This window comes from Carcharhinus amblyrhynchos, chromosome 34 (assembly GCF_965287045.1).
Source record: "Carcharhinus amblyrhynchos chromosome 34, sCarAmb.v2.hapA, whole genome shotgun sequence".
In the NCBI taxonomy this organism is placed as follows: Eukaryota; Metazoa; Chordata; class Chondrichthyes; order Carcharhiniformes; family Carcharhinidae; genus Carcharhinus; species Carcharhinus amblyrhynchos.
In genome coordinates, this window is record NC_137357.1 from 3,023,419 (window position 1) to 3,306,525 (window position 283,107).

The window sequence follows — 283,107 nt, forward strand, 5'->3', positions numbered from 1 at the left end:
ATATCAACACTCTGCACATCTGTCCCTATAATATCAATACACTGTGCATCTGTCCCTATAATATCAATACACTGTGTATCTGTCCCTATAATATCAATACAGTGTGTATCTTTCCCTATAATATCAATACACTGTGTATCTGTCCCTTTAATATCAATACGCTGTGTATCTGTCACTATAATGTCAATACACTGTGTATCTCTCCCTATACAGTCAATACACTGTGTATCTGTCACTATAATGTCAATACACTGTGTATCTGTCCCTATATTGTCAATACACTGTGTATCTGTCCCTATAATGTCAATACACTGTGTATCTGTCCCTTTAATATCAATACACTGTGTATCTGTCCCTATATTGTCAATACACTGTGTATATGTCCCTATAATGTCAATACACTGTGTATCTGTCCCTATAATGTCAATACACTGTGTATCTGTCCCTATATTGTCAATACACTGTGTATCTCTCCCTATAATGTCAATACACTGTGTATCTGTCCCTATAATATCAACACTCTGCACATCTGTCCCTATAATATCAATACACTGTGCATCTGTCCCTATAATATCAATACACTGTGTATCTGTCCCTATAATATCAATACAGTGTGTATCTTTCCCTATAATATCAATACACTGTGTATCTGTCCCTTTAATATCAATACGCTGTGTATCTGTCACTATAATGTCAATACACTGTGTATCTCTCCCTATACAGTCAATACACTGTGTATCTGTCACTATAATGTCAATACACTGTGTATCTGTCCCTATATTGTCAATACACTGTGTATCTGTCCCTATAATGTCAATACACTGTGTATCTGTCCCTTTAATATCAATACACTGTGTATCTGTCCCTATATTGTCAATACACTGTGTATATGTCCCTATAATGTCAATACACTGTGTATCTGTCCCTTTCATATCAATACGCTGTGTATCTGTCACTATAATGTCAATACACTGTGTATCTCTCCCTATACAGTCAATACACTGTGTATCTGTCACTATAATGTCAATACACTGTGTATCTGTCCCTATATTGTCAATACACTGTGTATCTGTCCCTATAATGTCAATACACTGTGTATCTGTCCCTTTAATATCAATACACTGTGTATCTGTCCCTATATTGTCAATACACTGTGTATATGTCCCTATAATGTCAATACACTGTGTATCTGTCCCTATAATGTCAATACACTGTGTATCTGTCCCTATATTGTCAATACACTGTGTATCTGTCCCTATAATGTCAATACACTGTGTATCTGTCCCTTTAATATCAATACACTATGTATCTGTCACTATAATGTCAATACACTGTGTATCTCTCCCTATAATGTCAATACACTGTGTATCTCTCCCTATAATATCAATACACTGTGTATCTGTCACTATAATGTCAATACACTGTGTATCTCTCCCTATAATGTCAATACACTGTGTATCTGTCCCTATATTGTCAATACACTGTGTATCTGTCCCTATAATATCAATACACTGTGTATCTGTCCCTATAATGTCAATACACTCTGTATGTGTCCCTTTAATATCAATACACTATGTATCTGTCACTATAATGTCAATACACTGTGTATCTCTCCCTATAATGTCAATACACTGTGTATCTCTCCCTATAATATCAATACACTGTGTATCTGTCACTATAATGTCAATACACTGTGTATCTCTCCCTATAATATCAATACACTGTGTATCTTTCCCTATAGTATCAATACACTATGTAACTGGCCCTATAATATCAACACTCTGTGTATCTGTCCCTATATTGTCAATACACTGTGTATCTGTCCCTATAATGTCAATACACTGTGTATCTGTCCCTATAATGTCGATACACTGTGTATCTGTCATATAATGATAATGCACTGTGTATCTCTCCCTATAATATCAATACACTGTGTATCTGTCCCTATAATATCAATACACTGTGTATCTCTCCCTATAATATCAATACACTGTGTATCTGTCACTATAATATCAATACACTGTGTATCTGTCCCTATAATATCAATACATTGTGTATCTGTCCCTATACTGTCAATACACTGTGTATCTGTCCCTATACTGTCAATACACTGTGTGTCTGTCCCTATAATGTCAATACATTGTCTATCTCTCCTATAATATCAATACAGTGTATATGTCCCTATAATATCAATACACTGTGTATCTGTCCCTATACTGTCAATACACTGTGTATCTGTCACTATAATGTCAATACATTGTGTATCTGTCCCTATACTGTCAATACACTGTGTACATCTGTCCCTATAGTATCAATACACTGTGTATCTCTCCCTATAATGTCAATACACTCTGTATCTCTCCCTATAATATCAATACACTGTGTATCTGTCCCTATAATGATAATACACTGTGTATCTGTCCCTATATTGATAATATACTGTGTATTTGTCCCTATAATATCAATACACTGTGTATCTGTCCCTATACTATCAATACACTTTGTATCTCTCCCTATAATATCAGTACACTGTGTGTCTGTCCCTATAATGATAATACACTGTGTATCTGTCCCTATAATGATAATACACTGTGTATCTGTCCCTATAATGTCAACACACCGTGTATCTGTCCCTATAATGATAATACACTGTGTATCTGTCCCTATAATGATAATACACTGTGTATCTCTGCCTATAATGTCAACACACTGTGTATCTGTCCCTATAATGATAATACACTGTGTATCTCTGCCTATAACGTCAACACACTGTGTATCTGTCCCTATAATAATAATACACTGTGTATCTGTCCCTACAATGTCAATACACTGTGTATCTGTCTCTGTAATGATAATACAGTGTATCTGTCCCTATAATATCAACACACTGTGTATCTGTCCCTACAATAATAATACACTGTGTATCTGTCCCTACAATGTCAATACACTGTGTATCTGTCTCTGTAATGATAATACAGTGTATCTGTCCCTATAATATCAACACACTGTGTATCTGTCCCTATAATAATAATACACTGTGTATCTGTCCCTACAATGTCAATACACTGTGTATCTGTCTCTGTAATGATAATACAGTGTATCTGTCCCTATAATGTCAATACACTGTGTATCTGTCCCTATAATATCAATACACTGTGTATCTGTCCCTATAATATCAATACACTGTGTATCTGTCCCTATAATATCAATACACTGTGTATCTGTCCCTATAATGTCAATACACTGTGTATCTGTCCCTATAATATCAATACACTGTGTATCTGTCCCTATAATATCAATACACTGTGTATCTGTCCCTATAATATCAATACACTGTGTATCTGTCCCTATAATATCAATACACTGTGTATCTGTCCCTATAATATCAACACACTGTAGGTGGGATTTTACGGCCTCGCCTGTCCCGAAACTGGACAATCATCAATTCAAATTCCTTACTGAGTTGGCAGTCATTCCTTCACTGGAAGTCAAATCATTAATTTCAAGGAACTATCGTGGCATTAATATTGAGTTAATCTTAACATCTTGGAGATAAGATGATGATTAAATTTCCCTAATGTCCATTTGAATGCCCTCACAGAAAAATGCATTGATTAAGCTCTGATCTTCTCACAGAAAGATATGTCAGGAAAAATGAGCGATCAAACGATATTGATCATCCATCGTGAGTTCTATGTTTGAGTCAAGAAGGCACAATGTGCTGTGGAAAAGTCAATTTTACGGTGATACCTGCGGAGAATAACTCACCTCCTAACTCCCCCCAAAGCCTGTCCACCATCTACACGGCACAAGTCAGGAGTGTGATGGAATACTCCCCACTTGCCTGGATGGGTGCAGCTCCAACAACACTCAAGAAGCTCGACACCATCCAGGACAAAGCAGCCCCACTTGATTGGCCCCCCATCCACAAACATTCACTCACTCCACCACCGACACTCAGTAGCAGCAATGTGTACCATCTACAAGATGCACTGCAGCAACTCACCAAGGCTCCAACGTTCTTTCTGGTTGTATCACAGCTTGGTTTGGCTCCTGCTCTGACCAAGACCACAAGAAACTACAAAGGGTTGTGAATGTAGCCCAATCCATCACGCAAACCAGCCTCCCATCCATTGACTCCGTCTACACTTCCGCTATCTCGGAAAATCAGCCAGCATAATCAAGGACCCCACGTACTCCGGACATTCTCTCTTCCACCTTCTTCCTGTTAGGAAAAAGATACAAAAGTCTGAGGTCACATACCAATCGACTCAAGAACAGTTTCTTCCCTGCTGCCATCAGACTTTTGAATGGATCTACCTTGCGCTGAGATGACCTTTCTCGACACCCTAGCTATGACTGTAATACTACATTCTGCACTCTTTCCTTCTCAATGAATGGTATGCTTTATCAGTATAGCGTGCAAGAAACAATACTTTTCATTTATCCCAATACATGTGACAATAATAAATCAAACAATACTTTTCACTGTTTCCCAATACATGTGACAATAATAAATCAAACAATACTTTTCACTGTATCCCAATACAATGACAATAATAAATCAAACAATACTTTTCACTGTATCCCAGTACACGTGACAATAATAAATCAAATCAAAGCACCTTCCGAACACGTGACCTCTACCATCTAGAAGGACAGGGGCAGCAGATACATGGGGAACACCACCACCTGCAAGTTCCTCCCCAAGTTACTCATCATTCTGACTTGGAAATCTATCGGCTGTTCCTTTGCAGTCACTGGGTCAAAATCCTGGAACTCCCACACTAACAGCACTGTAGGTGTACCTACATCTCAAGAGACTGCAGCAGGTTAAAGACAGCAGCTCACCACCTGGGGAGAAAGAAATATACTATGGAAAAGTGTGAGGTTATGCACTTTGGAAGGAGGAATAGACATAGACTATTTTCTAAATGGGGAAATGCTTAGGAAATCAGAAGTACAAAGGGAATTGGGAGTCATTGTTCAACATTCTCTTAAGGTTAATGTGCAGATTCTGTCAGCAGTTAGGAAGGCAAATGTAATGTTAGTATTCATGTTGAGAGGGCTAGAATACAAGAGCAGGGATGTACTTCTGAGGCTGTATAAGGCTCTGGTCAGACCCCATTTGGAGTATTGTGGGCAGTTTTGCGCCCCTGTATCTCAGTAAGGATGTGCTGGCCTTGGAAAGGGTCCAGAGGAGGTTCACAAGAATGATCCCTGGAATGAAGAGCTTGTTGTATGAGGAACAGTTGAGGACTCTGGGTCTGTACTCGATGGAGTTTAGACGGATGATGGGGGGATCGTATTGAAACTTACAGAATACTGCGAAGCCTGGATAGAGTGGATGTGGAGAGGATGTTTCCAGTAGTGGGAAAAACTAGAACCAGAGGGGCACAACCTCAGGGTAAAGGGACGATCCTTTCAAACAGAAATGAGGAGGAATTTCTTCAGCCAGAGACTGAACATAGAACACTACAGCACAATCAGGCCCTTCGGCCCACAAGTTGCGCCGATCATATCACTACCTACCAGGCCTATCTATAACCCTCAATCCCATTAAATCCTATGTGGTGGGATGAGTGATGAATCTTTCCCGCAGAAGCCTGTGGAGGCTGGATCGTTGAGTGTCTTTAAGACAGAGATAGATAGGTTCTTGATTAATAAGGGGGTCAGGGGTTATGGGGAAAAGGCGGGAGATGGGAAAAATATCAGCCATGGCAGGGCTGACTCGATGGGCCGAGTGGCCTATTTCTGCTCCTGTGTCTTATGGTCTTTTCCTTCAATGAAAGTGGAGACAGGCTTTGGTATATTTAACATCCAAGCTTTGTCAGGAAAGGGATTAATTTTGATTGTGACATTGCCTGGGATGATCCGCTGAAGGAACAGAGATCCATTCTAATTAATCTTGATTAATCCTTTCCTCACCTTAATCACTAGTCAGCCTCTGAGAGTGAAATGGTCTTGCCATGATAGAGGTGATCTCTAATTATAATCTTCCCAAGGCACTGGTTAGACCTCACCCGGAATACCGAGAACAGTTTTGGCTCTCTCATCTAAGGAAAGATATCTCGGTGTTGGCGGGAGTCCAGGGAAGGTCCACCAGGCTGATCCCGGGTAGGGAGGGATTTTCTTATGAGGAGAGGTTGAGTAGATTGGGCCTGGACTCATTGGAGTTCAGAAGAATGAGAGGTGACCTTATTGAGATATATTGGATTCTCGGGGGGGGGGGCGGTTTGACAGGGTTGAAGCTGAGAGGATGTGTCCCCTTGTGGGAGAGTCTAAGAGCAGAGGGGCAGAATCTCAGAGTGAGGGGGTTGCCCATTGGAGACAGAGACGGGGAGGGATTTCTTCTATTGGAGGGGAGTGAGTGTGTGGAGTTCTTTCCCACAGAGGGCTGTAGAGGCTGGGTCAGTAAGTTCAAGGCGGAGATTGACAGATTTTCAGTCAGTAAGGGAATCGAGGAGATGGGGGGGAGAGTGGGAGTTGAGGATCATCACTTCAGATCAGTCATTGAATGGCGGAGCAGACTCGATGGGCCAAATGGCCTATTTCTGCTGCTATTCTTCCTGGTCTTTTGGAAAGTACTGATACAGTCCTATTGTATGCATGACTTGGTGGCACAGCAGTTAGCAATGATGCCAGGGACCCGGGTTCAATTCCCGGCTCACTCCTGGGAATCTGTGTGGAGTCTGCATGTTCTCCCTGTGTCTGCGTGGATTTCCTCCAGGTGCTCCGGTTTCCTTCCACAATCCGAAAGATTGTGCTAAAAAGGTGCTAAATTCTCCCTCAGTGTAACCTGAACAGGAGTGTGGCAACTCGAGGATTTTTCACGGTAACTTCATTGCAGTGTTAATATAAGCCTACTTGTGACACTAATAAATAAACTTTATGGTTGAGGTTTTCAATGCTGTACTTAAATGATGAAATAAATAGTGCTGAAATGGGGAAATAAATATTGGGAGCAGGAGATGGCCATTCAGCCCCTCGAGCCTGCTGCCCCATTCAATAAGATCATGGCTGATCTGATTGTAATTTCAAGACCACATTCCTGCCTATCCCCTAATAACCTTTCACTCCCCCCTTGTTAATCAAGAATCTATCTCTCTGCCTTAAAGATATTCAAAGACTCTGCTTCTCCTGTCTTCTGTAGGAGAAAGTTCCAGAGACTCTCCACCCTCTGAGAGAGAACATCCTTCCTCATCTCCATCTGAAATGGGCCACCCCTTATTTTTAAACAGTGACCCCCGCCTCGTTCTAGATTCCCCCACAAGAGAAAGAGTCCTCTCCACACCCACCCTGCCAGGACCCCGTGGGGTCCAACATATTTCAATCTAATCACCTCTTACTCTTCTAAACCCCAGGGCTATGAGTCTAACCTCTCCAACCTTGCCTCATAAGACAATCCTCCCCATTCCCAGGTATTGGTCTGGTAAACCTTCCCTGAGCTGCTTCGAACATAGTTACATCTTTCCTTTTAGTAAGGGGACCAGTACTGTACACACTACTCCAGATGTAGTCTCACCAATGCCTTGCACAATTCGGGAACTCGAGGTTTGTATGGTGGCACCCGAGGCCAAAGGGCATTCTCCTTCGAATCATACAAACCTTGGTAGATGTGCCGGTGAAATTCCACCCTTTGTGTCCTCTACATAGCTCACTGACCTCCCTGTATTATTAACAGTTTTGGTGACAATAAACTCAGTCCCTTCCCATTGATGGGGAGGCGATGGCCTAGTGGTCTTATCACTAGACTATTAACCCAGAAACTCAGCGAATGTTCTGGGGACCCAGGTTCGAATCCCGCCATGGCAGACGGTGGAATTTCAATTCAATAAAAAATATCTGGAATTAAAAATCTACTGATGAAACCATTGTGGGAAAAACCCATCTGGTTCCCTGTAGGGAAGGAAATCTGCCATCCTTACCCGATCTGGCCTACAGGAGTACAATATCAAGGGTAGGACTCTTAGCAGTGTTGAGGAGCAGAAGGACCTTGGGGTCCGGGTCCAAAGGACTCTAAAATCGGCCTCGCAGGTAGAGGATGTGGTCAAGAAGGCGTATGGTGCACTGGCCTTCATCAATTGAGGGATTGAGTTTAGGAGTCGGGAGGTAATGCTGCAACTTTATAAGATCCTTGTCAGACCCCACTTGGAGTACTGTGCGCAGTTCTGGTTGCCTCACAACAGGAAGGATGTGGAAGCTATTGAGAGGGTGCAGAGGAGACTTACAAGGATGTTGCTTGGATTGGGAGGCATGCCTTATGAGGATAGGTTGAGGGAGCTAGGGCTCTTCTCCCTGGAGAGATGAAGGTTGAGAGGCAACCTGATACAGGTTTATAAGATGTTGAGAGGAATAGATAGGGTGGATTCTCAGAGGCTATTTCCCAGGGCTGAAATGGTCGCTACGAGAGGACACAGGTTTAAGGTGCTGGGGAGCAGTACAGAGGAGATGTCAGGGCTAAGTTTTTTACTCAGAGGTTGGTGAGTGAGTGGAATCGGCTGCCGTCGGTGGTGGTAGAGGCAAACTCACTGGGGTCTTTTAAAAGACTTCTGGATGATTACGTGGGACGTAATGGGATTGGGAGTTATAGATAGTTCTATGGCTTGGTAGGTATGGATATGATCGGTGCAACTTGTGGGCCGAAGGGCCTGTTTGTGCTGTAGTGTTCTATGTTTGATGTGACTTTAGAGCCACTTCAATGACTTGCAACTGCCCTCGGGCAACTAGGGATGGGCAATAAATGCTGACCCAGCCAGCAATGCCCGTGTCCCACAAATGAGTAAAGAAAATTCTAGGATTACTTGCAAGTCACGGTTGGTAATTTCAATATGCTGATTTAAGCTTTTTTAATATCCTGTCCAGCACTCCCTTGTTATTTGTCTAGTTTGTCTACTTTTGCCACAACGTGATAGTTGCGTAGAACCATAGAATCCTGACTTCACTGAAAGAGGCCATTCGGCCTATTGTGCCTTTACTGACTCTCCGGAAGAGCATCTTATCCTTTCATATCTCTGTAACTCCTAATAGCTAATCCCCCTAACCTGCACATCTTTGGACACAAAGGGACAATTTAGCATGGCCAATCCACCTAACCTGCACATCTTTGGACACTAAGGGGCAATTTACCATGGCCAATCCACCTAACCTATGCATCTTTGGACACTAAGGGGCAATTTACCATGGCCAATCCACCTAACCTACGCATCTTTGGACACTAAGGGGCAATTTACCATGGCCAATCCACCTAACCTACGCATCTTTGGACACTAAGGGGCAATTTAGCATGGTAAGAAGTCTGACAACACCAGGTTTAAGTCTAACCGATTTATTTGATAGTAAACTCACAAGCTTTCGAGGTTAAACTCTTTGTCAGGTGAATGGAGAGAGTTCTGGCCTCAGACAGAGCATATAAAGCACAGACAGTTTACAGATTACTGATTAGAATGCAAATCTTTACACCTAACCTGCTGTGCAAGTCTTAAAGTGGCCGACAATGTGAATGAAAGGAGCACTGATCACAGGTTAAAGAGATGTGTATTGTCTCCAGACAGGACAGTAAGTGAGGTTTTGCAAACCCAGGCAAGTCACGGGGGTTACAGATAGTGCGACATGAACCCAAGATCCCAGTTGAGACCATCTTCATGTGTGTGGAACTTGGCTATCAGTCTCTGCTCAGCGACTCTGCGCTGTCGTGTGTCATGAAGGCTGCCTTGGAGAATGCTTACCTGAAGATCAGAGGCCGAATGCCCGTGACCACCGACGTGTTCGCCAACAGGAAGGGAACAGTCTTGCCTGGTGATTGTCGAGCGGTGTTCATTCATCCGTTGTAATAGCGTCTGCACGGTCTCCCCAACGTACCATGCTTCGGGACATCCCTTCTTGCAACGTATCAGGTAGACAACGTTGGCCGAGTTGCAAGAGTATTTACCGTGTACCTGTTGGATGGTATTCTCCCGTGTGATGATGTCATCCATGTCGATGATCCAGCATGTCTTGCAGAGGTTGCTGTGGCAGGGTTGTGTGGTGATGTGGTCACTGTTCTCCTGAAGGCTGGGTAGTTTGCTGCGAACAATGGTCTGTTTGAGGTTGCGTGGTTGTCTGAAGGCAAGAAGTGGGGGTGTGGGGATGGCCCTGGTGAGATGTTCGTCTTCATCAATGATATGTCGAAGACTCCGGAGAAGATGTCGTAGCTTCTCCGCTCTGGGGAAGTACTGGACGACGAAGGTTACTCTACCCACTGTGTCCTGTGTTTGTCTTCTGAGGAGTTCGGTGCGGTTTTTTGCTGTGGCGCATCGGAACTGTCGATCGATGAGTCGAGCGCCATATCTTGTTCTTATGAGGGCATCTTTCAGCGTCTGGAGGTGATTGTCACGAACCTCCTCATCTGAGCAAATCCTGTGTATACGGAGGGCTTGTCCATAGGGAATGGCTTCTTTAACATGTTTAGGGTGGAAGCTGGAGAAGTGGAGCATTGTGAGATTGTCTGTGGGCTTGCGGTACAGTGAGGTGCTGAGGTGACCATCCTTGATGGAGATGGAATGCTAACCAGTGTACCACCGTGCCACTTTCCTGTCACAAATAATGGGAAAGGGAAGCTTTCAGAGTTCATGAGGGAAAGGATTCAACAGCAGAAGTGGTGTTCACAGTGTGGGTTTGCTCTCAGTGCTCCGGTTTCCTCCCATAATCAGAAAGATGTGTAGGTTAGGTGAATTGGCCATGCTAAATTGCCCCTTAGTGTCCAAAGATGTGCAGGTCAGGTGGATTGGCCATGGTAAATTGCCCCTTAATGTCCAAAGATGTATGGGTTAGGTGGATTGGCCATGCTAAGTTGCCCCTTAGTGTCCAAAGATATAGGGGTTAGGTGGATTGGCCATGCTAAATTGCCCCTTAGTGTCCAAAGATATGCAGGTTAGGTGGATTGGCCATGCTAAATTGTCCCTTAGTGTCCAAAGATGTCCAGGTTTGGTGGATTGGCCATGCTAAATTGCCCCTTAGTGCTCAAGGAAGCTGTAATTTGAAAGATTGAGTTGAAGAGGTTGGACCCAACCCTCATCACAAGCAGGAGTGCAAGCACTTATCTTGGTTCATAAAGATATCATTGTTGTTTTAAGATACTGTCCTTGTCACGCCCAGAAATGGTTAATGGATAATTGAAGGTATATCTGGCAGGTCACCATGTATGACCCAACCCCAGTTACCATGGCGATTATTTAAATAGTTGAATAGTTTGGCTCACTTAAGTGGGTATCAGAGCCAGCAAAGCTTATGGTTGGCATTTCATTTCTCTTTGGGGTCTGGGCCTTGGTGGCAAGGTGAACATTTAACTGCCCATCCCTTGAAAAGGTGGGTGGGTGAGCCGCCATCTTGAATGGCTGAGGTGTAGGTACACCCATAGTGCTGATAGGGATGGAATGCGCCAGTTTTGATCTACCGACAATAATCTCTCCCTCAATGTCAGTAAAATGAAGGAGATTGTCATCGACTTCAGGAAGCGTAAAGGAGAACATGCCCCTGTCTACATCAATGGGGACAAAGTAGAAAGGGTCGAGAGCTTCAAGTTTCTAGGTGTCCAGATCACCAATAACCTGTCCTGGTCCCTCTGCACCGACACTATAGTTAAGAAAGCCGACCAACGCCTCTACTTTCTCAGGAGGCTAAGGAAATTTGGAACGTCAGCTACAACTCCCACTGATTGGAGCATAGAAATCATTCTTTCCGGTTGTATCACAGCTCAGTATGGCTCCTGCTCTGCCCAAGACCGCAAAAATCTCCAAAGCATTGTGAATGTAGCCCAGTCCATCACGCAAACCAGTCTCCCATCCATTGACTCCGTCTACACTTCCCACTGCCTTGGGAAAAGCAGCCAGCATAATTAAGGACCCTACACACCCCGGACATTCTCTCTTCCACCTTCTTCCATCAGGAAAAAGATACAAAAATCTGAGGTCACGTACCAACCAAGTCAAGAACAGCTTCTTCCCTGCTGTCATTAGATTTTTGAATGAACCTACCTTGAGGGGCCACACAATTGTTAGCACTGCTGCCTCAGAGCGTCAGAGACCAGGTTCAATTCTGGCATGTGTAGAGTTTGCACATTCTCCCCGTGTCTGCATGGGTTTCATCTGGGTGCTCCTGTTACCTCCCACAGACCAAAGATATGCGGTTAGGTGGATTGGCCATGCTAAACGGACCCCAGTTTTTCCCCATGTCTGCTGGGGTTAGCAGGGTAAATGTGTGGGGTTACGGGAATAGGGCCTGTGTGGGGACTGTGGTCAGTACAAACTCAATGGGCCAAATGGCCTCCTTCTGGGATTCTACAATTTTATATGTCTGATACCCTTGACCTTCCAGGGTGGGGGACTAGTGGTGGGTTTGGAAGGTGCTGTCTAAGGATGAGTTGCTGCAGTGCATCTTGTAGATGGTACACACTGCTGCTACTGAGTGTCAGTGGTGGAGGGAGTGAATGTTTGTGGATGGGGTGCCAATCAAGCGGGGCTGCTTTGTCCTGGATGGTGTCAAATATTTTGCATTTTTGGAGCTGCACCCATCCAGGCAGGTGGAGAGCAGCGAGTGTGCTCTCAACTGATAGAACCATCGAAAGATTACAGCACAGAAGGAGGCCACTTCGTCCATCTTTTGTAGACCAGCCCATGGACACAGGAGCCCTTACTACTCACACCTTCCTGCACCTGGCTCATAACCCTGTACCTTACAGCACTTAAGGTGCAGATCCAGGTATTTCTGTCCTTCTACAGAGGCCATTTGGCCCATTGAGTCTGCACCAACCATGCTGGGTGGTGGACAGGCTTTGGGGAGGCAGGAAGTGAGGTCTCCAGAACAGTTCCTTAATCTAGTGGTGGGGCATGCTGGGCCAATTGAGTTTCTGTTCAGTAACGCCACTCATTCTCCAACTAGAACCAGACACAGACTGGGCCCGTTAGTGGGTCACAGATTCCCTTTACAGTTCACCAGGCTGATTCCTGGGATGGCAGGTCTATCATATGAGGAGAGACTAAGTCGGTTGGGATTATATTCACTGGAGTTTAGAAGAGTGAGAGCGGATCTCATAGAAACTTATAAAATTCTAACAGGGTTAGACAGGGTAGATTCAGAAAGAATGTTCCCGATGGTGGGGGGAGTCCAGAACTAGGGGGTCATAGTTTGAGGATAAGGGGGAAACCTTTTAGGACTGAGGTGAGGAGAAATTTCTTCACCCAGAGGGTGGTGAATGTGTGGAATTCACTCCCACAGAAAGTAGTTGAGGCCAAAACATTGTGTGATTTCAAGAAGAAATTAGATTTCGCTCTTGGAGCTAAAGGGATCGAGGGATACGGGTGGGGATCAGGATATTGAATTTGATTTGAGTTGATTTGATTTATTATTGTCACGTGTATCGGGAATACAGTGAAAAGTATTGTTTGATTTATTATTGTCATGTGTATTGGGATACAGTGAAAAGTATTGTTTGATTTATTATTGTCACATGTATTGGGATACAGTGAAAAGTATTGTTTGATTTATTATTGTCATGTGTATTGGGATACAGTGAAAAATATTGTTTCTTGCGTGTAATACTATCAAAGCATGCTATACAATGATCAGCCATCGTCATAATGAATGGTGCAGCAGCCTGTAAGGGGCTGAATGGCCTCCTCTTGTGTCTAGTTTCTGTGCTGAGTTGAGTTGGTGTGTAGCTATGTGTTCTTTCTCTTCCAAGGCCATTAGTTTGGGAGAAGAAGCATATTTAAACAACCCTCCCTACACAAAGGAATGGAACGTGCCCAGCTGCCGTTCCCCAAGAACAGAATGTACCTGAACTCGCATGAGTAATTGCCTTTAATGGTGAGCCTTCTGCACCTTTAAGACTTGAATAGCAGGTTAGCTGTAAAGACTCACATTCTAATCAGTATTCTGTAAACTGTGTGTGTCTTTATCTGCCCTTCCCTGATCAGCACCTTCCACACACCTGATGAAGGAACAGCGTTTCTGAAAGCTTGTGAGATTACTATCAAATAAACCTGTTGGACTTTAACCTGGTGTTGTGAGACTTCTTACTGTGTTTACCCAGTCCAACGCCGGCATCTCCACATCATGAGCCGTCACTCTGTCAGGGTGTTATATCCTCCCTATGAGGAGGTCGGTGCGGTTTTTCCTCAGAAGTCAAACTCGGGACACGGCGGACAGAGTACCCTTCGTCGTCCAGTACTTCCCCGGAGCGGAGAAGCTACGACATCTTCTCCGGGGTCTTCAACATGTCATTGATGAAGATGAACATCTTGCCAGGGCCATCCCCACACCCCCACTTCTTGCCTTCAGACAACCACACAACCTCAAACAGACCATTGTTCGCAGCAAACAACCCAGCCTTTAGGAGAACAGTGACCACAACACCACAGAACCCTGCCACAGCAACCCCTGCAAGACATGTCGGATCATCAACATGGATGACATCATTACACGTGAGAACACCATCCACCAGGTACATGGTACATACCCTTGCAACTCGGCCAATGTTATCTGCCTGATACATTGCGAGAAGGGATTTCCCGAAGCATGGTACACTGGGGAGACCATGCAGATGCTACGACAACAGATGAATGAACACCGCTCGACAATCACCAGGCAAGACTGTTCCCTTCCTGTTGGGGAACACTTCAGTGGTCACAGACATTTGGCCTCTGACCTTCGGGTAAGCATTCTCCAAGGCGGCCTTCACGACACATGACAGCGCAGTCGCTGAGCAGAGACTGATAGCCAAGTTCTGCACACATGAGGACGGTCTCAACAGGGATCTTGGGTTCATGTCGCTCTATCTGTAACCCCCGTGACTTGCCTGGGTTTGCAAAACCTCACTTACTGTCCTGTCTGGAGACAATACACATCTCTTTAACCTGGGCTTAATGCTCCTTCCACTCACATTGTCGGCCTCTTTAAGACTTGAACGGCAGGTTAATTGTAAAGACTCGCATTCTAATCAGTAATCTGTAAACTGTCTGTGCTTTATAAGTTCTGTCTGAGGCCAGAACTCTCCATCCACCTGACGAAGGGAGAAACCCCAAAAGCTTGTGAGTTTACTATCAAATGAATCAGTTAATACTTAACCTGGTGTTGTCAGACTTCTTACTGTGTTTACCCCAGTCCAACGCCGGCATCTCCACATCATGACCAGTGTTGTGCCTCGCACAGATCTGTCATTTATATTAATGATTTGGATGAGAATATAGGAGGCATGGTCAGTAAGTTTGCAGATGACACCAAGATTGGTGGCAGTGAAGAAAGTTATCTCCAATTGCAACGGGATCTTGATCAATTGGACCAGTGGGCTGACGAATAGCAGATGGAGTTTAATTTAGATAAATGCGAGGTGATGCATTTTGGCAGATTGAACCAGGGCAGGACTTACACAGTTAATGGTAGGGTGTTGAGGAGAGTTACGGAATAAGGAGACCTAGGGGTACAGGTTCATAGCTTCTTGAAAGTGGAGTCACCGGTGGACAGAGTGGTGAACAAGGCATTCGGCATGCTTGGTTTCATCAGTCAGAACATTGAATACAGGAGTTGGGACATCTAGTTAAAGTTGTACAAGGCATTAGTAAGGCCACACTTGAAATACTGTGTACAGTTCTGCTCCTCCTATTATAGAAAGGATATCATTTAACTAGAAAGAGTGCAGAAAAGATTTACTAGGATGCTACTGGGACTTGATGGTTTGAGTTATAAGGAGAGACTGAATAGACTGGGACTTTTTTCTCTGGAGTGTAGGAGGCTGAGGGATGATCTTATAGAGGTCTATGAAATAATGAGGGGCACAGATCAGCTAGATAGTCAATTTATTTTCCCCAAAGGTAGGGGAGTCTAAAACTAGAGGGCATAGGTTTAAGGTGAGAGGGGAGAGATACAAAAGGGTCCAGAGGGGCAATTTTTTCACCTAGAGGGTGGTGAGTGTCTGGCATAAGCTGCCAGAGGTAGTAGTAGAGGCGGGCACAATTTTGTCTTTTAAAAAACATTTAGACAGTTACGTGGGTAAGATGGGTATAGAGGGATATGGGCCAAATGCGGGCAATTGAGATTAACTTAGGGGTTTAAAAAAAAAGGGCGGCATGGACAAGTTGGGCCGAAGGGCCTGTTTCCATGCTGTAAACCTCTAGGACTCTCTGACTCAGTTGATCTTGTGCTTACCCATGACATCACTGCCGGTTCTGCTTTGCAAACTTTGGGGCGGCACGGTGGCACAGTGGTTAGCACTGCTGCCTCACAGCGCCAGGGACCTGGGTTCAATTCCCAGCTTGGGTCACTGTCTGTGTGGAGTTTGCATGTCCTCCCCATGCCTGCGTGGGTTTCGGTGCCCTGGTTTCCTCCTACACTGCAAAGATGTGTGGGTTAGGTGGATGGGCCATGCTAAATTGCCGCTTCGTGTCAGGGGGACTGGCTAGGGTAAATATGTGGGTGTTATGGGGATTGTGGTTGGTGCAGACTCGATGGGCCGAATGGCCTCCTTCTGTATTGTAGGGATTCTATGAAAACATAGGGGGGGATTTGATCGCAGGGAGACCCACAGCTTGTTCGGGTATTTTGTTAGGAATTGTTCCAGGGCATTCCCTGTCTCCCACCCCCAATCCCTCCCGTACACAAGAGGTCCTGAGGCTATCTGTGGTACGATCACTAACTTACTCAGACTGGAATTGGATATTTCGTAACTCCATCCCCGCCCCCCTCCACACTACCACAGCCTCTCCCCACCACCCCACACCTCCAGACTGAGAGAGGAAGTCACTCATTCGAGGATTCGCCTGTGCCCACGTCTGGCACCCATGTCCCACCGCGGGCTGTGGGGTCTGGGGATGGATACAGTTCTCTAAGAAGAACGGTGGTTAAATCCTGTTACCAAAGTCTCCATCTTCTCCGTCTGCTCTCTCCCGGCATCGCACCACCCCCACCCCCTCTCAGTTCCCTTTTCCCTATCTCCCCCTCCCCATCTTCCCCATTTGCCCCTTTTCCCCCAACTGTGTATGTGTGTGTCTGTGTGTGTGTATGTATGAGTGTGTGTGCATGCTGTGCTCTCTAACTTTGTGTGTGTGTGTGTGAGTGTACGTGTGTGTCCTGTGTGCGTGTGTGAGCAAGTGTGTGTCTGTGTTTGAGTGTACATGTGTGTATGTGTGTGTGTGTGTCTGTGTGTGAGTGTACGTGTGTGTCCTGTGTGTGTGTGTGAGTGAGTGTGTGAGTGTACGTGTGTGTGTGAATCTGCATGTATGTGTGTCTGAGTGTGTCTGTGTGTGAGTGTACGTGTGTGTGTACGTGTGTGTGTGAGAGTGAGTGTGTGTGAGTGAGTGTGTGTGTGTCTGTGTGTGAGTGTACGTGTGTGTGTGAATCTGCGTGTGTGTGTGTGTCTGAGAGTGTGTCTGTGTGTGAGTGTATGTGTGTATCTGCGTGTGTGTGTCTGTCTGAGAGTGTGTCTGTGTGTGAGTGTATGTGTGTATCTGCGTGTGTGTGTCTGACAGTGTGTGTGTGTGTGTGCGTGTGTGTGTGAATATGTCCTGTGCTCTCTAACTGTGTGTGCTGTGTTTGTCTGTGAGTGTGTGTGTGTGTGAGTGTATTTGTGAATGCCCTGTGCTCTCTAACTCTGTGCGCGGCGTACAGACTCCCCAGACCTCCGAAACGTGCCAGTCCCTTTAAAAGCGGCATCCTTCCCCAGACACGCCGTGGGCAGGGCAGTGCCCAGCCCCCTCCGGAGCCAAATGGGGAGCTGAGGAATGGTTGTAGTCAGAGGCACACCCACAGCAGCCTGCCTATGGCAGAGGGGGGGCAGGACAGGATGTGGTGACGTGCCTGAGCTAGGCTTTCTTTCTGTCGGAGGGGAGGGGAGGGGAGCGTGTGAAAGCATCCTGAGAGTCACAGATAGTCACTGCATGTGCATCAGAGGGAGAGAGCTGGCTAGGATCCTGTCCGCACCGAAACACAGAGCATCGATTCACCTTAACCAGGATTTGCTGGAGAGGCAAGATGATAGCTTCTCACCTTGTGGCTTATTACTTTACAGAACTCAAACATGACCAAGTACAGAAGGTAAGAGAGTCTCTTTTTTTTCCTTCCCCCCCCCCCCCCCGCACCACTTTTGCCGACTCTTCTCCTTCTGAGTGTGTTCGAACCCAGCGAAAGGAAGAAAATTCCTCCCTTCTTCAACTGAGTTTTTAATCATTCCTCCTCTCTCCTCGCCTGGAGGGGGGTAATTCAGGGATTGAGGAGTGACAAACTGAGGAATTTGAGATGGGGAGGGGGAAGGGCTGGTTGTTCTTCTTTCACAGAACTGGGGAACTGGTGATGGTGGTGGGGGGGGGGTAGTTCTCAGAGGGAGAAGGTAGCAGGATGTGATTCATTCTCTCTCTCTATATATGACAGAGAAAAAGTTGTGACTGGGATGGATCTGCCCACTGGCTTGTAGAATTTGACATGTGTTCGGCAAATTATCCTTTCTCAGAGATGAGCCGGGAGAGAAGGGGGGGGGTATCAAAACTGAGCGAGGTGCAAATCTCCCCAAGGTCGGGAGGGGTGGGTTTCCACTGCGGACTCAATCTCGTGACGGAGTGCTCGCTCTGTGCCTGTCATTTCTTTTTAAGCACGTGGCTTATTCTCTCGTCAACATCGAATTATAGATTAAGCTTCTCCCTCTCCACTGTGGGCACTTTTGTTCGCTTCCTCTTAGCCGTCTGCATCCTGGGGGGGAAGGGGAAGGTGGGGGTTACCACTGACCAGAAACAGAACAGACCCAGTCACACAAATGCTGTGGCTATCAGAGCACGTCACAGGCTGGGAATCCTGTGACGAGTAACTCCGGACTCACACCCCCGCCTCCAAAAGTCTGTCCACAATCTACTAGGCACAAGTAAGAGAGTACGGTGGCACAGTGGTTAGCACAGCTGCCTCGCGGCGCCAGGGACCCGGGTTCAATTTCAGCCTCGAGTGTCCGTCTGTGGGGAGTCTGCACGTTCTCCCTGTGCCTGTGTGGGATTCCTCTGGGTGTTCCCATTTCCTCCCACACTCCGAAGATGTGCGGGTTAGGTGGATTGATCATGCTAAATTGCCTCTTAGTGTCCAAAGATGCATATGTTAGGTGAATTGGCTGTGCTAAATTGACCCTTAGTGTCCAAAGATGTGCAGGTTAGGTGGATTGACCATGCTAAATTGCCCTTAGTGTCCAAAGATGTGTAGGTTAGGGGGATTGGCCATGCTAAATTGCCCCTTAGTGTCCAAAGATGTGCAGGTTAGGTGGATCAGCCATGCTAAATTGCCCCTTAGTGTCCAACGATGTGTAGGTTAGGTGGATTGACCGTGCCAAATTGCCCTTAGTGTCCAAAGATGTGTAGGTTAGGGGGATTGGCCATGCTAAATTGCCCCTTAGCATCAGGAGACTAGCAGGGTAAATATGTGGGGTTACTGAAATAGGGTGTGGGTGGGATTGGGAGTGGTCAGTGCACTTGATGGGCTAAATGGCCTCCTTCTGCACCATAGGGATTCTATGATCATACAGTACTGCCCTGTGATTCACGTGTTTGTGTAGTATGTATATCCAGAAACTTATAGAACTTGAGAACAATATTTGTTCTTTCCCAATGACTGATGGCTGATGATTGATGTACGGTGAAGTATTTTGTAATGAGTACCTTTACTAGATGCTGCTGTTGAAATTTTATTGTTTCCTCCCTTGCCTGGATTCCCGAAAGATGTATCTTCAGTTTCCTGTAATACTTTAGGTTGTGCAATGTCCCCGTACCACGAGGAAATCCCTACTGCCTCCACAATCCCTTCAGTCTCTGATTTGATTTGATTTATTATTGTCACACATATCAACACACAGTGAAAAGTATTGTTTCTTGCGCATTATACAAAGCATACCATTCATAGAGTCTCTAGGGAGAAGAACATAAGTAGGATCAGGAGTAGGCCATCTAGCCCTTCGAGCCTGCCCCGCCATTCAATAAGATCATGGCTGATCTGAAGTGGATCAGTTCCACTTTCCCGTTTTCTCCCTATAACCCTTAATTCCCTTGTCTATCAGAAACCTATCTACCCGGGACTTAAATATATTCAGCGAGGTAGCCTCCACCACTTCAATGGACAAAGAATTCCACAGATTCACCACCCTTTGAGTGAAGAAGTTCCTCCTCAACTCCAATCTAAACTGCCCCCTTCTTGAGGCTGTGCCCTCAAGAAGGAAAGGTGCGGGGGCAGAATATAGTGTTACAGTCTTAGCGAGGGTGGAGAGAAAGATCAACTTAATATTTGGTTTGATTTATCATTGTCACATGTATTAGGAAACAACGAAAAGTATTGTTTGATTTATTATTGTCACATCTACTGGGATATAGTGAAAAGTATTGTTTCTTGTGCACTATACAGACAAAGCGCACTGTTCATAGAGTACACAGGGGAGAAGGAAAGAAAAGGGTGCAGAATGTAGTGTTACAGCCATGGCTAGTGTGTAGAGAAAGATCAAGCTGCTATTTGATTTGACTCATTATTGTCACATGTATTGGGATACAGTGAAAAGTATTGATTGATTTATTATTGTCACATGTATTGGGATACAGTGAAAAGTTTTGATTCTTGCACGCTATAAAGACAAAGCATACCATTCATTGAGTACATGGGGAGAAGGAAAGTAGAGAGTGTAGAATATAGTATTACAGTCATAGCGTGCAGAGAAAGATCAACTTAATGTGAGGTAGGTCCATTCAAAAGTCTGACAGCAGCAGGGAAGAAGCTGTTCTTGGTACGTGACCTCAGACTTTTGTATCTTTTTCCCGACAGAAGGTGGAAGAGAGAATGTCCAGGGTGTGTGGGGTCCTTGATTACGCTGGCTGCTTTTCCCGAGGCAGCGGGAAGTGTAGACAGAGTCAGTGGATGGGAGGCTGGTTTGCGTGATGGACTGGGCTACATTCATGACCTTTCTTTGCAGTCTTGGGCAGAGCAGGAGCCCATATCAAGCTGCGATACATCCGGAGAGGATGCTTTCTATGGCGCATCCGTAAAAGCTGGTGAGAGTCGTAGCGGACATGCCAAATTTCCTTAGTCTCCTGAGAAAGTGAGCAGTACATTCAGCCCTGAACAGTCAATCTTTTCCCAGTTACGACCCATTTTACTCTCCGTGAACGACAGGATATTTTTATTTATTCACTGGTGGGACGTGGGCATCGCTGGCTGGGCCAGCACTGATTAGCCACCCCGAGTTGCCCTTGAGAAGGTGAATATTGAGCTGCCTTCTTGCGTGGCTTGGGCCATTTCGGAGGGCAGTTGAGAGTCAAACCACGTTGGAAAGCTCAGAGGAACAGGACGGACCTTTGGGGGTACTTATTCACTCATCCTTGAAGTTGGCAGAAGGTGAATAGTTAAGAAGGCATATGGGACTCTTCTTTCATCAGACGTGGCAAGGGGGTAATATTGTACAGAGCATTGGTTAGGCTACAGCTGGAGTATTCTGTGCAGTTCTGGCCACCTGACTACAGGATGGAATAGCACTGGAGAAGGTACAGAGGAGATTCACCAGCCTGGGATGGACCATTTGAGCTCTAAGGAGAGACTTAGATTGTTTTCTCCAGAGCAGAGGAGGGACATGATTGAGATATATAAGATTATGAGAGGTTTGGAGAAGGGGAATAGGGAGCCTCTGTTCCTCTTGAGGGGGTCAGTCACAAGGGGGCAGAGTTTTAGGGCGAGGGGCAGCAGAGGGTTTTTCACTCAGAGGGAGGTGGGAATCTGGAATGCCCTGGGAAGGTAGCGGAGGCCGGAAAACCTTACAACCTTTAAAAGAAATATTAGGAAGAGCACTCAGAATCGAACATTCAAGGATGTGGGACAAGTGCGGGGATTAGCGAGACTTTCCTGGTAGATATTATGGGTGCAGACTCGATGGGCTGAAGGGACTGTGTGACACTGGTATTTGGCGGAGAGTTTTTGAGTTGGTCAGGCAGAGAATGCAAACATAGCTGGTACAGGACGAGCAGGACTTGCTGTTCAGATATTATTATTCAATAACAGATTAAACTTTGTCACAAGCTAATAAACGTCCAAGGACATCTCTGCGAATGAACATTGTGTATCAGTTTACCGATAAGAAAGGGGGATGTAATTTATCTGGGCTCCTTCTTCGTGCTCACTCGATGGTTCGCGTTGTGTGTGTGTGTGTGTACCAGTGAGGAGCAGGGGTAGGCCACTCTGCCCCTCGGACCTGCTCCGCACCCAATGAGATGATGGGTGGTCGGATTGTCATCTCACTGCCATGTTCCTGCTTAATCCCTGCCACTCGCACACTCGCGCGCACACACGCACCCACACTTCTTGCTAATCAAGAATCTATCCGACTCCGCCTTAAAAATATTCCGTCTAAATATTCATCTAAATTCAATCCACGTAACCTGCACATCTTTGGACACTAAGGGGCAATTTAGCTTGGCCAATCCACCTAACCTGCACATCTTTGGACACTAAGGGGCAATTTAGCTTGGCCAATCCACCTAACCTGCACATCTTTGGACTGTGGGAGGAAACTGGAGCACCCGGAGCAAACACACGCAGACTCACGGACGAGAAGGTGCAGACTCTGCACTTTCGATGACCCGAGGCAGGGAATCAAACCCGGGTCCCTGGCGCTGTGAAGTGGCAGTGCTAACCACCGGGCTAGCGAGCCGATCTGGCACCTGCAAGCACAGATGGCCAATTCCCCATCTTTACTCCTTCAAACTCTTTGTCATTTGTCCGATTTTCATTTAGTTTTGGAAAGCCTGGATCCTCTTGCTTCTATCCGCTTTGCTCTAATCCCTGCATCCCTGAGCTATTCCCAGTAAATCTCCTCGTCAGAGTCTTTCGTGTGAGTCTTAAACTGCAGTGCTCAGAATTGGAAGCCTTCCTTTCATTGGGGCCTGTTTTATAACGGTTTGGGCGTTTCTATTTATAGAGATTAGGATCTTGTCGACGTCATCAGCTGATCTGTCAACCTGTCCGGCTAGTTTGAAAGATTATAATTTGCATTGACTCACTCGGGGTCTCTCTCTCTTCCTTTCATCACCTTGAGAAGGAGAATGCTTTTGTGTCTCAATCATCACCTCACACTTTGCGCTATATGTTCTGTTTACCTATGTCTCTACGATTATCTATCCTGGTGCATAACGTTTTAGTCTTAATCATAAAGTTTTCCACAGGAAGAGGCCCTTTGGCCCATCACGTCTGCGCTGGCTGTCAAGCACCAGTCTATCTATGGGCGGCACGGTGATTAGCACTGCTGCCTCATAGCGCCAAGTTCGAGTCCCGGCCTTGGGTCACTGTCTGTGTGGAGTCTGCACATTCTCCCCGTGTCTGTGCGGGTTTCCGGTTTCCTCCCACAGTACAAAAGATGTGTGGGTTAGGTGGATTGGCCATGCTAAATTGCCCCTTAGTGTCCAAAGATGTGCAGGTTAAGTGGATTGGCCATGCTAAATTGCCTCTTAGTGTCCAAAGATGTGCAGGTTAGGTGGATTGGCCATGCTAAATTGCCTCTTAGTGTCCAAAGATGTGCAGGTTAGGGGGATTGGCCATGTTAAATTGCCCATTGGGGTCAGGGGGACGAGCCGGGTAAATATACAGGGGTTACGTGGATAGGGCATGGATGGAATTGTTGGTGCAGGCTTGATGGGCTGAATGGCCTCCTTCTGCACTGTAGAAATTCTATGATTCTATCTATTCTCGTCACAGTTTCCAAAACTCGTTCCGCAGCTTTCTCCATTCCCAAGTTCCATGTTATTTGGAATTTTTTGAGATTTTTCCCTTCTCCTCCAAATTAAAATGTTTGCCACACACGGGAGTGATCCTTGTTCCTGAGGTTAACTTGAAGTTTTTTTTTAGGAGTCACACATTAGGCAATGAAGTTACTGTGAAAATCCCCTAGTCGCCACACTCCTGTTCGGGTTACACTGAGGAAGAATTTAGCACCTAACCAGCATGACTTTCGGACTGTGAGAGGAAACCAACGCAGACTCGGGGAGAATGTGCAGACTCCGCACAGACAGTGACCCGAGCTAGGGATCAAACCCTGGTCCCTGGTGCTGTGAGGCAGCAGTGCTAACCACTGTGCTGCTGTGCCACCCTATAACTGAGGGGGGGGTGGTGGGGGGGTCTCCTCCGTGTTGTTCCTACACCCCCCGTGCCCCCACCACCACCCGTCCCAGACTGAGAAAAAGTCATCTCTTCAACTCTCTTTCCCTCCCAGTTTTAATCCATGAACTTCAGTCTGTGTTACTGAGCTGTCTCACACTGGGATACAGTCTCACTCTGAAACCTGGGCAATGATGCATTCTGAGGGGACTAACAAGACAAGGTGATACACAGAGAACGGTCGAACACTCAAAAGTACAGAGGACCACAGGGACGTTGTAATGCCTGCCCAAAACTCCCTGAAGGCAGCAGGACGTAGATGAGGTGGTTAAGAAAGCATAATTGCCTTTATTAGCTGAGGCTTAGAATATAAGAGGGCGGCACAGTAGCACAGTGGGTTAGCACTGCTGCCTCACAGCTCCAGGGGCCTGGGTTCGATTCCCAGCTCAGGTCACTGTCTGTATGGAGTTTGCACATTCTCCTCGTGTCTGTGTGGGTTTGCTCCGGTTTCCTCCAGGTTATGCTAAAAGTTGTCCCTTAGTGTCTTGAGAAGTATAGGTTAGAGGGATTAGTGGGTAAATATGTAGGGATATGGGGGTCGGGCCTGGGTGGGATTGTGGTCAGTGCAGACTCGATGGGCCGAATGGCCTCCTTCTGCACTGTAGGGTTTCTATGATAAGAGAAGGGGGATTATAATGGAGCTGTGTAAAACACTAGTGAGGCCACAGCTGGAGTACTGTGTGCAGTTCTGGTCGCCACATTATAGGAAGGACGTGATCGCGCTGGAGGGGGTGCAGAGGAGATTCATCAGGATGCTGCCTGGGATGGAGCGTTCCAGCTATGAAGAGAGGCTGGTTATACTGGGATTGATTTCCTCGGAGCAGAGAAGGCTGAGGGGGGACCCGATCGAGGGGTACAGAATGATGAGGGACATGGATAGGGAGGAACTTTTCCCCTCAGTAGAGGGGGCAGAGACTTAAGGGAAGGGGCAGGAGACTGAGAAGGGATTTGAGGAAAAGTTTTTTCACCCAGAGGGTGGGGGGACTCGCTCCCTGAAAGGGGGGTTTAGAGGCGGGAACACTCACAACAGTTAGATGAGCATTTGGAACACCGTAACACACAAGGACTGGGAAATGGGGTTAAATAGAATCATAGAAACCCTACAATGCAGAAAGAGGCCATTGGGCCCATTGAGTCTGCACTGACCACAATCCAGGCCCTACCCCCACATATTTACCCACTAATCCCTCCCCAACCCACGCATCTCAGGGCACTAAGGGGCAATTTAGCATGGTCAATTGTACTAACCCATACATCTTTGGACTGTGGGAGGAAACCCACGCAGACACGAGGAGAAGGTACAAACTCCAGACAGACAGTGACCTGAGCTGGGAATCGAACCCGGGTCCCTGGAGCTGTGAAGCAGCAGTGCTAACCACTGCGCCACCATGCATAGAACCCTACAGTGCAGAGATAGGCCATTTGGCCCATCAAGTCTGCACCGATCACAATCTCACCCAGGCCCTACCCCCATATCCCTACACATGTACCCACTAATCCCCCTAACCCACACATCCCAGGACACTAAGGGGCATTTTTTTTTAGCCTAACCCGCACATCTTTGGACTATGGGAGGAAAGCAGAGCACCCGGAGGAAACCCATGCAGACACGAGGAGAATGTGCAAACTCCACACAGACAGTGACCCGAGCGGGGAATCAAACCCGGGTCCCTGGAGCTGTGAAGCAGCAGTGCTAACCACTGTGCCACTGATACATAGGTGCTTAATGGCCAGCACAGATACAATGGCTGCCCTACAATGGTGGGCTGTTCAACTACCGTGGGCATTGCAGCCAGGCCGAACCACTCATCCCACCATCTACTTTCCAGTAAAGGCAGCCAGCTATCAGGAGGAGGGTAAATCCCCTCCACCTCCCCAGCTGGGATCACATTCGCCACTTCCTGCTCAGTATTTCCTTCAGCTCAGCCTGCATCAACTCGGTTCACTCCCAGGCGACAGGATGCCAGAGGTGAGAGAGACAGGCAGCATTCGACTGGGTGTGGCATCAAGGAGCCCTAGCAAAGCTGGTATCAGTGGGAATCAGGGGGCAAACTCTCTGCTGGTCAGAGATGTACACGGCACATAGGAAGATGGTTGTGGTGGTTGGCACTGCTGCCTCACAGGGACCTGAGTTCAATACCCAGCCTCAGATGACTGCTTGCATGGAGTCTGCACATTCTCCCCGTGTCTGCATGGGTTTCCTCCGGGTGCTCTGGTTTCCTCCCACAGTCCAAAATATATGCGGGTTAGGTGGATTGGCCATGCTAAATTGTCCCTTAGTGTCAGGGGGATTAGCTAGGGTAAATGCATGGGGTTCGGGTTAGGACCTGGGTGGGATTGTGGTCGGTGCAGACTCAATGGGCCGAATGGCCTCCTTCTGCACTGTAGGGGATTCTGTGATTCTCGAGGGGCAATAAGGAATGGTCAATAAATATTGTCAGATCTTCTTCACTCAAAGGGTGGTAAGTCTCTGGAATTCTCTGCCCGTTGAAGTGGTGGAGGCTACCTCGCTGAATATATTTAAGTCACGGGTAGATAGTTTTTTGATGGACAAGGGAATTAAGGGTTATGGGGAGAAAGCGGGAAAGTGGAACTGATCCACTTCAGATCAGCCATGATCTTATTGAATGGCGGGGCAGGCTCGAAGGGCTAGATGGCCTACTCCTGCTCCTATTTCTTATGTTCTTATCTGAGGGAGACATTTGTTTTAATTTGGGATACACACACACAGAGCATGCCTTCAACCTCCCAGGTTGATGGGTTGATTTTGTGAGTATAATTAGCGCAGGCAAATTTTGTGGTCAGCTTGCCCACAGCAAGGGTCCTTCAGGCCACAATGAGGCCAATGACGACCCCAGAGGGGCAGTTGAGAGTCAACCACGTCGCTGTGGCTCTGGAGGCCAGACCGGGTAAGGACGGCAGATTTCCTTCCCTAAAGGGAACCAGATGGGTTTTTCCGTCAATGATTTCATGGTCATCCTTTTAATTCCAGTGTTTTTTTTAGTGAATTCAAATTTCACCATCCGCTCTGGTGGGACTCCCGCCCCCTGCAACACTGTGAGCTTTCCCCAGTGTGTGAACTCCTTCGACTGCGAGTGAGAATTTCTCCTTCCTTTTCACAGAAACGCAGCAGAGCAGAAGGAGGCCATTCGGCCCATCGAGTCTGCACCGACTTGCCGACAGAGCATCTCACCTAGGCCCTATGCCCATAACCCCTCATTTACCCCACTAATCCTCCCAACCCACACATCTTTAGACACTAAGGGGCAATTTAGCATGGCCAATCCATCTAACCTCTAGATCCATGGACACTGAGGGGCAATTTAGCATGACACACACACACATCCACACACAAACAAGTGCTACCCTTGCGCACGCACTGACACACACACACGTACATACATGCCACACTTGCAATGCACTCTTATATACACTTACACCACACTTGTGCAATCACATGCACAGGCACACACACAGACATACACACACACACACACACACACATACATTGACATTCATACATACATATACACACACACACACACACACACACATATGCATGTACATTCACAGGGGAGGCAGTGGTGTAACTGGTATTGTCACTAGACTAGTAATCCACACACCCAGCATAACATTCTGGGGATCCGGGTTCAAATCCCACCACGGCAGATGGTGAAATTTGAAATTGATAAAAATCTGGCATTAAGAATCTACTGATGGGAGCAGTGAGTGTGACCATTCTCGAGTGCTGTGTGTCGATGGGTGCCTCTCTGATCCTTAGTACAGATCACCCCGATTCAGTCTCAGCCCCGCTTTCCCCCCGTCTCCCGCTCCACAGCCTCTGTGGTAATTAGAAAGCACCTCCGTCGGCTGTTCCAGAGTTATAGAGCATGACACATCTCCAGCCTGTGGAAAGACAAATGGCCATTACTGGCGAACGAGGCCATTAATGAGTGCATTCCGATGAAAGGCACACGGCTGTTTCATACGTGAGCTGACACTAACAATGGGGACGGCCCTTTGTAATCCTGCAGCCACTGAGCAAACACAGTATCCTTGGTGGATTAACTCTGGATTGCATTACGAGTCACTGCCCCTCACACAAATGATTACTTCATGACCTGTGTCACGTACCATTTAAGCCTTGAGTAAGCCCGTGTTTCATCATTTCCCTCCCAGCGACTACTTTCCGCACAGACAGTGGGTGGGAGCCGGTACCGAGGGATTTCTTCATCTTCTGGGGGAGGCTTGTGCATCTGGGGAAAGAGTGGGGTGGGGGGAGACGTTGCACCCCCATCTATCCTGACTTCTCTTTGACCTCGTTTGACCGTCAGTTTATAAACTAGAATTAGCACCAGCCTCCCCCTCGCTCCTTCCCTGTCAACGATGACACATTTTACTTCTAACCAGGAGGAATCAGAGAATCCCTACAGTGCTGAAGCAGGGCTATTCAGCCCATCGAGTCTGGGCCATAACAATCCCATCCTTTCTCCATAACCCCACGCATTTATCCTGCTAATCTCCCTGACACTTTATTCAATTTAGCATGGCCAATCCACCTAACCTACACATCTTTAGACACTAAGGGGCAATTTAGCATGGCCAATCCCTCTAACCTACACATCTTTGGACACTAAGGGGCAATTTAGCGTCTGTGAAACTTATGGGGTGTGTGATGGTGAAAGATTCTCTGCTGTGCCTCTGTGATGGCATCGGCAGTGGAATAGCAGAGTTGGAGCAAGTGTGCCAGATATAATCTGGGTCATCTTCACGTTCCAGTTATGTCAATCAGAGAGTGACGCAGCTAATAAACGGGGGATAGACAGAGAGAGACAGAGAGAAAGAGAGAGACAGGGACAGATAAAAAAAACCCTAAACTGGCTTCACATTTTACAAAAAGAAAACTGAGTTTTGCCAATTTAACAATATTCAATGTCAGGGATCATCTTCCAACTGTGTGTGTCTGTGTGTTGTTGGTGTTCGTGTGTGTCTGCGTGTCCCTTCATTTCTAACCCCCTTCTCTCTCCATCTCCCCTCTCCCTTCCCTCCTCTCTTTCCCCCCTCCCCCTCTCTCTTCCTCCCTTCCCCTTCTCTCTTCTCCCCACTCTCTCCCCCCTCCCCCTCTCTACCTCCTCCCTCTCTCTCTCCCTCTCCTCTTCCCTCTCCCACTCCAGTATCGCAGTCTCTCCATCTCTTCCCCCCCTCTGTAGGTAGTTCCAATTTCTGTCTCTCTCGGGCATTCCTTCTGTCTCCATCAGTGTTAGAGTGAGTGTGTTCCTTTCCGAAAAACCCCTTCAGCCAAATGTCAGAGAGAGAGAAGTTTCCAAAACATGTCAGTTTATACTTGGCAGCCAACATTCAGAGTCGCTCTTCATCTAAACACAGCAGCAGTTAGCGAGAGAGAGAGAGACACAGACAGTCATAAATAATCAATTGGAACAGGGGTTTAAATTTCATTCTGAACAGAACTGAAGGCCCAGTTCTGCTGCCCAGACTGTGGGACATTGTAACAGGGCGGCGTGGTGGCACGGTGGGTTAGCACTGCCGTATCACCGCGCCAGGGACCCAGGTTCGATTCCCGGCTTGGGTCACTGTCTGTGTGGAATCTGCACATTCTCCCCGTGTCTGCGTGGGTTTCCTCTGATTTTCTCCCACACTCCAAAGATGTGCAGGTTGGCCATGCTAAATTGCCCCTTTGTGTCAGGGGGATTAGCAGGGTAAATACATGGGCTTTATGGGATAGGGCCTGGGCAGGGTTGTGGTCAGTGCAGACTCGATGGGCCAAATGGCCTCCTTCTGCACTGTAGGGATTCTATGATGTGCCGGTTAAAGTTTGTCTACTGCCGTCACAAGTAGGCTTACGTTAACACCACAATGAAGTTACTGTGAAAATCCTCTATTTGCCACACTCTTGTTCGGGTACGCTGAGGGAGAATTTAGCACCTAACCCACACATCTTTGGAGTGTGGGAGGAAACCGGAGCACCTGGAGGAAACCCACGCAGACACGGGGAGAATGTGCAAACTCGGGAAACGAACTCGGGTCCCTGGCGAGGTGAGGCAGCAGTGCCAAGCACCATGGCAGTGACCATGTTAAATCCTCCCTCAGTGTACCCAAACGGGCACTGGAGTGTGGTGACTTGGGGATTTTCGCAGTAGTTTATAGAACCATAAATCCCTACAGTGCAGAAGGAGGCCATTCAGACTATCTGCACCGACCACAATCGCATCCTGACCCTATTCCCGTAACCCCACATATTTACCCTAACTAGCCCCTCTGACACTTGGGTCAATTTGGCATGGCCAATCCACCTAACCCACCCATCTTTGGGCAGTGGGAGGAAACCAGAGCACCCGGAGGAAACCCACACAGACACGGGGAGAATGTGCAGAATCCACACAGACAGTGACCCAAGCTGGGAATCGAACCCGGGTCCCTGGCGCTGTGAGGCAGCAGTGCTAACCCACTGTGCTGCCCTGTGAAATTAGAATTGCGCATAAAATGTCACAGTCTTGTTGTGACACTAGTGAACAAACTTTAATCTGTCTCATCCAAATGCATTCTCTGCCCCCCTCTCCCGTGACCCTGTAAAGCGTAAAATGGCTGACCAAGTACTTGAAATGTGTGGTTCCAAATCTGGGCAAACATGTCCACCGATCGTTGAAAGTGGCGACGCAGGTGGAGAAGGAAGTCAAGAAGGCACAGGGCATGCTTGCCTTCATCATTGTCTATAAAAATTGGCAAGTCATGCTGCAACTGTACAGAACTTTTTTTAGAATATAGTATTCAATTCTGGTTGCCACACTACCAGAAGGATGTGGAGGCTTTGGAGAGGGTACAGAAAAGATTTACCAGGATGTTGCCTGGTATGGGGGGCATTATCTATGAGGAGAGGCTGGAGAAACTTGGTTTGTTCTCACTGGAGTGACGGAGGTTGAGGGGCGACCTGATAGAAGTCGACAAGATTATGAGAGGCACGGACAGAGTGGACAGTCAGAAGCTTTTTCCCCAGGGTGGAGGAGTCAACTACTAGGGAGCACAGGTTTAAGGTGTGAGGGGCAAGGTTTAAAGGAGATGTACGAGGTAAAAAATCTGCCTCGTACATCTCCTTTAAACCTTGCCCCTCGCACCTTAAACCTGTGCCCCCTAGTAATTGACTCTTCCACCCTGGGAAAAAGCTTCTGCCTGTCCACTCTGCCTGTCTTACACAGAGGGTGGTGGGTGCCTGGAACTCGCTACTGGGAGAGGTAGTGGAAGCGGATACGGAGTGATATCCACATAGCCCCACATGTTTACGGTGAGGCTCGTAAAAATATTCCCAAAATTCACCGGGGAGCAAGGGCCTATAGATAAGCTACAAAGTGGGTGGGGGAAGGCAGTGGTGGGGGGGGAGAATAGAATAGCATGGCGCGCTGCAAAGGCTCAGGTCAAGAAGGAATGAGAGGGGAATCTGGCATGTGTGGAGTACGGAAGCCAGCAGACCAGTTAGACCAGTTCCTGCGCAAGGCAACCTCAGCACAGATACTGAGCGTGTATGTACCACAGAGCAATCAGAAAGTCCTGGACTGCAATCGTGGAAATCTGCTCCCCTTATCCAGGGACAGATTTTTAAATTCTCAATCCCCCCCCTCCCCACCTCCCACCCTGATTGGTCCGCTCTGCATCCTGTTTTTATGTTTTAATTTCAACGACACTAATTTTTAACGTCACTATTAAAACATTTTGCCGTTCTTGCTACCGTTAACACCCGCTTTAATCTTTAACGCTGCCATTAACACCCCCCCCTTTGTTGTGCGCCCACTTCTGTCCCATCTCTCCTCGCCTCCCAACTATCCCTGACTGTCTATTTTATGATGTGGAGATGCCAACTTGGGGTAAACACAGTAAGAAGTCTCGCAACACCAGGTTAAAGTCCAACAGGTTTATTTGGTAGCAAAAGCCACGAGCTTTCAGAGCGCTGCCCCTTCAAACCCAGTGGATTCTGTGGCAAACAGAATCCAACTGGCTTTTAAACCAGCACTGCTCCGAAAGTTTGCTACCAAATAAACCTGTTGGACTTTAACCTGGTGTTGAGAGACTTCTTACTGTCTATTTTATTGCAGCCCCCACTTGTCCCCCCCCTCCCCAAACAATATAAAACCTATCGTTTTTCTACCTTTAGTGTGGCACAGTGCTGCCTCACAACGCCAAGGACCCGGGTTCGATTCCCGGTTTGGGTCACTGTCTGTGTGGAGTTCGCACATTCTCCCTGTGTCTGCGTGGGTTTCCTCCAGTCCAAAGATGTGTGGGTTAGGTTGATTGGCCGTGCTAAATTGACCCTAGGTCAGCAGGGTAAATGTGTGGGGTTACGGGGATGGGGCCCGGGTGGTCGGTACAAGCTCGAAGGGCCGAATGGCCTCCTTCTCTACTGTAGGGACTTATTCAAGACTTACTTAGGATTCCATGACTTCTCCTGGATGGGATGTCCCCCTGACTTGCGGATATCCTGGTGGATGATGGGGTGGATTTAACCTTTGACCCACATTATTGACACACACAAATGGGGACCATACCCGACCTGTTTGGTTGGCCAACGCGCGCGCCATGGGCGGGGAGTGGGGGTGAGGGAGCAACGATCGGTGATTGGAAACGGAATCTTACCAGAGGGAATCGAGGCGAGGGTTTGAGAGCCAGTTGGATTCCATTTGCCACAGGATCCAGTGGGTTCGAACGCAGCCCGAATTGGAAACTTGTCCCTTCAGGATCGGGAGTTGACGCCTGTGCTTTTGGTCTCCAGGTCGATAAATGCCTGTACCACATGCGACTATCCGACGAGGTGCTTCACGAAATTTCCAATCGCTTCCTGGTGGCGATGGAGCAAGGTCTCTGCAGGGACACCAACCCCACTTCCTCCGTCAAGATGTTGCCCACGTTTGTCAGGTCTACCCCCGACGGGACAGGTAAGAGGGAAGGGGGGGGATTTGTTTTTGAGCGGCGCACACCAAGAAAAAAGAGAGATTGTTCTCACCCTGAGGCCAAGAGCTTAGGAACGACAGGGAGTGACTGAAGCCTGAAGGGTGATGGGACACGGCAGTAATTCCTCACACTGGCTCTCCCTGCGCTTGCACCTTGGTTGCCAAGATTTACTGAGAGGGCAACATGGTGGGGCAGCATGGTGGCGCACTGCTGCCTCTCAACACCAATGACGCAGGTTTGATTCCCGGCTTGGGTCACTGTCTGTGTGGAGTTTGCACGTTCTCCCCGTGTCTGTGTGGGTTTCGCCCGGGTGCTCCGGTTTCCTTCCACACTCCAAAGATGTGTAGGTTAGGTGGATTGGCCATGTTAAATTGTCCCTTAGTGTCCAAAGATGTGTGGGTTAGGTGGATTGGCCATGCTAAATTGCCCCTTAGTGTCCAAAGATGTGCAGGTTAGGTGGATTGGCCATGTTAAATTGTCCCTTAGTGTCCAAAGATGTGTAGGTTAGGTGGATTGGCCATGTTAAATTGTCCCTTAGTGTCCAAAGATGTGTAGGTTAGGTGGATTGGCCATGCTAAATTGCCCCTTAGTGTCCAAAGATGCGCAGGTTAGGTGGATTGGCCATACTAAATTGCCCCTTAGTGTCCAAAGATGTGCGGGTTAGGTGGATTGGCCATGGTGAATGTATGGGGTTACCTAGATAGGGCCTGGGTAAGGTGTTTTGTTGGAGAGTCAGTGCAGACTCAATGGGCTGAATGGCCTCCTTCTGCACTGTAGGGATTCTATGACTACTGTAATAAGTGATCAGCCACAAGTGATACAGTTGGCGACGAGGCAAAGTGAGGAGTTGGAACTTGTTATCCTGCGAGGGTGGCGGTATCAGAGGTGATGGATGATTCCAAAGGAATGGGTTGGGGACTTGAGTGATAGTGGGAATGGTGGTGGGGGGGGCATGGGGGAAATGGGATCAACTAGATTAACCGGAAAGACAGCCGGCATGGAATTAATTTGTTAATTTCAGTCACAGAATTGAATCCCTACAGTGCAGAAGGAGGCCATTCAGCCCATCTAACCTGTGCCAACAACAACTATCCCACTTAAGCCCGGTAACAGCACACATCTAGCTGGCCGATTTCCCCCGACACTCAAGGGGCAATCTACTGGGGCGGCACAGTGGGTTAGCACTGCTGCCTCACAGCGCCAGGGACCCGGGTTCGATTCCCAGCCTCGGGTCACTGTCTGTGCGGAATCTCCCCGTGTCTGCATGGGTTTCCTCCGGGTGCTCCGGTTTCCTCCCACAGTCCAAAGGACGCGGTGGTTCGGTGCTAAATTCTCCCGCGGTGTAACCCGTACAGGAGTGTAACGACTGGGGGATTTCCACAGTAAATTCATTGCAGTGTTCATGTCAGCGTACTTATGACACTAATAAAATAAACTTTGACTGTAAACAAAACCTAACAAAGCCAATCCACCTCCTCTGCATGAACCTTCAATTGTGACTAGTTCAAATTAAACCCACATTAAAAAAAATCTGCGTGGTATGTTTGTTACCACTTCAAACAATTAAAAAAACTTGCTTCAACCTGCTGGGGCACCGGAGGGGAAGTAAATCACGTGGATGCTTGCAGTTGCTACATCCACGGTTCCTGCGATTCCTTTTTCACCTTTTGTTTTGAAGATAGTTTTCTTTTTCCCTCGGGGGCCCTCTCCCCGGCGTCAGGGAGTCTCGCCAGAGCATGGAAATGAAGCTGATGCAAAACTATCTGTTTAAAGTTTGTTTAATAGTGCCACGAGTCGGCTTACATTAACGCTGCAATGAAGTGAAAATCCCCTAGTCGCCACACCTCCTCCTCAGCATGTCTTTGGACACTAAGGGACAATTTAGCATGGCCAATCCACCTAACCTACACATCTTTGGACACTAAGGGACAATTTAGCATGGCCAATCCACCTAACCTACACATCTTTGGACACTAAGGGGCAATTTAGCATGGCCAATCCACCTAACCCGCACATCTTTGGACACTAAGGGGCAATTTAGCATGGCCAATCCACCTAACCTACACATCTTTGGACACTAAGGGGCAATTTAGCATGGCCAATCCACCTAACCCAACACGGTACTGTGGGAGGAAACTGGAGCACTCGGAGGAAACCCACACAGATATGGGGGAGAAGGCGCAGACTCCACACAAGACAGTGACCCGAAGTTGGAATCGAAGCCGGATTGCTGGCATTGTGAGGCAGGCTAACACAACGGCACTGTATGTGTGCTGGAGGATGGCATAGAAGGAAGGGGGTTGCAGCAGCTGAGATACAGAGAAGGGGGGCGCGTTTGAGCCGGATAGAGGGTGGGAGGGTGAGGATAAGGCATCATCTAACTAGAGTGTTCGCTGTGCCGGAATATTTGAAGAGTGGGGGGGCTGGAGATTATGGTTGCAAACATTATGTTCCAAAACATGAGCAGTTACCCGATTGAGATTCACAAAGCTGCGAATGCCCCATACGGACTTTGGTAATACAAATGGAGATATCTGATTGTTTTGTCTTTGGTTGTGGCCAAATCATCAGATATCCTAAACATTGTGTCTGGAAGGCAATCTAAGCTCGCCAGCTTACTGTCTCTCTGTGCCGTCTTACACTGCAAATTCCAGACTCAAATCAGGCCTTGGGAGAGTTTGCTTTTCCTGAAACTGGGTCCACTCTCGATCGTTGGTAAAGAAAGGGGAGTCATCGACCTAACGACACTGGTTCAGCAATAATCAGTGACGGCCAGTTCGCCAGGGTCACTCCTGACCTCATTCCAGCCTTGGGTCAAACAGGGACAAAAGGACTGGATTCCAGAGGTGAAGTGGGAGTGACGGCCCTTGGCATCAAGGAGCCCTGACAAAACTGGAATCAATGGGGACCAGGGGGCAAACTCTTTGGTGTCTGGGGTCATACCTGGTACATAGGAAGATGGTTGTGGAGGGTCAGTCATCTCAGCTCCAGGACATCTCTGCAGGAGTTCCTCAGGGTTAGTGTGCAAGGCCCAACCATCTTTAGCTGCTGCATCAATGACCTTCCCTCTGTCATAAGGTCAGATAATCGCCAATGATTACACAATGTTCAGCATTATTCGCCCCTCCTCAGACACTGAAACAGTCCATGTCCAAATGCAGCAAGATGTGGACAATATCCAGGCTTGGGCTAACAAGTGGCAAGAAACATTCACACCACACAAATGCCAGGCAATGTCCATCTCCAATGAGAGATGGTGTTGTGGAACACTCCCCCCGCATTGGGGTATCCCCCCCCCGCCCCCGCGTCGGGGCACACACACACACACACACACCTCCCCCCCCCCCCCCGCATCGGGGCACACTCCCACTCTCACTGCAGCCTCCTCTCTCTCTGGGTTGAGCTTGTTAGCTGTGGGTACGGTGGGATGGCTGGGTGCAGGAATGTGCTGTGTGGATGATACGATGGAATGTCTTTGTGTGTCTCTTTGTGTGTGAGTGTGGCTAGCCGTGAGTGTAGTGCCCAGAATCTGCTTGGCGCAGCACATTCTGCCCTGCGCCAGCCATCGCTCTGCTGAAGGAGCAATGCTGGCCCCCTCGGGCAGTCGCGAGCCCTCTTGTCACCGCTGAGAGGTCAACGGAGACTGGCCGCTTAACCATCACGGCAGAGGCCATCACTACACGTATGTGAGAGCATCGCTGCTTCCCATGTGGGAGTGTTTCAATTTGCGATTTGATGTTTGGTTTGATGAAGAAATTTCAGAGTTTAATCACCTCTGTGTTTGCTTTCTTTGTTAACGCTCCTGTCCACTTGTTTGTTGCTGTGTTCCGCTTGGAACTTGTAGCACATTAATTCCGCTTTCCCCCGGATGGACGTGAAAGCTATCGCTGCTTGGGTAACGATAAGGAGAGGGCTGATAACGAGGATACTATTTGTTTGCACAACTTATACACTTCCCCCTGAATGGTTTCTCAGAAACTAATCTTCCAGCATGGCTACAGGGAAATGCGGATCTCTTTTTCTTACCCGGTACCATCTGAAATCATAGAACCCCTACAGTGTAGAAGGAGACCATTCGGCCCATCTAGTCTGCACTGACCACAATCCCACCCAGGCCCTATCTCCATATCCCTGCATATTTACCCACTAATCCCTCGAACCTACGCATCTCAGGGCACTAAGGGGCAATTTCTTATCATGGCCAATCGACCTAACCTGCACATCTTTTGGACAGTGGGAGGAAACCGGAGCACCCGGAGGAAACCCACGCAGACACGAGGAGAATGTGCAAACTCCACACAGACAGTGACCCAAACCCAGGTCCCTGGAGCTGTGAAGCAACAGTGCTAAACACTGTGCTACCGTGCAGCCCCTTTGCTCCTTCCTTTTCCCAACTGGTGCTCCCCCCCCAGGTACATCCATTCCTCGCTCGATCGATTGTCTGGGTCAATAATTGAGCCCCCACCCCACCGCCCGTTTCCCTGCTGTAAACCTCTACGACTCCAGTCACTTGCCTCTGCGGGTTACAGCACTTGAGGTGCATAGCCGGGTATCTCTCTTAAGAGCTCAAAGCTTCCTGTCTCCAGTACCCTGTCAGGCAGCGAGTTCCAGATCCCCCCGACCTACTGGGTGACAGGATTCGGTTTAAGTTTATTTATTAGTCATGAGTAAGCTTACATTAACGCTGCAATGAAGTTACTGTGAAAATCCCCTAGTCGCCATACTCCTCTTCGGGTTACACTGAGGGAGAATTTAGCATCTAACCATCACGCCTTTCGGACTGTGGGAGGAAACTGGAGCACCCAGAGGAAACCCATGCAGACACGGGGAGAATGTGCAGACTCCACACAGACAGTGACCCAAGCCGGGAATCGAACCCGGGTCCCTGGCGCTGTGAGGCAGCAGTGCTAACCACTGTGCCACCCACATAAGAATTGAGGAATTATTCCTCATTTCCCAATTACTTCAAAGCTGCTAGGTGATTTAATTTGATTTATTATTGTCACATGTATTGGGATACAGTGAAAAGTATTGTTTCTTGCATGCTCTACAGACAAAGCATACCGTTCATAGAAAAGGAAAGGAGAGGGTGCAGAATGTAGTATAACAGTCATAGCTAGGGTGTAGAGAAAGATCAACTTAATGCGAGGTGGGTCCATTCAGAAGTCTGACAGCAGCAGGGAAGAAGCTGTTCTTGAGTTGGTTGGTATGTGATCTCAAAATTTTGTATATTGTTACTGACGGAAGAAGGTGGAAGAGAGAATGTCCGGGGTGCGTGAGGTCCTTGATTATTCTGGCTGCTTTTCTGAGGTAGCAGGAAGTGTAGATGGAGTCAATGGATGGGAGGCTGGTTTGTGTGATGGACTGAGCTACATTTACAACTGTTTGTATTTTCTTGCAGTCTTGGGCAGAGCAGCAACCTACCGAGCTGTGATACATCCAGAAAGAATGCTTTCTATCTGTAAAAATTGGCAAAAGTCATAGAATCAGAGAATCCCCACTGCGCAGAACGAGGCCATTCAGCCCATCGAGCCTGCACTGACAACAATCCCACTCAGACCCTATCCCCAAAACCCCATGTGTTTACCCTGCTAATGCCCCTGACAGTAAGGGTAATTTAGCATGGCCAATCCACCTAACCAGCACGTCTTTCAGACTGTGGGAGGAAACTGGAGCACCCAGAGGAAACCCATGCAGACACAGGGAGAATGTGCAGACTCCACACAGACAGTGACCCAAGCCGGGAATTGAACCCGTGTCCCTGATGCTGTGAGGCAGCAGGGCTAACCACTGGGTCACCGTGCCATGACCCAATCTGGCCAGTTTCAATCTGAATAATGTTCCTTTATTCTGGTCACATGCTGGGTGAACTGAGTCATCAGGATTAGGAGGAGGTCAGTTCCTCGCAGACAGAAAGTCCTGACATGCCTGTTGCCAGAAACCACCAAGCTGCAAGTGTGTTCATGTGGATCCCCTGCTGATCTGCCAATCCTACTTCCCGCTCGCTATCCCTTCATTTGTGGGATTTCTCATTCGCCTTGACGCAGCCTCTCAGCGCTGGGGACCCAGGTTCGAGAAAACCCACGCAGGCACTGGGAGAATGCACAAACTCCAGTCACCCAAGCGGGAAATCAAACCCCAGGTCCCTTTTCCCAATTGGTGTTCCCCCACTGCGCCACCCCCCTCCCCCCCCCAGTACATCCATTCCTCGCTCGATCGATTGTCTGGGTCAATAATTGAGCCCCCACCCCACCACCCGTTTCCCTGCTGTAAACCTCTACGACTCCAGTCACTCGCCTCTGCGGGTTACAGCACTTGAGATGCATAGCCGGGTATCTCTCCTAAGAGCTCAGAGCTTCCTGTCTCAGTACCCTGTCAGGCAGCGAGTTCCAGATCCCCCCGACCCACTGGGTGACAGAATTCGGTTTAAGTTTATTTATTAGTCACATGTAAGCTTCCATTAACGCCGCAATGATGTTACTGTGAAAATCCCCTAGTCGCCACACTCCTGTTCGGGTTACACTGAGGGAGAATTTAGCACCTAACCAGCACGTCTTTTGGACTGTGGGAGGAAACCGGAGCACCCGGAGGAAGCTCACGCAGACACGGGGAGAACGTGCAGACTCCACACAGGCAGTCACCCATGCTAAATTGCCCCTCATTGTCCAAGGATGTGCTGGTTAGGGGGATTGGCCATGTTAAATTGCCACTTAGTGTCTCAGGATACGTAGGTTAGAGGGATTAGTGGGGTAAATATGTACGGGGATTAGCATGGCCAATCCACCTAACCTGCACATCTTTGGACACTAAGGGGCAATTTAGCATGACCAATCCACCTAACCTGCACATCTTTGTATTGCGGGAGGAAACCAGGGCACCCGGAGGAAACCCACATGGATATGGGGAGAATGTGCAGACTCCACACAGGCAGTGACCTGAGCCGGAAATCGAACCTGGATCCCTGGTTCTGTGGGGCAGCAGCACTAACCACTGTGCCACATCCTGTCCCTCTAACCCGCTACCCAGATCAGTGCCAGGCATGGGAACTCAAGACTTGCTATCAGTCTAGTGGTACACGAGGGCACTTTGTCCACTTCCACCGCTAGTTATTCCCAGAACGGGTCGCCAATCTGTCGCTGGGGGCTTGGAATTAATGATTTAAGCTTCTGAAAATCATGAAGCTGTTTTAGCAAGACAACGTGCAACCAAGTAAAAGCCACAATCAGAAGCTCGATTATCTGATCGAGTGGTTAATGAATTGCAAATCCTCATGAGGAAGTAAAGGTTGCATTTAACAGCGCTCTGACCACATCTACGTGCTGATCTGCTTGGTTCATTCCGAGAAAGATACTTCGTAAATATCTTTCACAGGATGAGGACGTCACAGCCCAGGGCGTGCATTTACTGCTGACTGCCCTGAACTGAGTGGCTCGCTCCGTCATTTCAGAAAGCAGTTAAGAGTCAACCCCATTGCCGTGGAGGCTATTAATCCCAGAAACTCAGCTGGGCAACCCAGGTTCGAATCCCGCCACGGCAGATGGTGGAATTTGAATTCAACAAAAAAATATCTGGAATTAAGAATCTACTGATGACCCATTGTCGGAAAAACCCATCTGGTTCCCTTTAGGGAAGGAAATCTGCCATCCTTACCCCGGTCTGGCCTACATGTGACTCCAGAGCCACAGCAATGTGGTTGACTCTCAACTGCCCTCGGGCAACTAGGGATGGGCAATAAATGCTGGCCCAGCCAGCGATGCCCATGTCCCACAAACGAATTCAAACAAAATGTCGACTGGGTAAGGACGGCAAATTTCCTTCCCTAAAGGGAACCAGATGGGTTTTTCCAACAATTGACAATGGTTTCACCGGGTTTTAATTCCGGATTTCTTTACAGTTGGGAACTGCCCTTAAAGACCAACCAGGTACTGACCAATCTAGTGACACAGACTGAAGGACATTGATAGGGTGGTGAGGGATTGGAATGCCCTGCCTGCTGCAGTTGTAGATGCGCCTAGTTTGGGGGCGTTTAAGAGATCCGTGGATAGGTTTATGGATGGAAAGGGATTGGTTTAGGTTAGAGGGTCATTGCTTTTTAATTGGTCGGCGCAACATCGTGGGCCGAAGGGCCTGTTCTGCACTGTAATGTTCTATGTTCTATATATGCCTGAACTCTAATGATTAACAAAGCTAGTCAGTGACTTGGGGACAGAGGAAGGGATTGGAATATCTTTGACTCACCTCTGGGTTCCGTTCAGAATTACTTCCCGAGTTTTTCTCCGCCGTCGTCACTCCGTATTCTGAATGCGACAGGTTCTGACTGCACACAACCGGTCAGAACCGGCTCAACGTGGCCAACGTTTGCTGGGCAGGTCGAGACATAATGACCCGGTCCACCACGGAATCCAGCCTTCCATCCACTGACTCCGTCCACACTTCCCACGGCCTCGGGAAAAGCAGCCAGAATAACCAAGGCTTCCACGCACCCCGGACATTTTCTCTTCCACCTTCTTCTGCTGGGAAAAAGATACAAAAGTCTGAGGGCACGTACCAACCAACTCAAGAACAGCTTCTTCCCTGCTGCCATCAGACTTTTGAATGGACTTACCTTGTATTAAGTTCATCTTTCTCTACACCCTAGTTCGTTTCCTTCTCTATGAACAGTATGCTTTGTCTATATGGCAAGAAACAATACTTTTCACTATAATAATATGTGACAATAAACATCAAATCAAATGTTAAGTTGATCTTTCTCTACACCCTACATTCTGCACCCTCTCTTTTCCTTCTCCCCTATGTACTCTATGAACGGTATGCTTTGTACATGTGACAATAATAAATCAAACAATACTTTTCACTGTATCCCAATACATGTGACAATAATAAATCAAACAATACTTTTCACTGTATCCCAGTACATGTGACAATAATAAATCAAATCAAAGATATCTGAATCCAGATGGAATCATTATCTGTCGATCCTGGAAAACTGACCCTCATCCTTTCTTCTCCTGTCAGAGAGCGGAGATTTCCTGGCCCTCGACCTAGGTGGCACCAACTTCCGAGTACTGAGAGTCAAGGTTTCCGACAATGGGAAGCAGAAGGTGCAGATTGAGAATCGGATCTGTGCCGTTCCGGAGGACATCATGCATGGTACCGGCAATCAGGTGGGAGCTTTGGAAAATATTACCCTCCAATGCCGTCTATATCACTTACCAGAATCCCTCCCGTCACCTTCCTCCCTATATCCCTGCGTGAGTCTCCTCTGTAAGAAGTCTCACAACATCAGGTTAAAGTCCAGCAGGTTTATTTGGTAGCAAAAGCCACTAGCTTTCGGAGCGCTGCCCCTTCGTCAGGTGAGACTTCTTGCTGTGTTTACCCCCGTCCAACACCGGCATCTCCACATCATGAATCTCCTCTGCTCCTGGTACAATCCCCCAGTCCCCCGCTTGGTCATTACTGGTTTGACTTCTGGGGTGTCCCACTCACCGCGGGCATCCTTAGCAGGTGGGACACGGACACTGCTAAGGTCCATTGACCTCGGGTGGGATTGTTCCGGCCTTGGCTGAACGTAACTGGAAAATCCGACCCCAGGGTCTCCGGGATTCTCTGAATTTCAATTTCTCACGCAGAGACTTCTCGTAGAATCAAGACTCATAGAATCCTCATAGAAAGAGGCCATCCAGCCCATCGAGTCTGCACCGACCACAATCCAACACAGGCCCTATTCAGGTAACCCTATATATTTAGCCCGTTAATCCCCCTAACTCTAAGGGGCAATTTAGCATGGCCAATCCATCACCTAACCTACACATCTTTGGACACTAATAGGCAAATTAACACGGCCAATCCCCCTAACCTACACATCTTTGGACACTAAGGGACAATTTAACACAGCCAATCCATCTAACTTGCACATCTTTGGACACTAAGGGCAATTTAGTACGACCAATCCCCCTAACCTGCACATCTTTGGACTGTGAGAGGAAACCGGAGCACCTGGAGGAAACCCACACAGACACAGGGAGAATGTGCAAACTCCACACAGACAGTAAGCCAATCGAACCTGGTCCATGGCGCCGTGAGGCGGCAGTGCTAACTAGTGTGCCACTGTGCCACCCATAAATTCTTAAATCCTTTCTTTTGAGACCGAAACTGTCCCTCTCTCCATAGCCTCCTCCAGCTACTGTATCCTCTCTGAACCCTTTCCCTTCAGTTACCCCCCTCTCCCTCCAGATGCCCCACCGTCACCTTTGTCCCCACCATTGGAAGTCATTTTTTTCTGCCTTGGGGAACCAGCTCGGTGGCACAGTGGTTAACACTGCCGTCTCACAGTGCCAGGGAGCCGGGTTCGATTCCTGGCTTGGGAGACTGTCTGTTCGAGTATGCACATTCTCCCCGTGTCTGCGTGGATTTCCTCCGGGTGCTCCAGATTCCTCCCACAGTCCAAAAGACGCGCTGGTTAGGTGTTAAATTCTCCTTAAGTGTAACCCGAACAGGAGTGTGGCGACTGGGGGATTTTCACAATAAATTAATTGCAGTGTTAATGTAAACCTACTTGTGACATGAATCAAATAAAGTAAAAAGTAAACACCCCCACTTTTAGATGCTGGAAGTGGGCAAGTTTCTTGGACTTGAAGGCTTTGAGGCATGTAGGGGGTGCGGTGCTGGCTTACCAGAAGAAGTCAATACATGAGGAAAAGCACATGGGATTGCTGGTAATGTCTTGAGACGGATAGAAGCAGATAGGCAGCAAAGAGTTGGTATAGATGAGTTTTTTTTCTGATTGGCAATCAGTGATTAGTGGGGTTCCACAGGGATCTGTGCCAGAACCCCAAATGTCCACATTATATATTAATGATTTGGAAGAGGGAACTGAATGTATTATATTTCAAATTTGTAGATGATACGAAGTTGGGTGGGAGGGTGAGTTGTGAGGAGGATGCAGAGATGATTCAGTGTGATTTGGACAGGCTGAGTGTGTGGGCATCTGCATGGCAGATACAATATAATGTGGATAAATGTGAGGTGGATAAATGTGAGATTATCCACTTTGATAGCAATAATAGGAAGGCAGATTATTATTTGACTGGGTGTAAGTTGAGAGAGGTGGATATTCAGCGAGACCTTGGAGTCCTTGTGCGTCAGCCGCTGAAAGTAAGCGCGCAGGTACAGCAGGCAGTAAAGAAGGCACACGGTATGTTGGCCTTCATAGCGAGAGGATTTGAGTATAGGGATAGGGATGTTTTGCTGCAATTGTACAGGGCGTTGGTGAGGCCACACCTGGAGTATTGTGTGCAGTTTTGGTCTCCTTATCTGAGGAAGGATGTTCTTGCTATAGAGGGAGTACAGCGAAGGTTTACCAGGCTGATTCCTGGGATGGCAGGTCTGTCATATGAGGAGAGACTAAGTCAGTTAGGATTATATTCACTGGAGTTTAGAAGAGTGAGAGGGGATCTCATAGAAACTTATAAAATTCTAACAGGGTTAGACAGGGTAGATTCAGAAAGAATGTTCCCGATGGTGGGGGGAGTCCAGAACTAGGGGGTCATAGTTTGAGGATAAGGGGTAAACCTTTTAGAACTGAGGTGAGGAAAAATTTCTTCACCCAGAGGGTGGTGAATGTGTGGAATTCACTCCCACAGAAAGTAGTTGAGACCAAAACGTTGTGAGATTTCAAGAAGAAATTAGATTTCGCTCTTGGGGGCTAAAGGGATCGAGGGAAATAGGGGGAGGGGGGGAATCAGGAATTTGAATTTGATGATCAGCCATGATCAAAATGAATGGCAGAGCAGGCTCGAAGGGACAAATGGCCTCCTCCTTCTAGTTTCTATGTAAGTTACTGACCTGTTAGTTCCTGCCTCTCTCTGCTCTCTATCTCCATGTTCACTCGGGCTAACTCAACACTCAACAGGACCCGATCGCCCTCTGCTGTTCCCTCATGGTACTGCATACTGAATGGTTCTTTCTCCCCCTCCCCCCCCCAATCTCTCAGCTGTTCGATCACATCGCCAACTGTCTCGGAGACGTGATGGAAGAATTGGACATCAAGGATCAGAAGCTACCCCTGGGGTTCACCTTCTCCTTCCCCTGTCAACAAACAAAACTGGACGAGGTGAGTGAACTCTTTCAGGCTGCTGCGGGTCAATAGCGGGACGGAGGATCTCATTCTGCACTCTCATGTCTCAACATCCCTACAGTGCAGAAAGAGGCCTTTTGGCCCATCAGGTTTGCACCTATCCTCCGTCAAAGCATCTTACATCCCCTGCCCTATTCCAGTAACCCCACACATTTATCCTATTAATCGAAACATCTTTGGACACTGAGGGGCAATTTAGCACGGCCAATCCACCTAACCTGCACATCTTTGGATAATGTGAGTTGCAGTGAATAAATGTGATAAATAGAAATGCCACCAAGGCTTGGTTGGGTGTTGATTCCAATCATGCAGAATCTAGGGTGGCGGGAGTATAGAAACATCCTAAAAAGATTTGGGATGCGGGGGTTTGGTGGTAGGAGGCCGTGCAGATGACTTGCCAAATCACAGCGAATTCTCTATCTTGTTCCTGCTGTCAGGAGGTCCCAACGAGAGGACTCACTCCTTCACTGAGCACGGACGTGGTGTGGGAATCTATAATGTCACAGCCCAGACTCTGAAGCCATGGGTTCAAGTCCCACCGGGTGGACTTGAAGTTCGACAACTGAATAAATTCAATTCTTTCAGAAAAGCAAAAGTTGAAAGTTGGTCCTTGTAATACTGACCATTGTCGGAAAAACCCATCTGGTTCCCTTTAGGGAAGGAAATCTGCCGTCCTTACCCCGGTCTGGCCTACATGTGACTCCAGAGCCACAGCAATGTGGTTGACTCTCAACTGCCCTCCAAGGGCAACTAGGGATGGGCAATAAATACTGGCCAGCCAGCGACACCCATGTCCCACAAATGAAAAACAAGAAACCCTTTTAGGGAAGGAAATCCGCCATCCTTACCTGGTCTGGCCAACTTGTGACTCCAGAGCCACAGCGTAGAGTCACAGAGGTTTACAGCATGGAAACAGGCCCTTCGGCCCAACTTGTCCATGTCGCCACTTTTTTTTAACCACTAAGTTAGTCCCAACTGCCCGTGTTTGGCCCATATCCCTCTATGTACCCACTGTATCCATGTAACTGTCTAAACACTTTTTAAAAGATAAAATTGTACCCGTGTTTACTACTACCTCTGGCAGCTTATTCCAGACACTCACCACCCTCTGTGTGAAAAAATTGCCCCTCTGGACCCTTTTGTATCTCTCCCGTCGCACCTTAAACCTCTGCCCTCTAGTTTTAGACTCCCTTACTTTTGGAAAAAGATATTGACTATCTAGCTGATCTGTGCCCCTCATTATTTTGTAGACCTTTATAATTTGTGGCTGACTCTCAACTGCCCTTTGAACAAGGGCAACTAGGGGTGGGCAATAAGTGCTGGCCCTTGCTCAGCGATACCCACGTCCCATGGAAGAATAAAAACAAAGCGGGGAGAAATTGATTTGGTTTTCTTAGTTGGCCAGGGAGTTGGGCATTTTTCTGTTTCGCCAATGGGGACTGGGGAAGAATTGGGCAAGGGGGAGAAGGTGGATATCATAGTGGCACTGATTTCTGAAACACCAGTCAGATTGGAGTGCCGCACAATATCGCTCCCGGAGCAGGTCATTCACAAGAGGGCATGTATTCCCGCCAACTGGCAATTTCGATGTACGGATGAAGGGAACGTGCGGGAAGACTTTCTTCCTAGCCTCGGGCACCACCCTCACTGCAAGGCTGGAGTCTCGTTTCCCTTGCAACGATTCCTGCCTGTGTTGCAATGCCAGCTGAGCGCCCCGGTCCTTGTCTACCTCACAGTCCAATCTTTCTGGATGCTCTCTCTCTCTCTCTCTCCTGCTTAGTGTCCTTTTCTTCCATTCATGCCCATTATTAATAGAACAAAAGAACAAAGAAAATCACAGCACAGGAACAAGCCCTTTGGTCCTCCAAGCCTGCACCGACCATGCTGACTGACATCTAAAACATCCCTACCCTTCCGGGGACCATATCTCTCTATTCCCATCCTATTCATGTATTTGTCTAGATGCCTCTTAAAAGCCACTATCGTATCCGCTTCCACTACCTCCCCTGGCAGCGAGTTCCAGGCACCCAGCACCCTCTGTGTAAAAAATCTGCCTTGTACATCTCCTTTAAACCTTGCCCCTCGCCCCTTAAACCTGTGCCCCTCAAATTATAATTGATTTGATTTATCTTTGGCACTTGCACTGGGATACAGTGAAAAGTATTGTTTCTTGCGCACTATACAGACAAAGCATACCGTTCATAGAGAAGGAAAGGAGAGAGTGCAGAATGTAGTGTGCAAAATGTTGACTCTTCCACCTTGGGAAAAAGTTTCTGTCTATCCACTCTGTCCATGCCTCTCATAATCTTGTAGACTTCTATCACGTCCCCCCCTCAACCTCCGTCGCTCCAGTGAGAACAAACCAAGTTTCTCCAATCTCTCCTCATAGCTAATGCCCTCCATACCAGGCAACATCCTGGTAAGTCTTTTCTGTACCCTCTCCAAAGCCTCCACATCCTTCTGTGAGTGTGGTGACCAGAATTAAAAGTTTAAAAGTTAAAGTTTATTTATGAGTCACAGGTAAGGCTTACATTAACACTGCAATAAAGTTACTGTGAAATTCCACGAGTTGCCACAGTCTGTTCGGGTCAATGCCCGTAACCAGCATGTTTTTGGGAGGAAACTGGAGCACCCAGAGGAATCACACCCAGACATTGTGAGACACAGGTAGCACAGTAGTTAGCACTGCTGGTTCACAGCCTGGGTTCGATTCCTGGCATGGGTCATTGTCTGTGTGGAGTTTGCACATTTTCCTCATATCTGAGTGGGCTTCCTCCGGGTGCTCTGGTTTCCTCCCACAGTCCCAGGATGTGCAGGTTAAGTTGATTGGCCATGTTAAAAATTGTCCCTTAGTGTCCTGAGATGCATAGGTGGCAGTCATTTCAGCCCTGGGAAAAAGCCTCTGAGAATCCACCCTATCTGTACCTCTCAGCATCTTACATACCTCTATCAGGTCACCTCTCATCCTTCGTCTCTCCAAGGAGAAAAGACCTAGCTCCCTCAAACTATCTTCATAACGCATGCCACCCAATCCAGGTAACGTCCTTGTAAATCTCCTCTGCACCTGTTCAATGGCTTCCACATCCTTCCTGTAATGAGGCAACCAGAACTGAGCACAGCACTCCAAGTGGGGTCTGACCAGGGTCTTATAAAGCCGCAGCATTACCTCCTGACTCCTAAACTCAATCCCTCAATTGATGAAGGTTAGTACACTCTATGCCTTCTTAACCACATCCTCTACCTGCAAATGGCCTCTCTCTGTGCCGTAGGGATTCTATTCTAACGCGCAAACTCCACACAGACAGTGACCCAAGCCAGGAATCGAATCCAGGTCCCTGGCGCTGAGAAGCAGCGGCGCTAACCACTGTGCCACAGGTGAACGCTACATTCCAAGCGTGGCCTAATTAGAGTTCTATACAGCTGCCACGTGACTTGGCCAATTTTTAAACTCAATGTCCTCTTGTAACCCCTTACCTTCTTTCTCTTTCCCATCTCCACCGCAGAGCCTGTTGGTGAACTGGACGAAAGGGTTCAAGGCGAGTGGCGTGGAGGGCAGAGATGTGGTCAGCCTGCTGCGCCAGGCAATTGAGAGGCGAGGGGTAGGTACCGGTCTACTGCGGAAGTGCCCGTTCTTTCCCAGAACTCTGGGAGAAATGTCGGCGGCCTGGCGCTTTTGAGCTCGATGGCCCCCCCCCCTTTTATTTTCTTCTTTCGAGGCGATGGTTGACCTCTTTGACCTCCCCCCCTTCTCCTGCAGGATTTTGACATCGACATTGTGGCGGTGGTGAATGACACGGTGGGGACCATGATGACTTGCGGCTATGACGATCACAACTGCGAGATCGGGCTGATTGTCGGTAGGTTGGGCCTGTTTGGCTTTGCCCGTTGCTGAGTTGGTTGGGGGGGGGAGTTGGCAGAACAGAACTCTGCGTGCACAGGGCCTGCTGAGGAAGGCACTATCCCAGCATCTGTCACAGCCTGCGGCCTTGTCCACCTGTCTGAATTTGACGGCCAAACCAGCTCAGTTTGCTCACGCCGTTGTTTATTTTCTCTATCCTGTTAGCTCGAGTAAAGTTGGGTCATGTCCCATATTGGACCCAGGGCTTAGTCGTGAAGGAGCGCGTTAAAAGTCACTTTACGTTGTGTTGCGGCCTAGTCAGGCTTTGGGAGCTCCCCATGCTAAACTCTGCATTCAGTTGATGGGGGGGGGGGGGGGGGGGGAAAAATGCATCACTGAGATGCAAGATGGAGACGGGCAGGAGAGAGAAGCCAAGGTCCAGATGGGCCAATTCATCTAAGGAACGTCAGTGGTTAGCACTGCTGTCTCACGTCGCCAGGGACTCGGGTTCAATTCCTGGCTTGGGTCACTGTCTATGTGGAGTTTGCCCGTGTCTGCGTGAGTTTCCTCCGGGTGCTCGGGTGTACTCCCACAGTCTGAAAGACGTGCTGGTTAGGTGCTAAATTCTCCCTCAGTGTAACCCGAACAGGAGTGTGGCGACTAGGGGATTTTCACAGTAACTTCATTGCAGTGTTAGTGTCAGCCTACTTGTGACACTAATAAATATTAAATAAGAAGCAGGACTAGGCCACTCTGCCCTTTCAGCCTGCTACCCCATTCAATAAGGTATGGCCAACTTGATTGGAACCGCAACCTTTCACCCTATCAAGAATCATTCTAGCCCACCCTCAAGAAATATTCAAAGTTTAATTATTTATTAGTGTCACAAGTAGGCTTACATTAACACTGCAATGAAGTTAATGTGAAAATCCCCTAGTCGCCACATTCCGGCGCCTGTTCGGGTTACACTGAGGGAGAATTTAGCACCTAACTTGCACGTCATTGGAGTGTGAGAGCACCCAGAGGAAACCCACGCAGACACGGGGAGAATGTGCATACTCCACACAGACAGTGACCCGAGCCGGGAATCGAACCCGGGTCCCTGGTGCTGTGAGGCAGCAGAGCGAACTGCTGTGCCACCCAAGTGTGCCAGCATAAAGAAGTCTCACGACCAGGTTAAAGTCCAATGGGTTTATTTGGAGCTTTCGGAGCCTTGCTCCTTTGTCAGGTGAGTGGAGAGGTAAGTTTCGTAAACACGGATTTACACAGACAGAGACTCAATTGCAGGATAATTACGGACTGGAATGCGAAGAATGGTTGGAATGTGAGTTTTCCAGGTACAGACAGTACGAGTGGAGAGAGGGATAATCACAGGTTAAAGAGGTGTGAACTGTCTCCAGCCAGGACAGTTAGTGAGATTTTGCTGTCGAAACTGATTGCCAAGTTCCACACACACATGAGAATGGCTCCAACCGGGATCTTGGGTTCACGTCACACTGTGTGTAACCCCCATCATTTGGCCTGGGTTTGCAAAATCCGACTAACCGTCCCGCTTTGAGACAATTCACACCTCTTTAACCTGTGATTATCCCTCTCTCAACTCGTACTGTCTGTACCTGTAAACACTTGATTACCTGTAAAGACTCACATTCCAACCATTCTTTATGTAATTATCCTGCAGTTGTTTGGTGGCCTATATACGTCGTGTTTGTGGAACCCACCTCCCCACTCACCTGATGAAGGAGCAGCGCTCCAAAAGCTCGTGATTCCAAATAAACCTGTTGGACTTTAACCTGGTGTTGTGAGACTTTTTAAACTGTGCCCACGCCAGCCCAACGCCGGCATCTCCACATCATGACCACACAGACTCTGCTTCCACTGCCTTTTGAGTGTTCCAACGAGGCGCGTGTACCAAGAGAAAGAAAAATGACTTTGTTTCCATCTTTAATGAGGACCCCCCCCCGCCCCCGCCGACCTCCTTTTGAAGTGGGAGACCTCACCTCTGTCTGGGTAGCACAGTGGCACAGCAGTTAGCACTGCTGCCTCGCATGGGTCACTGCCCTGGCTTGGGTCACTGTACGGAGTCTGCACATTCTCCCCAGTGAGCGCGTGGGTTTCCTCCGGTTTCCCACTACAGTACAAAGATGTGCAGGTTAGGTGGATTGGCCATGTTAAATTGCCCCTTAGTGTCCAAAGATGTGCGGGTTAGGTGGATTGGCCATGCTAAATTGCCCCTTAGTGCCCAAAGATGTACAGGTTAGGTGGATTGGCCATGCTAAATTGCCCCTTAGTGTCCAAAGATATGCAGGTTAGGTGGATTGGCCATGCTAAATTGCCCCTTAGTGTCCAAAGATGTGCAGGTTAGGTGGATTGGCCATGCTAAATTGTCCCTTAGTGTCCAAAGATATGCAGGTTAGGTGGATTGGCCATGCTAAATTGCCCCTTAGTGTCCAAAGATGTGCAGGTTAGGTGGATTGGCCATGCTAAATTGCCCCTTAGTGTCCAAAGGTATGCAGGTTAGGTGGATTGGCCATGCTAAATTGCCCCTTAGTGTCCAAAGATGTACAGGTTAGGTGGATTGGCCATGCTAAATTGCCCCTTAGTGTCCAAAGATGTACAGGTTAGGTGGATTGGCCATGCTAAATTGGCCCACGGTGTCAGCGGGATGAACTAGGATAAACATATGATGTTATGGGGATAAGGCCCGGGTGGGATTGTGGTTGGTGCAAGCTTGATGGGCCGAATGCACTGTCGAGATTTTATGGATTCTAAGATCGGAAAACACTGAATGGATTCCGGCTTCTCATGACCCAAACCGAGAGGCGCTCGTCGAAAGCAAATGCTTCTCAGGGACGCTTCAGCGGGGAGTCTAACTGGGTGTCGTTCCCCTGGTGGTAACTCGATTGCCTGTTGCCTCTGCAGGTACAGGCACCAACGCCTGTTACATGGAGGACATGCGACATATTGAACTGGTGGAAGGTGACGAAGGGCGAATGTGCATTAATATGGAGTGGGGAGCATTTGGGGACTTGGGCGAGCTCAAGGACATTCGCACTGAGTTTGACCAAGAGATCGACAGAGGTTCCATCAATCCCGGCAAACAGCTGTAAGTCTGAGACCTCGTACTTATGCTTTTTATTTGATTCATTCGTGGGACATGGGTGTCGCTGGCTGGGCCAGTATTTATTGCCCATCCCTAGTTGCCTGAGGGCAGTTGAGAGTCAACCACATTGCTGTGGTTCTGGAGTCACATGTAGGCCAGACCGGGTCAGGATGGCAGATTTCCTTCCCTAAAGGAAACAGATGGGTTTTTCCGACAATGGTTTCATCAGTTGATTCTTAATTCCAGATATTTTAAAAATTGAATTCAAATTCCACCATCTGCCGTGGCAGGATTTGAACCCGGGTCCCCAGAACATTAGCTGAGTGATAGCTTAGCAATAATACCACTAAGCCGTCACCTCCTCTAGTTAGTAGATTACCAATCGAGAGGCTTTAAACTTCTATGAAGCACGAAAATCCACCTGACTCACCCACGTCCTTCAGTGAAGGAAATCTGCCTTCCTTACTAGGCCTGGCCTACGCGTCATAGAGTCTTACAGCACCAGGAGAGGCCCTTCGGCCCATCGTGTCTGTGCTGGCCACCAAGCACCTCTGTGTTCATATCCCAGCACCTGCGATGTTGGGTTGAGATTACAGATCGATCAGCCATGATCTCATGCAATGGCGAAGCAGGGTCGAGGATTGCTCCATAAGACCATCAGATGGAGGCATCAGAAGTAGGCCATTCGGCCCATTGCGACTGATCTGATAATCCTCCACTCCTTTTATCCCCGTGGCCCTAATTTGTATGGTGGGGAACGCTGTGAATGAATCTGGCACATCGCAGCAACAAGCTAATAGATGGTGGTAGCGTCACTGGGCTAGTAATCCAGAGGCCCGACGTAATGCTCTGGGGATCTGGGTTCGAATCCTGCCACGGCAGATGGGGAAACTTGAATCCAGATATATCTAGAATTAAACACTGGGCGGCACAGTGGTTAGAACTGCTGCCTCACAGCGCCAGGGACCCGGGTTCGATTCCCGGCTTGGGTCACTCCCTGTGTGGAGTTTGCACATTCTCCCCGTGTCTGCATGGGTTTCCTCCACGTGCTCCAGTTTCCTCCCACAGTCCAAAGATGTGCAGGTTGGGTGGATTGGCCATGCTAAATTGTCCCTTGGTGTCCAAAGATGTGCAGGTTAGGTGGATTGGCCTTCCTAAATTGCCCCTTGGCCATGGGAAATGTATGGGGTTATGTGGAGGGGGCGGGTGAGATGTAAAATATTCTGTCTGAGAGATGGTGCAGAGGCGATGGGCTGAATGGCCTGTTCTGCACTGTAGGAAGGCTACAATTCTGTGGGATCTGTGATACGGTGACTCCAGATCCACAACAAATGTGTGTGACTCTAAAAAACAAAAGGCTGACAAGCCAGTTGGTCGGAGGGCAATTAGGGATGAGCAATAAATGCCCCACATCCGATGGACGAATTACACAAACTGCATACGGTACAGCCCATTTAACCCGTCCAAATCTGCCTCCTAGGTTTGAGAAGATGATTAGTGGGATGTATATGGGAGAACTTGTCCGTATCATTCTTGTCAAGATGGCTAAGGATGGACTGTTGTTTGGCGGAAAGATCTCACCCGATCTCCTCATCAAGGGACACTTTGAGACAAAATACGTCTCCGCCATCGAAGGGTAAGACTGCCCCCTTCCTCCGCTCCACCGCGACCGCCCCCCCCCGCCCCGCAGATATCCGGCGAGCCCTCATAATGCAGCATAATTTGGATAAATGTGAGCTTATTCACTTTGGAAGCAAAAACAAGGCAGATTTCCACCTGAATGGCTGTAAATTGGGAAAGAGGAGTGTGCAGAGGGACCTGGGTGTCCTTGTGCACCAGTCGCTGAAGGTACAGCAGGCAGTAAAGAAGGTAAATGGTATGTTGGCCTTCATTGCGAGAGATTTCAAGTACAGGAGCAGGGATGTGTTGTTGCAATTATACAGGGCCTTGTGAGGCCACACCTAGAATATTGTGTGCAGTTTTGGTCTCCTTTTCTGAGGAAGGATTTTCTTGCTCTCGAGGGAGTGCAGCGAAGGTTTACCAGGCTGATTCCAGGGATGGTGGGACTGATGTATCAGGAGAGTTTGACTAGGTTAGGATTGTTTTCACTGGAGTTCAGACAAATGAGGAGGGGGGGAATCTCAGAGATTTATAAAATTCTAACAGGACAGGGTAGATGCAGGGAGGATGTTCCCGATTGTGGGGGGAGTCCAAAACCAGGGGGTTACAGTCTGAGGATTCGGGGTAGGCCATTTAGGACGGGGGTGAGGAGACATTTCTTCACCCGGTGAGCCTGTGGAATTCATTCCCACAGGAAGTAGTTGATGCCAAAACATTGAATGTATTCGAGAGGCGACTGGATATAGCACTTGGGGCAAATGGGATCAAAGGTTATGGGGAGAAAGCAGGATTAGGCTATTGAGTTGGATGATCAGCCATTATCGTGATGAATGGCAGAGCAGGCTCAAAGGGCTGAATAGCCCTCGTCCTGTGCCTATCTTCTATAACAAAAGTAAGATACATGTCAACTCTTGTGAAGTTAGCTAGCGTGATTGTAGATTGGTGTTTGGAACATAATAAGAACATAAGAAATAGGAGCAGGAGTAGGCTGCCTGCTCCCCATTACCATTAATTCCTTTGTTGATCAGAAATCTATCTACCCGTGACTTAAACATATTCAACAAGGTTGCCTCCACCACTTCAATGAGCAGAGAATTCCAGAGATTCATTACCTCTGAGAGAAGTTCCTCCTCAACTCTGTTCTAAACTGACCCCTCCTTATTTTGAGACTGTGCCCTCTAGTTCTAGTTTCCTTTCTAAGTGGAAAGAATCTCTGTTTTATTCGGGAACAGTTAATAGTTAGAAGGAATTTATTCAGTTTGTTAATAGTTTAATTAATTTGTTCATTGTCAGTTAGATAAATAAATTGTTACGGGTTGATTTTAGAGAGAGCGTCAGGGATTTATTTTGTATTTATCCACTCGGAGATCACACCACTTCACACACACTTTTTACAGATTATAGGGTGAGGTATTCCTCTTTGGATGTTTTGGTGTTAGCTCTCGGGAGGGGGGGCTAAACTCTGGTTTATAACGCAACTAAAAAAAAAAGTGAAACACAATTGGAACCATCTTTTAAAAATTAGCAAATGCTTTTCTGATACAAAAGATAGGTGGAGTTGTGGATAGTGTAGAAGGATACAGAGGGATATGGATCAGTTGCTGATATGGGTGAAGAAATGGCAGATGGAGGGCATGTGTGAAGTGCTGCACTTTGGGAGATCACATATTAAGGATAAGTATACAGTTAATGGCAGAACCCTGGATAACATTGACGTACAGAGGGATCTTGGGGTTCAAGTCCACAGCTCCCGAAAAGTGGCCACACAAGTAGATAGGGTGGTACAGAAGGCTTATGGCACACTTGCCTTTATTGGTCAGGACATTGAGTACAAGAATCAGGATGTCACGTTCTTTATAAAACTTTGGTTCAGCCGCACTTCAGAGTATTGTGTCCAATTCTGGTCACCACATTACAAGAAGGATGTGGAGGCTTTGGAGAGGGTGCAGAAGAGGTTTACCAGGATGCTGCCTGGATTAGAGGGTATGAAATATAAGGAGGGGCTGGACAAACTAGGTTTGTTTTCTCCAGAGCGGCGGAGGCTGAGGGGAGACCTGATAGAAGTCTGTAAAATTATGAGAGGCAGAGATAGGGTTGACAGTCAGAATCTTTTCCCCAGAGTTGAAATGTCTAATACTAGGAGCACACACTTAAAAGTTGAGAGGGAGAAAGTTTAGAGATGTGAAGGGCAAGGTTTTTACACAGGGAACTGTATGTATCTGAAACGCACTGCCATTTCAGAGTAAAACTGAGAAGGCAGATTATTATTTGAATGGGTGTAAATTGAGAGAGGTGGATACTCAGCGAGACCTTGGAGTCCTCGTGCATCAGTCGCTGAAAGTAAGCGCGCAGGTACAGCAGGCAGTAAAGAAGGCAAATAGTATGCTGGCCTTCATAGCGAGAGGATTTGAGTATAGGGATAGGGATGTTTTGCTGCAATTGTACAGGGCGTTGGTGAGGCCACACCTGGAGTATTGTGTGCAGTTTTGGTCTCCTTATCTGAGGAAGGATGTCCTTGCTATAGAGGGAGTACAGCGAAGGTTTACCAGGCTGATTCCTGGGATGGCAGGTCTGTCATATGAGGAGAGACTAAGTCAGTTAGGATTATATTCACTGGAGTTTAGAAGAGTGAGAGGGGAACCTCATAGAAACTTATAAAATTCTAACAGGGTTAGACAGGGTAGATTCAGAAAGAATGTTCCCGATGGTGGGGGGAGTCCAGAACTAGGGGGTCATAGTTTGAGGATAAGGGGTAAACCTTTTAGAACTGACATTTCTTCACCCAGAGGGTGGTGAATGTGTGGAATTCACTCCCACAGAAAGTAGTGCGGCCAAAACGTTGTGCGATTTCAAGAAGAAATTAGATATCACTCTTAAGGCTAAAGAGATCGAGGGATATGGGGGGGAATCAGGATATTGAATTTGATGATCAGCCATGACCAAAATAGAGATGCTGGCGTTGGACTGGGGTGGGCACTGTAAGAAGTCTCACAACACCAGGGTTAAAGTATATCAGCCGTGATTGAATGGAGGAGCAGACTCGATGGGCCGAGTGGCCTAATTCTGCTCCTATGTCTTATGGTCTAAAGTCCAACAGGTTTATTTGGAATCACGAGCTTTCGGAGCGCCGCTCCTTCCTCAGGTGATGAAGCGTTCCGAAAGTTTGTGATTCCAAATAACTCTGTTGGATTTTGACCCTGGTGTTGTGAGACTTCTTACTGTGACAAAACGAATGGTGAAGCAGGCTCAAAGGGCCGAATGGCCTACTCCTGCTTCTAGTTTCTATGTTTAAAACAAGTTGCGGAATGTATCGAGTGCTGAGATGCTAACACGTGTCTCAATCTGATGTCCCTTTTGAGCTTGAGGGCCAAGCCTGGCATCTTGGCATCCCCTCTCTTGCCCCCCCCCCCCCCCCCCCCCACCCCCTCCTCTCCTGCCTCTGATAGGCCCTCCTACACAGTCAGATAGCGATTGTATTATCGTGAACTATTGCGAGGACTACACTCGGTTGAGAGACGTGGTGAAAGATGGGCCTGTTCCCCCGAGAACGCCCCACCCGGGGCCCCCGATTTGCTGGGTGACGGAAGCTCGGGATTGGACAGGGAAAGCGGGAACGTTGAGGCAAACCCTTCACCTTCCCGTCTGTGGATCCAGGTTCAGCGACGGATTGCAGAAGGCGCACGAGATTCTCACCAGACTGGGCCTCCAGCCCACGGCGGACGACTGCACGGCCACGCAGCGGATCTGCACCATCGTCTCCACCCGCTCGGCCAACCTCTGCGCCGCCACGCTTGCCGCCGTGCTGCGGCGCATCAAGGAAAACAAAGGGGTCCAGCGGTTGCGCACAACCGTCGGTGTGGACGGGTCTGTCTACAAGAAACACCCGCAGTAAGTAACAAGCTGCTCGCATTTACTTTTTATCCGGGTCAGAGCTTAAGACGTAGGAGCAGAAGCAGGCCATTTGGCCCATCGAGTCTTCCCCGTCATTCAATGAGATCATGACAACTGCGTAGAGTTCTGGTCACCCTATTATAGAAAGGATATTATTAAACTAGAAAGAGTGCAGAAAAGATTTACTCAGATGCTACCAGGACTTGATGGATTGAGTTAGAGGCTGGATAAACAGGGATTTTTTTTTTCCCTGGGGCGTAGGAAGCTTCGGGGGTGATAGAGGTCTATAAAATAATGGGGGGCACAGATCAGCTAGATAGTCAATATCTTTTCCCAAAGGTAGGGGATTCTAAAACTAGAGGGCAGAGGTTTAAGGTGAGAGGGGAGAGATACAAAAGATCCAGAGGGGCAATTTTTTCACACAGAGGGTGGTGAGTGTCTGGAACAAGCTGCCAGAGGCAGTAGTAGAGGCGGGTACAATTTTGTCTTTTAAAAAGCATTTCGACAGTTACATGGGTACAATGGGTATAGAGGGATATGGGCCAAATGTGGACAATTGGGCCCAGCTTAGTGGTTAACAAAAAGTGGTGTGATGGTCAAGTTGGGCTGAAGGGCCTGTTTCCATGCTGTAAACCTCGATGATTCTGACTGATCTGAGGTGATGACCCTCAACTCCCACTCTCCCCCCTTATCCCCTCGATTCCCTTACTGATTAAACATCTATCTCTGCTTTGAACTTACTGAACCAGCCTCTACCGGCCACTGTGGGAAAGAACTCCACACACTCACTCCCCTCCCAGAGAAATTCCTCCCCATCTCTGTCTCCAATGGGTGACCCCCTCACTCTGAGACTCTGTCCCTCCGCTCCTAGACTCTCCCACAAGGGGACACATCCTCTCAGCATCGATCCTGTCAAAACACCCCCCCCCCGAGAATCTGATATGTCTCAATAAGGTCACCTCTCATTCTTCTGAACTCCAATGAGTCCAGGCCCAATCTACTCAACCTCTCCTCACAAGAAAATCCCTCCCTACCCGGGATCAACCGGGTGAACCTTCCCTGGACTCCTGCCAATGCCGAGATGTCTTTCCTTAGATAAGGAGGCCTAAACTGTTCACAGTATTCCAGGTGTGGTCTAACTGGTGCCTTGTGTAGTTTTAGCAAGACTTTCCTATTTTTCCGAACATTCACTTCCTCCACCAAGATGCACTGTAGCAACTCGCCATTGATCCTTAGACAGCACCTTCCAAACTCACGACCACTTCCATCTAGAAGGACAAGGGTAGCAGACACATGGGGAACACCACCACCTGCAAGTTCCCCTCCAAGCCACTCACCCATCCCGACTTGGAAATATATCGGCCGTTCCTTCACTGTCGCTGGGTCGAAATCTGGGGATTCCCTTCCTAACAGCAGGTGGGTGTACCTACATCTCAGGGGATGCAGCCTTTCGGGAGCTGCACAGCGCACAGTGGGTTAGCACTGCTGCCTCACAGCACCAGGAACCCAGGTTCAATTCCCGGCTTGGGTCACTGTCTGTGTGGAGTTTGCACATTCTCCCCGTGTCTGCATGGGTTTCCTCCCACAGAAAGACATGCAGGTTAGGTGCTAAGTTCTCCCTCAGTGTAACCCGCACAAGCACCAGAGTTTGGTAACTGAAGGATTTTCACAGTAACTTCATTGCAGTGTTAATGTAAGCTGACTTGTGACACTAAGAAATAAAATAAGATGGTTTAAAGTTTATTTATTAATGTCACAAGGAGGCTTACATTAACGCTGCAATTAAGTTACTGCGAAAATCCCCTAGTTGCCACACTTGGGCACATATTTGGACACTAAGGGACAATTTAGCATGGCCAATCCACCTAACCTGCACATCTTTGAGGTGTGGGAGGAAACTGGAGCGCCCGGAGAAAACCCATGCAGACATGGGAGAACGTGCAGACAGACAGTGACACAAGCTGCGAACTGAACCTGGGTCCCTGGCGCTGTGGGGCAGCAGTGCTAACCCCGTGCCTGCCCACTGGGGGCTCACCACCACCTCATCAAGGGGCAGTCCAAAGATGTGTGAGTTAGGTTGATTGGCCATGCTAAAAATTACCCCTTAGTGTCCTGAAATGAGTAGGTTAGAGGGATTAGTGGGTAAAATACATGTAGGGATGTGGGAGTAGGGCCTAGGTGGGATTGTGGTCGATGCAGATTTGGTGGGCCGAATGGCCTCTTTCTGCAATGCAGGATTTCTATGATTCTAATTAGGGATGGGAATAAATACTGGTCCTAGTCAGCGAGGCCCACGTTCCTTAAATGAATTAAAAAAACTCCATTCCCTTTTCGTTTGATTTCAGATAGGAAGGATTCGTGGTGATGATGAGAATGCCTGATGGGAATCTCTCTCCTCTTCCCCACAGGTTCGCCAAACGCCTGCACAAGGCCGTGAGACGGCTGGTCCCGAACTGTGAGGTGCGCTTCCTGCCCTCCGAGGATGGGAGCGGGAAGGGCGCCGCCATGGTAACGGCCGTGGCCTACCGGCTGGCCAAGCAGCAGAAGATGCGGGAGGAGACCTTGGCCTCCTTGGTCTTGACGGACGTGCAGCTCCTGGAGGTGAAGGGAAGGATGAGGGCGGAAATGGAACGGGGGCTGAAGAAGGAGACCCACACCACGGCGCCGGTTAAGATGTTGGCCACTTATGTTCGCTCCACCCCGGACGGGACAGGTATTGACAGGCCCATTTCGGGATGGGGGGTTCGTCCCCTGTTCCTTCATGTTCAGGCCCAAGACTGACGTTTCGAACAGTACAGCCCAGGAACAGGCCCTTCAGCCCACCAAACCAGCGCCAATATGCGATTCCTATCCCTCCGTTCACCTCCCGTTCATCAAGATACACCTTGAACATTGTTAACATGCCTGCTTCCACCACCTCCACTGGCACCCACAACTCTGAAAAACTTCCCCTTCTCACCTTGAACCTGTGCCCCCTTTTATTTAACACTTCCACCCTGGGGAAAAAGCCTCTGACTATCCACCATGCACAGTGGCACAGCGGTTAGCACTGCTGCCTCACAGTGCCAAGAACCTGGGTTCGATTCCTGCCTTGGGTCACTATCTGGGTGGAATTTGCACATTCTCCCCGTGTCTGCGTGGGTTTCCTCCGGGTGCTGTGGTCTCCTCCCACAGCCTGAAAGAAGTGCAGGTTAGGTGCTAAATTCTCCCTCAGTGTCCCCGAAGGGGTGCTGGACTGTGATGACTAGGGGATTTTCACAGCAACTTCATTGCAGTGTTAACGTGAGCCCACTTGTGACCAATAAATAAACTTTACTTTTGACTTCTTTGCCTCTCAGAATTTTGTAGACCTCTATCAGGTCTCCCCTCAGCCTCCGTCTTTCCAGTGAAAACAATCCTAGTTTATTCAACCTCTCGAGACCAGGCAACATCCTGGTGAACCTTCTTTGCACTCTCTCCAAAGCTTCCATGTCCTTCTTCTGGTAGTGTGATGACTATAATTGCACTCAGTACTCCAAATGCAACCTAACTAAAGTTTGAAACCGAATGCGGCCTAACTTAAATTCTTTGGCTATTGAATCATTTCAATTCAACACAAAAGTGAGAATCGTTGTTGGAGATTTGAGGACCTATGTTACACATTCTGTAGAATATGTGGTTCTGGTTCACTAATGTCCTTTAGGGAGAGAGATCTGCCGTCCTTACTGGGTCTGGCCTACATGTGACTCCAGATTATAGAATTCTGACAGTGCAGAAGAAGGCTCATCGAGCCGGCATCTACAACAATCCCACCCAGACCCTATCCCCGTAACCCCACATATTTACTCTGACACTAAAGGGCAGGCAATCCCCCTAATCTGCACAGCTTTGGACACTAAGGAGCAATTTAGTATGGCCAATCCACCTAATTTGCACATCTTTGGACACTAAGGAGCAATTTAGCATGGCCAATCCACCTAACTTGCACATCTTTGGAGGAAACATACGCAAACATGGGGAGAACACGTGGACTCCACACAGACAGTGTCCATTTCCCACAGCAAAGATCTTTAAATGCGCTCAGAAATGAATGACACCCAAAGAATGGTTAAACAAAAAAATTGATTTTGTGGATCCTTGCGAGAGTTATTCTTGATTTGAGTTAACTTGTTTCTGGCAATTTGCCGATAGTTGTGATGTGTGTTTTATCTGTGATCGGGGTTGTGAATTGTTTTGGGGGGGGGGGGGGGGGGGCGGTTGCAGAGGCAGATTTACCCCCTTGCCCTTCCACACTGCTTCATTCTTAACCACACCCTGAGTTGGATTAACTTCAGACCCTGTTTTTTTAACTACCTGTCCCCAGAGAAAGGAGATTTCCTGGCCCTGGACCTTGGAGGGACCAATTTCCGCGTCTTACTAGTGAAAGTTCGGAGCGGGAAGCGGCGAGTGGTCGAGATGCACAACAAGATCTACGCTATCCCCATGGACGCCATGGAAGGCACAGGAGAGGAGGTAAACCCATCACTGTTGGCCAGCTCAGAAGGTCTGAGCCCAGATTCACCAGCCTAGTAGGATTCTTTTTCTTAAAATTTATTCGGTTGTGGGACATGGGCATCGCTGGCTGGGCCCAGCATTTATTGCCCATCCCTAGTTGCCTCTCGGGAAGGTGGTGGTGATGAGCCGCCATCTTGAATCACTGCAGTCCACGTGCTGTGGGTTGACCCACAGTGCTGTTAGGGAGGGAATTCCAGGATTTTGACCCAGCGACTGCAAAGGAACAGCCGATATATTTCCAAGTCAGGGTGGTGAGTGAGCAACTCACCTCCTGATTCCCACCCCACCCGCCAAAGCCTGTCCACCATCTATAAGGACGCAAGTCACAGATGTGCAGGTTAGGTGAATTGGCCATGCTAAATTGCCCTTTAATGTCCAAAGATGTGTAGGTTAGGTGAATTGGCCATGCTAAATTGCCCCTTAGTGTCCAAAGATGTGTAGGTTAGGTGAATTGGCCATGCTAAATTGCCCTTTAATGTCCAAAGATGTGAAGGTTATGGGGATAGGGCCTGGCTAGGATTGTTGTCGGTGCAGACTCAGTGGGCCAAATGGCCTCCTTCTGCACCATCGGGATTCTACGATTCTATGAAGTCAGGAGTGTGATGGAAGACTCCCCACTTGCCTGGATGGGTGCAGCTCCAACAACACTCAAGGAACTCGACACCATCCAGGACAAAGCAGCCCTGCTTGATTGGCACCCCATCCACAAACATTCACTCCCTCTGCCACCGACGCTCAGTTGCACCAGTGGGTACCATCTACAAGATGCACTGCAGCAACTCATCCTTAGACAGCACCTTCCAAACCCACAACCCTTCCATCTAGAAGGACAAGGGCAGCAGATACACGGGGAACACCACCAGCTGCAAGTTCCCCTCCGAGCCACTCACCATCCCAACTTGGAAATATATCGGCCATTCCTTTGCAGTCGCTGGGTCGAAATCCTGGAATCCCGTCCCTAACAGCACTGTGGGTGTACCTACGCCACAGGGACTGCAGCGGGTTCAAGATGGCGGCTCACCCACCACCTTCTTAAGGGGCAAAAGGGCAATAAATGCTGGGTCTAGCTAGCAACACGTATCCCATGAGAAAATCCAAAAGAAAATCATTGACCAATAGTTATCTGTCGGCTAAGATTCGGAATTCCGGTTATCCGGCGTTATGACATTACTGTTCATGCTGAGTGCCTCTTCTACACCCAAGACTACACATCATTTGATTGGCTGTAACGCACTCTTTTCCCCCAGTCCTGAAATGAATTGCCGTGGGAACGGGCGGAGGTGCAAGTGGCGATGTGACTGGCACATCTTGCGATATGTGACAGAACAAAGAAAATCCAGCACAAGGGACAGGCCCTTCGGCCCTCCAAGCCTGCTGATCATGATGCCCCAACTAAAAAGAAACTTTCTGCCCTTACTCGTCTATACTCTTCTGTTCCCTCCCTATCCCTGTACCCATCCAGATGCCTCTTAAATGTTGCTAATGTGCCTACTTCCACCACACATCTCTCTAGAACAAAGAACAGTACAGTACAGGAACAGGCCCTTCGGCCCACCAAGTCTGTGCCGACACAGATGCCTCTCTAATTGGGCCAGCACGGTAGCACAGTGGTTAGCACTGCTGCTTCACAGCTCCAGGGACCTGGGTTCGAATCCCGGCTTGGGTCACTGTGTGTGTGGAGTTTGCACATTCTCCTCGTGTCTGCATGGGTTTCCTCCAGGTGCTCTGGTTTCCTCCCACAATCCAAAGATGTGCAGGTTCGGTTGATTGATCATGCTAAATTGCCCCATAGCATCCTGAGATGTGTAGGTTAGAGGGATTAGTGGGTAAATGTGTAGGGATATGGGGGTAGGGCCTGGGTGGGATTGTGGTCGGTGCAGACTCGATGGGTTGAATGGCCTCCTTCTGCACTGTAGGGATTCTATAATATTGTCTTGCCTCTATGTGGTCCATATCTCTCTATTCCCTGCCTATTCACGTACCTATCCCAATGCCTCTCGGACATTGTTATGGTATCTGTTCCCACCACCCTCTGTGTGAAAAATGTGCCCCCTTGCATCTCTTTTAAACTTTTCCCCTCTCACTCTCAACCTATGCCCCCTGAGTAATTGACCTTTTGACCCTGTGAAAAAGATTCTGACTATCCACTCTATCCAAGCCTGTCATTATCTTGTAAACCTCTAACAGGGTCCCACCTCATCCTCCGACACTGCAATGAAACAATCCAACCTCTCTTCATAGTCCATATTCTCCAAAGCAGGCAACATTCTGGGATATCTCTTCTGCGCCCTTTTCAATGCATCAACATCCTTCCAGCAGTGAGGCAACCAGAATTGTGCACAATACTCCAAATGTCGCCTAACCAAGATTTATATAGCTACAACATGATTTCCCAACATGTAGTCAATGCCCTGGCTGACGAAGGCAAGCATGCCATATGCCTTCTTAATCGCCTTACAGGGATCTGCACGCCCACATCCCTCTGTATGTTAATGTTGCTATTTACAGGATAATTCGCACCTCATGTCCTTGTGTCTTGCCTTGCAGTTGTTTGACCACATTGTCCACTGCATCTCGGATTTCCTGGAATACATGGGGATGAAGGGCTGCGTTCTCCCGCTGGGCTTCACCTTTTCCTTCCCGTGTGAGCAGCGAAACCTGGATCAGGTCAGTTTCCCAGACAATTCCTTGTTCTGTACTGAATAATCCTTGTCTGTATTTGAACAGCATTTCAGTCGAACCATCCTTCAATTAAAATGGTTACTGGTTGAGTTAAAGCTCCTGGTTGGTTGAGTAAAATAATTTGCTAATTATTCACTTAGAGTGATGGTCAGATCTTTATATTAATAAACCTCTAAACGTTAGTGTAGAATAATCAACACTTTCCCAAATATTTTTACTAGATTACGAAGCGAGGTACAGGGGATTAACCTCTGTGTCATAACAGTATCCATGATGGTACTGAATGGCAGAATGGGCTCAAATGGCCTCCTCCTGCTCCCTATGTTTTGCTCCAATAATGTCTCTTTTCCTCCTCCAGGGCATTCTCTTAAAATGGACCAAAGGATTCAAGGCATCAGGCTGTGAGGGCGAAGATGTTGTCGATCTCCTCCGGGAAGCTATCAAGAGGAGGGAGGTAAGGACGGTTGGGCCTACTCCGCAGGCTGTCTCCATCCACCCTTCCCCTGAGGCTGGACCCATGGGGGAGGGGAGAGGGAGGCTGCCGTCAAACATGGTGCAGTCCAGGGTACAGGATGAGGCCATTCAGCCCCGTCCCCCGCACTGGGTAAGTCCGTGGCAGATCTGCACCTTGATTCTTCACACTCACAAACCTCCATCAAGTTTGGACATTTTCAGTCGACTCCTAGCCATTCACAACCATTTGTGTGGGAGACTATAGCATGACAAAGCCCTTTCTGATATCCCCGCCCCTCCGTGTAAGGTGGGATTTATTTTTAAAATTATACCTGTTTATGGATTTCCAGACAAAAGAAAATAGTTTATCTCTCTCCCTCTCCTTCTCTCACTCCCCCTCTTTCCCCCCCCTCTCTCTTGCTCTCTCCCCCTTCTCTTCCCCATCCTTCTCTCTTTCCCCTCGCCACCCTCTCTCCCCCTCCACGTTCCTCCCCCCCCAATCTCTCTCTCTCCTGCAAGCCTTTCTCCCCCTCCTCCTCTCTCCTCCCTTTATTCCCACTCTCTCTCACCTTCCCTCTCACCCTCCTTCTCTCCCCCACATTCTCCCTCTCTTCCCTTTGCCTTTCCCCATCTCCTTTGTCCCTTCCCTTCCCCTTCTCTCCCTCTCTGCCTTCCCTCTCTCCCCTCTCCCTCTCTATCTGCCCCACCCCCCCTCTCTTTGCCCCTATTTCCCTACATCTCCCCGCTTTTTCTTCCATTCTCTTGATGGCAGGAACAGACGGGATGGGCCAAAGGGCCTTGTTCAGTGCTGGGAAACTCTTATGACAGTAAGGCCAGTGTGAGTCTCAGAGCTGCCATTGTTAACCAGTTGTGTCTGGGGTCTTTCCCTCTCACAGGAGTTTGAACTGGATGTGGTGGCCATTGTTAACGACACCGTGGGAACCATGATGTCCTGTGGCTATGATGATCCGCTGTGTGAAGTTGGTCTCATCGTGGGTGAGTATTCGTCTAAAATAGAGCCCCCCCACCCCCCTCCCCACACACCCAGGCTCCCGCTCCCAACGAGACTGGGAATCCCTCTCAGTCTCGGGTCAAAGGTCATGATTTATTTCGAAAAATTCTGATTGGTTGGCAAATGATCCTGGCAACTGGGGTGAGAATCCTCCTGGGAGCAGTTACAGAACCATAGAATCCCTACAGTGCAGAAGGCGGCCATTTGGCCCATGGAGCCTGCACCGACCACAATCCCACCCAGAATTATCCCCATAACCCCATGTATTTACGCTGCTAGTCCCCCTGACACTAAGGGGCAATTTAGCATGGCCAATCCACCTAACCTGCACATCTTTGGACACTAAGGGGCAATTTAACATGGACAATCCGGGGTTAATCTCGAGGCGGTTCCTTCTCCACAGGGACTGGCTGCAATGCCTGCTACATGGAAGAGATGCGGAACGTGGAGATGGTCGACGGGGATGAGGGGAGGATGTGCATCAACACAGAGTGGGGGGCCTTTGGTGACAATGGCTGCCTGGACGACATCCGGACGGAATTTGACCGTGAAGTGGACCAGCTCTCGCTGAACCCCGGCAAGCAGAGGTAAGGGTGACCCCAGGGATTGGCGGGGGGGGGTGGGGGCACCCTTCCCAACCGGATCTGATCCCCCCTCCCCACTCAGATGGTGGGGGGGGCGGTACTGCTGTGCCACCTTGTCTTTGGTGAGGCTGGAGTAGTGAGCGCAGTTCTGGTCGCCACATCATAAGAAGGATGTGTTCGCACTGGAGGGGGTGCAGAGGGGAGGTGATGGCCTAGTGGTATTATCGCTAGACTATTCATCAATTAATGTTCCAGGGACCCAGGTTCGAATCCCACCACGGCAAATGGTGAAATTTGAATTCAATTATAAATATCTGGAATCTACTGCGATTGAGGGGTAGATGGCAATGAATAAAGGGTCAGAGCAGTGATGGGGGATGGCAATAAGTTATCCGGAAAGAGAATACAGCGGGATCTCGGTAGGTTGGAAAATTAGCTGGAGAAATGGCAGATGGAGTTTAATCCGGACAATTGCGAGGTGAGGCATTTTGGTCGATCCAATTCAGGTGGGAGCTATCAGATAAATACCAGAATATCAGGAGTATAGACACATGGAGAGATCTGGGAGTGCAGGCCCACAGATCCTTAAAAGTGGTGGTAAAGGTGGTGAAGAAAGCATGTGGCATGCGTGCCTTCATCGGCCAGGGCATTGAGTATAACAGTTGGCAAATGATGTTACAGTTATATAAAACGTTGGTTAGGCCACATTTGGAATATTGTGTCCAATTCTGGCCACCACACTACCAGAAGGACATGGAGGCTTTGGAAGGAGTACAGAAAAGGTTTACCAGGATGTTGCCTGGTCTGGGGGGTATTAGCTATGAGGAGAGATTGAATAAACGGGGATTGTTCTCCCTGGAAAGACGGAGGCTAAGGGGGTGACCTGACAGAAGTTTATAAAATTATGAGGGGTGTAGATAGGGTGAACAGTTGGAAGCTTTTTCTCAGAAATGACAATTACAAGGGGGCACAAATTCAAGATAAGGGGGGGGAAAGGTTCAATAGGGAAGTTTTTACACAGAGCGTAGCAGGGGCCTGGAATGCACTGCCAAGTGAGGGGGACACGTTAGTGACATTTAAGAATAATCTTGATAGACATATGAACAGGCGGGGAATAGAGGGATACAGGCGGTTGGTCCAGATAGGATAACACGATTGGTGCAGGCTTGTTGGGCCGAAGGGCCTGTCCCTGTGCTGTACTATTCCTTGTTCTTCTTTGAAAGTGAATCCTGTTTCTGATGAGTAAGTCTGCTATTTTTTCATGGCTGGTGGTGACTAGAATCTTTCCCCTCTTCTGCGTCCCCCCCCTCCTCCCAATCTGGTCCACCTGGCAGGTTTGAGAAGATGATAAGTGGCATGTACCTGGGAGAGATAGTCCGCCAGATCCTCATCGACTTCACCAAGCGAGGGCTGCTCTTCCGGGGTCAGATCTCCGAGCGGCTGAAGACGCGAGGCATCTTCGAGACCAAGTTCCTGTCTCACATCGAGAGGTGAGCGACTCGGGGCTGACGCCGGAGGTGGCAGGGGGAGGGGAGGTTCGAGGCAAGACGAGGGTGGCAGGAGACACAAAACATTGGGAGAAACATAGAAGATAGGAGCAGGAGGCGACCATTCAGCCCTTCAAGCCTGCTCTGCCATTCATCACCATCATGGCTGATCATCCAACTCAATAGCCTAATCCTGCTTTCTCCCCATAACCTTTGATCCCATTTGCTCCAAGTGCTATATCCAGCTGCCTCTTGAACACATTCAATGTTTTAGCATCAACTACTTCCTGTGGGAATGAATTCCACAGGCTCACCGGGTGAAGAAATGTCTCCTCATCTCCATCCTAAATGGTCTACCCCGAATCCTTAGACTGCGACCCCCTGGTTCTGGACTCACCCACCATCGGGAACATCTACCCTGTCTAGCCCTGTTAAAATTGTACAAGTCTCTATGAGATCCCCTCCTCATTCATCTGAACTCCAGTGAAAACAATCCTAACCCAGTCAATCCCTCCTCATACATCAGTCCTGCCATCCCCGGAATCAGCCTTGTAAACGTACGCTGCACTCCCTCGAGAGCAAGAATATCCTTCCTCAGAAAAGGAGACCAAAACTGCACACAATACTCCAGGTGTGGCCTTACCATGGCCCTGTATAAATGCAACAACACATCCCTACTCCTGTACTCGAAACCTTTCCCAATAAATGCCAACATACTATTTACCTTCTTTACCACCTGCTGTACCTGCATTCTTATCTTCAGTGACTGATGCACAAGGACACCCAGATCCCTCTGCACACTCTCCTCTCCCAATTTATAACCATTCAGGCAGTCATCTGCCTCTTTGTTTTTGTTTCCAAAGTGAATAACCTCACATTTATCCAAATTATGCTGTGTCTGCCATTGATTACCCTACTCACCCAACCTGTCCAGATCATGCTGAAGGATCTCTGCATTCTCATGACAGCTCACTCTCCCACCCAACTTGGTATCACCATTTGAGATGTTACCTCGTCTAAATCATTAATACATACTGTGAATAGCTGGGGTCCCAGCACAGATCCCTGCAGCACCCCACTAGTTTCTGCCTGCCAATTTGAAAAGCACCCATTAATTCCCACTCTTTGTTTCCTCTCTGCCAACCAGGGAGGGCCGAAGGGCCTGTTCCTGTGCTGTAATTTTCTTTGCCCTGTGTTCTTTGAAAGTGGAATTGAGGGTTATAAATTTGGATCAGTCAGGGTCTCATTGATGGACCGAACGGCCTACGTCTGCCTCATGATCTTCTTACCAAAGTACACCAGGCCCTCATTTTGCCTAGAGGGATACGTGCTGGATAGCGAGGGTTAACTCCCCATTTTGCCTTGAGGGAGGTGCACTAGACAGCGGGGATTAACTCCCCATTTTCCTTCAAGGGAGACGCGCCAGGCAGCAAGGGTTAACTCCCCATTTTGCCTCGAGGGAGATGCGCCAGGCAGCGAGGGTTAACTCCCCATTTTGCCTTGAGGGAGACGCGCCAGGCAGCGAGGGTTAACTCCCTGTTTTCCTTCAAGGGAGACGCGTTGAGGGCGAGGGTTAACTCCCCATTTTGCCTCGAGGGAGGCGCACTAGACAGCAAGGGCTAACTCCCTGTTTTGCCTCGAGGGTTAACTCTTGCCCTTCTCTCTGCTTGCCCCAGCGACCGCCTGGCTCTCCTCCAGGTACGGGCCATCCTGCAGCAGCTGGGCTTAGAGAGCACGTGTGACGACAGCATCATTGTCAAGGAGGTGTGCGGCGTGGTGTCATGCAGGGCTGCGCAGCTCTGCGGCGCCGGGCTGGCTGCTGTCGTCGACAAGATCCGGGAGAACCGCAACCTGGACCACCTCAAGATCACCGTCGGGATGGACGGGACGCTGTACAAGCTGCACCCACAGTAAGTCACCCCCGGGGAGGGCGGAGGGAGGGAGGCTTGGGGTCAAACCCGGCCCCACAAACCCAGCATCCGTCTCGTACCTCACAGTGTCGTGGCAGGAACGTCAGCGGACTGGGAATCCCAGAACCCGTAGTCAGGTTTCGAGTCCGACCTGGAGTTAACAATCCGGAAATTGGGAATGGAGGCCAGATCTCTACCACCCAGGCGAGGGTCCGAGAACGGACACGTCCGTTGACCTCGGGCAGGAATCTCCAGTCTCGCTCGAGCGAGTCAGTAAAATCCCACAAACAGGAGGAGGCCACTCAGCCCATCGAGCTGGCTCCGCCATTCAATACTGCTGATACAGCACTTGTGCCCCACACTATCCCCCCAACCATTAGATATAGGAGTGGAATTAGACCATTCGGCCCATCGAGTCTGCTCCGCCATGGCTGATAGGTTTCTCAACCCCATTTTCCCACCTTTCCCCAGTAACCTTTGACCCCCTTACCAATCAAGACCCTATGTATCTCTGTCTTAGTGACCCGGCCTCCTCTGTGGCAATGAATTCCACAGATTCACCAAACCCTCTGGCTGAAGAAATTCCTCCTCATCTCAGTTCTAAAGGGACGTCTCTTTACTCTGAGAGTGTGCCCCTTGGATCCAAGGCTCTCCGACTAATTGGAAACATCTTCCCCACGTCCACTCTATCCAGGGCCTCTCAGTATTCTGTAAGTTTCAATGAGATTCCCCCCACTAAACGCTTCCCATTATCGTTAATCAGAAATTTATCATAGAATCGCTCCAGGGCAGAAGGAGGTCATTCAACCCCTCGAGTCTGCACAATCCCACCCAGGCCCTATCCCCATAATCCCACATATTTACCCTGCTAATCCCCCTGAACTAAGGAGTAATTAAGCATGGCCAAACCCCCCTAACCTGCACATCTTTCAGACTGTGGGAGGAAACTGGAGCACCCGGAGGAAACCCACGCAGACACAAGGAGAACGTGCAAACTCCCCAGAGTGACCTGAGCCGGGAATTGAACCCAGGTCCCTGTCGCTGTGAGGCAGCAGTGCTAACTAGTGTGCTACCCTTATGCTGGACTATTAATCCAGAGACTCAGCTAATGTTCTGGGGACCTGGGTTCGGATCCAGCCATGGCAGATGGTGGAATCTGAATTCAACTTGTAGAATCTACAGTGTGGAGGAGGCCATTTGGCCCATCGAGCCTGCACCGACAATAATCCCACCCAGCTCCTGTCCTATCCTCATAGTATTTATCCTCCCAACCCTGCCCAACCCGACAGTAAGGGGCAATTTAGCACGGCCAATCCACCAAACCCGCACGTCTTTCCCAGTGTGGGAGGAAACCCACGCAGACACGGGGAGAACGTGCCGACAGTGACCCAGGATGGGAATCGAACCCGGGTCCCTGGCGCCGCGAGGCAGCAGTGCTAACCACTGTGCCTCCAAGCCTAACTAGGGTGGGGACCATGGTGAGGTGTGAGATTTGGGTTGGAAGGCAATCGAGGGGATGTGGAGATCGGGGAGGAATGCATCCTCTCCGATCGTGTGGAGCCGGGGCGTGGGTTCCAGAGGGGGGGGTTTACCCCACTTTTGTTTCTTACCCACACGTGGCTTTTTCTCGATTGTTTTCGACGCTGCTTTAATGGCCTCTTTTCTCTCTCTCTCTCTTTCTTTCCTCTTGGCAGTTTCTCCAGCATCATGCACGAGACGGTGAAACGCCTGTCCCCCAAGTGCGACGTGTCCTTTGTACAGTCGGAAGACGGCAGCGGAAAGGGAGCCGCGCTGATCACAGCTGTGGCCTGCCGCATCCGGGAGGCCGGTCAGCACTAGCACAGCGCCCTGCTAGCCCCGAGGGGAAAAAGGAGAGGTGGGGGGGGGGGGGGGGGGGGAGGAGGTAGGGTTTCCCTCCCTCCTTCCCCATCCCACCTCCTTCCTCCCTACACCTTCACACGATTCCAGCAACGAGGAGCCCAGCCGCCACACTACCTCCTTCCCTCCCTCCCGGGGGATTTCGCAGCAGGATCGCAGTGGTGCCGACAGGTGGAAACCCCCCCACCCCCCAAACTCCTTCTCTCGGGCGAGGGGGGTCCTCGCTGACTCTGTGCTGTCTCCCCCCCGCCCCCCCCCAGCCGATCTTCAATAGCCGGGATTGATTTGAAAATTGCGGCACTTTCTCGGTACTGGGAGTTGGTAACAAGGTTGGGGGACGGGGGACGGGGTGTAATTTGAAACAAGAAGTTCGACAGGGTGTGGAGGGGGTGCTGTGGTCCCAGACTCGGGCCAGTCAGCGTTGGGGCTGTTGTGGAGCCGAGATGGGACGAGGAGACACGTTTGGGCTTTGGAAGGCGTGAGGACGCTGACAGCTCTGGGTTCTCCCAGTGCCGGACTGCCACTTAGTTCCCCTCGGCCAGATGCTCCCTCCTGGGTGAGGCCTCCCCCCCCACCCACCCCTCTGCAACTCGCACGACTGACCTTTTGCCATGCTGCCGAAACCTCCCCGAGGGACAGTTCGGGCAGCTACCGATCCCGCCTTCTTGTCACCAGCTGAGAGTTAAATTGTACCCCCAACTCCACCCTCCCCCCCCCCACCCCACCTCCCCCTCACCCACTCTTTCTGTTCATTAGACCCAGGAACTCAGGGCTCGGAGCTTGGCACCCCACAGCAGGGTGCGGGGAGGGCTTCACCCAGTTGATTAGGGTGGCATGTAGGTCACCCTCTCTTTACAAAGCGATGGACCCTCCAACCATTACCCAGAGGCTGCCACCTTTAGCTCTTAGAGTAGGGGAGATGAGGAAGGTGGGGGGGTGGGGGGGGGGTGTGGTGGTCAGGTCAAGATTTAGAAGCTTTCTTTGGCATTCAGCGTGAGCTACGTTTACAAGTGAAAGGAGATTGGATTGGCAAACAATGTCAAATGACCAACTCCCTGCCTCTTTAGCACCAGCTAAAGACTGGCCATGCTAAATTGTCCCTTAGTGTCCAAAGATGTGCAGGCTAAGTGGATTGGCCATGCTAAATTGCCCCTTAGTGTCCAAAGATGTGCAGGTTAGGTGGATTGGCCATGCTAAATTGCCCCTTAGTGTCCAAAGATGTGCAGGTTAGGTGGATTGGCCATGCTAAATTGCCCCTTAGTGTCCAAAGATGTGCAGGTTAGGTGGATTGGCCATGCTAAATTGACCCTAGTGTTAGATTTGCAGGGTAAATATGTGGGGCTGCAGGAATAGGGCCTGGGTAGGATTGTGGTTGGTGCAGACCCAATGGGTCAAATGGCTTCCTTCTGCACTGTAGGGATTCTATGATTTACCCGGTTTTAGTCTGGGAGCCTCGATCTCTCAATGTGGGAGGGGAGGGGGAAGATATATGGATGTATATTTTTATACCAAAGGTGATAAGGTTGTCAATGAGTTGAATGGGACACGGACGAAGGCAGAGATGCTCGCTCCGGCTGCCCTGTGGTCCCAGTGAACTCAGCGCAACGTTAAGAGGTGGAGATCTGCTTCCGATGCAATAGCACCACAGACAAACTACCTGGCTGCCGCTACCCGAGGGCCCTCTATCATTGCTCCTGTTCGACTTGTGCTTAGGCAGGAGGTTGGGGGGGGGGGGGCTTCCCACTGTGTGTGTGTGTGTGTGGGTGGGTGGGTGGGGGTACTAAAGAGACATGGATTTCTTGGGGAGGGTTGGAGGAAATCAGGGATCTGTCAACATCGGGATGTCGGAACTCCCTTTGGAATTATATTTTGGGGCACTTGGTTGGTGAGACTAAGGAGGACAAGGGTCCCCTTCGTTCATCCCTCCTGTGTACCACCGTGCATGTTGAGTGACCCACTTAAGAGCCTTCGCAACTGCTTGTGGGGGGGAAAGGCCGGGCTTCTGAAATATGCTTCGATCCCAGTTGAATTGCGCCATCTGGGTTTGGAATTCTAAGGGATTCCGGCTTTCTGATCCCACTTTCCAAGCACTAGTTTCCATGTATTCTTACTTTGGAAGGAGGGGTGGGGTATCTGTGTGTTCCTGGCCCCCTCATTTCGAGCATCCCCTGGCAACCGCTGTTCGAAATCGGCCATGGTATTCCGACTGCCGTTGAACGGGAGGTGGCGGACGTGCCGGCGATCAATGAAGGAAAAGGTGCTGACTTCACCGTTGTCTCACCGGGAAGAAAATTCCTCAGGACTCAGCGAGAACGCAGCGAGGCAAATTCGATTGGTTTGGCAACAGGAAACTTGGCTTCATTTTGGCGGGGTATAACATTCCTGGCACCTTGGAGTGTGCTGGTTTGACCGGCCTGGAGCACGGCTCCGGCCTGCATTTGGCTGAGATGCGTTCTGCTCAGGAAGGGACGGGGTTTTTATTGGAGGGAAGGGTTTGGGGGGGGGTAGGGTAGGGGGTTTGGGGTTGGGTAGGGTTTGTGAGAAGAATGGCAGTAACCCCTCCCTGCCCTTGTACAGTTTTCCCAGACTGCAGGGCGAGGCCCAGACGAAGCCAACTGACAGTAGGCCTGAGGCCTACCCAGCCATTTGGAGAGAATTAACGTGGCTTCTTCACACCGCTGCCCGTCAGTCACTAACTTTGGTTTTGGGAAGTGATTGGTGGTTGGGGGGGGGTTCTGCCTTTCCAATTCCATGTTCAAAGCAATAGTTTTTTATATTTTTTTTGGAGAAGGAAGACGTGTAACATAACCGCGTGTTCCATTAGAAGCACACCTCTCATCGCCATTGCTGTGAAGACTTGTGGGCGAGGGAGGGCACTGAGATGGCACATTGTCCTTCAAACTAAGAATCAATATTTACCTGACACCAGGGCACAGCAGATTCTTCTTTTGAAGAATAGTAAGTGAATGTAGAAAGTGAGTTTTGCATATTGCTCAATTTGAGCTTCGGAAATCAATCCCTGTCACAGAATTCCATAGAAAGGTCTTCTCCTTCCGTGGCACACAGCTTCCCGAAAAACCGTCTGGAGAAACTCCCGACTGGAGACATAAACTTAGCATTATTGTCCCTTAGTGTCCAAAGATGTGCAGGTTAGGTGGATTGGCCATGCTAAATTGGCCCTTGGTGTCCAATGATGTGCGGGTTAGGTGGATTGGACAATAAAGGACAATTTAGCATGGCCAATCCACCTAACTCGCACACCTTTGAACACTAATGGGTAATTTAGCATGGCCAATCCACCTAACCTACACATCTTTGGACACTAATGGGTAATTTAGCGTGGCCAATCCACTGAAACACACACCTTTGGACAACAAGAGACCAAAGATGTGCAGGTTAGGTGGATTGGCCATGCCAAATTAATCCTTAGTGTCCAAAGATATATAGATTAAAGGGATTGGCCATGCTAAATTACCCCTTAGTATCCAAAGATATAGGTTAGGTGGATTGGCCATGCTAAATTACTTCTCAGTGTCTAAAGAAGCGTAGATTAGGGGGGATTGGCCATGTTAAATTGCCCCTTAGTATCTAAAGCTGTGCAGGTTGGGTGGATTGGCCATGCTAAATTGCCTCTTGATGTCCAAAGATGAATAGGTTAGGGGGAATTGGCAATGCTAAATTGCCCTTTAGTCTCCCAAGATGTGTGGGTTAGGGGCTTTAGCAGGGTAAATGTGCGGAATTAGGGGGATGGAGGTGGAAAGTTGCTCTGAGAGACGGTACAGACATTACAGGCTGAATGGCCCCATTCTGCTCCGTAGGGATTCTATTCTGAAGCTGGTGAGTTTTAAAGCAGTGTGCTTTTTTAAACTGGATGCAATGATAGTCCCCAAATTAATCGGGCAGTCTTTGCAACCATTGCCAAGAAACATTTCTATCTCATTTTAGCAAGGGGGGGGGTGCATGGTAACATGTCAGGAGTTGCATTGCCTCCAGCGTTGGGAGACTCTCCTGATGTGTCTGGAACTGTAAAGGTGGGCTTGTGATAAAACAGTCACTGCTTTCCTCCGGACTTTTCTGTTACGGCCGACAGTCTGGGCAGTTTACTGCTTTTCAGTGTCCACTGGTGCAAGTCAACATCCCTTCCCCCCACCCCCCCCCCTTCCTTCTCTCTTTTCAAACCTTGGCGAAATTTATGGGTGACGCTGTGCAGAAGGAAACTTGGATGTGAGAAGATTGCACCTGACCTGCACAGACCAATAAAACTCGCCAACGACCAAGAGGCCGTGGTATTGCGCGTCTGGTTCTCTGTCGAGAGTTATCGCGCTAACTCCTGAGTAGATGATTGTGAGCTGGGTGGAGATTGTGCAATAGACTTCAGCCCTGCATTGCTAGTCTTCGATTGTGAGATAGTGGCTGCGTTATTTATTAATATTTATTTTGATGGTTTAGTGTCATAGGCCCGCCTGTTATTTTTCTATCGTGTCTGGGCTGTTTATAAAGCTGCTATCACTGTTCCAGTTGCCTGTTTACTCCTTGCTTTATAAACTCAGTGGATTAAATTATAGATTTCCCATCAAACACAAAAGCCTGTCATGATTATTTTATCTCTGGTTTGAGGTATTTTTTTGAAAAGTTGGAGACACTACTTGGGAAACTATCCAGCAGGATTCAGGGCGATTAACACTGCAGCCAGGGATCCGGATTCGATTCCCGGCTTGGGCTGCCTTTCCTGCAGAGGCCAGGTTTCTAGCTTTTTAGCCCTTCTAGTCAGATACAGACAGACACCTGTCTCTGACTCCCACACAGCAGCCTCCAGAGAAAGATACATCCTCCAGCAACAGAAATTCAGAGACGTAAGCCTTTGGATGGCACAGTGTAAACCTTCGCTGCGCTCCCTCGAGAGCAAGAACATCCTTCCTCAGAAAAGGAGGCCAAAATTGCACACAATATTCTACGTGTAGCCTCACCATGGCCTTGTATAATTGCAACAACACATCCTTGCTCCTGTACTCGAAACCTCTCGCAATGAAGGCCAACATGCCATTTGTCTTTACCACCTGCTGCACCTGCAATGTTTACCTTCAGTAACTGGTGCACAAGGACACCCAGATTCCACTGCACACTCTCCTCCCCCAGTTTACAGCCATTCAGGTAACAATCCCCCTTCTTGTTTCTGCTTCTGAAGTGAATAACCTCACATTTATCCAATGTTCCGGTTTCCTCCCACAGTCCAAAAGGTATGCTGGTTAGCTGCTAAATTCTCCCTCAGTGTACCCGAACAGGCGCCGCAGTGTGGTGACATAAGAACGTAAGAACTAGGAGCTGGAGTAGGCCATCTGGTCCCTCAAGCCTGCACTGCCATTCAATAAGATCATGGCTGATCTTTTCATGGACTCATCTCCATGTACCCGTCTGCTCACCATAACCCTTAATTCCTTTATAACCATAGAACGTTACACCACAGAAACAGGCTTTTTGACCCTTCTTGGCTGTGCCGACCCATTTTTCTGCCTCGTCCCACTGACCTGCACCTGGACCATATCTCTCCATGTACCTGTCCAAGTTTTTCTTAAATGTTAAAAGTGACCCCGCATTTACCACTTCATCTGGCAGCTCATTCCACACTCCTACCACTCTCTGTGTGAAGAAGCCCCCCCTAATATTCCCTTTAAACTTTTCCCCCTTCACCCTTAACCTACGTCTAGTTTTTTTCTCCCCTAGCCGCAGTGGAAAAAGCTTGCTTGCATTCACTGTATCTATACCCATCAGAATTTTATACACCTCTATCAAATCTCCCCTCGTTCTTCTATGCTACAGGGAATAAAGTCCTAACCTATTCAATCTCTCCCTGTAACTCAGTTTCTCAAGTCCCGGTAACATCCTTATACTGTTCAAAAATCTATCCTTGCCTTAAAAATATTCAGTGAGGTAGCCTCAACTGCTTCACTGGGCAGGGAATTCCACAGATTCACAACCCTTTCTTTGTGTGAAGAAGTTCCTCCTCAACTCAGTCCTAAATCTGCTTCCCCTTATTTTGAGGCCATGCCCCTAGTTCCAGTTTTACCTGCCAGTGTAATCTACCTCCCTGCTTCAATCTATTCCCTTCATAATCTTATACATTCCTATAAGATCTCTCCTCATTCTTCTGAATTCCAATGAGTATAGCCTCAGTCTCTCCTCATAAGCCAACCCTCTCAACTCCAGAATCAACCTAATGAATCTCCTCTGCACACACTCCAGTGCCAGCGGCGAGGGGATTTTCACAGTAACTTCATTTCAGTGTTAATGTAAGCCTACTTGTGACACCAATAAATAAACTTTAAACTATTGCCTCTTTGCAAAGTGCCTGGAGGGTGTTATGTGATTGACTTGTGGTCAAAGATGCTTTCCTGCACGGTTTGTCTGATCGAAAAGCTCAGTGTTGTCAAATCCATCCTTTGCAACACAAGGGACAGACAGAACTCAGCAAATCATGAGACTTGGGGTGAAGATTGATCTAGCCTTGCTGTAACGTTATCCAGTGACTACACCTTTACCGCCTTCTGAGTTCCCCATATCTCTGTCCTGTAAGGGCAACCCCCAATTTGAAAACAGTGTCCCTTAGTGGACTCACCCACAAGAGGAAACATCCTTTCCACATCCAACTTGCCAATGCCATTCACGATCCCATCAGTCATACTTGGTTTCATTGGTCAGAAGATTGAATACTGGAGTTGGGACGTCTGGTTGAATTTGTATACGACTTTTTTTTCTTCATTCGTGGGACATGGGCATTGCTGGCTGGTCAGCATTTATTGCCCATCCCTAGTTGAGAAGGTGGTGGTGAGCCGCCATCTTGAATCGCTGCTGTCCATGTTCTGTGGGTTGACCCACTATGACATTAGGGAGAGAATTCAGGATTTTGACACAGCGACTACGAAGGAACGGCCGATATATTTCCAAGTCAGGATTGTGAGTGGCTTGGTGGGGAACTTGCATGTATCTGCTGCCCTTGTCCTTCTAGATGGAAGTGGTCGTGGGTTTGGAAGGCGCTATCTCAGGATAAGAACATAAGAAATAGGAGCAGGAGTAGGTCATCTAGCCCTTCGAGCCTGCCCCGCCATTCAATAAGATCATGGCTGATCTGAAATGGATCAGTTCCACTTTCCTGCTTTCTCCCCATAACCCTTAATTCTCTTGTCTATCGGAAACCTATCTACCCGTGACTTAAATATATTCAGTGAGGTAGCCTCCACCACTTCAACAGGCAGAGAATTCCAGAGATTCACCACCCTTTTAGTGAAGAAGTTCCTCCTCAACTCTGATCTAAACTGTCTCCCCCCTTATCTTGAGGCTGTGCCCTCTAGTCCCGCATCCTTTCTAAGTGGGAAGAGTCTCTCTACCTCTACCCTATCCCCTTCATTATCTTATACGTCTCTATAAGATCCCCCCTCAGCCTTCTAAACTCCAACGAGTACCGACCCAGTCTACTCAGTCTCTCTTCATAGGCTAACCCCCTCATCTCCGGTATCAGCCTAGTGAACCTTCTCTGCACTCCCTCCAAGGCCAATATATCCTTCCACAAGTGCAGCTATCAAAACTGCACACAGTATTCCAGCTGCAGCCTCACCAGTACCCTGTACAGTTACAGCAAGACCTCCCTGCTTTTATATTCTATCCCCCTCGCTATAAAGGCCAGCATTCCATTCACCTTCTTGATCACCTGCTGCACCTGCAGATTGGGTTTTTGCGACTCGTGCACAAGGACCCCCTGGTCCCTCTGCACCGTAGCATGCTGCAGCTTTTCGTCTTTTAACTAATAATCCCTCCTACTATTATTTCTACCCAAGTGGATAACCTCACACTTGCTCCATCTGCCAGGTCCTCACCCACTCGCTCAGCCTATCCAGATCCCTCTGTAGACTTTCCACACCCTCCACGCAATTTGCTTCATGTCATCAGCAAATTTCGTCACCCTACACTCAGCCCCCTCCTCCAGATCATCTATGTAAATGGTAAACAGTTGAGGCCTCAGCACCGATCCCTGTGGCACGCCACTAGTCACCAACTGCCAACCACAATACCACCCATTGATACCAACTCTCTGCTTCCTATTAGACAGCCAATCCTCTATCCACGCTAACACCTCACCCCCAATTCCATGCACCCTAACCTTTTGCAGCAACCTTTTGGTGAATTGGATCATTGATGAATTGCTGCAGTGCATCTTGTAGACAGTACATACATAGGATATCGTGCACGGTTCTGGTCACCTTATTATAGAAAGGATATTATTAAACCAGAAAAAGAGTATAGAAAAGATTTGCTAGGATGCTAACGGGACTTGATGGTTTGAGTTATAAGGAGGGGCTGAATAGACTGGGACTTTTTCCTCTGGAGCATAGAAGGCTGAGGGGCGATCTTATAGAGGTCTATAAAATAATGAGGGGCACAGATCAGTTAGATAGTCAATATCTTTTCCCCCAAAGGTAAAGGAGTCTAAAACTAGAGGGCATAGGTTTAAGGTGAGAGGGTAGAGATACAAAAGTGCCTAAAGGGGCAATGTTTCCCACAGAGGGTGGTGTCTGGAATGAGGTGCCAGATGCAGTAGGAGAGGCAGGTACAATTTTGTCTTTTAAAAGGCATTTAGAAAGTTACAGAGTCAGAAACAGAGGCAACAACACCAGCGGTGGGAGGGGAGGCTGACACACCTGACAAAGGAACAGCATTTCCGAAAGCTCGTGGGTTTACTATCAAATAAACTGGTTGGACTTTAACCTGGTGTTGTGAGACACTGTTGCACTGTGTTTACCCCAGTCCAACCCCAGCATCTCTACATCAGGTGAGACTGACAGAGCAAGAGGGAGAGAGACAGCGACACCAGCGGTGGGAGGAGCGAGTAACAGAGCGAGAGGGGCACAGATAGCGACACCTGCGGTGGGAGGAGCGAATAACAGACAGCAACACCTGCGGTGGGAAGAGAGAGTGACAGAGGAAAGGGACAGGGAGCGAGACAACGACCCCAACGCAGGACAGGAGGGAGTCACAGAGGGAGAAAGAGCGCGAAACCAGTGCCGAGAAGAGGAAGTGACAGAGCAATCTGCAGCGAGGGTTGACTGGGTTAAGTGCAGTGGAGGCAGAACTCCCCGCACCTACGCACAGTCGGCCAGTTAGTGGGCACAGCCAGCCGGCAGGCCTCGCGCCTGCGCATAGCAGGTCGGTTGGTTCCGCGCCTGCGCACAGCCGACTAGTCAGCGGGTACCGCGCATACGCTTGCGCCTGCGCACAGCCGGCTAGTCAGCGGGTCCCGCGCTTGCGCTTGCGCATAGCTGGACGGTTGGCCCTGCGCCTGCGCACAGCCAGCCAGCGGTCTGGTTAGTGATGGCGGCGGTAAAGCGGCAGCTGGAGGCAGAAAGCGGGGATGAGGCCGAGCTGGAGCCAGGTACTGGTATCGGGACCCCCTAACGGGGACGGGGGGGAGGCACTTAGTAGGCGCTAGCGGGAACTGTGGGCGTCGGGCAGGCTCTCTCCTCCATCCAGCGGCCCCGGGGACCCGGAGATTTTTCCAGAAAGTTCCCGGGCCGAGCGGCGCGCAGGCGCAGTGCAGAGATGGTCACTATCATAGAAAGAGGCCATTTGGCCCATCGTGTCCGTGCTGGCCCTCCAAGATGTGGAGATGCCGGCGTTGCTCTGGGGTAAACACAGTAAGAAATCTCACAACACCAGTTTAATAGTCCAACCAGTTTATTTGATAGTAAACCCACAAGCTTTTGGAACACTGTTCCTTCATCAGGCGAGTGGAGAGTTCTGATCAGAAACAAGGCATTTAAAGGCACAGACTCAGTTTACAGAATACTGATTAGAATGTGAGTCTTTACAGGTAATCAAGTCTTGAAGGTGTAGACAATATGAGCGGAGATAGCATTAGGCACAGGTGAAAGAGATGTGTATTGTCTCCAGACAGGACAGTTAGTGAGATTTTGCAAGCGCAGGCAAGTCATTATGGGGGTTACAGATAGTGTGACATGAACCCAAGACCCTAGTTGAGGCCGTCCTCGTGTGTGGAACTTGGCTATCAGTCTCTGCTCAGCGACTCTGCGCTGTCGTGTGTCGTGAAGGCCGCCTTGGAGAATGCTTACCAGAAGATCAGAGACCGAATGCCCATGACCGCTGAAGTGCTCGTCAACAGGAAGCGAACATTCTTGATGTTCCCTTGCCTTCGTTGATGAAGACGAACATCTTGCCAGGGCCATCCCCACACCCCCACTTCTTGCCTTCAACAACCGCACAACCTCAAACAGACCATTGTCCGCAGCAAACTACCCAGCCTTCGGAGAACAGTGACCACATCACCACACAACTCTGCCATAGCAATCTCTGCAAGACATGCTGGATCATCAAAACGGAAGCTATCATCTCACGTGAGAACACCATCCACCAGGTATACGGTACATACTCTTGCAACTCGGCCAATGTTGTCTACCTGATATGCTACAAGAAAGGATGTCCCGAAGCATGGTATATTGGGGAGACCATGCAGACGCTACGACAACGGATGAATGAACACCGCTCGACAATCACCAGGCAAGGCTGTTCCCTTCCTGTTGATGAGCACTTCAGTGGTCACGGGCATTCGGCCTCTGATCTTTGGGTAAACGTTCTCCAAGGCAGCCTTCATGACACCACGCTTCTAGGCAGAACGTTCCAGATCCCAACCACTTGCTGTGTGAAAGACTTTTTTCACGTCACATTTGTTTCTTTTGTAAATCACTTGAAATCTGTGCCCTCTCGTTCTCGATTCTGTTACGAGGGGGAACAGTTTCTTCCTCTCTACTCTGTCCAGCTCCCTCATGATTTTGAACACCTCTATTGAATCTCCTCCCAGCTGCCTTCTCTCCAAGGAGATCAGTCCCAATCTTCCAGTCTATCTCACGACTGAAATTTCTCATCCCTGTGTCTCCTATCCATTGACTCTGTCTATACTCCTCACTGCCTCGGGAAAAGCAGCCAGCATAACCAAGGACCCCACACACCCTGGACATTCTCTCTTCCACCTTCTTCAATTGGGGAAAAAAAAGACTGAGGTCACGTACCAACCGACTGAAGAACAGCTCCTTCCCTGCTGCCATCAGACATTTGAATGCATCTACTTCGCATTAAGTTGATCATTCTCTACATCCTAGCTATGGCTGTAACACCAAATTCTGCACTCTCCTCTTTCCTTCTCTATGAACAGTATGCTTTGTATAGCACTCAGGAAACAATACTTTTCACTGTGGCCCAGTACATGTGACAATAATAAAGCAAACAATACTTTTCACTGTACCCCATTACATGTGACAATAATAAAGCAAACAATACTTTTCACTGTATCCCAATACGTGACAATAATAAATCAAACAATACTTTTCCCTGTATCCCAGTACATGTGACAATAAATCAAACAATACTGCCAATTGCATCCCAATATGTGTGATAATAAATCAAACAATACTTTTCACTGTATCCGGATACATGTGACAATAATAAATCAAACAATACTTTTCACTGTATCCCAGTACATGTGACAATAAATCAAACAATACTTTTCACTATCCCAATACATGTGACAATAATAAAGCAAATCTTCAGCATTCTCTCCAATGTGTTCACCTCCTTCCTGTAGTGTGGCGCCTTGAATTGTAGTGTTCCAGCTGAGGTCTAACTAGTGTTTGTCTGAGTTCCGCATAACCTCCTTGCTCTTGCTCTCTGTGCCCCTATTAATAAAGTCCAGAATATTAGATGCTTTATTAACTGCTCTCTTCACATGATCTAAGTACAATTCCCCCCAGATCCCTCTGTTGCTGCACCTCCTTAAGAATTTTAACCTTTGTTTTATATTATCTCTCCATTTCCTTCCTACCAAAATGCATCACCTCACTCTTCTCCACATTGAGTTACACCTGCCACCTGTCTGCCTGCTCCATCAGCATGTTTGTGTCCTTGTGAAGTTCTGCACTGTCCTCTTCACTGTTTACAATATTTCCAAGTTTTGCGTTATTTGCAAACTTTGAAATTATCCCCTGTTCACCAAGATCTGGATCATTACTATATATCAGGAAAAGCACAGGCCCCAACACCGACCCCTGGGGAACACCACTCCAAACGTTCCTCCAGCCTGAAAAATATCCATCGTCCAATACTCTCTGTTTCCTATTATTCAGCCAATTTTATATCCACATTGCTACTGTCCCTTTTATTACATGAACTACAACCTTTCTCACACGTCTGTTGTGAGGCATTGTATCGAATGCTTTCTGAAAGTCCCTATACACCACATCCACAGCATTACCCTCATTGACCCTTTGTGGCACCTTCTCAGAAGTCTCCAGCAAGTTCGTTAAACACAATTTCTCCTTTACAAATCCATGCTGCTCGACTGAATCAACCCACATTTTTCCATTTGACGACTAATTCTATCCCGAATAAATATTTCCAGAAAGTTGCCCACCACTGACTGGTTTGTGATTGAATCATAGAATTCCTATAATGCAGAAAGAGGCCATTTGGACCATTGAGTCTGCACCAACAACAATTCCACCCAGTCCCTATCCCCATAATCCAACAAATTTACCCTGCTAATCCCCCGACACTAAGAATCAATTTAGCATGGCCAATCCACCTAAACCACACGTCTTTGGACACTAAGGGGTAATTTAGCATGGCCAGTCTACCTCATCTGCACCTCTTTGGACTGTGGGAGGAAGCCGGAGTCCCCGGAGGAAACCCACACAGACATGGGGGGAACATGGAAACTCCACACAGACAGTGACCGAAGCTGGGAATCAAACCCGGGTCCCTGACGCTGAGAGGCTGCAGTGCTGGGGCCTACCCTTACAGCCTGTTTTGAGCAAAGGTATATATAATGTTTGTGTTCATCCAGATACTGCCAGGAAGTAAAGTTTGAGTTGATAGGGACCATGGATTGGAGGATTTGTCACCCTGTAAGCAGAGTGTTCCAATGACACTCAACCTCCATTCAACCCTCAGTCCAGGAAACGAGTCAGTGGCGGTGCAATACTGAGCACACAGAGTCTCATGGCACTAATTGTTCAACAAAATGGTTAGCTCTGCTGCCTCACAGTGCCAGGCACTCGGGTTCGATTCCCGGCTTTGGGTCACTGTTTGTGTGGAGACTGCACGTTCTCCCTGTGTTTGCGTGGGCTTCCTCCGGGTGCTCCGCTTTCCTCCCACAGTCCAAAGATGTGCGGGTTAGGTGGATTGGCCATGCTAAACTACCCCTTCATGTCATAAGATGTGATAGGTTAGAGGGATTCTAACTAAGGTAAGGATAACTAAGCGGGGATAGGACCTGGTTGGGATTGTGGTCAGTGCAGACTCGATAGCCTCCATCTGCACTGCAGGGATTCTAAGTGTGATCTCAGTCACTTGGCCAAGATCAATCCCTTAAACATTGTCACCGCAGATCAGCTAATCTCACAACTGCTGGTGGGAGCTCACACACTGGCTGTGATGTTACCACGGAGACATCACTAGGGGGTGGGGGGGAACAATTGATTTGATGCATTTGATATGTTTCTCTCCAGATGTCCCAATGTCCTTTCTTTCTCTCTCTCTAACCTAGCAGCTGCAAAAATAGCAAGGACCCATTGGCAGGAAGAGGAGGACGACCGAAGCAGACACTGCCCCTACCTAGACACTATCAATCGGTAAGTGGGAGCTCAGACTGCCTTGTGATAATATTTATGAAAACGCAAGCAGCTTGTAGAGTCAAAGGAATCCCTACAGTGCAGAAAGAGGCCATTCAGCCCCACCCATCTCTACCAGCACCCCCAGAAGAGAGTCCCACCCAGGCTTCCCCCCCCCCCCCCACTTTGCCCTGTCCCCATAACCCAAGCATTTTCCATGGCTAATCCACTTAACCTACGTATCTTTGGACACTAAGGGGCAATTTAGCATGGTCAATCCACCTAACCTACATATCTTTGGACACTAAGGGACCGTTTAGCATGGCCAATCCACCTAACTGTAACCCTGAAGTTATGTGTGGGATGCAACTTCCAGACATTCCCAGCTTAGGCTTGCCTGGCAATTACCAAGTTACTTCAGTTTTGCTGTTGGACAATTTACCCTGTATTGGGAGCCATTTGAAAAGCAAATTAAATCACAGTAACTATGTTGCAGCAATAGTTACCCAATTACAAATTAAACCATCTCCAGCTTCTCTATGAATATGGCACTGACCTCTTCTGATTCCCCCAGTGGACTGCCACAAGGTCCCCAACCCCCTCACTGGATTCCCACGTGCCTGCCCCACCCCCCAATTGGGACTCCCTTCTAGCCCAAACCCCTTCTCCCAGGTCTGACCCAGAACCCAACCTGTCCCCTCCCAGGCTCAATCCAACTTCCCAGGCATAATTTGACCTCCTCTCCCCTCCAATCCCTGACCTGTTCACCCCAAAATCCTATCCACAGTGACACAGTGGTTAGCATTGCTGCCTGACAGCATCAGGGATCTGTGTTCAATTCCCAGCTCTGGTCACTGTCTGTGCGGAGTCTGCACATTCACCCCCGGATTTGCGTGGGTTTCCTCCCGTGGTCCGAAAGGTAAATTCTGCCTCAGTGTACCCAAACACGTACTGGAGTGTGGCGACTAGGAGACTTTCACAGTAACTTCATTGCGGTGTTAATGTAAGCTGACTTGTGACACTAATAAATAAACATTACTTCCCTCACCCGGTCTGCATTGGAAGATCGGACAAGATGGGAGTGGTTGGATTTCTGGGTAAGTAACTATGAGTGGAGATAAATTCCACACAATTCCCACTGCAGCGGGAGTTAGGGGCCCGTTAGATTTTATACGGACAATGCTGGAAGGAGGTAGCTTTTCGTGATTCTTTGTTAAAGTGAACATGTACTGTGACACAGATTGCTGCAGTAACTGGAGGAGGTTTATCCTTTATCAGTGTGTGGGCTCACTGGGACAGGGATCTGTGCTGACAGCTGTGTGAATGAGTCTGTGCTGCTCAGAGCTGACAGGCACTTCTTGTATTTCTGTCAACAGGAGCGTGCTGGATTTTGACTTTGAGAAGCTCTGCTCAGTCTCCCTCTCTCACATCAACGTTTACGCTTGCCTGGTGTGTGGCAAATACTTTCAAGGTAAGGTTGCTCTGAGCCTCTAATGGTTTCACAGGTGGATGTTTCATGACTCAAAGCCGACCTCGCTTTCTTCCCGTCACGACCTCAAAGACTTGCTGTCGAGGATGACTGGCTTCCCATCTGGTTTGGTGGACTCTGATAAGTCCAGTGCATGATTTGCAGACTCTACCTTGTGTGGGGTTGGGGAATGGGGGAGGGGGTGGTGAGGGAGATAGATGGATCATTTGGAGGTTTCCACATTTCCTCCGAGACTCCCTCTCTGCATGTTCCCGACAAAATCTCTCAATGTGTCCTGGGAGTCTAACTTCCAGCTCTGAATAAAGCAGTTGCTTTGAGAGTCTGGTGTCAGGTATTACAGTGGTTAGCGCTGCTGCCTCACAGCACCACAGACCCAGGTTCGATTCCAGCCTCAGGTCACTGTCTTGTGTGGAGTCTGCACTTTCTCCCTTATCTGCATGGATTTTCCCTGTGTGTAGATTAGGTGGATTGGCCATGCTAAATCGCACCTTAGTGTCCCAAGATGTGCAGGTTAGTTGGATTGGCCATGCTAAATTGCACCTTAATGTCCCAAGATGTGCAGGTTAGTTGGATTGGCCATGCTAAATTGCACCTTAGTGTCCCAAGATGTGCAGGTTAGTTGGATTGGCCATGCTAAATTGCTCCTTAGTGTCCAAAGATACATATGTTCGGGGATTAACAGGTAAATATGTGGGGTTACAGGCTAACCCTGGGTAAGAGTTAGTGTAGACGCAGTGGGCTGAATGGACACCTCCTGTACCATCGGGATTTCTGTGTTGGCTGGGAAAGGAGGCTGCTGTTGGATCAAGCATATTTGGAGGATCTTGTGAGGGCGGCGCTGGTGGTTGGAGTGTCTGATGCTTTTGTCCCAGTCTCCAAAGCAGTCAGGGTTGTTGTTGAGACTTGATTTCTGGTGGTTGTACGGGTGAGGCCGGTACCTGTCACAGCACACCCTTCACAAGAGCCTGTCACCTCAACATGGACGCAGCTCTGACTGTGATTGGTTTTGCCTCACTCAGGGCGGGGCCTGAAGTCGTACGCCAACATTCACAGTGTTCAGGTCGGGCACCACGTCTTTCTGAATCTGCACACGCTCAAGTTTTACTGCCTACCAGACAACTACGAGATCATCGACTCCTCTCTCGAGGACATCACGGTAAGCACGTGGCTCCAATGTTCTGGGCAGTTCAGTGCCTTCCCAGTTATTTGCTGTTTTTATTTAGAGGGATCATGAATGTTATCCCTGTGTATTGCCGTCCTTCTCAATGTTGTTGAAGCATGTTGGGTGATCACTTTGCTGAGCACCTTCGGTCTGTGCGCAGTCAGGACCCTGACCTTCCCTTTGCTTGCTATTTAACACATGAGCCTGCTCCCGTGCCCACATGTCTGTTCTTAGCCTGCTGTTCCAGTGAAGTTCAACGCAAACTGAAGGGACAACATCTCATCTTCCAGCTAGGCACTTTACAGCCTCTGATCTCGACATCGAATTCAACAACTTCAGATGATTAACTCTACCCCACCTCCATCCCTTTTCATTATTTTTTTTAAACTTTTCATGTCTTTATTGTCTTTCTTTATTTCTCTTCCCCCACTCTTTCCCCCTGTTTTATCTCCCTTTCTTACCTTTTCTCCCCCTTTGCTTCTCCTTTCCCCCTTTATCTCAATTTTACCTTTCTCCCATCCATCGCTCTCCCCCCCCACTACATCTTCATCTGTCACAGTTTACCCTCTGATTTCAGCTTCCCTGCCGTTTGACCATCCACACCTTTTATTCTCTTTATGATCTGCCTTTAGCAGCTTTTCCCCTTGTCTTTGTGGGAAGTGGGAGATATTTATACTGCAGATTGAGGGAATGAAAGATGAGTCATCTTTCATTTCTTCACCCTGCAGAATGAATATCTCCCACTTTCTACGCCTCTTAGCTTTGACAAAGGATCATCCGGACTCGAAACGTCAACTGTTTTCTCTCCTTACAGATGCTGCCAGACCTGCTGAGATTTTCCAGCATTTTCTCTTTTGGTTCCTGTGTTTCTCATTGAGTTTGATGTGTTGTAGGAGTAATGAGATGTTCCACACTGTCCTTTATGTTCCAGTATGTCCTGAAGCCAACCTTCACAAAGCTACACATTGCCAACCTGGACAAACAGTCCAAGCTTTCACGGGCATACGATGGGACCACCTACCTGCCGGGAATTGTAGGGCTCAACAACATCAAGGCCAATGACTATGCTAACGTTGTGCTACAGGTAAGCAACTCTAAACACAGCAATCCAGACTAGATACAGAATTTATTAATTTGATTTATTATTGTCACATGTATTGGGACACAGTGAAAAGTGTTATTTGATTTATTATTGTCACGTGTATTGGGATACAGTGAAAAGTATTGTTTGATTTATTATTGTCAAATGTATTGGGATACAGTGAAAAGTATTGTTTGACTTATTCTTGTCATATGTATTGGGATACAGTGAAAAGTATTGTTTGATTTGTTATTGTCATATGTATTGGGATACAGTGAAAAGTGTTGTTTGATTTGTTATTGTCATATGTATTGGGATACAGTGAAAAGTATTCTTGTGCGCTGTACAGACAAAGCATACTGTACTCAGAAGGAAAGAAGAGGGTGCAGAATATAGTGTTACAGTCGTAGTAGGGTGTAGACAAAGATCAGCTATAAGGTAGCTTGATTCAAAAGTATGATGGCAGCAGGGAAGAAGCTGTTCTTGAATCGGTTGGTATGTGACCTCAGACTTTTGTATCTTTTTCCTGATGGAAGAAGGTGGAAGAGAGAATGTCTGGGGTGTGTAGGGTCCTTGATTATACTGGCTGCTTTTCCAAGGCAGCAGGAACTGTAGACAAAGTCAGTGGGTGGGAGGCTGGTTTGCGTGATGGACTGGGCTTTGTTTTAAAAAGTAAACCCACAATTTGGCCCCAGGTTTTGTTTTTGCCAGTTAATTTGGTGTCAATCTGTAACTTTCCTCTGGGTCCTCTAAGACCCTGACAGCTTTCCTAAAATGCAGCATATAGAATTGGGCTCAAGATATGACCCTTAGTAGTTTCTTGTGGTCTTGGTCAGAGCAGGAGTCATAGAGATTTACAGCATGGAAACAGGCCCTTCGGCCCAACTTGTCCATACCACCCTTTTTTTAAACCTGTAAGATAATCCCAATTGCTCACATTTGGCCCATATCCCTCTATACCCATCCTAACCATGTGACTGTCTAACTGCTTTTTAAAAGACAAAACTGTGCCTGCCTCTACTTCTACCTCTGGCAGCTTGTTCCAGATACTCACCACTCTCTGTGTGAATAAATTGCCCCTCTGGACACTTTTGTATCTCTCCCCTCTCACCTTAAACCTATGCCCTCTAGTTTTAGACTCCCCTACCTTTGGGAAAAGATGTTGACTATCTAGCTGATCTGTGCCCCTCATTATTTTATAGACCGCTATAAGATCACCCCTCAGCCTCCTACGCTCCAGGGTAAACAGTCCCAGTCTATCCAGCCTCTTTTTATAACTCAAACCCTCAAGTCCCGGTAGCATTCTAGTAAATCTTTTCTGCACTGTTTCTAGTTTAATAGTATATTTTCTATAATGGGCTGACCAGAACTGTACACAGTATTCCAAGTGTGGCCTTACCAATGTCTTGTACAAGTTCAACAAGACGTCCCAACTCCTGTATTCAACGTACTGACTGATGAAACCAAGCATCCTGAATGCCTTCTTCACCACTCTGTCCACCTGGACTCCACTTTCAAGGAGCTATGAACCTGTACCCTTAGATCTCTTTATTCTGTAACTCTCGCCAATGCCCTACTATTAACTGAGTAAATCCTGCCCTGGTTCAGTCATGTTGCACTTAGCGAAATTAACCTCCAACTGCCGTTCGTCAGCCCACTGGTTCAATTGATCAAGATCCCGTTGCAATCTGAGATAACTTCTTCACTGTCCACTATGCCTTCAATCTTGATGTCATCTGCAAACTTACTAACCATGCCCTCTATATTCTCATCCAGATCATTAATGTAAATGACAAATAACAGTGGACCCAGTATTGATCCCTGAGGCATATCGCTGGTCACAGGCCTCCATTTGGAAAAACAGCTGTCTACAACTACTCTCAATTTTGTATCCATTTAGCTACCTCACCCTGGATCCCCTGAGAGTTAACCTAATGCAACAACCTACCATGCGGTACCTTGTCAAAGGTCTTGCTAAAGTCCACATAGACAACGTCAACTGCACTGTCCTCACCTATCTTCTTGGTTACCGCTTCAAAAAACTTAATCAAATTCCTGAGACATGATTTTCCACTCTCAAAGCCATACTGACTGCCCCTAATCAGTCCTAAATGTGTCTCAAAATACCTTCCAAAAACTTGCCCACTACCGATGTGGCTTTCTGGCCTGTACTACCCAGGTTTTTCTCTGCAACCAGTTTCAAACAAAGACACAACATTTGCCACTCTCCAATCTTCAGGCACCTCACCCGTGACTATTGATGATTCAAATATCTCTGCTAGTGGACCCGCAATTTCCTCCCTAGCCTTCCACAATGTCCTGGGATACATTTCTTCAGGTCCCAGGGATTTATTTACCTTGATGGAGCCATAGCAAGCTGTGATACATCTGGAAAGGATGCTTTCTATGATGCGTCTGTAAAAATTTGTGAGAGTCGTAGTGGACATGCCAAATTTCCTTAGCTTCCTGAGAAAGTAGACGCATTGGTGGGCTTTCTTAACTAGTGTCAGTGTTGTGGGGGTTGGGGGGGAGGAGGGGGGTAGGAGAAGAGAGAGAGGGAGAGACCAGGACAGGTCATTGGTGATCTGGACACCTAGAAACTGGAAGCTCTTGACCATTTGCACTTTGTCTCGATTGACGTAGACTGGGGCAAGTTCCCCTCTACACTTCCTGAAGTCAATGGCAACCTCCTTCGTTTTACTGACATTGAGGGAGAGATTATTGTTGTCGCACCAGTCCACCAGATTGTGAATGGTACTGTGTGAAAGCATTGAGAACAGGTGGTTGAGGTTGCAGTAGGCAAACATGTGGCTAACAGTGACCACAAGTCTGTCTACTTTAGGATAAAAATGGAAAAGGATGAGTGCTGTCAAAGGGGAAGGTGAGCTATAGCCGGATTAGGAAGGAGCTGAAGGACACTGTTTGGGAGAGGTTGTTAGCGGGTAAGTCCACGGTTGGCAAGTGGGAGGCTTTCAAGGGCAAACTAAGAATGTTGCAGGAAAGACATGTGTCGGTAAAGAGGAAGGATGGGAAAGGTAGGATTAGAGAGCCGTGGATTACAGGGGATATTGAGGACTTGGTCAGGAAGAAGAGAGAGGCATATGTTAGGTCTAAGCAACTGGGAACGGAGAGAGCGCTGGAGGAATATAGAGAGAGCAGGAGGGAGCTCAAAAGGGGAGTTAGAAGGGCGAAAAGGGGTCATGAAATTGTTTTGGCTGATAGGATTAAGGAAAATCCAAAGGCGTTTTACTCTTATATTAGGAACAAGAGGGTGGTTAGAGGGAAAATAGGTCCCCTTAGGGACAAAGGAGGGGAATTGTGCTTAGAGTCTGAGGGAATGGCGGAGATCCTGAATGAATACTTTGTGTCAGTATTCACGAAGGAAGAGGGGCTTGGTGTCTTGTAATGTCTTGGAGGGAGCTGTAGACCAGTTGAAGAAAATATCCATCACGAGGGAGGAAGTGTTAGGTTTTTTAGGTAGCATAAAAACTGATAAAGCTCCAGGGCCTGATGGCATTTATCCCAGGCTGCTTAGGGAGGTGAGAGATGAAATTGCTGGGCCTCTGACGCAAATCTTTGTCTCTTCTTTGGACACAGGTGAGGTCCCAGAGGACTGGAGGATAGCTAATGTGGTACTGCTGTTTAAAAAGGGCAGTAGGGATAACCCGGGTAACTATAGGCCGGTGAGTTTGACGTCAGTGGTAGGCAAGTTGTTGGAGAGGATTCTTAGGGATAGGATGTATAAGCATTTGGAGCGTTGCGATCTGATTAGGGATACGCAGCATGGCTTTGTTCAGGGGAGGTCTTGCCTTACGAATCTGGTGAAATTTTTTGAGGAGGTGACAAAAACTGTTGACGATGGACGAGCCGTTGATGCCATCTATATGGATTTCAGTAAGGCGTTTGACAAAGTCCCTCACGGTAGGCTGGTAGAAAAGGTTAAGGCACATGGGATACAGGGACAGGTATCTAGATGGATTGGAAACTGGCTGGGCAACAGGAGACAGAGAGTAGTAATGAAAGGGTCCTTTTCTAGCTGGAGGTCTGTCACCAGTGGTGTGCCGCAGGGCTCAGTACTGGGACCTCTTCTCTTCATAATATATATAAATGACTTGGAAGAGGGTGTACGTGGTGTGATCAGCAAGTTTGCAGATGTCACCAAGATGGCAGGATTGGCGGATAGCGAGGAGGATTGTCAGGCTACACAGCAGAATATAGATAGTCTGTTATATTGGGCAGATAGATGGCAGATGGAATTTAATCCTGATTAATCCTGATTTTGGAAGGAATAATGCAGGGAGGAGTTACATGATAAAAGGTAGACCAATTAAGAGTATAGAAATGCAGAGGGACCTGGGAGTGCAAGTGCACAAGTCTCTGAAGGTGGCAACCCAGGTGGAGAAGGTTGCGAAGAAAGCTTACGGAATGCTAGCCCTGATAGGAAGGGGTATCGAGTATAAGAGCTGTCGTCTAATGCTTCAGTTGTACAGAACGTTGGTTACACCGCATTTGGAGTACTCCGTCCGGTTCTGGTCACCTTACTACCGGAAGGACGTGGAGACCTTGGAGAGAGTGCAGAGGAGGTTTACCAGGATGCTGCCTGGTATGGAAGGACTGGGTTATGAGGAAAGATGGGGTAAACTAGGGCTCTTTTCCTTAGAAAGACGGAGATCAAGGGGGGATCTGATAGAGGTGTATAAAATAATGAAGGGTATAGATAGAGTCAACAGTGCTTCTTCCTAGATTGGAGACAAATATCATGAGGGGTCACGAGCTAAGGGTGAGGGGGGAGAAGTATAATTTGGATACTAGAGAGAGGTTTTTCACACAGAGGGTCGTGGGGGTATGGAATGCGCTACCAAGTAAGGTGGTGGAGGCAGGCACGCTGGACTTATTTAAGTATTACTTAGATAGGCACGAGTGAAACAGGGATGGAGGGTTATAGGAGGCATTTTAAAAAGGGTCAGAGCCTTGGGACGATACTGGAAATATAATGCTGCATGTTGATGTTTTGTCTCTTTTAATCCGCAGGTGCGTCGGTCCACCTTGTTGTCTGACGAGGGGCACGCACACGGTGGGTTGTGTGTGGGCTGCTCTTGGATGTATCGAGAGTGGCCTAGTATTTCGCGTCGTTGTGTGCACTTAAAACTGGACCAGCAGATGGACACCACAACAGCTCAGTAACTATCACTGCTAGCTGTGCAGATACATGGATTTCGGCCAGTGTCTGTGGGAGTTTGCGCATTCTCCCTGTGGTTGCGTGGGTTTCCTCCGGGTGCTCCGGTTTCCTCCCACACCCCAAAGATGTGCTCTTAGGCTGATTGGTGTAACAAATTGTCCCTAAACTATTCTCCCCTGAATCTGGTTTCCAATGGGGGTACCATGTGCATACACACGGGTCAAGGTAGGGCTAGGAAAATGCTTTTAAGATGGCGGCGCGGGCTCGTTGGGCCGAAGGGCCTGTTTCCCATGCTGTGTTGTTCTTTGTAAATGATTTCTGATTTGATATCTGGCCTGCGTTGATTGATCTGGACCACCTTCACTTGTCCCTGCTTCTGTTGCCGACACTGTAACGCTTGTCCCATCCCCCTGCCTAACATGCCCGTGTCTGCTTCTCCTTCTAGGCCCTGTCGAATGTGCCTCCGCTACGCAACTATTTCTTGGAGGAGGAGAACTACAAGGATATCAAGCGGCCTCCAGGAGATATCATGTTCCTGTTGGTGCAGAGATTCGGGGAGCTGATGAGGAAACTGCGCAACCCCAGGAACTTCAAGGCTCACGTTTCTCCGCACGAGATGCTGCAGGCTGTCGTCCTGTGCAGCAAGAAACGTTTCCAGATTACCAAGCAAGGTGAGTGAGTGAGCCAAACAAACCTACTCACAGCAGCTTGGCAACTTGTGTACGGGAGGCTGACCAAGCTTCACCTGAGGGACATTGATCATTCTGAATTGTTGACTGAATGGTGGGAAAGGTTCCTGGGCCTGGTCCTCTGGGAAATTTGAATGAACTCTGGCCTAGAAGCCATTACCTTCAGAGTCGTAACTTTGTATTTTAACCTGGGGTGGCACAGTGTTAGCATTACAGCCTCACAGCACCAGGGACCCGGGTTTGATTCCTGGTTTTGAGCCACTGTCTATGCGGAGTCTGCACGTTCTCCCCGTGTCTGCGTGTGTTTCCTCTGGGTGCTCCGGTTTCCTCCCACAGTCCGAAAGATGTGCTGGTTAGATGCATTGGCCATGCTAAATTCTCTCACGGAGTACCGGAACCTCCTTTGAAAAATACCTGGATGAGTACTTGGCACATCATAACATTCAGGGCTGTGGGCCAAGTGCTGGCAGATGGGATTATGTGGGAGTTCAGGTTTTTCTAATGTGTCAGTGCAGACCCAATGGGCTGAAGAGCCTGTTCTGTGCTGTATGAATCCATGATTCTCTGAGAGAGTGCAGCATGTAGTGTTAGAGTCATAACTAAGGTGCAGAGAAAGGTCAACTTAGTGCAAGGTAGGTCCATTCAAAAGTCTGATGGCAGCAGGGAAGAAGCTGTTCTTGAGTTGGTTGTACCTGACCTCAGACTTTTGTATCTTTTTCCAGACAGAAGAAGGTAGAAGAGAGAATGTCCGGGGTGCGTGGGATTCTTAATTATGCGCTGCTTTTCCCGAGGCAGTGAGAATTGTAGATGGAGTCAGTGGATGGGAGGCTGGTTTGTGTGATGGACTGGGCTACATTCACAACAACTTGTCATGCTTGAAAAAGTAAACTCACAATTTGGCCCCAGGTTTTTTTTGCCGTTAATTTGGTGTCAATCTGTAACTTTCCTCTGGATCCTCTAAGACCCTGACAGCTTTCCTAAAATGCAGCATCCAGAATTGGGCACAAGGTGCTGGCTCAGTCTTAATTAGTGAGTTTTAAAGATTTAATGTAACGTGCTTGCTGTTGTACTCTGTATCTTTTTAAAACCCAGCATCCTGTAGCCTTTATAAAAAAATTGAACCCTTAACAATGAGTGCAGTATAACAAGGAAGGAATGCACCATTACATTCAGGGCTGTGGGCCAAGTGCTGGCAGATGGGGCTATGTTGGAGGTCAGGTGTTTCTAACGTGTCAGTGCAGACTCGATGGGCCAAAGGACCTGTTAAGCGCCACATAGGTCTATGCTGTGTGATGGCTGTATGGAATATTTATCTGCCGTTACAGGTGACGCTGTGGATTTCCTGTCTTGGTTCCTGAATGCACTCCACATGGCATTAGGAGGGAATAAGAAGAAGAAAAGTAAGTAGCACAAGGGAGCAAGCACTCTGACGGTCACTTGAGCTGTGCTTTTCCTCTGACACTTCACTGTTCGGGAGGTGAATTTCACACAGGGATCTCCCATGGGGAGACCAAACACAGACTGGAGATAATGGAATTATCCCACACCAATGGTCAGGGGTCTTTGAGTTTGCGGGTGTTGGGGAGGAGGGGGGAGGAACGTCAGATTTTTATTACAGGGAAAGGGGCCAGCTTGTTATCCAAAGGTGTGTCAGTCCAAATCAGGGATACGAATGCTGTGGAGGTGCTTTTATCTTCTGTGAGTGGACTGGGAATCTAGCTGATACATAGAAACATAGAAGATAGGAGCAGGAGGAGGCCATTCGGCCCTTTGAGGCTGTTCTGTGGTTCATCACAATCAAGGCTGATCATCCAACTCAACAGCCTAATCCTGCTTTCTCCCCATAACCTTTGATCCCGTTCACCCCAAGTGCTATGTCCAGCCGCCTCTTGAATACATTCAATGTTTTGGCATCATCTGCTTCCTCTGGTAATGAATTCCACAGGCTCACCGGGTGAAGAAATGTCTCCTCACCTCTGTCCTAAACGGTCTACCCTGAATCCTCAGACTGTGACCCCTGGTTCTGGACTCCCCCTACCATCGGGAACATCTACCCTGCATCTTCCCTGTCTCGACCTGTTAGAATTGTATAAGTCTCTATGAGATCCCCTCCTCATTCGTCTGAACTCCAGTGAAAACAACCCTAACCTCGTCAATCTCTCCTCATACATCAGTCCCGCCATCCCCGGAATCAGCCTGGTAAACCTTCGCTACACTCCCTCCACAGCAAGAACATTCTTCCTCAGAAAAGGTGACTAAAACTGCACACAATACTCCAGGTGTGGCCTCACCATGGCCCTGTATAATTACCACAACAAATCCATGGTGATTCTAATCTTATTCTCCCCTTTATTCCATGTGGAATGGTTCCGCCATGCTGGTTCAGCCATCATCAACAGTGTGTTCCAGGGATCTATGCGGATATTCACCAAAAAGCTGCCTCCACCAGACCTGGTGAGTTCCCTTCGCGATTATCATTGCTGCTTTTTTTGTTTTTGGCCATTTATCCCGTTGTGGTTTCTTTTCTCTGGTCAGCGGAAAGGGGCAGGTCGGGATTCCTGACTTGTGAAAGGTGCGGCTCAGGCATCCTCCAGCCGAGAGGATTAGCCGAGTGCAGAGCTGTGAGATCACATTATAGTAACCATTGGATTGAACCTGTTTAAATGTACTTAGTAAAAAGTCTGACAACACCAGGTTTTAGTCCAACCTATGTACTTACTCATCTAACCACAAGGTGGCAGCAATCTCAGTCAGTACAGCTCCTGTTAGTTTCGTATATTCCACACAGTGAACAGGTACAGCACGGGGTTAGATACAGAGAAAAGCTCCCTCTACACTGTCCCCCCATCAAACACTCCCAGGACAGGTATAGCACGGGGTTAGATACAGAGAAAAGCTCCCTCTACACTGTCCCCCATCAAACACTACCAGGACAGGTACAGCACGGGGTTAGATACAGAGTAAAGCTCCCTCTACACTGTCCCCCATCAAACACTCCCAGGACAGGTATAGCACGGGGTTAGATACAGAGTAAAGCTCCCTCTACACTGTCCCCCATCAAACACTACCAGGACAGGTACAGCACGGGGTTAGATACAGAGTAAAGCTCCCTCTACACTGTCCCCCATCAAACACTACCAGGACAGGTACAGCACGGGGTTAGATACAGAGAAAAGCTCCCTCTACACTGTCCCCCCATCAAACACTCCCAGGACAGGTATAGCACGGGGTTAGATACAGAGAAAAGCTCCCTCTACACTGTCCCCCATCAAACACTACCAGGACAGGTACAGCACGGGGTTAGATACAGAGTAAAGCTCCCTCTACACTGTCCCCCATCAAACACTCCCAGGACAGGTATAGCACGGGGTTAGATACAGAGTAAAGCTCCCTCTACACTGTCCCCCATCAAACACTACCAGGACAGGTACAGCACGGGGTTAGATACAGAGTAAAGCTCCCTCTACACTGTCCCCCATCAAACACTACCAGGACAGGTACAGCACGGGGTTAGATACAGAGTAAAGCTCCCTCTACACTGTCCCCATCAAACACTACCAGGACAGGTACAGCACGGGGTTAGATACAGAGTAAAGCTCCCTCTACACTGTCCCCCATCAAACACTACCAGGACAGGTACAGCACGGGGTTAGATACAGAGTAAAGCTCCCTCTACACTGTCCCCCATCAAACACTACCAGGACAGGTATAGCACGGGGTTAGATACAGAGAAAAGCTCCCTCTACACTGTCCCCTATCAAACACTCCCAGGACAGGTACAGCATGGGGTTAGATACAGAGTAAAGCTCCCTCTACACTGGATGTGAGTTGATGGTTGGGTGTTGGTGAGGACACTGTTGAGCTGAGTTTTGCGTCTTGTCACCTTGCCTGACAGCTGGGTTAAAGGGTCCACCTGTGACTGTTAAGCCTGTGATAATGCAGTCAGTGCAGTGATTCATCAGCTGCCCTGATCCTCAAACACTTTCATCCCGTTTGTATTTGAAAGCTTTCCCATCTTAATGGGTTTTATCTCCTGAATGTAGACACCGGAGGAGAAGGAGCAATTGCTGGAAATGGAGGAGTTCAAAGAGTCGATGACTGAATCCACATTCCTATACCTGACACTCGACCTCCCCACGGCCCCTCTGTACAAGGACGAGAAGGAGCAACTGATCATTCCCCAGGTCCCACTCTTCAACATCCTGGCAAAGTTCAACGGCATCACCGAGAAGGTTAGGAAACACCGAGTGAAATGAGGAACGACTAATGTTCTGTCAGTAAACGGAGTAGAATTGATTGAGATGTGTTGGGGGGGAGGGGGGAGGTAATTACTGAGTCTACGACCGAATTGAACAGAGTCGCACTAAGAGCAGTTCATTGCACTGTTAGCTGCTCTGACAGTGCCCTGTCGGTGCTGCTGCACACATCCGTTGGCCGTCAAGCTTGTCCCTGAGTTGGGAGATTGTGGATTTATACACTACCCCAGACGTACATCCAACGGTGCAGCAGAGATGGAAACGTTTTTCATTTGGTTTGATTTAAGTTTAAGTTTATTTATTTGTGTCACAAGTAAGGCTTACATTAATACTGCAATGAAGTTACTGTGAAAATCTCCTAGTCGGGTTACACTGAGGGAGAATTTAGCACCTAATCAGCACGTCTTTCGGACTGTGGGAGGAAACCAGAGCACCCGGAGGAAACCCATGCAGAAACGGGGAGAACGTGCAGATTCCTCGAGCTTCTTAACACTGTGAACACTGATATAACCAGAGAATCTACAATGCAGAAAGAGGCCATTCATCCCATCGAGTCTACACCAACCCTCTTCGTCATTCCGCTCGTTTAGTATTGCCAATCCATCTAACCCAAGTTTACCTTTCCTAAAATGCAGCATCTGGAATTGGGCACAAGGTGCTAGCTCAGTCTTAATCAGTGGGTTTTAAAGGTTTAATGTAACGTGCTTGCTGTTGCACTCTGTGTCTTTTTAAAACCCAGCATCCTGTGGGCTTGTTTTAAAATGGAGTTCTTAACCATAAGAACATAAGAAATAGGAGCAGGAGTAGGCCATCTAGCCCTTCGAGCCTGCCCCGCCATTCAATAAGATCATGGCTGATCTGAAGTGGATCAGTTCCACTTTCCCGCTTTCTCCCCATAACCCTTAATTCCCTTGTCTATCAAAAACCTATCTACCGTGTCTTAAATATATTTAGCGAGGTAGCCTCCACTACTTCAACAGGCAGAGAATTCCAGAGATTCACCACCCTTTGAGTGAAGAAGTTCCTCCTCAACTCCGATCTAAACTGCTCCCCCCCCCACCTTATCTTGAGGCTGTGCCCTCTAGTCCTGCTATCCTTTCTAAGTGGGAAGAATCTCTCTACCTCTACCCTATCCATCCCCTTCGTTATTTTATACGTCTCTATAAGATCCCCCGTCATCCTTCTAAACTCCAGCGAGTACAGACCCAGTCTATTTGGTCTCTCTTCATAGTCCAACCCCCTCATCTCCGGTATCAGCCTAGTGAACCTCCTCTGCACTCCCTCCAAGGCCAATATATCCTTCCACAAGTGTAGCGACCAAAACTGCACACAGTACTCCAGCTGCGGCCTCACCAGTACCCTGTACAGTTGCAGCAAGACCTCCCTGCTTTTATATTCTATCCCCCTCGCTATAAAGGCCAACATTTCATTCGCCTTCTTGATCACCTGCTGCACCTGCAGACTGGGTTTTTGCAACTCATGCACAAGGACCCCCAGGTCACACTGCAGCTTTTCGCCTTTTAAATAATAATTCCTCCTACTATTATTTCTGCCAACGTGGATAACCTCACTCTTGCTAACATTATACTCCATCTGCCAGGTCCTCGCCCACTCGCTCAGCCTATCCAGATCCCTCTGCAGACTTTCCACACCCTCCACTCAATTTGCTTTTCCACTCATCTTCGTGTCATCAGCAAATTTCGTTACCCTACACTCAGCCCCCTCCTCCAGATCATCTTTATAAATGGTAAATAGTTGAGACCCCAGCACCGATCCCTGCGGCACTCCACTAGTCACCAGCCACCAACCAGAATAGCACCCATTGATTCCAACTCTCTGCTTCCTATTAGACAACCAATCCTCTATCCAAGCTAACACCTTACCCCCAACTCCATGCACCCTAACCTTCTGTGGCAACCTTTTATGAGGCACCTTATCAAACGCCTTTTGGAGATCTAAAAACACCACATCCACCGGTTCCCCTCTGTCTACCGCAGACTGCTCTGTCTACCATGACTACAGTGCAGCAAGGAAGGAGTGCGGCACTGCCAGAGGTGCTGATTTCAGATGATGTACTAAATGCTGAGCCCTCTCAGGTGGGTGTGAAAGGTCCAATAAAACATCGGCCAATGTTCATTCCTCCTCCAGCATAACTGAAATAGATTCCCGGATTACACATCGCGTGAGACCTCGCTGTGTCCAATTCTGTTACGTTTAGAAGAGTGAGAAGGGATCTCATAGCATGTTCTTGCTATAGAGGGAGTGCAGCGAAGGTTTACCAAGGCTGATTCCTGGAATGGCAGGTCTGTCATATGAGGAGAGACTAAGTCGGTTAGGATTATATTCACAGGATATATACAGCAGGATATTGATAGGCTGGTTGATTGGGCAGATACATGGCAAATGGAGTTTAATCTGGATAAATGTGAGGTGATGCATTTTGGCCGGAATAATGTAGGGGGAAGTTATATGATAAAGGGTAAGCCCGTAAGGAGTATAGAGTCGCAGCGAGACCCGGGGGTGCAAGTGCATAAGTCTTTGAAGGTGGCAGTGCAAGTGGAGAGTGTGGTGAAGAAAGCCTATGGTATGTTATCCTTTATAGGAAGGGGTATAGAATATAAGAGCTGAAGTCTAATGTTGCAGTTGTACAGAACATTGGTTCGGCCGCATTTGGAGTACTGCATACAGTTCTGGTCGCCTTACTACCGGAAGGACGTGGAGACTCTGGAGAGAGTGCAGAGGAGGTTTACCAGGATGTTGCCTGGTATGGAAGGACTGGGGTATGAGGAAAGATTGAAGAAATTGGGGCTCTTTTCCCTTGAAAGAAGCTGACTGAGGGGGGATCTAATAGAGGTATATAAGATTATGAAGGGTATAGATAGAGTAAACAGAGGTAAGCTATTTCCTATAATAGAGACACGTAGGACAAGGGGCCATGGACTTAAGGTGAGGGGGGAGCGGTACAACACAGATATTAGAGGGAGGTTTTTCACACAGAGGGTAGTGGGGGTATGGAATGCTCTGCCAAGTAAGGTGGTGGAGGCAAACACGCTAGAGTCCTTTAAGAGTAACTTAGACAGGCACATGACTGAGTTGGAGATGGGTGGATATAGGAGAACCTTTTAAATAAGGGTCATTAGCATTGGGGCGTCCCTGGTAATGTAAATGGGTATGGTATGATAATGTTTTTGTTTCTCTTTCATTCACAGGTTTTAAGTCGGTCCACCTCGTGTCCAACGAGGGGCATACAGGCGATGGGTCGTACTGGGGCTGCTCTTGGTTGTTCGAGATTGGCCTAGTGCTTCATGTCGTTAGTGTGTGCCTAAACTGGACAAGATATTGGGCAAGACGACAGCTCAGTGACTATCGCTGATTGCTGTGCAGACACATGGATTTGGGCCAGTGTCTGTGGGAGTTTGCGCATTCTCCCCGTGCTTACGTGGGTTTTCTCCGGGTGCTCCGGTTTCCTCCCACACCCCAAAGATGTGCTGTTAGGCTGATTGGCAGGAATAAATTGTCCCTAAATCAGTTTCCCTCAATCTGGATGGCCATAAAACATTAGATAGGGGTCATGGGTAGAGAGGTGGACTGGTGGTGTTGAGATGGCAGCGCGGGCTCGTTGGGCCGAAGGGCCTGTTTCCCGGGCTGATTTTGTTCTTTGTTCTTTTCGGAGTTTAGAAGAGTGAGAAGGGGATCTCATAGAAACTTATAAAATTCTAACAGGGTTAGACAGGGTAGATTCAGAATGTTCCTGATGGTGGGGGGAGCCCAGAACTAGGGGGTGATAGTTTGAGGATAAGGGGTAAACCTTTTAGGACTGAGGTGAGGAGAAATTTCTTCACTCAGAGGGTGGTGAATGTGTGGAATTCACTCCCACAGAAAGTAGTTGAGGCCAAAATGTTGTGAGATTTCAAGAAGAAATTAGAAAGAGTTCTTAGGGCTAAAGGGATCGAGGGATATGGGAGGGAAAGGTCGGGGGATGAGGCTCAGGATATTGAATTTGATGATCAGCTGTGATCGTGATGAATGGCAGAGTAGGCTCAAAGGGCCGAATGGCCGCCTCCTGCTCCTAGTTTCTATGAATTAATTCTCTGTGACATTTATTGCCCACCTCTATTTTCCCTGATCCGATAGCATCCTGGATTCTTTACTGATGACCAGTTTTTGTAAGCTAATGATGGGATTTTAACTCTCGTTGTCTGCAGTCTCCGTTCCTGACTCGGGTCACTGTCTGTATGGAGGCTGCATGTTCTCCCCGCGTCTGTGTGGGTTTCCTCCCACAGTCCGAAAGACGTGCTGATTAGGTGCTAAATTCTCCCTCAGTGTACCCGAACAGGCACCGGAGTGTGGCGGCTGGGGGATTTTCACAGTAACATTGCAGTGAAGTTAATGTAAGCCGACTTGTGACATTAAAATAAACTTTAACTTTAAAGCCCTGGATAACTAGCCCAGTGACACAACCACCGTGCGGCCAGGCTTCTGTTCACCAACAGTGACTCAATTTCAGAAGGGCCCTGTTGACATTGAAGCACCTTCAGGATGTCTGGAGTTGATGAAAGGCGCTATATAGATGCAAACTCTCTTCTCTGACTGTCCTCGTGTCTGTCTGTATTTCCAACAGGAATATAAAACCTACAAGGAGAACTTCTTGAAACGGTTCCAGCTGACAAAGCTGCCCCCATATCTCATCTTCTACATCAAGAGGTTCACCAAGAATAACTTCTTCATCGAGAAGAACCCTACCATCGTCAACTTCCCAATCACGTAGGCCTTTTTACCATTTTCTCTTCCAAAATGTGGGGTCATCCAGTTTGGTCGGACTGACAGCAAAATGGACTATTATTTAAATGGTAAAAAATTGCAGCATGCTGTTGGCAGAAGGTCCTGGGTGTCCTTGTGCAGGAATCTCAGGGAGTTGGTTTGTAGATGCATCAGGGAATTAAGAAGGCAAATGGAATTTTGTCCTTCATTGCTAGAGGGATGGATTTAAAAACAGCAAGATTATGTCACAGCTGTATAAGGTGCTGGTGAGGCAACACCTGGACTACTGTGTACAGTTTTGGTCTCCTTACTTGAGAAAGGATATATTGGCACTGGAGGGGGTGCAGAGGAGATTCACTAGGTTGATTCTGGATTTGAGAGGGTTGGCTTATGAGGAGAGATGGAATAGACTGGGGCTATACTCATTGGAATTTAGAAGACTGAGGGGAGATCTTGTAGAAACGTATAAGATTATGAAGGGAATAGATAAGATAGAAGCAGGGACGTTGTTTCCACTGGTGGGTGAAACTAGAACTAGGGGGCATGGCCTCAAAATAAGGGGGAGCAGATTTAGGACTGAGTTGAGGAGGAACTTCTTCACCCAAAGGGTTGTGAATCTGTGGAATTCCCTGCCCAGTGTAGCAATTGAGGTTACCTCATTGAATGTTTTTAAAGCAAGGATAGATAAATTTTTGAACAATAAAGGAATTAAGGGCTATGGTGAGCGGGCGGGTAAGTGGAGCTGAATCCACAAAGAGATCAGCCACGATCTTAGTGAATGGCAGAGCAGGCTCGAGGGCCAGATGGCTGACTCCTGCTCCTAGTTCTTATGAAAGGGGCTGACTGTTTCCGGTTACGTTTCTGTCAGTGGTGCATGACCACGTTTTTACTTGAGGTGATGACTGATTGCCCACTTCTCTGTTGAGGAGCCAAGATCTCACTCGCTTTCCACTCTCTGGGTCTGTACTCAATGGAGTTTCGAAGGATGTTGCGGGGGGAGGGAGGTGTCTGATTGAAACTTACAGAATAGTGAAAGGCCTGGATAGAGTGGATGTAGGGAAGATATTTCCATTAGTCAGAGAGACTACGTTTGAGAGCACGGCCTCAGCGTAAAGAGTCGTCTCTTTAGAACCGAGACGAGTTCATAAGATATAGGAGCAGAATTAAGCCACTCTGCCCATTGAGTCTGCTCCGCCATGTCTGATATGCTCCTCATCCCCATTTTCCTGCCTTCTCCCCATAACCCTTCAACCCATTACCAATTAAAAATCTGTCTAACTCCTCCTTAAATTTACTCACTTCCAGCATCCACTGCATTTTGGGGAGCGAATTCCAGATTCACAACCCTTTGGGAGTAGTTTCTCCTCAACTCTGTGTTAAATTTGCTGCCCCTTATCCTGAGACTATAACCTCTCGTCCCAGAGTGCCCCACAAAAGGAAGCATCTGCTCCACGTCTACTTTATCCAAACCTTTTATCATCTTGTAAACCTCAATTTGATCTCCCATCATTCTTCTAAATTCCAGAGGGTACAGGCCTAAACTGTTCAATCTCTCCTCATACAACAAACCCCTCATTTGTGGAATCAGGAGGAATTTCTTCAGACTGTGGAATTCATTTCCACAGAAGGCTGTGGAGGTCGGGTCATTGAGTGTTTTTAAGACAGAGATAGATTCTTGATTGGTAAAGGGATCAAAGGTTACGGGTAAAAGGTGGGAGAATGGGGTTGAGAAACGTATCAGCCATGGCGGAGCAGACTCAATGGGCCGAGTGACCTAATTCTGCTCCTATAACTTTTGGCCGTGATGTTCCAGTCATAGGAACAAATACTGAAATGTGGTTATTATTGTAAAGAGAGGTGCTGCTGAAGGTTTCCATCTTGTACTCATCAGGACAAATGCGGGAAAACCAAATTTCGAATGATCACAGCAATCCTGTCGGATAAAATGGTACGGGTTTGAAACTTAGCATTCTTGCATTTGCCCTGGTAAGTGCAAGATGAGAAACTTTGACAACCCTTGTTGACTGGGAGGATCTGCACTCTCCCCAGCCCAGGGTTACTGAGTTACCTACTCCTGCTCATCTTTTGGCAGAAGGTTGTATCTGAAGGGAAATCGTGCGGTGGAACTTTCCAGCTCTGTTAAATCCCCGGGAATCAGCTTCAATATGTTCCGTGCTTGTGTTCGGTGTGAGTTCATCGAATCCTGACAGTGCGGAAAGAGGCCATTTGGCCCATCACAATCCACCCAGGCCTATCCCCAAACCCCACACATTCATCTGACTAGTCCCCCTGACACTAAGGGGCAATTTAGCACGCCAATCCACCTAACCTGCACATCTTTGGAGTGTGGGAGGAAACTGGAGCACCCGAAGGAAACCCACACAGACGTGGGGGAGAACGCGCAGACCCTGCACAGACAGTGACCCAAGCCGGGAATCGAACCTGGATCCCTGGCGTTTTGAGGCAGCCGTGCTAACCACTGTGACACCCATTAGCTTTTGTAATCTGTGCACTAAGACACCAAAACCCTTCTTCTCCCAGAGGCGAATGTGGAACTAGCTACCACCGGGAGTGGTTGAAGTGACAAGTGAATGAGGGAGAAGGGAATTGAGGGTTTCATTGTGAGATTTAGATGAAAAAAGATGGGAGGAAGCTTAAGTGAAACATAGGCACTGGGATAGACTGGCTGGGCCGAATGGCCTGTTTCTGTGCTGTTAATCCTGTGTGATTAAAGGTGGAAAAGTTACAGTGTCAGTTTCTGCAGGGTTGGGGGCGTAGCAACTATTTTGCAATAAAACTGACTACCTTATTGAACTGTTTCAGCAATGTTGACCTAAGAGAGTATCTGTCGGAGGAGGTTCAGGCCATCCACAAACACACCACCTACGACCTGATTGGCAACGTGGTGCATGATGGGAAGCCGGGTGAGGGAGCCTATCGGGTCCACGTGCTGCATCATGTGAGTACTTAAACATTGAGGCTCTCCGAGGACTTATGCCCCCCGGGGAGGGGGTAACTCAGGCTTGTCCGAGAAATAATGGGTTGATGAAACAAAAGCACAGCATGCAGGAAGCACTGAGCGGGTCTGGCAGCATCTGTGCAGAGAGGAGCAGAGTTGATTATTTTCAGGTGGGAGGTTTCTCATTTCCAGCAGCCGGGCAATTTTATTTTTGCCCTTGAGCTGATGGGGCCCAGAGGAGATTAAAATAAACCACCCACCATTGTTTCATGTATTTGCCCAAATGCATTTCCTTGGTTGAAATCCCATATAAAACATCCTTTATTATAAAACCCCTCAATAATGATTCACGTTTGAGGGGGGGAGCTCTGACTGCAGCGCCACTTGCTGAGTGCAAGGATGTCTCGCAGCTCATCTGGCACGCTGGGCTCCAAGTGGATAAGAGGGGAAAAAAAGCCTTGTGAACAGGATTCATAGAATCCTTACAGTGTGGAAGGAGGCCATTTGGCCCATAGAGTCTGCACTGACCACAATCCCACCCAGGCCCTATCCCCATAACTCCATACATTTATCCTAGCTAGTTCCTCTGACACTAAGGGACAATTTAGCATGGCCAATCCCCTTAACCCGCACCTCTTTGGAGTGTGGGAGGCAAATGGAGCACCCGGAGGAAACCCACACTGACACGAGGAAAATATGTAAACTCCGCACAGATGGTGACCCACAAGCCAGGAATTGAACCCGGGTCCCTGCTGCTGTGGGGCAGCAGTGCTAACCACTAGGCCACCCTCGTTCAGGACAATTTCTAGATTTTGTTTCCCTTCCCAAAGCAATATGACTGAATTTGTGAATCATGGTTTGTAATATTTCCTCTTTCTCCCTGCCCGGGGCCTGGTTTAATTCAGTTATTCTTAATTTAAGACAGGCAATTTAAAAGATATATATGAATAAATATAAATTGAGGTTTGTTGCTAGTTGTGGCACCGTCTTTCCAAATCTTTCTTTCTGAATGGCCCTGAAACTCAGTACCTGGGCGGAAATGTCACAAAACGTAATAGGCGCCAACATTACATCTCCATGGACGCCAGGTGGCCCCACGCCCTTGTATGTGATTGGCCACAATCGGTTCACCACTACATCGTGGGGCATTTACTAACAAATTGATTCAGCTGGAAATAAAATGTGACTGTGGCGTGGTATTGTTAGCCTCATTGAGGTGTGCCGTTTTACTGAAAAGGTTGGGTGTCACTGATCCAGGAAGTACTGGGGTGGGGGTGGGGGTGTGGGGAGACGGAGAGGGGAGACACAGTTGTGTGTACCTCACAATATGAAACATTAACCTGTTTGAACATACTCCTTTCAGGGTACAGGGAAGTGGTACGAGCTGCAGGATCTCCAAGTATCTGACATCTTACCCCAAATGATTACACTTTCTGAAGCTTACATTCAGGTCAGTATTCCCAGCGTTGGATGCGTTCCGCTTCCCTGTTACTGCAAGAGATGCAGGCATTTTGTGTACAATCCTGTTGCAGCGAGTAACTATGGTGCATACTGTGGATCACATTCTTACTGTTAATATTGACACAAGGATTTTGCAAGATGAGGAGATGTGAGATGAAGCCATGTAAAGGCAGATTCAGGTGGAAAGTGAGGGTCAGATTGACAGTAAACTGGAACAGATGACCGATGGTAACTTTGGAGGTTACAGTGGGTGGGATGCTACAGCCTTCCTGTCCCAGAGGCAGCTCACCGTCAGTGGCAACATCTAGTCCTGCCAGCGTCAATGCCGATTTACATTCCTTATCCGTGTCACTGTTGGGGAACCAATAAACGCTGTGTTTATTTTGTGTGTGCGCAAGTGTGCTACTGCTGAAATTCACCTTGGAGCTGGCTGTTGTCAGCCTTGCATGTTATTTAGTGACAAAACTCTGTTGTTTTACCACCAGATCTGGAAGAGACGTGAGGACAGTGATGAGAGTCTGCCCAGTCAGAGAGGAGCATGAACTGTGTCAGGGGAAAGACTGTGAGTGATTGGAACTTTACCCACTAAGGGAGAGGACTTAACACTGGATGGAGCAGGCAGAACCCAGCGATGTTAAACAACACGCAGACTGAAAAGCGTGGATCACACGGCTGTTACTTTGCATGCGGCCTGCGTACCCACCTCAGTGACAGGTCCAAACCTGCGCCATCGCCATTACTGATATGTAAAGGTAACTCTGAGACTGTTGCTATGAATATTTTCACGGGATGGGTCTCGGTGAAAGGAATAGAGAACCTCTCATTCATTCTGCCAGGAATATCACTAGCTAATTTTAAACACTTCCCTGTACTTCTCACCTCCGTCTGTGCATTCAGCAAGTAGCTGAATTAATCCCACAGGACATTACAAATATTTCCGTTACCTTGCTTTCCTCTCTGTTCGAGCGTAGATGGTATTTTTACATTCTGCCGGCAGTCACATCAGGTGCTGCAGAGGTGGGAGCAGAAAGCCAGCTTCCATATATTCCCTCCACCGCACGTGTATCATAACGTATGGAACAAAAGTAACACAGCCTTACAAAAGGAGGCCTTTTGGAATAGTCTGCCCTTTCCAGAATGTTCGAACGTTGTGGAGGGGGGATTCAATTTGATTTAGAGTTTGGAACATTCTTTGGAAAATGATACATTTCACTTCGGGTGTTACCCCCCCCCCCTCCCCTGTTATGTTCAGCTTGGTCTTGGTTAGGGTCAATAAAATTGAGATTTTAAAATGATAAAACTGTGTTTGTTGTCAGGAAACTGGGGTGGTGATGGTGGGGGAGGCGGGGTGCTGTGCGCGGTGGATTTCCTGGCCGACACGAGTAAATGGTGGTCTGGGTGCTGTTTCAATGTGGCAGCAGGACCTGTAACCCCCATGAGGTAACGGTGAGGCAGTGTCTGCCCTGTCCTGGATGGGTTAGTAACTGGCTGAACAGCAGGAGATTGTCTGTGTTCAGTTATCTTGCCTCCCCTGTGCTAAGTGGCTAATTGAGTGAGGTGTTAAGTAGAAGAACTGATGACATGGCAATGAACGACAATTCCCAAATCAGTCTGTTAGTAAAAGTTTATTGACCAAAAACATCATGGTTTTGAAGCACTTCAGCCTACAAGCTTAACTGTCTCAATCCATCACTGTGCCATACATCAGCTACAGAGGGTGAGGAAAGGATAATTAATGGTAAATATCAGCAAGTTAATTCAGGTCTACATCAACGGTTAAAATTCTGTCACAGTCCCTCTTTTTCTTTAAAAAGTGAATGTTCTCTTGAATCAGCAAACTGGTGTTAGTCCCAATTGTGATGTTGCCCTGACCAGGTCTGGATGCAACTCGGCTAAAGTAATTGACAGCTCATTATATAGAGAAAGATTGAAACTGAAACAATAACTGACCACATTTCAGCTATATCTTTCACTCACCAGCGAGAATTTACTTTCAAACTGATGGTTATGGAGGGGGGACCATGTTTTAAACTGAACGTTTTCACTCTCAGACTCCACAGATACAACAACGAACAGACTGTACTGTTTTGCTCACTTAGTGATTGTTGAGGACAGCATTGTGTCTGGAACAACACACCCATAAAGAAAATGTTTCCCAGGTTACAAAAACTGGAATATACTCAGCAATTTCCATCTTATATTGTAATCATTAGCCATAGAGACTTACTTCAATCGCATCCATCCAGTGATTCCTCTGTGCTGTAAGTAACTCGAAATGCCTGGAAACATTGGCTCTATTCTCTAGCATTGAGTAACTGTCTGCATGAAGTCTGTATGTTCCCCGCACCCCCCCCCACCCACCCCCGTGTCTGGGTGGGTTTCCTCCCACACTCCAAAGATGCATAGTATGGTCAATCCCCGCAACCTAAATTGCCCCTTAGCCTCCAAAGGTGTGTATGGGGACATGGTGGTGTAATCACTCAACTAGTAATCTAGAGACCCAGGGTGTAATGCTCTGGGTACCTGCGTTCGAATCCTGCCACAGCAGATGGTAGAATTTGAATTCAGTAAAAAATCTGGAATTAAAAACTGATTGATGAAACCATTGTCAATTGTCAAAAAAACCCATCTGGTTCACTAATGTCCTTTAGGGAAGGAAATCTGCTGTCCTTACCCGTCCTGGCCTACATGTGACTCCAGAGCCACAGCAATGTGGTTGACTCTCAAATGCCCTCCAGAATGGGCAATAAATGCTAACCCAGCCAGCGATGCCCATGTCCCGTGAATGAATAAAAATTAGGGGGATTAGTGGGGAGAATATGTGGGATTAGAGGGATAGGGTCTGGGTGGGATGCTCTGTTAGAGAATCGGCACAGGCTTGATGGGCTGAATGGCCACATCCTGCACTGTAGGGATTCTATGATACTATTCTCTTTCCACAGATGCTGTCAGACCTGCTGAGATTTTCCAGCATTTTCTGTTTTTGGGGCGTGAGCTGCAAGTAAGGCTTTATTCCTGAAATTTTTCTGAAATTGGAACCTTAAACGATTAATTCATAGAATAGATCTGATTTAAAAAAAAAGGCACAGCCTCAAAATAAGGGAGGGGGGGGGCAGTTTAATCAGAGTTGAGGAGGAACTTCTTCACTCAAAGGGTGGTGAATGTCTGACATTCTCTGCCCATTGAAGTGGTGGAGGCTACCTTGCTGAATATACTTAAGTCACGGGTAGATAGATTTCTGATGGACAGGGGAATTAAGGGTTATGGGGAGAAAGCGGGAAAGTGGAACTGATCCACTTCAGATCAGCCATGATCTTATTGAATGGCGGGGCAGGCTCGAAGGGCTAGATGGCCTACTTTTGCTCCTATTTCTTATGTTCTTATCAGTGTAAAAGCTCAGTGATCTTAACCTTAAGACACCATCCAGAAGAACAGATAAGTACGGAGGGAAAGGGATTTGCTACACATTACACAGTGTAAGGGTTGTGTGCTAATACAATTAATCTCGCATTGTAAGCTCAGGGAATTTAAAGCGTGCAAGGGCAATAGGACAAAACAATTTGTCTTGATGCTGAGTTACATGTCGAAGCAAAGATACTGTGGCAATGTTTTTTTTTGTTTAAACTGAAGCAATACTGCGTCAGAGAATTTTCTTCAATAACTTGCAGCACTGTTTTAGATCCAACCGTTCTTCTCACAGTAATTGACAGCCTGGAAGAGAGAACGGACAGAACACCAAAGTGAGAGCTCACCACATTGAAAATACAGAACCGATTTCAAAAGGACACCACTGTTTGTGAATCTCTGCAGAACTAACTCTGAATTCTACAGCTTGTCACCACCAAATCGCAGCTTCCTGATTTCATATTCCACTTCCCTTTTCACTCTTGGTGCTTACCCCCCTGCCCCCCCCAACTTCTGTTTACTTCCTGATTTCCAATTTCATCTCATTTAACCCTCGTGATTCCGCACTCTGGCCTTTTGTACCACGTAGAGTAAGTACATCGTAGAGAAAGGCCAGTGGTCTAAGCAGCTATTCACTGCAAACCCGCTGTTCTTGCTCGAGTTCAGGCTGGTGTGCCTCTTGCAGGTTAGATTTGGTTGTAGAGTGGAGATAAGCAGATAGCAGGGTAAGTGAAAGCTGCAGGGTAAGTGAAAGCTGCAGATTGCGAAATAAAAATCGCCTCTAACTAACTGAACCTCCTGACTAACAGCATCATAGCTCCACTCAGCAGGATCATAGAATCCCCAGTGCAGAAGGAGGCCATTCAACCCATCGAATCTGCACCGACTCTGACAGAGTATCTTCCATTCAGCCCATTGAACTGGCATCAACAACAATCCCACCCAGGCCCTATCTCCATAACCACACACATTTACCATTAATCCCCCTGACACTAATGAACAATTTAGCATAGTCAATCAACCCAGCCAACACATCTTGGAACACTAAGGGGCGATTTAACATGACCAATCCACCTAACCTACAAATCTTTGGACTGTGGGAGGAAACCCATGTAGACACTCATCCAGGCCCTCACCCCTCCCAGCCCTATCGCTATAACCCCAGGCTAATACCCCCCTAAACAACGCACCTTGAGGCACCAAGGAGCAATTTGGCACAGCCAATCCCCCTAACCTGCACATCTTTGGACACTAAGGGTAATTTAGCATAGCCAATCCACCTAACCTCCATACCTTTGAACAGTAAGGGGCAATTTGGCACGGCCAATCCCCCCTAACCTTCACATCTTTGGAGTGTGGGAGGAAATGGAGCACCTGGAGGAAACCCACAGACACAGGGAGAACATGCAGACACCACAGTGACCTGAGGCTGGGAATTGAACCCGGGTCCCTGGCACTGCGAGGCAGTGGTGCTAACCACTGTGCTGCAAATCAGCTGAAACTCTGTTTACCAACATCGTATGGAAGAAAACCTATCAATACTGTCAAAGGATTTAGCAAGTGAGTGTGGACTGGATACACATTCCTGTGATAACTATGTGAAGAGTCAATATGAAAGATATTTTAGTTCAAAGTCAGGAATTAGTCAGGATCACAGTATGAAGGGAGAGTCGATCTGGATACAATCAATTTGTGGAGTCAAAATAATGCAGTGGAAATTCAGATGCTAATTAATATAACTTTCAAATCAAGTTACGATGTCATCCATGATGTGTTTATGTACCTTTACCCATTGCCATCATTACACAGAGGGTTGACGTTCTGCTTACCTGACACCTGACGGCAGTTTCCCGATCTGAACACCAGTGCGACGGGCCCCAGGTACACTCATCGCTTCCAAGCAACTGTCCTTCCACTTCCCTGGCACAGACACCCAGTTCCTGTCAGGAAATATATGTGAAATAAATGAAAGTTGCCATAGACCCAGAGGCCATTGATTACTCTCTTTCGAGGGAGAGAGTTAACTGGTGGTGATTTAAGCTGAGGGTTACCATACCTCAGGCGAGGGGCATGGCTAAGAATGTGGAGCCTTCGTGAATACCCTCAGCTGATACGGGAAATGAACCCGCGCTGTTGGCGTCATCGAATCCCTGTGGTGCAGAAGGAGGCCATTCTGTTCCTTGAGTCTGCACCCACAACAATCCCACCCAGGCTCTATCCCACAACCCCACATATTCACCCCACACATCCCCTCAAACCTATGCATCCTGGGACACTAAGGGACAATTTAACACGGCCAGCGCACCTAGCCCACACAACTTTGGAGTGCGGGAGGAAACCAGAGCACCCGGAGGAGAACATGCAAATTCCACACAGCCAGTGACCCAAGCCGGGAATTAAACCAGGGTCCCTGAGCCTGTGAGGCAGCAGTGCTAACCACTGAGCCAGTGTCACAGCCTCACGAACAAGCCATCCAGCAACTGAGCTAACCAACCTCCTTTTTATTCATTAATGGATCATGGGCATCACTGGGCTGGGCCAGTATTTATTGCCCATCCCTAGTTGTCCGAGGGCAGTTGAGAGTCAATCACATTTCTGTGGCTCTGGAGTCACATGTAGGCCAGACCGAGTAAGGACGGCAGATTTCCTTCCCTAAAGGGAACCAGATGGATTTTTCCAACAGTTGGCAATGGTTCATGGCCGTCACTTAATGCCAGATATTTTATTGAATTCAAATTCCATCAGCTGCCATGTTGGGATTCGAACCAGGTCCCCAGAATGTTAGCTGGATTTCTGGATTAATAGTCTAGTGATAACATCACTAGGCCATTGCCTCCCCTCACGAGTTCGTGAGGATGATATTGGTTGTGGCCTTATTCTACAGTTGATCTCAGAGATCCACAAAAAAGTACACTTTGCTCTTTTATACAAGATGGAGGAAACAGTGAACCGGGTCACGATTCTCAACATTATCCTCTCTCATAGGGGGCGTGCGTATGGTTGGTGGCGTTCTGGCAAATAGGTGAAGGCTGGGATGAAGGCACTTTATCTAAATGCACGAAGCATTCGGAATAAAGTGGATGAGCTGGTGGCGCAGATCAGCACAAATGGATATGATCTGGTGGCCATTACAGAGACGTGGCTGCAAGGTGACAGGGACTGGGAGCTGAATGTCCAGGGGTATCAAGTGTTTAGGAAGGATAGGCAGGAAGAAAAAGGGGGGGGCGTAGCTCTGCTGATTAAGGATAGCATCAGGGTGGTAGTAAGGGATGATATAGGAACCAAAGAGCAGAACATGGAATCGTTGTGGGTGGAGATTAGGAACAGCAAAGGGAGGAAGATGCTGGTGGGTGTCGTTTATAGGCCCCCGAATAATGATCTGGAGGTGGGGCGGGCTGTTAACACGCAAATAAATGCAGCGTGCAGGAATGGGATGGTGATAATTATGGGGGATTTCAATCTACATATTGATTGGTTGACCCATGTGGGACGCGGTGGGCTTGAGGAGGAGTTCTTGGAATGCTGCCGGGATAGTTTCCTCGAACAATGTGTGTTGGAGCCGACGAGGGAGTGAGCTATCTTGGATCTGGTGTTATGTAATGAGGCGGGTAGAATTAGGGACCTTGTGGTGAAGGATCCTCTTGGGAAGAGTGATCATTGTATGGTGGAGTTTCTGATGCAGATGGAGGAGGAGAAAGTGAGTTCCCGGACATGTGTCCTTTGTTTGAACAGAGGGGAGTATGGTAGGATGAGAGAGGAATTGGCGAATGTTGATTGGGGGAGTGCGTTGGAAGGTAGGTCTGCTGAGGAACAGTGGAGGATCTTTAAGGAGATCTTTCTTGGTGCTCAGCAGAAATTTATTCCGATGGTTAAAAAGGATCGTAGGAGGAGAGATAATGAGCCGTGGATAACGAAGGAGGTGAAGGAAAGTGTTAAATTAAAAGCGGATGCGTTTAGAGTAGCTAAGAGTAGTGGGCAAGAAGAAGATTGGGAGAGGTTTAAATGTCAACAAAGAATGACAAAGAAGTTGATAAAGAAGGGTAGGAGAAACTATGAAGCTGGGGTAGCGCTTAATATAAAAAAGGATAGCAAGAGTTTTTATAAATATATAAAAAGGAAGAGGCTGGCTAGGGTGAACGTTGGACACATAGAGGATAAGAGGGGGGACTTAGTGGTAGGGGATGGGGAAATGGCTGAGGCCCTGAATAACTTTTTTGTTTCGGTCTTCACGGAGGAGGACGTGAATAATTTGCCAGGTGTTAGCGATGGAAAGATGGTAGGACTGGAGGGCCTGAATGACATTATTGTTACTAGAGAGGCGGTGCTCGACAGACTGGAGGGACTGATTGTGGACAAGTCCCCAGGACCGGATGGAATGCATCCAAGGGTTCTGAAGGAAATGGCGGAGGTGACAGTGGATGCCTTGGTGATTATTTTCCAAACCTCGCTGGATTCCGGGGAAGTGCCGGAAGATTGGAAAACGGCTAATGTTACGCCGTTGTTTAAGAAGGGTGGCACGCAAAAGGCGGGGAATTATAGGCCGGTTAGTTTAACGTCTGTTGTAGGTAAAAATGTTAGAATCCGTCATCAAGGAGAAAATAGCAAGGCATCTTGAGGAGAATTGTTTGGTAGAGCAGACGCAGCACGATGTCGTTAAGGGGAAGTCGTGTCTGACGAATTTATTGGAGTTCTATGAGGATGTGTCTAGGGCGGTGAATAGAGGAGAGCCGGTGGATGTGGTGTTTCTTGATTTTCAGAAGGCGTTTGACAAGGTGCCTCACAAGAGGTTATTACAGAAGGTCAGGGGGCATGGAGTTGGGGGTAGGGTGTTAGCGTGGATAGAGGATTGGCTGTCAAATAGGAGGCAGAGAGTGGTGGTCAATGGGTGCTATTCGGATTGGCGGTTGGTGACTAGTGGAGTACCCCAGGGGTCGGTGCTGGGGCCTCAGCTATTCACCATTTATATAGATGATCTGGAGGAGGGAACCGAGTGTATGGTGTCGAAATTTGCTGATGACACCAAGATTGGTGGAACAGCAAATTGTGCGGAGGGTGTGGAGAGTCTGCAGAAGGATCTAGATAGGCTGGGCGAATGGGCCAGGAACTGACAAATGGAATCTAATGTTGGCAAATGTGAGGTTGTCCACTTTGGTAGGAATAATGGTAGGAAGGACTATTACTTACTTGGTGAAAAACTGCAGCATGCGACGGTGCAGAGGGACCTCGGGGTCCTTGGGCATGAGTCACAAAAACCCAGCTTGCAGGTGCAGCAGGTGGTCAGGAAGGCAAATGGGATGCTGGCCTTCATAGCGAGGGGGATTGAATATAAAAATAGGGAGTGCTGCAGCTGTATAGGGCACTGGTGAGGCCGCAGCTGGAGTACTGTGTGCAGTTTTGGTCGCCACACTTACGCAAGGATATTTTGGCCTTGGAGGGAGTGCAGAGGAGGTTTACTCGGCTGATTCCGGAGTTGAGGGGGTTGAACTATGAGGAGAGGCTGAATAAACTAGGCTTGTACTCGTTAGAATTTAGAAGAATGAGGGGAGATCTCATTGAGACGTATAAGATGTTGAATGGGATGGATAGGGTAGAGGTGGAGAGGCTCTTCCTGCTCAGAAAGGACAGTAGGACTAGAGGGCACAGCCTCAAGATAAAGGGGGGGGCGGTTTAGAACGGAGTTGAGGAGGAACTTCTTCACTCAAAGGGTGGTGAATCTCTGGAATTCTCTGCCCGTTGAAGTGGTGGAGGCTGCCTTGCTCAATATTTTTAAGACGTGGGTTGATCGGTTTTTGATAGGCAAGGGGATTAAGGGTTATGGGGAGAGGGCGGGAATGTGGAACTGAGCCACGACAGATCAGCCATGATCTTATTGAATGGCGGGGCAGGCTCGAGGGGCTGGATGGCCTACTCCTGTTCCTATTTCTTATGAATCTTGGTAGCATTCCAGCTCGAAGGGTTCCCTTTGTTTTTGATGCCCTGACCAAGTGTCTATTCTCCAAGCGAACTGTTGTCGACAGGTTGTTTGATTGAGACAGAGCATCTGAACCTGATATCACCAGTCATCCTCACATTCTCTATCATATTTGTCGCAGAGCAGAAACCTTATTTTAACCAGAAATTATCGAAACCTAAAACAATACAGCACAGGAGGTGGTCATTCGGTCCATTAATTCTGCACCAGCCTATCACATGACTGATCATATCAAACTCTTTCTCTGATGTCCATTGTCAACTTGGGATACAATAGAATGCAAGAGCAGGGATATGCTGCTGAGGCTTTATAAGGCTCTGGTCAGACCCCATTTGGAATATTGCGAGCAGTTTGGGCCCTCTATCTAAAGAAGGATGTGCCGACTTTGGAAAGGATCCAGAGGAGGTTTTCACGAGAATGATCACAGGAATGAAAGGCTTGAGGAGCGTTTGAGGACTCTGGGTCAGTACTCGATGGAGTTTAGAAGGATGGGGGGGGGGGTGCGGGATCTCATTGAAATTTACAGATTACTGAAAGGCCTGGAAAGAGTGGATGTGGGGGAGATGTTTCCATTAGTCAGAGAGACTCGGATCCTAGGGCACGGCCTCAGAGTAAAGGGACAACCCTTTAGAACCGAGATGAGGAGGAATTTCTTCAGCCAGAGGGTTTGGTGAATCTGTGGAATTCATTGCCACAGAGGAGGCCAGGTCACTCAGTGTATTTAAGACAAAGATAGTTTTTTTTTGATAAGAGGATCAAAGATTATGAGGAAAAGGCAGGAGAACCTTTGGACACAGGTGAGGTCCCAGAGGACTGGAGAATAGCGAACGTGGTACCGTTGTTTAAAAAGGGTAGGAGGGATAACCCGGGTAACTATAGGCCGGTGAGTTTGACGTCAGTGGTAGGCAAGTTGATGGAGAGGATTCTTAGGGATAGGATGTGTGAGCACTTACAGCGTTGCGATCTGATTAGGGATACACAACATGGCTTTGTAAAGGGGAAGTCTTGCCTTATGAATCTGGTAGAATGTTTTTGAGGAGGTGACAAAAACGGTCGACGAAGGATGAGCCGTTGATGTCGTCTATGTGGATTTCAGTAAGGCGCTTGACAAAGTCCCTAATGGTAGGTTGGTAGAAAAGATTAAGGCTCATGGGATATGAGGCCAGGTATCTAGATGGGTTGAGAACTGGCTTGCTGAGAGGAGACAGACAGTAGTAGTGGAGGGGTCCTTTTCTAGCTGGAGCTCTGTCACTAGTGGTGTGCTGCAGGGCTCAGTACTGGGATCTCTTCTCTTTGTAGTATATATATAAATGACTTGGAAGAGGGAGTAAGTGGTGTGATCAGCAAATTTGCTGATGACACCAAGATGGCTGGCAGGGAGGAGCAGTGTCTGGCAATACAACGGGATATTGATAGGCTGGTATATTGGGCAGATATATGGCAAATGGAGTTTAATCCGGATAAATGTGAGGTGATGCATTTTGGCCGGAATAACGTAGCGGGGAGTTATATGATAAAGGGTAAGCCCATAAAGAGTATAGAAACGCAGCGAGACCTGGGGGTGCAAGTGCACAAGTCTTTGAAGGTGGCAGTACAAGTGGAGAAGGTTGTGAAGAAAGCCTATGGTATGTTAGCCTTTATAGGAAGGGGTATAGAGTATAAGAGCTGGAGTCTAATGTTGCAGTTGTAGAGAACGTTGGTTAGGCCGCATTTAGAGTACTGCATCCAGTTCTGGTCGCCTTACTACCAGAAGGACATGGAGACTCTGGAGAGAGTGCAGAGGAGGTTTACCAGGATGTTGCCTGGTATGGAAGGACTGGGTTATGAGGGAAGATTGAACAAACTGGGGCTCTTTTCCCTTGAAAGACAGCGACTGAGGGGGGATCCAATAGAGGTATATACGATTATGAAGGGTATAGATAGAGTAAACAGAGGTAAGCTATTTCCTTTGTTAGAGACACACAGTACAAGGGGCCATGGGCTTAAGGTGAGGGGGGAGAGGTATAACACAGATATTAGAGGGTGGTTTTTCACACAGAGGGTAGTGGGGGTATGGAATGCTCTGCCAAGTAAGGTGGTGGAGGCAGGCACGCTGGAGTTGTTTAAGAGTAACTTAGACAGGCACATGAGTGGGTTGGAGATGGGAGGATATAGGAGATTGCGTTAAATAAGGTTCATTAGCATTGGGACGTCCCTGGTAATGTAAAAGGATGTGGTATGATAATAATGTTTTTTTCTCTTTTAATTCACAGGTTTTAAGTCGGTCCACCTTGTTGCCCAACGAGGGGCATACACGCGATGGGTCATACTTGGGCTGCTCTTGAATGTTCGAGATTGGCCTAGTGCTTCATGTCATTAGTGTGTGCTTAAACTGGACCAGATGCTGGGCAAGACGACAGCTCAGTGACTATCACTGCTGTGCAGATACGTGGATTTGGGCCAGTGTCTGTGGGAGTTTGCGCATTCTCCCCATGCTTGCATGGGTTTTCTCCGGGTCCTCTGGTTTCCTCCCACATCCCAAAGATGTGCTATTAGGCTGATTGGCAGTAATAAATTGTCCCTAAATTAGTTTCCCTCAATGTGGATTGCCATAAAATAGATAAGGGTCATGGGTGGAGGGAGGGGACTGGTAATGTTAAAATGGCGGCGCGGGCTCGTTGGGCCGAAGGGCCTGTTTCCTGAGCTGTTTTTGTTCTTTGAATGGGGTTGAGAAATTTATCAGCTGTGATCAAATGGCGGAACAGACTCAATTCTGTTCTTATATCTTAGGGTGGAGAATGAGTGTGCAAACCTTCATACACTTACCCCACAAAGATCTCTCTCCTCCTGGTTCTGAAGGAGACGAGTGAGTGTGAGTTCATTGGAGCGAAGGAAGTCTTCACACTGTAAGAGCAAATGAAAAAAAATAGCCAATTCCAATCAAGTGTAACTCATAAGAACTGGAAGGCATGAGTAGGTAATTTAGCCCCTCTGAGCCTGCTAACCAGAACTGCTTCTTCCCTGCTGCTATCAGACTTTGAATGGGTCTACCTCACCCTAAGTTGATCTTTTTCTACACCCTAGCTATGTCTGTAACCCTACATTCTGCACCCTCCCCTTTACATGGTGGCACAGTAGTTAGCATTGCTGCTTTACAACACCAGGGACCCAGTTCAATTCTCAGCTTGGGTCACTGTCTGTGCGGAGTCTGCAACTTCTCCCCATGCCTACATGGGTTTCTTCTGACTGCTCCGGTTTCCTTCCACAGTCTGAAAGACGTGCTAGTTAGGTGCATTGACCCAAGCAGGCGCTGGAGTGTGGCAGCTAGGGGAATTTCACAATAAGTTCATTGCAGTGTTAATGTAAGCTTTACTCATGACTAATAAGTAAACTTTACTCTTTTTCTTTCCTGGTGCCATCAGACTTTTGAATGGACCTACCTTATATTAAGCTCATCTTTCTCTACACCCTAGCTATGACCGTAACTCTACATTCTGCACCCTCTCCTTCCATTCTCTCCTATGATACTCTATGAACGCTATGCTTTGTTTGTATAGCGTGCAAGAAACAATACTTTTCACTGTATCCCAATACATGTGACAATAATAAATCAAACAATACTTTTCACTGTATCCCAATACATGTGACAATAATAAATCAAACAATACTTTTCACTGTATCCCAGTACATGTGATAATAATAAATCAAACACTACTTTTCACTGTATCCCAGTACATGTGATAATAATAAATCAAATCACTGTTGCTGGATCACAGTTCTGGAGCTCCCTCCCTAACAGCGCAGTGGTGTACCTACACTACACGGACTGCAGTGGCCAAGGTGACAGTTCACCCACCACCTTCTCAGGGGTAATTCTGGTTTGGTCATTTTCCATGTTAAACAATCATGCCGAAACCGCAGAGATACATGAGTAAAGTTCAGTTCCTGAATCTTCAACTGTTTTTAGTAAAATTAACTTTAACATGGTTTCACTTCCCCTTTTCACTTCACTCTCAATTAGGCTTTAATAAGAAAGGGACCTTTGCCACCTTTTGTTACTGGACTGCACCCATTTCTAGGATCTGCATCATTAACTGTTGAGCCTTTTGCATGACTGTTCCTCAATCTCTGTTTCTGCCTTCCTCTTTTAAAGTTTATTTATCGGTGTCACGAGTAGGCTCACATTAACACTGCAATGAAGTTACTGTGACAATCCCCCTAGCCGCCACACTCCGGCGCCTGTGCGGATACACTGAGGGAGAATTTAGCACCTAATCAGCATGTCTTTCAGACTATGGGAGGAAACCGGTGCACCCGGAGGAAACCCAGGCAGACACAGAGGAGAATGTGCACACTCTGCACAGACAGTGACCCAAGCCGGGAATTGAACTCAGGTCCCTGGCGATGTGAGGCCATTGTGGCGGCCATCATTTATTGCCCATCTTTAGTTGCCCGAGGACAATTGAGAGTCAACCACATTGCTGTGGCTTTAGAGTCACATGTAGGCCAGACCAGGTAAGGGCGGCAGATTTCCTTCCCTAACGGACATGAGTGAACCAGATGGGTTTTTCCGGCAATGGTTTCATGAGTATCAGTAGATTCTTAATTCCAGATTTTTTTTATTGAATTGAAGTTCTACCATCTGCCGTGGCGTGATTCGAACCCAAATCCCCAGAGCATTAGCTGAATTTTTAGATTAACAGACTAATGATAATACTACTGGGCCACTGCTGTTGATGCGCTGATATTTAAACCAGTCACTCTTTATTAATTTAACCCATCCACTCCTATTAGTGATATCCATTAACACAACATCTGATCCCATTGCTGACATGATATACGGAGTCCCTTCCACAAGGACTCACCACCAATTTGGAGACATCAGAATACGGGTTGCAGGCCTCTGACAGAAGGACGTCCACTCCTGTGCCCTGTTTCCGAGCTGATTGAAGCTCTTGCATTATGCTATCACACATACCACATTCCATTATTGGCAGCACTGTGGATTGAGGGAGAAATTCGGATTAAACAGTGACAAGAGTCGAAAGCAGTTTCTTCCTGGCCAAACAATAAATGGATGCTTTTATCAGTTGGAACAAGAGAAGAAACTCCAATGAGAAAGTAGTTGGCACCAATGAAACTCCTGATTCGCTCTGTCCAAGCAAAATATGCACAGCCTCAAAGCAAGTTAATGAGGGAAATTGTCATCAACAACAGAGTGGCACAGTGGTTAGCACTGCTGCCTCACAGTGCCAGGGTCCTGGGTTCCATTCCTGGCCTGGGTCACTGTCTGTGTTGAGTCTGCATGTTCTCCCCCGTGTCTGTGTGGGTTTCCTCTGGGTGCTGCGGTTTCCTCCCACAGTCTGAAAGATGTGCAGGTTAGGTGAATTGGCCATGCTAAATTGTCCCTTAGTGTCCCAAGATGTGCAGATTAGATGGATTAACCATGGTAAATTGCCCCATACAGTCGAAAGATGTGTAGGTTCGGTGGGATTTGCCATGCTAAATTGCTCTTTAGTGTCCAAACATATGTGGGTGAGGTGGATTGGCCAGGCTAAATTGACCCTTAGTGTCAGGGGAACTAGCTAGGGTAAATATGTGGGGCTGCGGGGATAGGGCCTGGATGGGATTGCAGTTGGCGCAGACTCGATGGGCCAAATGGCCTCCTTCTGCATTGTAGGGATTCTGTGCATCTCTGCAGGGGACAGTGGCCAATCCTGAACCCCACCCAAAACTAATTGCAAAGCTTCAGTGTTCAAGTCCATTCTTTGCACAAAGTTCTCATATTTTCCACCACACTATGCACTGCATACAACCGCAGAGGAAAAAGCAGGGCTATGAAAGCATGTGGTATGTTGGCCTTCATGGTGAAAGGATTTGAGCATGGGAATAGGGATGTTTTACTTCACTTTGGTAGCAATAATAGGAAGACAGATTATTACTTGAATGGGTGTAAATTGAGAGAGGTGGACACTCAGCGAGACCTTGGAGTCCTCGTGCATCAGTCGCTGAAAGTAAGCGCGCAGGTACAGCAGACAGTAAAGAAGGCAAATGGTTTGTAGGCCTTCATAGCGAGGAGATTTGATTATAGGAATAGGGATGTTTTACTGCAATTGTGCAGGGTGTTGGTGAGACTACACCTGGAGTATTGTGTGCAGTTTTGGTGTCCTTATCTGAGGAAGGATGTTCTTCCAGAAATTCACCACCATAGAAAGTAGCTGAGGCCAGAACATTGTGTGATTTCAAGAAGAAATTTGGATTAGCTCTTGGGGATCAAGGGATACGGGGGAAAGGGGGGGGAAATCAGGATATTGAATTCAATGATCAGCCATGATCAAAATGAATGGTGGAGCAAGCTCGAAGGGCCGAATGGCCTACTTCACGAACCCAGGTCTCCGACGCTTTGAGATGGCAGAGCTAACCACTGTGCCACCATTCAACAGGGATGATTTCATAGAATCATAGAATCCCTACAGAGCAGAAGGAGGCCATTCAGCCCATCGAATCTGTACCACACATAATGCTACCCAGGCCCTATTCTTGTAACCCCCCCACATTTACCCTGCTACACTTTGACACGAAGGAGCAATTTAGCATGGCCAATCCACCAAACCAGCACGTCTTTAGGACTGTGGGAGGAAACAGAAGTACCCGAAGGAAACCCATAGACACGGGGAGAATGTGCAGGTTCTGCACTGACAATGACTCTTATCTGAAGTTTAAAGTTCAAGTTTTAAAGTTCATTTGTAAGTATCACAAGTAGGCTTACATTAACATTGCAGTGAAGTTAGTGAAAATCCCCTAGTCGCCACACTCCTGTGCCCGTTCGGGTACACAGAGGGAGAATTTAGCACCTAACCAGCACATCTTTCATACTGAGGGGGGAAACCGGAGCACCTGGAGGAAAAAGACTCAAGGAAAATGTGCAGATTCCACACAGACAGTGACCCAAGCCAAGAATTGAACCTGGGTCCCTGGTGCTGTGAGGCAGCAGTAATAACCACTGTGCCACCGTGTCGCCCCAGTGTGGGAATGTTCCTGGTTTGGGAGCATCTTATTCTACCCTTGGTTTTATCAATTTAACCACAATCTTCAGCCTAGATATAGTGGGTTTGAAAGGAATGTTTTGGATTACAGGTCTCTGGTGGTTTGGATACATACCTGAGTCTCTCTTGCTACTGGAGCACAGTTGGAGTATGTCACACACAGCTTTGGTTGTGAATCTTTTGAACAGTAGGTCCAAGGCAAAGTCTCCTTTCTGTTCCATGAGGCTGTGACATTGTGCAAAGTATGGAATTGGGAGTTCAGAGCAGATCTTACTGGGTGACTGAACAATGATGCTCTGCAAATGAATGTCAACAAGTTCAAACATTCAAATCATCAATATAGTGCGACAGTACTGTGCCTTTAAATAATGTGTTTGGGTTATATTTCTTGTGCAGGATGTGCTTTAGCAGTTCGTTTTATTATCGGTGGCACTGTGTATCTGGTAGCCCCTGTTGTTACTGCAGCAGCATAATTGATCTGAAGTGCTGGAATGTTTGTTTTAATCTGAACTAATGCAGGGTTATTAGTGTTTTTCCCTGGGGTTTTACAGAATGGGGCTTGATTCGAGTTTGGGAAAGTCATGTGACTGGAGCTAGGCTCACAGCAAGAAACCCAGTTCAGATACCTCTTGGGAGCTGTAGAAAGAAGAAATAGCTCTGTATCTTTCCTTCTCTGGATTTGGACACTGGGCCCTTCCTCTGATGTTCTGCTGCTTGAAGGTGGATCTTTCTCTGGAGACTGCTGTATGGGAGTCAGAAGGCAGGTGTCTTTCTGTGTCTGTCCAGAGGGGTTAAAAGGCTGGAAATCTAGCATCCACGTGAGCATATCTGTTTTTGGTGTCAACTGGTTCTGAAGTAGGATTTGTGGATATGGGGATATTGCTTAAATTCGAACTCTAGAGATAGCTAGCAGTTAAGAATGATACCTTGTCATGTTTAAATTGGTAAAACTTATGCTAATTATTGTTGTTATATTCTAACTTTGTTCTCAAATAAAGTTTGTTTTAGTAAAAGCTCCCTAGTGGGTCAATAAAATCATATCTGGAGTGAAAGACCTTATGCTCACCAATGCCAAAATAAAATGCAAAAGTTAGGCTAACTTCATAACATATCTTGGAGTTTCTGATTACACTGGAGAGGGGAAATCCACTGTCACATTGAAATCTGTACATTATATTTTCCGATATGGAGAGTAATGGCTTCCTGGCTGGATTAGCTGATGCACGTTAACCAAGAAATATTTTGAGTATCAGATCCAGTGTGTGTGGAATGAATTGATCTCAGAGACTAAGGTAGTATGGTGGGCATTATTGAAAGGCTAGAATTGCTGATTTATTTCTAATTGTCCCTGAGACAATCTTGAGGCTTACGAGGCCATTTCAGGAGCAGTTAAGAGTCACATGTAGGTTTTTAGCAGCTGGATAAAAGCAAATAATCTTGTTCACTTTTAACAATTCTTCAGTGTACCTTTCCTCTCCCAATGGGGCCCTTGGTTATCCAAACAAATCCACCAAGTTCTGACCTCCTTTTACCTCCTGCTCTAATCTACATAATCCTGATCAACATCTTGTGATGATACTTAGCTATTGACATATTTTATGTTTGAGGGAGACTGCTTTAAAATTCAGCTTTTTCCTACCAGCAGTCAGTTTGGCAGGAATGCAGCAGATGGTGCAAAGCAGGATAATAACTCATTTTAGCTCAGAATGTGTTACTTTGTAGAAGACTTCATGCATTTTTGTTTACTTAAGTTCTGAATTTTCAGATTGGAATGGTTGACCGAGTTGTGTGATATGAGGCTAATTGGAGAAGCTAGACTTGTAGCAGGAACATAAACAGTTTCAATTTAAAGGGAGTTAGTGACTGGAGCTGTTAAGAAGAAGAGACTTTCTCGCTCCCTGAAAGGTCCAAAGCTGTTATACAAGTTAGAGCAAGTATACCTGTGTTTGCTAACTATTTAGCTAAGTGGCATGGTGGCACAGTGGTTAGCACTGATGCCTCACGGCACCAGGGAGCTGGGTTCAATTCCAGCCTTGGTGACTGTGTGGAGTTTACATGTTCTGCCCATGTCTGTGAGTTTCCCTTAGGTGCTCTTTCTTCCCATAGTTCAAAGATGTGCAGGGAAGGTTAATTGGCCATGCTAAATTTCCTCTCAGCATCGGGGGAATTAAACAGGATAAATATGTGGCATTGCAGGAGGATAATCAGGATAAATATGTGCCATTATGGGATAAGGCATGGTTGCGATTGTTGTGGACTTTATGGGCCGAATGGCCTCATTCTGCTCTGTAGAAATTCTATGATCCTATGTTTTTAAAGTGAGATTTAAGGCAATCGGAGAAATATTGCTTAATTGGAACTGAACTAATGATAAGTTAGAAATTGAGTCATTTCTTTTTGGGTTTAAAGATTGTTCAATGATTAAGAGTTAAGCTGTTTCATTTTTGTTAGCATTGTACTTAAACTGAGTTATGAGTAAAGCTTGGTTTGATATAAAAAAGATTCCTAATTTGTTAGTGAAATTACTCCTAAGTGCAAGGCATTCTTTCCTCACACGTATGTCAAAATTGTTAGGATCTAATCTGCCTTCATGATATACCTTGGGGTTCGGATCCAGCACCCAAACAATTTAAATGTCTCGGTGGAATTGCGTATGAGTGAAATGTGGCGTGATTCCATCAGAAACGTGGGAGGTCTCAGATTAGGGCCGGTACTTATAAACTCTGCCAATTCTGGGATTTTTGCAAAGATATGAAAATCTGGGCCGGTGTCATGGAAAAGGGGAGAAAATGAGTGGAGTTGTACAGCAGATCCACAAGTAGGAATACTTTGCACTACTTTTTGGACTTTTGGATTCCCAGAAGTTCAGATCTTTATTTGGTTCACGTACAGTGACCCACCTCAGGTTGCTCTTTGGGCAATGATACCTTCAATTTCTTCATGACAAGTCGGCAGAAGTTGCACGTGAGTGGGTCTCTGGGAAGTGGATCCTGTACAATGGAAATAAAACATCAGTGTACATTTGAAACTACAATACTGAAATGGAGAAGTTGGCTTGCACTGGAAATGTAATAATTTCCATTATCTCTAACGAGCGCTCCCAACTCCCAGACTAAGATGCAGAATAAACATAGAAATTAGGAGCAGTAGTCCATTTGGCCCTTCGAGCCTGCTCCAACATTCATTTTGATCGTGGCTGATCATCGAATCCAATACCCTGATCCCCCCCCTCATCCCTCAATCCCTTTAGCCACAAGAGCGATATCTAATTTCTTCTTGAAATCACACAATGTTTTGGCCTCAATTACTTTCTGTGGGAGTGAATTCCACACATTCACCACCCTCCGGGTGAAGGAATTTCTCCTCACCTCAGTCCTAAAAGGTTTACCCCTTATCCTCAAACTATGACCTCCTAGTTCTGGACTCCCCCCCACCCCACCATCGGGAACATTCTTTCTGAATCTACCCTGTCTAACCCTGTTAGAATTTTGAGTTTCTATGAGATCCCGTCTCACTCTTCTTAACTCCAGTGAATATAACCCTAACTGACTTAGTCTCTCCTCATATGACAGACCTGCCATCCCAGGAATGAGCCTGGTAAACCTACGCTGTACTCCCTCAATAGCAAAGCTCCATGTATTCTGTTCTATCAGTGCCCCTCAACTCTAACTTCAGACAACCTTTCGTCATCGACACCAGTGTTGCATTTTTCTAGATTTCTCCTGCCATTCTTATCCTGTGACCTTTGGGGTTGGTGGTTAATTTGATGCCAAATTAGAGGCATGTTTTATTGCATGCACAGGCCCATGTGGGATGAGACTGGCCCTGCCAAATCTCATTCCACCTTCTCCCCCTTTACATCCTCCTGCTGTTTATCCTTGCAGTCTGGATTGGGTTCAGTCTCTGGGACTGGGATTATACCCGGACATTTCAGATGTCCAAACTCACGACCACTTCCATCTAGAAGGACAAGGGCAGCAGACACATGGGGAACACCACCACATGCAAGTTCCCCTCCAAGACACTCGCAATCCTGACTTGGAAATATATCGGCCGTTCCTTCGCTGGGTCAAAATCCCTGGAACTCCTTCCCTAACGGCATTGCGGGTTAACCCACGGCACGTGGATTGTTTCAAGAAGGGTCTCACCATCATCTTCAGAAGGGGTAACTAAGGATAGGCAATAAATGCTGATGTGGAAATGCTGGCGTTGGACTGGAGTAAACACAGTAAGAAGTCTCACAATACCATTTAAAGTCCAACAGGTTCATTTGGTAGCAGACGCCAACCTGTTGGACTTTAACCTGGTGTTGTGAGACTTCTTGCAATAAATACTGGCCAGCCAGCGACGCCCATGTCCGACGAATGAATGAAAAAAAAGTGAAAGGTTTTATTTGAAAATGTGAAAAGTGGGGAGTCAGTGACCTAGTGGTATTATCACTGGACTAATAATCCAGACACACACAGGGTAATGTTCTGGGGACCTGGGTTCGAATCCCACCATGGCAGATGGTGAAATTTAAAATTGATAAAAATCGGACATTGAGAATCTACTGATGACTGTGAAACCATTGTCCGTTGTTGGAAAAACTCATCTGGTTCACTAAAGTCCTTTAGGGAAGGAAATCTGCCATCCTTACCCGGCGTGGCTTACATGTGACTCCAGAGCCACAGCATGTGGTTGACTCTCAACTGCCCTCTGAAATGGCCTTGTGAGCCACTCAGTTCAAAAGCAACTAGGAATGGGCAATAAATGCTGGACCCAGCCAGTGACACCCATGTCCCATGAATGACTAAGTTAAAGAAAAGGTCCTGTGCAATTTGGAGATGGCTTTGGGTGCATTGTTCTAAACGCACTGAGGATTGATTAATGCCAAACTGATCATGTATCTGCTGTACGTAACTAAGGTAATGTTTGTTATTTTCAGAGATACACTCAAATTCCATCACTGACCTTTTTTTTGGAAAATAAGCAACTTTATTGCTGTCTGTGTGGTGTTTGCATGTTCTCCCCCCCCCCCGTCTGCATGGGTTTCGTCCGGGTGCTCCGGTTTCCTCACACATTCCCAATGTGTGCAGGTTAGGTGGATTGGCCATGCTAAATTGCCCCTTAGTGTCCAAAGATTTGCAGGTTAGGTGGATTGGCCATGCTAAATTGCCCCTTAGTGTCCAAAGATTTGCAGGTTCGGTGGATTGGCCATGTTAAATCGCCCCATTATGTCAGGGGACAAGGTAAGGTAAATGCATGGGGTTAGGGCCTGGGAGGGATTGTGGTTGGTGCAGACTCAATGAGCCGAATAGCCGCGTTCTGCACTGTTGGGATTCTGTGATTCTATGCTAAGGTGTCTCATTAGATTTTAATGCCCCCTGTGTTTGTCCATCTTGGCATCTTCACAATTAGGCAATAACAGAACAGAAATCAACCCCCCACTCCCCCTGGCATCCCGCCTCGCGCACACCCCCCCCCCCCCCCCCCCCCCCCACCCAACCACCCACCCCCACACACACTTAATGCCCACCAACGCTGGGCTTTCTAGATCATCAAAACCTTACCAGTTTCTGTTCCAAGCTCGCGTTGTAGAGTGGAATCTCACGGACCACAGGGATGGCATCAGAGAGAGGCACCAGCCGATGCTTGCACAAGCCAAGAGCAGCACACACCACATCTGGTTTCTGCAGGGATCAAAGAGAGAGAGAGGAGCATGAGAGAGGCTTTGGGCTAAATAGTTACCCCACTTGAACTTTCTTCAAGTTGGAGACAGCATGTGCCAAACAATTTCAATGACAAATCATATACACTCCCATTCCCTTAGAACCAGACCTGTCCTTTCAGAAACCACTTCCTTCATGAATATAATCAGGTGGAGGTCATGTTTTGCGAGGGAATTTCTCCATAATAGCTTGGATCTTTCAAATAAGACCATAAGAAGCTTAAAAAATTAACTAACCCAGCTTTGACTTGACTACATTTTGAAACTTGGAAGGCATGCTGGGGTAGCTAGAAAATTGACTGCAGTTTTGAAAACTACAGTGCCAGCAAAACAGACTTTTCATTAACCAAACAAAGCTTTTCATAAACAGTAGGGCAGCACAGTAGTTAGTGCTGCTGCGTCACAGCGCCAGGGAACTGGGTTCAATTCCTGGCTTGGGTCACTGTCTGTGCAGAGTTTGCACGTTCTCCCTATGTCTGCGTGGGTTTCCTCCAGCTGCTCCGGTTTCCTCCCACAGCTGCTCCGGTTTCCTCCCACAGCTGGTTAGGTGTTTTGGCTCAAACGGGCGCCGGAGTGTGGCGACTAGGGGAATTTCACAATAACTTCATTGCAGTGTTAATGTAAGCCTTACTTGTGACTAATAAATACATTTTAAATTTAAAGGTGTACGATTAGGTGGATTGGCAATGCTGAATTGACTCCAGCATCAGAGGGTTAACAGGGTAAATATGTGGGGTTACAGGAATAGGGCCGGGGTGGGATTGTGGTCAATGCTGACACAGTAGGCCAAATGGCCTCCTTCTGCACTGTAGGGATTCTATGATTTTATGAACGTCTGAGAGGCCGGTTTCTTCAAGTTGGAGACAGCATGTGCCAAACAATTTCAATGACAAATCATACATATTGTAGTTTCATCTCCATGTTGTTAATTCAGTTCAGTTTTGTTCTTGAGTTCTGTTTTGATCAGTACAGGACTGACTTCTTCTGTTGGAGGCCATTCAACCCATCAGGTCTGCACCGACTGTCAACAGAGCATCCCAACCAGGCCCTATTCCCATTGTCCCATGTATTTACCCAGCTATTCCACCTAACTACACATCTTGGGACAGTAACAAGAATAGGTGTTAACCAATCGAAATCATGAGCATTCTCCTCTTACTCTTAGTCGTGTGGAGGCAAAATAGTTTCTTCAGTTTCTTCTGCGACTGGATCCTGAACTTCCTAACCCACAGACCGCAGTCAGTAAGGATAGGCAACAACACCTCCTCCACGATCATCCTCAACACCGGTGCCCCACAAGCCCATGTTCTCATACCCCTACTATGCATCTTATACACTTATGGCTGTGTGGCCAAATTCCCCTCCAACTCCATTTTCAAGATTGCTGATGATACCCTCGTAGTGTGTCAGATCTCAAACAATGATGAGACAGAGTACAGGAATGAGATGGAGAATCTGGTGAACTGGTGGGCAACAATGTTCTCTCCCTCAAAACGAAGGAGACTGTCATCGACTTCAGGAAGCATAGTGGATAACATGTCCCTGTCTACATCTTTGGGGACGAAGTAGAAATGGTCGAGAGTTTCAAGTTTTTAGATGTTGAAATCACCAACAACCTGTCTCTATTAGTTAAGAAAGTCCACCAACGCCTCGACTTTCTTAGAAGACTAAGGAAATTTGGTATGTCCGCTACAACGCTCACCAAGTTCTACAGATGCACCACAGAAAGCATTCTTTCTGGTTGTATCACAGCTCAGTATGGCTCCTGCTCTGCCCAAGACCGCAAGAAACTACAAAGAGTTGTGAATGTAGCCCAGTCCATCACGCAAACCAGCCTCCCATCCATTGACTCTGTCTACACTTCTACACTTCCCACTGCCTTGGGAAAGCAGCCAGCATAATTAAGGACCCCATGCACCCCAGACCTTCTCTCTTCCACCTTCTTCCATTGGGAGAAAGATAAAAAAGTCTGAGGACATGTACCAAACAACTCAAAAACAGCTTCTTCCCTGCTATTATTGGACTTTTGAATGGACCTACCTTGCATTAAGTTGACCTTTCTCTACATCCTAGCTATGACTGTAACATTACATTCTGCAGTCTCTCCTTTCCTTCTCTAAGAACAGTATGCTTTATGTGTATAGCATGTAAGAATCAGTACTTTCCATTGTATCCAATACACATGACAATAATAAATCAAACAATACTTTTCACTGTATCCCAATGCGTGACAATAATAAATCAAACAATACTTTTCACTGTGTCCCAATACATGTGACAATAATAAATCAAATCAAATCACATTAATTTTGATTAACCTAATATGACACTTACCATCTCTTTCTCGAGTATGGTGAATATGATGGACAGATAGGAATCAATAACATGGTCACACTGTTCTGCAAACTCTTTGACTGGGATCAAATGACAGCCTTTGTGCAAAGCATCTCTCAAGGCATCCTGTAAAGAGAGAGAGAGAAAAAACTGGCTGATTCACAGGCCAGTAGAGAACATACAATATGCAATTTGAAACATGTGCACACAAGCTAAAATACACCAAACACAGTCTACAATGGCAAATGTATCATTCTGTGTCTATCTGACAGCCAAACAATTCTATAAGCGCTGCTGCCTCACAGCACGAGGGACCCGGGTTCGATTCCTGGCTTGGGTCCTGGCTTGTGTGGAATCTGCACCTCCTCCCCGCGTTTGCGTGGAGTTTCTCTGGGTACTGTGGTTTCCTCCCACAGTCCAAAAGATGTGCTGATTCGGTGCTAAGTTCTCCCTCAGTGTAACCCAAACAGGCAGCTGGAATGTGGTGACTAACGGATTTTCACAATAACTTCATTGCAGTGTTAATGCAAGAATACTTGTGACACTGATAAATAAACTTTAAAACTTTATGTGTTAAATTTCCATTTCTTTGTTTTCACTCTTTGAAGGGCTCCTTCACACAAACAGATGTCCGTCCAACAAGTTTTATTGGATATAGTAACGTAGGAGATAGTCGGAAGGAGATTCACCAGGCTAATGCCTGGAATGAGAGGGTTATCCTATCAAGAGAGGCAAAATAGCCTGGGTCTGTGTCCTTCGGAGTTCAGAAGGGTGAGGGGTGACCTTATTCAAACATGTAAGATCCTGAGGGGGCTTGACATGATAGATGGTGAGATGTTTTCACTCATGGGAGAGTCTCGAAAAAGGGGACATGGCTACAAGATAAAGGACCGGTCATTTAAAATTGAGGTGCATCGAAATCTCTTTTCACAGAGGGTAGTGAATCTCTGGAATTCTCTGCACCAAAGAGTAGTGGAGGCTGGATCATTAGAACTATTCAAAGTGGAGGTGGATAAATATTTGATAGGTCGAGGAATTTGGAGAAATGGCACAGAAAAGGAGTTGAGGCCAGCGTAGATCAACCATTGAATGGTGGGGCAGGCTTGAAGGGCCGAATGGCCTACCCCTCCTTCTGTTTCTTGTGGTGTACCACTGCAGGTTAATCAGCGAGAGGCATGGAGTTTATTAATGCCTCTCCTTGGTCAGTTCCCAGAAATGATCCAGCCAGGAGTACGCTGCCTATCAGCTTAATCCCCACTGAGATGGCATGGTGGCACAGTGGTTAGCACTGCTGCCTCACAGTGCCAGCGACCCGGGTTCAATTCCCGGCTTGGGTCACTGTCTGCGTGGAGTTTGCGCATTCTCCCCGTGTCTGCATAGGTTTCCTCCCACAGTCCAAAGATGTGGAGGTTAGATGGATTGGCAATGGTAAATTGCCCCTCAGTGCCCCAAGATGTGCAGGTTAGGTGGATTGGCTATGCTAAATTGCCCCTTAGTGTACAAAGATGTGCAGGTTAGGTGGATTGGCCATGGTAAGTTTGTGGAGTTACAGGGGAGGGGGCCTGGGTAAGATACTCTGTCAGAGAGTCGGAGCAGACCGATTGGCTGAATTGGCACTTTTGGGATTCTGTAAGAGAGTCAGTGCAGTTTTCATCTGCGAGGCAGGTCGCCGGTCAGAAGCTGCATCCTGGAACAGGATTATCACCCCTTCCTCTCCTGAGATACATTACACCCCCCCAGCACTGTCCATGGGCTAATTTTCAGGATGTAGGAGAGAAATGATCTGCTGTCCTGCCCAGCAAAGGGTGGGGTGGGGGGTTTAGTCAGTGCCAAATAAAGCCTTGATATCCTCCTCGCACTCAAGTCCATGAATCCTTCCTGCAGCTGAGGCAGTGGTGTTGGGACACAGTGATGGGAACACTAGACACGAATATGTGGCAAATCCTCAGGAGGGTGATCCTGTAGTGATCACAGAGCCAGTCCCTGCAATCAGCTTTGCAGCAAAGCTCTAACTTCTCAGAAGACTAAGGAAATTTGCCATGTCCGCCAAGACTCTCAACAACTTTTACAGATCACCATAAAAAGTAGTCTTTCCAGATGTATCGCAGTTTGATATGGCTCCTACTCTGAACAAGACCACAAAAAACTACAAAAGGTCCTGAACAAAGCCCAGTCCATCACATGAACCAACCTCCCAACCACTGACTCCGTCCACACTTCCCGCTGCTTCAGGTAAAGCAGCCAGCATAATCAAGGACCCCACGCACCCCGGACGTTCTCTCTTCCACCTTCTTCCGTTGGGAAAAAGATACAAAAGTCTGAGGGCACGTACCAACCGACTCAAGAACAGCTTCTTCCCTGCTGCCATCAGACTTTTGAATGGACCTACCTTCCACTAAGTTGATCTTTCTCTACACCCTAGCTATGACTGTATCACTACATTCTGCACTCTCTCCTTTCCTTCTCCCCTATGTACGCTATGAACGGTACGTTTTCTCTGTATAGCATGCAAGAAACAATACTTTTCACTGTATCCCAATACATGTGGCAATAATAAATCAAACAATACTTTTCACTGTATCCCAATACATGTGACAATAATAAATCAAACAATACTTTTCACTGTATCCCAGTACACGTGACAATAATAAATCAAATCAAATCAGATCAGATCAGGTTTCTCCCCTTGCTCTGAGCCCCTTTTTTAATGAGTGAGTACTAACTACAGTTACAACTGAATATTTAACTTTTTTGATGTTTGGAATCTCTATGTTTCCCAATCCCCAGCCCAAGTGTCTTATCCATGACCAGTACCTGCACAGTTTTGTCCTTCAACATGTCATCGATCTGCCCAATAAACTTTTTACACATATCGCAGATGTTGTCATCCTGGAAAACAAGAATGAATTGTAATTCACAGTGAATATCCCTTTGTTTGCGACAGCTTTTTACAAAGGCAGCGTCAAATTATCAAAAACATGTCAATTATCCCACACTTCCTCCTAGTTTACTTCCACTTCCTCTCCCAGCACTAGGGATGTGGCTCAACTGAACTTCTTAAATATATGGATGGCACGGTGATGCTGTGGTTAGCACTGCTGCCTCACAGTGCCAGGGATCCAGGTTCGATTCCTGGCTTGGGTCACTGGGTGTGTGGAGTCTGCACGTTCTCACCGTGGGTTTCCTCCAGGTGTCTGGATTCCTCCCACAGTCCGAAAGATGTATAGGTTAGGTGGATTGGCCATGCTAATTTGGCCCTCAGTGTCCAAAGATGTGCAGGTTAGGTGGATTGGCCATGCTAAATTGCCCCTTACTGTCCAAAGATGTTCAGGTTAGGTGGGTTGGCCATGCTAAATTGCCCCTTACTGTCCAAAGATGCGCAGGTTAGGTGGGTTGGCCATGCTAATTTGGCCCTTACGCAGGTTAGAGAAACTAGTGGGGTCAATACTGGGGTTACAGGTATAAGGTGGGAGGTGACCTTAGTAAGATACTCTGTTGGAGAGTCAGTGCAGGCTTGATGGGCCAAATGGCCTCCTTCTGCACCGTAAGGATTCTATGATTCTTTGAAAACAGTGAGTGTTGATGGACTATTTGCTGTGGCATCAAAATGAATAAGGAGAATGTGTGATACAGTAACACATTGGTGTTGTTGAAGTGCTTTACAACCAGGGCATTACTATTGGAGGTGTATTCACTGATTAAACGCAGCAGTTTAATGTGGATAGTAAACATATCACACTGAAAGTGAGAGGAGCCCCTGGCTGATTTGTAGAGGAGGTCAGTTCGCATGCAGGGCAGAGCCAAGTGGGACGTGGGTGTCGCTGGCTGGCCAGCATTTATTGCCCATCCCTCGTTGCCCGAGGGTAGTTGAGAGTCAACCACATTGCTGTGACTCTGGAGTCACATGTAGGCCAGACCGGGGTAAGGACGGCAGATTTCCTTCCCTAAAGGGAATAGGTTTTTCCGACAACGGTTTCATGGGCCGGGATTCTTCCAAATTCGCCTGAAAACGGGAGCAACTCCTGCTGGTTTTTTTTTTAAAGCGGGTTTTTGAGATCAAGTCTCCCACGCTCTGGACGCTGCAGGCAGCCCTAGTGTGATTAATTTTGAAAATTGAGGTGGGGTGGTGGGGGGAGGAGGGAGGGCGGTGTGCTATTGTGCTGGCACAATAGCGCTGAGTGGGCCCATGTGCGCGCACTGATTTGTCAAGAGCCGAGATCAGTGCGTGCTCACTGGCCCCATCTTACTTGGTCTGTATCCCTCTATTCCCTCCCTATTCATGTACCCATCCAGATGCCTCTTAAGTGTTGCTAATCTGCCTGCTTCCACCGCCTCCTCTGGCAACACGTTCCAGGTACCCATCACTCTGCGTGAAAAATTACCCCCCCCCCCCCCCCCCCCCGCACATCTCCCTTAAACTTCCCCCCTCTCACCTTGAGCCTGTGCCCCTATGTAATTGACACTTCCACCCTGGGGAAAGCCTCTGACTCTCCATCCTGTCTGTGCCCCCCATCATTTTGTAGACCAGGTCTCCCCTCAGCCTCCGTCTTTCCAGTGAAAACAATCCCAGTTTATTCAACCTCTCCACTTAGCCCTTGAGACCAGGCAACATCCTGGTGAGCCTTCTTTGTACTCTCTCCAAAGCTTCCATGACCAGAACTGCACACAATACTCCAAAAGCGGCTGAACAAAGGTTTTATATAATGTTAGCTGAGTTTCTTGATTAATCGTCCAGCAATAATACCACTAGACCATTATAGCTCTGTATGTTTCAGCTACACCAGACATTCCTCTGGCAAGGAAGAAGCACTTTCAGCAATGAGAGGACAAAATGTGGGCTGGGGTCGGGGAGGGGGCGGTCAGAGAAATTTACGAAGAATTCTGTGTGCATGAGAGCCAGATGGGGTAGGAAAGTTCAGTGAAGCCACCTTTGCTTTTGTGAGTGTGTTAAACAGAAAAAGATGGATCTGTTATAGACGCAAAAAAACAGAATTACCACCAATGTGCGCAAGGGAGAGAGAGTGTGTTTGTGTGTGTGTGTGTGTGAGAGAGTGAGTGAGTATGCGAGAGAGTGTGTGTGTCTGTGTGTGTGTTTATGGGAGTCGGAGAGAGGTCAGTGTGTGTATGTGTGTGAGAGGGAGAGTGTATGAGAGAGAGAGAGAGTGTGTCTGTGTGCGTGTGTTTATGGGAGTCGGAGAGAGGTCAGTGTGTGCGTGGGTGTGAGAGAGTTGGGTAAGTGTTCAGTGCTGCTTTCTGTTGCTAATAATGAATTCCTCAGCCAGAAGTGAAAGTTTCTGATCTTCAAGATGAACTGAAAGTTCTGGGAATACTCAGCTGCTCAGGCAGCAAATGGGGAAGGGGAAATCAGGTTAAAATTTCAGCTACCTGACCTTCCACCCACCTACCCAGGACATTCAATGGCATTATCATCACTGAATCCCCCCATTATCAACATCTTGGGGGTTACCATTGACCAGAAACTGAGCTGGACCCAGCCGTATAAATACTGTGGCTACCAGAGCAGGTCAGAGGCTGGGAATCCTGTGGAGAGTAACTCACCTCCTGACTTCCCCAAAGCCTGTCCACCACCTACAAGGCACAAGTCAGGAGTGTGATGGAATACTTCCCACTTGCCTGGATGGGTGCAGCTCCAACAACACTCAAGAAGCTCGACACCATCCAGGACAAAGCAGCCCCGCTTGATTGGCACCCCATCCACAAACATTCACTCCCTCCACCACTGACAGTAGCAGCAGTGTGTACCATCTACAAGATGCACTGCAGCAACTCATCCTTAGACAGCACCTTCCAAACCCATGACCTCTACCATCTAGAAGGACAAGGGTAGCAGACACATGGGGAACACCACCAACTGCAAGTTCTCCTTTGAGCCACTCACCATCCTAACTTGCAAATATATTGGCTGTTCCATCGCAGTCGCTGGGTCAAAATCCTGGTTCCCTCCCTAACGGCATTGTGGGTCAACCCACAGCACGTGGACTGCAGTGATTGAAGATGGTGGCTCACCACCACCTTCTCAAGGGGCAACTAGGGATGGGCAATAAATGTTGTCCAGCCAGCGATGGCATGTCCCACAAATGAACAAAAGAATAAGATCCTGAAGGGGGTTTAACAAGGTAGATGGTGAAATGTTTGCACTAGTGGGAGAGTCTCAAACAGGAGAACACAGCTATAAGATAAAGGGCTGGTGGCAAAGTGGTTTGCACTGCTAGTTCACAGCACCAGGGACCTGGGTTCGCTTCTGGGTTTGGGTAAGTGTCCGTGTGGAATCTGCACATTCTCCCCGTGTCTGTGTGGGTTTCCTCCGGGTGCTCCGGTTTCCTCCCACAGTCCGAAAGACGTGCTAATTCTCCCTCAGTGTACCCGGACAGGCCCCAGAGTGGGGAGACTAGGGGATTTTCACAGTAACTTCATTGCACTGTTAATGTAAGCCGACTTATGACAAATAAATAAACTTTAATGTTACTAATCTCAAGAAAAAAAAACCAACAGCAGACATGGACATGTACAATTATATGAAGCACGTACTATATTACATATGGGTCAGTTAATGACATCAAATATTATGGAGCTGCAGCTAATGTGGAAGAGAACTCGTTCTCTTGTGCCCATTGCAAAACATTGGTCTCAACACCACAAAGGAAATAGTCATCAACTTCAGGAAGCGTAAAGGAGAACATGCCCCTGTCTACATCAACAAGGACCAAGTAGGAATAGTCGAGAGCTTCAAGTTTCTCGGTGTCCAGATCACCAACGACCTGTCCTGATCCCCCCATGCTCACTCTATAGTTAAGAAAGCCCACCAATGCTTCTACTTTCTCAGAAAGCAAAGGAAATTTGGCATGTCAGCTACGACTCTCTCAACTTTTACAGATGCCCCATGGAAAGCATCCTTTCAGGTCGTGTCACAGCTTGGTATGGCTCCTGCTCTGACCAAGACTGCAAGAAACTACAAAGGGTTGTGAACGTAGCCCAGTCCATCATGCAAACCAGCCTCCCATCCATTGACTCAGTCTATACTTCCCGCTGCCTCGGAAAAGCAGCCAGAATAATCAAGGACCCCACACACCCCAGACATACTGGGCAGGATTTTACAGCCTTGTTCATCCCAAAATTGTAAAATCCTGCCCAAGGTCAAAGGACCTTCCCATTGTCTGCCTCCCACCCGCTCTGATTCCCGTAGTGGATGGGGTGGTAAAGTCCTGGCCACTCTCTTCCATCGGGAAAAAGATACTAAAGTTGGTATCATACCACCTGACTCAAGAACAGCTTCTTCCCTGCTGTCGTACATGAAGTTGATCTTTCTCTATGACCCTAGCTATGACTGTAATGCTAAATTCTGCACTCTCTTCTTTCCTTCTTCTCTATGTACAGTATGTTTTGTCTGTATAGAGCGCAAGAAACAATACTTTTCACTGTATCCCAATACATGTGACAATAATAAATCAAACAATACTTTTCACTTTATCCCAATACATGTGACAATAATAAATCAAACAATACTTTTCACTGTATCCCAATACATGTGACAATAATAAATCAAACAATACTTTTCACTGTATCCCAATACATGTGACAATAATAAATCAAACAATACTTTTCACTGTATCCCAATACATGTGACAATAATAAATCAAATCAAAACTTACCACTTTAGGCTTACTCCATTCGGTTTCCACACAATCATTCACTACTCTGCATTTGACGGCTAAATTCAGGTCCTGGCACAGGTGTTCTATGCTGTGAGCACATGCTAAGCCTCTTTGTTCCAAACTGGCCACAACTGGGAGGTATCAAAAAGCAGAAAGTTATTGCACATCCCCAAATGCCAGAGTTCACATTCTAACTCCCTCCAAACCTCTTCGCTTCACAGAATTAAAACCAGCTGCACACTCTGAAGCCAGGGTCCACACGTTCTCATTATAGATTATACCAGGTGTTGTGTACAGGGCATAAGGTTGAGACATTAATAATTCAGAGTGAAATCGCAGATGCAAGAGAGAGATAATGAAGTACTGAGATCATAGAACCCGACAGTGCAGAAAGAGGCCCTTCGCGTCTGCACCAAACACAATCCCACCCAGGCCCTACCCCCATCCCTACATATTATACCCACTAATCCTTCTAACCTACGCATCCCTGGACAATAAGGGGCAATTTCTTAGCATGGCCAATCAGCCTAACCCCGCACACTTTTGGATTGTGGGAGGAAACCAGAGTACCCGGAGGAAACCCACACAGACACGAGGAGAATGTGCAGACTCCACACAGACAGTGACCCGAGCCAGGTATCAAACCCAGGACCCTGGAGCTGTGAAGCAGCAGTTTTAACCACTGTGCTATCCAGATGGGATGTTAATTTCAGGAGAAACATGTTCGCTGAAAGTTAGTAGTTATTTCTTTCGCTTTTAGCTGTTTGAGGGTAGCTGCCTTCAATGGCAGACAGGTATAGTCTCTCAATCACAAGGTTAAGTCCCATTTCAGCACCTGATCACAAAGAGAGCGTCAAGGTTAATATTCCAGTGAAGTACCGCAGGGGGTGGGCTGCACTGTCAAAGGATGAGACTTTACACCGACGCCCTATTGCCTCCTGTCAACTGGACAGGAAAGATCCCATGGCAGTTCCTTTACAGTTCCCTCTGGTGTCATGACCAATTTTTTTCTCCTCGATCAACAGATTATCAGGCCATTTCTCTCACTGGGACCTCTATTGCTACATTCCTGACAACACTTCAAATAGAGGTTTACATCATAGAATCCCTTCAGTGCAGAGGGAGGCCATTCAGCCCATCGAGTCTGCACTGACAGTGTGACAGAGTTATCTTACCCTTGTCAACTCCACCTGCCCCATTCCTGTATCCCCACACATTTACCGTAGCTAATCCATCTAACCTGCACATCTTTGGACACTAAGGGGCAATTTAGCATGGCCAATCCACCTAACTTGCGCATCTTTGGATACCAAGAGACAATTTAACATGGCCAATCCACCTAACCTGCACATCTTTGGGCGCAAAGGGACAATTTAGCATGGCCAGTCCACCTAGCTTGCACATCTTTGGACATCAAGGGGCAACTTAGCATGGCCAATCCAACAAACCTGAACGTCTTTGGACTATGGGAGTAAACCGGAGTCAGGAGGAAAGCCACGCAGACAAGGGGATAAAGTGCAAACTGCACACACACAGTGATCCAAGCTGGAAATTGAACCCGGCTTTCGAGCGTTGAGGCAGCAGTGCTTACCACTGTGCCATCGTGCCGCCCCTAACATGCCAGGAAAATATTCCGCTGGTAAATGAAAGCTCTGGCAGCAAACCCTCCTTTCAGTGTCTGAATTACACAATACATTGGCATAAATTAACCAATTTCATAGAACTCAACCACAATCCTCAACTTCTCCTTTCTTGAAGGGATGAGGAAGAAAATGTTTCTAATTCACTTCCGGAAGAGTGAGGATATGTTTAAATCAAGTCATGTAGACCAGAGGACAAACACAATGCGCTGACATGAATCTCAAATTATATTTTACTATGGAAGTTACATTGTGAGTGAGGCGGAACAAGCGTCCTCCATTCGTAGCTGGGATTCTGCGATGCTGCGAGAAGTAAATGGAGATGGAACACTGTTCTCCCTTGCATGGAATCCCTACATTGCAGAAGAGACCATTCAGCCCATCAAATCTGCACTGATTCTCTTACCTTGATCCTCTCCCCCGCCTTATCCCTGTAACCCCACGCATTTATCATGGCAATCTACCTAATCTGCACATTTTGGACACTAAGAGGCAATTTAGCATGGCCAATCCACCAGACCTGAACATCTTTGGACAATCAGGGGCAATTTAGCATGGCCAATCCACCTAACCTACACATTGTTGGACTGTGGGAGGAAACTGGACACTCAGAGGAAACCCACACAGACACAAGGAGAACACGCAAACTCTGCACAGACAGTGACCCAAGGCCGGAATTGAATCTGCATCTCTGGCACTGTGAGGCAGCGATGTGAACCACTCTGTCACCCGCACGCTCCTCTCAGCTAACCTGCAGAACCATGGAATCTCATAACAAACTATGCAACTGCTGAAGTCAGTGTGATTAGAATCACAAATCTGAAATAGCTGCATCGTTTCAGAATCCCTATGGTGCAGAAGGAGGCCATTCGACACATCAAGTCTACACCGACCAAATCGCACCCAGACCCTATCACCATGACCCCATGCATTTACCCTAGCTAGTCCTCCTGACACTAAGGGGCAATTTAGCATGGTCAATCCATCGAAAATGTACATCTTTGGACTGTGGGAGGAAACCGGAGCACTGAGAGGAAACCCATGCAGAAACGGGGAGAATGTGCAAACTCCACACAGACAGTGACCCAAGACAGGAATTGAACCTGGGCCCCTGGCGCTGTGAGGCAGCAGTGCTAACCACTGTGCCACCCTGCCATTCATGGTCAGGTTAAAGACTGATTTGTGTATTTTTTTTAACTATCAATTTTTGACTCCTTCTCGTTTCTACATTTTATTTTTGCGCTTTTTCTCCCCCTTGCATTTTAGTAACTATAGAATCACAGATTCAAAAAGCACAGAAGAGGCCCTTCAGCCCATCAGGTCTGCACTGACACATGAGAAACTCCCACCAAATCCCATCCGCCAGCACTTGGCCCATTGCCCTGAATGTTGTGACGTGCCAAGTGCTCATCCAGGTACATTTTAAAGGATGTGAGGCATCCCGCCTCCACCACCCTCCCAGGCAGCGCATTCCAGATCCTCACCACCCTCTGGGTAAAAAAGGTTTTTCCTCACATTCCCCCTCAAACCTCCTTTCCCTCACCTTGAACCTCTGTCCCCTCGTGGCTGACCCTTCAACTAAGGGGAACAGCTGCTCCCTATCCACTCTGACCATGTCCCTCATAATCATGTAATCAGGTTGCCCCTCAGTCTTCTCTGCTCCAATGAAAACAACCCAAGCCTATCCAACCTCTCTTCATAACTTAAATGTTCCATCTCAGGCAGCATCCTGGTGAATCTCCTCTGCACCCCCTCCAGTGCGATCACATCCTTCCTATAATGTGGCGACCAGAACTGCACACAGTACTCCAGCTGTGGCCTCACCAAAGTTCAAATAACATCAACATAACCTCTCTGGTTTTGTAATCTACACTCCGATTGATACAGGTGAGTGTGCCATGTGCCTTTTTCACCATCCTATTAACCTGCCCTTTCACCTTCAGAGATCTGTGGACAAACAGACCAAGGTCCCTTTGTTCCACAGAACTTCTCAGTGTCCTACCATTCACTGAGTGCTTCCTTGTCAAATTACTCCTTCCAAAGTGCATCACCTCACATTTTTCAGGATTAAATTCCATCTGCCACTTATCCGCCCATTTGACCATTCCGCCTATAGTGCCATAGACACTATATCGACTACAGTGTCTCTTTGCAGATGCACCATAAAAAGCATTCTTTCTGGATGTGTCACAGCTTGGTATGTCTCATACTCTGCCCAAGAAACTACAAAGATTTGTGAATGTAGCCCAATCCATCACGCAAATCAGCCTCCCATCCATTGACTCCATCTACACTTCCCGATACCTCGGGAAAAACAGCCAGCATAATTAAGAACCCACACACCCTGGACATTCTCTCTTCCACTTTCTTCCATTGGGAAAAAGATACAAAATTCTGAGGTCACGTACCAACTGACTCAAGAACAGCTTCTTCCCTGCTGCTGTCAGACTTTTGAATGGACCTACCTCTATACTCTATGATTGTAACACTACATTTGGTACCCTCTCCTTTACTTCTCTATGAATGGTATGCTTTGTCTGTATAGCATGGAAGAAACAATACTTTTCATTGTATCCCAATACATGTGACAATAATAAATCAAATCAAACACCTAGAACCAATTGAATTGGGGTTCATGTTGGAATAGTTCCCACAGAGGGAGTTCACCCCTCTCCCCATCTCCCCCCCCCAGTTACACTGGACACTTTTGACTGTCTGAATTCTTTCCCACATGATCGGTCTCGCCCCAGTGTGAACTCAGGCAAACATTCAGCTCTAACAGGGGGAAGTGAGAGCACTGGGAATGAAGAGAATCTCAGACTTTAAACCAAGCTCCATCTCCAACCAAAAGATGCACTGATGGGACCACATGGAGCTAAGAGTGTGAAAGACTTGTGAAGCCAGTCTGTTCTCTACGTAACATACAGTGAGCTTCTCTGTTGGTCACAGGACCCAGGAACACAATGCAGGTCTATCACAGAGCAAACCCTTCCCCAAGTCTCCACCCAACTCAAAAGAGAGCAAAGGAAGGGTGAGGGTAAGGGCTATAGTATCCAGTAATGATGAGGATCGCAGGGGTGAGGGAGGATACAGAGCTCGCTGTGTTTCTCTAAGCATGTCGAATCCTGAACAAATTTAATTACAAACTGCATTAATACTTAGCCAGGAAAATGCAGGTCATGGAATCATAAAATCCCTACAGCGCAGAAGTAGGCCATTCAGCCCATCGAGCCTGCACTCATAACTATTCCACTTAGGCCCGATACCCATAACCCCACCTATCTACCCTGCACATCCCCCTGACACTAAGGGGGAATTTAACATGGCCAATCAACCTAACCTGCACATCTTTGGATGCTAAGGGGTAATTTAGCATGGCTAATCCACCTAAACTGCACACCTTTGGACACCAAGGGGCAATTTAGCATGGCTAATCCACTAACCAACACAGCTTTGGACACTACAGGGCAATTCAGCAAGGCCAATCCATCTAACCTGCACATCTTTGGACACGAAGGGGCAATTTAGCGTGGCCAATCGCCCTAACCTGCTCATCTTTATATTATGGAAGGGAACTGGAGCACTGGAGGAAACCCATGCGGACACAGGGAGAATATGCAAACTCCACACAGTCACCTGAGGCTGGAATCGAACCCGGGTCCCTGGCACTGTGAGGGAGCAGTGCTAACAACTGTGCTACCGTGCCATCTATTCCCACATTCACTGTTAAGGAAAACACTTTATCATCCACAGGAGCTGATCAACTGAGTTGAGTAGGAAATGAGAAATGACAGTGCCATCCCAGAGTGTTAGTGGTTGAGTTAGTGGTTTTTAGTCAAGGCCTCGGAGGGAGTATTGTACCTGGCCTCAGCACCCTCTCACTTGGGGAGGGAAGGATGTCTCCAATAGTTGGGTGTTATTTTGTGTTTCCTGGACCCACGTCTGAACTGTGCACTGCCCAGGCCACACAGAAGGCAGCCCAGGCTTCAGAGCACTATCACAGCACAGGGTATCACTTCCAGGAGAAAGGGCGGCACGGTAGCACAACTGCTTCACAGCTCCAGGGACCTGGGTTCGATTCCTGGCTCAGGTCACTGTCGGTGTGGAGTTTGCACAACCTCCCCGTGTCTGCGTGAGTTTCCTCTGGGTGCTCCGGTTTCCTCCCACGGTCCAAAGATATGTGGGTTAGGTTGATGGGCCATGCTAAGAAATTGCCCCTTAGTGTTCTGAGAATGTGTAGGTTAGAGGGATTAGTGGGTAAAACATGTAGGGACGAGTGGAGAATAGGTGGGATTGTGGTCAGTGCAGACTTGATGGGCCAACGGCCTTTTTCTGCACTGTAGGTTTTCTATGTCTATAAGTAAAGCCAAATAAAATCAGGAAGAGAAACAGCTTTTATTTCAATACCCGGAGTGTTTAGAACACCATTTGCCTGTGCACCCACAATTACAACAGTTTATTCAGTTGCTACATCTGTCACAAAGTATCAGGCGCAGGGTTTTAAACCTTGGGTTTGTGGAGGTATTCCTAACTCATAGACCACAATCAGTAAGGGCAGGTAATGACACCTCCCCCACGATCATCCTCAACACCGGTGCCCCACAAGACTGTGTCCTCGTCCCTTTACGATACTCCTTATACACCTATGACTGTGTGGCCAAATTCCCCTCAACTCGATTTTCAAGTTTGCTGATGACACCACTGTAGTGGGTCGGATCTCAAACAATGATGAGATGGAGTACAAGAATGAGATAGAGAATCTGGTGAACTGGTGCAACAACGATAATCTCTCCCTCAACGTCAACAAAATAGAGAGAGTCATCGACTTCAGGAAGCGTAAAGGAGAACATGCCCCTGTCTACATCAACGGGGATGAAGTGGAAATGGTCAAGAGCTTCAGGTTTCTAGGTGTCCAGATCACCAACAACCTATACTGGTCCTTCCACGCCGACACTATAGTTAAGAAAGCCCACCAACACCTCTACTTTCTCAGGAGGCTAAGGAAATTTGGCACGTCCGCTGCAACTCTCACCAATTTTTACAGATGCACCACAGAAAGCATTCTTCCCAGACGTATTACATCTTGGTATGGCTCCTGCTCTGCCCAAGATTGCAAAAAAAACTACAAAAGGTTGTGAACGTAGCCCAATTCATCACTCAAACCAGCCTCACATCATTGATTCCATCCATACTTCCCACTGCCTCGGCAAAGCAGCCAGCATAAGCAAGGACCCGATACGCCCCGGACATTCTCTCTTCCATCAGGAAAAAGATACAAAAGTCTGAGGTCACATACCAACCGACTCAAGAACAGCTTCTTCCCTGCTGCCATCAGACATTTGAATGGACCTACCTTACATAAAGTTGATCTTTGTCTACACCCTAGCTATGACTGTAACAGCACATTCTGCACTCTCTCCTTCCTCCCCATGTCATCTATGAATGGTATGTTTTGTCTGTATAGCACGCAAGAAACAATACTTTTCACTGTGGGTTAATACATGTGACAATAATAAATCAAACCAAATCAAAATCAAATTTTTTAAAATTCATTTGTGGGACATGGGCGTCGCTGGCTGGGCCAGTATTTATTGCTAATCCCTAGTTGCCCAAGGGCAGTTGAGAGTCAACCACATTGCTGTGGCTCTGGAGACACGTGGGTAAGACTGGGTAAGAAAGTTTCAACATGTGCAAAGCTTTCAGATGCTAAATGCAGAAAACGTTGAAAAGAAACCACGACAGCTCTGGTTTTCGCACAATTAGGCCATCAGATATAATATTTCACTTCTTCACATAAACACTTGATATAATCCTTCCCTAAAGGCTATTAATGAAATCAAAATCAACTCAAATCAAAATCAAATATTCAGCCTTTTGCATGACTCATTCCGGTAGGAGATGAGGGAAGTAATGGACAGAGCGTGGGGCGGCACAGTGACACAGTGGTTAGCACTGTCACCTCACAGTGCTAGGGACCTGGGTTCGATTCCCAGCTTGGGTTACTGTCTGTGCAGAGTCTGCACATTCTCCCCGTATCTGCGTGAGTTTCCTCCGGGTGCCCCGGTTTCCTCCCACAGTCCGAAAGATGTGCAGTTAGGTGGATTGGCCATGCTAAATTATTACTGTGTCGGGGGACTAGCTAGGGTAAATGCATAGGGTTACGGAGATAAGGGCTGCGTGGGATTGTAGCCAGTGCAGACTTGATGAGCTGAATGGCCTCCTTCTGGATTCTATGACAGCAGCATGAGCAGACAGCCTACCACAGCTTTTCACTGAACTCAACCCAGCCGGCTCACTGAACACACAAAAGTGGAAACACATTACGATTTTAGATTGCAATCTGAGCAGCAGCACTTAAAAAGTGACAGGACAGTGCAAAGTGATAGACACTGATTGTCAGCAGAGTTCTGCCCTGTCAGTGCGCATGAGGTCCCTGTATTAAAGCAAAAGTTGTTTCACACAGCAGCTAACACCTTACCTGGAGCCAAAAATAACAAGGCAAGGCACACGAAGAGAGACATCTCTGCTTCCTCACTGTACAGACCACACTGACTGTTATATAAACCCGACCAGTGAATCACAAAATAGCGAGCACTGAAAAAAAGAGGAAATACTCACCCAATAGGGACCTGCCTTCATCTCCACCACTCACTTTGCCAAACAGATGATGCCATTTGATCGCCAAGCATGCTGACCCCTTAAAGGTATACCACCCACAGTCACTCCGACTTCATATTCCAGAGAAGCTACTTTAACTTATTCTCTTCAAAGCCACTAGTGAAATAATTCAAGAGACATTCCATACTTTCCTGATGGAATATTCACTGCGTTCGCCTTCTTGCCCGTTAAGTTTATTTATTAGTGTCGCAACTAGGCTTACATTAACACTGCAATGAAGTTACTGTGAAAATCCCCTAGTTGCCACACTCCGGCAACTGTTCAGGTTACCCTGAGGGAGAATTTAGCACCTAACCAGCATGTCTTTCAAACTGTGGGAGGAAATCCATGCAGACATGGGGAGAATGTGGAAACTCCACATAGACAGTGACCCAAACTCACGCAGACACGGGGAGAACATGCAGACTTCACACAGACAGTGACTCAAGCCCACACAGACACGGGGAGAATGTGGAAACTCCAACAGACAGTGACCCAAGCCCACGCAGACAGAGAGAAAGTGCAGACTCCGCACAGACAGTGACCCAAACCCGCGCAGACACAGGGAGAATGTGCAGACTCCACACAGACAGTGGCCCAAGCCAGGAATCAAACTTGTGTCCCGTGTGCTATGAGGCAGCAGTGCTAACCACTGTGCCACCTAACTGTACAAGACATTGTTAAGGCTACATTTGGACAACTGTGTACAATTCTGGTTTGCCCTATTATAGGAATGATGTTATTAAATTGGAAAGGGTGCAAAAAAGATTTACAAGGATGTTACTGGGACTGGAAGGTTTGAGTTATAGGGAGAGGCTGGATTGCCTGGGACTTTTTTCCTGGAACATAGGAGGATAAGGGTTGATTTTTATAGAGGTTCATAAAATCATGAGGGGCAAAGATAGGGTGAATAGCTTTTCCCTGGGGTAGGGGAGTCCAAAACTAGAGGGCACAGGTTAAAGGTGAGAGGGGAAAGGGGACCTCAGGGACAACTTCTTCACACAGAGGGTGGCGTGTGTGTGAAATGAGCTGCCAGGGGAGGGGGTAGAGGCAGGTACAATGACAACATTTAAAAAGGCATTTGGACAGGTACACAAATGGAACATGTTTAGAGGGATATGGGCCCAAACACAGGCAAGTAGGGCTAGTTCAGGTTAGGAAAGCTGGTCGGCATAGACGGGTTAGAGGATGAGAAAGGGGACCTAGTGGTAGGGGATGGGGATATGGCTAAGGTATTGAATAACTTTTTTGTTTCTGTCTTCACGGAGGAGGACCTGCTCCTATTTCTTATGTTCTTATGTTGGGCCGAAGGGCCTGTTTCCGTGCTGAATATCTCTGGGACTAGCCCACAAAATATGTTTTGTTTTGCCTCCTGGTTATTCTTCAGCCACCCTTCAGAGGGCAGCACTTCCATTTCTGAGTCAGAAGGCTGTGGGTTCGAATCCCACTCCAGAGACTTGAAAGCAAAGGCAGGAAAAAAAACACTCCAGTAGACTGCTGAGGGAGTGTTACACCGTCAGGGGTGCCAGTTTACAGACGAGGCATTCAACTATGGCTCTGTCTAGTCTTTCAGTGGATATCGAAGATCCATTATTTCTGGGTGGCATGGTGGCACAGTGCTTAGCACTGCTGCCTCACACAGAACATCTGGAGGAATCCATGCAGACATGGGGGAGAATGTGGAAACTCCACACAGTGTGACCCAAACCCACGCAGACACGGGGAGAACATGCACACTTCGCACAGATAGTGACCCAAGGACGGAATTGAATTCGGGTCCCTGGTGCTATAAAGCAGCAGTGCTAAATTCTTACTGTGCTTACCCTAGTCCAACACCGGCATCTCTACATCATGCCTCACAGAGCCAGGGACCCGGGTTCGATTCCAACTTTGGTGACTGAGTGGCGTTCGTACATTCTCCCGTGTCTGCTTGGGTTTCCTCCAGGTGCTCCGGTTTCCTCCCACACTCCAAAGATGTGCAGATTAGGTGGATTGGCCATGCTAAATGCCCCTTGGAACACCAGCCAATCCACCTAACCAGCACATTTTTGGACTGTGGAAGGAAACCCACACAGACACGTGGAGAACATGCAGACTCCACACAGACAGTGACCGGAGCCGGGAATCGAACCCAGGTCACTTGATCAAGGGCATCGCTCAGTCTTCTCTGCTCCAACGAAAACAACCCAAGCCTATCCAATCTCTCTTCATAATTTAAATGTTCCATCCCAGGCAGCATCCTGGTGAATCTTCTCTGCACTCCCTCCAGTGCAATCACATCCTTCCTATAATGTGGTGACCAGAACTGCACACAGTACTCCCGCTGTGGCCTCACCAAATTCTATACAACTCCAAAATGACTTCCCCTGCTTTTGTAATTGATTGATAAAGTGTCCTCTGTGCCTCTTTTCACCTCCCTGCCAACCTGGCCTTCCGCCTTCAGAGATCTGTGGACAAACACGCCAAGGTCCCTTTGTTCCACAGAACTTCCCAGTGTCCTACCATTCATTGAGTTGGATGATCAGCCATGATCATAATGAATGGTGGAGCAGACTTGAAGGGCCAAATGGCCTACCCCTGCTCCTATTTTCTACGTTTCGATGACCATGCTCCTGCAACGTCTCATGTCAACACTAGGTAGCGATGTCGACACAGGGTTGGGTGGCTGGGTGCACGCGTACACACACACACACACTCTGTTGCATATTGCTGTTCGACCGAATGGTGGTGACAACTATGTATCTCACCCTGTTCTCATTTCTGGAGTGTCCAGCTTCATATCAGATCGTGATGTTAGCAGGAGCTTAGCTAGTGACTTAGTACACTGTCCCCTGGTGCTCAAACACACACACACACCCCCCCTCCCCCCGAATTGATTTATTATTGTCACATGTATTGGGATACAGTGAAAACTATTCTTTGATTTATAATATATATAATATATATTCTTTATAATAAATCAAACAATACTTTTCACTACATCCCAATACATGTGACAATAATAAATCGAACAATACTTTTCACTGTATCCCAATACATGTGACAATAATAAATCGAACAATACTTTTCACTGTATCCCAATACATGTGACAATAATAAATCAAACAATACTTTTCACTGTATCCCAATACATGTGACAATAATAAATCAAACAATACTTTTCACTGTATCCCAATACATGTGACAATAATAAATCAAATACTTTTCACTGTATCCCAGTACATGTGACAATAATAAATAAAATCAAATAAAAATCAAATTAAAACACACACACACTGACGTTTTGACAACTATTTGTGCTGAGGCTGAATTCAATTTCTAAAAAACACTGTGGCAATTTACTTTGTTTTTAATTTCAGCAATGTTCCATTGGGATTTTTTTAAATAACTTGCTTCAGACCCAGCCGTGTTCCTCACAGTAGTCCATCATCTGCAAGACAGAACAAGCAAAATAGAAATGTGAGTGCTGTCGACTCAGACACAAACCTTGAGGGGGGCGGGGGGGGGACACACCATTATTTGCAAACTGGGGTTGGTGGGTTAGACTGGACCTTACGAAGCTTGTCAGAGGAGAAAACATGGCACCTGGGTGACTTAATGAGGCGTGATACAAAATTCCAATGGCCCAGTCTCGTGTTGAGAGACAAGGTTGAGAATATCCTCAGCTGCTCTGGGAATTGAACCCACACTGCCAGCATCAATTTGCATCATGAACCAGCAACCCAGCTGACTGAGCTAAACAAACTCCCCAACTTGCCTGTATACATTATTGGTGACTCCATCAGAGGTTGGTGACACCATGGTGGATTGGGGAAGGTTGTTGACCCTTTTCCAGCAGTGGACCTGGTTCTTCCAATGGCTTCACAGTCATTCACCTCCTCTGTAAACCTTGTATAGTACAAATTAGCATGGCCAATCTACCTAACCCACACATCTTTGGACATGGAAACATAGAAGATAGAGCCGGAGGAGGCCATTCAGCCCTTTGATCCTGCTCTGCCATTCATCACAATCATGGCTGATTGTCCAACTCAATAGCTTAATCCTGCTTCCTCCCCATAACCTATGATCCCATTCGCCCCAAGTGCTATATCCAGCTGCCTCTCGAATACATTCAATATTTTGCAATCAACTACTTTCTGTGGTAATGAATTCCACAATTTAGCATGGCCAATATGCCTAACCTGCACATCTTTGGACACTAACGGGCAATTTGGCATGGCCAATCCACCTAACCTATACATCTTGGGTAACGGACAATTTAGCATGGCCAATCCTCTTAACCCACACATCTTTGGACACTAAGGGGCAATTTAGCATGGTCAATCCCGCTAACTACACATATTGGGCACTAAGGGACAATTTAGCACAGCCAATTCACCTAACCTACACATTTTTGGACACTAAAGGGCAATATAGCATGGCCAATCCACCTAACCTGCACATATTTGGATGCTATGGGGCAATTTGGCATGGCCAATCCACCTAACCTATATATCTTTGGAGTATGGGACTTGTGACATTAGTATGCCTTTAAATTATGTTCTCCGCGGTTAAGCAGCTTTGGATTTTTTTTCATTGTTGCTGGGCTGTCTGGTTAGAAGTCCTTTTATTGCTGCTTCAATGGCTTAAATGGGGATTTGTTTATTTTTACCCAGGTACTTTCTGGGATCTTTTATGGCCCTGCATTGTGAGGGGGAATGTTGATTGACAAGTCAAAGTTAAGTGGTTCCCCCCATAAGAATCCAAGCATACATTTTGAGTTTTGGTTTTAGAGTCAGAATCTATCCTGGTTGTTAAGTTATGGACAGGTTTTTTCTCTTTGCCCCCTGATATTATAGATTCTGCTGGCTAGCTGGAAGCAGGTCTCCTGGCCTTCCTGAAGTGAGTATTCTGCTGCTGGTTGGTTACTGGTTAATGACTAGAGTCTCTCTGTCTCTCTTCTTGGTATTTTGGGAAGCTGTTCTGACTTCAGTTTGTTTGTATGTGAACTACAGAGAACTGTAGCATTCCATCAAAGGACTAAGTTCCAGCATATGGGAGCATTCGTATTTTCTGTGCTAAACCTGTGGCACGGGTTTTGTTTGTGGGATTTGTTTGGTTGGAACTGTATTTAGCTGTTAAGATTTATATCATGGTTGTTCTTTTTCTTGTTTGTAATTTTTAAAAGTTATTGTTAATTTTCTTACTATACATGCTAACTATATTCTTAAGTAAACTTTGTTTGACAGAAGCTCCCGAGTGGGTCAAATTGAATCAATGGGTCAATGGAATGAAACATCTCTTGCTTACCCTAGCCAAATTCAAGAGACAAAACTTATGATCCAGACAGATTTCATAAAACAGTTTGGAGTTTCCAACCTGAATTGTAACAAAGGGAACTGGAGGAAACCCACGCAGACATGGGGAGGATGTGCAGACTGCACACATTCAGTGACCCACACTGGGAATTGAACTCGGGTCCCCGATGCCGTGAGGTAGCAGTGCTAATCACTGTGTCACCGTGGTGCCCACAAATTAAGCAGATTTAATATTACACAGAAGAATTGAAAGGCAAGGCAATGAACTACATCAATTCCCAAATCAGTCTGTTAGTAAAAGTTTATTGAACAAAGAAATGATTTTGAAGCACTTCAGCCTATAAGCTTAACTGTCACAATCCATCACTGTGCCACACATCAGCTACAGAGGGTGAGGAAAGGATAACTAATGATAAATATTAGCGAGTTAATTCAGGTCTACATCAACGGTTAAAATTCTGTCACAATCCCTCTTTTTCTTTTGTTAAAAAGTGAACGTTCTCCTCTTGAATCAGCAAATTTGTGTTAGTCCCAATTGTGCTGTTGCCCTGACGCAACTCGGCTGAAGTAATTGACAGCTCATTATATAGAGAAAGACTGAAACAGAAACAGTAACTGACCATATCCCAGATATATCTTTCACTCACCAGCGAGAAATTATTTTAACACACACACACAAAGCATGCTCAGACACACGCACGCTCAGACACCCCCAAACACACAGATAGACACACACGAAATTTTGACAGAACTATTTATGCTGAGGCTGAATCAAATTTCTAAACAAAGACACTGTGGTAATTTATTATTTTTAAAATTTAAGCAATGTTCTACCAGAGATTTCTCTAACAACTTGCTTCAGGTCCAGCCGTGTTTCTCACAGTATTTCCTAGTCTGAAAAAGAGAACAAGCAAAATACAAATATGAGTGATCTCACCTCAGGAGGACACCACTACTTACAAAACTCGGGGTGGAGAGGCGGGCTGGACCTTTTGAAGTTTGTCAGAGGAGAAAACAGCGCCTGGGTGACTGGGGCAGCACAGTGGTTAGCACTGCTGCTTCATAGTGCCAGGGATCTGGATTCAATTCTGGCCTCGGGTCACTCTCTGTGCAGAGCCTGCACGGTCTCCCTGTGTCTGCATGGGTTTCCTCCAGGTGCTCCAGTTTCCTCCCACGTTCTGAAAGACATGCTGTTTAGGTGCTAAATTCTCCCTCAGTGTAACCCGAACAGGTGCCAGAGTGTGGCAACTAAGGGATTTTCACAGTAACTTCATTGCAATGCTAACGTAAGCCTATTTGTGACTAATAAATCAACTTTACTTTTAACGGTGGCACAATGGTTAGCTGCCTCACAGCACCAGGGACCCAGGTTCGATTCCCAGCTGGGTCACTGTTTGTGCGGAGTATGCACATTCTCCCCATGTCTGCGTGGGTTTCCTCCGGGTGCTCCAGTTTCCTCCTGCATTCTGAAAGACGTGCTGGTTAGGTGCTAAATTCTCCTTCATGTATCCAAACAGGCGCCAGAGTGTGGCGACTAGGGGATTTTCACAGTAACTCCATTGCAGTGTTAATGTAAGCCTAACTTTGTGATCGAACAAATAAATTAATGAGGCATGATACGAAATTTCAATGACCCAGTGATGTGTTGAGAGGCAAGGTTGAGAATCTCCTCAACTGGTACAGGAATTGAACCCACACTGATGGCACCACTCGGCATCATGAACCAGCCACCCAGCCGACTGAGCTAAATCAAATCCCCGACTTGTGCGTGCGCATTATTGGTGACTCCATCAGATACTGCTGTTGGTGACACTTACCATGATGGATTCCGGATGGTCGTTGACCCCTTTTCCTGCACTGGACCCGCTTCTTCCATGGCCCTCAGAGTCTTTCACCACCTCTGTAAACTTTGTACAGGTGCCCTGCTCAGGCGGGAGGTCCTCTGTGGTGGCAATTTGCAACTCCCCCGTTTCTCTGATAGCTCAAAATGAGACAAACTGCACATTCTGCAGGACTTGCACCCTCGCAATGATGGACAGCCTCCCTGTTTGAACAGGGGCTCTTTAATCGGCAACCTGTAACTGCAATATAGTCCATCAACTGTAGGTTTTGCCAATGGATAGGTGCCACTTCCACGACATAACAGATGTTTCCCGTACATGCTGCTGACACTGAAAATTAAAATAATAATGGGGAAAATAATAATGAGAGCAGGAGTGGTGCATATGTACAGTTATGCTCTTTAGAATGGCGTGATGAAGGCAAAATCCTTCTCGAAATTGTTTCCTACTTCCTGAAGCTCATTACTGCTCACTAATGTAGAATTTGACTTACAAGGGAAATTCGAGATCATATCAGATTCAAGGAAGAAATGTACAAATTGGCAAGAAAAAGCCCAGAAGATTGGGAACGCTTTAGAATTCAACAAAGGAGGGCCAAGGGATTGACTAAGAAAGGGAAAATAGAGTATGAAAGTAAGCTAGCGGGGAATCTAAAAACTGATGGTAAAAGTTTCTATCGATATGTAAAGAGAAAAAGGTTGACAAAAGCTAATGTAGGCCCCTTACATTCAGAAAAGGGAGAATTCATAACAGGGAATAAAGAAATGACCGAGGAATTAAATTTGTACTTTGCTTGAGTCTTCACAAAGGAAGGGCTGAATAGTGTACCAGAAGTTGAAGTGAGGAGCTGAAGGAAATCAGCATTAGTAGAAAAATGGTTTGGGGGAAATTGATGGGATTAAAGGCAGATAAACCTCCAAGTTCTGACAGTCTTCATCCCAGAGTACTTAAGGAAGTGGCCCTAGAAATAATCCATTTGCGGTTATTTTCCAAAATTCCTTGGTCTCTGTACTGATTCCTGTAGTTTGTGGTCAGTTCACAAAATATATACAAAGCACTATGAAGAATTAAATCATAGAATCCCCACAGTGGAGAAGGAAGCTATCTGACCCATCGTGACTGCACCAGCTCTCCCAAAGAGCCCAGCCAGGCCACCCCTCTGCCCTATCCCCATAACCCCACACACTTACCCCACTAATCCCTTTAACCTGCACATCTTTGGATACTAAAGGGCAATTTAGCATGGCCAATCCACCAAATATGCACATCTTTGGACACTAAGGGGCAATTTAGCATGGCCAATCCACCTAAACTGCACATCTTTGGACTGTGGAAGGAAACTGGAGCACCTGGAGGAAACCCACGCAGACACAGGGAAAATATGCAAACTCTGCTCCTATGTTTTATGGATAGTATGGACTGGTTACACATTTCAGTGATAACTACTGAGTACATATGGAAAATCCTTTTAGTACTAAGTCAGGAATTAGCCATGATCAGAATAAAAGGAGAGAATATTTGCAGCCCTCTCAGTTTTGTGGAAAAAAATTGGCAAGTAATGAATAAGCTAAATAGTAATCAATGCAACATGCAGCCTTTAAATCAGGCTTGATCATCATCCATTATCTGTGGTCTATAAATCATTGATCATTATCATTCATTATTTGTGCCACACAAGTGCCAGGCAATGACCATTTCCAACAAGACAGGATCTAACTATCACCACTTGACATTCAATGTCGTTGCCATCGCTGAATCCCCCCAACTATCAACATCCTGGGGGTTACCATTGACCAGAAACTGAGCTGAACCCAGCCATATAAATACTGTGGCTACCAGAGAAGGTCAGAGGCTGGGAATCCTGCAGAGAGTAACTCACCTCCTGACTCCCCCAAAGCCTGTCCACCAACTACAAGGTACAAGTCAGGAGTGTGATGGAATACTCCCCACTTGCCTGGATGGGTGCAGCTCCAACAACACTCAAGAAGCTCGACACCATCCAGTACAAATCAGCCCTGCTTGATTCACAAACATTCACTCCCTCCACCATCGACAAGGAAGAATATTTTGAGGGTAAGAGATGAGAGATTCCGAGGTGATTTGAGAAAAAGTTCTTTCACTCAGAGGGTGGTGGGAATCTGGAATGCACTGCCTGGGAAGATAGTGGAGGCCGGAATCCTCATAACCTATAAAACACATTTGGACGAGCGTGCGAAATATCATAGCATTCAAGGATATGGGACAAGTGCAGGAAAATGGGATTAGCGCAACTTTAGTGGTGGTTATTGTCGGTGTAGACTCGATGGGCTGTATGACTCTATGACAAACAGTAGCAGCAGTGTGTACCATCTACAAGATGCACTGCAGCAACTCACCAAGGTTCCTTAGACAGCACCTTCCAAACCCATGATCAGTGAAACAATAAGGGCAGCAGATATACGGGAACACCATAACCTGCAAGTTCCCCTCCAAGCCACACACCAACCCAACTTGGAAATATATCGGCCATTCCTTCAGTCGCTGGGTCAAAATCCTGGAATTCCCTCCCTAACGGCATTGTGGGTCAACCCACAGCACATGGGCGGCAGCAATTCAAGATGGTGGCTCACCATCACCTCCTCAATGCACAACTAAGGATGGGCAATAAATGCTTCACTTCGCTGGGTCAAAATCCTGGGATTCCCTCCCTAGCAGCACCTTAGATGTTACCAATGCCTCCAGGACTGCACCGCATTCAAGATGGCGGCTCACCCACTGGAGGGGCAACTGGGCGTGGGCAATAAATGCTGATCCCAGCCAGCGATGCCCAGACCCCATAAATAAATTTACCGAAAAACAGAAGTGAAGCTTACCTGACACTCGTTGGCAGCTTCCGGTTGAGAGCACCAGTACGATGGTCCCCAAGTGCACTTGTCTGGTCCAAGTAATTGAATACTCAGCTGTCTTATACAGAGAGACAGTTGCTGTGAGTAAATACATAAGAAAGGTATTGGCTGTGGCTTCGTCCTACAGCTGATAGAACTCTCAGAGAGATCCGTGAAAGAGTACACTTTGCCCTTTTTACAAGATGGAGGAAGCAGTGAACCGGGTCACGATTCTCAACGTTATCCCCTCTCATGAATCTCATGAAAGAGCGCCGCACTGTCAGAGGGTCAGCGCTGAGGGGAGCGCCGCACTGTCAGAGGGTCAGCGCCGAGGGGAGCGCCGCACTGTCAGAGGGTCAGCGCCGAGGGGAGCGCCGCACTGTCAGAGGAAGTTGAATCTCTGGTGAAGAGGAAGAAGGAGGCTTATGTAAAGATAAGATGTGAAGGCTCAGTTAGGGCACTGGAGAGTTATAAATTAGCCACGAAGGGGCTAAAGAGAGAGTTAAGAAGAGCTAGAAGAGGACATGAGAAGACTTAGGCGGGTAGGATCATGGAGAATCCTAAAGCTTTCTACAGGTATATCAAGAATAAAACATTGGTTAGGGCAAGATTAGGGCCAGTCAGAGACAGCAGTGGGAAGTTGTGCGTGGAGCCTGAAGAGATGGGAGAGGCACTGAATGAGTATTTTTCGTCAGTATTCACGCAGGAAAAAGTCAGTGTAGTCGAGCAGAATACTGCGATACCAGGTTGTAGACTAGACGGGATTGAGGTACACAAGGAGGAAGTGTTAGCAACTCTTGAGAGTATGAAAATGGATAAGTCCCCTGGGCCGGATGGGATTTACCCTAGGATTCTCTGAGAGGCTAGGGAGGAGCTTGCAGAGCCTTTGGCTTTGATCTTCATGTCGTCATTGGCCACAGGCATAGTGCCGGAAGACTGGAGGATAGCAAATGTTGTCCCCTTGTTCAAGAAGGGGAGTAGAGACCATCCTGGGAATTATAGACCAGTGAGCCTTACTTCTGTTGTGGGTAAAGTTTTGGAAAGAATAATAAGGGATAGGATTTATAATCATCTAGAGAGAAATAAATTGATTAGGGATAGTCAACACAGTTTTGTGAAGGGTAGGTCGTGCCTCAAACCTTATTGAGTTTTTTGAAAAGGTGACCAAAGAGGTGGATAAGGGTAAGGCAGTTGACGTGGTGTATATGGATTTTAGCAAAGCGTTTGATAAGGTTCCCCATGGTAAGCTACTGCAGAAAATGCAGATGCATGGGATTGAGGGTGATTTAGCAGTTTGGATCAGGAATTGGCTAACTGAAGACAGAGGGTGGGTGGCTGATGGGAAATATTCAACCTGGACTTCAGTTACAAGTGGTGTACCTCAAGGATCTGTTTTGGGGCCACTGCTGTTTGTCATTTTTATAAATGACCTAGACGAGGGTGTAGAAGGATGGATTAGTAAATTTGCTGACGACACCAAAGTCGGAGGAGTTGTAGACAGTGAGGATGGATGTTACAGTTTGCAGAGGGACATAGATAAGCTGCAGAGCTGGGCCGAGAGGTGGCAAATGGAGTTTAATACCAAGTGATTCACTTTGGTAAGAGTAACAGGAGTACAGAATATAGGGCTAATGGAAGGACTCTTAGTGTTGACGAGCAAAGAGATCTCGGGATACATGTACATAGCTCCCTGAAAGTTGGCAACCAGGTTGATAAGGTTGCCAAGAAGGCATACGGTGTGTTAGCTTTTATTGGTAGAGGGACTGAATTTCGGAGCCATGAGGTCATGTTACAACTGTACAAAACTCTGGTGCGGCCGCACTTGGAGTATTGCATACAGTTCTGGTCGCCACATTATAAGAAAGATGCAGAGGCATTGGAAAGGGTGCAGAGGAGGTTTACCAGGATGTTGCCTGGTATGGTGGGAAGGTGTTATGAGGAAAGGCTGATGGACTTGAGGTTATTTTCGTTAGAGAGAAGGTGGTTACGAGTGACCTAATTGAGACATACAAGATGATCAGAGGATTGGATAGGGTGGACAGTGAGAGCCTTTTTCCTCGGATGATGCCTAACACGAGGGGACATAGCTTTAAATTAAGGGGTGATAGTTATAGGACGGATGTCAGAGGTAGGTTCTTTACTCAGAGGGTAGTAAGGGCGTGGAGTGCCCTGCCTGCAGCAGTTGTGGACTCGCCAACTTTAAGGGCGTTCAGATGGTCAGTGGATAGGCATATGGATAACATTGGAATAGTTTGGGTGAGAGGGTCATTAGATTGGTTCCACTGGTCAGCACAACATCGAGGGCCAAAGGGCCTGTACTGCGCTGTAATGTTCTATGTTCTGTCAGAGGGTCAGTACTGAGGAAGTGCTGCACTATCAGAGGGTCAGTTTTGAGGGAGTGCTGCACTGTCAGAGGGTCAGTACTAAGGATTTTCTTTATTTCTGATACCCTGACAAAGTGGCTATTCTCCAAGCGAGCTGATGTCGACAGGTCGTTTGACTGAGATGGAGCATCTGAACCTGATATCACCAGTCATCTTCACATTCTGTATCAGATTTGTCACAGAGCAGAAATTTGATTTTAAAGAAGAAAATATCGAAACCTAAAACAATACTGCACAAAAGGAGGCAATTCGGCCCACTAATTCTGTGCTAGCCCATCACATGAATGATCACATCAAACTCTCTGTCTGATGTCCATTCTCAACGTGGAGAGTGACCGAACCTTCATACGCATGCCCCACAAAGTTCTCTTTCCTTCTGCTTCTCAAGAAGACTGCTGAGTGTGGGTTTATTGGACCGAATGAAGTCTTCACACTGTAAGAACCAGAGTAAATGAGAAAAAGTCAGCTAATTCCAACCTAACCTAACTAATAACTTCATTTGAATAGAGCCTGAGGGGGCGGCCTGCTGGATACAAAGAACAAAGATGAACAAAGAACAACCCAGCACGGGAAACAGGCCCTTCGGCCCAACGAGCCCGTGCCGCCGCATCCTCCCACACCTACCCTGCCCTGCATGTCTGCGAGTGGGACCCCTAACTTAGCCAGATTCAGGGTCAATTTGATATACCAATCAGCCTAAGAGCACATCTTTGGGGTGCGGGAGGAAACCGGAGCGCCCGGAGGAAACCCACGCAACCACAGGGAGAATGCGCAAACTCCCACAGACACAGGCCCAAATCCATGTATCTGCACAGCTAGCAGTGCTAGTCACTGAGCTGTTGCGGCGCCCGTCTACTGGTCCAGGCTCAAGCACACACACCGACACGAAGTACTAGGCCACTCCCAGAACCTCCAAGAGCAGCCCACACACGACCCACCGTGTGCATGCCCCCTGTTTGACAACAAGGTGGACCTCCACCTGCGGAATAAAAAGACAAAAACGTTAACATATAAGTCTGCATTTCCGGTGTCGTCCCGAGGCTCTGACCCTATTTAATACCCCCTACTATAACCCTCCATCCTTGTCTCGCTCATGTGTCTATCTAAGTAAACCTTAAACAAGTCCAACGTTCCTGCCTCCACCACCCTACTCGGTAGTGCGTTCCATACCCCCACGACCCTCTGCGTGAAGAACCTTCCTCTCACATCCAAATTATGCTTCTCCCCTCTCACCCTTGGATCATGACCTCTCGTAATTGTATCCAGTCTAGGGAGCAGCCTCTCACTATTGACTCTATCTATTCCCTTCAGTATCTTATATATCTCTATCATGTCTCCCCTCAATCTCCGTCTTTCCAAGGAGAAAAGTCCCAGTTTCTCCAACCTTTCCTCGTAACTCAGTCCTTCCATGCCAGGCAACATCCTGGTAAACCTCCTCTCCACCCTCTCCAGAGTCTCCACGTCCTTCCGGTAGTAAGGCGACCAGAACTGGACGCAGTACTCCAAATGCGGTCTAACCAACGTTCTGTACAACTGAAGCATTAAACGGCAGCTCCTATACTCTATACCCCTTCCTATAAAGGCTAGCATTCCATAAGCTTTCCTCACAACCTTCTCCACTTGTGTCGCAACCTTCATAGACTTGTGAACCTGCACTCCCAGGTCCCTCTGTATTTCTATACTCCTAATTGGTCTACCTTTTATCACGTAGCTCCTCTCTGCATTATTCCTTCCAAAATGCATCACCTCGCATTTGTCAGGATTAAATTCCATCTGCCACCTATCTGCCCAATGTACCAACCTATCTATGTCCTGCTGTATCACCTGACATTCCACCTCAGTATCTGCCAACCCTGCCATCTTGGTGTCATCCGCAAACTTGCTGATCATACCACGTACGCTCTCTTCCAAGTCGTTTATGTATACTACAAAGGGGAGAGGTCCCAGTACTGAGCCCTGCGGCACACCACTGGTCACTGGCCTCCAGCCCGAAAAGGTCCCCTCAACAACTACCCTCTGTCTCCTACTGCCCAGCCAGTTCTCAATCCACCTAGCTACCCGACCTCGTATCCCATGCGCCTTAACCTTTTCTACCAGCCTACCGTGAGGGACTTTGTCAAACGCCTTACTGAAATCCATATAGATGACATCAACGGCTCTCCCATCGTCAACCGTTTTTGTCACCTCCTCAAAGAATTCTACCAGATTTGTAAGGCAAGACCTCCCTCTAACAAAGCCATGTTGCGTATCCCTAATCAGATCGCAACGCTCCAAATGCTCATACATCCTACCCCTAAGTATTTTTTCCATTAATTTCCCTACCACCGATGTCAAATTCACCGGTCTATAATTTCCAGGGTTATCCCTACTACCTTTTTTAAACAGCGGTACCACATTTGCTACCCTCCAGTCTTCTGGGACCTCACCTGTGTCCAAAGAAGACACAAAGATTTGCGCCAGAAGCCCAGCAATTTCATCTTTCACCTCCCTAAGCAGCCTGGGATGAATACCATCAGGCCCCGGAGCTTTATCCGTCCTTACGCTACCTAAAAGCCCTAGCACTTTCTCCCTCGTAATAGATATTTCCTGCCACTGATCCACAGCTCCCTCCAAGACACTGCACGACACCGAACCCCTCTCCTTCGTGAATACCGACGCAAAGTATTCATTCAGGACCTCCCCCATTCCCTCCGACTCAATACATAACTCCCCACTTTTGTCCCTAAGAGGACCAATTTTCCCTCTAACTACTCTCTTGCTCCTAATATAGAAATAAAATGCCTTTGGATTTTCCTTAATCCTACCAGCCAAAGCCATTTCATGCCCTCTCTTCGCCCTTCTAACTCCCCTTTTTAGCTCCCTCCTACTCTATATTCCTCCAGCGCACTCTCTGTACCCAGTTGTTTCGACCTAACATACGCCTCCCTCTTCTTCCTGACCAAGTCTTCGATACCCCCTGTAATCCACGGCTCTCTAATCCTACCTTTCCCATCCTTCCGCTTAACCGGACACACCTCTCCTGCAACATTTTCATTTTGCCCTTAAAAGCCTCTCACTTGCCAACCATGGACTTGCCAGCTAACAGTCCCTCCCAATCAGTGTCCTGCAGCTCCCTCCTAATCCAGCTATAGCTCGCCTTTCCCCAGTTCAGCACTCTCCCGTTTGGCCAGCACTCATCCCTTTCCATTTTTATCCTAAAGTAGACGGACTTGTGGTCACTGTTAGCCACATGTTCGCCTACCTCAACCTCAACCACCTGCCCCGGCTCATTACCCAACACTAAATCCAGTATAGCCCCTTCCCTAGTTGGGCTAGTTACATACTGCTCTAGAGACCCTTCCAAAACACATTTTACAAACTCCTCTCCCTCCGTACCCCCAGCTCTAGGCCCCCTCCAATCCACTCCAGGAAGATTAAAGTCACCCACTACAACCACCCTATTCTTCCCGCACCTATCCAAAATGCCCCTGCAAACGCCTTCCTCCACTGACCTCGGGCTGTTGGGTGGCCTATAGTATACCTCTAGCATCGTAATCCCTCCCTTTTTATTCCTCAACTCCACCCACAATGACTCAATCCCTATCTCTTCCATATTGTCCTCCCTCTGCACTACTGTGATGTTCTCCTTTACTAACAGTGCCACCCCTCCACCTCTCTTCAACCCTCCTCTGTCACACCTAAAACACTTGTACCCAGGAACATTCAGCTGCCAGTCCTGCCCTTCATGTAACTACGTCTCCGTTACAGCCACCACATCTAACTTCCTCACAAACATCAAGGCCCTAAGCTCATCCGTTTTTCCTGTCACACTCCTCGCATTGAAACAGACGCAGTTCAACCCACGAGTGTCCTTCGGAACCTCCTTCTCCGTGATAATTTTCCTTTTGCCCAACTCTCTCCCAGCCACATCCCCACCCCCCCTCCCTATTAGTTTAAACCATTCCTAAACACACCAGCTAACCTCCCCGCTAAGACACTAGTTCCCCTCCCATTCAAATTCTCCCCACTCCTCCTGTACAGTTGCCCTTCTCTCATAAGTACCTCCCAGTGGTCCACAAAAGTAAAGCCCTCTACCCTACACCAATCCCTCAACCATGCATTCAGCTGCATGATCTCGTCATTCTTAGCCCTGCTGGTACTAGGCAGCAACCCAGAGAGTGCCACCCTGGAGGTCCTGCTCTTTAGTTTGGACCCCAACTCCCTAAATTGCCTACGGACCTCTACCCTACTCCTCCTTCCTATGTCCCCCTCCCCTATGTGTATTATTACCTCTGCCTGGGTCCCCTCCCCTTTCAAAATTCCCTCTACCCTTTCTGTTATGTCCTTTACCCCTGCTCTAGGGAGGCAGACCACCATCCTGGAGTCACGCCTCTGCCCACAGAACCTCCTATCAATGCCTTGGACCCTCCCATCCCCTACCAAATGATTGGTACAAAATGATGAGAGGCTTGGACAGAATGGATAGTCAGAGTCTTTTATCCCAGGGTAGAAGTGTCAATGATTCGGGGACATGGCTTTCAGGTGAAAGGGAGCAAGTTTAAAGCAGATGTGAGAGGCAAGGGTTTTTACACAGAGGGTGGTTACTGCCTGGCATATGCTGCCAGAGGAGGTGGTAGAAGCAGGTACAATAGGACCATTTAAAAAGCATCAGATACAGAATGGGCTGGCACAGCAGTTAGCGCTGCTGTCTTACAGCGCCAGGGACCCAGGTTCAATTCTGGCCTCAGGTGATGTCTGTGTGGAGTTTGCACATTCTCCCCATGTCTGCAAGGGTTTCCTTCCAGTTTAGAGTCATAGAATTCCTATCGTGCAAGAGGTCATCATTTGGCCCCTCAAGCCTGCAGCGACAACAATCCCACACAGATCCTATCCCCATAACTCTAATGTGTTTATCCTGCTAAACTCTCTCTCACTAAAGCCGGAATTTTACCATCTCACACCCACGGGAATCGCAACGGGTGAGGGGTGCACAATAGAAAGGTCCATTGACCTCGCGCAGGTTTTAAAGAGAACAAGGCTGTAGAATCCCGCTTAGGTGGATTGGCCATTTAGCACGGCCAATCCCCCAAACCTACACATCTTTGGACACTAAGGGATGATTTATTGTCCAAAGATGTGCAGGTCAGGTGGATTGGCCATGCTAAATTGCCCTTTAGTGTCCAAAAACTAAGGGGCAATTTAGCAAAAATGTGTAGGTTCAGTGGATTGGCCATGCTAAATTGCCTCTGAGTGTCTAAAGATGCGTAGGTTAGGGGGATTGGCCCTGCTAAGTTGCCCCTTAGGTTCAGGGGGATTAGCAGGGGTAATACGTGGGGTTACGGGGATAGGGCTGAGATGGGATTGTTGTAGGCACAGACTCAATGGGCCAAATGGCTTCCTTTTTCATCATAGGGATTCTATGATTCTTTGAGTGGGCAGGGAATAGAGAGATATGGACTGGGTAGAGGCAAAGGCCTTTAGAAAGGTGTCCTGTTCAGCACAGGCTTGTTGGGTCGAAGGGCCTGTTCCTTTGCTGTACTGTTCTTTGTTCTTCGTTCTTTAAGCGGTTTATACAACAGTGATAAAACAAAAACACAAAGCAAGGAGAAAAAAAAAGACAAACAATTATTTATTTATGGAGTAATTATTGTAGCATCTTTAACATAACTAAATGTAGCAAGGTGCTTCACAAGAATGTCTAAAATCAAGATTTGACATCAAGCTAATAGTAGGGCAAATGGACTAAAGTATGGTCACAGAACAGGCATCTTGGAAGGAGAAAAGAGTGGTACAAAGTTGGAGAGGAATGAGGAGAAGGTTCAGAGCTTAGGCAATTGCTGGCACAGACAAAAATGGGGCTGAATAAGATGCCAGGGTGCCAAGGTGGGTTCCATACTCACAAAACAGCAACAGATTGATATCTGGGCCCACCTTGGTAACATGCTCAGACAAAATGTCAATAGGGTGGGCTTACGGTTGTCATCACGCCCCACTGTGCTGGAGGGTGGGCTGTCTGAGCTCTGTGGCCATGTGGCCAGTAGTTTAAAAGGTCGAGGGGAATGGGACAGGGGAGCCAGTAACTGCTGGAGGTCAGTTGTGTTTGGCTGGAGGGAAGGAAACGATGAGATATTGCTCGATGAAATATTGGCCAGGGTAAGAAAGGCCTCACAATGTGCAACCTTGTGTCACGCTGCTACCGGGTTATACAGCTCCGTTCTGCCCACCATGGAAATCGTAGCAGGCGAGGGGTGGACCATGGAAAGGTCCGTTGACCTCGGTGGGACTTTCCAGTTTCAGGATGAGCATGGATGGACAATCCCATCCAATGTCTTCATTAGAACTGAGCGCAACATAGTTGCGCCCAGCCTGTACCTCATGGCCAATGCTAACCAATCAGTATTCTCTTCCAACGCAGTATAAATTGTTGTCTTCCCCCATACTGGTATTCCTGCAAAATGCTCAGGAGAATGATCCCGGGAATGAAAGGCTTGACATATGAGGAACATTTGAGGACTCTGGGTTTGTACTCGACGGAGTTTAGAAGGATGAGGGGGGTGTTCTCATTGAAACTTACAGAATACTGAGAGGCCTGGATGAGTGGAAGTGGGGAAGATGTTTCCATTAGTCGGAGAGACTTGGATCTAAGTGGCACAGCCTCAGAGTAAAGGGACGACACTTTAGAACTGAGATGAGGGGGAATTTGTTCAGCCAGAGAGTTTGGTGAATCCGTGGAATTCGTTGTCACAGAGGAGGCCGGGTCACTGAGTGTATTTAAGGCAGAGATAGATCGGTTCTTGATCGGTAAGGGAGTCAAAAGTTACTGGGAAAAGTTGGGAGAATTGGGTTGAGAAACTTATCAGCCATGGCGGGGCAGACTCAATGACCTAATCCTGCTCTTATATCTTATGATCTGATGTCCTGAAGAGTAGAAGATGAAAAACTTTGACAAGTCTCTTTTCTTTCAGCAATACCATCTATTTCCCTTTGCAGACCCTTATGTCCCCTGCACAACATTCTCTGCTATCTCACATTGTACCATCAGCAAACATAGCGACCAGATCTCCAACCCCTCATGTATGGCAATGATATAGACTGGAAATAGTTGACACCCGGCACTGATTCCTGTGGCATCCCATCAGGCTAACCCAGAACATGATCCATTTCTCTGTTTCCTGTTTGCTAGTCAAGAGTGAGAGAGAGAGATCCAGGTGGAGGAAGAGTATTGGAGATGGATGGAAGAATCCATTGAGCAGTGGGGAGGAATCCTGTACAAAGAGTAAGTGTGCAGATGAAGGCGAGGTGTGTTTATCCAACATCATTATCACCGACACTGATGGACCAATACTGCCAGGAATGCTTACTGATCCAAAATGGCCTTTCTGTGCCTAAATTTGAGTTAGGCAGGGAAGCTTTGTGTTGCTAAGTGTTGCACATTTTAATCAGGCACACTCGCTGGAATTCTACTGTCCCGCCTGCTACAGAATCGGAACGGGTGAGGAACAGACAATGGAAATGTCTGTTGTCCTCGGATGCGATTTTCCAGCCTGGCTTGAGCGAGGCCATAAAATCCTGCCCACGTTATCCATTTCACAGATTAGTGGAACCCCGTACATCATCTGATCTCATTATTTATACAGTACCCCTTTTAATGCCTTCTTACAAGTAGGGGAGGCGATGGCCTAGTGGTATTATCGCTAGGCCATTAATCCAGAAACTCAGCGAATGTTCTGGGGACCCGGGTTCAAATCCTGCCACTGCAGATGGTGGAATTTGAATTCAATAAAAAAAAATCTGGAATTAAGAATCTACTGATGACCGTGAAACCACTGTCGGAAAAACCCACCTGGTTCCCTTTAGGGACGATGTGGAGATGTCGGCATTGGACTGGGGTAGGCACAGTCTCACAACACCAGGTTAAAGTCCAACAGGTTTATTTGGAGTCACGAACTTTCGGAGCTCTGCTCCTTCAGTCCAAAGATGTGTGTGTTAGGTTGATTGGCCACACTAAAATTGCCCCTTAGTGTCCTCAGATGCTTAGGTTAGAGGGATTAGCGGGTAAAATATGTAGGCACATAGGGTAGGGCTTAGGTGGGATTGTGGTTGGTGCAGACTCAATGGGCCAAAGGGCCTTTTCTGCACTGTGGGTTCTGTGATTCTTCATCAGGTGAGTGGGGAGGCAGGAGCAGCGCTCTGAAGGCTCATGACTCCAGATAAACCTGTTGGACTTTAACCTGGTGTTGTGAGACTTCTTACTGTGCCTTTTGGGGATGGAAATCTGCCGTCCTTACCCAGTCTGGCCTACATGTGACTCCAGAGCTACAGCAATATGGTTGACTCTCAACTGCCCTTGGGCAAATAGGGCTAGGCCAGTGACGCCCATGTTCCACAAATGAATAAAAAGGACTCACCACCAATTTGGAGACATCAGAATACGGGTTGCAGGCCTCTGACAGAAGGACGTCCACTCCTGTGCCGTTTCCGAGCTGATTGAAGCTCTTGCATTATGTTATCACACATACCACATTCCATTATCAGCAGCACTGTGGATCGAGGGAGAAATTCAGATTAAACAGTGACAAGAGTCGAACAGTTTCTTCCTGGCCAAACAATAAATGGATGCTTTCAATTTATCAGCTGGAACATTTAAAAACGAATGTATTCTATTCACAGGATGTAGGTGTCACGAGCAAAGGCCAACAATCGTCCCTAATTGACCTCAGTGAGAGGGCAGTTCAGAGTCAACCACCTGACTGTGGGTCTGGAGTCACGTGTAGGCCAGACTAGGTAGGAACAACAGATTTCTTTCCTGAAAAGGACATTGTGACCATACTGTGCCTTTAAGAAATGTATTTTAATTATGTTTCTCTGCTGATTTTTCCAATAGCTCCAGGCATTTTGTTGGCACCGTGTTGTCTGCAGCTGGTGTCTCTAATTCTTACTGCAGCAATATAATGGATATCACGCTATGGCCTAATGCAGTGTCCTGGGATTTTATAATCCTTTTGGAATTGCTGGGTGGAGTGTGATTGATTGATCGGGTGATGCCATGGGGATAGTTTTTTTTTTCCCCACACAAAAGTCCAAGGATTTTTAATTTTTCTCAGATGCTGTTTGGACATGAAACAGATAGCAGTGTCTCTTATTTTCCCTTCTCTCTCTGGAGTTGGAAATTCTGCTGTTTATGAGTTGCTAGTAAGCAGTTGGTGGAGACAGGGAGTCTCTCTCTCTCTCTCTCCAGAGGAGTGCTGAATGTTCCAGGACTGGGGAACATCAGAGTTCGAATCCAACATTCAAAGAGCAATTCTCAGCAGGTGTTAAAAAGCTGTAAAATCCAGCATCACGTGGGCATACTTACTTTTTGTACCAAGTTTACGTAGGAGTGTATGTCTGTGGGGTGTTGTTTGACTTGGAACATCAGAGATAGCTGGTTGTTAAGGCTTATACTGTATCACGTTTAATTCTTGTAATTAGCAAAAGTTATGCTAATCCTTTTTGTTAAATTCTAACTGTGTTCTTAAATAAACTTTGATAAAAGCTTCCTAGAGTGTCACTTGAATCATACCTGGAGTGAAATACGTTATGCTCAACTGTGCCAAAATCAAATGTTAAAAACTTAGGGTGGAAACTACCTTCAGGAAAAACCTTAGGAGTTTCTGGCCTTAACAAAGAACATTAATGAACCACATGGATTTTTACAACAATCAATGATAGTTTCATGGTCATCATTGCTGAGCCAACCTTACTGTTCCACATTTTATTAATTTACTTTAAATTACACCATCTTCTTTGGAAATCTGGGTGACTCATTCATAGGTATCACTGGCTGGGTCCAGTATTTATTGCCCATCCATAGTTCCCCTTGAGAAGGTGGTGGTGAGCCGCCATCTTGAATCGCTGCAGTCCACGTGCTGTGGGTTGACCTACAATGCTGTTACAGAGGAGATTCCAGGATTTTGACCCAGCAACTGCGAAGGAATGGCCAATATATTTCCAAGTCAGGATGGTGAGTGGCTTGGAGGGGAACTTGCAGGTGGTGGTGTTCCCCATCTGTCTGCTGCCCTTGTCCTTCTAGATGGAAGTGGTCGTGGGTTTGGAAGGTGCTATCTAAGGATGAGTTGCTGCAGTGCATCTTGTAGATGGTACACACTGCTGCTACTGAGCTTCGGTGGTGGAGGGAGTGAATATTTGTGGATGGGGTGCCAATCAAGCAGGGCTGCTTTGCCCTGGATGGTGTCAAGCTTCTTGAGTGTTGTTGGAGCTGCGTCTATCCATCTGTGGAGGAGAAACGGAATTGGAAACATGGAGGGGGGGTGGTGGGTGGTGGAGTTTTCCCATCCCGCCAACGATGAGAATCATAGCAGACCTTGCAAAGGTCTGTTAAACTGGGGGAGCATTTTTGGGATGGGCAAGACCATGGTTTCCAATATCCATTTATCCCCAATCTCCAGTTTAAGGATAGTGATTTTAAAATGAATGTCTCCTGCTTTGGGTTACAGATCACTGGCGGTTTCAATACATACCTGAGTCCCTCTTGGTCTTGGAACAGAGGGGAAGAGTGTCACACACAGCACTGGGCATGAATTTCTTGTACAGCAGATCAGTGGTCCATTTCCCAAACTCATTGATAGAATGCAACGAGTTTATCAAGAATTTGTCTTGCAGGAAGGAACAGGTCTTATGGGTCGCTCTGGAGACAGCACCCTGTAAATGCAAACATTCGAATCAGCAACACAAACTTCTCAGACAAACACAACATCCGTTTGTGACCATCTTGAACTCCGAACACTCTGAACCCCACCCTCTGGGTCAGCTGATTAAGGCAGCGAGCTGCTATTAAGTTGTATATGAAGTTAATTCATCTGTGTTCAAGGTGGTATAATTTCCCATTCATTCACAACAGGAATGGGCATCATTGGAGAATTAGCTTTTATTGTCCAGAGCTAATTACCCTTTGAGACAATGCAGTAGCTTGCTAGGCCAATTCAATGGGCAGTTTAGAATCAATTGTGATGATGCTGCACCTTTAAGAAGTATATTTAGGTCATGTTCCTTGTGCAGGATCTGTTTTACTTTTTTTTTTCACATCAGTGCTTTGTATCTGGCAGGTTTGGGTTGTTATTCCAGCTGTACAATTGCCCCAATTGCTAGAATGTCTATTTTAATTTGGACTAATGCTACTCTGTTATTATAGTGTTAACTGGAGTTTTGCAGAGTAGGACTTGATTACATTGATTGACAGAAAAAAGTCAGGTGACTCAGTGGAGCTAGGATTACACCGAGAAGTCAAACGATGTTTAGAGTGAGATTGCTTTCTCTGTGTCCCTTTCTCTCTCTATGGAGTTGAAGACTGGAATCTGCCAGGAAATATGTCTCAGCACTGCTACCTCAGTGCCAGGGACCTGGGTTCTCGCTCAGGTCACTGTCTGTGTGGAGTCTACACATTCTCTCCATGTCTGCGTAGGTTTCCTCTGGGTGCTCCAGTTTCCTCCCACAGTCCAAAAGCCAATTGCTCCCTTAGTGTACCCGAACAGGTGCTGGAGTATGGCAACTAGGAGATTTTCACACATTTTAACAATGTTAATGTAAGCTGACTTGTGACACTAATAAATAAACATTGAAATGCTCTTTGAGATTCTGCCGTTTGGGGCAGATATTTCCCTAGAAGGTGTCTATCTGGATCTCTATCCCGAGGTGTTAAAAGGCTGGAAACCCACCATCCACATCAGCATATTGATTTTTGGTGCTAGCTAGTTCTGAAGTAGGGATTTATATCTGTGGGGATATCGCTTAAATTGGAACAATAGGGATAGATAGCCATTAAGCCATACTTTGTCATGTTTAGGCATTTAAAGTGGTAAAAGTTATGCTAATTCTTTTTGTTATATTCTAACTATGTTCTGAAATAAAGTTTGTTTTGATAAAAGCTCCCTAGTGGGTCAATTGAATCATACCTGGAATGAAACACTTTATGCCTAGTCTAATGCAAAAATCATAAAAGTTAGGATCTAGCCTAACTTCAATATACCTTCGAGTTTCCGGTCTGATCCCTAACAAATCGGAGCTCTTTTCTGGATTATAGATGTATAAATCCTTGTTTGGTTTAGGAATATCAGACTCTGAGACAGTGAGGGGTGGGTGTCACTGCTGTGGGTCTGGAAGGGCCACAGATTTCCTTCCCTTGAGGACAGTAATGAACAGGTGGGATTTCATAGTGCTATTTTAAGATCAAGGCCAGAGGCTTCAAAGTCTTTTATGAAATTAGCTTAGTCCCAAAGTTTTACATTTGGTTTTGGCATGTGAGCGTAGGGTGTTTAATTCAGAGATGATCCAAGTGACCCACTAAGGAGCTTTTACCAAACAAAGTTTATTTAAGAACACAGTTAGAATATAACAAAAAGAATTAGCATACCTTTTACCAATTACAAGACTGAAACGTGACACATTATAACTCCTAACAGCTACCTATCTCTATTGTTCCAATTTGAAGCAATATCCCACAGACATACGGCCTTCATTGGAGCGAGTCAGCACTAAAACAAATATGCTCATGTGGTGCTAGATTTCCAACCTTGTAACACCTATGGACAGAAATCCAAGCCAGCAGTGTTCAGGGAAGGATATACCTTCAAAATAGCCAAACATCAAGAAAATAAACTTAATCTCTGGCATCTTCCAGTCTTCAGAGGGCGGAAAACACCTTTGCTCCTCTCAGCCTCAAGCGGCTTCTGAAAATTGAAACTAAAAATTAGAATTCTCTGTGAAAAATAGTTGTCCCCAATCACATGATCTACCCTGTCAATGATCCCAAATCAAGCTCTACTCTGCAATTTCAGGAGATCATTAAAACCACAGAACTCTGCATTAGTTCAGATTAAAACCAACATGGTGTCAATTATACTGCTTCAGTAATAATAGAGGACACCAGCTACAGACAACACGGTGCTGACAAAACCCCAGGTACGGCTAAAACATCTGGCAGAGAAATATAATAAATGTACATTTCTTAAAGGCACAATATTGTCACAGCTATCAGTTTTTAATTTGAGATTTGTTGCCAAGTTGGGATGTGAACATCAGCCCAGGTATTTAGATAATCAGTCCTGGAACATAACATCACCACATTAGCTGCTGCAATGTTCTGTAAAGCTTCAATGTAATCCTTTAAATTTCTGATCAGGGTGAAGTATATAACTTACACCTCTACCTGGTGCTCTGTCTATGCTCAGACATGAAGGGCCACTTAGAAATTCTAACATTTGGCAATTAATATTGATTGAAGCAAGAGATAGAATCATTGGACAAGGGGAGAAAATAGATCCAAATGCACAACAGATTTCCCAATTTTGGACAGAGGATTTGTGGATTCTAGAATTTCAAATCTTCATTTGGTTCGGAAACAATGACCCACCTCTGTTTTCTTGTTGGGTAATAATATGTTCAGTTTCTTCACAACAAGCTGACAGAAGTCACACATGAACGCTTCTCTGGGAAGTGGACCCTGTACAGTGGAAACAACACATCAGTTATACAGTTGAAACTACAATACTGAAAGCTGGTTTGTGCTGGGAATGGAATAAGCTCCACTATCTCTAACCAGCACACCCAACCTGGAGTGGCACGGTAGCACAGTGGTTAGCACTGTTGCTTCACAGCTCCAGGGACCTGGGTTCGATTCCTGGCTTGGGTCACTGTCTGTGTGGAGTTTGCACATTCGCCCCGTGTCTGCGTGGGTTTCCTCCGGAGGTTCCAGTTTCCTCCCACATTCCAAAGATGTGCGGGTTAGGTGGATTGGCCGTGCTAAATTGCCCTTTAGTGTCCTGGGATGCGTAGGTTAGTTGGATTAATGGGTAAATGTGTAGGGATACGGGGATAGGGCCTGGGTGGGATTGTTGTTGGTGCAGATTCGTTGGCCTGAATGGCCTCTTTCTGCACTGTAGGGATTTTTTGGTTCTATTCTAACCTCCCCACCCCGGCTAAGATGCAGACTAAAGCTCCATCTATCCTGTTCCATCAGTGCCTCTCAACTCTAACCTCAGATAATCTTCCTTTATCTACACCAATGTTGCATTTTTCTATATTTCTCCTGTCTCTCTTATCCTGTGATCTCTGAGGGTGGTGGCTAATTTGCTGCCAGAGTAGAGGCATGTTTCAGTGCACACACAGACCCATGTGGGATGAGACTGGCACTGCCAAATCTCATTCCATCTTCCCCCCACTTTCCACCCTCCTGCTGTTTACCCTCACAGCGTGGACTGGATTCAAAGTCTCACCCCCAGGTTTTAAGGGGTTATACCTGGACATTTCACAGCGAAATCTGGAGATGGGCTGTGATGCATTTTTTCCAATAACTGACCACATACCAAATTCTGCGTGTATCTGTTGTATCGAATGTGGACAAGATGAGAAAGACAAAGAACAAAGAACAAAAACAGCCCGGGAAACAGGCCCTTCGGCCCAATGAGCCCGCGCTGCCATCTCAACACCACCAGTTCCCCTCTCCACCCACGACCCTTGTCTAATGTTTTATGGCCATCCAGATTGAGGGAAACTGATTTAGGGACAATTTATTACTGCCAGTCAGCCTAACAGCACATCTTTGGGGTGTGGGAGGAAACTGGAGCACCCGGAGAAAACCCACGTAAGCACGGGGAGAATGCGCAAACTCCCACAGACACCAGCCCAAATCCATGTGTCTGCACAGCAATCAGTGATAGTCACTGAGCTGTCGTCTTGCCCAGTATCTGGTTCAGTTTAGGCACACACTAACGACATGAAGCACTAGGCCAATCTCGAACAACCAAGAGCAGCCCCAGTATGACCCATCGCGTGTATGCCTCTCGTTGGACACAAGGCGGACCGACTTAAAACCCGTGAATGAAAAGGAAAAAAAACAAAAAAAAGACCAATTTTAACAACACTAATAGCAATATTGGCTTCAATAGGGCGTTTCTGGCTGAGAGTTAAGCATGCTGGGATTTTTAGTTAACTTACAATTAATGCAGGTCATAAAGTTACTGTGAGTCAGGGATTTGTCCTTGGAGCTGTGATCTGAAGCTTCCTGAGTTGACTAAATATGGGAAGTTGTTTACTTTGGGGCATCAAATGTTATTGCCTTTATGTGGGATACATGCAATCTGAACCAAGCATAATGGTATCGTTTACAAGTAATTTCATTGGCTGTTCAAGCCGTGTGATCGGTTTCCAGTTACATGTTTGGCTGGATGCCAGAGAATCCTCTGGAAGTATGTGAAAGAACTTGTAGATAAAAACACATGCAGTCCTTTGCCTCCAGCGATACATCTAGAGATTCACCATCATAAGAAGTGTGCCCTGAAGGAGCTCCTTCAGAGGAGATAGATTCTACATCAGAAATGGATTTGGCCAGTTCTGTCTCAAACCTGGTAGTATTTATTTTCAATTGAATAATTAGTGTTAATGTTCAGTTAAGAGTTAAAATTCAGTTTGAGTTAATATTCAGGGAAGCGTTTGAAGTTCAGTAAAAGAGTTGCAACTGTTTAAGTTTGTGTTGGTACCTAAAGTGTTAAATACAGAGAGAAATTATTGAATTAATTAACAGTCGGCTTCTGTCTCTGTCTCATTAAACTGGAATACTTTGAAGGTGCTTAAATTAAAAGCTGGATAACAATAACTAAGGTATCATTTTCAGAGATACCAAGACACTTGACTTTCCCGACAAAACAATTTATTTACAAATGCCAGAGAGTCTTGAAGAGAAAATCGGCAATCAACATTTAAAGAAAGTTGCCAGTGTAGATTTCAATGCTGCCTGTGTTTGTCAGTCTTGGTTACTTCACAAGTCATAGAATCCCTACAGTGCAGAAAGAGGCCATTCGGCCCGTCGAGCCTGCACCGACAGCAATCCCACCCTATCCCCGAATTCCTACATACTTAATTTGCTAATTCGCCTGAAACTGGGGTCAATTCAGCATGGCTAACCTGCACATCTTTAGACTGTGGGACGAAACCAGAGCACCCGGAGGAAACACATGCAGACACGGGGAGAACGTGCAGACTCCGCACAGACAGTGACCCAAGTCAGGAATCAAACCCGGGTCCCTGGTGCTGTGAGGCAGCAGAGCTAACCACTGTGCCACCCAAACATAACAGAGCACAAAATAATCTCCGTGTTACTCCAGATCATCATAATCTTACCTGGTGCTGTTTCGTTACTGGACTGTCAAGTGGTGAACTATCTGTCTTGTCCACAGCGATCGAATTGGAAAGGGTTTTGTGCTGTTGAAGTTTGCACAGGCCAAGAGCAGCACACAACACATCTAGTGCCTGGAAACAAGGAGGAGAAGGGAATTAGAACACGAGAGAGACTTTGTACTAAAATTGCCCCATGCATTCCTTTCATAACTTCAATATCACCTCCAATTGTGAAATTAGTCAGACTGTTCTTTAAGCTTCATTTTGTGACGGGACAGGAGGAGCGGTCAGACAATAATTCTGCAGATTTTTCTCTCTAATCGTATTTTAAATTGAGCATTATATCTGGAATATTGCACACCTAGAATACTGTGTGCAGTTTTAGTCTCCTTTTCTGAGGAAATATGTTCTTGCTCTCGAGGGAGTGCAGTGAAGGTTTACCAGGCTGATTCCGAGGATGGTGGGACTGATGTATGAGGAGGGATTGACTAGGTTAGGATTGTTTTCACTGGAGTTCAGACAAATCAGGGGGGAAACTCATAGATACTAATAAAATTCTAACAGGACTAGACAGGGTAGATGCAGGGAGGATGTACCCGATGGTAGGGGGAGTCCAGAACCAGGGGGTCACAGTCTGAGGATTGGGGGTAGACCATTTAGGACGGAGATGAGGAGACATTTCTTCACCTGGTGAGCCTGTGGAATTCATTCCCACAGGGAGTAGTTGATGCCAAAACATTGAATGTATTCAAGAGGCAGCTGGATATAGCACTTGGGGTGAATGGGATCAAAGATTATGGGGAGAAAACAGGATTAGGCTATTGAGTTGGACGATCTGCCATGATGTTGATGAATGGAGGAGCAGGTTCGAAGGGCTGAATGGCCTCCTCCTGCTCCTATCTTCTGTGTTTCCATGTTTCTCAACATCAAGGGTGGGATTTTCTGGCTTCGTTTACCCCACAGGCCAGAAATTCCCACCCGAGAGACACAGCCCTTTGTGTGGTCCACCCTGCTCGCTACAATTCCTGTGGCAGGCAGGGCAGAAAAATTCTGTCCAGAAACTAGAAGCAGGAGGAGGCCATTCAGCCCTTTGCACCTGCTCCATCGTTCACTTTGATCATTAGCTGATCATCAAATTCAATATCCTGATCCCCCCTTTCCCTCGATCCCTTTAGCCCTAAGAGCGATATCTAATTTCTTCATGAAATCACACATTTTGGCCTCAACTACTTTCTGTGGAAGTGAATTCCACACATCCACCACCCTCTGGATGAAGGCATTTCTCCTCACCTCAGTTCTAAAAGGTTTACCCCTTATCCTGAAACCATGAACTCCCCTACTTCTGGAGTTCCCCCACCATCGGGAACATCCTTCCTGAATCTAACCCTGTCTAGTCCTGCTGTAACATCCGATGTGAAAGACAGCATCTGTGACAGTGCTGCACTCCCCATGGCATCGCACTAAAGTAGCAGGCTGGTTTGGTGCTCAGATCTTGAGGTGACCTTTGAAGCCAAATCATTCTGCACTGAGAGGTTTGAGCAAGATACTGAAGGATGGCCAATGGCTACAATTTGGACAAGTGTTTTCAGGAGAGCCAGAGGAGATCAGTAAACCCCACTGTCTGGACTGCTGCATCTTCTGATCGCTATGACAATCTATAGGGTTTTCCAGATATCTACTAGAGCCCCGTAAATACCACAAGGTCTCGCAGCATTAACAATTAATTCTCAGAGGAAATGTCGACAAGAAAAGTCTTGCAGCAACAGGATTGGAGGATTTCCTATGAAAAGTGAGTGTTTTGGTAGCAGGAATGGAACGGGTCCAGTAAAGTCTGAGCAAACTCACACCTTACAGACAACACAGCCCAGCATCAAATTCCCCTGTCATGAATTGTGGCAAACCTGGAGTGAAAATGAATTGTCTCCAACAACCAGATAAGTGTTTTTCAAAAGTGGGAAATTCACTGGCATTCCAGGCAGTGAAATTCACACAAATCAACCGCAGTGATGGACAGCAGGGTGGCACAGTTCCTCACAGCGCCAGGGACCCGGGTTCAATTCCAGCCTTGGGTGACTGCGTGGACTCTGCACGTTCTTCCGGGTGCCCTGGTTTCCTCCCACACTCCAAAGATGTGCGGGTTGCGTGGATTGGACATGCTAAATTGTCCCTTAGTGTCCCGAGATGTGTAGATTGGGTGGATTGGCCATGGTAAATTGCCCCTTAGTGTCCAAATATGTGTAGGTAAGGGGGAATTGGCCATGCTAAATTGTCCCTTAGTGTCCAAAGATGTGTGGGTTAGGTGGATTGACCATGCTAACTTGACCTTTAAAGCGAGGAGGATTAGTGAGGTAAGTACGGGGGGACTACAGGAATAGGGCCTAGGTGAGAGTGTTGTCAGTGCAGGCCCGATGGGCCGAATGGCATCCTTCTACACTGTTGGGATTCTATGACTTACCACCATTTTGTTGAATATACAGATTATTTTGCAAATATAGAAATCAACATGGTTGTTGCACTGGTTTGCAAGCTCTTGGATTACAATTGAATGGCAGCCTTGGTGTAAAGCATTCTTCACGTCTTTCTGTAAGAGAGAGAGGGGGGTACTGACAGACTCTCAGGTATGATACACTGGGGGGTACGTAATGTGCATTGATGCATATGTAGCTGTGGGCAACATCCCATTCTATCTATCAAATTGTATAGATGCTCTCTCTCTCCCCCCGTCTCTCCTCTGTAGGGCTTCCCCACACCAAACACTATTGGCGCAATTCTCCCAAGAGAATTCTAAGTGTCAAATTTGAGGGAAAACTGGAGTAATTCACGCTATTTTCTTCAGTGGGAGTTTAAAAGTGAATCTCCCACACTGGGCACTGATGAATGTAAATCCCATTAAAAAGCTGTGGACAGGGTCTATTCCCGCTGGAGAAGCTGACATGTCCACTACAACTCTCACCAACTTTTACAGATGCACCATAGCAAGCATTCTTTCTGGTTGTATCACAGCATGGTATGGGCTCCTGCTCTGCCCAAGACCACAAAGAACTACAAAGGGTCATGAATGTAGCCCAGTCCATCAGGCAAACCAGCCTCCCATCCATTGACTCTGTCTACACTTCCCGCTGTCTCGGGAAAAGCAGACAGCATAATCAAAGACCTCATATACCCCAGACATTCTCTCTTCCAACTTCTTCCATTGAGAAAAAGATACAAAACTCTGAGGTCACGTACCAACTGATTCAAGAGCAGCTTCTTTCCTGCTGCCATCAGGCTTTTGAATGAACCTACCTTATATTAAGCTGATCTTTCTCTACACCCTAGCTATGACTGTAACACTACATTCTGCACTCTCTCCTTTCCTTCTCTATGAATGGTCTTGGGCAGAGCAGGAAACCAAGCTGTGATACATCCAGAAAGAATGCTTTCTACAGTACACCTGTAAAAGTTGGTGAGAGCCATAGCGGATATGCCAAATTTCCTCAGTCTCCTGACAGAATGGAGGCAGTGATGGGTTTTCTTAACTATAGTGTCGGCATGGAGGGACCAGGAAAGATTGTTGGAATCAATATTTGGAATCTCTGAGTTTCTCTCATCCGGTGATCTGTGATCAGTACCTTTGCCAATTTGTTCTTCGCCATCTCAGCAACCTTCTCCATGAATCTTTTGCATATTTTGCAAGTATTGTCATCCTGGAAAACAAAACAAGTTTGTTGTGTTGGGGACCAGATCAGAAACTCCAAGGTACATTTAAACCTTAGCCTCGACCCCAATTCTCCTTTCGATTTTGGTATTAGTGAGATTAAGGTGTCTTGCTCCAGGTATAGAACATACAGAATAGAATCCCTGTAGTGCAGAAGGCGGCTATTTAGCCCATCGAGCCTGTACCGACTCTCTGACAGAACATCCCACCCAGGCCCTATCTCCGTAACCCCATATATTTACCCTACTAATTCCCCCTGACACTAAGGGGCAATTTAGCATGGCCAATCTTCCTAACCCACACATCTTTGGAGTGTGGGAGGAAACCGGAGCATCTGGAGGAACGCTACTCAGACACCAGGAGAACAAAATTATTTCCTCAATATCAGTCTCTACCCCAAACTCTTCCATCTGTTTAAAGTTTATTTATTAGAGTCACAAGGTAGGCTGACATTAACACTGCAATGAAGTTACTGTGAAAAGCCCCTAGTCGCTATGGTGCTTGTTCGGGTACACGGAAGGAGAATTTAGCACCTAACCAGCACATCTTTCGGACTGTGGGAGGAAACTGGAGCACCCGGAGGAAGCCCACGCAGACACGGGGAGAAAGTGCAGATTCCACACAGGCAGATTCCCACGCCAGGAATCAAACCTGGGTCCCTGGCGCTGTGAGGCAGCAGTGCTAACCACTGCTATCCACCGTGGGTGGATAAGGGGGACGGTTATGTTAGAATACAACAGTACAGCACAAACAGGCCCTTCGGCCCACAAGTTGCGCCAATCACATCTACACCTACCAAGCCATAGAACTATCTGTAACTTCCAATCCCATTAGATCCCATATACTCATCCAGAAGTCTTTTAAAAGACCCCAGCGAGTTCTACCACCACCGACGGCAGCCGATTCTACTCACTCACCACCCTCTGAGTGAAAAACTTACCCCTAACATCTCCTCTGTACTTGCTTCCCAGCACCTTAAGCCTGTGTCCTCTCGTAGCGACCATTTCAACCCTGGGAAATAGCCTCCGAGAATCCACCCTATCTATTCCTCTCAACATTTTATAAACCTCTATCGGGTCGCCTCTCAACCTTCGTCTCTCCAGGGAAAAGAGACCTAGCTCCCTCAACCTATCTTCATAAGGCATGTCTCCCAATCCAGGCAACATCCTTGCAAATCTCCTCTGCACCCTTTCAATAGCTTCCACATCTTTCCTGTAGTGAGGCAACCAGAACTGCGCACAGTACTCCAAGTGGGGTCTGACAAGGGTCCTATAAAGTTGCAGCATTACCTCCCGACTCCTAAACTCAATCCCTCGATTAATGAAGGCCAATGTTGTCCCCTTGTTCAAGAAGGGGAGTAGAGACCATCCTGGGAATTATAGACTAGTGAGCCTTAAAAAGTTTTGGAAAGAATTATAAGGGATCGGATTTATAATCATCTAGAGGGAAATAAATTGATTAGGGATAGTCAACACAGTTTTGTGAAGGGTAGGTCATGCCTCACAAACCTTATCGAGTTTTTTGAAAAGGTGACCAAAGAGGTGGATAAGGGTAAGGCAGTTGACATGGTGTATATGGATTTTAGCAAAGCGTTTGATAAGGTTCCCCATGGTAGGCTATTGAAGAAAATGCAGATGCATGGGATTGAGGGTGATTTAGCAGTTTGGATCAGGAATTGGCTAGCTGATAGAAGACAGAGGGTGGTGGTTGATGGGAAATATTCAACCTGGAGTTCAGTTCCAAGTGGTGTACCTCAAGGATCTGTTTTGGGGCCACTGCTGTTTGTCATTTTTATAAATGACCTAGGCGAGGGTGTAGAAGGATGGATTAGTAAATTTGCTGACGACACCAAAGTCGGAGGAGTTGCAGACAGTGAGGGTGGATGTTACAGTTTGCAGAGGGACATAGATAAGATGCAGAGCTGGGCCGAGAGGTGGCAGATGGAGTTTAATACGGAGAAGTGTGAGGTGATTCACTTTGGTAAGAATAACAGGAGTACAGAATATAGGGCTAATGGAAGGACTCTTAGTAGTGTTGACGAGCAGAGAGATCTCGGTGTAGATGTGCATAGCTCCCTGAAAGTTGGCACCCAGGTTGATAAGGTTGTTAAGAAGGCGTACGGTGTGTTAGCTTTTATTGGTAGAGGGATTGAATTTCGGAGCCGTGAGGGCATGTTACAACTGTACAAAACTCTGGTGCGGCCGCACTTGGAGTATTGCGTACAGTTCTGGTCGCCGCATTATAAGAAAGATGTGGAGGCACTGGAAAGGATGCAGAGGAGGTTTACCAGGATGTTGCCTGGTATGGTGGGAAGGTCTTATGAGGAAAGGCTGAAGGACTTATTCCTGGGTATAAGTGTTTTAGGCGTGATAGGGGAGGGTCGAAAAGAGGGGCAGTGGTGCTTTTCATTAGGGAGAAGATCACAATGGTGCAGAGGGAGGATAACATGGAGGGGATGGAAATTGAGTCTCTGTGGGTGGAGTTGAGGAATAGGAAGGGAGCCATTACTATGCTAGGAGTGTACTACAGGCCGCCCGACAGCCCACGGGCAGTGGAAGAGTGTATATGTAGCGACATTTTGGACAAGTGTAGGAAGAACAGGGTTGTTGTAGTGGGAGATTTTAATCTCCCTGGGGTGGATTGGAAGGTGCCTAGAGCATTTGGAGTACTGCGTCCAGTTCTGGTTGCCTTACTACCGGAAGGATGTGGAGACTCTGGGGAGAGTGCAGAGGAGGTTTACCAGGATGTTGCCTGGTATGGAAGGACTGGGTTATGAGGAAAGATTGAACAAATTGGGGCTCTTTTCCCTTGAAAGACAGTGACTGAGGGGGGGAATCTCAGAGGTATATAAGGTTATGAAGGGTATAGATAGAGTAAACAGAGGTAAGTTATTTCCTATGTTAGAGACACACAGTACAAGGGGCCATGGGCTTAAGGTGAGGGGGAAGAGGGGAGAGGTATAAAAGATATTAGAGGGAGGTTTTTCACACAGAGGGTAGTGGGGGTATGGAACACTCTGCCAAGTAAGGTGGTGGAGGCAAGGACGCTAGAGTTGTTTAAGAGTAACTTAGACCGGCACATAAGTGGGTTGGAGATGGGTGGATATAGGAGATTGTTTTAAATAAGGTTCATTAGCATTGGGGTGTCCCTGGTAAAGGTAAATGGATATGGTATGATAATAATGTCTTTTCTCTTTTCATTCACAGGTTTTAAGTCGGTCCGCCTTGTTGTCCAACGAGGGGCATACACGCGATGGGTCGTACTTGGGCTGCTCTTGGTTGTTCGAGATTGGCCTAGTGCTTCATGTCGTTAGTGTGTGCTTAAACTGGACCAGATGCTGGGCAAGACGACAGCTCAGTGACTATCACTGTTTGCTGTGCAGATACATGGATTTGGGCCAGTGTCTGTGGGAGTTTGTGCATTCTCCCCGTGCTTACGTGGGTTTTCTCCGGGTGCTCCGGTTTCCTCCCACACCCCAAAGATGTGCTATTAGGCTGATTGGCAGTAATAAATTGTCCCTAAATTAGTTTCCCTCAATGTGAATGGCCATAAAACAATAGATAAGGGTCATGGGTGGAGGGGGGGACTGGTAGTGTTAAAATGGCGGCACAGGCTCGTTGGGCCGTAGGGCCTGTTTCCCGGGCTGTTTTTGTTCTTTGTTCTTTGACTTGAGGTTATTTTCATTGGAGAGAAGGTTACGAGGTGACCTGATTGAGGCATACAAGATGATCAAAGGATTGGATAGGGTGGACAGTGAGAGTCTTTTACCTCAGATGGTGATGGCTAACACAAAGGGACATAGCTTTATTAAGGGGTGGTAATTATAGGACGGATGTCAGAGGTAGGTTTTTTATTCAGAGGGTAGTAAGGTCGTGGAATGCCCTGCCTGCAGCAGTTGTGGACTCGCCAACTTTAAGGGCGTTCAAATGGTCAGTGGATAGGCATATGGATAACATTGGAATAGTTTAGGTTAGAGGGTCATTAGATTGGTTCCACTGGTCGGCGCAACATCAGGGCCGAAGAGCCTGTACTGCGCTGTAATGTTCTAGTACATCATACGCCTTCTCGACCACATCCTCCACCTGCGAGGCCGATTTAAGAGTCCTATGGACCTGGACCCCAAGATCCTTCTGCTCTTCAACCCAGGTAAGACTCCTACCCTTGATATTGTACTCTTGCATCCCGTTGGTCTTGCCAAAATGGACCACTACACATTTATCTGCGTTGAAGTCCATCTGCCACTCCTCCGCCCAGTCTTGCATCCTATGTCACGCTGCAACTTCTGACATCCCTCCAGACTATCCACAACACCACCAACCTTCGTATCGTCGGCGAACTTACTAACCCATCCCTCCACTTCCTCATCTAGGTCATTTATGAAAATGACAAACAGCAAGGGTCCTAGAACAGATTCCTGGGGCACTCCACTGGTGACCGACCTCCATGTAGAAAAAGACCCATCCACAACCACTCTCTGCCTTCTGCAGGCAAGCCAGTTCTGGATCCACAAGGCCAAAGCCCCTTGGCTCCCATGCTCTCTCACCTTCTCAAGAAGTCTTGCATGGGGGACCTTATCAAACGCCTTGCTGAAGTCCATGTAAACCACGTCCACCGCTCTTCCTTCATCAATGCGTTCAGTCACATTTTCTCACTGTACACGTGCAGTTGAAGGCTCCAACTGGAGCAGCAGTGTTTCAGGCGTGATAAGCCCCCGATTCAGACCCGCCCAATTTCTTTCTCAGGCTAAGTGCATATGGGGGACACCTGAGAACAGGTTTCCAAGTCAGATCTGAACTGCGCCCAGATTCAGCACTTAGAATCAAAACGGTAAAATCGCCACCGTAGTCACCCAAGCCAGGAATCAAACCTGAGTTCCTGGCGCTGTGAGGCAGCAGTGCTAACCATGCTACCCATAAAGTGGCCAACAGCCTAAGCAGCTAGGCCCAACATAAAATTAGACACTTTAAAATCAATCCATCGCTGATGGAACACAAGCAAGATTGCCACTGTTAAGATCCAGACCAGAAATTCCAGATGTTTGTGAAGTTAGCCTAGGCCCTAAGTTTCACATTTGATTTTGGCATTGGTGAGCATAAGATGTTCCAGTCCAAGTATGTTTTAAGTGACCTACTTTTATCAAACAATGTTTATTTAAGAACACAGTTAACATTTAACAAAAAAGAATTGGCATATCTTTTGCCAATTACAAGACTTAAACACAACATAGTATAACTCCTAACAGCTAGCTATCTCTGTTGTTCCAGTCTTAAAAGCCATACCCCCAAAGGCATACACCCTTCTTCAGAATAAGCATTAAAACAGGTATGCCCGCGTGTTACTAGATTTCTTGCTTTTAACACCTCTAGACAGAGATCCAAGCAGCAGTTTTCACCCCAAGACAGCAAAAGAGAAAAGTAAACCTCATCTCAAGCAGCTCCCAGTCTTCAGGCATCAGAGATAGAAAAGGATGCCTTTGGAGGGCAATTGAGAGTCAACCACATTGCTGTGGCTCTGGACTCACATGTAGGCCAGACCGGGTAAGGACAGCAGATTTCCTTCCCTACAGGGAACCAGATGGGTTTTTCTGACAATGGTTTCATCAGTAGATTCCTAATTCCAGATTTTTTTAAATTGAATTCAAATTCCACCATCTGCCGCGGCGGGTTTCGAACCTGGGTCCCCGGAATATTAGGTGAGTTTCTGGATTAACGGTCTAGCGAGAATATAATAATACAACTAGCCTCTGACCAGCTCTTGTAGCAACTGTGCTTATGTAGCGAGTCCAGCTGAGTTTCTGGTCAATGGCTGTTAACATTGATATAGGACAGTGTGCGTCCACTCGTATTAAGATCACAAACCTGGAACTATTGCTGTATAATAACATTACCAAACTCAAGAGAAAAATCAACAGCACACTGGGACATGTACAAATATATGACAAAGAATCACGTATTAGTTACGGGTCAGCTAATCACATCAAATATTAAGGAGTATTAGTAAGCGTGGGAGAGAACTTATCCTCTTGTGCTTATATAGCAATCACATTAGTCTCAATGCCACTTACCACTTTAGGCTTGTTCCACTCAGTCTTCACACACTGAGACACCATTCTACACCGGTCAGCTACATTCAGGTCCTGGCACTGGTTTAATATGCCGTGATCACATCTCTTGCTTCTCGCCACAACTGGGAGGTATCGAAAAGCAGAAAGTCATTGCACATCCCCAAACGCAACAGTTCACATTCTAACTCCCTCCAAACCCCTTCGCTTCACAGAACTCAAACCAGCTGCACAGTCTGAAGCCAGGGTCAGGCGAACACTGGATGATGTTCTCCCTCTTTCGCCCAGGGATGCTGAGGCCAGTGGGGGTATGGAATGCTCTGCCAAGTAAGGTGGTGGAGGCAAACACACTAGAGTCCTTTAAGAGTAACTTAGACAGGCATATGACTGAGCTGGAGATGGGTGGATATAGGAGAACCTTTAATTAAGGGTCATTAGCATTGGGGTGTCCCTAGAAATGTAAATGGGTATAGTATGATAATAATGTTTTTCTCTGTTTTCATTCACAGGTTTGAAGTCGGTCCACCTCGTGTCCAACGAGGGGCATACACGCGATGGGTCGTACTGGGGCTGCTCTTGGTTGTTCGAGATTGGCCTAGTGCTTCATGTCGTTAGTGTGTGCCTAAACTGGACAAGATTCTGGGCAAGACGACAGCTCAGTGACTATCGCTGATTGCTGTGCAGACACATGGATTTGGGCCGGTGTCTGTGGGAGTTTGCGCATTCTCCCCGTGCTTGCGTGGATTTTCTCTGGGTGCTCCGGTTTCCTCCCACACCCCAAAGATGTGCTGTTAGGCTGATTGGCAGGAACAAATTGTCCCGAAATCAGTTTTCCCTCAATCTGGATGGCCATAAAACATTAGATAGGGGTCATGGGTAGAGAGGTGGAGTTGAGATGGCAGCGTGGGCTCGTTGGGCCGAAGGGCCTGTTTCCCAGGCTGGTTTTGTTCTTTGTTCTTTGTATTCCACACCACCCTGTTGATTTAGAATCAAGATGGAATGGTAAGGATAGCAAATTGTAGGAATAATGGATTAGGTCAGCTAACACAATTAAATCAGACTTATATTTAGTCCTACCCTATATTAAGTTGATCTTTCTCGACACCCTAGCTATGACTGTAACACTACATTCTGCTCTCTCTCCTTTCCTTTTCCCCTATGTATTCTATGAATGGTATGCTTTGTCTGCATAGTGTACAAGTGGCGGTATGGTGGTGTAGTGGAGCTGCATACGTGTCCTCAGACTTTTACATCTTTTTCCCAACGGAAGAAGGTGGAAGGGAGAATGTCCGGGGTGCGTGGGATCTGGCTGCTTTTCCTGAGGCAGTGGGAAGTGTAGATGGAGTCAGTGGATGGGAGGCTAGTTTGTGTGATGGATCAGGCTACATTTACGACTGTTTCTTGTGATCTTGGTCAGAGCAGGAGCCATACCAACCTGTGATACATCTGGAAAGAATGCTTTCTACGGTGCATCTGTAAAAGTTGGTGAGATTTGTAGCAGACATACCGAATTTCCTTAGCCTCCTAAGGAAGTAGAGGCGTTGGTGGGGCTTTCTTAACTATAGTGTCGGCATTGGGGTGGGGGGGGGGGGCGGGGGGAGACCAGGACAGGTTGTTGGTGATCTGCTCACTTAGAAATTTGAAGCTCTTGACAATAAAACAGTGTTTAAAACCTCCAACCGGCAGAAACTGCTTTTAAAACTGCCACCTTCCAAAAGCGAGAAAGGCAAACAAGAATTTCCTCTGAAAGGAAGAGAGATAATGCAAAAGAAAACTGACCGACATCAAAACCCAAACTAAGGAAGAGATTCAAATGCAAGAATTTTGATCAGCAGTGTGGGTGGCATTTCCTGGGTGTTATCGCTGGCAGGATGGGGGGGGTGGGGGTGACGTCCTGCCCCATCTGCAGCGGGTTTCCCACAGGTGAGTGAGCCACATAAGATCTTGCTAATGGTCAATGCCTTGGCTGCTGGAAAAATTCTGTCCAATGGGAACTGCCGTTTTAACATAGAGACGTAGAAGATAGGAGCAGGAGGCGGCCATTCGGCCCTTTGATCTTGCTCCGCCATTCATCACAGTCATGGCTGATCGTCCAACTCAAAATTCTAATCCTACTTTCTCCCCATTGATCCCATTCGTCTCAAGTGCTATATCCAGCCGCCTCTTGAATACATTTGATGTTTTGGCATCAACTACTTCCTGTGGTAACAAATTCCACAAGCTCACCGGGTGAAGAAATGTCTCCTCACCTCCGTCCTAAATGGTCTACCCTGAATCTGTGACCCCTGGTTCTGGACTCCCCCACCATCGGGAACATTCTTTCTGAATCTACCCTGTCTCACCCTGATAGAATTTTATAAGTTTTTATGAGATCCCCTCTCACTCTTCTAAACTCCAGTGAATATAATCCGAACGACTTAGTCTCTCCTCATATGACAGACCTGCCGTCCCAGGAATCAGCCTGGTAAACCTTCACTGTGCTCCCTCTATAGCAAGGACATCCTTCCTCAGATAAGGACACGGAAACTGCACACAATACTCCAGGTGTGACCTCACCAATGCACAATTGCAGCAAAACATCCCTATACTCAAATCCTCTCGCTATGAAGGCCAACATACCATTTACCTTCTTTACTGCCTGCTGTACCTGCGCGCTTACTTTCAGTGAATGACGCACGAGGACTCCAAGGTCTTGCTGAGTATCCACCTCTCTCAATTTACACCCATTCGAATAATAATGTCTTCCTATTATTGCTACCAAAGTGGATAACCTCACATTTAACGTCCCATTAAAGAGAAGTGCAGAGGCCGAGAGATGTGGAAGGCAAACTCCAGAGTTCGGGAGCCAGGTTAGCTGAAACCAATGGTGGAGCCATTAACATGGAAAATGCACAGGAGTGTCGAATTAGAGAAGTGAGATATTGCAGAGACACTGGGATTGGAGAAGATTATGGCAATGGGGTCGGGTTTGAAAACAAGAGTGAGAATTTGAAGTTCTGACTATGATTGAACCTGGAGCCTTGATAGTTAATGATTTAATGTTATCTTTCCTCCCACCACCCCTTTGTCACAATAAGTAAAGGACAGGATGGATGTATTTAGAGCACATTTCTCATGGCTCCACAAAGTCCTGGACTGTTTCACAGCTGGTGAAGAATTTTTTTGTAATCATTGTCACAAGATGGCACTGTGACATCCCACAACAGTCCCACAGTAATTCTCTGCGGCATGGTGGCGCAGTACTTAGCACTGCTGCCTCTCAGCACCAGGGACCGGGGTTCGATTCCCAGCTCAGGTCACTGTCTGTGTGGAGACTGCACATTCTCCCTGTGTCTGCGTGGGTTTCCTCCAGGTGCTCCGGTTTCCTCCCACAGTCCAAAGATGTGTAGGTTAGGTTGATTGGCCATGCTAGTTTGCCCCTTAGGGTCCCTGGATGTGGAGGTTAGAGGGATTGGCGAGGTAAATCTCAGGGCTGGGTCCACTGTTATTTGTCATTTATATTAATGATTTGGATGAGAATTTAGGAGGCATTGTTAGTCAGTTTGCAGATGACACCAAGATTGGTGACATAGTGGACAGCGAAGAATGTCATCTCGGATTGCGACAGGATCTTGATCAATTGGACCAGTGGGCTGACGAATGGCAGATGGAGTTTAATTGAGATAAATGCGAGGTGATGCATTCTGGTAGATTGAACGAAGTAGAGGTGCTGGCGTTGGACTGGGGTAAACACAGTAAGAAGTCTCACAACACCAGGTTAGAGTCCAACCAGTTTATTTGATATTAATCTCACAAGCTTTCGGAAATGGTGTTCCTTCGTCAGATGTGTGGCTTAACGAAGGAACACCGTTTCCGAAAGCTTGTAAGATTACTATCAAATGAACTGGTTGGACTCTAACCTGGTGTTGTGAGATTGAAACAGGGCAGGACTTACTCAGTTAATGGTAGGGCGTTGGGGAGAGTTACAGAACAAAGAGATCTAGGGGTACATGTTCATAGCTCCTTGAAAGTGGAATCGCAGGTGGACAGAGTGGTGAAGAAGGCGTTCGGCATGCTTGGTTTCATTGATCAGAACATTGAATACAGGAGTCGGAATGTCTCGTTAAGATGGATATAGAGAGTTATGGGCCAAATACGGACAATTGGGAAGAGCTTAGGGGTTTAAAAAAAAAGGGAGGCATGGACAAGTTGGGCCGAAGGGCCTGTTTCCATGTTGTAAACCTTGATGACCCTAGGACTAAATCTGTGCAGGTAGGGGGATAGGGCCTGGGGTGGGATTGTTGTGGGTGCAGGCTCGATGGGCCGAACGGCCTCCTTCTGCACTGTAAGGTTTCTACGGTTCTATGATCTCCGAGGCCTATCTAAGAGGTCAGACCTCTTACCCTGCAGCACTGGCTCAAAATTATTCATAGCAGACAATGCCAACACCAAAATCTTGATGATCATCAGGGGCCTGAACCTGTGCAACATAAAAAAGTGTTTTGGATTCTAGTAGACACTCTACGCTGTCAATGTTTTAGGAGTGGTGTCTCTGATGTCAGGCTACGAGTACACAACCACTTCCTGGTCCCTGCTACGGTTGACTTGTGACTCTCCAAATAGTGGGAGTATTGCCAGTTTCTCACAGTCAAAGAAATCCTTAAAAAAATACTGAAGTGATTATCTCATTTAGTTCAGGATAACTAAAGGGAGAAACTGTACAAACCCCTCAGAAGGAATCATAGAATTCCTACAGTGCAGAAGGAGGCCATTCAGCCCATCGAGTCTGCACCGACAACAATCCCACCAGACCCTTTCCACATAACCCCATGCATTTACCCTGCTAGTCCCCCTGACACTAAGGGGCAATTTAACATGGCCAATTCCCCTCACCCGCATATCTTTGGACACTAAGGGGTAATTTAGCATGGCCAATCTACCTAACCTACACATCTTTAGACACTAAGGGGTAATTTAGCATGGTCAATCCACCTAATCTGCACATCTTTGGACCTTGGGAGGAAACTCACGCAGACATGGGGAGAACGTGCAGACTTTACACAGACAGTGACCCAAGCCGGGAATCGAACCTGGGTCCCTGGTGCTGTGAGGCAGCAATGCTAACTACTGTGCCATCCCCCACCTGAGGTAGTTCGGAAAAACAAAAGCCCTGAGGTAAACAGACAGATTCAAGGAAGGAAAACATGAACCCCTTAGAATATTTAAATGTCGACAATCTTAAGGGTTTTTTGGTAACTAAAAACTCAGGCCTGTAATGAATTTGCAAAATAACCCAGCATTGGATTGTTAGCAAAGAGAGATATTTGTACCAGAATTAATATAATCCAGGGCGTCCCAAACTTCTCTGGCCACAGAACCCTATTCATTCCCAAGGATAAAGAAAGGTCGAGCACAGGAGCAGGCCATTCGGCCCTCCGACCCTGTGCTGACCATGATGCCTCAGCTAAACTACTGATGGAAACCCGAGAAACATTCTTACTCTGCCAAAGAGTTAAAGCAAAAATAATTGGTGTTTTGCATAATCGCCACAAACAGAAACACATTTATAAAAGTCTTTTTTATTTTGTATATATTTATGATAATTAAGAAATCTGATCTTCTTGCTGTTATTTTAATGGGAGGAGTAATGTTGTTTCTTCTGATCACAAATTCCTTTCATATTTGGAGTGCTGTGGGAGAGGAGGAATTCTCACATCACACACTCACCCCTCACACACACACACACATGCACACTTCTCACACACACACACACACACTCTTCAATCACACACACACACACACACATTTACCTCTCACTCTGACATACACACGCACACACACACACTCTCACCTCTCCCTCTCACACACACACTCACCACTTTCTGACATACAGATGCATCTCTGTCTCTTTCACACTCTCACCTCTCCCTCTCACTCACTCTCTCCCCCTCTCTCTCTCACACACATACACATTCTCGCCTCTCCCTTACCACCCCCCCTCCAAACGCACGCTTAAAAAAAAGGGGCAGCATGGACAAGTTGGGCCAAAGGGCCTGTTTCCATGCTATAAACCTCGCTGACTTTATGACATACCCATCTCCCTCTCCCTCACACAGTTAGTGGTTTTCAGTTAAGGTCTCGGAGGGAGTATTGTACCTGGCCTCAGCACCTTCTCACTCGGGGAGGGAAGGATGTCTCTAATAGTTAGGTGTTATTTTGTGTTTCCTGGACGTGTGTCTGAACTGTGCCACACAGAAGGCAGCCCAGGCTCCAGAGCACTATCACAGCACAGGGTATCACTTTCAGGAGAAAGTCAGTAAGCCAAATAAAATCAGGAAGAGAAACAGCTTTTATTTCACTACCCAGAGCATTTAGAACATTGTTTGCCATCACTGCCTGTGCCCACGATGTCAAGATGCCGGCGTTGGACTGGGTTCAACACAGTAAGAAGTCTCACAACATCAGGTGAAAGTCCAACACACACAGTTTGTTCAGTTGCTACGCCTGTCACAGAATATTAGCCGGAGGACTGTGAACTTCGGGTTTGAGGAGATAACGCAGGCTTTTGCAGGATAGAATCAGTCTAATAGCAGGTGAGGGAAGGCACAACAGAGTGGACAGACACCCCACCACTGAACTCAGTCTAAACCCAGCCGGCTCACTGAACGCACAAAGCGGAAAACACATTACGATTCTGGATTACAAGCTAAGCGTCAACACTTAAAAAGAAGCGATGGGACGGTGTGAAGTGACAGACACTGATCATCAGCAGAGTTCTGCCCTCTGTCAGTGCGCGAGATATTAAAGGGAAAATATTTCATACAGCAGCGAACACCTTACCTGGAGTGAAGAATAACAAGGCAAGGCACACAAAGAGAGACATCTCTGCTTCCACACTGTATAGACCACACTGTCTCTCACCGTAACAATCCTGACTGAGACTTTACCAGCCTATTACAGAATAGCAAACATAAAACAGTAAAGTTTCACCCAATAACGACCATCACCAAACTTTCTTTCCACCCCTCACTCAAATCAGCAGTGTGACAGATATTATGTCACCTTTCAGCCGTCCCATATAATTTCATGATCGAACTTTATATTCATAAGTTCACTTTAAAGCCACAGTGAGGATGCTCACTGAATCCACTTCCTTACTCACATCCTCCAACATCGTTAATAAAACACAGGCTTGTACATGGTTCAGACAACCAGCCCGAGCTTCCTATATCGAATACTGAATTCAGCTGATCCGGAACCTTACAGAGAATTTATACATGGAGCTGGGTGCCATGGCTCGAGATGTTGAATGAATACTTTGTCTTCAACAAGGAGGTGGATCCTGGAGTCCCTGAAGGTTGGAACAAGGCCATTCGGCCCACTGAGCCTGCACCAACAATCCCACCCAGGCTCTGTCCCCATAACCCCATACATTTACCCTGCTAGTCCCACTGATGCTAAGGGACAATTTAGCATGGCCAATCCACCTAACCTGCACATCTTCGGACACTAAGGGGCAATTTAGCATGGCTAATCCACCTAACCTGCACTTCTTTGGACACTAAGGGGCAATTTAGCACGGCCATTCCACCTAACCTGCACATTGATACAATGCCTCACAACAGACTTATGAGAAAGGTTATAGTTCATGGCATAAAAGAGACAGTAGCAATGTGGATATAAAATTGGCTGAACAATAGGAAACAGAGAGTATTGGATGATGGATATTTTTCCAGCTGGAGGAAGGTTTGTAGTGGTGTTCCTCAGGGGTCGGTACTGGGACCTGTGCTTTTCCTGATATATAGTAATGATCCAGATCTTGGTGAACAGGGGATAATTTCAAAATTTGCAGACGACCCAAAACTTGGAAGTATTGTAAACAGTGAAGAGGATGGTGTAGAACTCCAAAAGGACACCAACACGAGTAGGCAGATAAGTGGCAGATGAAGTTCATTGATGAGAAGTGTGAGGTGATGCAGGAAAAACAGAGACACAATACAAAATAAGGGTAACATTCTTAAGGAGCGGAGGGATCCGGGTGTATTGGCCGTAGGTCATTGCAGATGGCAGGACAGAGCAGTTACTAAAGCATACAGTATCCTGGGTTTTATTAATAGAGAGACAAAGTACAAGGAGGTTATGGTGACCTTATACAAGATGCTAGTTAGACCTCAGCTGGAACATTGCATACAGTTCTGGGTGCCACACTACAGGAGAGATGTGAATGCATTGGAGAGAGTGCAGCAGAGATTATAGTTGTACAAGTCATTGGTGAGGCCACACTTGGAGTATGGTGTAGTTTTGGTCACCCTGTTATAGGAATGACATTGATAAAATGGGATGTGTGCAGGGGAGATTTCCCAGGATGTTGCCAGGACTAGTGGGTCTGAGTTACAGGGAGAGGTTGGCCAAGCAGGACTTTATTCCTTGGAACGCAGGAGAATGAGGGGAGACCTTACTGAGGTGCGTAAAATAATGAGGGACAGAGATAGGATGGACGCACACAGTCTTTTCCCCGGGGAAGGGGGAGTGGAAGTGAAAATTAGAGGGTGTAGGTTAAAGGTGAAAGGGGAAAAGGCACCTGAGGAGCAACTTCTCCACACAGAGGGTGGTGCATGTATGGAATGAGCTGCCAGAGAAAGTGGTTGAGGCAGGTACGATAGCAACATTGAAACAGCATTTGGATGAGTACACGGATGGGAGAGGATTAGAGGGATATGGGCCAAATGCAGGCAACTGGGACTAGATGGGAGCTCAGCATGGAGCAGTTGGGCTGAAGGGCCTTCTTAAGTGCTGTAGGACTCCATAGGAGGTTTACAGGAATGGTTCCAGGGATGAGAAACTTCAGTGGTGAGAATAGATTGGAGCGGTTCGGACTGTTCCCTTGGAGAGAAGACGGCTGAGAGGAGATTCGATAGAGATGCTCAAAATCATGAGGGGGCTGGTTCCCCCTCGTAACAGGATCGAGAACTAGAGGGACACAGAGTTAAAGCGATTTACAAAAGAAGCAAATGTGAAGATGAGTCTCTTCCACACAGCGAATGGTTGGGGTCTGGAATGTTCCGCCTGGAAGTGTGGTGGAGGCAGGTTCAATCGAGGCTTTCGAGAGGGTTTTAGATGATTATTTGAATGGAAACAAGGTGCAGGGGTACGGGTGCGGGGGGAGGTGGAAGGGGAAAACCGCCCTCTGCACTCAAATGATTCTGTGACTGTGATCACAGTCATTGCTTTGGTAGCATCTTGAGAAAAGTTTCTATCCAACATCTTGTAGGAACTTCTTCTGGACAGCTTGAGGCAAATATTGGAGGGTACACACAGAATCCCTACAATGCAAAAGGTGGCCATTTGACTCACTGGGTCAGCGCCAGCTATCCAACAGAACATCTACAGAAGGATCTAGATAGGCTGGGCGAATGGGCCAGGAAATGGCAAATGGAATTTAATGTCGGCAAGTGCGAGGTGGTCCACTTTGGTAGGAATAATAGTAGGAAGGATTATTACTTGCGTGGAGGAAAACTGCAGCAGGCGACGGTGCAGAGGGACCTCGGGGTCCTTGTGCATGAGTCGCAAAAACCCAGCTTGCAGGTGCAGCAGGTGGTCAGGAAGGCGAATGGGATGCTGGCCTTCATTGCGAGGGGGATTGAAAATAAAAGTAGGGAGGTCTTGCTGCAGCTGTATAGGGCATTGGTGAGGCCGCAGCTGGAGTACTGTGTGCAGTTTTGGGCGCCGTACTTACGCAAGGATATTTTGGCCTTGGAGGGAGTGCAGAGGAGGTTTACTAGGATGATACCGGAGTTGAGGGGGTTGAGCTATGAGGAGAGGCTGAATAAACTAGGCTTGTACTCGTTAGAGTTTAGGAGAATGAGGGGAGATCTCATTGAGATGTATAAGATGATGAATGGGATGGATAGAGGTGGAGAGACTCTTCCCGCTCAGAAAGGACAGTAGGACTAGGGGGCACAGCCTCAAGATAAAGGGGGCGCGGTTTAGAACGGAGTTGAGGAGGAACTTCTTCACTCAAAGGGTGGTGAATCTCTGGAATTCTCTGCCCGTTGAAGTGGTGGAGGCTACCTCGCTAAATATTTTTAAGATGCGGGTTGATGGGTTTTTGATAAGAGAGGGGATTAAGGGTTATGGGGAGAGGGCGGGAATGTGGAACTGAGCCACGACAGATCAGCCATGATCTTATTGAATGGCAGGGCAGGCTCGAAGGGCTAGTTGGCCTACTCCTGCTCCTATTTCTTATGTTATGTTCTTTCCCAGGCCCACACCCTGCCCTATCCCCGTAAGCACACATATTTGTGAAACGTGAAAAATATTGTTTGATTTATTATTGTCACATGTATTGGGGTACAGTGAAAAGTATTGTTTCGTGTGCCATACAGACAAAGCATACTGTTCATGGAGAAAGGAGAGAGTGTATAATGTAGTGTTACAGTCATAGCTAGGGTGTAGAGAAAGATAAACTTAATGCAAGGTAAGTCCATTCAAAAGTCTGACAGCAGCAGGGAAGAAGCTGTTCTTGAGTCTGTTGGTACGTGACAGACTTTTGTATATTTTTCCCGACGGAAGTGGAAAAGAGACTGTGCAGAGTGTGTGGGGTCCTTAATTATGCTGTCTGCTTTTCCCAAGGCAGCGGGAAGTGTAGACAGAGTCAATGGATGGGAGGTTGGTTTGCATGATGGATTGGGCTACGTTCATGACCTTTTGTAGTTCCTTGCAATCTTGGGCAGAACAGATACCAAGCTGTGACACAACCAGAAAGAATGTTTCTATGGTGCATCTGTAACAGTAGGTGAGAGTCATAGCTGATTTCCTTAGTCTTCTGAGAATGTTAGTTTTGTATCTCCCAACTGGCTGTGGCTGTAGAAGAGCTCAGACGTGGATGTGACATTGTGACTCAATAAAAGAGCAGTTTATCGGCGCCATAGCACACGTCCCACCTGGACACAACCCCGGGAGACAACTGGAGTGGAACGCTGAGCATTTCACTCAGGAACTCACTGTTCATGGCATCAAATGCTGACACTCTGTTGTCCTGTGGGAGCTGGTCCATTCAGAGTACTTAGTGGACGCATTAGCCACTCTGTGTGCACTATTCAACTCCCAATGTCGCCATTCTACCCTACCCTGCTACAACAATCTGCTATTGCTCATCCCTGAAAGGTATTGACGTTGAATCAAATCACTGTGCAAAGCTCTGTACGTGGCCACACCAACACTTCCAGCTGGGTCACCCCTCACCCCTCAAACCAGACCCTGCTGACACTCCCAACACCCATCCATAAATACCATCCCCTTGAGAGACATCTTATCTCATGCTTGCTTCTCAAAAGGACCAGAGGAGCTTCTCAAAGACCTTGAGTTGGGACAACTAACGAGGGGAGGCGATGACCTAATGCTATCATCAATAGATTATTAATCCAGAAACTCAGCCAATGTTCTGGGGGCCCGGGTTCGAATCCCACCACAGCCAAATTTGAATGCAATAAAAAAAATCTGGAATAAAGAATCTACTGATGGACCATGAAACTATTGTCAGAAAAACCCATTTGGTTCACTAATGTCCTTTAGGGAAGGAAATCTGCCGTCCTTACCCCGGTCTGGCCTACATGTGACTCCAGAGCCACAGCAATGTGGGTGACTCACATCTGCACTCTGAAATGGCCTCAGAAGCCACTCAGTTCAAAGGCAATTTATTTTTGTCCCATGTATTGTGCCACAGTGAAAAGTGTTGAAGAGACAAAACATACTGTTCACAGAGTATTTAGGGGAGAAGAAAAGGAGAGGGTGCAGAATATAGTGTTACAATCATAGCTGGAGTGTTGAGAAAGATCAGATTAATATAAGGTAGGCCCATTCAAAAGTCTGATGGCAGCAGGGAAGAAGCTGTTCTTGAGCTGATTGGTAAGTGACCTCAGACTTTTGTATATTTTTCCCAGCAGAAGAAAGTGGAAGAGAGAATGTCCAGGGTGCATGGGGTCCTTGATTATGCTGGCTGCTTTTCCCTAGGCAGTAGGAAGTGTAGACCGAGTCAATGGATGGGAAGCTGGTTTGCGTGATGGATTGGGCTACGTTCACAACCCTTTGTAGTTTCTTGCAGTCTTGGGCAGAGCAGGAGCCATACCAAGCTGTGGTACATCCGGAAAGTTTGCTTTCTATGGTGCATCTGTAAAAGTTGGTGAGAGTCCTTACCCGGTCTGGCCTACATGTGACTCCAGAGCAAAAGAGTTGTGTTTGACTCTCATCTGCACTCTGAAATGGCCTAGAAAGCCACTGAGTTCAAGGGGCCATGGATAGGCAACAAATGCTGGCTCAGCCAGAGACACCTACGTCCCACAAAGGAATAGTAAAAAGCTGCATTGATGGGATGAGGCATGGTTTGTTACCCTCTCATGATTCAATGCTGAGATCACCAAGTCTGTGCCATACAACCCCTGTCCTCATCAGGGCACACACACAGTGGCCCTTTCCCCCAGTCACATTCTATCCCATCAGGCCAATGAAGAAAGGTCTTGGGTAGCACACCTCATACCCATTGATGTATCAGGTTCTGCGTGCTATGGCAATTACCCCATTCAGCTAATTGCCTTATTAAAGACAGGGGATGATTATTGCTCAACCTACAAAGTGCCCTTTCATTGAAACAAACCCAAGATGGTGGCTGGGGAAGGTGGGGGGTGCTGGAGGGGTATTACCTTATCTCGTCATAGAACCCCTACAGTGCAGAACTAGGCCATTCAGTCCAGTCCATCAAGTCTGCACCGACCACAATCGCACCTGTTCCCTGTAACCCCACATATTTACCCTACTAATCCCCCCTGATACTAAGGATCAATTAACATGGCCAATCCACCTAAGCTACACACCTTTAGACTGTGGAGGAAACCAGAGCACCCAGAGGAAATCCACATAGACACAGGGAGAACATGCAGACTCCACACAGACAGTGACCCAAGCTGGAATCGAACCCGGATCCCTGGCGCTGTCAGACAGCAGTGCTAACCACTGTGCCGCTCCTTGCGAAGCATGTTGTGACTGTTATTGTTTAGTGAGTTTGTTTTACCCACGGGATATTGAATCTGGAGTCCTGGATTTGTCATGATCAACTAATGGGAAAACTTGGAGTTGGGTCAAAGTCACGTGAAGATTTGGGAGCGTGAGGTTAAGGCAGACAGCTAGCTCACTGTGCTGGTCTGCAGCTTAAGAGGAACTCCGAGAAGAGTGGGGATTCATTTGATGAGTTGGGGGCAAGGAGTCTCGATGTATTTAAAATTGCTCACATATCCTGCTTTAGTAATGGCTGCTGCTAGTGATGACAATTACTGATGAAGAGTTAACAACATGACTGTTTTCTGAGTCTGTCTGATGGAGGTACAGCACGTAATAAAAAAGGCAAGTGGCATATCGACATCTATTGCAAAAGCACTGAAATATAAAAGTAGAGAAGTGTTGTTACGACTGTATAGGGTGTTGGTGAGACCACCTCTGGAGTACTGTGTCCAGTTTTGGTCTCCTCATTTGACGAAGGATGTGGTGGCATTGGAGGCAGTTCAGAAGAGGTTCACCACATGGACTCCAGGATCAGCCATGATCTGATTGAATGGCGGAACAGGCTCAACGGACTGAATGGCCGATGTTGCTATGTTCCTATGACTGCCCCGAGTGAGGCCGTTCATTCAGTTTGACACCCTATCCAAGATGAAAGAAGGGAAATGGTGCCTCCCAGTTGGAACTGTGTGACCCTATCCATCTGACCTTGATTGTTGATCTCAGCTCCTCCAGGAGGCTTGGATATTTCTGCATCTCTGTGTCTCATGTGTCTCTCTCTGCATCTCTCTCTCTCTCTGTGTCTCATGTCTCTGTCTCTCTCTCTTTATCTCTGTGTGTCTCTCTATGTGTCACTGTGTCTCTGTGTGCCCCAGTGTCCCTGTCTCTCTCTCTCTCTGTGTCCCTGTCTCTCTCTCTCTCTGTGTCCCTGAATCTCTGTATATCTCTGTGTGTGTGTGTGTCTTTGTGTGTGGATATCAGACTGAGTGAAGAAGGCTCACCACAGCTGAAGAAAACAACCTTAGGAAACTCAATGTTCAGCTAAATGGCTAATTGAGTGAGGTGTTAAGTCGATTGAAAGACAAGGCAACAACTATATCAGTTCCCAAATCTGTGTATTGGTAATAGTTTATTAAAGAAGCAAATCTTATTTTTGAAGCACTATAGTCTACAAGCTTAATTGAATCATAGAATCCCAACTGTACAGGGAGAGGCCAGTCGGCCCATCGAGTCTGTACCGACCACAATCCCATTCAGGCCCAATCCTCGTAACCCCAGGTATTCACCCTGCTAATCCCCCTGATACTAAGAGACAATTTAGCATGGCCACTGTGTGCCTAACCAGCACATCTTTTGGACTGTGGTAGGAAACCAGAGCACCCAGAGGAAACCCACGCAGACACAGGGAGAACGTGCAAACTCCGCACAGACCCAAGCTGAGAATTGAACCCAGTTCCCTGCAGCTTAGGCAGCAGTGCTAACCACGCTGCCACCGTGCTGCCTGTCACTGTGCCACACATCAGCTACAGAGGGTGAGGAAAGGATGATTAATGGTAAATATTAGTGAGTTGACTCAGGTCTACATCAACGGTTAAAATTCTGTCACAATCCCTCTTTTACTTTTGTTAAAAAGTGAATGTTCTCCTCTTGAATCAGCAAACTCAAACTGTAAGGAATGCTTTCTTCCTGATCTTTTTCTGAAGCTTTTTTTAAATCAGGATTTATTAAATTTAAATGATTAATCCGTGGAATAAATCTGATTAAAAAAAAATACAATTCACATGAATGTAAAAGCTCAGTGATCCTAATCTCGAGACACCATCCAGAAGAACAGATAAGTATGGAAGGAAAGGGATAAGCAGTATTCAGTCAGAGTTGCACATTGCACAGTGTAAGGATTGTGTAGCAATAACAATTAATCACAAGTTGTAAGCATAAGGAATTTAAACATCTCAGGTAGTAGGACAGAACTATTTGTCTTGAAGCTGAGTTACACTTCAAAGCAAAGATAGCAATGGCTTTTGGTTAAACTGAAGCAGTATTACCCCAGAGATTTTGTTTTAATAATTTGCAGTGCTACTTTAGTTCCAGCCGTGCTCCTCACAGTACTGAATAGCCTGTAAGAAAGAACCGACAAAAGATAAAAATCAGAACTGTCAGATACTTGGAGCTGTTGTGTCGCTGCACTGTCCCTTTAAAGGTTGACAATAAAGGTTATCTCTTTAACCAGGAACCAGGCAGGGATGGCGGGACTGATGTATAAGGTGAGATTGACTAGGTTAGAATTGTTTTTGCTGGAGTTCAGACAAATGAGGGGGGAGCTCATAGAGATTTATAAAATTCTAACAGGACTAGACAGGGTAGATGCAGGGAGGATGTTCCCGATGGTGAGGGGCGTCCAGAACCAGGGTCACAGTCTGAGGATTCAGGATAGATATTTAGGACAGAGGTCAGGAGACATTCTTCACCCAGTGAGCCTGTGGAATTCATTCCCACAGGAAGTAGTTGATGCCGAAACACTGAATGTATTCGAGAGGCGGTTGGATATAGCACTTGTGGCAAATGGGATCAAAAGTTATGGAGAAAAAGCAGGATTAGGCTATTGAGTTGGATGATCAGCCATAATCGTGATGAATGGCGGAGCAGGCTCGAAGGGCTGAATGGCCTCCTCCTGCTTCTATCTTCTGTTTTTCTATGGCTCTGTGTTTAAAGGTCGAGTCATGTGTATAGTTTGTGGTGTCAGCAGCTACTTCACAGGCTTTTGCCTCGTCTTGTTCAAGCGTCTGTAGAGTGGCATGGTGGCACAGTGGTTAGCTATCTCACAGTGCCAGGGACCCCGGTTGAATTCCAGCCTTGGGTGACTGTCTGGAGTTTTCCTTTCCAATTAAGTGTATTATTATTGTTTGTGTCTGTATATACAGTTTTGATGTCTACGTAACATACTATGGCTATTTGTTGTAATGGAACATTGGAAGTTATATATTTAGGGCTGTTGTCATGCTGTTATTTCAATACTTGAGTCACATGTATAGTTTGTGACATCATCATTTGCTTTGCGATCTTTTTCCTGGTCTAAATCGAGCCTCTGTAGAATCAACACCTCATCGGTAAACTGCCCTTTCCCCATGAAGTTCCCATAGCCAATCCACCTAATCTATGCATTTTTGGACACCAAGGGGCAATTTAGCATGATTAATCTGCCTAACCTGCACATCTTTGGACACTAAGGGACAATTTAGCATGGCACATTGATCCCTGCACCTCTTGAGATACTAAGGGTAATTTTGCATGGCCAATCCATTTAACCTACATATCTTTGGACATTAAAGGGGCAATTTAGCATGGCCAATCCACGTAAGCTGCACATCTTGTGACACTAAGGGACAACTTAGTATGGTCAATCCACCTAACGTACACATCTTTGGACACTAAGGGGCAATTTAGCACGGCTAATCCACCTAACCTACACATCTTTGGACACTAAGGGCCAGTTTAGCTTGGCTGAGCCATCTGACCTGAACATCTTTGGATGCTAAGGGTCAATTTAGCATAGCCAATCCACCTAACCCGCACACCTTTGGAGTTTGGAGAAAACTGGAGCACACAAAGGAAACCCATGCAGACACAGGGAGAATGTTCAAACTCTTCAACAGACAGTGATCCAGTGCTGGATTTGAACCTGGTTCCCTGGTGCTATGAGGCAGCAGTCCTAACCACTGTGCCACCATGTTGCCAGAGTAATATGAGACACAGGGTTTAAGTCAGGTTAGAACGTCATCCATGATGTCTTTATATATCTTTATCCATTGTCATCATTACAAAGAGGGTCAACGTTCTGCTTACCTGACACTGGCATATTCCCAGTCTGAGCACAATAACTTTGGGTCCCTGGCACACTCATCCTTTCTAAGCCACAGTTCTTTAATTTCTCTGGCACAGAAACCCAGTTCCTGTCACAAAATATATGTGAAATAAATGAAAGTTGCCAAAGTCCCAGAAGCTTCTCTCCCCTTGCAGGCAGAGGGTTAACTCATGGTGCTCTAAGCCAAGGGTCACCACACCTCACGCGAGGGGCGTGGCTGAGAATGTGGACTCTTCATGAATAACCTCAGCTGGTACGGGAATTGAACCCGCGCTGTCAGTTTCACTCGGTCTCATGAACAAGCCATCCAGCCTACTGAGCTAACCAGCATCCTGAGTAAATAAGGATGACCCTGATTGAGGCTTCTTCCTGGATAGACATCGGTTGATAGAACTCTCAGAGATCCACAAAGTGTATCCTTTTTACAAGATTGGGGAAGCAGTGAACCGGGTCACGATTCTCAACATTATCCCCTCTCATGAATCTTGGTAGCATTCCAGCTCGAAGGGTTCCCTTTGTTTCTGATACCCTGACCAAGTGGCTATTCTCCAAGCGAACTGATGTCGACAGGTTGTTTGATTGAGACGGAGCATCTGAACCCGATATCATCAGTCATCCTCACATTCTCTATCAGATTTGTCGCAGAGCAGGAACCTTATTTTAACCAGAAATTATTGAAACCTAAAACAATACAGCACAGAAGGAGGCCATTTGGTTCATTAATTCTGCACCAGCCCAACACATGAATGATCATATCAAACTCTTTCTCTGATGTCCATTCTCAAAGTGGGATACAATAGAATGCAAGAGCAGGGATGTGCTGCTGAGGCTTTATAAGGCTCTGGTCAGACTATTTGGAATATTGGGAGCAATTTTGGACCCCGTATCTAAGGAAGAATGTGCTGGTCTTGGAGAGGGTCCAGAGGAGGTTCATAAGAATGATCCCAGGAATGAAAGGCTTGATGTATAAGGAGCATTTAAGGACACTGGGTCTGTACTCAATACAGTTTAGAAGGACGAGGGGGGATCTCATTGAAACTGAAAGGCCTGGATAGAGTGGACGTTAGGGAGATGTTTCCATTAGTCGGAGAGACTCGGATCCAAGGGGCACAGCCTCAGAGTAAAGGGACGACCCTTTAGAACCGAGATGAGGGGGAATTTGTTCAGCCAGAGGGTTTGGTGAATCTGTGGAATTTATTACCACAGGAGGCCGGGTCATTGAGTGTATTTAAAACAGAGATTGATAGGTTCTTGATTGGTAAGGGGATCAAAGATTATGGGGAAAAGGCAGGAGAATGGGGTTGAGAAACTTATTAGCCGTGATCAAATGGTGCAGCAGATTTGATGGGCCGAATGGCCTAATTCTGCTCTTATATCTTATGGTGGAGAATGAGCGTGCGAACGAACCTTCATGCACTTACCCCACAAAGATCTCTTTCCTCCTTCTTCTCAAGAAGACTGCTGAGTGTGGGTTTTTTGGAGCGAATGAAGTCTTGGCACTGGAAGAAGCAGATCAAATGGAAAAATAAATCATTCCAATCCAGTATAACTAATGGCCTCATCGATTTAAGTGTCCTTCACAATCTAAGAGGTTCTTGCAATGATGACAAAATAGAAACACAAAGCAAGAGGAAAATAGGGCAACAATTGTGTTATATATTGTATAATATGTAAATAGCACTTTCAATGTAATAAGATGTGGACGTCCGAAAGCACAATTTGACACTGTACCACATAGAATTACATTCGAGCAGCTGGTTCGTGGTCTGGTCAAAGAAGTAGGTGTGATCAGCCATCCTGGACAGAGAAAGGTGACTGAGGACGTGAAGAGGTTTGTGGAGGCAATTTTGGATCTTAGAGTCTAGGCAGCTGATACAGCAGCTCAGAATTTGGGCTTAACTCTCACACTGGGTGCCACAGACAGTGCAATGATGCACTTTTAGCAAATTTCATTCAAAACACAAAAGGTGTTAATTAATAAGAAAAACCCGCCACCAAAACAGCAGCCACCATAGCTGCCTGAGGCACTGAGTTCAAATCCAACCAAGGAAAAAGGAGAAAATTGAATTCAATTAAAATCTTTAATCAAAAGAATCCCTACAGTGCAGAAGAGGCAATTTGGCCCATCAACTCAACACCGACTCCCCAACAAAGCATCTTGCCCAAACCCTATCCTCCTAACTCCACGTGTTTTCCCCACTGATCCCTCTAATCTATACATCTTGGGGTAACTAAGCATACATCTAACTGATAAATCTTGGGACAGTAAGAGGCAATTTAGCATAGCCCATTCACCTACACATTTTTGGACCCTAAGGGGCAATTTAGCATGGCCATTGCACCTAGCCACCACATCTTGGACATTAAGGTGCAATTTAGCGTGGCCAATCCTCCTAATCGGCATATCTTTGGACATTAAGGGCAATATAGCATGGCCCGATTTCCCTAACATGTACATCATAAGACTGAGGGGAAACCAAGCACCTGGAAGAAACCCATGAAGACACAAGGCAGGAACTGAATCATGTTCCAGGTGCTATCAGGCAACAGTGCTAAACATTGTGCCATCATGCCACCTATCATGACATGGAAACCATTGTTGGTTCCTGTAAAAAGCCATCTAGTTCACTAAGGAAATTTGCCATCCTTACCCGGTCTGGTCTAAACGTCACTCCAGTTGACTCCCAATTGCCCTTTGAAGTGGCCTAGCAAACCATTCAGTTCAAGGCCAATAAGAGATGGGCAAAAGATACTGGCCCGGCCAATGGCACCTACATCCCATGAATAAATCAAATAAACCCACCAACGAATTCTCTTCCAATGTGGTTTAGATTGTTGTTTTCCCTTTATTCTTGCAAAGTTTCCTGAAGAGTAGAAGATGAAAAGCTTTGACAACTCTCTTTTTTTCAGCAATACTATCTATTTCCCTCTGTAGATCCCTTATGTCCCCTGTACAACATTCTCTGCTACCTAGCGTTATACCATCAGCAAACATAGTGACCAGTTCGCCAACCCCTCATGCATGGCATTGATACAGATCAGCGATAGTTGACACCCGGCACTGATTCCTGTGGCACCCCATCAGGCCAACCCAGAACATGACCCATTTCCCTGTTTCCTGTTTGCTAGTCAAGAGTGAGTGAGTGTGAGAGAGAGAGAGAGAGAGAGATCCAGGCGGAGGAAGAGTTTGGAGATGGATGAAAGAATTCGTTGAGCAGTGGGGAGGAATCCTGTACAAAGAGTAAGTGCGCAGATGGAGGCGAGGTGTGTTTATCTAACATCATTATCACTGATACTGATGGACCAAAATTGCCAGGAATGCTTGCTGATCCAAAATGGCCTTCCTGTGCCTAAATTTGAGTTAGGCAGGGAAGCTTTGTGTTGCTGAGTGTTACACATTTTAATCAGACATACTTTCTCCATTTAACAGATTAGCGGAATCCTGGTTTGCAGTACATAATCTGATCTCATTGCTGATGCAGTGTATGAAACTGTTCCAAATTGTAAAGCAATGCCTCTCTGTGATTTGTCACATAATGTGCTGCAATGTCATCAGAGGCATTGGCGGGTTTCTAACCCAAGTTGGACTTGTAAATAAAGCTGCATCAATTTGTCTCAGTGAGCTGCGGTGTGGCACATTAAGGAAGCTTTCTGTGTGTCCAGATCACCTGTCCTCACCAATGCTATAGTCAAGAAAGCACTTTCTCAGGAGGCTAAGGAAATCCAGCATGTCCGCTACGACTCACACCATTCTTTATAGAAAGCATCCTTTCGGATGTACCATAGCTCCTGCCCCAGTCAAGGCTGCAAGGAACTACAAAGGGTTGTGAGTGTAGTCCAGTCCATCAAACAAACCAGTCTCCCATCCATTGGCTCCGTCTACACTTCCCACTGCCTCGGGAAAAGCAGTAAGAAGTCTCACAACACCAGGTTAAAGTCCAGCAGGTTCATTTATTTATTTATTTCAGCAAATAAACCTGTTGGACTTTAAACTAGTATTGTGAGACTTCTTACTGTGTTTACCCTAATCCAAGGCCAGCATCTCCATATCAGGAAAAGCAGCCAGCACAATCAAGGACTTCACTAATGGAGAGGATATTTCCACTAGTAGGAAAAACTAGAACCAGAGGGCACAACCTCAGGCTAAAGGGATGATCCTTTAAAACAGAGATGAGGAGGAATTTCTTCAGCCAGAGAGTGGTGAATCTGTGGAACTTTTTGCAGCAGAAGGCTGTGGAGGCCAGGTCATTGAGTGTCCTTAAGACAGGGATAGATGGGTTCTTGATTGATAAGGGGATCAGGGGTTATGGGGAAAAGGCAGGAGAATGGGGTTGAGAAAAATATCAACCATGACTGAATGGTGGAGCAGATTCGATGGGCCAAGTGGCCTAATTCTGCTCCTGTGTCTTATGGTCCTATGGACGTAACCTATAATCTGCACTCTCTCCTTTCCTTTCTATGAACGGTATGTTTTGTCTGCAAAGCATACAATAAACAATACTTTTCACTGTATCCCAATACACATGACAATAATAAAATCAAACAATACTTTTCACTGTATCCCAAAACATGTGACAATAATAAATCAAACAATACTTTTCACTGTATCCCAAAACATGTGACAATAATAAATCAAACAATACTTTTCACTGTATCCCAATACATGTGACACTAATAAATCAAATTGATTTCTTCCTTGCTGTAAAATCGGTCAGAAACAATCACACCTAAACGACACATCTCCCCTTTCAATTCCCTCTTCCTGTAACTCACCACTAAGTTGGAAACATCAGAATACGCATTGCAGGCTCCTGACAGAAGGACGTCCACTCCTGTGCCCCGTTTCCGAGCTGATTGAAGCTCTTGCATTACGTTATCACACATGTCACATTCCATTATCGGCAGCACTGTGGATTGAGGGAGAAATTTGGATTAAACAGTGACAAGAGTCGAACAGTTTCTTCCTGGCCAAACATTAAATGGATGCTTTTAATTTATCAATTGGAACAAGAGGAGAAACACAAATGAGAAAGTAGTCGGCATCAATGAAGCTCCTGATTCGCTCTGTCCAAGGGAAATATGCACAGCGTCAAAGCAAGTTAATGGGAGAAATTGTTGTCATCAACCTCTGGCAGAGACAGTGGCCAACCAAAACCCCACCTTAAACTAATTGGAAAGCTTACAGGTTTAAGATGCAAGGGCAAGGTTTAGAGGAGATGTACAAGACAGAAGGTGGTGGGTGCCTGGAACTCGCTGCTGGGGGAGGTAGTGGAAGCGGATGCAAAGAGCAAAGAAAATGACAGTACAGGAACAGGCCCTTCAGTCCTTAGCCTGCACCGACCATGCTGCCTGACTGAACTAAAACCCCCTACCCTTCCGGGGACCATATCTCTCTATTTCCATCCTATTGATGTATTTGTCCAGACAGCCCTTGAAACTCAGTATCACGTCTGCTTCCACTACCTCCCCCGGCAGCGAGTTCCAGGCACCCACCACCCTCTGTGTAAAAAACTTGTCTTGTACATCTCCTTTAAACATTGCCCCTCGCACCTTAAACCTGTGCCCCCTAGTAATTGACTCTTCCTCCTTGGGAAAAAGAAATACGTTAGTGATTTTTAAGGGGCATCTGGACAAATACATGAATAGGATGGGAATAGAGGGATATTGTCCCCGGAAGGGTAGGGGCTTTTAGTTAGTGGGGCAGCATGGCTAGTGCAGGTCAGAGGGCCGAAGGGCTCGTGCTGTAATTTTCTTTGTTCTTTGCTTTTGTGCCAAGCCCATTTATTGAGCAAAGCTCTCATATTTTCTGTCTCAATATGTACTGCATACAGTATGCACCAAGTTAAGGTGATTGGCAAAATGCTAACATGGGGAAGGTTCTTCTGTTGATGCATTGTGTGGCTGGGATGAAATACACTGCCTCAGTGTGTAGATTCAATCCAGGCCTTCCAAAGAGAGAATTATTCAAGAGAAATCATTGCAGGACAGAGTGAGACCAGCTGAGTTAGTCTCGCAGTGTTGGCACGGATGTGATTCTAAAAATAGTCGCCTGGACTGTAACCAGTCTGTAATTCAGTTTGTTTGCTTTGTGCATTTCCACGCCCAGACTGCTTTTATAGGCTTTGCAGACGGTGTGGCAAGTGGTGGAAGGATTCCTCAGCCCCTTTGAACACTCCTTCCATAGCCAACTAGGATGGTGGAGATATTGGAAACATGGGCTAGAATCAGTCATAGAGGCTCACAGCATGGAAACAGACCCTTCAGACCAACTTGACAATGCTGCCTTCTTTCTTTAAACCACTAGGCTAGTCCCAATTTGGCCCATATCCCTCTATACCCTTCTTCCTGTGTAACTGTCTAAATGCTTTTTTAAAAGACAAAGTTGTAACCGCTCGTACTACTGGCAGCTCATTGCAGACACTCACCACCCTCTGGACCCTTTTGTATCTCTCCCCTCTCACAAACCTGTGCCCTCTGGTTTTAGATTCCCCACCTTTGGGAAAAGATATTTACTATCTAGATGATCTGTGCCCGTCATTACTTTATAGACCTCTACAAGATCACCCCTCAGCCTTCTACACTTCAGAGGAAAAAGTCTCAGTCTATCCAGCCTCTCCTTGTAGTTCAAGCCATCAAGTCCCGGTAGCATCCTAGTAAATCTTTTCTGCACTTTCTAGTTTAATAATATCCTTTCTATAATAGGTGACCAGAATTCTCTAGCCACTCTCACTGGCTGTTTTGTGATGATACTGTGGCTTTAAGAAATATATTTGTGTCATCAATTTCCAACCGTAGCTCAACCAAGCGTGACCTGTTCGACTCAGCGGGGATCGCTGCCATCCTGAAAATTCTGCCCATTTCTCTGAATGCCACCTGCTTTAGGTTCTAAATCTCTGGGGGTTACGTACCTGTATCACTCTTCTCACTGGAGCAGGCATGCAGAGTGTTGCACACATTATCGGGCGAGAGTTTTTCATACAGCAGGTCAATGGCCTTCAGTCCAGTCGTATTCATAAAGTTGGAGCACTTCACCATGTAAGTGTGCGGTAAGGAGCGGCAGACATTACTGGCGACTTTGGAGATGACATTCTGTAAAAGGAAGCGATACATTCAAATCAAAACAGGAACTACTCAGTACAATTGCACCTTTTCACGTTTTTAGCTGTCCAGATCACCAACCACCTGTCTGGTTCCCCCCACGCCTATGCAATAGTTAAGAAAGTCCACCGACGCCTCTACTTTGCAGGAGGCTAAGGAAATTTGGCATGTCCTCTTTGATTCTCACTAATTTTTACACTTGCACCTTTCTGAATGTATCGCAGCTTGGTATGGCTCCTGCTCTGCCCGAGACCGCAGGAAACCACAAAGGATTGTGAACGAAGCCCAGTCCATCACCAAAACCAGCCTCCCATCCATTGACCTCATCTACATTTCTTGCTGCCTCAGAAAAGTAGCCAGCATAATCAAGGACACTACACACCCCAGACATATTCTGTTCCACCTTTTCCTATCAGAAAAAAGATACAAAAGTATGAAGTTACATATCAACCGACTCAAGAACAGCTTACTCCCTTCTGCCGTCAGACTTTTGACTGGACCTACAATATATTAAGTTGATCTTTCTCTGTATAGCGTGCAAGAAACAATACTTTTCATTGTACCCCAATACATTTAGAATAATAAATCAGATTATATTAAGCTGATCTTTCTCTGCACCCCAGCTGTAACTGTAACACTACATTCTGCACCCTCTCCTTCCCTTCTCCCCATGCACTCTATGAATGGTATGTTTTGTCTGTATAGTAAGCAAGGGAAAATACTTTTCACTGTATCCTAATACATATGACAATAATAAATCAAACAATACTTTGCACGGTATCCCAATATATGTAACAATAAGAAATCAAATCAAAATTTGATTTGACTGGAGGCTTACTGCAGGCTTGTGGCGGACAGAAAAGATTGAGTATGAGGACATTAAGAAAGAGTATGTGTTGGTAGTTTTGAATAGCATCAAGATAGATAAGTCGCCGGGACCGGATCGTATGTACCCCAGGTTACTGCAGGAGGCCAGGGAAGAGATTGCAGAACCTCTGGCAATGATCTTTGCGTCATCGATAGAGACTGGAGAGGTTCTGGACGATTGGAGGATTGTGAACGTGGTTCCTATATTCAAGACAAGTAATAGGGATAGCCCAGGAAATTACCGACTGGTGGGTCTAACCTCAGTGGTTGGTAAGTTGATGGAGAAGATTCTGAGGGACAGAATTTATGAACATTTAGAGAAGTTTAGTATGCTCAATAGTGGTCAGCACGGCTTTGTCAAAGGCAGATCGTGCCTTATGAGCCTGGTTGATTTCTTTGAAAATGTGACTAAAAACGTTGATGAAGGAAGAGGGTAAATGTGATTTATATGGGCTTCAGCAAGGCGTTTGATAAGGTCCCCCATGCAAGACTTCTTGAGAAAGTGAGAGGGCATGGGATCCAAGGAGCTGTTGCCTTGTGGATCCAGAACTGGCTTGCCCACAGAAGGCAGAGAGTGGTTGTAGATGGGTCTTTTTCTGCATGAACGTCGGTCACCAGTGGAGTGCCCCAGGGATCTGTTCTGGGACCCCTGCTGTTTATAATTTTCATAAATGACCTGGATGAGGAAGTGGAGGGATGGGTTGGTAAGTTTGCTGACAACACGAAGGTTGGTGGTGTCGTGGATAATTTGGAGGGATGTCAGAAGTTGCAGCATGACATAGATAGGATGCAAGGCTGGGTGGAGAAGTGGCAGATGGACTTCAACCCAGATAAATGTGTAGTGGTCCATTTTCGCAGGTCAAATGGGTTGAAGGAGTATAATATCAAGGGTAAGACTCTTAGCAGCGCAGAGGATCAGAAGTACCTTGGGGTCCGGGTCCATAGGACTCTTAAATCGGCCTCAAAGGTAGAGGATGTGGTCAAGAAGGCATATGGCGTACTGGCCTTCATCAATCGAGGGATTGAGTTTAGGAGTCAGGAAATAACGCTGCAGCTTAATAAGGCCCTGGTCAGGCTCCTCTTGGAGTACTGTGCTCAGTTCTGATCACCTCATTACAGGAGGGATGTGGAAGCTATTGAAAGGGTGCAGAGGTGATTTACAAGGATGTTGCCTGGATTGGGTGGCATGCCTCATGAGGATAAGTTGAGGGAGCTAGGTCTTTTCTCCTTCAAGAGAAGAAGGATGAGAGGTGACCGGATAGAAATGTATAAGATGTTGACAGGTATAGATCGGGTGGGTTCTCAGAGGCTTTTTTCCAGGAATGGAATGGTTGCTATGAGAAGACACAGGATTAAAGTGCTGGGGAGTATGTACAGAGGAGATATCAGGGGTAAGTTTTTCACTCAGAGGGTAGTGGGTGAGTGGAATCGGCTGCCATCGGTGGTGGTGGACGCAAATTCGATAGGGTCTTTTAAGAGACTTCTGGATGAGTACATAGGACTTAATAGGATTGAGGGTTATAGGTAAGCCTAGTAGGTAGGGATATCATTGGTGCAACTTGTGGGCCGAAGGGCCTGTTTGTGCTGTAATTTTTCTATGTTCTATGTTCTTTCTATGTTCTAAAACTAAATTTGTGCTTCTTTCCCAGTTTGCTTTTATATTATAATTCTAGATGGAAATCCACAAAGACTTTGGCTTCACTGATCAAGCCACTCAGTCGTTGGTCCGAGAGTATTTTGAGGACAACGCTGAGTGCTTGTTAGGGGCACAGAGGGAAATCATGGTCCCCACTGCTTCCCCTGTTGCCTGGCTCCTTACTACTTCCCCTTCTCCAGCTGCAAACCACTTTAACCCCTCTACCTCAATCACGCAATGACATTTTTTTACCCTTTTGATATTCAGCAACTAAACATTGAAGTGCCCAGTAAAATGACCGTACTAATTATGTGGAACCCACTCACAAATATTGTCTGATGCTGTGAGTCATTCATATTAAGTACAGAAATGATAAGTGTTAATTTATGTGCACCGTACCGCAAGTATTAAACAAAGCAAAAAAGTACAAATTTGACTTGAACAGTATTGTTCGCTATTGTTAATTGAGAGGAAAACATCCCATTTATTATTTATAACATTGTGCAGGCGACCACCCTGATTTTGGTGAGTGTATCAGCTCTCATTAATGTAGCCTGCTCATCATGTCATTCTGACACATAAGAACATAAGAAATAGGAGCAGGAGTGGGCCATCTAGTCCTTTGAGCCTGCCCCGCCATTCAATAAGATCATGGCTGATCTGAAGTGGATCAGTTCCACTTTCCCGCTTTCTCCCCATAACCTTTAATTCCCTTGTCTATCAGAAACCTATCCACCCGTGACTTAAATATATTCAGCAAGGTAGCCTCCACCACTTCAACTGGCAGAGAATTCCAGAGATTCACCACCCTTTGAGTGAAGAAGTTCCTCCTCAACTCTGATCTAAACTGCAACCAACCCCCCCCACCCCATCTTGAGGCTGTGCCCTCTAGTCCTGCTATCCTTTCTAAGCGGGAAGAATCTCTCTACCTCCACCCTATCTATCCCCTTCATTATCTTATACATCTCTATAAGATCCCCCCTCAGCCTTCTAAACTCCAACGAGTACAGACCCAGTCTATTTAGTCTCTCTTCATAGGCTAACCCCCTCATCTCCAGTATCAGCCTAGTGAACCTTCTCTGCACTCCCTCCAAGGCCAATATATCCTTCCTCAAGTGCGGCGACCAAAACTGCACACAGTACTCCACCTGCGGCCTCACCAGTGCCCTGTACAGTTGCAGCAAGACCTCCCTACTTTTATATTCTATCCTCCTCGCTATAAAGGCCAACATTCCATTCGCCTTCTTGATCACCTGCTGCACCTGCAGACTGGGTTTTTGCGACTTGTGCACACTGGCAATAATTCATATTTGAGTAACGCTCGCAACCCCAGTAAACTGCAGGGAAACCTTTCCATTTTGTAGAAGCAATCAAAGGTTTTCTGCTACCTGGCTGCGTGACATTACTCAATATAATTATTTCATTCAAAGGGTGTAATTGGATTTAATTTTATCAGTGATTTTGCAGGGGAGAAACGGTCAAAAGATTTCAGAGCAACAACATGGACTGATTGAATATTATGAGTCTTTACTGAGAGAGAAGTTTTGGAGTCCTCAGGTGTGACTGTGCAACATATATTTTAAGGATGTCAAAAGGATAAAGGCTGAATGGTTAACTATATCTACCTTTTCTTAATAAGCAAGTCTAAAGACCTTGTTTCTCGTGACTGTATATTTTGAATATCTACAATGCACCACATCTTTATCACAATATTTCAGTGCCCCAAAAAACTCGACAAAGCTACTAAGATAGATGGGATGAGAAGTAAGTAGATACAATGACAAAACTGAAGTCAATGGTGAAGATTCTTGATAATTGTGTGCACTATAAAGCAAATAGCTGATTCACTCTGAACCATTTGCACGCATCTGTCCTAGCAAGCGTATTCCACAAGACCCATTCACATTAAACTTTCACCAGCAGCATAACAGTGGTTAGCACTGCTGCCTCACAGCGCCAGGGACCCGGGTTCGATTCCCGGCTTGGGTCACTGTCTGTGGAGTCTGCACATTCTCCCCGTGTCTGCGTGGATTTCCTCCGAGTGCTCTGGTTTCCTCCCACATTCTGAAAAACATGCTGGTTAGGTGCATTGACTCAAACAGGAACCAGTCTGTGGCGACGAGGAGAATATCACAGTAACCCATTGCAGTGTTAATGTAAGTTAATGTGATAATATGATGTTGCAGTTATATAGAACGTTGGCTGGGCCACATTTGGAATACCGCGTCCAGTTCTGGTCGCCACAGTACCAGGAGGACATGGAGGTTTTGGAGAGAGTGCAGAAAAGGTTTACCAGGATGTTGCCTGGTATGGAGCGTATTAGCTATGAAGTGAGATTGAGTAAACCAGGGTTGTTCTCCCTGGAAAGACGGAGATTGAGGGGTGACCTAATAGAAGTTTATAAAGTTATGAAGGGCATAGATAGGGTGAACAGTTGGAAGCTTTTTCCCAGGTTGGAAATGACAAACACAAGGGGTCACAAGTTCAAGGTAAAGGGGGCAAGGTTCAATACAGATATGCGGGGGACATATTTTACAAAGAGGGTGGTGGGGGCCTGGAATGCACTCCCAAGCAAGGTGGTTGAGGCAAACATGCTAGGATCATTTAAGACTCATCTAGATAGCCACATGATCAGACTGGGAATAGTGGGATACAAACGGATGATCTAGTTACGAACACACGATCGGTGCAGGCTTGGAGGGCCGAAGGGCCTGTTCCTGTGCTGTATTGTTCTTTGTAATAAATAAACGTTAAACTTTAACTTTAAACAGAAATCCAGTTGACGGATGCACCCAGCTAAACAGACACAGTCCAGCTCGCAAAATGACTAGTGAAGTAACATAACCACCACATTACCACGATTACCATAATTTCCTGTGCTGTACATTGTCTGTAATGCTTGGATGTAATTCTTCAAGTTTCTGATCAAAGTGAAGTGCTCTCTCTCTAAGCTCACTTGTGAAGGGCCGCTTAGACATTCAAACACTTTTTTATTCATTCGTGGGACATGGGTGTCGCTGGCCGGCCAGCATTTATTGCCCATCCCTAATTGCCCGAGGGCAATTGGGAGTCAACCACATTGCTGTGGCTCTGGAGTCACATGTAGGCCAGACCGGGTAAGGATGGCAGATTTCCTTCGCTAAAGGGAACTAGGTGGGTTTTTCGACAATGGTTTCATGGTCATCAGTGGATTCTTAATTCCAGATTTTTTTATTGAATTCAAATTCCACCATCTGCCATGACAGGATTCGAACTCAGGTCCCCAGAGCATTAGCTGAGTTTCTGGATTAATAGCCCAGCGATAATACCACTAGGCCATCGTTTTCCCTATGACAACTGGCAGTGATTGAAGCAAGAGATAGAATCAATCAGACAAGGGGAGAAAATAGATCCAAATCATAGCAGATTTCCCATTCTGGAACATTAGGATTCCCAGGATTTCTGATCTTATTCAGTTCAGATACAGTGACCCACCTCGCTTTTGGTTTCGGGCAAGAGCATCTCCAATTTCTTCAGGACAGATAGACAAAAATCGCATGTCTTCGGGCCTCTGGGAAGTGGACCCTGTTCAATGAATAAAAAACATCAGTTGTACATTTGTAATCACGATACTGAAATGGAGAAGCTGGCTTGCACTGGGAATGGAATAATTTCCACTACCTCTAACCAGCACGCCCAACTCCCAGCCTAAGATGCAGAGTAAAGCTCCATCTATCCTGTTCCATCAGTGCCTCTCAACTCTAACCTCAGGCAGCTTTCCTTCATCTACACCAGCGTCGCATTTTCCGTGTGCCTCTCTTATCCTGTGACCTCTGGAGGTTGATGGCTAGTTTGGCGCCAAATTAGAGGCATGTTTCAGTGCACAGGTCCATTTCTTATCCATTCACGGGACATGGGCAGCACTGGCTGGGCCAGCACATATTGCCCATCCCTAGTTGCCCGAGGGCAGTTGAGAGTCAACCACATCGTTGTGGCTCTGTGTCACATGTAGGCCAGACTGGGTAAGGACGGTCACTTACTGTACTGTCTGGAGACAATACACATCTCTTTAAACTGTGATCAGTGCTCCTTCCACTCACATTATCAGCCACTTCAGGTCTTGAACAGCATGTTAGGTGTAAGGATTCGCATTCTAATCAGTAATCTCTAAACTGTCTGTGCTTTATATGCTCTGTCTGAGGCCAGAACTCTCCATTCACCTGACGAAGGGGCTAACCCCGAAAGCTTGTGAGTATATTATCAAATAAATAGGTTGGACTAAAACCTGGTGTTGTCAGACTTTTTACTGTACTTCTCTTGTAGCCAGTGAGGATACAAAGATTTCTCTCAAGGCCCCAGCAATTTCCTCCCTTGCCTCTCTCAGTATTCTGGGGTATATCTCATCAGGCCCTGGGGACTTGTCTACCTTAATGTTTCTCAAGAACCCAAATACCTTTTTGATCTCAATATGACTCAAACTATCTACATATCCTTTCCCAGATTCCTCATCCACCAAGTCCTACTCTTTGGTGAATACTGACGCAAAGTACTCATTTAATCATGAGTGTCCCCTGATCTCCTTTTATGGAACTAAATGTGTCCTCAAAGATCTGACTGCATTTTTGAAGATGCTCTGTGAATCTGTTTGAAAATCCACTAACCCATTCACAGCATTCTAAATTCAGCTTTATTATCTCTGGCCAAGAACAGCAAAAGTGAGTTGGAAAACTTCCTCGGACAACATGGAGTAGCAACTCCGCTGTTGGCCCACTGGGATGGCACAGTGACACAGCAATTAGCGCTGCTTCCTCACAGCGCCAGGGACCCGGGTTCAATTCCTGTCTTGGGTCACTGTCTGTGTGGAGTTTTCCTGTGTCTACATGGGTTTCCTCCGGATGCTCTGGTTTCTTCCCATAGTCCAAAAGACAGGCTGGTTAGGTGTTAAATTCTCCCTCAGTGTATCCGAACAGGCGGAGTGTGGCGACTAGGGGATTTTCACAGTAACTTACTGTAAGTCTTACTTGTTGACTAATTAATAAACTTTACTTGACTCTACTTTGACTGTGGTGTATCCACTTAAGAGGCAATACTTCTTCAGTTTAGGTTCTCAAGGTGACATCTGTTGGCTTTAGTAGTGAGCGATTAAATTTTTCCTGGTTGGTTGTCTCAGGAATTTGAGAATGAGCAACCCTCATGCTGACATCCATTCTGATAGCTTGTCCACTTAATTTTGGAACTGCCCAGAACCCGTATGATTCACCTCAAACTGAAAGTATATTTAACTTCAATTCCTCATCAGATTCATCTGCTGTGTCTTCATTGCCGAGATTAGTTTTCTCTTACTGTACTGGGTTACACTGAGGGAGAACTTAGCACCCAACCAGCACGTCTTTCGGACTGCGGGAGAAAACCGGAGCACCTATTGTAAGTCTTTTGACAGGATTAATTTTGTTTTCCATATTAGGTATACTTCCCTTTTTTTAAACTGAATATTCTGGACTTGCAGAAGGCGTTTGATAAGGTGCCACACCAAAGGATTAGTTCACAAGATTCGATCACATAGAATTAGGAGTAATTTATTAGGTTGAATAGGTGACTGGCTGATGCAGAGAGTTGGGAAAAATGTTTTTTTCTGGATGTCAGGAAGGAACCTGTGTGGATGCCATAGGGTATGGTTTTTGGGCCCCAACTATTCACAATCTATATTAATGTCTTGGGTACAGTGATAGAAGGCTATTTGCAGATGACACAAAAATAGGTGGCAGAGTAAGTTGCAACGAGGAAATAAGAACCTTATAATGGAAACAGATAGATCAGGAGAGTGGGCCAAAACATGACAGATGGAGCTTTCTCTTTATTCATTCATGAGACATGGGTGTCGCTGGCTGGCCAACATTTATTGCCCATCCCTAGTTGCCCTTGTTCAGAGGGTAGTTGAGAGTCAACCTCATTGCTGTGGCTCTGGAGTCACATGTAGGCCAGACCAGTAAGGACAGCAAATTTCCTTCCCTAAGGGACGTGAGTGAACCAGATGGGTTTTTCCGACAATGGAATTAAGGATCTACTGATGACCATGAAACCAGACTTTTTTTTAATTGAATTCAAATTCCACCATCTGCCATGACAGGATTCAAACCCGGATCCCCGGAACATTAACCAAGTTTCTGGATTAATAGTCTAGTGATAATACCACTGGGCCATCATCTCCCAAATAATGTGGATAAGTGTGAAGTCATGCATTTTGGTTGGAAAAATGGGAAGGCGACTTATTATCAAATGGGGAAAGACTTTGGGGTGCTCCAGTGCAGAGGGATCTGGGTGTCCTCGTTCATGAATCATAGAAAACTTGTATGCAGGTACAGTAGTTAAGAAAAAAAGCAAATGGGATGTTAGCATTAATAGCTAAACAAATAGAATATAAAGGAAGCATTGTTACAAATGTACAAGGCATTGGTGAGGCTGCACCTGGAGTATTGTGCACATTTTGGTCCCCTTATTTGAGGAAAGATGCAGTAAGCATTGGAGGTAGTTCAGAGGAGGTTCACTATTTGATTCCAGAGATGAGGGGTTTATCACATGAAGAGATTGAACAGTTTAGGCCGATACTCTCTGGAATTTAGAAGAATGAGCGGAAATCAAATTGAGGTATACAAGATGATAAAACGTATGGATAAAGTAGACATGGGGTAGATGCTTCCTCTTGTGGGGCATTCTAGGATGAGAGGTCATAGTGTCAGGATAAGAGGCATCAAATTTAAAACAGAGTTGGGGAGAAACTACTTCACCCAAAGGGTTGTGAATCTGTGGATGCGGTGGTTGCTGGGACAGTGAGTCAATTTAAGGGGGAGTTAGACAGATTTTTAATTGGGAATGCATTGAAGGGTTATGGGGAGAAAGCAGGAAAATGGGGATGAGAAGCATATCAGCCATGGTCGAACGGCAGAGTGGAGTCAATGGGCTGAATGGCCTAATTCTGCCTTATACCTTATGAACTTATCTTATGAGCTGATAAGCTTTCCAGAATAAGCTGATCTCCTCCAGCAAGTGCTTACAATGTGACTACTTTTTCCACAATTTTTTGCAGGGGCCGTCTTACACACCAGCAGAAAACCTGTGATTGGCTCATTTTGTACAGAGATGATCAGGCCTGTTGCTGGGTAACTTCCTCTGGGCAGCGACCAAGTTAAGCCAGCTCCAAGCTGGGACACTCGATGATTCATTGAAAACCAGGATGCCTAACCAGCCCATACTTTTTGGCGACATTACAATTGAAAAGTGGACAACAGCAACAACTAATATGAAACCAAGGGTACACCAAGTACTCTCAATGGGCCAACTCTCACAGGAGAAAAGGTTCCCGCTTTTATAGTGAGTACTCTCAGTGCCATGGTCAGCGTTCTAGTCCACTGGCCTCCCAAGCTGATATGGGCGGCACCACTAACTATCCCTTTGTTGGTCACAGGAATGCCAAGGCATTTCCATATTTGAGCATTTCCAGGCTCACGCCCAACTGGAAGTCAAGAAATCCAACCTCTCTGAAGCAGAAATGGATAGGATTGGGTAAGGAGACAGGCTTTTGACGTCAGAATTTGGCTGCCTTGCGTCTTATGAGAATTCGGCCAAACATCCTTTTTGCCTTTCCGGTCACCTTCAAGGATTTGCGTTTGTGAATCCATAGGCTTCTGTTCTTTTAAAGTGGGAACAATTGAGTTCATATTGCCTCTCTTTTTTCCTTTATTCATTCATGGGACATGGCGTCACTGGCTAGCCAGCATTTATTGCCCATCCCTAGTTCCCGAGGGCAATTAAGAGTCAACCACATTGCTGTGGCTCTGGAGTCACATGTAGGCTAGACCGGGTAAGGACGGCAGATTTCCTTCCCTAAAGGGAACCAGATGGGTTTTTCCAACAATTGACAATGGTTTCACAGTCATCAGTAGATTCTTAATTCCAGATTTGTTTTATTGAATTCAAATTCCACCATCTGCCGTGGTGGGATTCGAACCCAGGTCCCCAGAACATTAGCTGAGTTTATGGATCAATAGTCTAGCATGATAATACCATTAGGATGCCACCACCTTCATACAAAAAATGTATCCCTTCACACTTCAATGTTTAAATTTTATCTGCCACCTGTCTGCCCATTTTACCAACCTGTAAGAATTACAGGGGATCTTGATTAGTTAGGGAAGCGGACCAAGGTTTAGTAAATGGATTTCAAAACAGGTGAGTATGAGGCATTGCACTTTGGAAAGTCAAACCAGGCTGTGACATATACAGTGAATGCTAGGGCCCTGGGAAGTGTTAAAGAACACAGTAAAAGTACATAGTTGACAGTGGCATCACTGGTAGACAGAGTGGTGAAGAAGGCTTTTCGTACACTGGCCTTCATCAGTCAGGACATTGAGTATCGGACTTGGGACATTATGTTACAGTTAAGAACACAGTACAGGCCTTTCGGCCCTCGATGTTGTGCTGAGATATGTCCAAATCCAAGATCAAGCTATCCCACTCCCTATCATTCTGGTGTGCGCCATCTGCCTAACCAATAACCGCTTAAAAGTTCCTAAAGTGTCTGACTCCACTATCACAGCAGGCAGCGCATTCCACACCCCAACCATTCTCCAAGTAAAGAATCTACCTCGGACATCCCTCCCACTATGAACCTTATAGTTATGAGTTAAGAGGAAAGTAAAGTTTACTTATTAGTCACAAGTAGGCTTACGTTAACACTGCAATGAAGTTACAGTGAAAATCCCCTAGTCGCCACACTCTGGCATCTGTTCGGGTACACAGAGAATTTAGCACCTAACCAGCATGTGGGAGGAAACCGGAGCACCCGGAGGAAACCCACACAGACACAGGGAGAATGTGCAGACTCTACACAGTGACCCAAGCTGGGAATCGAATCGGGGTCCCCGGCACGTGAGGCAGTGCCAAACACCATGCCACCCCCCATCGTTGGTGAGGTCACACTTGGAGTATTGTGCACAGTTCTGCTCACCCTGTTACAGGAAAAACATTGAGAAACTGGGAAGTGTTCAGAGAAGATTTACGAGGATTTTGCTAGGACTGATGGGCCTGAGTTACAGAGAGAGATTGGCCAGGCTAGGATTTTATTCCTTGGGACGTAGGAGAACGAGGGGAGACCTTATTGAGGTATATAAAATCATGAGGAACAGATATAGGATGGACGCACAGTCTTTTCCCCAAGGAAGGGGAATTAAAAACTAGGTTAAAGGTGAGAGAGAAAAGATTTGGAAGGTGCTTAAAGGGGCAACTTCCTCATGCAGAGGGTTAAAGTTAAAGTTTATTTATTAGTCACAAGTAAGGTTTACATTAACACTGCGATGAGGTTACTGTGAAATTCCCCTCGTCGCCACAGTCCGGCACCTGTTCGGGTCAATAAACCTAACCAGCATATCTTTGGAATGAACTGCCAGAGAAAGTGGTTGAGGCAGGTCCAATAGCAACATTTCAAAAGCATTTGGACAAGTACATGGGTGGGAAAGAATTAGAGAGATAAGGGCCAAACACAGGGGGAGTGCAACTGGGGCTAGCTGGGAGAGTGGCATGTCAGCATGGACTTGTTGGGCTGAAGGGCCTGCTTCCATGCTCTATGATTCCAGTTAATTGGCCCTCTTTAAGCTTTAAAACATTTCCAAGTTTCACATCAACTCAAAGGTTAGATACAAGTCTTTGTCATTAACATATATCAAAAACAATATAATGATCTTGTACGTCACCTCCAGTCTAATTAACAACTTCACCGCTACTCTCTAATTTCTGTCACTTGTCCAGTTTATTGTCCTGTCACCACCGCCCCTTTTATTTTGCTCATAAGCCTATTTCATGCTTCATCAAATGTCTTTTGAAAGTACGTTGACGCATTGTCCATACCACCTCCATGAGCCCTCTTTGTTGTTTCATGGGGTGATTGATTTGATTTGATTTATTATTGTCACATGTATCAGGATACAGTGAAAAGTATTGTTTCTTGCACAATACACAAAGCATGCCGTTCATAGAAAGGAAAAGAGAGAATGCAGAACATAGTGTAACAGTCGCAGCTAGGGTGTAGAGAAAGATCAACTTAATACAATGTAGGTCCATGCAAAAGCCTGATGGCAACAGGGAAGAAACTGTTCTCGAGTCGGTTGGTATGTGACCTCAGATTTTTGTATCTTTTAGCTGACAGAAGAAGGTGGAAGAGGAGGGCAGAGCGCTCAAAAGCCAGACTTTCCGGCCTTCTGGTCTCCCTAATTCCAACACTTCTGTACTGGAATGGTTCTTTTCAAATCGAGTCCCAGGAAGGGGGAAGTGTGAACCCACAGCCTTCTGACTCAGAGGTGAGCGCCGTAAAGATCTCAATGAGAATGGGCCTCTTGGAGTATGAACTCCCTGATTGGGCAGACAAAGATGACCTCAATCAGGCACACGCTCTCCTATATATAAGGGAGAGGGTCAGGTTTCTTAACACTCTGGATTCTGAAGCACTCTGAGCAGTGGTGATAAAAGGGAAGTTGGTGAAGGAATGCCAGCCTCTGAGGAGTTATTTCAAGCATTCGGCCCATTGAAGAGTAAACAGCGGACAAAACAAATCACCCTCCACAGTCTATGTCCAACTGCCGAGAATTGGTTCCTTCAACGTGTTGGATAAAACCGCTTCTCCTGATGTTACTGCAGTACCAACTGTGCTCAGTGGTGATTCAAGTTTATTTATTAGACATAAGTAAGGCTTACATTAACACTGCAATGAAGTTACTGTGAAAACAACCTCGTCACCACACTCTGTTCGGGTTAATGCACCTAACCTGTATGCCTTTCAGACTGTGGGAGGAAACCAGAGCACCCGGAGGAAACCCTCGCAGACATGGGGAGAATGTGCAGAGTCCACGCAGGCGATGACCCTGGAATCGAACCCAAGTCCCTGGCGCTGTGAGGCAGCAGTGCCAACCACCGTGCCGGCCAAACACTAATAAGTTTGGGTAGCTCAGCCTGCCTGACTCACTCATCCGTTACTCAAGCCACAAAGAATTTTGTTCCCTGACTATGAGGGCAGGATTTTCTGACATTTAAGGCAGGATGTTGGCGAGAGACTGAACACAGTGAATAATCCCTCAAAAAAAAAAGAAATCTGAAATTCTCGTGAATTACCACGCCGGCAGCTTTGAAGAGAATAAGTTAAAGGAATGTTCCTCTGCTCATGAAATGTTAATACTAACAGACTGCCTGAAGGCGATATTGCTTTAAGGATTGGCTTGCTGTGATGAATCAGGGTGTGGATAAAGGCTTTTCCTGTTTTACATTCACTATTTTGTCATTGGCTGGTAAAGTCTTGATCAGGATTGTTGTTGCTGTTATAACACTGAGTCAGCGTGGTTTGTTCAGTGAGAAAGCAGAGATGTCTCTCTTTACGTGCCTTGCCTTGTTATTCTTCGCTCCAGGTAAGGTGTTGGCTGCTGTGTGAAATACTTTTCACACAGGGACCTCACGCGCACTCACAGAGGGCAGAACTCTGCTGACAATCAGTGTCTATCGCTTCACACTGTTCTTGTTGCTTAGCTTGTAACCAAAATTGTCAACGTGTTTCCACTTAGTGTGTTCAGTGAACCGGCTGTGTTTAGATTGAGTTCAGTGAAAAGCTGTGCTGCTGTGCCTTCCCTCCCCTGCTACCAGAATGATTCTGTCCTGCGAAACCCGAGGTTTACAATCCTGCGCCTGACATTCTGTAAGAAGTCTCCCAATACCAAGTTAAAGTCCAACAAGTTTATTTGGTAGCAAAAGCCACTAGCTTTCGGGGCTCTGCCCCTTCGTCAGGTGAGTGGGGAGTTCTGATCACAAACAGAGCATATAAAGGCACAGACTCAGTTTACAAAATACTGATAAGAATGCGAGCCTTCACAGCTAATCAAGTCTTAAAGGTGCAGACAATATGAGTGGAGATAGCATTAAACAGGTTAAAGAGCTAAACAGGTTAAACAGGTTAAAGACAGGACAGTAAGTGAGATTTTGCAAGCCCAGGCAAATCGTGGGGGTTACAGGTAGCGTGACATGAACCCAAGATCCCAGTTGAGGTCGTCCTCATGTGTGCGGAACTTGGCCATCAGTCTCTGCTCAGCAACTCTGCGCTGTCATGCATCATGAAGGCTGCCTTGGAGAACGCTTACCCGAAGATCAGAGGCTGAATGACTCCTGTGTGTCCACAGGCAGTGATGCAAATGGAGTTCTGAGGAAGAATAGAGGCTTAGACTATATTCTAAACGGAAAGAAAATTCAGATATCAGCAGAGCGAAGGGACTTGGGAGTCATTTGTTCGTAATTCTCTGAAGGTTAGCTTGTAGGTTGAGTTGGTGGTTAGGAAGGCAAATGCAATGTTAGCATTCATGTCGAGAGGATTAGAATACAAAAACAAGGACGTACAGCTGACGCTATATAAGGCTCTGGTCAGACCACATTCGGAATATTGGTCCCCGTATCTAAGGAAGGATGTGCTGGCCTTAGAAAAGGTCCAGAGGGGGTTCATGAGAATGATCCCGGGAATGAAAAGCTTGACGAAGGAGGAGCGTTTGAGGAATCTGGGTCTGTACTCCATGGAGTTTAGAAGGATGGGGTGGGGCGGTTCCTTATTGAAACTTACAGAATACCGAAAAGCCTGGATAGAGTGGACACGGGGAAGGTATTTCCATTAGTCGGAGAGACTTGGATCATTGGGCACAGCCTCAGAGTAGAGGGACGATCCTTTAGAACCGAGATGAGGAGGAATTTCTTCAGCCAGAGTGTTTGGTGAATCTGTGGAATTCACTGCCACAGAGGAGGCTATGGAGGCCGGGTCATTAAGTGTATTTAAGACAGAGATAGATAGGTTCTTGATTGGTAAGCGGGTCACAGATTATGGGGAAAAGGCAGGAGAATGGGGTTAGAAAATTTATCAGCCGTGGTAAGAGCAGAATTAGGCCATTTTGCCTATCAAATCTGTTCCAACATTCAATCATGGCTGATTTAATCATGGGCGGCACAGTGGTTAACACAGCTACCTTACAGTGTCAGTGTTCGATTCCAGCCTTGGATCGCTGCCTGTGCAGAGTCTGAGCATTCTGTTCCATGTCTGCGTGGGTTTCCTCTGGGTGCTCCGGTTTCCTTCCACAGTCCAAAAGGCGTGCTGGTTAGGCGCTAAATTCTCCCTCAGCGTAACCGAGCAGACATAGGACTGTGGCGACTAAGGGATTTTCACAGTAATTTCACTGCAGTGTTAATGTAAGCCTACCTGTGACACTAAGAAAATAAACTTTAAAAACTTCATAGCCTAATATCTTGAAAACAATTTTAAATTATCGAATGTATGGTGTGTATATAAGCTTTTTCCATTGCACCAATTCCAGGGCCCGGTCATCATCTGCCAAATTGGCAAGTTTTGGGTATTGGTAATATCTGTTGCCAAGGGAACACACAATCTTAGCAAATACCTCAGTGCTGCAGAGTCAGAGGATAACATGCCCTCTGTTGTTTGGTCTAATGACTAACTATTTAAAGACCGTGATGCAGATCGTTAAGATTCAAGCAAGGAATGGTTTATTGTACGTCCTAACTTGTAATGACTTGTAATGTGTGGGTTTCCTCTGGGTGTTCTGGTTTCCTCCCATGGTGCAAAGGACGTGCTTGTTGGGTGCACTGTCCATGCTAAATTCTCCTTCAGCGTACGCAAACAGGAGTGTGGCCACTGGGGGATTTTGTCCACTGGGGGCCTGGCACCAGGAGAAAGCACTGCAGTTGTCATTGTGTTGGGTGTTGAGGCGGTGCCACTAGAATCATAGAACCCTACAGTACAGAAAGAGGTCCTCTGGCCCATCGAGTCTGCATGGAACACAATCCCATCCAGGCCCTACCCCCATATCTTACCCACTAATCCCTCTAACCTATGCATATCAGGACACTAAGGGGCAATTTTTTTTTAATATGGCCAATCAAGCTAACCTGCACGTCTTTTGGGGGGGGGGGGGTGTGCGTGCGCAGATTCGAGGAGAATGCGCGGGCTCCGCGTGGACAGGGCCTGAGCCAGGGGTCGAACCCCAGTCCCTGGAGCTGTGGGGCAGTGGTGCTGACCACTGTGCTACCGTGCAGCCTGACCATTTCACAGTAACTTCATTGCAGTGTTAATGTGGGCCTGACTGTGACACTGATAAATAAACTTATTGAGTCAGTGTAAAGCAATTGTCAAGGTAATGGGACAACACCCAAGCTCTCTTAAAACATCAGTGGAGGCCCTCAGAGCTTGAACAGTACTGTAATCAGCAACGTAAGAAGCTGCGATGCAGAGATCTTTTCTGGCTGGAAGCCCTGACAACTGAATTGCTTTTCCAATTGAAATAAAAAAGCTTCCCTGCAAATCGTGATAAAATGGATGTATGACCTGTTTTTTAGATCATGCCAGCTTTGTGTCAGGATGTCACCAAAACTTGATCAAAGCGATAGTTTTTAATGGGACAAAAGAAAAAAGCACAAGAACAGGCCCTTCGGCCCTCCAAGCCTATAACGACCATGATGTGTGCCTAAACTAAAACCCTATGCATTTATGGAGTCCATATCCTTCTATTCCCATCCTATTCATGTACTCATCTAGATGCCCCTTAAATGCCGCTATTGTACCTGCTCCCACCAGCTCCCCGGGCAGCACATTCCAGACATTCATCACCTTCTGTGTAAAGGGCTTGCCTTGCACATCTCCTGTAAACTTTTCCCCACGTACCTTAGACCCGTGTCTCCTGGTGATTGACTTTTCTACATTGGGAGGGAGCATCTGACTGTCCACTCTGTCCATGCCCCTCATAGTCCTGTAAATCTCCATCAGGTCACCTCTCAACTACTGTTCGTTCCAATGAGAACAAACCAAATTTATGCAACCTTTCCTCATAGCTAAATATCCCCCAGACCAGGCAATATCCTGGTAAACATCTTCTGTATCCTCTCCAAATCATCCACATCCTTCTGGCAGTGTGGCGACCAGAATTGTACGCAATATTCCAAATGAGGCTTAACTAAGGTCCTAACCAACTGGAACATTTAAGTTTATTTACTAGTGTCACAGGTAGGCTTGGATTAGCACTGCAGTGAAGCTACTGTGAAAATCCCCTGGTTGCCACACTCTGGCACCTGTTTGGGAACACTGAGGAAGAATTTAGTACAGTCAATGCACCTAATCCGTACATCTTTTGAAGTGTGGTAGGAAACCGGAGCACCCGGAGAAAATCCATGCAGACACGAGGAGAACATGCAGACTCCGCACAGACAGTGACCCAAGGCCGGAATCGAACCCCAGTCCCTAGCGCTGAGAGGCATCAGCGCTAACCACTAAGTCATCGTGCCATCTGATGGAGGTCCACAGGATTGTGAGGGGCATGGACAGAATGGACAGTCAGAGGCTTTTTCCCGGGGTGAAAGAGCCAATTGTTAGGGGGTTCACAGGTTTGAAGTGCGAGGGGCGAGGAGATGTACAAGGCAAGTTTTTGCATAGAGAATGGTGGGTGCCTGGAACTCACTGTCAGGGGAGGCAGTGGAAACAGATACAATAGTGAGTTTTAAGGGGTATCTTGACAAATACATGAATAGGATGGGAATAGAGGGATATAGTAGGGGAAGGATAGGGGGTTTTAGTTCAGTTGCGCAGGATGTTTGGTGCAGGCTTGGAGGGCTGAAGGGCCTGTTCCTGTGCTGTAATTTTCTTTGTACTCAAAGGCCCATGAGGTGGGCCTCTTGGAGTTTGAACTCCCTCATTGAGGGCATAATTACCTGCCCAATCAGGGAGACTCACCTGTGTGTCAATACGAGAGTGTCAAGTCCACTAGCACACCTGATTCTGACTTTGTATCCGAAGCACTCTGAGGAGTAGAATAGAGTTGGTAAATAAAGGGAATCTGGTGAAGGGACTTTGAGCTCTATGGAGTGGCGACAAGGAAAATAAATAGCCCCAAGGAACTTGCTCACTAATTAATTATGTCTCACAAATTTGATTGAGTTTTTTGAAGGGGTAACCAAGAAGATTGATGAGGGCAATGCAGTTGATGTTGTCTACATGGACTTTAGCAAGGCCTTTGACAAGGTACCGCAAGGTTGGTTAAATCTCACGGGATCCAGGGTGAGGTACCTAAATAGATACAAAATTAGCTTCTTAAAAAGCCGCCAGAGGGTGGTTGTAGACGGATGTTTTTCTTACTGGAAGCCTGTGATCAGCAGTGTGTCTCAGGGATTGGTGCTAAGTCCACTGTTATTTGTCATTTATATTAATAACTTGGATGAGAATATAGGAGGCATTGTTAGTAAGTTTGCAGATGGTACCAAGATTGGTGGCATAATGGACAGTGAAGAAAGTTATCTTGGATTGCAATGGGATCTTGATCAATTGGGCCAGTGGGCTGACAAATGGCAGATGGAGTTTAATTTAGATAAATGCGAGGTGATGCATTTTGACAGACTGAACCAGCGCAGGACTTACATAGTTAACAACAGGGCATTGGGGAGAGCTACAGAACAAAGAGATCTCGGGGTACAGGTTCATAGTTCCTTGAAAATGCAGTCACAGGTGGACAGAGTAGTGAAGAAGGCATTCAGCATGCTTAGTTTCATTGGTCAGAACATTGAAGTGTAGACGCTGGCATTGGACTGGGATAAACACAGTAAGAAGTCTCACAACACCAGGTTAAAGTCCAACAGGTTATTTGGTAGTAAATACATTTACTGCCAAATAACCTAAATACAGGAGTTGGGATGTCTTGTTGAAGTTGTATAACACATTGGTAAGGCTACACTTGGAATACTGTGTACAGTTCTGGTCACCCTATTATAAACGACATTATTAAACGAGAAAGAGTGCAGAAGGAGCATCTGTTTCCCTTTACTTGAAGGGTCAGTAATGAGGGGACATAGATTTAGGGGAAAAACATTTTTACCCAGAGGGTAGTGAGGATCTGGACTGCGCTGCCTGGGAGGGTGGTGGAGGCAGGATACCTCACATCCTTTGTAAAGTACTTGGATGGGCACTTAACACGCCATAACATTCAGGACTATGGGCCCAGTGCTGGCAAGTGGGAATAGGTGGGAGTTCGGGTGTTTCTCACTTGTCCTCTTCTGCACTGCATGATTTTATGATTCCAGTTGGTTTGCAGGGAATGAAAATGTAAAATCTAGTGTTTGACATGAGCAATGACTATCTGAATTTGATATTTCAGTTGTGGCCAGTTTGGCAGAGACAAACAAGGGATGTGCCCACAGCAATGACAAACAATGCCAGGACCTGAAGACAGCCAGCGAGTGCAAAGTGGTGTCCAAGTGTGAGAAGACCGAATGGAAAAGGCCTAAACTCGTGAGTGGTTCCGAATGCAATGTTTTTTGTGCATAAGGAAAAGAGTGAGGACACCCCTCTCACTTACTAAATCTCCTGAATGTTTGATGTGGTTAGCTGACCCGTAACATGATGAACCTTTATAAAGCACTGCTTTAACTTTACCTGGTATATTGTACCCCATTTTAGACACTGTACTTTAGGAAAGATTGAAAACATGAGAGGATACACAAAATAGTTTGTGCTCATCATATTTCATACATATTTACATTAGCTGTTAATCTCTTCTTGGGCTCAGTGCTACAGTAATAGGTACAGATGCAGGATTTTATCGGCATGAACACTCACTATATCCAATCACTGCCTGATATTAATTAGATAATAACACCTAAGATTACCTGGGCTATCATGATATACCTTTAGTGTCTGTGTTGTGTATGTGTTCTTACAGTCATAGAATGGTTACCACCAGGCAAACCAGTCTTCCATCTGTCTACACTTCCCGCTGTCTCGGAAAAAGCAGCCAGTGAAATCAAGGCCCCCAGACATTCTCTCTTCCACCTTCTGCCATTAGGAAAAAGATACAAAAGTCTGAGGACACGTACCAACTGACTCCGGAACAGCTTCTTCCCTGCTACCATAATGGCAGCAGGGAATGGACCTACCATATATTAAGCTGATCTTTCTCTACACCTTAGCGATAAATATAACACTACATTCCGCACCATCTCCTTTCCTTCTCCCCTGCGTACTCTATGAATGGTATGCTTTGTCTGTATAGGGTTCAAGAAATATAGACAAAGCATTACCGATGACAGCAGTGTAGATGGAGTCAATAGATGGGAGGCTGGTTTGCGCGATGGATTTGGCTACATTCACAACCTTTTATAGTTTCTTGCGGTCTCAGTAAGAGCAAGAGCCATACCAAGCTGTGATACAACCGGAAAGAATGCTTTCTATGGTGTATCTGTAAAAATTGGTGAGAGCTGTAGCGGACATGCCAGATTTCCTGAGAGAAGCTTTGGTGGGCTTTCTTAACTATAATGTCGGTATAGGGGGAGGGGGCAGGAACCAGGACAGGTTGTTGGACACCTAAAAACTTGAAGCTTTCAACCATTTCCACTTCATCCCCATTGATGTAGACAGGGGCAAGTTCCCCCCTACGCTTCATGAAGTCGATGACAATTGCTTTCATTTTACTGACATTGAGGGAGAGATTATTGTTATCGCAATTTAGTAATTTGAAACTCCATTGTAAAAGATTGTGTCACAGAAGGATACTCACTATTAGCAATAATACCAACAAATTGATTCTTGTTTTTCAGGATGATGACACCTGCAATGCATGTAGAACGTTCGTGCAGAAAGCCGCTGGCCTGGTGAAGCGTAAATCACAGCAGGTAAGCGATAAGACATTTGTGGCGGGATGGGAGAAACCCAAAGATCCCATTCTCCAAACACTGAATGGATGAATATTCAGTTGTAACACTCACTCATTAAAAGGTGCCCAGAGTGTGGGGAGCAACCTGAACTGACGTTGCTGCAAAGTAGGGACTGGCTCTATGATTACAACAGGATCACCCAACCCCCCCGAGACTTCTCCATGTATTAGCGTCTGGTGTTCTCATCAATGTATCCCAGTCCTTCCTGCCTCAGCTGCAGGAAGGAGGATTCATGGACTTGAGTGCAAGGAGGGTATCAAAGCTTTTCTTGGCACTGATGAGAGGGGAAAAGATTGCAAGCCCACCAACGCCTCTACTTTCTCAGGAAATTTGACACGTCTGCTACGACTGTCACCAATTTTTACAGGTGCACCATAGAGATCAATCTTTCCAGCTATATCACAGCTTGGTATGGTTCCTGCTCTGCCCAAGATTGCAAGGAACTATAACCTAGTCCATCATGCAAACCAGCCTCCCATCCATTGACTCCGTCTACATTACTGTCACTGCAAGTCCAACGGCAGTATCTTTAACATTAGGGTGTTCAGGACTAGGTAATTGCGGGAAAGGGAAAACACCCAAATATCACTCTAAAGAGAATGACTGGTAGTAATCTGATGATGGAATAGCAAGAAGCCAAATGTTCTATACATAACATGTGATTATGTTCTATAATAATCTTACTGAGGCCAGTCTTCTATCACCAATCACCCTTTTTTTCCCCCCCCAGAGGAACCTGAACCCCTTTCAACATTTATAGAGTGTGGATTAGTCACAAGTTTAGAGAGGAATAGAATATGAAAGCAGGGATATACTGCTGAGGCTTTATAAGGCTCTGGTCAGACCACATTTGGAATATCGGGAACAGTTTTGGACCCTATATCTCAGGAAGGATGTGCTGTCCTTGGAGAGGACGTTCAGAAGAATGATCCCAGGAATGAAAGGCTTGAGGAGCATTTGAGGACTCTGGGTCTGTACTCGACGGAGTTGAGAAGGATGAGGGGGGGATCTTATTGAAACTTTCAGAATACTGAGAACATAAGAAATAGGAGCAGGAGTAGGCCATCTAGCCCTTCGAGCCTGCCCCGCCATTCAATAAGATCATGGCTGATCTGTCGTGGCTCAGTTCCACATTCCCGCCCTTTCCCCATAACCCTTAATCCCCTCTCTTATCAAAAACCCATCAACCCGCGTCTTAAAAATATTTAGCCAGGTAGCCTCCACCACTTCAAACGGGCAGAGAATTCCAGAGATTCACCACCCTTTGAGTGAAGAAGTTCCTCCTCAACTCCGTTCTAAACCGCCCCCCCTTTATCTTGAGGCTGTGCCCCCTAGTCCTACTGTCCTTTCTGAGCGGGAAGAGTCTCTCCACCTCTATCCTATCCATCCCATTCATCATCTTATACGTCTCAATGAGATCTCCCCTCATTCTTCTAAACTCTAACGAGTACAAGCCTAGTTTATTCAGCCTCTCCTCATAGCTCAACCCCCTCAACTCCGGCATCAGCCTAGTAAACCTCCTCTGCACTTCCTCCAAGACCAAAATATCCTTGCGTAAGTACGGCACCCAAAGGGGGCCTGGATAGAGCAGACGTGAGGAAGATGTTTCCATCAGTCGGAGACTAGGATCCGAGGGGCACAGCCTCAGAGTAAAAGGATGATCCTTTAGAACCGAGATGAGGAGGAATTTCTTCAGGCAGAGGGTTTGGTGAATTTGTGGAATTCATTGCCATAGAAGGCTGTAGAGGCCAGGTCGTTGCGTGCATTTAAGACAGAGATAGATCGGTTCTTGATTGGTAAAGAAGTCAAAAGGTGACAGGGAAAAGACAGGAGAATCTGGATGAGAAACGTATCATGATCGAATGGTGGAGCAGGGAATGGGCTGAATGGCTTGATTTTTGTCCCTATGTGTTATATGGTCTTTTGGAGTCTGACAGCCTCAGATGAGCTTGTTTTAGACCCCTTCACCCCTGGCTCCTTCGTTACTGGGGAGAGCCTATTAGGGGAGCTCATATTCAATGGTTCCCCCATGACCATCATACATGTTCTATCATAGTTACTGCTCAGACTCGACATCTCCCTTAGACAAATACAACAAACAATACCAAGCTGAGACTTCAGAAATTAGCAAGGAAGCAGACCAGTTCCTTCCTATATTCCATAAATACACAACTGTTTGCGTGAAGAAGTTCCTCCTCGACTCAGTCTTAAATCTGCTCCCCCTTATTGTGAGGCCATGCTGGGGTGACATGGTGGCACAGTGGTTAGGACTGCTGCCTCTCAGCACCATGGACCTGGATTCAATTCCAGGCTTGGGTCGCTGTGTGTGGAGTCTGCATATTCTCCCTACGCCTGCACGGGTTTCCTCCAGGTGCGCTGGTTTCCTTCCACACTCCAACGGTGGCCATGCTAAATTGCCCCTTAGTGTCCAAAGATGTGTAAGTTAGGTAGATCAGCCATTCTAAATTGCCCCTTAGCGTCAGGGAGATTAGCAGGGTAAATTGAGGATTTGAGGATAGGGCCCAGGTAGGATTGTGGTCGGTGCACACTTGACGGTCCAAATGACCCCCTTCTGCAACAGGGATTCTACGATTCGATGATATTCCAAAAACAAGGCCATGGGCATTCCCAGTGGAGGTTCCACTTGAATGATGGAAAGTCAGCAGGAAGGGTGATGATCCACAATGTTTCAGGGTGCAGCTACTAACTGGCTATCAGCTGGTTTGCCTCATAGATCAATCCTGGAGTATGTTTCTTGTGCTGGATAAAATAGCATCTGTCCAAAGACTTCGTTTTAGCAAAGATGGCCTCAGATTACATGACTATGGCAAGCCACGGAACTCGAAAGGCAGCTTCACACAAAGGCATTTCACCAAAGAACAATGAAAAGTCCAGCACAGGATCAGGCCCTTCGGCCCCTCAAGCCTATGCCGATCCTGATGCCCCAACTAAATAGTCAGAGTGTCATAGAGGTTTACAGCATGGAAACAGACCCTTTGGCCCAACTTGTCCATGTCACCCCTTTTTCTAACCCCAAAGCTAGTCCCAATTGCCTGCATTTGCCCCGTAATCCTTCTATACCCATCTTACCCATGTAACTGTCTAATTGCTTTTTAAAAGACAAAATTGTACTCGCCTCTACTACTGCCTCTGGCAGCTCGTTCCAGATACTCACCACCCTCTGTGAAAAAATTGCTCCTCTGGACACTTTTGTATCTCTCCCCACTCAGCTTAAACCTATGCCCTCTAGTTTTAGATTCCCTACCTTTGGGAAAAGATATTGACTAACTAATCTGTGCCCCTCCTTATTTTATATCAGCTTCTAAGATCACCCCCAAACTTCCTACACTCCAGAGGAAAAAACCCCACTCTATCCAGCCTCTCCTTATAACTCAAACCATCAAGTCCCGGTAGCATTCGAGTAAATCTTTTCTGCACTCCTTCTAGTTTCTATAATAGGGTGACCAGAACTGTACATAGTATTCCCAGTGTGGCCTTACCAATGTCTTGTACAACTTCAACAAGACGTCCCAACTCCTGTATTCAATGTCCTGACCAATCTGCTAAACTACAGAAAAAAACCTTGTCCCTCCCTGGTCCGTATCCCTCTATTTCCTCCCTAGTCATGTACCCATCCAGATGCCTCTTACATGTTGCTAATGTGCCTGCTTCCATCGCCTCCTCTGGCAGCACGTTCCAGGCACCCACCGTGTGAAAAACTTCCCCTTCCTATCCCTGTAATTGCAATAACATCATAATTCCATGCTGTAATCTAGGCTCTCAGTTCATTTGCCTTACCTCCTTGCATTGAAACAAATGCACTCCAGACCTCCAGTCCCAGTGAACCCAGTGGCTTCCCTCTGCCTGTTCTTACTCTGAGTAGATCTGTCAGTGAGGATTAACGACAAGCCCACAGACAGGACACCCCTGCCTGGATAAGTTCCAGGAATCGGCCAGGGCAATGCAGAAATATACAATATGTTTTTTCACTAGTTAAACTGCATTGTGCATCATAAGTTTCAATGTATTCCCTGTGCTTTTTGTGCTGGTGTGAAGTGTAGCAAATCTTTACAGAAACAAAGTGTCTATACAAGTCAATTAATCAAATGGATCGCTAATGTCTCAGATACATTTTCCATTGTAGACTGCATTGGGTGTCTTGTGTTGATGCTGTGTACACATTGCACATTCCCTATCTCTATGGAAATCTATCCAAATCTTCATTTTGTTTGTTAAAAAAAATAGGATTTTCTTATTAAAAGAGTCAAATTATGTCCATCACTGGGAGAAGAGCTTCATCCGAGAATCCCTACTGTGCTGGTGGCCACTCAGTCCATCGAATTTTCACTGACCTCAATCCCACCCAGGCCCTATTCCCATAACCCCATATATTTACCCAACTAATCCCCCTGACACAAGGGTCAACTTTAATGTGGCCAATCCACCTAATATGCACATCTTTGGACAGTAAGGAGTAATTTAGCATAGCCAACCTACCTAAATTACACATTGTTGGACATCAAGGGCCAATCCCCCTTACCTGAATACCTTTGGACACTAAGGGACAATTTAGCATGGCCAATCCACCTAACCCACACATCTTTTGAGCGTGGGAAGAAACTGGAGCACCCAGAGGAAATCCACGCAGACATGGAGAGAATGTGCAAACTCCAGAAGGACAGTGATCCAAGGCCAGAATCAAACCCGGTCCCTGGCACTGTGATACAGCAGCACTAACCACTGTGCCACCTTGCCGCCCTTGCTGGACTAAGGAGACATAACGATCAAAGTCACTTCGTTGAATCATGTTATTATTTTCTATCCCTATAGCCCCTTTGGAAGAAAGATAATTGCGCTTCTTTGCCTTCGTCTGTACCGTGCCTATTGATTGGCTAATTCCTCTCTCTTTTTTCAGGAAGCGGTGAAAAATGTTTTGCATGAAGGTTGTCGTTCGATCCTGATCCAAGAATTTGAAGACCAGTGTAAGGCCACTGTTGATTCCTACCCAAATATAATCAATCGCTTCCTCAAAAAAAAGATGGTAAGTCTGTTAGAGTGGCTGAACGTGCATGAGATTCATTGCTCGCTGTGATAGAGTTACGGCAGGAGCTTTGTGGGGACTTTTCCTCTGAGAATCAATTGTTAAAACTGGGGTGGGGACGATCTTACTGTTGGGTGGGGTAAGCCAAGTGCACAGCGCACAGAAACCTACACATGCGCAATGGTGCCTTCTGCTGCTATCAGCTGCTTTTGGGTGATTTAGGCCCCATCCACTCCCCCTGCTGGTGAATTTTAAGCTCATCAAGAGTTCTTTAGCACAGTCAGGTAAGATTCGACTTGTAAGTCGCCCAAAAAAAAAAGCACACAGAGCTCAGACGATGCTGCAGTTCAAATGGACTGGGGTTTACTGATCTCCTCTGGCTCTCCTGAAAACAATACAGCACTGACAATTCTCCAGTATTTCGCTCTCTCAAGGCTGAATGGTTTGGGTTCAAAGGTTACCTAAATATCTGAGCACAAAATCAGCCTACTGTTTCAGTGCAGCGCAGTTGCAGATGCTGTCTCTCAGTTATTACACCATAATCATATCTGCCTACATTCTGGTCACCAGATGACAGGAAGGATGTGGAGGCTTTGGAGAGGGTGCAGAAGAGGTTTACCAGGATGCTGCCTGGGTTAGAGGGTATGAGCTATAAGGAGAGGCTGGACAAATTAGGGTTGTTTTCTCTGGAATGGCGGAGGCTGAGGGGAGACCTGATAGTATTTTGTAAAATTATGAGACGCTTAGATCGGGTTGACAGTCAGAAGTTTTTTCCTAGAGTTGAAATACTAGGGGACACGCATTGAAAGTGAAAGGGGAAAAGTTCAGAGGAGATGTGAGAGGGTAAGTTTGTTTACACAGAGTGATAGGTGTGTGGAACGCATTGCCGGGGTGGTGATGGGCAGATATGGTAGAGGGGGGTGTAGTTTAAGGGGTTTTTAGATAAGCATATGAATGTACAAGAAATAGAGAGATATGGAGCAAAGGCAGGCAGAAAGGATGAGTTTAATTTGGCGCTATGTTCAGCACAACATGATAGGCCGAAGGGCTTGTTCCTGTGCTGGTACTGTTCTATGTATTCAGTTAGATGAAAACAATTCCAAGGTCTTATTCAGAGGGGATTAGTCAAATTTCTAGACATCATTCCATGTAAACACTCTGTTCTCCCTCTCCAGAGTTGGAAACCAAATGAAAAAATGATGGCTTCTATCTGCAAATATAACATCAAGCAGTTTCAAAAGCATCTCTCCATTTTCTACTTTGAGTATGTATACAGTAGGCTTCAGTAGTAGGCGTACTGATTCAACCATTTCAGGTCTATATTCTGACATTCAGTAGAATTTTTCATTTTAAACGGGGCTAAACAGGGATCAGGTTTGGCGCTTTGGCTGGAAGTTGCGCCTGATTCTCACTTAGATGCTGATTACTTATGCATTAACCATGGTGTCAAGGCATTGAGCAAGAGAGGTGATGGCCTAGTGGTATAATTGCTAGATTATTAATCCAGAAACTCAACTAATGTTCTGGAGATCCGGGTTCGAATCCCGCCACATTGGAATTTGAATTCAATTTTAAAAATATCTGAAATTAAGAATCTACTGATGACCATGAAACCATTGTCGATTGTCGGAAAAACCCTTCTGGTTCACTAATGTCCCTTTAGGGAAGGAAATCTGCCGTCCTTACCCAGTCTGGCCTACATGTGACTCCACAGCCACAGCAATTGGTTAACTCTCAACTGCCCTCAGGCAGCTAGGGATGGGCAATAAATGCTGGCCAGCCAACGGCACCCATGTCCCACAAATAAGTTAAAAAAAAAAAGTTTTTTCTGGATGTGCCACTTCATCCACGTAGTGACATTCCGAAACAAATGCTCCACTCGGAGTTTTGACATGGCAACACTGCAAACCTGCCCCAGGGTAGCAGAGGAAATGCTTCAAGGATAAAGCTTCCTTGACAAAGAGCAACATCCTCACCAACATCTGGGACTTCCTGGCCCAAGACCGACCCCAAGTGGAGAAAAGGCATGTTAGAAGGAAGTGAACTCCGAGTTTCACCGCCCAGAACAAGTTGAAGATAAACGTTGATAGTGAAAGAAACACATTGATGAGGGGGCATGGTGGCACAGTGGTTAGCACTGCATCAGGGACCCAGGTTCGATTCCCAGCTTGGGTCACTGTCTGTGTAGAGTTTGCAAGTTCTCCCTGTGTCTGCGTGGGTTTCCTCCGGATGCTCCAGTTTCCTCCCACAGTCCGAAAGACGTGCTTGGTTAGGTGCTAAATTCTCCCTCAGTGTACCCAAACAGGCACCTAGGGGATTTTCACAGTAACTTCATTGCCGTGTTAATGTAAGCCTACTTGTGATTAATAAATAAACTTTTATAAACTTAAAAAAAGGTGTGGCCACACAGACACCCTACCCACTCCTCCAGCCACCATCTTCTCCACTACCTATGGCAGGGTCTTCCACTGAACCATCCAGTGATCTAACTGCTCATTTTCAGCACAGAAGCAAGTCATCCTGGACTGAGGGATTACCCAAGAGGAAGAAGCTTTTGTTATCAGCGAAGTTCTTGTTCTCTTAGAGTCTCACATTAGAGATATTTAACTGATTCATGATAGTTACTTGTGATGTCATTTGCGATGTCAGGGAAATGTGTCAAACACTTTGCTTGAGATGTTTTCAAAATGAGTTAATAACTTCTACATACTGACATATCAGCATGGAGTAACCTGTGTTCACTAGCCTTGGTCGTTCTGGCATTGGTTCCTAAAACTGGCAATGCCGATGCATGAGACAGGTTGCCATGAGTGTCCCTCCAAATATACGTGCATCTTAGTGAGGAATCTTTAATGGAGACTAAGGTGACAATTGCTGAATCAAGGCCTTTGAGAGGACTTCAATACAAGAGCAGAGATGTACAGCTGACGCTTTAAAAGGCTCTGGTCAGACCACATTTGGAATATTGTGAGCAATTTTGGGCCCCGTATCTAAGGAAGGATTGCAGGAGCCATGCCAAGCTGTGATACAACCAGAAAGAATGATTTCTATGGCGTATCTGTAAAAGTTTTAGGTATGAGAAGTAGTTGGATAAACGAGGATTGTTTACACTAGAAAGGCGGAGGTTGAGGGGAAACCTGATAGAGGTCTACAAAATTATGGGAGGCGCAGACAGGGTGGACAGTCAGAGGCTTTTTCCCCAGGGCGGAAGTGTCAATTACAAGAGGGCACAAGTTTAAGGTGAGAGGTGATATGTTTGGGGAGAAATGCAAGGAAAGTTTTTCACACAGTGAAGAGTGCCTGAAACACACTGCCAATGGAGATAGTGGAAGCAGGCACATTAGCAATGTTCAAGGTGTATCTTGACAGACACATGGACAGGAGGTGAATGGGGGGATAGAAACTGTGAATTGGCACAGGCTCGGTGAGCGAAGGGCCTGTTCCTGTGCTGTATTGTTCTTTGTTCTTTAGAATTGTTAATCCATCTGTCACTAGATGGGGTCACCTTGCATAACCCTATTCCAAAAAGACAAACAATGGTCGACAGGAGAACAATCTGTGGTATCTCCCACACATGTATGTCATAAAATATGCAATAATAGACCAAATTCTACATTTAAACTCCAGGCTAATTGTGAAGGGGAAAAAGACAGAATAATATTTTGACAGCCCTCTGCACAATCAGACTCCTTTCCAACAGGAAATGATATTGTAGGGAGAGCTGAAGTTCTAAAAGGAATAGGGAACTGTTCAGTGCAAAGTGTGTCTCACGTCCAAATGTCCTCTCTCTTTTTGGTTGCCACCAGAAGCCGGATGTGCTGTGTGCTGCCCTTGGCCTTTGCAGGGCCCGGCCAAAGAAATTTCGCCCTCAGGTCTTCCCTGAGGGTGTGCCAGGTATGGCAAGTGGTTCTCGGAATGACACTGCAGGCAGCAAAAAGGGCCAGGTAAGATCGCTACTATCTCATGGATTACTGCAGGGATCAGATCTCTGTTTGCAATTGCAATGTAAATCGCAATTTACATTCATGAGCTGGAGGAAGGAACAGAATGTAAGATGTATAAATTTGCTGATGATATGTCTACAAAGGGACATCAATAAATTGGGCGACTGGGCGAAAACCTGGTAAATGGAGTTTAATGTGGGCAAGTGTGAGGTCATGGCTTCTAGTCAGAGGAAGCAAAGGGCAAGTTATTATCTAAATGGAGAGAGACTGCAGATGAGTGAAGGACAGAGGGATTTGGGTGTTCTAGTACATGATTCACAAAATGTGAGCAGACAGGTCCAACAAGTGGTTAAGAAGGCAAACAGCATCTTGATCTTTACTGCGGAACAACTGGAGTTCGAACATAGGGAGATTTTGTAGTAATTGTGCAGGGTGTTGGTGAGGCCTCACCAGGAACACTGTGTAGTTCTGGTCCCCTTACCTAAAAAAGGATTTAGTAGCATTGGACATAGTCGGAAGAAGATTCACCAGGCTAATTCCTGAGATGAGAGGGTTATCCTAACAAGAGAGGCTAAATAGTCTGGGTCTATATTCCTCAGAGTTTAGAAGGGTGAGACGTGACCTTATTCAAACATGTAAGATCCTGAGCGGGCTTGATATGGTAGAAGGTGAGATGTTTTCACTTGTGGGAAAGTCTCAAACAAGGGGACATGGCGACAAGATCAAGGACCGGTCATTTAAAACTGAGGTGCATAGAAATCTCTTCTCACAGAGGGTAGTGAACCTCTGGAATTCTTGCCCCAAAGAGTAGTGGAGGCTGGATCATTAGATGTATTCAAAGTGGAGATGGATAAACATTTGATAGATCAAGGAATAGAGGCTATGGGGAAACGACACAGAAAAGGAGCTGAGGCCAGCATAGATCAGCCATTGATTGGGTCAGGCTTGAAGGTTCTGGCGGTCTATCCTGCTTCTATTTCTTCTATGTTCTTGTATCTGGAACTATAGGAGGGGGTTGTTGGGAGCTGGAGGTGGGAGGGACGGGGGCTAGAGAGGTTGTCAAATATTGTTCTGTTAATTGAATGATTAGTTTCTGTGAGGAAAGCCTAGAATGGACGACACTGAAACCTATTAAGACCACTTTCATTACAAAACTAGAATTGCTGGCAAAATGTTAGAAATATATTGATCTGTTATGGGAACTCAAGTACCTTGATATCTCTAAAAAAAGGTCAAACTATACTTTAATTACATACAGTAAATACGTGCAGAGATTGGCAGCATCAATTCTCACTGTATTCGGAACAACGTACCCAAAGCCATCTCCAAATTGCAAAGGAGGAAAGAAATCTTTCATTGTGAAATGCCCAGATATAATCCCAGCCCCTTCACACCTGGGGGTGAGTTTCAATCCAGTCCAGACTGCAAAGATAAACAGGAGTGTGTAAAAAGGTGAAGGTGGAATGAGTTTTGGCAGGGCCAGTCTCATCCCAAATGGAGCTGCCTAATGATATTATCGCTAAACTATTAATCCAGAAAATCATATGGGGACCCAGGTTCGAATCCCACCATGGCAGGTGGTGAATTAAGAATCTACTGATGACCGTGAAATCATTGTCGATTGTCAGAAAAACCCATCTGGTTCACTAACGTCTTTCAGAATAGGAAATCTGCGCCCTTACCTGGTCTGGCCTACATGTGACTCCAGATCCACAGCAATGTGGTTGACTCTCACGCTCTGGGGACCCGGGTTTAAATGCCACCACAGTAAATGCTGGAATTTATACTCAATAAAAAAAAATCTGGGATTAAGAATCTACTGATGACCACAAAACCATTGTCGATTGTTCGAAAAGCCGATCTGGTTCACTAATGTCCTTCAGGGAAGGAAATCTGCCATCCTTACCTGGTCTGGCCTATTTGTGAGTCCAGAGTCACAGCAATGTGTGGCTGTGCACAGCAAAGTGTGGCACAGTAGCACAGTGGTTAGCACTGCTGCTTCACAGCTCCAGGGTCCTAGGTTTGATTCCCAGCTTGGGTCACTGTCTGTGTTTGCATGTTCTCCTCGTGTCTGCATGGGTTTCCTCCAGGTACTCCGGTTTCCTCCCACAGTCCAAAGATGTGCAGGTTAGGTTGATTGGCAATGCTAAGAAATTGCGTCTTAGTGTCCAGGGATGTATAGGTTAGCAGGATTAGTGGATATAATATGTAGGATATGGGGCAGGGCCTGAGTGGGATTGTGTTCAGTGCAGATTCGATGGGCTGAAGGGCCTCTTTCTGCACTGTAGGGTTCTATGATTTCTATGACGCTCAGCTGCCCATGGGCAACTAGGAATGGGCAATAAATGCTGGCCAGCCAGCAACACCTATGTCCCATGAATGACTAAAAAATTGGGCCTGCAGGGTAATGAAATGTGCCTCTAATTTGGCATCAAACTGGCCATCAACCATAGAGGTCACAGGATAAGAATGGCAGGAGAAATCTAAAAAAATGACACTGGTGTAGATGAAAGAAGGTTGTCTGAGGTTAGTGTTGAGACGCACTGATGGAACAGGATAGATGGAGCTTTACTCTGCATCTTAGGTTGGGAGTTGGGCGTGCTGGTTAGAGATAGCAGAAATTATTCCATTCCCAGCGCAAGCCAGCTTCTCCATTTCAGTATCATGGTTACAAATGTACAACTGATGTTTTGTTTCCATTGAACAGCGTCCACTTCCTGAAGGTGCGTTAACATGTGACTTCTGTCAGCTTGTTGTGAAGAAATTGAAGAAATTATTACCCAAAAAGAAGAATAAGGTGGGTCACTGTATCTGAACCAAATAAAGAGCTGAAATTAGGGGAGTCTAAAACTAGAAGGCATAGGTTTAAGGTCAGGGGGAGAGATACAAAAGGGTCGAGGGGCAATATTTTCACACAGAGGTTGGTGAGTGTTTGGAACAAGCTGCCAGAGGCAGTTACATGGGTAAGATGGGTATAGAGGAACGTGGGCCAAATGCAGGCAATTGGGACTAGCTTAGGGGTTTAAAGGAAAAGGGGGTCCTGGACAAATTGGGCCGAAGGGTCTGTTTCCATGCTGTAATCTTCTATGACTCTGTGACTTAATTCTGGGACTCAAAGTCCTGAATGCAAAAATGAGGTGGGTCAGTGCCTCTGAATCAAATAAAGAAGTCTGAAGCACAAATCCTGTGAATCCACCATGGCGGCTGGGGCTCTTGATGGGAGTGGAAACCTGGGGTGTTTCCCAGGCTGGTAGCAGGGATGCCCTATTGTTTGGTGCTGACCCAATGAGTTATGCACTCAGGGTTGACTGCTGTATTGCACGAGGGGGTGTGTTGAATAGCATGCACCATATCAATCATGCCCAGACATCAACGTACTCAAGTCGAAGGGAGCAGATGTCTGCTAATCCCCGGGAGTTTCCAACCTCCCAATTTGGTGCAACATCCTCGGAAGTTCTTCTCAAAGAAGTTGGGAGAACGAAACGTGGAGACCCAACTAGCAGGTCGACTCTGTATGGGAGAAGAGGGTCCAGAAAGGATCAGCGCCCAGGGCAGAGGTGAGGAGATTGGCCTTGCAATCATGTCAACACGAGTGACCTCATTAGCCCCCCAGTGGCCAGTGTAACTGAATCCTCAAGTCCCTCACACTCACCTCGCTGAGTGGTAGAGGGGACATGGAGCTCAGTGACAAAGGTATCCTCTGTGAGTAGAACAGGTGATACCTCCTCGCCCCAGCGTTGTCCGTTTTTCTGTCGTTGGAAATACCACTGGGAGGCACTCTCCCTTCCATAAAGAGATCTCAGATGCTGTCTTCTTGTTGGGGGTGGCTGGAAGCAGGAAGGGTGGGTGGGATGAAGTGTAAGACAGTAGTAGCAAGCACCACAAGTGACATGCCTCCGTGAATCTTGTCCTTCTATCTGCTTGGATCATTGCTATGGCAGGTACTGCTCCAGAACCCTTTATTACCAACTGCAGAGCAGCAATCATTTGACACAGATGCACCATAGAAAGCATCCTTTCTGATGTATCAAGCTTGGTATGGCTCTTGGTCTGCACAAGACCGCAAGAAACTACAAAAGGTTGTGAATGTAGCCCAATCCCTCAAACAAATCAGCTTTCCATCCACTGACTCTGTCTACACTTCCTGCTGCCTCGGGAAAAGCAGCCAGTGTAATCAAGGACCCCCCACACTCCAGATGTTCTCTCTTCCACCTTCCTCCATCGGGAAAAAGACACAAAAGTCTGAGGTCACGTACCAACCGCCTCAAGAACAGCTTCTTCCCTGTTGCCATCAGACTTTTGAATGATCCTATCTTACATTAAGTTGTTCTTTGATTGTAACACAACGTTCTGCACTCTCTCCTTTCCCTCTCTATGAACAGTATGCTTTGTCTGTATAGCGTGCAAGAAACAATACTTTTCACTGCATCCCGATACTTGTGACAATAATAAATCAAACAATACTTTTCACTGTATCCTGATACATGTGACAAGAGTAAACCAACTCAAATGCTGGGGGGTAGAGGCATCTGCAAAGCCCAAGTTGGATGACAAGATGAGCCGTCCACAAAATGCTGGGGAAGCTGCAAGAAGCGGAAACACCGGGCAGAGGTAGAAGCCCTACAGAGTCACAGAATCTCTACAGTGCAGAAGGAGGCCATTTGGCCCATCGAGCCTGCACTGACAACAATCCCTCCCAGGCTCTACTTCATAACTCCATGCATTTACCCCACTAACCCATGCATCTCTGGACACTAAGACAATTTAGCATGGCCAATCCAACTAACCTCCACATCTTTAGAGTGTAGGAGGAAACCGGAGCACCCGGAGGAAACCCACGCAGACACAGGGAGAACATGCAGACTTCACTCCGGCAGTGACTGAAGCCAGGAATCGAACCCGGATCCCTGGTGCTGTGAGGCAGCAGTGTTGACCACTGTGCCACCGTGCCGCAGTAAACTCCCCCACCTTGTGCACTATTCTGTTAAGGGTATCTGTGAAATTGGTGCTGACAGAGTGGGTGCAATTTGGCCTTCATGGGAAGGATGGGGAATGCCATGGAGAACCTTCAGCAGCATACCCTGTTCCTGCCAGAGATCTGTTTGCAAGCTTCACTGCAGCCATGCGTGAGCTTTGGTAATGGCTACGCAAAACAGGGAAGGGATATTCCCTTGCCTCCCCAGGTGTCCCTTTTCCTGAGAAGTCAGGCAGGAGTCCTCAGGTAATCAAAAGGAGGAGGACTGATTGTTGGACACCTCCTCTGTTTGACCCTTCCAAACCTCCCATGACCCCTTCAGCTTCATTCCCTGCGATTGCTGAAGGAGCAGTTTCCCCACAACAGAAAGTCCACAGTAACCAAAGGTCCTTCAGGCCTCAGGACCCCTGTGGATGCCTGTTCTACAAGGCAACAAGTCACAATAGTCAAGCAGGCTGCCTTAACCCCTGCTGCAGCAGTGGGAAATGCAAGTTTCAGAAATTTAGTTTAGTTGATTTATTAGTGTAACAAGTAGGATTACATTAGGGCAGCATGGTAGCACAGTGGTTAGCACTGCTGCCTCACAGCGCTAGGGACCTGAGTTCAATTTGCAACTTGGGTCACTGTCTATGTGGAATCTGCATGTTCTCTCCCTGTGTCTGTGTGGATGTCCTCCGTGTACTCCAGTTTCCTCCCACAGTCTGAAAGACGTGCTGGTTAGGTGCACTGAACTGAGCAGGCGCCGAGTGTGGCGACTAGGGGAATTTCACAATAACTTCATTGCAGCGTTAATGTTATCCTTACTTGTGACTAATAAGTAAACTTTAAAAATTTTTAACACTGCGATTAAGTTACTGCGAAAATCCCCTAGTTGCCACATTCTGGCACCTGTTCGGATACACTGAAGGAGAATTTAGCACCTAACCAGCACATCTTTTGGACCGTGGGAGAAAACCGGAGCACCTGGAGGAAACTCACACAGACACGGAGGGAAAACGTGAAGACTCCACACAGGTAGTGACCCAAGCTGGGAACCGATCCCAGGTCCCTGGGGCTGAGAGGCAGCAGTGCTAACCACCACACCACCATGCATTTTCGGACTCCCGTCGAACAGCCTCCAGAAAAATACGCATCTACAAAAAAGCAGAACCTCGGAGGGGAAGACCTACTTTCAGGCAGGTCCCAGACTCCAATCTCCAGAGAGAGAGATTTTTGGGAGTCAGACAAGAGAGAACATGTCCTCTTCATGCTATCACTTTGCTTTCGGCTCACATCCAACTCTTGTTGCTCCCTGTGATGCCTTGTCTTTATCCTGTGACTTGTTGTCTTTTTGAGATAGTGAGAGTGAGTAAACTATCGCCTGGTAAAGATTAAAAGCAGCAAGTGAGCCCAGCTCCACCCGGTCACATGATTTCTTTTCTGTCAATAAAACTCTACTCTGAAAATCCCAGAGGGAAACACTAAAAATAACAAAACTGCGTTAGCCCTGATTCAAACAAACACTCCAACAATTTGGATCGATTATGCTTCTGCATGCTCAGCAGGTGGGCTGCTAGTTGTAGACAAAATGGCACCAAGTAAATAGAGCCACGAAACAAAAATTCTTTACTAGAAACATGATATTCAACGTAGGGTAAAGAGGGTCTCTATCTATAGCTCTGCTGTCTTTCAACCTTTGATTTGACTTATTATTGTCACATGTATTAACAGAGTGAAAAGTATTGTTTCTTGCACGCTACACAGACAAAACATGTCATTTTTAGAGAAGAAAAGGAGAGAGTGCAGAATGTAGTGTTACAGTCATAGCTAGGGTGTAGAGAAAGATCAACTTAATACAAGGCAGGTCCATTCAAAAGTCTGACAGCAGCAAGGGAGAAGCTGTTCTTGAGTCAGTTGGTACATGACCTCAGACCTCACTTCTTGGCCTTTTGGCTGAGATCAAGTATAGTATCAACATGCTGAGCTTGGTTGAAGTCATTAGGTTACATTTTAGCTTCATTTGAAGCAATTTTTAAAAGCGGCATCGCAGCCTTTTGGCTGAGATGCAAATTAAATCAAGCCTTGGAGGGGGTACAATACTTACTCAAATCAACTTGGATCATGTAGATCAAGCCTAAGACAGGAGGTGAGCACCCTGTCTTGTCAGCTTGGATCGGCAATGTCTCAACTTGTTGAATTGGGCTTGGATTTGATTGGATTTAAAAAAAAGGTGGAAGAGAGAATGTCTGGGGTACGTGGGGTCCGTGATTATGCTGGCTGCTTTTCCCGAGTAAAAAGTCTGACAACACCAGGTTTTAGTCGGCATACCCACATCATGCTTTTCCCGAGGCAGCAGGAAGTGTAGACTGAGCCAATGGATGGGAAGTTGGTTTGCGTGATGGACTGGGCTACATTCACAATCTTTTGCAGTTTCTTGCAGTCTTGTGCAGAGCAGGAGCCATACCAAGCTGTGATACAACCAGAAAGAATTCTATGGTGCATCTGTAAAAGTTGGTAAGAATCATAGCGGACATGCCAAATTTCATTAGTCGTCTGAGAAAGTAGAGGTGCACTTTCTTAACAATAGTGTTGTCCCCGTTGATGTAGACAGGGGCATGCTCTCCTTTATGCTTCATGAAGTTGATTATTATCTTTTTTGTTGACATTGAGGGAGATTATTGTTTCATTATTATTGAGACCTATTTTCTCCCCTTGTGTGATGATTCTCTTGCTTCAATCACCACTAACTACCAAATGTGAGGATCTCTAAGTGGCCTTTCACATGTGAGCTTAGAGAGAGCGCTGGTTAGAGGTGTGAGTTTCACACATCCAGATGGTCACATAGAAACAAACAGAATGTTGCGTTTGAGTGAGAAGTTTGTGTTGCTGATTCAAATGTTTGCATTTACAGGGCGCTGTCTTCAGAGCGACCCGTAAGACCTGTTCCCTCCTGCAAGATAAATACTCAATGGAATGCAACCAGTTTATCAATGATTTTGGGAAACGGACCACTGATCTGCTGTACAAGAAATTCACGCCCAGTGCTGTGTGTGACACTCTTCCCCTCTGCTCCAAGACCAAGAGGGACTCAGGTATGTATCCAAACCGCCAGCGATCTGTAACCCAAAGCAGGAGACATTCATTTTAAAATCACCATCCTTAAACTGGGAGATTGGGGATAAATGAATATCGGAAACCAAGGCTGCAAGTTTCCCATCGCAACCTCTGACTTTTGTGTCTGGTTGAGGTGGGAGACCCATGTCTCCGGCCTTGATCCAGGGACACCAGGAATGCATGCATATCTCCCAGAGCTGGAGAATAGTAGGAGACCAGATGACGCTGGAAACAAGTGGGAAGGCAGGTAAATGATTTGAATATTGTTTTAATGTATTTTAAATATGTTTAGCAGGTCATTATCAGGAACTTTCAGATCCCAATCAAATCTCCCAACCGCCAGAAGTACTTCATTCTGACGGGGTTCAGACTAGCTCCCAACGTTCAGAGAACTAGTGGGAGGCCTTGCTGGGATGAAGTGGGGGCAATTGGAGCCCCCCACCCCAGGAGATGGGAGGGTGGCGGTGGCGGCGGCGGCGGCGGGGCGGGGGGGGGGGGGGGGGGGGGGGGGGGATGGTGCCTCTTGGCCATGGAAAACAGTCGAGATTTAGTACAGTTGTCCCACCAATTCAGCACTTTCGGGAGAATCACCCTCATGTTTCCAATTCTCCCCGACACCCTTCTCCTCAACAACAAACTACGTTGAAGAAATGGCTGGATAACTACGTGAGTAACACAACCATTTAAAGGTGTATTTAAAGTTTATTTCTTTATTCATGTCACAAGTCAGCTTACATTAACACTGCAATGAAGTTACTGTGAAAAATCCCCTAGTTACCACACTCCAGCACCTGGTCAGGGTACACTGAGGGGGAATTTAGCACCTAACCAGCATATCTTTCCGACTGTGGGAGGAAAGACCATGGTCAGACCCCACTTGGGAGTACTGTGCGCAATTCCGGTCGCCTCACTACAGGAAGTACGTGGAAGCTATTGAAAGGGTGCAGAGGAGATTTACAAGGATGTTGTCTGGATTGGGAGGTATGCCTTATGAACTTAGGTCGAGGGACCTAGGTCTCTTCTCCCCAGAGAGACGAAGGTCGAGAGGCAACCTGATAGAGGTTTTATAAAATGTTGAGAGGTACGGATAGGGTGGATTCTCGGAGGCTATTTCCCAGGGCTGAAATGGTCGCTATGAGAGGACACAGGTTTAAGGTGCTGGGGAGCAAGTACAGAGGAGATGTCAGGGGTAAGTTTTTCACTCAGAGGGTTGTGAGTGAGTGGAATCGGCTGCCGGTGGTGGTAGAGGCGAACTCGCTGGGGCCTTTTGAGAGACTTCTGGATGAGTACATGGGATTTAATGGGATTGAGAGTTATAGATAGGCCTGGTAGGAATGGATATGATCGGAGCAACTTGTGGGCCGAAGGGCCTGTTTGTGCTGTAGTGTTCTATGAAACCAGAGCACCCAGAGGAAACCCCACAGACATGGGGAGAACGTGCAGACTCCACACAGACAGTCACCCAAAGCTGGAATCGAAGCTGGGTCCCTGGCGCTGTGAGGCAGCCATGTAACTGCTCTGCCATAAGTTAAAGGGCCATTCACAAATAGGCACAACAGATCGGTTCATGGGGCAATTGGATATTCCTGGCGATAATTAAGAAGAAAATAAATATATCACAAAAACAGTTGGTCATGTTGGGCCAAATAGACTAAGAATTGAGTTCTTGAGTTGTTCCTAAAAATTGTTGTCTTTGAAGTCACTACCATTGGCAATAGGATACATTATTGTCCCTCTTTGATATTGGTTACAGCATAGAAATAGTCCCAAACATTGAGGTGCAGGAAGTCTCAGGAAATGTGTTGGCCATTTGATTTCCAATTAAATCCCCCAGACATCAGTAAAACCTATTTCAGACCATATGGTACTTTTGAATCATTAGTCTTCAGCATAGCAGAATGTCAATATGCAAACGTTTAATTATTTAATCCAGGCCTCTAGAAGCACAAAGTACAGGAGGTTTTATTTCTTTCTGACTGGGGGAATTGTCTACAGAGTGATCGCTGTTAGTCCTGATTTGTGTTATCCTAGACATGGAAGTTCAGGGTCCAATTTCAAAACTTGATGATTTAAGACTTGGAAGTCTTGTAAACTCTGAGGGGGATGGTGACAGACTCCAAAAGGATATAGAAAGGCTGGTGGAATGGGCAGACACCTGACAGATACAGACAAAGTGAGGACATAAGACAAGTGTAAGACATCGAGGAGTTTTGGAAGACAAACCAGGGCAGGTCTTACACAGTTAATGGTAAGTCCCTGGGGAGTGTTGTCAGACAGAGGGACCAAGAGGCATAGACACATAGTTCCTTGAAAGTGGCGTCACAGGTAGACATAGTGGTGAAGGCGGCGTTCAGCACACTTGCCTTCATTGAGTACAGGAGTTGCACTTTGTTCCAACTGTACAAGATATCGGTAAGGCCACATTTGGAGATCTACATATAATTCTGGTCATCCTACTATAGGAAGGATGTTACTAAGCTGGAAAGGGTGCAGAAAAGATTTAAGGAAGTTACTGGGACAGGAAGGTTTGAATTAAAAGGAGATAGACAGTGACTTTTCTTTCCTGGAGCGTAAGGGAATGAAGGGTGACCTTATAGGGGTTTATAAAATCATGAGAAGCAGAGATAAGGTGAATAGCCGAGGTCTTTTCCCCAGGGAGTCCAAAACGAGAGGGCATAAGTTGAAGGTGAGAAGGGAAAAGGGACCTGAGGGGCAACTTTTTCACAGAGGATGGCGGGTATATGAGTTGTCAGGGGAGGTGGTAGGGACAGGTACAATGAAAACATTTAAAGGACATGTGGACAGGTACATGGATGGGAAAGATTGAGGGATATGGGCCCAAATGGGACAAGAGGCAATGGGACCAGTTCAGTTTAGGACGGGCTGGTTAGGCTGAAGGGCCATGTTTCCACATTGCATATCTCTATCACTGGAATTTTTGTCCTACCCACCATGGGATTCGTAACAGATGGGACATGGTTCATGCAAAGGTTGACCTTGGGCTGGATTTTCCAGCTTTGGGTGAGTGAGGCCAGAAAATCCCTCCCCATGACTATGACCAGAATTTTACCGTCCTTCCTACCACAGGACTCGGAGCAGGAAAGATGGAAAGATCTGTTGACTTTGGGCAGGATTTGACGGTTTCAAGATGAGCGAAGCCATAAAATCCCACCCAATGATTCTAAATCATAGCAGCACTTTGGCACAGCGGTTAGCACTGCTGCTTCACAGCGCCAGGGACCTGGGTTCGATTCCCGGCTTGGGTCACTGTGTGGAATCTGCACATTCTCCCCGTGTCTGAGTGAGTTTCCTCCGAGTGCTCTGGTTTCCTCCTGCAATCCGAAAGACGCGCTGGTTGGGTGCTAAATTCTCCCTCAGTATATCTGGATAGGAGTGTGATGACTAGGGGATTTTTGCAGTAACTTAATTGCAGTGTAAATGTAATGCAGTGTGAAATGGTACGGAGAAGCGACATAGAACGAAGAGTGCATTTTTAAAAGAAACGCAGAGGCAGATGGACCTGAGTCTATCCGTACGTAAATCATTGAAGGTGATTGGCAGCTTTCCCCTGTCCTACAAGACGTACTAAATTTGGGGTATTGTAAGGAGGCATACACAGCTCGTAAGTTAAACACTAGTTGACTGGAAGAGATGGCCAGTCAGCAAAGGGGAAATTGATCGTCCATTGGCTCTCAAAGAACAAAGAAAATTACAGCACAGGAACAGGCCCTTCAGCCCTCCAAGCCTGTACTGTCCATGCAGCCCAACTAAACTAAAACCCCCTACCCTTCCAGGGACCATATTCCTTTATTCCGATTCTATTCGTGTATTTGTCAAGACACCCCTTAAAAGTCACTACCGTATCTGCTTCCACTACCTCCCCCAGCAACTAGTTCCAGGCACCCACCACCCTCTGTGTAAAACATTTGCCTTGTACATCTCCTTTAAACCTTGCCCCTAGTATCTTAAACCGATGCCCCCTAGGAATTGATCCTTCCATCCTAGGAAAAAGCTTCTGACTATCCACTCTGTCCATGCCCCTCATAATCTCAGACTTCTATCAGGTCTCCCCTCAACTTCCGTCGTTCCAGCGAGAACAAACCCAGTTTCCTCATAGCTAATGCCCTCCATACCAGGCAACATCCTGGTAAATCTTTTCTGTACCCTCTCCAAAGCCTCCACATCCTTCTGGCAGTGTGGCAACCAGAATTGAACACTATATTCCAAATGCAGCCGAACTGGAGGTTCTATAAAGCTGTAACATGACTTGCCAATTTTTAAACTCAGTGCCCTGGCCGATAAAGACAAGCATGCCGCATGTCTTCTTGGCTACTTTCTCCACCTGCGTTGCCACTTTCAGTGACCTGTATACCTGTACACCCAGATCGCTCTATCAATACTCTTAAGGATTCTGCCATTTACTGTATATTTCCCAGCTGTATTAGACTTTCTAAAATGGATTAACGTCTTAAGAGGTGATGGATGCTACACCCCTGAAAATTAGAACATTCGTACTGTTATGCCTGTGCTGGCCCTGGAAGAGGAACTCATCCCAATCTCCACCTTTACCCCATAGCTCTGCAAATTTTTCTTTTCAAAAATATTTATCTTTTTGGAAGGCCTAGATTGAAACTGTCTCCACCACACTTTGGGCAGTGTATTTCAGATCCCAGCCTTTGCATCAATAAAAAAAGCATTCCTAATAGTAGCGTTTTGCCAATCACTTTAACTTGGTGTGCACTATATGCAATATATATTGTGATAGAAAATATGAGGACTTTGCTCAAAGAATGGACTTGAACACAAAAACTTTCCAATTTGAGGTACTGCAGGGATTTGTGCTGGGACCTCAACTGTGCACAATATATATCAATGAGTTGGAAGAGGGAATTAAATCTATTATTTCCATATTTGCAGCTGATACAAAGTTGGGTGGGAGGGTGAGCTGTGAGGAGGATGCAGAGATGCTTCAGCGTGATTTGGACAGGCAGAGTATGTGGGCATCTGCATGGCAGATACAATATAATGTGGACAAATGTGAGGTGGATAAATGTGAGATTATTCACTTTGATAGCAAGAATAGGAAGGCAGATTTTTATTCAAATGGGTGTAAATTGAAAGATGTGGATACTCAGTGAGACCTTGGAGTCCTCGTGCATCAGTCGCTGAAAGTAAGCGCGCAGGTACAGCAGGCAGTACAGAAGGCAAATGGTATGTAGGCCTTCATAGCGAGGGGATTTGAGTATAGGGATAGGGGTGTTTTGCTGCAACAGGGCGTTGGTGAGGTCACATTTGGAGTATCGTGCGCAGCTTTGGTATCCTTATCTGAGGAAGGATGTCCCTTGTTATAGAGGGAGTACAGCGAAGATCTACCAGTCTGATTCCTGGGATGATGGGTCTGTCATATGAGGACAGACTAAGTTTGAATTTATTTGGAGTTTAGAAAAGTAAGAGGGGATCTGATAGAAACTTATAAATTCTAACAGGGTTAAACGGAGTAGATTCAGAAAGAATGTTCTGGTGGTGAGAGGAGTCCACAACTAGGCGTCATAGTTTGAGGATTGGAGAAGGGGGGAAGCTACAATAGCCTCATGCTAAAAAGGTAGTCATCTCGATTGACGTCTGGATATCATGTCACACTGGGGAATGGGGGTGTAGAGAACAATGGCACAAAGCCCCCTGGACTGAGGTGAGGAGAAATTTCTTCACCCACAGAGTAGTGAATGTGTGAAATTCACTACCACAGAAAGTAGCTGAGGACAAAACATTGTGTAATTTCAAGAAGAAATTAGATTTTGCTCTTGGGGCTAAAGGGATCAAGGGATATGGGAGAAAGGGGGGAAAACCAGAAAATTGAATTTGGTGATCAGCCATGATCAAAATGAATGGTAGAGCAGGCTCGAAGGGCCAAATAGCACATTGCTGCTTGTAGTTTCTATACTTCAGTCTGTTTGGGGTGGGGTTCAGAATTGGCCACTGTCTCAACCAGAGGTTGATGACAACAATTTCTCTCATTAACTTGCTTTGAGGCTGTGCATATTTCGCTTGGACAGAGCAAATCAGGAGTTTCACTGGTGCCGACTACTTTCTCATTGGGGATTCTTCTCTTGTTCCAACTGATAAATTAAAAGCATCCATTTATTGTTTGGCCAGGAAGAAACTGTTTGACTCTTGTCACTGTTTAATCCAAATTTCTCCCTCAATCCACAGTGCTGCCAATAATGGAATGTAGTATGTGTGATAGCATAATGCAAGAGCTTCAATCAGCTCGGAAACAGGGCACAGGAGTGGATGTCCTTCTGTCAGAGGCCTGCAACCCATATTCGGATGTCTCCAAATTGGTGGTGAGTCCTTGTGGAAGGGAGAGTTGCAAAGGGCTCCATATATCATGTCAGCAATGGGATCAGATAATGTGCTGCCAGGATGTCACCAACCTGTGGAACGGATAAAGTGGGAGCATGAAGCGGATTACCAAGGATTAACATACGTTTATATATTCAAAAACAGCTTTGCACCATTGCCTTTGGTTTCAGCGTATGTTGACCCTCCCCATCCCTCTCCCCTGTCCCCTCCTGGTGTGACATAACATCTGTGGGATCATTGCTGGACAAACACCAGTTGAGATGAGTACTCTGTTAGCATGAAGGCCATTGTAGCCTCCCCCCTTCTCCAGGTAGTGAGGGACATGACCAGCACCTTGGCAGTGCCAGGCTGGTACTGCCAAATGGAAGCAGTGTACAGGAGCAGGGTCTAAGAGGCAGGGCCCCCATAGCAAGGGTTGGCTGGGTGCAGTGAGGGCTAGTGGAGCATGCAACAACTAAATACTGCTCCATGCACCCAAGTGGTTGAATTGCTCAACTTGAAAAAGAATGGCAGCTCTGACCAGTTTAAAGTTTTTAAAATTTATTTTATCAGTGTCACGAGTAGGCTGACATTATCACCGCAATGAAGTTACTGTGAAAAACCTCAAGTTGTCACTCTTGGCGCCTGTTCAGGTACACTGAGGGAGAATTTAGCACCTAATCATCACATCTTTCGGACTGTGGGAGAAAACCGGAGTACCCAGAGAAAACCGGAGTGTGGTCTATAGGCCCCCAAATAATAATAGGTGGGGTGGGTTATAAACAAGGAAATAAATGATGCATGCAGAAACGGAACGGTGATAATTATGGGGGATTTTAATCTAAATATTGATTGGATGACCCAAGTCGGACGTGGTGGGCTTGAGGAAGAGTTCTTGGAATGCTGTCGGGATAGTTTCCTTGAACAGTATGTGACAGAACCTACAAGGGAGCGAGCTTAGATCTGGTGTTGTGTAACGAGGCAGGTAGAATTAGGGATCTTCTTCTGAGGGATCCTCTTGGGACGAGTGATCATAGTATGGTTGAATTTTTGATGCAGATGGAGGTTGAGAAAGTAGGGTCCCGAACCTGTGTCCTCTGTTTGAACAGAGGAGAGTATGATAAGATGAGAGTGGAGTTGGTGAATGTAGATTGGGGGCGCAGATTGGTCGGTAGGACGGCTGAGGAACAGTGGAGGATTTTTAAGGAGATCTTTTTCGGTACTCAGCAGAAATATATTCCAATGGTAAAGAAGGAATGTAGGAGAAGGGATAACCAGCCGTGGTTATCTAAGGAAATAAAGAAGAGTATTAAATTAAAAGCTGATGCATTCAGAGTGGCTAAAAGTAGTGGGCAATTAGAAGATTGGGAAAAATTTAAAAATCAACAAAGAATGACTAAGAAGGTGATAAAGAAAGGAAAGATAGACTATGAAGCTAAATTAGCACTAAATATAAAAAAGGACAGTATAAGTTTTTAGAAATATATAAAGAAGGGGAGGCTGGCTAGAGTGAATGTTGGGCCCTCAGAGGATGAGAGGGGGGTTTTAGCGGTGGGAGATGAGGAAATGGCTGAGGCTTTAAATAAGTTTTTGCCTCGGTCTTCACAGAGGAGGACATGAATAGTTTGCCGGATCTTAAAGATAGAAGGATGGTAGGGGTTGAGGGCCTGAATGCGATTACTGTCACTAGAGAGGTAGTGCTTGATAGACTAAGGGGACTAAAGGTGGACAAGTCCCCCGGACCGGGTGGAATGCATCCAAGGGTTCTGAAGGAAAAGGCAGAGGTGATAGTGGATGCCTTAGTAATTATTTACCAAGATTCGCTGGATTCTGGGGAAGTGCTGGAAGATTGGAAAACGGCTAATGTTATGCCGCAGTTTAAAATAGGTAGCAGACAAAAGGCAGGGAATTACAGGCCGGTTAGTTTAACGTCTGTAGTTGGAAAAATGCTTGAATCCGTCAAAGAAATAGCGAGGGAGATAGAATATAAAAGGAGGGAGGTCTTGCTGCAACTGTACAGGGTACTGGTGAGGCCACAGCTGGAGTACTGTGTGCAATTTTGGTCGCCACACTTGCGGAAGGATATATTGGCCTTGGAGGGAGTGCAGAGGAGGTTCACTAGGCTGATTGGAGGGGGTTGGACTATGAAGAGAGACTAAATAGACTAGCTCTGTACTCGCTGGAGTTTAGAAGGATGAGAGGGGGGGATCTTATAGAGACGTATAAGGTAATGAAGGGGATGGATTGGGTAGAGGTAGAGAGATTCTTCCCGCTTAGAAAGGATAGTAGGACTAGAGGGCATAGCCTCAAGATAAGGGCGGGGGGCAGTTTAGATCGGAGTTGAGGAGGAACTTCTTCACTCAAAGGGTGATGAATCTCTGGAATTCTCTGCCCGTTGAAGTGGTGGGGGCTACCTTGCTAAATAGATTTAAGTCACGGGAAGATAAGTTTCTGATAGACAAGGGAATTAAGGGTTATGGGGACAGCGCGGGTAAGTGGAACTGATCCACTTCAGATCAGCCATGATCTTATTGAATGGCGGGGCAAGCTTGAGGGGCTAGATGGCCTGCTCCTGCTCCTATTTATGTTATGTTCTTAACCCACGTAGACAAGGAGAGAACATGCAGATCCACACAGACAGTGACTCAAGCTGGGAATCGAACCTGAGTCCCTGGCACTGTGAAGCAGCAGTGCTAATCACTGTGCCACCAGTTTGGGGACAGTGGCACTCGAAATAAAATGCACTCAACTGAGAACTACTGGACGACAAATTATCCTCCAGAGATTGAGGCAATCGTGCGTTTCCTGGATCCTCTTGCACTGTCCTGTATCCAATGGCCTTTTAAACGGTCCAGATCACAACCAGTGATCTTGGAGACCCCCAAATACTGATGGGAGTGATGACAGCCACAAACACATCCTACACCCCAATTGATATTTGATCTGGTCTGACCTGAAATCGGGCCTAGAAGCTGAAAGGCCACCAACCTCTGGATATGGATCCTACCACCCCAGAAGTTGGCATCTCAGCTTATTATTCAGCCTAATTGGTTGCTTTTTTCATTCATTCATGGGACACACGTGTTGCTGGCTGGCCAGCATTTATTGCCCATCCATAGTTGCCTGAGAATCGAGAGTCAACCATATTGCTGGGTGAACGTTGGTCCCTTAGAGGATGAGAAGGGGGACTTAGTGGTAGGGGATGGGGATATGGCTGAGGTCCTGAATAACTTTTTTGTTTCTGTCTTCACGGAGGAGGACGTGAATAATTTGCCGGGTGTTAGAGATGGAAAGGTGGTAGGACTGGAGGGTCTTAATGACATTACTGTTACTAGAGAGGAGGTGCTCGACAGACTGGAGGGACTGATTGTGGACAAGTCGCCAGGACCGGATGGAATGCATCCGAGGGTTCTGAAAGAAATGGCGGACGTGATAGTGGATGCCTTGGTGGTTATTTTCCAGACATCACTTGATTCCGGGGAAGTGCCGGAAGATTGGAAAGCGGCTAATGTTACGCCGTTGTTTAAGAAGGGTGCCAGGCAAAAGGCAGGGAATTATAGGCCGGTTAGTTTAACGTCTGTTGTAGGTAAAATGTCAGAATCCGTCATCAAGGAGGAAATAGCGAGGCATCTTGAGAGGAATTGCTTGATAGAGCAGACGCAGCACGGTTTCGTTAAATGGAAGTCGTGTCTGACAAATTTACTGGAGTTCTATGAGGATGTGTCTAGGGCGGTGGATAGAGGAGAGCTGGTGGATGTGGTCTTTCTGGATTTTCAGAAGGCATTTGACAAGGTACCTCACAGGAGGTTATTGCAGAAGGTCAGGGGACAGGGAGTTGGGGGTAGGGTGTTAGCGTGGATAGAGAATTGGTTGTCAAATAGGAGGCAGAGAGTGGGGGTCAATGGGTGCTATTCAGATTGGCGGTTGGTGACTAGTGCAGTGCCTCAGGGGTCGGTGCTGGGGCCTCAGCTATTTACCATTTATATAGATGATCTGGAGGAGGGAACCGAGTGTAGGGTGTCGAAATTTGCTGATGACACCAAGATTGGAGGAAAGGCAAATTGTGCGGAGGGTGTGGAGAGTCTACAGAAGGATCTAGATAGGCTGGGCGAATGGGCCAGGAAATGGCAAATGGAATTTAATGTTGGCAAGTGCGAGGTGGTCCACTTTGGTAGGAATAATGCTAGGAAGGATTATCACTTACGTGGCGAAAAACTGCAGCAGGCGACGGTGCAGAGGGACCTCGGGGTCCTTGTGCATGAGTCGCAAAAACCCAGCTTGCAGGTGCAGCAGGTGATCAGAAAGGCGAATGGGATGCTGGCCTTCATAGCGAGAGGGATTGAATATAAAAGTAGGGAGGTCTTGCTGCGGCTGTATAGGGCATTGGTGAGGCCACAGCTGGAGTACTGTGTGCAGTTTTGGGCATTGTACTTACGCAAGGATATTTTGGCCTTGGAGGGAGTGCAGAGGAGGTTTACTAGGCTGATGCCGGAGTTGAGGGGGTTGAGCTATGAGGAGAGGCTGAAGAAACTAGGCTTGTACTCGTTAGAGTTTAGAAGAATGAGGGGAGATCTCATTGAGACGTATAAGATGATGAATGGGATGGATAGGATAGAGGTGGAGAGACTCTTCCTGCTCAGAAAGGATAATAGGACTAGGGGGCACAGCCTCAAGATAAAGGGGGGGCGGTTTAGAACGGAGTTGAGGAAGAACTTCTTCACTCAAAGGGTGGTGAATCTCTGGAATTCTCTGCCCGTTGAAGTGGTGGAGGCTACCTCGCTAAATATTTTTAAGACGCGGGTTGATGGGTTTTTGATAAGAGAGGGGATTAAGGGTTATGGGGAGAGGACGGGAATGTGGAACTGAGCCACGACAGATCAGCCATGATCTTATTGAATGGCGGGGCAGGCTCGAAGGGCTAGATGGCCTACTCCTGCTCCTAGTTCTTATGTTATGTTCTTATGCTGTGGCCCTGGAGTTACATGTAGGCCAGACCAGCAGATTTCCTTCCTTAAAGGACATTAAAGTTTATTAGTCACAAGTAAGCCTTACATTAAAACTGCAATGAAGTTACTGCAAAATTAGTGAACCAAGTGGGTTTTTCTGACAAACAATGGTCATCATTAGATTCTTAATTCCAGATATTTTTTGTTGGTTTCAAATTTCACCAGCTGCCATGGCAGGATTCGAACCTGGGTCCCCAGAACTTTAGCCGAGTTTGAATTGATAGCAATAATGCCACCAGGCTGTCGCCTCCTCTGTTGCGCATTCTGCCTAGGCCCTGACCTCTGAATTCCCCTTCTTCAACTTTTCTACCTCTTTCCTTCTTTTTCAATCTCTTCCCTAAACCCCTCCACCACTCATTTCTCATTTGGAGATATCTCTACACACCTATGTCCTTGAATAGAATTTAGGCCAGAAGTCCTAGTGCCGTCTTAGGTGACTCAGTGTCATGTATTGTTCTCAACTTTACTTGTGCAACCCCTTGGGATATTTTATGACATTGATGGTGCTTTATAAATACAATATATAATATAGTTGTTGCTTTTCCTCTTGTTTTGTGTTTCTGTTTTGTCATCAACTTCTTAGCTTGTGAAGGACAGTGAACCAATGGAGGCCATTAGTTACACTGGATTGGAATGACTTTTTTCCCCCATTTGATCTGGTTCTTACAGTGTGAAGGCTTCATTCGCTCCAATAAACCCACACTCAGCAGTCTTCTTGAGAAGCAGGAGGAAAGAGACCTTTGTGGGGTAAGTGTATGAAGGTTTGCTCACTCTCCACGTTGAGAATCAGACAGAGTTCAATGTAATCATTCATGTGTTGGGCTGGCACAGAATTAAAGGACCAAATGGCTTCCTTCTGTGCTGTACTGTTTTAGGTTTCGATATTTTCTGGTTAAAATCAGATTTCTGCTCTGTGACAAATCTGATAGAGAATGTGAGGATGACTGGTGATATCAGGTTCAGATGCTCTGTCTCAGTCAAACAACCTGTCGCTTGGAGAATAGACACTTGGTCAGGGTATCAAAAACAAAGAGAACCCTTCGAGCTGGAAGGCTACCAAGATTCATGAGAGGGGATAACATTGAGAATCGTGACCCAGTTCACTGCTTCCTCCATCTTGTAAAAAGGACACTGATGCTTCTTGTAAAAAAAAAAGTGACTGATGCTCCAGAGAGGTCTAACAACTGATATTCATTCAGGGTTAGGCCTTATGTATTTACTGGCAATGACTTGATGTGACAGGTGGTACATGCCATGCCAAACAAAGCGAAACTTGTCAAGCTACCATAATGATTTTCAATTTCTCCTTTAAAAGTAAAGTTAAAGTTTATTCATTAGTCACAAGTAAGGCTTACATCAACACTGCAATGAAGTTACTGTAAAATTCCTCTAGTCACCACACTCCGGCGCCTGTTCAGGTCAATACACCTAACCAGCACATCTTTCGGACTGTGGGAGGAAACCGGAGCACACTGAGGAAACCCACACAGACACGGGGAGAATGTGCAAACACCACACAGACAGTGACCCAAGCCAGGAATCGAACCCAGGTACCTGGCGCTGAGAGGCAGCAGTGCTAACCACTGTGTCATTGAAATTTTGTCTTTATTATGGGAAAATAACATGGAGGAATTTCAGAGTTTTGGTCAATCTGTGGAATTCGTTGCCACAGAAGGCTGTGCAGGCCAAGACATTGCGTGAATTTAGGACAGACAGAGGTAGATAGGTTCCCAATTGGTAAAGGGGTGAAAGGTTTCAGGCAAAAGATGGAGAATAGGTTGAGAAACATAAAAGCCATGGTTGGATGGCAGAGCAGACTTGAAGGGTCAAATGGCCTAATTCTGCTCCAATATCTTACGATCGTATAATCTAAAATAAATGTGATGAAGTGAGGAGTCAAACATTCCACTAACGCTTTTGGAGGATAAATTAATTAAAACAATTAACAAAAGCAAAGAAAACAAACACACACGATTACATTGCACAGTTAAAACTAGGCTTACAAACATTTCTCCAAAAGATTTTTACTTGGTCAGACTCACAAACAAACATCCATTTGTGGCACAGACTGTGTAGATAATTAATAAAAAATCCACTTAATTCACCACAAAGCAATCACTGTTGCCTTAGGGAAGGTATCTCAGTGCTTCTAACTCTCTCTCACTCTGCTGTACAGGATTCCATGAAATTTGGAACAACAAAAAGCATTTTCTTTGTGGCTGGAAACTGCTCACTTTGTGCTTTTCACAATGCTCTCCCTGCACAGAGCAAACTTCAGTCTTACATGCCCACTCGCCTTAAGGCTTTTTCTTATTTTTTTTCTCTCTCCCATCTTTAAAAAACTTTGTTTCCATCATCTCAGAATTTTACTGTCTTGAAAATATGGCCATCTTTCATGTTGTCTATTGCTCCCACTCTTGGGTCAAATAAAACTTTGCAATTTTCCTTTATTAATTTTTGACTTTTGCTGGTTGCAAGCCCCATTTCTACTTCACTTTGACTTCAACTAATCATAAACAAAAGTGACCCTTATCTCCAAATGCAAATTTACACCCATGTTGTGTTACCTTACCTTAACTTGACCATGTCGATTTCTTCTGACTGATTTTACACCTAATCCTAGTAATACATTCAATCGTACACAACAACCATCAGTTTAATGAAATTGGTCACACACAGTCAAGAGGCTGGAACTTTCTGACTGTGCATGTCAGCAGGATCTTCTTGTCCCACTGATGATGCACCCCAACTGTGGTTTCCTGGTGGCATGGGATGGACACACAAGCACACTCATATACGCTCTCACACATGCACAGGTGCACACAGGCATACGCATGCACACACACTTGCTTCACAGAATACCACAAAAATATTTTTTAAAAAATTTCCTTCTTCACTACAGGAACTGTATTTCTGTGTAAGAAAAGTTGAGGCAACGTTGACTGGACTCAATGAATGCACTTGGGCACCATCACACTGGTGCGCAACCTTAGAAAGAGCCCTCCGATGCAAAGTAAGAATCATTCCAATTCTCTGGACAATAAGTAAAGACTTAGAGACAACAGATAGTGGCTGAAAATCGAATCTTATTTAAAATTTGTGTTCCACATTAATTACTATTTGCCCTGGTTTTTACTGTTATTCAGTGCGCTCAGATTGCAATCTCCCTTCACACTGCGATCATGGTTAACTCCTGACTTAGAACAGAAAGAACTTCCATATCTACTCTTCACTCTACTTATCACAGGAATGTGTATCCAGTCCATGCACACTTGCTAAATCCACATTCAGTATTGAAAGATTACTTTTCATGCGACGTTAACAAACTGAATTTCAGATTTGACCTTTTTGTTCACGTTTCCGAAGCAGACTGGAGATGTGGTGCCGGTTTGTCTGACGCCTCAGTTAGTTCATGCAGAGATTTTTATTTAGCAACAGGTGAGGTGATGGCCTAGTGGTATTATCACTAGACTATTAATCCAGAAACTCAGCTAATGTTCCGGGGAGCAAGGCTCAAATCTCACCACAGCAGATGGTGGAATTTGAATTCAATAGAAAAAAATCTGGAATTAAGAGTCTACTGATGAAACCATGAAACATTGTTGATTGTTGGAAAAACCCATCTGGTTCACTAATGTCCTTTAGGGAAGGAAATCTGCCATCCTTACACAGCCTGGCTTACATATGACTCCAGAGTCATAGCAATGTGGTTGGCTCTCAACTGCCCTCTGAAATAGCTGAGCGAGCCACTCAAGGGCAACTCGGGATGGGCAATAATGCTGGCCCAAACAGCGATGTCCATGTCCCATAAATAAATGAGTTTATCTGCACTCTGCTACCAAATCAAACCAGCATGAAGAATCTCCAGCCTACACTGAAGCATGAAAGTGGTGTGCAGTGAACAGCAGTTGTACTGCTGTTCAAACCATTCTTAACAATGGACTTACTTTGTATCTAGTGGTTCTGCAAAAGGCCACAAAAGGTGGGGAATTTTTTAAAATTAATTTGTGGGAGATGGGCGTCGCTGGCTGGCCAGTACTTATTCCCCATCCCTAGTTGCCCGAGAGCAGTTGAGAGTCAACCACATTGCTAAGGCTCTGGAGTCACATGTAGACCAGACTGGGTAAGGACAGCAGATTCCCTTCCTTAAAGGGAACCTTCCCTAAAGGGTTTTTCTGACAACCGACAATGGTTTCATGGTCATCAGTAGGTTCTTAATTCCAGATTTTTTTTTACTGAATTCAAATTCCATCATCTGCTGTGGTGGGAATCGAACCGGGCTCCCCAGAACATTAGCTGAGTTTCTGGATTGAGAGTAGCAATAACACCACTAGGCCACCCCTATCTTGAGGATGAAAAGAGAGGATAATATTTTGAATTAGAAAGTGGTGATTAGGTGACATCAAGCTTCAGAATCTGGAGAACTAAATTGTTTGAGGGAGGGTGTTTGTCAATAGCTCTCGCTCATTGTTATCTCTCTCACAAGGCCAGCATGATCAAAAATACCGATTCTGCCTTTACAAGCGATCAGAAATGCTGATTTATGGCGAGTAGAACAGCGTGAGGGTAAATACACTGGAAGCATGTTGCTGACTTGATTTCTACGTTCCATATCATGCAGGAAATCAAGATTTTACCAGGCCAAATTTAGTCACTCTTCACCCCACCTTTCTCACTCTTGCAGGTCCCATAATATCACCCGCCAATTCCCCCAACCCCGCACAAGACCAGGAAAAAAGTTATGACCTCTGAGTCTGCTGAATATTTTTGGAATGCTGTATAGGGCACTGGTGAGGCCGCAGCTGGAGTACTGTGTGCAGTTTTGGGCGCCGCACCTGCGCAAGGATATTTTGGCCTTGGAGGGAGTGCAGAGGAGGTTTACTAGGCTGATACCGGAGTTGAGGGGGTTGAGCTATGAGGAGAGGCTGAATAAACTAGGCTTGTACTCGTTAGAGTTTAGAAGAATGAGGGGAGATCTCATTGAGACGTATAAGATGATGAATGGGATGGATAGGATAGAGGTGGAAAGACTCTTCCCGCTCAAAAAAGACAGTAGGACTAGGGGGCACAGCCTCAAGATAAAGGGGGGGCGGTTCAGAACGGAGTTGAGGAGGAACTTCTTCACTCAAAGGGTGGTGAATCTCTGGAATTCTCTGCCCGTTGAAGTGGTGGAGGCTGCCTCGCTAAATATTTTTAAGAAGCGGGTTGATGGGTTTTTGATAAGAGAGGGGATTAAGGGTTATGGGGAGAGGGCGGGAAAGTGGAACTGAGCCACGACAGATCAGCCATGATCTTATTGAATGGCGGGGCAGGCTCGAAGGGCCAGATGGCCTACTCCTGCTCCTATTTCTTATGTTCTTATGTTCTTATGAAAAGGTCTCATATTTATATCTTGTCTGTTTTTATTTTCAGAATGTCAAACTCTGTGAGGAGCTTGGTTGGAAATACACCTGAAAGATATTTTTAAAATTTTCTGATGCAATGTGCTTAATTTCAACAGAAACATTGTTACATAATCTTTGCTCAGAAACTGAATTCAGCTTGTAGACTAAAGAGCTTCAAAACTGCGATGTGCTTCTTTTATAAACTATTACTAACACACTGAATTGGGAATTGATGCAATTTGTTTCCGTATCTTCCAATTGTTCTACTTAGCACCTCGCTCAATTAGCCATTTAGCACAGGGGAGGCTGAACACTGAGTTTCCGAAGGTTGTTTTCTTCAGCTGTGGTGAGCCTTCTTCACTCAGTCTGGTTCCTTACACACACACACACAGGGAAATATCCAAACCTCAACCAACATGGAGGAGGAGCTGAGGTCAACAACAACCAGGGTCACAATGGATAGGATCACACAGTTCCAACTGGAAGGCACCATTTCCCTTCTTTCATCTTGGATAGGGTGTTAAACTGAATGAACGGCTTCACTCGGGGCAGTCATAGGAACATAACAACATCGGCCATTCAATCCGTTGAGCCTGTTCCGCCATTCAATCAGATCGTGGCTGATCCTGGAGTCAATGTGGTGAACCTCCTCTGAACTGCCTCCAACGCCACCACATCCTTCTTCAAGTGAGGCCACCAAAACTGGACACAGTACTCCAGAGGTGGTCTCACCAACACCCTATAGTCGTAACAACACTTCTCTACTTTTATATTCCAGTGCTTTTGCAATAGATGTCGATATGCCACTCGCCTTTTTTATTACGTGCTGTACCTCCATCAGACAGACTCAGAAAACAGTCATGTTGTTAACCCTTCATCAGTAATTGTCATCACTAACAGCAGCCATTACTAAAGCAGGATGTGTGAGCAACTTTAAACACATGGAGACTCCTTGCCCCCAACTCATCAAATGAATCCCCACTCTTCTCGGAGTTCATCTCAAGCTGCAGACCAGCACACTGAGCTAGCTGTCTGCCTTAACCTCACACTCCCAAATCTTCACGACTTTGACCTAACTCCAAGTTTTCCCATTGATCATGACAAATCCAGGACTCCAGATTTAATATCTTGTGGATAAGGATTCTAAGGGAATCTATGGATTTGACTTTTGCACTGCATTCTTAGTGTGGTCCACAAAATTGATTGCATCCAGATCAACTCTCCCTTCAGAGTCATAGAATCCCTACAGTGCAGAAGGAGGCCATTCGACCCATCGAGTCTGCACTGACCACAATCCCACCCAGGGCCAATCTCCATACATTTATCCTAGCTAGTTCCCCCTGACACTAAGGGTCAATTTAACAAGACCAATGCACCTAACCAGCACGTCTTTCAGACTGTGGAAGGTAACTGGAGCACCCGGAGGAAACCCACACAATACGGGGAGAAAGTGCAGACTCCACATAGACAGTGACTCAAGCTGGGAATCGAACCCAGGTCCCAGTTGCTGTGAGGTAGCAGTGCTAACCACAGTGCCACTGTGCTACCCATATCATATCACAATCAGGCTAATTCCTGACTTTGAACTAAAATAACTTCCACAACTACTCTTCACACAGTTATCACAGGACTTACCACAGGATCTAGATAGGCTGGGCGAATGGGCCAGGAACTGGCAAATGGAATTTAATGTTAGCAAGTGCGAGGTGGTCCACTTTGGTAGGAATAATGCTAGGAAGGACTATTACTTACGTGGTGAAAAACTGCAGCAGGCAACGGTGCAGAGGGACCTCGGGGTCCTTGTGCACGGGTCGCAAAAACCCAGCTTGCAGGTGCAGCAGGTGGTCAGGAAGGCTAATGGGATGCTGGCCTTCATAGCGAGAGGGATTGAATATAAAAGTAGGGAGGTCTTGCTGCAGCTGTATAGGGCATTGGTGAGGCCGCAGCTGGAGTACTGTGTGCAGTTTTGGTCGCCGCACTTACGCAAGGATATTTTGGCCTTGGAGGGAGCGCAGAGGAGGTTTACTAGGCTGATGCCGGAGTTGAGGGGGTTGAGCTATGAGGAGAGGCTGAAGAAACTAGGCTTGTACTCGTTAGAGTTTAGAAGAATGAGGGGGATCTCATTGAGACATATAAGATGATGAATGGGATGGATAGAATAGAGGTGGAGAGACTCTTCCCGCTCAGAAAGGACAGTAGGACTAGGGGGCACAGCCTCAAGATAAAGGGGGGGGGGCGCGGTTTAGAACGGAGTTGAGGAAGAACTTCTTCACTCAAAGGGTGGTGAATCTCTGGAATTCTCTGCCCATTGAAGTGGTGGAGGCTGCCTCGCTAAACATTTTTAAGATGCGGGTTGATGGGTTTTTGATAAGCGAGGGGATTAAGGGTTATGAGGAGAGGGCGGGAAAGTGGAACTGAGCCACGACAGATCAGCCATGATCTTACTGAATGGCAGGGCAGGCTCGAAGGACTAGATGGCCTACTCCTGCTCCTATTTCTTTTGTTCTTGTGAAATGGGTATCCAGTCCATGCACACTTGCTAAATCCTTCGACAGTATTGATAGGTTTTGTTTCATATGATATAGGATAAGCAAATGACATATTTATTGCTTCAATCAATGCCAAGATTTCTGCAGCTAAGCTGCTTTTCACTACAACTTTCATTTTCCTGGCTTCCCAAGCTATAGGGCAACATCGATCATTCCTTCCTCCCAAACATATGAATATCCATCTGGAAGATTGACAGGGTGGCACAATGGTTAGCACTGCTGCCTCACAACACCAGAGATCTGGTTCAATTCCAGTCTCAGGTCACTGTGTGGAGCTTGTCCCCATGACTGCAAGGGTTTCCAAACATGTGCAAGTTAAGTAGTTTGGCCATGCCAATTTGTCCCTTGGTGTCCAAAGATGTACAAACTGGGGAGTCAGGAGTCACTTCCTGTCCCCCCAAAGCCTATCCACCATCTACAAGATGCAAATCAGGAGTGTAATGGAATATTCTCCATTTGCCTGGATAGGCAAGACTCCAACAACACTCAAGAAGCAAAACTGAGATTTTGCAGTGCAGAACTGCCGAGCAGAAACTGATAGCCAAGTTCCACACGCATGAGGATGGCCTCAATGGGCATCTTGGGTTCATATCACACTATCTGTAACTCCCATGACTTGCCTGGGCTTGCAAAATCACTAACTGTCCTGGCTTGAGACCTCTTTAACTGTGATTATCCCTCTCTCCACTCTCATTGTCTGCACCTGTAAAGACTTGATTACTCATTAAGACTCACATTCAACCATTATCTTTTGATTGAGTTTGTGTCGATATATGCCCTGTTTGTCAAACAAATCCTGCATTCACCTGATGAAAGAGCAGCACTCCAAAAGCTCATGCTACCAAATAAACCTGTCAGATTTTAACCTGGTGTTATGAGATTACAGTTACAGTGCCAATGCCAGCATCTCCACAACACATTCACCATGATGTTCAAAGCTCCAAAAACCGAATTCAAATCATATCTGATCCATGGTCCCATCAAGGATGACGAAAAAGATACAAGTTGACAAGATAAGGCATCGCACCCACCATTTTGCACTTGATCCAATTCTTGGGCTCAACAGAATACCTACCATAGCATACACTTCCTGATTCATGGATGGATATGAGGTGCGGTACCCAGACCTTTCCTTCATTAGCCTGATGGGATAGAATATGACTGAGGGGAAAGGGCTGCTGTGTGTGCGCCCTGATAAGGAATGGGTTGTACGGCACAGACTGGTGATCTCAGCATTGAATCAGGAGAGGGTAACAAACCATGCCTCATCTTATCAATACAGATAGAGCTCCAAGTCTTTGAGGTGCTCCCCTGGCTTGGCTTGCAATACTTTTGGAAGCAAGCATGAGGTAAAGTGCCTCTGAAGTCTCCATAATAACGCCGCGACTACTCTCCACTCAGACCACAATAACGCCGCGACTACTCTCCACTCAGACCATAATAACGCCGCGACTACTCTCCACTCAGACCATAATAACGCCGCGACTACTCTCCACTCAGACCATAATAACGCCGCGACTACTCTCCACTCAGACCATAATAACGCCGCGACTACTCTACATTGAGACGATACTGATTACTGACCTGCTCAACAGACGGTTGCGAGCCTTCTCACGTGCGCACTGCTGGCTGTGACACAGCTAACCGAGTACGCATAGTACACATGCGCACTATGATCTCGTGGCGTCCGCCTCGCGCTCTGGCAGTTTAACGGTCGCTGCGCGCGGTGGCACCCCCGACAGGTGCAGGGAGGGTCCGCGCGCTCGGCTGGGCGGAGGGTTGTAGGTGCCGGCACCTGATTGGTCAATTCTGCTGTCAAGCCGACGTTTTCCCCTCCGGAATGGTGGAGCTGCCTGTCAATCAAAGGCAGTCAGCCAGTAGGCAGGTCCGTGTCCTCCCACCTGGTTTTACGAATTCCATTCTGGAGACATCTATCAGCAACTTGTGCGGGGAAGGAGAAGGGGGCCTGAGGGGAGAGATAGATAATTGCAGTTACAGAAAGCTCAGAGTCAAGGGAGAGGAATGTGAAACAGGGATGGATGAAGAATGAGAGAGGGGGAAGGTGAAATGGGGGGGTGGATGGAGAATGAGAGAGGGGGAAAGTGAAATGGGGGATGGATGGAGAATGAGAGAGGGGGAATGATTGTTGGGGAGTGCAGACGATAGCAATGGGTTAAGGTTATAATGGAAAGATGGGCTGATTGTGGCGGAAAAGGGGAATTAGCATGAAGAGTTAATGGACAAAATCAAATCAAACAAACCTGAGGCTGAGGTAGTGATGTAAAATTGGGTGTCCCTTCTCCAAGCCGGATCGAAGGGTGAGCCTTTGATCCTCAAGGTTAGACCGAGTTTCATTGGATCAGGACAGGCTTCCCAGGAGATAGTGAGAGTGGAATCAGAATTAAAATGACTGGGAACTCGAGCTTACTCTCTCTGAACGAAAACACACTGCTCCCAACCTGTCATTAGATGATGAAGAGGAACTGTGAGTTATGATTTAATTTGTAAACAGAAAGAAGTGCAAGTAAATCTCTGTTTTACTTTGAAGGAGTGTTGAGGCCCTGGATGGTGAGACAGCAGGAGGTTAAAGGAAAGACATATCATCTCCAGCTGATCTTTCATTTTATTGTTTCTTTCCCACCAGTCTGAGAACTGGATATATTTAATTCTCAGTCCTGATCATCTCGCAGCATATTTCTCTAATGGCTGCAGTGTTAAACTCTAAGTTGTATTTGCACCTTCTACTAATTTGAGTTGTACCTTACACTCTGTCTTGGGGAACATTTCACTATTTCTGCAACAGTTAACTACAAATGAGCTGATGTATTTTCAGAGATGAGTGAACATAAGAAAATAAGAAGTAGGAGCAGGAGTAGGCCATCTAGCCCTTCGAGCCTGCCCCGCCATTCAATAAGATCATGGCTGATCTGTCGTGGCTCAGTTCCACATTCCCGTCCTCTCCCCATAACCCTTAATCCCCTCTCTTATCAAGAACCCATCAACCCGCTTCTTAAAAATATTTAGCGAGGCAGCCTCCACCACTTCAACGGGCAGAGAATTCCAGAGATTCACCACCCTTTGAGCCTCCCCTTTATCTTGAGGCTGTGCCCCCTAGTCCTACTGTCTTTTTTGAGCGGGAAGAGTCTCTCCACCTCTATCCTATCCATCCCATTCATTATCTTATACGTCTCAATGAGATCTCCCCTCATTCTTCTAAACTCTAACAAGTACAAGCCTAGTTTCTTCAGCCTCTCCTCATAGCTCAATCCCCTCAACTCCGGTATCAGCCTAGTAAACCTCCTCTGCACTCCCTCCAGGGCCAAAATATCCTTGCGCAGGTGCGGCGCCCAAAACTGCACACAGTACTCCAGCTGCGGCCTCACCAATGCCCTATACAGCTGCAGCAAGACCTCCCTACTTTTATATTCAATCCGACCTGAGACTTGCCCAGTTTGACCTGTGGTTGAAGAGTTAAACATGTGGATCACAATTTTCCAGCCTCCCTTTAAAGGTGGCACTGGGGTTAGCATTGCCAGCTCGATGCCAGGGACCTGGGGTCAATTTCTGACCTTGGGTCACTGTCTGTGTGGAATTTGCACATTCTCCCCGTGTCTGCATGTGTTTGCTCCGGGTGCTCTGGTTTCCTCCCACAGTCTGAAAGGTTAGGTTGATTTAGGCTAAATTGCCCCTTAGTATCCAAAGATGCGTCAACAACAACAACAAAGAACAGCACAGGAAACAGGTCCTTCGGCCCTACAAGCCCGTGCCGCCCATTTTAACACTCAGTGGGTGCCTTAATCCATCGGTTTGATGGATTAGCCATTGTAAATGCGTGGGGTTGTGGGAATAAGGCAGAGGGGAGGGTTTGGATGGGATACTCCTTCGGAGAGCAGTGCAAACACAAAGGACCGTATGGCCCCTTTCTTCGCTGTAGGGATTCTGTGGTTCATTCCTCTCCCCAGTTGCAGTCATTGGTTTGGCCAAGCACAGTGGAGAGTTGTGTATGCAGAGCAGGAGAATCAAATAAACAGATTGGCAATGGGCATTTAGTGGAAATTCACTCCAGAAAGGGAAGGTGAGAAATGATGGTAACAAACGGACAAGAGTAATTATATGCAGGTTTCCTTTAAACAGTGATTGAACAGGTAAAACCCACCAAGTGGAATTCCTGTACTATGTGGGAATTCCTGATGCTTCATTTGCTCATGAGTGCACAAAGTGCTTTCAGTTGCTTCTTGTTTTTGTTAGTGTCACGCATAGGCTTATATTAACACTGCAATAAAGTTACTGTGAAAATCCCATAATCGCCACACTCTCACACCTGTTCAGGTACACTGAGGAAGAATTTAGCACCTAATCCGCACGTCTTTGGAGTGTGACAGCACCCAGAGGGAACTCACGCAGACACTGGGGAGAAAGTGTAGATTCCGCACAGACTGTGACCCCAAGCCGGGAATCGAACCCGGGTCCCTAATGCTGTGAGGCAGCAGTGCGAACCACTGTGCCGCCCCACAGTCTTGTGTAAGGCGATTGACCTAAACTATGTTCTTGGAACAAGGTTAAAAATACAACAGGTGGAATTCTCCTGTCTTGCCTGCCACAGGAATCTTGGCAGACTGGGGCGGACGATGCAAAGGTGTGTTGACCTTAGGTGGGAATTTTGGGGCGAGCGCGGCGCGAAAATTCTACCCAATAGAGTTTGATGAAACAAGTTAACAGGATTTAAGTAAATGATGGAACAAAAAATACTTAATAGGCAATTGTAAACAAACGTTTTAATCTTTCTGCTGCCTATTCTAGTGGAGCTGGTTTCATAATTTTTATCATTGAAAATAGGAAATGTTGCTGTTGTGAATTGTAAAGCAGCGTAACATTGTGATTACTCACATAACATGCTGTGACTCCATGGTGCATATACCGACCCTGTTGCCCTTTGCTGTAGAAAAGGCCAAAGCACCAAAAACATACCAGTAAGCAAGAAAACTGGGAATAAAGTATGATGTTTACCCAAAAAAACAGAAGAAATAATTCACCTGGACTTTGAGTCGAGAGTTGATTTTCAGAGGAGAGTCACACCATCGATTAAACATGTAAATTTAGCCATGGAAATGGGTTTTTTGCAGTGGGTGAATATGAACTTTTAAATTGATAAAAGCTCTCCAGACCTTGCCACTATTTTTTTTAATCGACGCAATCTTGAGGCACCTCAGAGAATCGGAGCATGGAAAAAGGAAATATCAGTGAACGTAGCGGCAGTACTGCTTAATGAAATAAGTGGAGATTTCAAATCCCCTGAGAAAATGAATAAATCATGTAAATAAGGGAGTAAAACTAAATTAAATTATTTTACTTGTCAAATTGAGGAGTCAACTGGGGCTCTGCACCATCGCACGTGGCTGTGTCGGATATTGTACCTCAGTGGGGGAGAGAGAAAACCTACTTCTGGAAAAGCAACTGTTCCAAAACAAAAACAAATAAATCAGAATTTAAATTTAAATCTTCTGTTTTAAAGGCAAATTTGCTATCAAGATAAATCGAGAAAAATAAACAACAACAAAATTATCTTAAAGGAATAATCCAGCAAAGAAATCATTCACTAAAAAAAAGAAATAACACAGCTTAAATTTAAAGAGAAAAGGAAATATCGGGGAGGAAAAGTGAAAGAAGTACTAGGACCAAAGAACCAGTACTACAAAGGTGAGCAATGACAGAAGAAACCCACACGGACATGGGGAGAATATGCAGATTTTGCAGAGACAGTCACCCAAGCCGGGAATCAAACCTGGGTCTCTGGTGCTGTGAGACAGCAGTGCTGCCCACTGTACCAGCATAGGGATTCTATAATTCTATTCTAAGTGCAGAATAAAATTTTGCACAACTCAGGAAAAAAGCGCTCACAACAATCTTTTGGTCCATGCCTGGGAGTTCCATCATTCACCACAAGTCATCTACAAAGATGGGCATTAATATTGTCAGCATATAATTATGAAATCAAGTTTTGGAGATTAGAGCAGCACACCAATGCAGATGCTTTATTCAATTGCCACTTCAGGACAAAGCTGAATCACAAGACAGCTACATCAACATATTATACTTCTCCCAGGTAGCAAATGTCCCAATAACATCATCTGGGGTACAAAGGCATGTGAGGAATGACCCAGTAATTGGCAGAGTCCATGGACATGGATTTAAGCAGAACATTATTGGACCAACAAAAGAAGAATCCTGAATTCGGACATTATGTGGGAAGTTGAATTAACTTCCCAAAATGGAGCATTACCATGGGAATCAAGGTGATTATCCTTTCATGCTTTTGAAGCCGAATCCTGGATCATCTAGGGGCAGTGCGGATAAAAGAACTCACATTAAGCTACTGGCCGGGTCTTTGACTCACAAATAGAAGAAAAAGTGATGCAATGCCAGTCATGTGCTGGAATATGAAATACTCAACCTCTGTAACCACTCAACCTGTGGGATTAGCCAAAACAACCTTGGCAGAGGACTATGCAGGACCAATTGAAGGATTCATGTTTCTTACCTTAGTGGACACACATTCAAAGTGGTCCGAATTCAGGATGATGGAATCCACCAAGATGGAAAGAACCATAAGTGACAGAGTGCAGGGCATTCTGGAGACACATCGGGCCATGGCCACAGGTATTGGAGGCATTCTGGAGACTCAGCTGGCCATGGCTGTGGACCTCAACTGGGCTAATGGAGTGGGCTCCAAAGCTTGGGCCGGTGTTAGAGACCTGTCACTGAGATTGCAAACCATGTGGCAGACACATTTGGGCCTCTAGGACTGGCAGAACCAAGGTTCTGGAGATCTCTCCAGCTGTCCCACCATCCCATGGAGTATCCCCGTGGCCTACAGGCACACCAAGGGAGCAGGAAGGGCTGGAGTCCATGCCAGGGCCTTCTAGCCAGGAAGCATTGGACATCCCCAGACCTTTCATGGTCTTGGCCAGTGCCCTCCAGGCCCTGGCCCTCCCCCCTCCTCCTCCTCCACCCAGGGAGTGCTTGCCATGGGCATCACAGGCCACAGGCATTCATCGCAGCTGGGCACCTCCCCTTCTAATGTGCATCCTGAGGGAGACACCCACATTCAGCAACAGGCATAATAAGATTAAGAAGTTCTAAGGTCACCAAGAGGGCATGTGTAAAGGTCAGCACTAGTTAAGGTAATTAGCCACTGTTTAGTATCACATTCACCTGCTGTATTGCATAGTAAAACATCACCTCTTCCACTGAGATTCAGCAATGAATATTATTCCACCCCACAGCTGTGAATAATCTGTCTGTGATCTCCTCCCCATAGGGATGACCATACCCCGACCACATGCATAGAGACACAGAGCATCATGCTGTACGATTTCAGCCTAAATTGACAGATGACCTACCTGGTATGCCCAGCACCCACCAAACTGTGTCAACTCCCCTCCTCTTCCCCAGACCTTTGCCCACTCCCAACCACCTGGGCAATTACCTCACAGGTGTGTGCCCCCAACCCTTGCTTATATATGAGCCTGCTGCTAGTGTGCATTTGGAGAACAGGTAGGAGTCAGACTTGTGTGGCAGCAGTACAGGATCCCATCGTGCTGCATAGCGCATCATCATCACCCTCCTGCCTGAACAAACAACTCACTAACACGGCCAATCCAGGCCCCTCATCCTGCTGTGATGCTATTTGAATCCATGGGGGAGGGCATTAATGGCTCATAGGTGTGGGGACAGCACAACTTGTCCTTCATTCTCTGGCTCTTCCTCCACATCCTTCTGGTGCCATCACTCATCCTCTTGCAGGTAGTCTCTCCGCTTTTGTACAAGGTTGTGGAGCACACAGCAGACCACAATGATGTGGGAGACCCTCAGGAATGTACTGGAAGGCACAGCCAGAAGGTGCGCCTCAATGTATTGGATCTCCATGTCCATCTCTGGCCTCCACACTGGCATCATCAGCCAAGTCCTTAGCAGGTATCCCTTCCCCCCACGAGCCATCCCAGCAGCTTGGACTGGTCTCCAAAGAGCCCGGGGATGTCCAAACTCTGGCGGGTGTAGCTGTTGTGAACGCTGCCCTGGTTCATGAACACACATGCCTAAGTCAGCACATTCAAGGAGTAGAACCCCTTCCTATTGATGAAGCGCAGTTCCTAACCGTGTGGGGACCACAGGGTGACGTGCATGCCATCCACAGTCCCTGCGCTTGGGGCATGCCAGTTACAGCGGTGAAACCTGGAGCCCAGGCTTCCTGTTGGTCCTGGCCCATGTAAAACTGGATGTAAATGGCAACCAGGCGAACAAGGCATCTGTGACCTGGCAGACACTCTTGTGATTGAGGGCTGCGAGATGCCACAGATGTCCCTGCTGGATGTCTGGAAGGACCCGGTGGTGTAGAGGTTGAGACAACCATGATCTTCATTTCTAGTGGGAGTGGGTGTCCCCCTGTCCCTCAAGTGCCAGTTTCGCAATGACCTGACACAAATACTGCACTGTCTCCATCTCTGGTGTCCCTGTCTCACTGCACTCTGTTACCCCTTCACTGTCTCCATCTGCTGATGTCAGTCTCAAAGCAGTTAGTTACCCCCTCACTGCTCCATCTACTGGTGTCTGCCTCACTGCACTCTGATACCCCTGGCACTATCTCCATCTGCTGGTGTCACTGTCTCATTGCACTCTGTTACCCCCTCACTGTCTCCATTTGCTGGTGTCTCTGTCTCACTGCCCTCCGTTATCCCTCTCACTGTCTCCATTTGCTGGTATCACTGTCTCAGAATTATCAGGTGCTCACATGGTGAAGCCTTCCATTGTTTGCTGGAGCAGACGAGTGAGGGAGCAGAGAGACAGATAAGAAATTACCTGTTAAAAACCTGTTCAAATAAGTTTAAAACACTTTTGTAGTAAGAACTTACCTTGCAGAACTGTTTAAATCATTTAAAAGCATTTTTGCGGGCTTTTTGTATTTACCGCTTTAAGAATTCTAAGGGAGTGGATAGCAGGGAGTTGTGGGGGAGCAGCCTTTAAAACAGCGCCAGGTTTAAAAGGAGGCCTGGTGTAGACAGCGGGCAGCGTCGGAGTGGGCAGCGGAGTGAGTGGGAAGCAGAGTGAGTGGGAAGCAGAGTGAGCTATTAGGGCTTAAGATCAAAAGGGCTGGAGAGAGAAAAAGGGCCAGGTAAGTTCGTGTGGAAATTTTCAATATTACCACAGTGAATAATGGAGGGGCATGTGATGTGTTGTTTCTGTATGATGTGGGAACTGGTGGACCCCAGGGTCTTTCCCAGTGACCATGTCTGCATTAAGTGCAGGTTGCTGGAGGAGCTCCAGCTCAAGGTAGATGAGCTGGCCTCTGAACTTCAGACACTGAGGCTCATCAGGGGGAGAGAGGGTGCCATTGTCAATGGGGTGCAAGTGACATCCACCCCCCCCTAAGACTGGCTAACTCTAACAGGCAGGAACAAGAGGGGGCTGTTGAGCGGAGGAAGGAGGGTGGGGAGCGGAGGAAGGGGGCTGTTGAGCGGAGGAAGGGGGGTGGGGAGCGGAGGAAGAGGGCTGTTGAGCGGAGGAAGGGGGGTGGGGAGCGGAGGAAGAGGGGTGGGGAGCGGATGCCTCAGCCTCTCAATCTGCATAACAGGTTTGAGGTTCTTGCTTCCACTCTGGACGAGAACGAGGGAGGCGAGGTTGGTGAGCAAACTGCACACGGTACAGTGATGCAGCAGGACATAGGCAAAGAGAAGGTGAAAAGGAACGTAGTAGTAATTGGGGATAGTGGGGTTAAGGGTATTGACACTGTCCTTTGTCACAATGACAAAGTGCACAGAAGGGTGTGTTGTCTGCCTGGTGCTCGGGTCCGGGATGTCGCATCTGAGCTGCAGAGGAACCTGGAGTGGGAGGGTGAGAATCCGGTCGTTGTGGTACATGTGGGTGCCAACGACGTAGGCAAAATGCGAACTGAGGATCTGGGAAGGGAGTATGATAAGCTGGGAATGGAATTAAAAAGTAGAAGCGACAAGGTGGTTATCTCTGGGCTACTGCCTGAACCGAGTGCAGACGGGCGTAAGGTTGATAAGATTAAGGAAGTGAATGGGTGGCTCAGGGATTGGTGTGGGAGGAATGGGTTTGAATTTATGGGGCATTGGCATCAGTATTGGGGTAGGTGGGACCTGTTCGGGCGGGATGGGGTTGGTCTGAACCGTGCTGGGACCAGAGTCCTGGCGAATCGTGTAAATAGGACTGTAGACAGGGCTTTAAACTAATTGGGGGGGGGGGTGCACGCAAGGGTAGGTGACGTTACTGGGGCTAAAGTTAAGGAGACAGTACAGGTAAGAGAAGAGGCCGAGGATGTCCCAATAATAAAGGGAGTAGGGGGTGTGAGTATGGTTGGTGGTGTTCTGGCAAATAGGGTCCAGGTGAAGGCTGGGATGAAGGCACTTTATCTGAATGCACGAACCATTTGGAATAAAGTGGATGAGCTGGTGGCGCAGATCAGCACAAATGGATATGATCTGGTGGCCATTACAGAGACGTGGCTGCAAGGTGACAGGGACTGGGAGCTGAATGTCCAGGGGTATCAAGTGTTTAGGAAGGATAGGAGGGAGGAAAAGGGGGGGGTGCGTAGCTCTGCTGATTAAGGATAGCATCAGGGTGGTAGTAAGGGATGATATAGGAACCAAAGAGCAGAACGTGGAATCATTGTGGGAGGAGATTAGGAACAGCAAAGGGAGGAAGACGCTGGTGGGTGTTGTCTATAGACCCCCGAATAATGATCTGGAGGTGGGGCGGGCTGTTAATGCGCAAATAAGTGCGGCGTGCAGGAATGGAACGGCCGTAATTATGGGAGATTTCAATCTGCATATTGATTGGTTGACCCATGTTGGACACGGTGGGCTCGAGGAGTTCTTGGAATGCTGCCGGGATAGTTTCCTTGAACAGTGTGTGTTGGAGCCGACGAGGGAGCGAGCTATCTTGGATCTGGTGTTATGTAATGAGGCGGGTAGAATTAGGGACCTTGCGGTGAAGGATCCTCTTGGGGAGAGTGATCATTGTATGGTGGAGTTTCTGGTGCAGATGGAGGAGGAGAAAGTGGGGTCCCGGACACGCGTCCTTTGTTTGAACAGAGGGGAGTACGGTAGGATGAGAGGAGAATTGGCGAATGTTGACTGGGGGAGCGCGTTGGAAGGTAGGTCTGCTGAGGAGCAGTGGAGGATCTTTAAGGAGATCTTTCTTGGTGCTCAGCAGAAATTTATTCCGATGGTTAAAAATGACCGTAGGAGGAGAGGTAATAAGCCGTGGATAACAAAGGAGGTGAAGGAAAGTGTTAAATTAAAAGCGGAGGCGTTTAGAGTAGCTAAGAGTAGTGGGTGAGAAGAGGATTGGGAGAGGTTTAAATGTCAACAAAGATTGACAAAGAAGTTGATAAAGAAGGGTAGGAGAAACTATGAAGCTGGGCTAGCGCTTCATATAAAAAAGGATAGCAAGAGTTTTTATAAATATATAAAAAGGAAGAGGCTGGCTAGGGTGAATGTTGGACCCTTAGAGGATGAGAGGGGGTACTTAGTGGTAGGGGATGGGGAAATGGCTGAGGTCTTGAATAACGTTTTTGTTTCGGTCTTCACGGAGGAAGATGTGAACAATTTGCTGGGTGTTAGCGATGGAAAGGTGATAGGACTGGAGGGTCTCGATGACATTATTGTTACTAGAGAGGTGGTGCTCAACAGACTGGAGGGACTGATTGTGGACAAGTCACCAGTACCGGATGGAATGCATCCGAGGGTTCTGAAAGAAATGGCAGATGTGATAGTGGATGCCTTGGTGGTTATTTTCCAGACGTCGCTGGATTCCGGGGAAGTGCCGGAAGATTGGAAAGTGGCTAATGTTACGCCGTTGTTTAAGAAGGGTGCCAGGCAAAAGGCAGGGTTATAGGCCGGTTAGTTTAATGTCTGTTGTAGGTAAAATGTTAGAATCCGTCATCAAGGAGGAAATAGCGAGGCATCTTGAGGGGAATTGCTTGATAGAGCGGACGCAGCACGGTTTCGTTAAGGGGAAGTCGTGTCTGACAAACTTATTGGAGTTCTATGAGGATGTGTCTAGGGCGGTGGATAGAGGAGAGCCAGTGGATGTGGTCTTTCTTGATTTTCAGAAGGCATTTGACAAGGTACCTCACTAGAGGTTATTGCAGAAGGTAAGGGGGCATGGAGTTGGGGGTAGGGTGTTAGCGTGGATAGAGGATTGGTTGTCAAATAGGAGGCAGAGAGTGGGGGTTAATGGGTGCTATTCGGATTGGCGGATGGTGACTAGTGGAGTGCCCCAGGGGTCGGTGCTGGGGCCTCAGCTATTTACCATTTATATAGATGATCTGGAGGAGGGAACCGAGTGTATGGTGTCGAAATTTGCTGATGACACCAAGATTGCTGGAACGGCAAATTGCGCGGAGGGTGTGGAGAGTCTGCAGAAGGATCTAGATAGGCTGGGTGAATGGGCCAGGAAATGGCAAATGGAATTTAATGTTGGCAAGTGTGAGGTGGTCCACTTTGGTAGGAGTAATGGTAGGAAGGACTATTACTTACGTGGCGAAAAACTGCAGCAGGCGACGATGCAGAGGGACCTCGGGGTCCTTGTGCATGAGTCGCAAAAACCCAGCCTGCAGGTGCAGCAGGTGGTCAGGAAGGCTAATGGGATGCTGGCCTTCATAGCGAGAGGGATTGAATATAAAAGTAGGGAGGTCTTGCTGCAGCTGTATAGGGCATTGGTGAGGCCGCAGCTGGAGTACTGTGTGCAGTTTTGGTCACCGTACTTACGCAAGGATATATTGGCCTTGGAGGGAGTGCAGAGGAGGTTTACTAGGCTGATACCGGAGTTGAGGGGGTTGAGCTATGAGGAGAGGCTGAAGAAACTAGGCTTGTACTCGTTAGAGTTTAGAAGAATGAGGGGAGATCTCATTGAGACGTATAAGATGATGAGTGGGATGGATAGGATAGAGGTGGAGAGGCTCTTCCCGCTCAGAAAGGACAGTAGGGCGGGAATGTGGAACTGAGACACGACAGATCAGCCATGATCTTATTGAATGGCGGGGCAGGCTCGAAGGGCTGGATGGCCTACTCCTGCTCCTATTTCTTATGTTCTTATGTTCTTATTATACTCAGTTACCCCCTCGCTGTCTCCATCTGCCAGTGTCTTTGTCTCACTGCACTCTATTACCCGCTCACTGTCTCCATCTGCTGGTGTTACTGTCTCCATCTGCTGGTGTCACTTTCTCATTATACTCAGTTACCCGCTCACTGCCCTATCTACTGGTGTCTCTGTCTCACTGTACTCTATTACCCTCTCACTGTCTCTAACTGCTGGCGTCTCTGTAGGGGAGGGGGTGTGGGGAATGTGTATTGCTGGACTAGGGGTGAGCAGAGTTCTTTAACCTCTCCATCTGGCTCTCCCCTTCCTCAAGTTCCACCCACTCCCTGCCCCCCTTCAGATTGATGAGATGGCTTTCCCAATGTAACCATTGATCTTGCTGTTCTTTTGGTTGCTGCTGGAGATAAGGAGGAGGAGCGGGAGGATGAATTGCGGGCAGAGGAGGCACAGGCTTTACCACTCGCAGGAGTAGAGGGAGACAACCGCCGGAGGCAGGACATGGCTGCCATTTGCCCCTAGGTGGGGGTAGGAGAAGGAAGGAGCCAAGACCCTGGCAGTTCCATATGAGTGTCCTTCAAGCAATTGTCAGACATTGTGTACTACCAACAGCTCTGGTTCCAAAATGAGACAGTGTGACACCTGTGACATTTGTTGCAGGACCTGACACCTCAGAATATGGGAGAGCACCCACACCCAGTGGCTGTGAAAGTGATGGCCTCCTTA

The 283,107-nt window shown here is 46.7% G+C and overlaps 5 protein-coding genes and 2 pseudogenes across 9 annotated transcripts in view; 4 read left to right on the top strand and 3 right to left on the bottom strand.

Moving 5' to 3' along the window:
* The window catches only part of snrnp27 (small nuclear ribonucleoprotein 27 (U4/U6.U5)), a 50,116-nt gene extending 40,139 nt beyond the window's left edge, over positions 1 to 9,977 (bottom strand). Inside the window, exon 1 of the mRNA XM_080216881.1 lies at positions 9,932 to 9,977. Coding sequence (XP_080073007.1) covers positions 9,932 to 9,977 — 46 coding nt within the window. The remainder of the gene's footprint in view (positions 1 to 9,931) is intronic.
* Positions 9,978 to 17,866: 7,889 nt separating this feature from the next.
* On the top strand, positions 17,867 to 72,502 carry hk2 (hexokinase 2). Its single transcript, XM_080216935.1, has 18 exons — positions 17,867 to 18,066; positions 32,960 to 33,122; positions 42,154 to 42,302; positions 45,131 to 45,250; positions 48,778 to 48,873; positions 49,032 to 49,131; positions 52,035 to 52,218; positions 53,696 to 53,851; positions 57,490 to 57,723; positions 60,135 to 60,439; positions 62,069 to 62,217; positions 64,807 to 64,926; positions 65,300 to 65,395; positions 66,291 to 66,390; positions 66,810 to 66,993; positions 68,325 to 68,480; positions 70,154 to 70,387; positions 72,082 to 72,502. Exons 1-18 carry the CDS (start codon positions 18,004 to 18,006, stop codon positions 72,224 to 72,226), a joined length of 2,754 nt encoding a protein of 917 aa, XP_080073061.1. The 5' UTR covers positions 17,867 to 18,003; the 3' UTR covers positions 72,227 to 72,502.
* Positions 72,503 to 81,591: 9,089 nt separating this feature from the next.
* Positions 81,592 to 110,269, top strand: usp39 (ubiquitin specific peptidase 39). Its single transcript, XM_080216936.1, has 13 exons — positions 81,592 to 81,686; positions 85,869 to 85,953; positions 87,309 to 87,403; positions 88,441 to 88,577; positions 89,515 to 89,667; positions 95,289 to 95,514; positions 96,858 to 96,932; positions 97,919 to 97,986; positions 99,576 to 99,764; positions 104,410 to 104,552; positions 107,373 to 107,508; positions 108,872 to 108,958; positions 109,455 to 110,269. Exons 1-13 carry the CDS (start codon positions 81,626 to 81,628, stop codon positions 109,509 to 109,511), a joined length of 1,512 nt encoding a protein of 503 aa, XP_080073062.1. The 5' UTR covers positions 81,592 to 81,625; the 3' UTR covers positions 109,512 to 110,269.
* A 1,052-nt stretch (positions 110,270 to 111,321) lies between these two features.
* On the bottom strand, positions 111,322 to 155,537 carry LOC145361292 (prosaposin-like). Of its 4 annotated transcripts, XM_080216940.1 has the most exons (12): positions 155,519 to 155,537; positions 152,727 to 152,814; positions 141,085 to 141,218; positions 136,229 to 136,303; positions 133,415 to 133,540; positions 130,923 to 131,042; positions 128,271 to 128,360; positions 125,486 to 125,666; positions 123,190 to 123,323; positions 121,151 to 121,228; positions 114,204 to 114,314; positions 111,322 to 112,680 (listed from the first exon to the last, which is right to left on the bottom strand). In XM_080216940.1, the coding sequence occupies exons 4-12, from the start codon at positions 136,283 to 136,285 to the stop codon at positions 112,645 to 112,647; spliced, it is 933 nt and encodes a 310-aa protein (XP_080073066.1). In that variant the 5' UTR covers positions 136,286 to 136,303; positions 141,085 to 141,218; positions 152,727 to 152,814; positions 155,519 to 155,537; the 3' UTR covers positions 111,322 to 112,644. The 4 variants fall into 4 exon arrangements, with proteins under 4 accessions (XP_080073066.1, XP_080073064.1, XP_080073065.1 ...); XM_080216938.1 differs by lacking the exons at positions 152,727 to 152,814; positions 155,519 to 155,537 and adding an exon at positions 149,206 to 149,323; XM_080216939.1 differs by lacking the exons at positions 152,727 to 152,814; positions 155,519 to 155,537 and adding an exon at positions 142,679 to 142,748.
* Positions 155,538 to 155,542: 5 nt separating this feature from the next.
* On the bottom strand, positions 155,543 to 206,037 carry LOC145361248 (prosaposin-like; annotated as a pseudogene). The gene is made up of 11 exons (XR_013889820.1): positions 205,993 to 206,037; positions 204,553 to 204,659; positions 187,684 to 187,805; positions 181,534 to 181,608; positions 177,926 to 178,054; positions 175,161 to 175,250; positions 172,273 to 172,453; positions 170,161 to 170,292; positions 162,123 to 162,206; positions 159,378 to 159,488; positions 155,543 to 155,578 (listed from the first exon to the last, which is right to left on the bottom strand). The product of XR_013889820.1 is annotated as a prosaposin-like (transcript).
* Positions 206,038 to 225,464: 19,427 nt separating this feature from the next.
* LOC145361402 (prosaposin-like) lies at positions 225,465 to 266,935 on the top strand. Its single transcript, XM_080217119.1, has 11 exons — positions 225,465 to 225,598; positions 231,374 to 231,507; positions 232,812 to 232,886; positions 237,844 to 237,969; positions 241,776 to 241,913; positions 244,621 to 244,710; positions 249,779 to 249,959; positions 256,192 to 256,325; positions 261,999 to 262,076; positions 264,232 to 264,342; positions 266,742 to 266,935. Exons 1-11 carry the CDS (start codon positions 225,556 to 225,558, stop codon positions 266,781 to 266,783), a joined length of 1,152 nt encoding a protein of 383 aa, XP_080073245.1. The 5' UTR covers positions 225,465 to 225,555; the 3' UTR covers positions 266,784 to 266,935.
* Positions 248,801 to 248,942, top strand: LOC145361463 (U2 spliceosomal RNA; annotated as a pseudogene).
* Positions 266,936 to 283,107: the final 16,172 nt, after the last annotated feature.

What these genes read in the sequence shown, in the direction of transcription:
- LOC145361402 (XM_080217119.1), top strand. Translation starts at nt 225,556, where the DNA reads ATGTCTCTCTTTACGTGCCTTGCCTTGTTATTCTTCGCTCCAG. An exon ending in CTTGTTATTCTTCGCTCCAG is followed by an intron (nt 225,599 to 231,373) that starts GTAAGGTGTTGG and finishes TTGATATTTCAG; the next exon opens with TTGTGGCCAGTTTGGCAGAG. An exon ending in AGGAAAGAGACCTTTGTGGG is followed by an intron (nt 262,077 to 264,231) that starts GTAAGTGTATGA and finishes TCTTCACTACAG; the next exon opens with GAACTGTATTTCTGTGTAAG.
- usp39 (XM_080216936.1), top strand. Translation starts at nt 81,626, where the DNA reads ATGGCGGCGGTAAAGCGGCAGCTGGAGGCAGAAAGCGGGGATGAGGCC. An exon ending in ATGCTAACGTTGTGCTACAG is followed by an intron (nt 89,668 to 95,288) that starts GTAAGCAACTCT and finishes TTCTCCTTCTAG; the next exon opens with GCCCTGTCGAATGTGCCTCC. An exon ending in TCAACGGCATCACCGAGAAG is followed by an intron (nt 99,765 to 104,409) that starts GTTAGGAAACAC and finishes TATTTCCAACAG; the next exon opens with GAATATAAAACCTACAAGGA.
- LOC145361292 (XM_080216938.1), bottom strand. Translation starts at nt 149,248, where the DNA reads ATGTCTCTCTTCGTGTGCCTTGCCTTGTTATTTTTGGCTCCAG. An exon ending in TGCCCAAAGAGCAACCTGAG is followed by an intron (nt 125,667 to 128,270) that starts GTGGGTCACTGT and finishes ATTCATTTGCAG; the next exon opens with AGCATCATTGTTCAGTCACC. An exon ending in CTGATGTCTCCAAATTGGTG is followed by an intron (nt 121,229 to 123,189) that starts GTGAGTCCTTGT and finishes TTGCTCTTACAG; the next exon opens with TGTGAAGACTTCCTTCGCTC.
- hk2 (XM_080216935.1), top strand. Translation starts at nt 18,004, where the DNA reads ATGATAGCTTCTCACCTTGTGGCTTATTACTTTACAGAACTCAAACAT. An exon ending in GTCTACCCCCGACGGGACAG is followed by an intron (nt 33,123 to 42,153) that starts GTAAGAGGGAAG and finishes TTCTCCTGTCAG; the next exon opens with AGAGCGGAGATTTCCTGGCC. An exon ending in GTCTACAAGAAACACCCGCA is followed by an intron (nt 57,724 to 60,134) that starts GTAAGTAACAAG and finishes TCTTCCCCACAG; the next exon opens with GTTCGCCAAACGCCTGCACA.